This window comes from Armigeres subalbatus, chromosome 1 (assembly GCF_024139115.2).
Source record: "Armigeres subalbatus isolate Guangzhou_Male chromosome 1, GZ_Asu_2, whole genome shotgun sequence".
Classification (NCBI taxonomy): domain Eukaryota; kingdom Metazoa; phylum Arthropoda; class Insecta; order Diptera; family Culicidae; genus Armigeres; species Armigeres subalbatus.
The window spans coordinates 135,102,763-135,391,120 of record NC_085139.1 but is presented as its reverse complement, the minus strand read 5'-3'; the positions used below and the strand labels follow the sequence as shown (position 1 = coordinate 135,391,120).

At 39.7% G+C, this 288,358-nt stretch overlaps 6 protein-coding genes and 2 long non-coding RNA genes across 21 annotated transcripts; 4 read left to right on the top strand and 4 right to left on the bottom strand.

Annotated features, from left to right (window-relative positions):
* Positions 1–13,630: 13,630 nt before the first annotated feature.
* LOC134206606 (max-binding protein MNT-like) lies at positions 13,631–25,997 on the bottom strand. 3 transcript variants are annotated; one of them, XR_009978296.1, is made up of 3 exons: positions 19,311–21,041; positions 13,806–13,901; positions 13,631–13,749 (listed from the first exon to the last, which is right to left on the bottom strand). XR_009978296.1 is itself a non-coding variant. In XM_062682342.1 (3 exons), the coding sequence occupies exons 1-2, from the start codon at positions 25,903–25,905 to the stop codon at positions 13,839–13,841; spliced, it is 747 nt and encodes a 248-aa protein (XP_062538326.1). In that variant the 5' UTR covers positions 25,906–25,997; the 3' UTR covers positions 13,631–13,749; positions 13,806–13,838. The 3 variants fall into 3 exon arrangements, 1 of the variants encoding a protein (XP_062538326.1); XM_062682342.1 differs by lacking the exon at positions 19,311–21,041 and adding an exon at positions 25,222–25,997; XR_009978297.1 differs by lacking the exons at positions 13,631–13,749; positions 13,806–13,901 and having other exon boundaries at positions 19,336–19,373; positions 19,432–19,501; positions 19,560–21,041.
* Positions 25,998–28,106: 2,109 nt separating this feature from the next.
* LOC134206599 (uncharacterized) lies at positions 28,107–28,707 on the top strand. The gene is made up of 3 exons (XR_009978294.1): positions 28,107–28,275; positions 28,352–28,431; positions 28,495–28,707. It is a non-coding gene; the product is annotated as an uncharacterized LOC134206599 (long non-coding RNA).
* Positions 28,708–30,852: 2,145 nt separating this feature from the next.
* Positions 30,853–32,378, bottom strand: LOC134206595 (uncharacterized). The gene is made up of 2 exons (XM_062682321.1): positions 32,194–32,378; positions 30,853–32,140 (listed from the first exon to the last, which is right to left on the bottom strand). The coding sequence occupies exons 1-2, from the start codon at positions 32,257–32,259 to the stop codon at positions 30,890–30,892; spliced, it is 1,317 nt and encodes a 438-aa protein (XP_062538305.1). The 5' UTR covers positions 32,260–32,378; the 3' UTR covers positions 30,853–30,889.
* Positions 32,379–60,846: 28,468 nt separating this feature from the next.
* On the top strand, positions 60,847–84,649 carry LOC134205160 (troponin T, skeletal muscle). Of its 6 annotated transcripts, none has more exons than XM_062680145.1 (11): positions 60,861–60,960; positions 73,358–73,401; positions 74,174–74,215; positions 77,611–77,628; positions 82,296–82,662; positions 82,824–83,042; positions 83,112–83,204; positions 83,271–83,351; positions 83,493–83,571; positions 84,054–84,184; positions 84,251–84,649. In XM_062680145.1, the coding sequence occupies exons 2-11, from the start codon at positions 73,379–73,381 to the stop codon at positions 84,341–84,343; spliced, it is 1,146 nt and encodes a 381-aa protein (XP_062536129.1). In that variant the 5' UTR covers positions 60,861–60,960; positions 73,358–73,378; the 3' UTR covers positions 84,344–84,649. The 6 variants fall into 6 exon arrangements, with proteins under 6 accessions (XP_062536131.1, XP_062536132.1, XP_062536129.1 ...); XM_062680143.1 differs by lacking the exon at positions 83,493–83,571 and adding an exon at positions 83,824–83,902 and having other exon boundaries at positions 60,864–60,960; XM_062680146.1 differs by lacking the exons at positions 77,611–77,628; positions 83,493–83,571 and adding an exon at positions 83,824–83,902 and having other exon boundaries at positions 60,864–60,960.
* Positions 84,650–101,058: 16,409 nt separating this feature from the next.
* LOC134206588 (peroxisomal membrane protein 11C) lies at positions 101,059–105,622 on the top strand. The gene is made up of 5 exons (XM_062682313.1): positions 101,059–101,521; positions 101,725–101,907; positions 101,965–102,146; positions 105,161–105,229; positions 105,317–105,622. Exons 1-5 carry the CDS (start codon positions 101,462–101,464, stop codon positions 105,534–105,536), a joined length of 714 nt encoding a protein of 237 aa, XP_062538297.1. The 5' UTR covers positions 101,059–101,461; the 3' UTR covers positions 105,537–105,622.
* Positions 105,623–123,007: 17,385 nt separating this feature from the next.
* On the bottom strand, positions 123,008–126,202 carry LOC134206584 (uncharacterized). The gene is made up of 2 exons (XR_009978293.1): positions 124,952–126,202; positions 123,008–124,836 (listed from the first exon to the last, which is right to left on the bottom strand). It is a non-coding gene; the product is annotated as an uncharacterized LOC134206584 (long non-coding RNA).
* Positions 126,203–136,690: 10,488 nt separating this feature from the next.
* LOC134206576 (uncharacterized) lies at positions 136,691–139,177 on the top strand. The gene has a single exon (XM_062682303.1). The coding sequence runs from the start codon at positions 136,691–136,693 to the stop codon at positions 139,175–139,177; it is 2,487 nt and encodes an 828-aa protein (XP_062538287.1).
* A 6,103-nt stretch (positions 139,178–145,280) lies between these two features.
* Positions 145,281–284,991, bottom strand: LOC134205158 (ras guanine nucleotide exchange factor L). 7 transcript variants are annotated; one of them, XM_062680141.1, is made up of 9 exons: positions 284,882–284,991; positions 268,026–268,233; positions 240,175–240,313; positions 192,418–192,842; positions 190,817–191,521; positions 166,636–166,738; positions 166,385–166,538; positions 165,401–166,117; positions 145,281–147,064 (listed from the first exon to the last, which is right to left on the bottom strand). In XM_062680141.1, exons 2-9 carry the CDS (start codon positions 268,041–268,043, stop codon positions 146,692–146,694), a joined length of 2,634 nt encoding a protein of 877 aa, XP_062536125.1. In that variant the 5' UTR covers positions 268,044–268,233; positions 284,882–284,991; the 3' UTR covers positions 145,281–146,691. The 7 variants fall into 7 exon arrangements, with proteins under 7 accessions (XP_062536125.1, XP_062536120.1, XP_062536123.1 ...); XM_062680136.1 differs by having other exon boundaries at positions 284,578–284,965; XM_062680139.1 differs by having other exon boundaries at positions 284,519–284,964.
* Between the last annotated feature and the right edge of the window lie 3,367 nt (positions 284,992–288,358).

The following is a 288,358-nucleotide window of genomic DNA, read 5'->3' as shown; positions in this document are numbered from 1 at the left end:
GTTGTAAATCCGTGCCGTTTTTGTGAGGTCCCTGTTTCGCAGGCCTTTCAACAGCTGCGCTCTGACGAAACGTCCTTGATCTGGAATACTATATCCGCATAACTGAACTTTCTCCTGCAATCTAGCGTGGAAAGCTACGGCGGATTCCTTCGGTTCTTGCTTCATCGCTGCGAACGCTTCGTGTTCTGCAGCCGTGTCCGTCATCGATTGTAAGTAACCTTGGACGTTGTTCACGAAAACCGAATAGCAGTTAGGGTCTGTTAAATTCGGTAGCAGCCTTGCGGCTCGCACAATGCCCTGAAGTTCTTGACCCAAACAGAGGAACAGCAATTTTGAACGTTGAGCAGAATTCACCGCGTTGCCCAAGGATGCCGCGATCTCAAAATTTTGTAAAAACGGTTCCATTCTTCCCACATTTTGCAAGCGGGAACACCGCTTGGGAAGGGTGTAATATGATCCCATCTCACAATGTTCGTGTTGCCGGTTGACCGATCGTAATCCTGAGAAATACCCCAGCTTTTATCGACATCGGGAAGTGTGCTGGTACCTGGCCGCTCGTATGTACTCAACCTTTCAGTAAGCTCCGCCATAGTTTTCTGCAAGTTCTCGATCTTCTTCATAGCTTCATATTCCGACCATTTCGGTTTCTCTGAGGATGACTCGGCGGTAGCATTTGGATCTGCGCGTATATTGTCCTCATTTGGTGTAATTGGAGAATCAGGGGAGTCCGAATCGGACGAATCGGAGCTTTCTTCCTTGCTTCCACAGCTATATCCACTTCCTTCCGTGTCCTGGCTTCGATCATCTGAACTGACAGAGTTATTGATGCTCTCCGACTCTTCGTGTTCGCTATCTGAACTATCAGCGTTTCTCACGTATTTTCCTTCCATTGTAGATTTTTTCTTCCTGTAACCTGTAAGTCATGAACAAAAGTATCAGATACTGACAAAATCGAATAGGTTGCTTCGAATGCAGTTAAAAACACTATTTCAAAAACTTTCTGGCGACCTCCGCGGTTTACTGACAAGAGTTAAAAGCAGTCCAACTCTTGTTTGCTAATTTATTTTATTAGCTATATCCGCAGTATGCTAAAGTGTGAAAACGGTCCACTTATTCTTTCCCACAGATTGCCGTTTTCTGGAGTCCTCCCGACCAATCCAGTAATTTAACAGCCAACTTTGCAGATCATTGACTCAAGTAGAAGCAGTCCACTTAGTCATTCAACTGCTTCACTCTGGAGTCATCCCGACCAATCCAGTAATTTAATGGCAAACTTGGCAGATCATCGGCTCAAGTAGAAACGGTCCACTTAGCCATTCAACTGCTTCACTCTGGAGTCATCCCGACCAATCCAGTAATTTAATGGCAAACTTGGCAGATTATCGACTCAAGTAGAAACGGTCCACTTAGCCATTCAACTGCTTCACTCTGGAGTCATCCCGACCAATCCAGTAATTTAATGGCAAACTTGGCAGATCATCGGCTCAAGTAGAAACGGTCCACTTAGCCGTTCAACTGCTTTACTCTGGAGTCATCCCAACTAATCCAGGAATATTTTCAGTAATCTTTACACTTAAAAGACGTTTCACAATCACTTTTTATTCACTTAACTTGTGCCGAGTGATTCCTGTTTGTGGTCTATGGCTTCATGGAAAGTTACTATAATCCTGTTATCCAAAATTAAAATTCTGGCAGGATCGCCAAAATGTGAGCACTAAACTGTAAGCAGGAATCACTCAGCACGTAGGGATCTGGTCCTTGAGCACACAGCTTCTAAGTCATTAATATTACATCTCCAGGTGGAACATTGCCGACTCTTATTATAGTCTTTATAAAGCACTTTCCAATTATAAACTGCAAGCATCATTATTATAATGGAAAGATTTTAGCTTCAACCTATTTTAAAATCAACAGAGAACAAATGTTGAATATTATTATGCTGACCTTTTCGGTGATATTCCATAGAATTTTAACAAGAGAAGCTCATCGTATTCTGAATATTTAGCACTAGATAATTGGTCGAACATTAGGTTATATTAGGAACGAACACACGATGCTTAGTAGACCAGAGAAGATTTGTTTTCTTCAATGCCATTGAGAATGACAATTTAAGGCTTTTTAACTGTATGACCAGTTCACAAAGTTCTCAACTGAAGAAATTTAAAACTGTTCAGATTCAATCTAAAGAAAGTCAGTTTTGATTAGTTCAGATTTCCATTCTATTCTAGGCATAGCATAGCGGCTGCTCTTTGCGTAACATATTTAAGAAACGTACTGTGCGATGCGTTCAAAAGGCAATTCGATGGATGAGAAGTATTTGCATTTTTTTCCCAATCCATTTCTCACAATTCCGATTATTTTTGATTTTGTTCGGAACCTGTATTACTGTAAATCATGGATTTATTTATCGATATTCACATTGAATTTATTCAAAAACCTAAAGAAAAATATTTGTAATTTGAAAGCAGAAAAGCACAAACGTGAGTTTTGATCATACTTTTTTTTTTGAAAATTTGATTTTTCATTAAATAATAATATTTAACTAGAATTTCTTCCGAAAAGGTTATTCATGCAATTGTTTTTTGAAAATATCTAAAAAGGAGGACATTTAGGTGCAAAAGGAGGACATCTGAATTTTAATGAAAAAGGAGGACATGTCCTCCTTTAGGATACCATATGGTCACCCTAAGTGAGCGGATCTGATCCGTTCAGCTCATTGAAAAGAGTAAGCTCCTTGGATCAGCTCTTCAGTTCTTTAATGCTACATATATTAAAACATAATTGTTAATATTATTATTTTAATTATCGTTCAAAAATTTGAAAAATTTATGTCGTTCATTAAATTATTCATTCATTCATCATTCATCTATTTACCTCACTTTGAAATATTTAAAATGTTAAGCTATAGTGAGGTAATAATTTCTATTGAAAAACCGACAATTTTAAACTAATAACATTTATTACGCTTTTTCTGACCGTCTAGTTTTGATGTCTAGGAGTTCATTTAGAACCATCACATTTATTTATATACAAAAACTAACTCAACATTATTTTCTCTTCATAATTCTAAGTTACATTTTGTTGATAACGTTTCTCAAATCGTTAATTTGAATACATAATTTAGTCCCTAGTCTCTGATATGTATATGAACCATATCACGTGTCATAAGTTTTCTCTTCATACTGGGTGCAGTGAATCAATGCCTTGCTTGCGTGCGCTTCTAACCCTTCTAACCATGCGTAGTTGACATTTTCATACAAGCGAGCCCATTCATCCCGAATTCATTCCCGAAATGCGAGAGAAATAAAAACAAGAGAGTAAAAAAATACAGAGCACGGTGCTACAAACAAACCGAGTGCACATGTAGCAGTATGCTGGCGGGAAAACCCGTCGCAACTAAAAGATCCGCTCCGTGCAAGACACAGCTCCCAGTTCGGTTCGTTTGAACCACACGGTTCGCTCGCTAGAATCGGTCGCGACTGATCCGGATCAAGATCCGTGTCGCACGGATCTGAGCTGCTCTCGCTTCCAATTCACAGCAATTTCGAGCTGGACGACGACATGAGCGGAACTGAGAGTTGTTCGGATCTTCGGATCTTTTGCTTGGTACGGTTCGTTCGCTACCGCACTACTAGGTATCTTTTGTGTGTCCGTTCGTAGCGCCGAGTATGTGGGTATGGGTTAAGAAATAGACGGCAAGATAGATTAGTTTTGCTTGTGTATTTCTTAAGACCCCCGCACATAGGATACGTTCACGTTGCGTTTGACAGTTTTCCCATGGGAAATGTGTCAAACGCAACGCAAACGTATCCTATGTGTGGGGCTCTTTATTCCTCTCTGCAGCAGAAATGATTTCTATTGCTTGGCTAGATGGTTCTGTCGCTTGGCTTGATGGTGCTTGAGGGGCAAATAATAAACGATCAGCACGTGCGCGGTACTGGACCGGAATGCTCATACAAGCTCGCTTGTGTTGTGTACCGCGAGCGTGGTATTTTCGTTTGTGCTGTACAAAATACAACAGCGCGCGTACTCGAGTGCGTACGCTCGAGGGAGTTTCTCTAGGCGCGTGTTTGCACGCTTAAAATCAATAACACAGAGATGTGTTTGCATCACACAAAACGGACCTAATGCGGAACATCCCCTAGATGAGCGATAGTTACACAGCCACAAAAATAGCTCGTGTGGTTTTATTGAAGCTTGGATTTCAATATTTTCAACAGTATTTGGTTCCTCATGAAACAAGGAATCTGTACAAACGTTTACATGTTGAAAAGGACCGTTATCACGACCGTACGAGGCATTTTTGTGCCTGTGTAACTGTCGCTCATCTAGGGGATGTTCCACATTAGGTCCGTTTTGTGTGATGCAAACACATCTCTGTGTTATTGATTTTAAGCGTGTGACAATGATTTCATCAATTTAAAGTGAGCTGCTGAGCTGGGCTTCTTTAAAAAAGATCCATAGCGCATCAGCTCAATGTAAGGAAGCGAATCTTTGGAACAGCTCCTGAGCGGAGCGCCCATCTCTAATTCTGAGGCAAAACGTCGAGAGACTTCGAATTAAATATTCAAAGGATTCCCAAGCAAACCATCGAAGTATTTTAAAACTAACCGGCAAGAAATTCCAAAGCAAATCTGCGAATGATTCCGAAACAAATCTTCGAACGACTCCGAAGAAAATCAACAAAAGATTCTAATCAAGTCCTTCATGGATTATGGGTATCCTTCAACAGGGTATCCTTCAACAATGCCAAAAGGAATCCAGTGATACTTCAATGATTCTGAAAGGAATTCTTCAGAGATTCCAATGAGAATTTTTCTCGAATTATGATGGAAATCCCTCTCGAATTCTCATGAGAATCCTTTTCGAATACTGATGGGATTGTGGAGATTACCATGCTGCTAGGCAAGTAGAAGTCTGCTGATAAACTGTCACTCCAGTCAGTGGTGGTTGCATACATGTCTTTGACTGCTGGCGAAGTACCAAGTTTGCTTTGATTGATATTTTGGTGGCTCTCCACTAAGCCTCCCTTATTTACGCCAATACATATAGCAGTAAATAATATTTTTTTTCAGACTTCAATCCTCTTAGTCAGCCCTTTGTCGAGACTGCGGAAGGGAGCGTCACTGTTTGTTGGGAAGAATGGTCTAAGCAGTTCTCGAAGCATCAAAGAACACGAAGCAAAATTCCGAATACTTGCATTGTTCGGCGGAGCAAAAAATATCCGTCAATCATTAATCAAGTTAAGGACAATCCTCACGGAATCCAAACTGAAAGTACTCGTGTTTTCTTGGGCATCCCATTCAAAGCAGAAGCCACCGTCAACTGTCCATTTTATTATTCCACGCAGCAAAGCTGAAATACTAAAAATGACAATGTGCATTGTTCCCGTATTGAGTATTGTGCTCTTGAATACACGATTACATCTAGTTTTGGATTCCGTGAGTGAGTGAGTCTCGACTCCCTGCGAATAGTGTATCTATTGTAGGGGGAATGACGACTTCGGCAGGTTTTGTTCTTGGCAGGGGTTTTTTATGACTGACTATGCTCAAATTTGGCCTAAACATTCTTTGCATATAAAAAAAAATGTGGCCAAATTTCATAAAATTTGGTCGACAAAACCCCCCCTGACAATAATAGAACAAAACCTGCCAAAGCCGTCTTTCCCCCTACTTGCCAAAAGATATTTTAGTTACAAGATAAAGATTGTCGTTTCGGTTCTCTTTGCTCTGCTGTCCGAGACATGTTGGGAACCAAACTGTCAAATCGTATGTATTTTTCCTTCGTTGACATTTAGCACAATATCCTCATAGATATAATTATCAAGATGTTGGGGTCAGAGCAAATTAGTACTCATTTTATGGTTCCAGTGTACTAATCTCTCTGGTACCCAGCGGTACCCAGCAAAACTAAGCAATCTTTCTATTTGAATGTGTTCTAATTTACTACCGTCGTCATGGGTATTATTACATTTGTTTGTTTACTGTTTTCCGGTCGATGTCGGAGATACATTTGAAGAAAGATTGGAGATAAAATAATTATTCCATCGTCAATATTCAATTCTTTTTTCTTTATGATTGATATATTTTGAAACGTTTCAGAATTTGATTGGATGCAGGCGATTGGATGGTTTTTATGTGAATCAGTAAATGTATACCAAGCAAGACGGGTCTATCAAAATCACGCGGAATTATTCAAATAGGAACCCTCCTTATCCGACCACAAGCATCACCAAACAGCATGCAAATGATCTAATTTCTTAAATCCCGTTTGCGACGGAATTAACAAAATTATTCTTCTGTTCATATTCCTTCTGTTCATATGAAAATGACTAACCTCGCTCCGCTCGAGCATTGTTCAACGATGTCCAGTCTAGGCTGAGTACACCGCCAGTGCGACAAAAGCGAATGTTTTTGGTGATGAGATTTGCCTTCGGAGCTACGAAGGTTCTCTCGTATGTGCTGATCAAGCAATCGGTACGACGAAGATTGATGAGATTGTAGAGATGAGCTCGCCGCCGATGTGTCGGAGATTATGTAATGGGAGTCGTTTCAGGCCTTGAAAACATCGAATACTGGGTAGTGGTAGCATGTAGATCGAATAGCGTCAGACTTCCAGCAGTCTCGACCTCAAAGTGAGGAGGAATGCTTCCGACGGTTGAAGATCTGATTGTCGGGGTAAGTGCATCTCTACCAGACTCGTAGGTACGTTGATTTTTCAGCTGATCGGGGGTTGAGTCCTACATAAACTACAAATTTCCATATATTCAGATCCACCTGGAGGACTCGGAACGGCCGATTCCCTGTATAAGCTACCTTTTAGTCTAGAACCCGACAGGAACACCATCACATGAAGGATTTAGGTTGCTGAGCCCCGAGGAATAAATATCAGAAATCTTGGTTTCCTCTCACTTGGGCCTGACTACTTCTCAAATACTAGAAGACATTACAATACATTTATTTAAAAATAACCTGTTCGGACTAAATCTGACTCACTTTACTTCATCGGTAATTTTTATTTAAAATACGTGATATTCTGGGACCACACCGTTCTGCACCACTGTCCGTCTCGGAAAGACTTGAGTTGTTTTAAGCAAAGGAACATAGTTTAAATGTATTGATGTTCAACTTACATTGAACAAGCGTATCTATTCCAGTGACAGCGACAGTGTTTACCAACATTTACTTCAAGGATTTTAAAAATTACTTACAGAAATTTTGGTCCTCTATCGAACTATCGAAACTAGCGAAAAAACAAAAACAAAATAAACATGAATTCAGAAATTGCTAAAAATTTGTGCATCTCAAAAAAATATCATCGATCCTATGAACTTACTAAACATGTTCCTTTCTTTAAGAACTTCATCCTATTTAACAGAAGAAATCTTCAAGGCTCCTCCGATAATTTTTGCCTTTCTCGTATACTAAGTATACGGTAAAGGCTATATGATCGCTCCAAAAACAAACTTTTTATAGAAGGCCCGGAGACCCATAGTGTTATATACCAATCGACTCAGTTCGACGAATTGAGGTGATGTCTGTGTGTATGTGTTTTTTTTTTTTTTTACAAGGGTTAAAGGCCATCAAAAATCTGCGCGACAGACACCTCGAGCATCCACACTATGCTCGAAGGCGAACAGGGATGGGCTCCTCCCGACCTGCTAAAAATGTGCCTCCCGGATAAACCGGGTCCCTTATCTTCCTTGCCTTGATCCCCCCGGGACCACGGGATGCTGCGACTACTTCGGGGGGGGGCTGTGCTCATGCACTTCTTCTAAAATTCCGGCCCCTAGCTTAGGCTAGTTCGCCGACTGGCTGGCTAATCCACTGCTCCACTGCAACGTAGTCTCGATCCCTCGACGGTCATGCACCGAACTTCCTGACTCGAATCCTCCTGACTTTTCCCGGCGTTGAGGGTGGTCCACCAGTTCCGGTGAAGGAAACTTCCGCACTGATGGTGCCCCGACTACCGGCGGCTATCGCAGGGGACGCTTTCGCGCATTGCGCCGTCTTCGTCTTCGAGTTGCAGAGGTGGTCCGACAGTTCCGGTGGTGGATGACGTCCGCACTGGCGGTGCCCTACATACCCGAAGCACTTCCTTCTTCTTTCTTCAGCAGGTTGGCAATTCGAGTGCCGAGGTCGGTCCAACGATTCCGGTTGGCAGAAGACTTCCGGTTCGCTGGCGCCCCGACGACCCGAGGCCAAACACTGCTCACTGGACTCACACTGGATTTCCCCCCGAGACTAAGCTTATTCGCTGGTCACTTCTCCATCTACGCTGCAGTTCTGACAGTATTTGCGTCACGACTCTGCTGAACACATTCCACGTGCCTTCTTCGTGACACATTCGCTCTGCGATGTTGTCCGCCCTTAGGGCAGGCATTCCTCTACGTACTTCCGCAAACCTTGGGCAATCGAATACCACGTGTTCTGGAGTCTCTTCGACATTCTCGCACTCTGGACATAACGGTGAATTAGTATGTCCAAACCGATGTAAGTACTTTCGGAAGCATCCGTGACCCGACAGAAACTGCGTCAGGTGAAAGTTCACTTCACCATGCTTTCTGTTCATCCACACCGACAGGTTTGGGATAAGCCGGTGGGTCCACCTCCCTTTCTCCGTACTGTCCCACTCTTGTTGCCATCTCGCCATCGATCGGATTCTCACCTCCTTCCTTACGTTTCTGGTATCTCTTCGCCGATAACACTCGATGTCTTCCTCCAGGGTGATGCAGATGGGTTGCATCCCAGCAATAACGCATACAGCCTCTGACGATATCGTTCTATATGCGCTCGCGACTCGAATGGCCATCAGCCGGAACACACTTTTCAGCTTTTCCCGGTTCCGCTTGGTTTGCAGTGCATTACCCCAAGCAGGAACCCCATATCGCAGTATCGATGACGAGACACTAGCTAGCAGACGCCTCGTGCTGCTTCTTGGACCGTCTACGTTTGGCATGATCCTCGCTATTGCGTTCATTGCCTTCGCCGACTTTTCACAGGCGTAGTCAACGTGGCTGTTGAAATTTAGCCGATCGTCGATCATCACTCCCAAGTGCTTCAGTGATCGCTTCGAAGTAATCGCATGGCCTCCGACGACGATCTCCATCCGCTGGATCGCTTTGCAGTTGCTGACTAATAGCACCTCCGTTTTGTGGTGAGCTATCTGCAGCTTAACACCGCTCATCCAGCGCTCGATCATGGCTATCGTCTCCATCACCAACACCTCCACTTCTTCAAGAGTCTCGCCCATCACCGCTAGTGACACGTCGTCCGCAAAACCCACGATTTTCACTTTCCTGGGTAGCTGCAAAGTCAACACTCCGTCGTACATCCCGTTCCAAAGAGTTGGACCAAGTATGGAGCCCTGGGGAACACCCGCTGTAACGCGCATCGATTTATGTCCTTCGTTCGTATCGTACGTCAGAACTCTACCATGAAAATAACTTTTCAGGATATTGCACAGATAGTTGGGGACCCGCATTCTGTGCAGCGCCGTCGCGATGGCTTCAAAGCTGGCGTTGTTGAACGCGTTCTTCACGTCTATCGTGACCACTGCGCAGTACCGATCTCCTCGTCTCTTCTGCTTGGACGCCTTCTCAGCACTCTCGAGCACTGTTCGAATGGCATCCACCGTCGAAACTGCTCTACGGAATCCGAACTGCATATTCGACAACCCGCGTTCTCCCTCTGTACATTTCGTCAGCCTATTGAGGATGATTCTCTCAAGGAGCTTCCCGAGCGTGTCTAATAAGCATATAGGCCTGTACGCGGCCGGATTGCCGGGTGACTTTCCTGGCTTAGGCAGCAACACCAGCTTCTGGATCTTCCACATTTCTGGAAAATTGCCTTCGTCCAGGCACTTTTGCAGCGCCTTCCTGAACATGTCCGGATATGCCAGGATCGCAGCTTTTAACGCAACGTTCGGTATTCCATCCGGACCCGGGGCTTTCTTCGCTTTCAGGCGTTTAGTCGCTTCCGCAAGCTCACTATTGGACACTTGTCGATCTAAGGGGTTTGCTTCTCCTTCTTCGTCGTACGGTGTTGGCGGCCACATGGTCGGCTCATGTTTCGGGAAAAGACCCTCCACAATTGCCTTCAACTTGTCCGGGCACATTTCAGCTGGCGTCGATGGGCCTTTGATCTTTGCCATCACGACCCGATACGCGTCCCCCCAGGGGTTGGCGTCTGCTTCTCGGCACAGCTCCTTGTAGCAGTCTGACTTGCTGAGCTGGATAGCCCGTTTCAATGCGGTCCTAGCTACCCGGAACACCGCTTTGCGTTCCTCTCTCTCTGGTTCCGTCCTTGCTCTCTGTGCCCGCCTCCGAGCTTTGAGGCAAGCAGCGCGTAGCGTACTGAGCCTATCGTTCCACCAGTAAGCTGGACGCCGATTGCTTCTCGGTTCTAGCTTTCGTGGCATCGTAGCGTCACAAGCCCTTACCATCATTCTTGTTAGCTCAGCCGCATCAATGATCTCAGTACTGCTGTCCGGTCGAAGTGCTTCAACGAATAGGTCTTTGTTAAAGGCTTTCGTTTTCCACCTCCGATCACTGGATATCCTTCTTCGTGTTGCACCAGGATTTCGTTGGCCAATACGGTAGCGAATCGCCTGGTGGTCGCTGTGGGTGTACTCCTCGCTAACTCTCCAGTCCATACTTGCCATCAACGAAGGACTGCAGAATGTGATGTCGATGATAGACTCCTCCCATCTCTCCGAAACGTGCTCACCGAGCCTTCATTACACAATCGTACATCTAGCTTCGCTAGAGCTTCCTGCAGGATATATCCTCTTGTGTTGGTCACTCGACTGCCCCATTCCACGGCCCAGGCATTGAAGTCACCTCCTATGACTACCGGCCTTCGTCCGATCAGCTTATCGGTTAACAGATCCAATATCTGGCTAAACTGATCCACGGTCCATCTTGGAGGTGCATAGCAGCTGCATATGAAGACGCCGTTAATTCTGGCAATCACGAAGCCTTCGCACGAACTCTCCGCCACTTCTTGAATAGGGAATTTGCCCATGACTTGTATCGCAGCCAAACCCGTTCTGTCTGTCACCCAGTTACCGTTATCAGGGGGAACTCGATACGGCTCTGCAATTATCGCGACATCGCACATCGTTTCTGCTGTAGACTGCCATAACAGTTGTTGTGCGGTTTCACAATGCTTCAGATTAATCTGAATTATCTGCATTACTGCTGGCCTGCGATCGCCCTCTTGTAGGCTGGGCATTTGTAGCCACCCGTCTGATGGTCATTTCCGTCCTCTGAAGTGCAAAGCATACACTTCGGTCTTTGCGTGCAGTCTCTCGCAAGATGACCTGTTTCCCACATTTCCAGCACATGTTAGATCTGTCTGGACCTTTACAAGCTCCTGCTCGGTGTCCAAAGCCCAAACACTTGAAGCATCTCTCCATAGATTTGCTCACTTCTGGGGCGGCTTTCAATGGGCATTTCGACCATCCAACCGTCAGTTTGCCTACTTCCAGTGCCTTATGAGCAGCGGTTACTGGCAGACGAATCATCGCTGTCTGTGTGCCTCCGTACGCCTTCCTAATCCGGATCGACATTTGTACCTCGCCTATATTGCACTGCGCCTGTAGTGCTACCCGCAGCTCTTCTTCCGACGTGATCTCGTCTAGGTCTCTGCACAAAATCACCATCTCTGGAGTTAAGGCTTTGACCTCCGCCTCTGATTTCGCAATGCGCTCCTGCATAACCGAGCTGTGTGTGTGTGTGTGTATGTGTGTGTGTGTGCGCAAAACTACTCAAAAAATGTCACTCATTTTTCGGGCACTTATCCTTAACCGATTTGCTCGCAACAGGTTGCATTCGACGCAGAATCCTGTCCCATTGTTTCCTATTTGAAATTCGGACTATGGGATCGCCGTTATGGCCAAAATACAAATTCGTACGAAAAAATCGCGTAAAAAATGTCACTCATTTTTCGGACACTTATCCTCAACCGATTTGCTCACAACAAGTTGCATTCGACGCAGAATGTCTCATTGATTCTTATTGAAAATTGGCCAGATCGGACTTTGGGCTTAGAAGTTATGGTAAAATTACTATTTATTGTGAAAAAGAGCTCAAAAAAGTTTAGCACACTTTTTTAGCACTTAGACTTCATCTATTCCCCAAGCAACACAAGTTCAACAAATCTGGTTGCAGTAACCATATTGTGACTGAATCGGGTCATATATAAGTTACTGTGATTGATGTGCAATATGTGTGCTTTTCAGGTCTCTCGCATCAGATTGCATTCGACGCAGAATCTTGTCCCATTGTTTCCTATAGAAACTTGGCCGGATCGTACAAATGGGTCAAAAGTTATGGCGAAATGACTAATTTCAAAACTACAAAATAAAATGCCATTTTTTGCTCTTATGCTCATCCGATTTGTTTGCAACAAATTGCGTTTGGCGAGAATTTTTTTTATGCATATAAACAAAAATGAAAAATAAGACCAATCCACATATTGGTGTTATTTTAGATTTTTCCAAACCTTTTGAACGAACGAGAAAGGCACCATCACCGCTAGGTGGATTAATCTGGTTTTTTTTTTCAAACTTTTGGGCATCTTGCAAATTTTGTCCAGTTTACTGTCGCTCGTCGTTCAATTACTGCTATTTGATACATTTTTTACACACTAAACTGTACAAGCCTCCTCTACTATTATTTTAAAGCATATTTGTTGGACTTCCGAACAAAATTGTTTGAGGATTCTTAACGGAATTCTATTGGACTTCTGAACAGAATCCTATTTGATTTTCGAAAAGAACATTTTTGAATTTCCACATGGAGCTTTCTGGGCATCTAAGCGGAATCTTTTTCTGCTTCTGGGAAAGGGATTCCTAATAGAATCCTTTTGGGATTCCGAACAAAATCCTAGGATTTCCTACCGAATCCCTAGAAGGATTTTGTTTGGAAGCGCAAGAGGAATCTGTTCCAAAAACCCAGTTTCTTTCGAAACCAAAAAATGTTCCGTTCGGAAGACCAGAAGGTCTCCGTTCGTGATGTTCGTCACGTTCTTTGGGTTTCCGAAAGAAATCCTTTTATACTTCTGAAGGGAACGCTTTTGGGTTACAGAACCGATTTCTTTACGGCTTCACGATGGCGTTTTTGAACTTCCGAACAGAATCTTGGCTTCTGAACAAAATTATTTTAAACTTTCGACCGGAGTCCTTTTAGACTTTCGAAAGGAATACTTTTGGATTTCTGCGTGGAGTTATTTTGGCTTTTGAATGGGACCTTTTCCTACTTATGTACAAGGGGTACCGAACAGCACTCCGAACAGGATCCTTCTTTCCGTAGTTACGCCAGCAAACCAGGATGAGTCTAAGGGGGTTACAGGAATGTAATGCAAGATGCCTATATGTTATGTGCTACCATGCTTTAAATAGGGGCAATATGGGACCTATTGATTATTGTTGCGACGCCGCATTGAACAGGTCTAGCGGTGAACAGGCCTAACATAGCTGCAACATGACAGCTTGCGCTCAACAGTAGTGGTAGATAGAGGGAGAGTGAATGTAGGATGTAGAAGTAGTAGAGAGAAAAGACGCAAACAAGGGCAGAAAAGGTAAATAAAGATTTTGCGATCGAAAAGTAAAGTCGAGAGTGTTTAGTTCGGTGATAATAAAGTTTTATTCCGAAATTGAATTTGTGAGCTTGGTAGTGAAAAATACTACAAAATAATCCGGATCAATCGTCAGTTAGTGGTATCGAAAGAACCAAGTGAGTAGGACCTGTAAAAAGAAGAAAATGATTAGAAAGAATGAATATTGATATTGTAAATACTTACCTGTAGATTCGGTGATTATTGGATAGTGCGACATTAGGAAGTTTTGGAAAACCGCCGTAGAATCGCTGTAACGGTTGAGTAAATCGTAAGTAAGCCCTAAAACGAAATGCAATGAAAAACATAGCTTATTTATAAACCATTTGAACAGCAACTGTCCGACCAAATTCGCGAGATCCAAGTAGGGTAGGTGAACCTATAGTTGACACCTGGAAGTATAGTCGAACCTAGTGGGTAGAAGGAAACCACTACTTGTAAGTCATTGATTAGATTAAGCTGTAAATTTGTATTGAGTAAAATAAATAATTACAGTTTTGAGCATCGCCACAAAAAGTGTGCTGCTTCAGAAATTTTGGATTCCCTTCGGGAACATTCTCAAAAAAGTAGTGACAAAAACGTCGCTTGTGAGAAGTCCGTCCACAAAATGGGTTCCGATTCCGAATCCGTTGACAAAACCCTGTTGGACCTCACGGGAACTCCGTGCGGGATCTGTGGTCCATCAACATGCGATGAAAAGATGGTCGGTTGTGATGGATGTTCCGCGTGGTTCCACATACGCTGCGTGGGACTACCGGAAGAAAAACTACCGAGGATGTGGTATTGCCAAAATGAAGCCTGTAGGCAGAAGGCTCAGGAGTACCAGAAGCAGAAGGACGCCAAAAAGTCGGTCCGTCCCAGGAAGCAAGTGGACGAGTCCGACAAATACAGCTCGACTTCCCGCACCGGGACGTCTAGCATAGATGCGAAAATGCGAGCAACGTCAAAAGCGGCAAATGGGAGAGGCGGAAATGGAGCTGAGGAAGAATGAGAAAGAGATACAGCGCGCATTTGAAAGGAAGAACATGGAGATGGAGGAGAAGATGCGTGCTGAAGAAGAAGAGGAGCGGATGGCCTGGCAAGCTGAGATGCTGCGAAAGAAGAAGGAGCAGATCCAGCGGATGGAGGCGAGGCAGAAGTCATTCGAGATGGAAATGGCGGCCATGGATGAAAGGTTGGCGGAGCTTTCAGGTAGTCCGGCGTCGAATGAGTTGAAGTCAAAGATCGTAGTTAGCGGATTACGAGCGGGTCCTTCCGGCAATACTAATAGGAAAGTGTTGGAGCTGACAAAGGAAAACGTCAAATGGCTAGAGGAGGACGACGACGACGATAGCGACGAGGATGATGAAGACGTCGACGAAAGTGAAAGCAGCGAAGAAGAAAAGGGTAAATACGATGAGTCCGATGGAGGAAAGCGGCTGAATAAACGAGCCACCGTCGCGATAAAAGAAAGCGCAAAGGCGGGCGCCTTGCAATCGAGCAGGAGGATGGTCGACAACGTGAGCCAAGACGGGCTGGGGCAACAGCAGGTCAGACCGACAAAGGCCCAGTTAGCAGCGAGAAAGGGGTTGACCTACAAACTTCCCAAATTCTCGGGCAAACCGGCACAGTGGCCATTGTTTTATGCAGCGTACAATGCCTCCAACGATGCCTGTGGTTACATGAACCACGAAAACCTGATGAGGTTACAGGAAGCACTCGAAGGGGATGCACTCGAGCTAGTGTCGGGGCAGCTACTTCTGCCGGCATCGATTCCGAGGGTCATCGAGAAGCTACAACGGCACTACGGCCGCCCAGAGCAGCTTCTACAAAGTCTGTTGGACAAGGTGGATCGTTTGGAGCCTCCGAAACCGGACAACCTCCGGAGTTTTGTTCCTTTCGGAAACACGGTGGAACAACTTTGCGGGCACCTGGAGGCTGCGGGTCTACAGCAACACCTCGTCAATCCGCTGCTCATTAAGTCGCTGGTCGCCAAGCTTCCGGATCGTGAGAAGCGTGAATGGGTTCATTACCGGAGAGGCCACGGCGAAACCACGCTGCGAACGCTGACGGATTTCCTCATGGACATAGTGGTGGACGCCTGTGAAGCCAACGTAGACGTCGAGGTTCAGCCGTCGTATCAGTCGAGGAGAGTTTTCCCAACCGGGAAGAGCAAGCCGAAGGAGAAGGGTGCGCTGTACTGCCATGGCGAAGGCAGCAGTCCGGCGGCTAACTTGAACGAAGAAAGGAGGCTCAAACCGTGCCAACAATGCCGAGCCACCGATCATCGTCTGCGGCGCTGCACAGAGTTCAGGAAGCTGCGATATGCTGAGCGGCTGAAGTTGGTGAATCGGGAGAAGCTGTGCCACGTCTGTCTCAACGAGCACAAAGGGCAGTGCAAATTCAACATCCACTGCAACATTGGCGAATGTAGGGCATTCCACAATCCACTGATGCATCCGGTGGGAAATGTGGTCGGGATGAGTGCGCACATTAGGACAAACTGCACAGTCATGTTCCGGATTGTTCCAGTCCAGTTACACTGCGGAGGAAAGTCGGCAACGGTGTTGGCGTTCCTGGACGAAGGTGCTTCGGTCACGTTGGTGGAAAAAAGGCTCGCTGATCGCCTGGGCGCAATCGGAGTACGAGAGCGGCTGACCATCAAATGGACGGGAAATGTCTCGCGTGTGGAAGAGTCCCGGAGAATGAGTTTGTGGGCGTCGGGTACAAGTCCAGCGGCCGGCGACAAATTGTTGCTGCATACGGTCCATACAGTTGGAAAGCTGATGTTGCCGCATCAAAAGCTGGACCATGAGGAACTTGCTGCGCAGTACGGCCACATGAGAGGATTGCCGATCGAGTCCTACGATGGACAGCCGCAGCTGCTAATCGGGGCGAACAATATTCATTCGTTCGCGCCACTGGAGGCAAAAGTAGGGACACCAATGGAGCCTATTGCTGTTCGTACCAACCTCGGCTGGACAGTTTACGGACCCAGACAGTCCACTACGGTGGCGGCCGGCAACTACCTCGGGTACCATCAACAGATCACCAATGATGACCTGCATGAGCTTCTCAAAAGCCACTACGCGCTGGAGGAGTCGGTGGTGATGATACCGCAAGAAACGGAAGAGGAAAGACGTGCCCGGGAAATACTGGAACGCACTACTAAACGTATCGGCGATCGCTACGAGACCGGGTTGCTGTGGAAGACAGACGACCCACGGTTCCCGGACAGCTATCCAATGGCCTTGCGGAGAATGAAGCAGCTGGAGAAGCGGCTCGACAAGAATCCGAAGCTGCGAGATAACGTCAGTAAACAGATCGAGGAATACCAGCAGAAAGGGTACACACATCTTGCTACCGCTGAGGAATTAGCGGGCACTGCCGCCGACCAAGTGTGGTATCTCCCGATCAACGTCGTCCAAAACCCGAAGAAGCCCGAAAAGATCCGTCTCGTCTGGGATGCCGCAGCGACGGTGCAAGGAGTCTCTCTAAACTCCCAGCTGCTAACAGGACCGGACATGCTCGTACCGCTGATTAAGGTTCTCCTCGGTTTCCGTGAACGGCGGATTGCGTTCGGTGGAGATTTGAAGGAGATGTTCCACCAGTTGAAGATACGCGCAGAGGACAAGCAGAAGCAGCGGTTCATCTTCCGGAAAACGCCGGATGATCCACCAAGCATTTACGTCATGGACGTGGCGACATTCGGATCGACAAGCTCTCCCTGTTCGGCCCAATTTGTGAAGAATCGGAATGCCGAAGAATTCGCCGCACAATACCCCAAAGCGTCTGCGGCCATCATTCACAAACACTACGTGGATGACTACTTCGACAGTGTCGACACCGTAGAAGAGGCGGTTTCCCTAGCACAAGAGGTTAGATTAGTCCACCGAAAAGCAGGTTTTGAGATCCGGAATTGGGTGTCCAACTCGCCCGAAGTTCTACGAAGTCTTGGAGAGAAAAAACCGGCGGCGCCGGTGCATTTCGGCTGCGATAAGCAGACGTTGAAGGAAAGAGTTCTGGGAGTGATCTGGGACCCGAGGATGGACGAATTCTCGTTCTCAACAAAGAGCCGGGAAGACATGATGCCGTACCTGTATGAGGAAAAACGTCCTACGAAACGACTCATCGCAAGCTGCGTGATGGGATTCTTCGATCCTCTCGGACTGTTGTCGCCGTTCACCATTCACGGCAAAATAATCATCCAGCATCTCTGGCGCTCCAAATGTGACTGGGACGAAGAAATCGACACAGATTCCTGGGATCTGTGGAAGCGGTGGACAAAACTGTTGCCGCAAGTAGAGGAGATCCGGATCCCCCGATGCTATCTCGGCGGTGCGAGGTACGCCGAAGTTGATTCGCTGGAAGTGCATATTTTCACCGATGCCAGCGAACACGGATACGGCTGCATCGCATATCTGCGAGCGGTAATCCAAGGAGAAATCCATTGCAGTCTGGTAATGTCGCGGGCAAAAGTGGCACCGATAAAACGCCAGTCAATTCCCCGTCTGGAGCTCATGGGAGCTGTGCTAGGAGCCCGGATGAGCCAAACCGTTCTGGGCACTCACTCCTACGATATTAGCCGAACCGTTTTCTGGACCGATTCCAGCACCGTGTGCAGCTGGCTCAATTCCGACCAACACCGCTACAAGCAATTCGTTGCTTTCCGGGTCGGAGAAATCCAAGAACTGACGAAGGTGGCAGATTGGCGATGGATTCCAACGCATCTCAACATCGCAGACGTGGTGACAAAGTGGGGGAAAGGAGGTCCGCCGTTGCAAAGCGAAGGTGAATGGTTTAATGGACCGTCCTTCCTGTATCGGCCGAAAGAAGAGTGGCCAAAGCAAGAGCCGGAGACCAAAGAGACGGAGGTAGAAGCGAGAGGGGTTGTACTGTTCCACGAGGTGATCGATGCCGAACCGATTTCCCGCTGGACAAAACTGTTGCGGGTGACCGCTAGCGTATTACGGTTTATCGCTAACTGCCGACGAAAGGGGAGAGGAGAGCCGATAGTGACCATACGAGCTACGGTGAAGCAGCGGCAGCTGATTGAAGCGACTGCAGTGAACTACGTGTCAGTAAAGGTTCCACTCGGACCAAAAGAGCTCCAGCAAGCAGAAACGGTTCTCTGGCGACAGGCTCAATGGGATAGTTTCCCGGATGAGATGAGTGCGCTCACGAACAACCTGAAGCGCAAACCGGGAGAACGGATGGAAACGTTGAAAAAGGGCAGCCCGGTATACAAAAGCTCGCCGGTATTGGACGACGAAGGCGTTCTGCGAATGGATGGTCGGCTTGCGAACTCCGAGGAGAGTTCCTTCGATAAGAAGCACCCGATCATTTTGTCAAGGTTCCACGACGTCACACACAAATTAATCCAGCACTACCACGACCAGTTCGGACACGCCAATTCGGAGACCGTCTTTAACGAGATGAGGCAGCGGTTCCAGATTCCGAAAATGCGTCCGGCGATACAACAGGTAGTGAACAAATGCGTCTGGTGTAGAGTGAACAAGTGTCGGCCACGTTCACCGAGGATGGCTCCACTTCCCGTCGAACGAGTCACGCCTCATCAACGACTGTTGGCGTACGGCCAACGAAGAATAAGAATTCCAGGTTTTTAATACAACGTATATTAAAAACTTTCTGCAAAAGGATAACAATGGCTCATTCAGAAGTATGCAGTATAGTTTTGTCAAAGAAACTTACGTTTAGGGTTCTTACTCTTTCCTATGCTATTCCCCAACTCCTACTCTGGTTGAAATATTACTCCTGTAAGAACACTTCATATAATTAATGTTTCACCTTCGTGGTTTGTTCTAATATTCACCCTCGCTTCAGGCTACGAATATCAGCAGTGCTCACTGCTCACTAGCTTAAATCCTACAAAACGAATTCAGCTATCAACCGAATACATTAATTAATTTAGTTATTTAACGCATTATCAATTCGGCTCACCGTGAATCCTAATATCTAACTCTTATCCGATTTGAGCAGTATAGTGTAAGTATAGGTATAGTTTAGGTTAATTTCTACGAATGGAAAAATATTTAGGTAATTTAGGCACATATTCAATATTCGTAATACACTTCGCCCTACCCTAATATTAGAATAGCAAGGAGAATTATAATTTACTTATACACTATTTAAATAAAGAAAAGAAAAACTAGTTTTAAACTGGATTTTAAGTTTTACACATTCGTTTGCAGGCACATTTCATCGTTTTCAGCATACCAATTCCTCTGTTTATCATCCAAACTATTGTCAGCGAAAAGTGGTCCCGTCATCCCGTCCGAGAGCCCGGTGTTTGACGTTTCACGCTTGACGTTCCGTTGTCAATCCCAGATGAAGCGACGCGCCGACCGAGGGGTCGTGACACTCCCCCCCACGTACGCCTATGTCCTGGCTTACTGATCCATCGCGTCGAACATCAAGTACAGCTATCTTTGTGGCTGGTCGTTCATAGATTCCCGTTCGGGTCTGCACGGTTGCCGATCTTACCTGGCCATCTTTGCTGTCTTTCACCGAAATAACACGCCCCATAGGCCAACAGTTTCTGGGTAGGCCGGCGTCTACTATTACGACTACGTCGTTCACACCTATCGGTTTGACCTTACCGAACCACTTTGAGCGCTTAGTTAGTTCCGGAAGGTAGTAGCGTATCCATCTTCGCCAGAAAAGGTTTGCCTCCGCTTGAGAAGCACGCCATGCTCGTCTTAGTATACCGCAGCTATCGTCGAGAGGTGTTGCAGGTTTCAGTCCGTTTGACGATCCCATGAGAAAATGATTTGGAGTGAGAACAGGAGCATCGAAGTCCTCGGCAGGAACAAACGTCAGAGGACGCGAATTGACAGTATGTTCAATTTCGATTAGTATGTTGCGCAATGATTCATCTGTCGGGTTACGTTGAGGTTTCATCTTCTGTAGGTTGACTTTGACGGACCGCACTAATCGCTCCCAACTTCCTCCCATGTGTGGAGAGGCAGGGGGAATAAATTCCCAATCAGTGTTAGGGCTAACAATCTCCCGTATCACCTGGTCTTGGTCCATGTTTTTCAACGCTGCTTCGAGTTCTTTACTACCTGCTACGAAATTCGTGCCTCTATCGCTGAAAATACGTATTGGTACACCTCGCCTAGCCATAAAGTTCCTCAGAGCCATGATACACGAGTCGGCATTTAGAGAATGCGCAATTTCCACATGAATAGCTCGTATTGTTAGACATGTTATCAGTACCCCCCATCGCTTCTCGAGTCTTCGTCCAACTGCCACAGAAATCGGGCCAAAATAGTCGACCCCGACATACGAAAATGGTCTGGCGAAAGCCGCAAGTCTCGCTGCTGGAAGATTGCCCATCAACGGAGGGTTTGGTACTGCTCGTTGGTTTTTACACTGTTGACAGCTTGCTCTTACACTTTTGCACAGAACTCTTATTTTTGGAATGTGATAGAGTTGACGTATCTCGTTGACCACCGTTTCATTATTGCAATGATGATACTTGTGGTAGTCTAGTACAATGAGTCTTGTAACGTGGTGATCCTTCGGCAGAACGATAGGATTTTTTGTATCCATTGAAGCATATTCACAGTTGCCAATTCTCCCTTGCATTCGTAATACTCCTAGCTCGTCCAAGAATGGTGTGAAGTTGAATATAGGACTAGCTTTCGCTATTTCTCGTTTACCGCTTGCAAGAATCGCGATCTCCTCAGAATATGCCTCGATTTGCACCTGTTTGTAGAGATGAATTGATGCTCTTTGTAGTTCTGCCATGGATAGCGGATTGTTGTTTCGTGTCTGCTGTGCGACAGTTTCCCGAAGATTGCTTATGTAACGAAATACCATCGCTGTGACGCGAAGAAGTTTTCTCCACGTTCCGTAATAATTCAAATCAATTACTTGAGTTATTGTAGCTGCGTGATAGTTAAGATGGGCTCTCAATTCCTCTTTCGTGCTATTGTTGTGAAACGATTCTTTCGGCCAACTTTCAGGGTCTTTCCAAAGAAAATCTGGTCCTCTAATCCATCTGCTGTTGCTTTCGAGATCAGGCTTTCGGTTCCATTTGGTCGCATCGTCAGCAACATTGTCCTTCGTTCCTACCCACCGCCAGCTCGAAACCGTAGTTGTTTCCAATAGTTCGCTAACCCGAAATGCAACGAATTGTGAGTAACGTCTGTGATCCGATCGAATCCAACACAGAACATCTCGAGTCCGTCCAGTAGATTCGTTCTTCTATGTTGAGCGAAAGAGAGTGTACTATTGCTTCCGCCAGTCTGGCACCTATAACTGCAGCCTGCAATTCTAACCTGGGAATAGAGATGAACCTCAGCGGTGCTACTTTTTGCTTTTGCTGAGACGATTGAACATTCCACATAGCCATTCTCTTCGAAACGAAGGTAGACGGCAGCAGCGTAACCATACTCGCTGGCATCCACAAACGTGTGTAATTGAACTTTTGTGCTGTCTCCTAAGCTTGTTGTAGTGCGATAACATCGTGGGATTCTAATAGACTGTACCTGGGGAAGAATCAGTAACCAGTGCTCCCACTTATCGTTGAGTGTATCTGGAATTTCTTCATCCCAACTTATTCCTGAACGCCAGATCTCCTGCAGAAGAATTTTCAACAGAATGAGAAGGTTGGAAATCAGTCCTAATGGATCGAAAATTGCCATTAACGTGCGTAACATCTCCCGTTTTGTTGGTTTCCGCATTCCAGCTAGTAACATACGATCGTGTTTCGGAGAAAGCTTATAAGTAAACGTATCGGTTGTTGTACACCACCACATGCCCAGGATTTTTTCGGTTGCTACTTCGGAGGTAATATTGAGACTCATCTCGCCTGTGCTATCTACGCCCAATGCTTTGAGAACAATTGGAGAGTTAGAAAGCCAATTTCGCATCTCGTAGCCAGCTTGAGCGTGCACGTACCTCACATCTAATGCTAGTTTGATCGCTTCATCTTCCGTTTCAACGCTGGCAAGCATATCGTCCACATAATGCTTCTTCGTAATCGCTTCAGCTGCCGCAGCAAACTGTCCTTCGTGCTCCTTTGCGTTCAAATTTTTTACATACTGTGCACAACTTGGCGAACAAGATGCACCAAACGTCATAACCTGCATGACATATGTACTGGGCTCCGTATCGGTTGTTCTCTCTTTCCAAAGAAAGCGTTGACAGTCCTGATCTTCAGCAGCGATGAGTGTTTGGTGAAACATTTCACGGATGTCTCCGCAAATGGCCACCTTTCTTTCACGGAATGTTTGTAGCACAGAGTTTAGGGATGTTAACTGGTCTGGCCCTTTAAGGAGCATAGCGTTAAGGGATACACCTTGAGTTTTAGCAGCTGCATCCCACAATCCTTATCTTCCCGGGTTTATTTGGGTTACAAACAGGGAATATTGGGAGATACCACACTCGAGATTTCGGTTGTTTTATTTCGGCCGAACTAAGTTTACGAATATAACCATTCTTGACATAGTCCTTGATTTTGCCTGTAAAATCACTGCTAGCTCAGGTTCTCGTTTCATTCTAGCTTCCAAACACCGAAAACGTTGGAGAGCTAATGGCTTGCTGTTTGGAAGCCGGAATTCATCAAACTTCCACAAAAGACGAGTTACAAAACGACCGCTTGAAGATCGCGTCATTGTTCGCAAAATTGCATATGCTCGTTGATCCTCGGTTGACAAGACGAGATGACTTGGCTTAGAGATTCCTATATTTTCGAACGAGAAATATTCCAGCATAGCTCGCTGCAGTTCGTCGTCGTTATTTTTGCAACAAGTGTGCGCGTTCCAGTTGTGGTGTCCGCTGAATTCACCACCATCCGAGCCACCATGGATAATCCAACCAAGGCGGGTTTTTGTAGCGACCGGCTCGAACATTTTTCCTTCCCGACCTTTCTGTGCATAGCCGAGATTAGCGTTATTGCTTCCGATTAGTAGTCGAGGTTGAACGTTGTTATATGACTGCGCTGGAACTCCTCTGAGGTGACTATATTGACGAACTAGCTCTTCCATACAAAGGGTTTGGTGGAAAAGTCCAAGATTCGGAACAGTGTGTACTTCTCTCAAATGATACCTTTTTGAGGTTTCAACAGCTCCCGAAATTCCTAGCTGCACCCTTCTTGATTTGTTCTCATATCTTTGGTTATCTCCCGTCCATCTCAAACAAATGGGCTCGATTTCACCCTCCAAGTTGAGCTCTGTAGCCAATTTCTCATCCATTAGAGTAAATGCTGATCCATCGTCTAGAAAGGCATGGGTTTTAAGTACTTTATCACGACCGTACAACATGACTGGTACAACGCGGAATAACGTTCTAGAAACGGATTTATGATGAGCATTACATTCACGGTCGTTGGGTTTCCTACCAGTTGCTGGAGGGTTCAAGTGGTGTTCTTCTCTAAGATTCGGATCCTTGTTGACTGTCACGACACGCTGAGTATTGTGAAGCAGAGGGTGATGTTTGAATGTACAACCGTTTTGTCCGCATATTTTTGGAATTTACATGCTCCTTTGTGGCCCTTCAAACACTTCCTGCATATTCCATTTTCTTTAATAATGGTCCACCTGGAATTGTATGTGCAATCCAAGAATCGCTGACATTTAACGAGTTCAGTACAACGGCCTCCACATGCGAGGCACAGTTTCACGGTCGGACCTTCTTGAGTAGCAGTAGTTTCGAGAGTTGGAGAGTGTTGTATTCTGTTCCTCACTATGCACATTTAGAAACGCAGATCCATTTTTCCGGAGCGGGCGCTCTGCAGCGATGCAATAGGGCAAACAGTTTCTGCAAGATCGTATAGCCAATCAGCGAACACAGATAGGTGCACTACCTGAATAGAACGACGATGCTTGGCCCAATCAATCTTTATTGGAGGCGGAAGTTTATCTACCAGCTCTCTGAGAAGAACCATGTTATACGAATACTCTTCCAATTCGCAAGCATCGATTGTTGCGCAAAGATTTTGCACTGTCAATGCAAACTCGATGATCGTATCCAACCTATCCACCTTCGGAGCAGGAGCTGCACTAATCTTCGCTATCAGGTTGTGCACTATTACTTCAGGATTACCATATAGCATTTTCAACGTAGAAAGGATTCCAGGCACATTGGAAGGATGCATAAGCCTGCATTTCACTGCCTCAAATGCTTTCCCTCTGAGGCACTTTTGAAGGCGTAATAGATTTTCATCCTGCGTGAAACCGCAGAGTTCAGTTGTTGAGTTGAACGTGGAGTAAAATAGCGGCCACTCTTCAGGGGAACCGCTGAAGACTGGTAGTTCGCGAGAGACAGCTTGACGTGCGGCTACGTGGCTTTGTGAAAGATTGTATTCAGGCTCGGAATGAATCTGAGGCCGCCTTGGCGTGGATCGTCGAACTGGGTCAAAATCGTGTACAGTAGAATGAGCGAATCTGATACTTCTAGGTGCTCGACTATTCTCGTCAACGCTCTGTTGTCCTGTGAACGGTCTGCGAATATCACGGGACACGGTGAAATCGGCAGCATTTAATGGTACAGTTGGGGCTCGTCGTAAAATAGCAGAGTCCATTGGGCAAGATGTAGTAGATTTTGCTGGTACTTCTTGGATCATCGAATTTTCGCGTTGCAACCAATTACTGACCTTTTCGTTCGACGTTTCTTCTTCGACGTCGTGCTCGGTAGTCGACGATGTTTCGCTGGCAAACTCTTTCAATAACTCGAATCTTTTTTGCAGATATTCTCGTTTATTTGCTTCCTCCTTTTCCTGTAGTTTCCGTTCTTCATCCAACTGTTGTAGTTCTAACTGTATCCGTTTTTGCCTGGTTGAGGATCTGGAACTAGCCCCCTTTGAAAGCCGACTCCTGTTGTCCACTGAACCTTGAGACTTGGTGTTCAGAGGATTAGTCGAACGCGGCAACGATGGTGCTATATTTGCTTCCCCAGTAACAGCAGTTTGCGGAGTCGAATGTGGTTGATTTACAGACGGTAGCGGAGGAGGATCACAATGAGACGGTAGAGGTTGTGCTATCGATGACCCGGCAATGGATGCGACAGCAGCTGGTAAAACACCTTGCTGTACAAAGGTAGGTTGACTCAACGAGGGAAACGGAGGATGACGAATCGGTGGTAGAGCCTGAGCGAGATTGGACAACGTTGGGAATGCGCTCGAGACCGCCAGATGACTCGAATGAGCTGGCGTAACATATGGAACCGATGGTGCAATCGGAGGTCTAGGCATCATGGCATACGGATATGTAACTGTGCTTGTTGGTATATACATCGGCGTTGAAGCGGTTGTGACGGGAGAGATTTGTGACCATGACATGTTTACATACTCCAGAGGAACTGTACTTACAGGAACCACAGTAGCGGGGGCGTACGTCTTTTTGAGAGCCCCAGTTAGTGGCTGGCATGATGGACACACGAATCTAGCGTTTTCGTTGTCCGAGGGGATTCCAACGCAAGCGGGATGGTACCAATTTTTGCAAAAATTGCATTGCCATTGGTGGCCGTCGTCTGCACTACAGACTTTACATAGTTTCGTTGGTGTGGAACTTGCGATGCCTTGAGCTCCTGGATGATCCTCGCGTTCGTGAGAGTTGTTGGACATGTTCACCGGAATCTGGCGTCCGTATAAACAAAGTTTTTAAGATGTTGGCGTACGGCCAACGAAGAATAAGAATTCCAGGTTTTTAATACAACGTATATTAAAAACTTTCTGCAAAAGGATAACAATGGCTCATTCAGAAGTATGCAGTATAGTTTTGTCAAAGAAACTTACGTTTAGGGTTCTTACTCTTTCCTATGCTATTCCCCAACTCCTACTCTGGTTGAAATATTACTCCTGTAAGAACACTTCATATAATTAATGTTTCACCTTCGTGGTTTGTTCTAATATTCACCCTCGCTTCAGGCTACGAATATCAGCAGTGCTCACTGCTCACTAGCTTAAATCCTACAAAACGAATTCAGCTATCAACCGAATACATTAATTAATTTAGTTATTTAACGCATTATCAATTCGGCTCACCGTGAATCCTAATATCTAACTCTTATCCGATTTGAGCAGTATAGTGTAAGTATAGGTATAGTTTAGGTTAATTTCTACGAATGGAAAAATATTTAGGTAATTTAGGCACATATTCAATATTCGTAATACACTTCGCCCTACCCTAATATTAGAATAGCAAGGAGAATTATAATTTACTTATACACTATTTAAATAAAGAAAAGAAAAACTAGTTTTAAACTGGATTTTAAGTTTTACACATTCGTTTGCAGGCACATTTCATCGTTTTCAGCATACCAATTCCTCTGTTTATCATCCAAACTATTGTCAGCGAAAAGTGGTCCCGTCATCCCGTCCGAGAGCCCGGTGTTTGACGTTTCACGCTTGACGTTCCGTTGTCAATCCCAGATGAAGCGACGCGCCGACCGAGGGGTCGTGACAACGACCATTCAGCTCCGTCGGCGTCGACTATTTGGGTCCGGTGGAAGTTACAGTTGGACGGCGTAAAGAAAAACGTTGGGTGGCAGTTTTCACTTGTTTGGCTGTGCGTGCGGTGCACCTGGAAGTTGTGCACAGTCTCACGACCGAGTCGTGTCGAATGGCCATCACTCGTTTCCAAAGCAAGTTTGGCAGGCCAAGTCACATATTCTCGGACAATGCCACTTGCTTCCGCGGAGCGAACAATGAGATGATCAAGATGGAGAAGATCAACGAAGAGTGCGCCGAAGCCGTAAGCAGTTCGACTACCGCCTGGCATTTCATTCCGCCGGGAACCCCACACATGGGAGGTGTCTGGGAACGAATGGTGCGGTCGGTGAAAGAGGCAATGCGGGCACTCGACGATGGAAGAAAGCTGACGGACGAGATCCTGGTGACGACGCTGGCAGAAGCGGCCGATATAATCAACACGCGCCCGCTTACCTACTTGCCGCAGGACTCCGACGAAACGGAAGCACTGACGCCGAACCATTTTATTCGGGGAACGGTGTCTGGTGCAGATGTGAAGATGGACGGAAGGCCAACAGATCCCGCAAAAACTCTGCGGAACATGTTCAAGCGCTCACAGTTTCTCGCAGACCGAATGTGGGAACGATGGAGTAAAGAGTACCTCCCGACGATCAACCAACGGTCGAAATGGTTCGATGAGCAAAAGCCGCTCCAGGAGGGCGACTTGGTCTTCGTGGTCGATGGGAAGAACCGGAAGTCTTGGAAGAGAGGCGTCATCGAATCGGTGATTAAAGGTACGGACGGACGAGTACGACAAGCGGACGTAAGGATGGCTGACGGTAAGGTACAAAGACGAGGTGTAGTGAACTTAGCGGCGTTAGAGATTAAGTAAATCCGGAAATGCCGGATGTTACGGGCTGGGGTGTTGCGACGCCGCATTGAACAGGTCTAGCGGTGAACAGGCCTAACGCGCAACATAGCTGCAACATGACAGCTTGCGCGCAATAGTAGTGGTAGATAGAGGGAGAGTGAATGTAGGATGTAGAAGTAGTAGAGAGAAAAGACGCAAACAAGGGCAGAAAAGGTAAATAAAGATTTTGCGATCGAAAAGTAAAGTCGAGAGTGTTTAGTTCGGTGATAATAAAGTTTTATTCCAAAATTGAATTTGTGAGCTTGGTAGTGAAAAATACTACAAAATAATCCGGATAAATCGTCGGTTAGTGGTATCGAAAGAACCAAGTGAGTAGGACCTGTAAAAAAAAGAAGAAAATGATTAGAAAGAATGAATATTGATATTGTAAATACTTACCTGTAGATTCGGTGATTATTGGATAGTGCGACCTTAGGAAGTTTTTGGAAAACCGCCGTAGAATCGCTGTAACGGTTGAGTAAATCGTAAGTAAGCCCTAAAACGAAATGCAATGAAAAACATAGCTTATTTATAAACCATTTGAACAGCAACTGTCCGACCAAATTCGCGAGATCCAAGTAGGGTAGGTGAACCTATAGTTGACACCTGGAAGTATAGTCGAACCTAGTGGGTAGAAGGAAACCACTACTTGTAAGTCATTGATTAGATTAAGCTGTAAATTTGTATTGAGTAAAATAAATAATTACAGTTTTGAGCATCGCCACAAAAAGTGTGCTGCTTCAGAAATTTTGGATTCCCTTCGGGAACAATTATATTATAGGTATATAGCATTTTTTTAGGTTTTCTATTCATTCGAGAGTTTTGCTGATTTTAAAGCTTATCCAACTTTTCATATATATATATTTGCTTGCCGAAAGAAGTCGTTAAAATTTTCCTATCAATAAATATGTTGTCATCTCATTGATATTAAGTCATTTTTCGTGCTGTGGCTAAAATAGAACTAAAAGTTAATTTAAAAGGAAGTTTATAGAGCAAAATGAGAGATTATGCTTATGCTTTTTCAGGAGTCAGAAGATTTTACCAAACATTTTCCAAGTTTGTTTTTGTTTGGTGAAAAAATAAATCTTCGAAATGTTGCCATGACAGCAGTGCTAAATCTTTGTTCTAAGGTGCCACTAATAGATTACGTACTGGTTACTGAGATGACATTTCTGGGTACCGAGGATTGTTCATAATTTACGCAACTGGAACCACGAAATGATCGCTAGTTTCATATTGATTGTTGATATCCTCGTCAGCAAAAGATGTTCCAGAGAGCTACAACAGCGACATTCTTAATCTTGTAAATAAAATATCTTTTTATTTGCCACACAAGATACATACTCATGTAAGGGATCGTTCAAAAATTACGTCCATCGTTTTTCGGTATTTTCAACCCCCTCCCCCCCTCTTGTCACAATCTGTAACAAATCACTGACCCCCCCTCCCCCAGTACGTACAACTGTATGAAATATAATTATTCGTCTTCTTTGTACACAACTTTTACAAGAAATTTAGTGGGAATTAACTCGCTTAATAGCAAATTAAAATATTTTTTCAGCTAATCAAATTGTTTCTAAAATGTAATAAGGTATTTATTCTTGTTGGACGTAACACAAGACGAGACCCCCCCTCTCCCCCTGTCACAAACTGTCACAAATTCTAGAACCCCCTCCCCCCTCAAACCTTGGACGTAATTTTTGAAAGATCCCTAATGGCGGGCATACGAAAGCTTGCAATTAATAATACTGATGAAATGGATTCACGCCTTCTCATTTACCCCCTATATCAAAATGAGCATAACTGTGGGAGCAGTTGACATCCACAAACGTCAAATCAGAGACCAGCTCACAGGCAAGCTGGCGGTTATTATCGTTCGCGGAAAACAGGATCGTTTGTCATATCACTATAAGGCGCTTTTTAATTGGGTTTAAACCCGCTATTCGCTTGGTTTGAACCCGTGCTCCAATTAGCGAACGAAAAGTTTTTCTCGGATATATTTTGACGACCTTCCCAACGGAGTTCCGTAGAACTTCAAAATCTACGATAAACTTCGTAGAATTTCCAGAAAAGTTCCGAACAACTAGGGGAAATGACGTCTTTGGCATGTTTTGTTCTGTTATTGTCAGGGGGTTTTCTATAACTAATTATAATCAAATTTGGCACAAACATTCTTTGCATATCAAAGAATATTGTGGCCAAATTTCTTAAAAATTGGTCAACAAAAACCCCCCTGACAATAAGAGAACAAAACCTGCCAAAGCCGTCATTTCCCCTACCTGAGAAAATTCCGTAGAATTTTTTGAGGAAATTTCCTGAAATTGTCCATGGGGTTTAAAGAAAAGAATGTGAAATGAAATTCCGTAGAATTCTCAGTGAAAAATCTATAGAATTTTTAGATGAATTTTTCAGAGAGAGATCTAAAGAATTTTTTGAGTATATTTTGAAGAATTTCATAAGAAAATTTAGGAGAACTTTTCCTAGAAATTTTGGAGAGTTTTGCCATAAATTCCAATTTCCTTTTGAAGAAATGCCGGAGGAAGTCCGATGAATTTCCTGAGAAAATTTCTAAGATTTTGAAATTTAAATATTAAAGAAATTTCCGGAAAATTTTTAGAGAATTTCCTCGAAATATTCTGATTAGTATCACATATAGAATCAAATAAAAGTTAGCGTTTTATTTAAAATCATAACGGACGATAGACTTTGCTAAGTGATGGTGTTTAAAAAGCTACTTGTTCAGAGTTGTTATCGGTGCCAGTGCTTCCTCGTTGTTGGGACTAACAAACTTTAATACAACACTTGGAATGTTATGCATTGTGACGGAGCTTTTTGAAGGTCTGCATCTCGTAGAACCATAACGAGAGGTCATGGAGATTCGGATATTTGCAATTTAAAAGAATAAATGATGTCAAGACATTTTATTAGCGGTCGCCAGTAAAATTACCCTGCAATATCATCTGAAGTAACCATGATCGTCTCTTCTTCGCTGCTACTAGAAATGTCCACATCATTCATTCTCGCTTTGGCTTCCTTGGTCTTTTTCTTCTTATTTTTCTTCTTTTTGGCAGATTTTTTCTCATTGCCCGTTGTTTTTCCTTCGGCATCTTCCGGAATCCATTGTTCTTTAGCAGTAGCAGCTTTTGGTAATAACACAACTGAATTGTCTGCGATTGGTACAATTTCTTCAGTGTCCATTGCTTCGTCTTCATCAGATTTGAGTTCTGTTTTAACAGTTTCTTGTTCCTGGTTATCGCTTTCTACTTCAGACTGGTGATCTGCATTCTCTTCATCCTCTGTTTCCGGGTCCTCGTCTGGACTGTTCTTATCCAGCTTGAAACGCTTCAAGCGAATATGCAATCGATCTTGTGCCAACGCCGTAATATCATTTAACCGAATACACTCACTAAAACCAATGGGAATATTTTTCTTCCGTTTTTCGGTATCGCTCTGAATTACATCCTTGATTTTTTGAACAATAGTTCGGGCTCTTTTGGCAGCTTTAGTTGCTGTTCGGAGTAATAAATCCGAACTCGTCAAAGTAATTCCTCCCAAGTGTAAGCCACAAAGTTCCCCATATGAATTCATACCAAAAACGATCTTGGCTTCAGCCACCCGTTCCTCTAAATATGTCGGGTCAGCAACGGCCAACTTACCCTTGTTGAAAATCCCATAGCTTACGCATATGGGAAAATGATTGATTCCGATGGGAATTGGGTCTCGCTCGTGGATGTTATGTATAATAACCTCCTCTCCGTTGAGACTAACATCAGGCCGTTTAAAATGCGCCAAAGCAGTCAGAGCCGCAATCGAAGCGCAGTCAATTACATTACCTTCATGATTCAGTACATTGATGTCTACGCGAAGATTCCAAACCTTCTCATCAGCCACTAGGCAAAGTGATTCCAGATCAACGCAACCAGAATCTTTGATGGCCCGCTCCAGAATTCGATTCAGCTGAACACTAGCATCCGACTGGCGGCCAAACTCAAAGTGGGGAGCTGCCATGGGGCCCAGCTCAACGTTGATAAACAGTGTCCCTTCATTTGGGCGGGTTGCTCTTGGAGGGACTACCTCACATGAGACCTGTGCTAAGACCCGTGTTTCGCCAAGGGATACGTGAACGCTCCCAAATTCGGTTCCGAAGTTCACGCGTAGTTTGCGAAATTCATCCAGAGTTCGGCCATCTACTCGCTATAACAACACTATTTGAAAGAATACTTTTTTTATTATCTGATTTTACATACCGTGGATTCTAATACCGCTCTTTGAACGAAGCTCTTTTCATTATTCGACACTAAACGTTCCTTCATGTCTCTAATCAAATAATATTACTTTTAAATAACTTTTTGTACAATGAACTTTTTGAATTAACGTTGGAAATAAACAAAACGCTGTCATGTCTGTCATGTGCGCCGGACGTCGGAAAGAGCATGCATGGAACATTTGTGAAAATGGTATTAAATGATACATATCATTTGATGCCATTTTCAGAGGTGTTCCATCATACTGATGATGATGGTGAAATGATGGCTGCTTATTGCCATACACGCAAAAAAACTCCGTTGTTGATTTCTCTGAAACCTTTATAATATAATATACAGTGAACGTTCGATGATTGGGTTTTGCAATAGTAGTTTGTGCAACAAGTTGCAAAAAAATGATTTTTTCGGCACGAGTTGTACGTTTATCCAACGAGACTTGCCGAGTTGGATAAATACTACGAGTGCTGAAAAAATCGAGTTTTGCAACGAGTTGCACACGCTATTTTTTGCAATGACGAAAAATGGACTTTAATTTGATAAATTTGTTCCAAAATTGTAGTCTAATTTTCTTCACATGATCATTCTTGCCAATAAATTATGTTGCTGCGGAAAAGAATCAGATTCCATGTACTGCAAAGTTCAATGAACCGAGAAGCGATAGATGTACTTGCCTTTGGAAATTTTGGATATCATGACCGCTAAACTATTTAATTTATTTTGAAGCGCATAGAATACACTATTTGAGCACTTACCCAAGCTACTTTAGCAAAAATTAGTCACGTAACGACTGTTCTGGTGTTGGTTTTTCATTATAGCACCCAAATGAGTGTTATAATGAATATTATGCAATCCATTTGAGTTGCATAATGTTCATTAAAGCATCCATTTCGTTGGTATGGAAAAGTAGGCAGTTTTATCACTCAAAAACGAACTGTAAACCAGATATTATGATCAGGAATTGCAAAAAAGATATTTTAGTTACTAGATAAAGATTGTCTCTTCGGTTCCCCTTTGTTCTACTGTCCGGAACATGTTGGGTACCAAGCTGTCAAATCGCATGGATTTTCCTTCTTTGACATTTAGCTCCCCTATCCTCGCCAGCAAAAGATGTTTCGGACAGCGACGACAGCGACAATCTTTATCTAGTAACTTAAACATATTTTGGTTTTGCCTTTCTCGTATACTAAGTATACGGTAAAGGCTATATGATCGCTCCAAAAACAAACTTTTTATAGAAGGCCCGGAGACTCAGCTCGACGAATTGAGGTGATGTCTGTGTGTTTGTTTGTTTTTTTTTTCTTCCCAAACAATGGAGGGGGAATCTGCTTGACCTTTCTGCAATAGGGCATATTCGCCAGCACACAGAGGGACTTGCCGATGCATTGCCTACGCCTGCCTCAGCCTTGACGAGGACCCCTTTCCGTCCTCGGGCTCGGAACCCGCCCGGTTGACCGACGCCGCGAAAGCGACTATACCATGTTGTTCTTCGCGCGGCCACTTGTTCGATAAAAGGATCGAACTCGACCACAGAGCATGACCACCGGTATGACCCATGAAGCCGACTCCGATCCCTTGGACCACCTCTTATTTGCGCCTGAACTAGCCATCCTTGAGTCCCCGCGCCACCTTCTGTGTAGCTCCGAGACGATTTGGGCGATAGCCGATAAAACAGCGTTCCAGCCAACTTCGTCTTTACACATCCTCCGAACTAGGTTGTCCGGGGTAGTGTCCAGACCACATGTGGCAATCATGTGGTCACGCATTGCGCGAAAACGTGAGCACACGAACAACACGTGTTCCGCCGTTTCCTCTAAACCTGCGCACACCAAACACTCGGGCGAGGCCGAGCAAGCCAGCTGCGTTACCTGCACTGTGATTTTGCAGCACGCTTAAACGCCGGGCACATCGAACCCCCCATGGGGTGCTTGCTGTTCACAGCTTTGCTGGAACAAATCAAACAATTGCGAGGGTTCGTGCAGCATTGTGCCTTATGTCCCTCCAATATGCAGCGTCGGCAGAGATTGCTTCTGTCAGGGCCTTTGCAGTCCCATTGCTTGTGCCCCGGTTCCAGGCACTTGAAGCAAACTTTGGGTTGTTCGTATATGCCCACAGGGCATACCGACCATCCCACCTTGACGCTCCCTAACTTGATTACCTTGAAGGCGTCCGCTGCAGATAGCCGAACCAATGCTACCTGCGTCCCTGCCGGACCTTTCCGTAGCCGAACGGCTGCGGTGGGCGTCTCCACTTCACACTGTCGCCGCAGTGCCGTGACGAGCTCTTCGACTTCGGTGATCTCGTCCAGGTCTTTAACCCTTAGATTCACCTCCGTCGTGAGTGCCCTCACCTTGACCGTCTCGCCTAGGACTTCCTCCGCCATTTTTTTGTAGGCGGCGCCCTTTTGCGAGACGCCCCGCTTCAGCTCTAGGATCATCTCGCCCATCCGGGACGTCTTATTCGACGTACGTCGGCGCCGAGTTCACCGAGCTTGACGTCACTCCTAATCGCCTTCAAGACGTCAAGGCGACAGTTGTGAGTACATAGCCTCGTCCGTTTTGATGACTAGGGCATCGCCCCTGGAGCGATTGGTGCCTACCCTAGACTTCTTGCTACCCTCATTCGCCTGGGCCTTCCTTTCGGCTCTTGACGTCTTCGGTTTCCTCTTGTTCTTGACGATTTCAATGGAAATGTTAAGGGTGACGTCATATGCGCGTGTGCACTAGCCTGGGACATGAATTGTGCACGGTAAAAAAAATCGACTCAGCCATGCTTTCGCTCATCTATAGATTCTACTATCTATAGTTTTTTCTAGTTGGGGCGCTTTTTAGTTTGGGGTTCGCTAATTGGGGCGAAACCTAATTAAAAAGCAACTAAACGTCAGAATGTCATGTCAAAAAGGCGTTGACGTTTTGTTTCCATGTTTGGCGGGATTAAAGACACTATAAACAAAGACAGGAAATGTTCCAATTGGAATTCCAAATTTACTGTCAGTGTCATTCCAATCGAGCGAGAGACCTGTCATTCCAAAAAATCGCGCGTAACATTTGGGAAGGGCTATTTCAATTATCACAAATACACATGCGTCCAGGAGGCGTCATCCCCCTCTATTTCCCTGGTGTGGGCGGCTGAGAGTTCTCAGCCTGCCGTAACCTTTTACCATCGTCTTTCCTGGGTGGACGGACCTTTATAGATCCTTCCTCTCCCGGTTTGGGAGGTACCTGGCCGGGGTTCAGCTTCCCAGCCCCACTACCCTTGTTCGGGGTAGTAACCCTCCGCGTTTTGAAGCGGCCCCCAGGAAGCTCATCCCCTGGAGACTGTCTCCCCCGTTTATGTGTCTGCTCCGTTGGAGCAGTAACCCCCGACGTGCCCGCGAATGCTTGAGCCTCACTCTGGGTAGACTTTGGCACCGACGTCTTCGCTGGCACGCCCTCGGTCGATTCGACCTTGCCCGAGTCCGCAAATCCTTGGGCCTCAGTCTGGGTAGACCTCGACTCCACGGATTTCACGGGTTTACATTTGGCCGTCCCGACCGCCTTTTCAGCTTGGCGTCCAACATCGACTTTCGAAGTTTCAGCAAGCTTCTCTTGAGGTCCTTACTGATATTATGCTTCGATGACGCAAAGTCGATGATGGCGTCCAGCTGTTCCGTAGCCACCTCGAAGGCCGAAAGCCCATCGCGTTTGCGGTTCATCGCCCCCACAAGCCATGGGCCGTCCATAACCTCTACCGGCGTAGCCGGGGAGAAGGTTACGTGACCCACGCTGAACCTGCGCACCGAGCTGCCGACTATTGCCTCTGGCCTCTTAGGCGGAGACCTGAACAACCCACCTCTTGCGAAGGGGTTGTCGCCTACACTACTACCACTAATTGAAGAATTGACTTGGTTTTCCATTTTGGTCCCACGAGTTGCTCGGGAAAAAAGGTCCACCACGCCAGAGCCCAGCATGACGCGGTAAGGGACAATTACTGTGGAGGGTGCCCAGGTACCCCACAGGCTCCGTTAAAGGCCTAGCTCATTATTTTACCCCCCCCCCCTGGCCATGCATCCCCTCGGCACGAGTCGCTTAACGCCTTGGGATTAGGAGTTAGGGACGATGGACCCTTTGGTCGCACCCCCTCACTCTAGCTGATGTCAGAAGGACAACAGTGCCCAGGCTGCACTACCAGCTATGTACAAAACCCTTAGCTGGTGGTCGATTGTCATCGGAAGACCCGTGGAAGCGTGAGATTGGAACTTGTGAGGACCAGAGCTGTGTAGGTCGCTCCTTCCCAGACGTAAACTCACCATATCGCAGCCCGTGTGTGTGTTTGTATGTGTGTGTCTGTGCGCACCCACATTCCAAAATGTAGCAAAAGTGTCACTTATTTTTTGGGCACTTATCTTCAACCGATTTGCATTCAACAAGTTGCATTCGACGCAGACTTCTATCCCATTGTTTCCTATTGAAAATTGACCAGATCGGACTATGGAATCGGAAGTTATGGCCAACATACTTTTTTGCCCTTCTCGTATACAAAGTATACGTAAAGGCTATATGATCGCTCCAAAAACAAACTTTTTATAGAAATCCCGGAGACCCATAATTTTTCAGGTACTTATCCTTAACCGATTTACTCGCAACAAGTTGCATTCGATGCAAAATGCTCTTCCATTGTTTCCTATTGAAAATTGGCCTTTAAAAAAATCTTTAAATTTCATGGTACTACTGGTTCTAACACTTTCAGTATTGTAAGACTCTAATGTTGTGGCCCCGGAATCGCTCAGTTCCAGAAGAGAACTGGCCTAAACCCCTAGCTGCTGGTCTAGCCACGGCAGCCGTTTGGGGTGGGCTCAAAAGGCCTCTTTTGTTCCGGGTCTCAGGGTGTCAGGTGTGGGGAGGCTTTCGGGAGCGTGAAGACAACCGAATAATTTAATTTCAATTGAGAGGCGTCTATTCATGCAAATTGCAAACATACACTTACGGGTGATTAGTTGGCTTCCAAATTATCGGTGGCTGGCGGCTGGTCGCATGATGAGTCAGCCAAAGCGGTGGCTAGGTATCGAGGTGGCCAACGGTTTGCCGAGCGGAAGGGCAAATCGGCGGGAGGTCGATCGATGAAGCGATGCAGGGGGCGGTCGATGAAGATGCCGATGAAGCCAACGAGCGAGTGGCTAGCTATCGAGGTGGCCAACGGATTGCCGAGCGGAAGGGCAAATCGGCGGGAGGTCGATCGATGAAGCGGTGCAGGGTGCGGTCGATGGAGATGCCGATGTAGCCAACGAGCGAGTGGCTAGGTGGCCGACGGGCGGTCGGACGATGCGGCAACCGATGAGTGGCTTGGCGGTGATGCGGCTGGCGATCAAGATATCTTCAGGTGGCCGGACGACGATGTAGTCGACACTTTTCCGGATAGTGATGCCGCTAACGGACTGCGAGGCGATAACGTGGCTCGCGGTATGCTTGAAACAATGGGCCGACCGATGGTAAGACAATCGTGCGGCCGAAGAGGGGTCAGGCGATAACGCAGCGCACTAGTGGCCGTTAGGTGTGGGGCCGGACGATGATGCGGTCTACAAATCCCCCGTCGGGTGGCCAGGTGTCACGACAATGCCTCCGGGCTGCCGTTTAACCGCGTGATGGGTGGGATGCCGGGTGGTAGGGTTACCACCAGGTGGATCCACAATCGAATTGTTCGATGATCCAGACGGGTGATGTCGGTTGGATGGAGTAGTTTCCACGGGCGTCTACCCAAGATGGCACCTCTGTGTTGCTGAATATAAAAACCACACGATTCACACCGAACAAGCTCCTTACACCGAGCCACAAATCCAACTGCCTCTTTATCTCATCGGCTTCGTTCACCCACCGTCTGACTTGGTCACTCATCTCCCCAAGGAAAGCGCGCGTTCTATACTTCCTGCTTTCAATCAAACCTTCGCTGTGGTCGAGATCGCTCATTGTCGGGTATGCGTTTAATCCACCCACCGTGTAAATTTGAAATCGCCGTTAAAACTATAGCAATTTGTCTTCACGCTTGAATGGATTTAATATATATCTAATTAAATGTTACCCGCCGGTAACAGTATCAAAGTATCGGTTCTCTCGAAAAGGAGTCGGTACTATCAACCCTAGAAGAGCTTTAAATAAGTTTTCTCTACAAAGTTGATTAGAAACAATAAAAAGACTAAAACATCCCCACCCAATCAGTGAAGTCGAAGTTCCAAGGCGACATCAAAATGAATTTTGATGTATTAAAGCAATAATGATTGGCAATAATTGAAACATGTTTTGACGGGAGGTCAATCGATTTCTTTACTTATTTTTAAGCAACTTTCCCAAAAAAAAACATATTTTTATGATTTTGTAGATAAATTACTCTTTTCATAGATATTCTTCTAGGAGCTTTTTGCCTTTCTCGTATACTAAAAAAAAATTAATATCAATTTTTTTGTTCAAAGACTGCTGCAATACATTCAAATGAATGCAAATAAGTGTGAATTGATTAAAATAACTGAATATATCTCCCCAAAAAGCAATTTTGACCTCTTTTATGTGCTTTTTTCGTTACTTTTTATAATACACGAGAAAGGCACCATCACCACTAGGTGGATTATTCTGGGTTTTTAATTTACTTCCAATTATGAAACTTCTGTAATATCACAATATTATAAAGCATGTCGCATTGTCGCACTACAGCTTCAATTTTGCGAATGATCGCATATTACTAGATAGGTTTAAGGGTTTAATTTATTGAACACAGCGCTGACGTTAGTAGACGAACGATGGTGTGTATTGCATCTCTAACGTACGCATGGTGTGTGCCGCAGTCATGTGTTGGAGGAAGAGTTCATTCCAATATGGTGACTAAGAAAACGACCGATTCTAAAATTAGATTTAGTTTATGTACAACACAATACAGCTAGCACATCCTCACTAGACCTGCACAAAAAATAATATCGTGCAATATCAGTTTTTAGCTAGCAAATCAATGAGAAACCAATCATGGGACGTGGGTCAAATATGGCTATTATGGCTTCTGTGAAATTTATCATGAGTTGAATCATATGACAATCCTTTGAAATATCTCAATATTTTTTAATAATTTGAATCCCGAGATGAAAAAGCAGGTTGTCTGTATCAGAAAACAAATAACGGGTTGGGATATGGAATATGGAGCTCTTAGGAGCTGTTAGGATTGTTAGTAGTAATTATAAAAAAAATCCTTGAAAACCCAGACAATTCATTCAACTGTCCATAAGACGAGAGTTCAATAATTTCCATTTAATTCCACCACGTTTTGTAATCTGCACTAAATCAGTACTGAAGACGGCATCATGTGATGGAATTATATGGAAAGTACTAAACTCGTCTTATGACAGTTGAAGACATTCCACTGAAAGAGCTTAAATAATATTTCTCATTATTGAACATATTGGTATTTAACTGTCAAAAGCTACGGATGTTGCATAGACATTTAGTTTATCTAAGATTGGCCGGTTTTTTTTATTGAATATGAAAATTTTTATCCGTTTTAATCGCTGGATATTGTAACGTATCGTTCACCTTGATCTTTCGATCGATACAGTTTGCAACCGTTTACTGTCAACAAGATAGTGATCTGAGTCCGTGTTTGGACCTCTGAATGTCCGCACATTGATAACATCCGAATGCCGCACAGTGCTTTGTCCCTTGGACAAAAATGGAAAAATCGACTCTCGTATTTAGGCGAATCAAGTAGACCATGTTATAACCATATGTTTCAATTATGCTGTATGCGCATTAGTATCTTTGTGAGGTCACTGGAACGATCAAAACAGTTCGTGTTTGTAAACATTTCCATCGTTGAAAGTGGATGATTTATCACCTGTTAGTGAAAAGCATCTTTTGCATTGCCTAAGTTTTCAAACGGCACCTTTCACTGTGAAAATCGATATGGAAAGCGTAAAATCAAGTGAATAAGATCCAATTAAATGTGTTTCTGCTGGATATATGTCGATCATTGTGATGAGTAAAGCTTCCAAGTCATGGGCACAACTACAACTTCAAACAGCTTTTTAAAAAAAGTACATCAAAACACATCTCTGAAAATCGCACCAGAGCTCACTTATAGTATTCTTAAGATAATAGAAGTGATTCCAGCTGCTCTTATTTGCTCTATTAATAGCTGTTAACGTTTTTCTAGGTGATACTCTTGCGCTCAACAACATAGATATATTAATGTGACCAGATATATTTTGTGCCAGCGCGGGACATTTTTTTTAAATCCTTGTTTTTATTCAGAAATGTGCTTGAGTCAAAACTTTAAAACTTGATAAACCCCTCTGGGACTCGCTTGCCTCTGGATCAATCACACAACCCACCTCTGTTATGAATGAATCTGTTCAACTTTTTACAATGGTGCGAGTTCCTGATGGTTAAACTTATTTGTATTGGTTACATGATTCATTTAACTAACATTCAAAGTGATAGTATCATTCGTTTTATGCAATTAGCTCAAATTTGCTTAAAATGCCTACATCTTACCCAGTTTTTTATTACTCCCCGCAAACTGACAGACGATTTATAATAAATGAAACAAAAAAAGATCCGAGCTACTTAAGATTCGTCGAACTAGCTCAGATTTCACGTGAAGTTTTTACTGAAATAATATTACAACATACGAACACGATGTGAGTTGAAAATGTTGAGCTAGGGATCCTACATTCAGAGATCTTGAGCCAATCAAGCTTTGAGAACTGCCAGAATCTGAGCTAAAGGAGCATTGTTATTTTTTATTATTATTTCTAGTTGTTGACTTCTACTCAGCTTCTACTATAGTGTTGATTTTCGAGATTTTTCGGCTATGCAGTCTGATTTATTAGAACATATTTTTAAATTTTGTCCAGCTTTTCGTCATCGGGTTCGATGTCTTCTTCCAGGAGAAAAAAATTGATCGCTTTTTGTTAAGTATGATAGGCGTTCCGTTACAAAGAGCAAACATTTTTTTCCATGAAGAAGACATCGAACCCGATGCCGAAACGTTGGACAAAATTTAAAATTTTATTCTAATAAATCAGACTGTATAGATGAAAAATCTCGAAAATTTATTATTTCTGTGAATTTTGAAATGATTTCAGTTCTTCACTTTTAAAAGCATTGTTATTGTTGCAGATTGAGTAAAATATTCCTCAATAGCACGTTCAAACCTTCAATTTCCCTTATAATAGCTCTTTTAGTAGGTATCCAATTAAACATCGTCGTTCTTGTGTACATAAGAATTTGACTAGGATCCCTAGAATTCACCAAAACAGGCTTGACAAAATTCCTCAAACTCGCTAGAGTTTGGGACGATATAAAATTGGAAACCAACAAACACGTGTTCTAAGTGAGTGCTTGTGCTGCCGCTCGGCGTTATAATTTTGTGGGAGACGGAAAGATACAAATGACGTTAATGACACTATAAGAAACCCTTGCAGAAACCACTTTTCTGCGTCCAAATTATATTTCTTACATCTTAAAAAAAATTATCACCAGTAACAAAAAGAGTAAGGAAGAGCTAAACAAATTTACTCTTACTCTGTTTGTTACTGATGATAATTTTATTTAAGATGTAAGAAATATATTTAAATTGGACGCAGAAAAGAGGTTTAAACCACATGCGAGTGTGGCCGTGGCGTTGGGTGAAAGACCACTCATCAAGCCTCCGAAGCGATGCTTTGTATGTGACGAAAATCGAAAACCAATAATCAATATAATAAATTTTCAAAATACAGCGGGGGGCTGATCCGACAAAAGTATGGCCGGACTATCGGGGTTTCTCTCTTTAATCCGACTGTCAAATCCATACATTTGGGCAAAAACAAAATCACAGCACAAATTTGAAAACTGACAGCATAATGTGTTTAAATGGGTGTTGATACTTTTTAATCCGGAAAATTCCGAATTAGCGAGATCCGGACTAACGAGTCGTCGGATTAGTGAGGTCCGGATAAGCGGGGGGATACTGTATTTTAAGTTCTTGAAGAACGTTTACTAAATTACTGCTATTTCAAATATTTCTTTATTTCGCGGGACATTATCTTGAAATAAGTGAAACGCGGGACATTTCGCGGGACTCTTTTCAGCGCGGGACAAATGGCGAAAATGCGGGACTGTCCCGCGAATCGCGGGACGTCTGGTCACCTTAGATATATACAAACAATAGCTTTCCATTGATCCATTCCAACGAAAAGCTCATATGTTGAAGTTTCTGTCGGATTTATATAATTCAGATAATTTCTCAGATGAACTTGAAAAAGAACTAACGCAGATTTGCAAGTTCTTTTGTTTGATCAAAAATGGTCACAGAGCTTTCGATCTTCCGAGAAACTTGAGAAGCAAAACTCTCGCTGATTGTCTTCTTTGGTAAATCGCAATCCGAATACAAATATTGAAAACCGTTTCAGGAATGTTCAAATAAAACAAAGAAACAACGTGTTGAAGACCTCATCAATAATAATGAACCTGAGGAGCTTGCATTTGCGAACAATATTTCAAGTGGCTCAAGCGCAAATCAGGAAAAGGTAATGACAGCAGCACAAGCACTGGCGTTGTACATTGACTTTGATTTATCCGAGAGAAAGTACAATCGGCTTCGAAGTACTTTAAACGAGATTCATGCAAATCTGCTTCCTAGTCTTTGCGCGTTGAAACGTCCGCTGAGGTGATTTGCAAGACCTAATGAATTGCACCTCGCTAATCATTATGCAACAACTTTCGATAGAGAGCCCAAGGACGGTAAAACTTGTATGCTAATGGGCTTTTGATGGAAGTTCTGGACATAGAACCTACACACAAACATTGTCGAAGACTGAGAGCTCAGATGAGAGCCTGCTTTTCGTGGCTCTAGTTCCATTAAAAATTATCGACATTAAAAACAACACTATCCTCTGGTGAAATTCGCGGCCATGTCAGACATCCTTCATTTTCTGGCCATCCGGAAGATGCTCCCAATCGAACCATTCATCGAAAACGACGACACGCCGCATCGTCCCTGATGCCAAATGCCCGGATGAGCGGCTGAAATTCCTTGATTATGATGATTCCATGATTACCGAATCCTAATCCCCGCCCATCCTTAAACATTGTAAACTTAACCTCGAGTCACCACGAATACACTGGCTTCTACCCCTCTGTTACTAACTTTATAAGATGATATTGATTGTACGTATCAATAACCATGGCTCCGTAAAGTGTTATACACGCCTGAGCCTACAAAATAAACGAACTTGGAAAAAAATTAACGATTCCAATTTCTGATACCGTCGTTAAAAAAACAATTCCTCAAATCATTTCTAAGGATATCCTGATTCTATAGTATAAAACATTAGAGCTGGCGTTTACGTCACTTATGAGATGATCAATTGGAAATTGGTCAATTGTTGTAATAGAAACTGTTATCATACCTCATATTTTTCGTAATAAGATCCTGATTCTGTGAGGCATATCGTAAAATCTAGTGTTTACGGCATTTATGCAATTATCTATTCAACATAGGTGAATTTTGTCCCGTAGCTCCATACGTTCGAAGCACTGTGTGCCGCCCATCTACCATAACATGGTTTCTCTGATTACAAGTGGTGAATTGGGTGACTTCAGGTGTGCTTTCGGAAATGATTTGGTGCAAAGTAGATGCGACTGATGAGCATTAGACTGATTCAAATTTTGACTTTTTCGCTCCTCTGTGCTTAAACGATGACATTTGATGTTTTATTAACCCTTCTAAATTTTTAGCTAATTTGAATGTAACCAGACTGAACACGCGCAGTTTGAAGTTTGTATGGAAATTACTATAGGAATTGCCACATAAGTGAAAAACTGTTCCGTGTTGCGACCCATTAACAATTCAAATGTAATCGACACGATGCTTTCATAGAATACTTCTCAAGCAAGAGGCCAGTTGTTGTTGCGAAGCGATTTGACTTTTGTAAGCAAAGTTATTAATGAAACAAAAATGCTCATTATTGTTATTGATGTTATTCTTTTACGTGTTAAATTGATTTTACCACGATTCAGTATTTCTCTAATAACTTACCTTGCAAGCATAGAATCGTTTCGCAACAAAGACGATCAGTTTCATTGCAAGATTTTCTATATTGGCAACATATTTATATGTTTTGAGAGCCTAATGAGCAACGTTGCGGAACGGTTTTCCACAAAAGTGACTGTTTTCATAGTAATTTTCATACAAACTTGAAACTGCGCGTGCTCAGTCTAGTTACATCCAAATTAGCTAAAAATTTAGGAGGATTAATAAAACATCAAATGTCATCGTTTAAGCATAGGGGAGCGAAAAAGTCAAAATTTGAATCACTCTAATGAGCATCCCTCTGGCAACAGCGAAATTTACTAGCCGTAAGCCGTTCTCATTGATAGCGGAGCGGAAGTTCTCCCTGTCGATTATGGGACGGAGCGTCTCCGATATCAATTTTCACGATATACTCTGGGAAGTCTCCATAGGCTTCATTAAGATATTTGTAAAACGTGTCCTTCAAGTCGTCGGATTTATCGTTTGTTGGTGCGTAGATGTGGATTATGCTGTAACTGTAAATTTTGCTTTGTCTTTAGGTTCTGTTCAAATATTACATAACGATTGACAAATCTTGACAAATCTTGAAATGAGTACCGTACCGATTATTGTCTTTATCAAAGATAGTCTTGGAATAATTTTCTTGTCCTCTTGTACCATGGTACAAGTACTACAGGTGTGTCCTTAGTATAAGTGTGTGTCGAGCGTGTCCCCCAGGGGTGTTTAAAATGAGAGCAACGTACCACCGACCATTGCGGCGGGATGCAGGCGTATTCGGTGCCGTGCGAAATTAAATTCATGATTATCACGCAATCTCGCGAATTTTTATCCGATTGGTAAATACTTTCCGTACTCTGTTCAGTAGTGTAGCTAGAGAAGGAGGGGGTGAATAAGGAGGGCAAGGGGGGGAACTTTTTTTTAGTAGAAAAACACATCCGGGATATTGTTCCATGTTTAATCTCGCAATTTTCTGGCGTCGTTATATCTTCGAGCTAAAACGCTAAAAAAATTTACTCAAAATTGACATAAATTGAAGAACTCAAAATTTGGTTAAGTTTGGTTTATGCTATACAGGGTGTTCAATAAGTTCGAATACAAATGTTTGATCATTGTGTTTGTAAGCCCAATGTACATATTCTATATTAATATTGGTGTCAGCGTTAGCGGTATATATACGCTCTTGGATGTGTGTGGTGTTGACATTCTGTCACTTGTTGTTTGTTTATTACGCGCGTTGAAAATGGATTAGGGCATCATAAATAGCCGTTTTTGAAGGTCAAAATCAAAGCGGTGTACTACAAAACTGAGGTTTTGAGGACGATTGATGCCCCCAGTGGCCCGGTGATAAGACGGAGATAAGCTCTACGTGTTCCAATAGGACGATAACCCTTTATACGCGGAAATTGCGATTTTAGCATAATATGGGGATAATTTCATCGACTTTTTGGACAAAACATTGCGACTTCCCAGCTTCCCGGATTTGAACCCTCTTAACTTTTTTGTTTGGTCCTTTATTATGTTAAAGCTGAGCGAATACAAGGTCAGTAACTTGGACCAGTTCAAGACGTAATTCTCAAAATCTGGAACGAAATGCCCATGCAGACCGTGCGTGCCGCTTGCGATGGGTTTTAGAAACGTTTGAAGCTCGTGAAGAAGTACAAAATAGAAGTCATTCCTAAAGAAATGTTAAAAACGTTCCTTATAAACAATACTTCTAATGAAACCGGGAAAAGAAATAATTTAATCTCAATTTTTTGAGAGTGTATTCGAACTTATTGAACACCCTGTAGTTTAGATTTCAATTTTCGAAGCGTGAATGTAAATACACGAAATAAATTGAGTACTTCTTCCATTTATTTTGTTAGTCTCAAATAAAAATATACAGCCATCCAGTTCCAACAAAAAAAGGCGCTTGTACCCTAATCGAGAAGCAGTTTGGCAGAGATCTTTTATGGCTGGCGTGTAGGCATCATATTGCCGAAGTTTTGATGATAGCAGCTTGGGAAAAACTATTTCCTTCAAAACGCCCTTCTTCAAGTATTTTCATAAAATTTAAATCGGCATGACCTACTATGGATCAATACATTGATGAAAATCTAGGATAGGATGTGACAATTCAATCGAGACTGCCTTGTTGTTTTTTGGTTAGTTGCTCCTAGGATAGGATATGCCAAGTAGTCAGTAAAAATCGTACCGATTTGCTGTCACAATCGTACCGGTTGCTGATTGGTTGAAAATGACAATCGATTACTTCGATTGGTGGCGGCGCGTTTTTCGTAGGGCAGCATGTTGTTAGTTTGGCCGTGTTGCAGGTTTGTAAAGTTTATATCAAGCAAAATACGTAAATGTTTGAGTTTTAGTTTTTTGGTAAAAAATAAATTAATATTGAACTGCAAACGCCATATTAATTATTCTCAAGGGTTGTAAAGGTTTAAAACTATTGATTTTAAGCATTACGATTCACTTTTCTGTCATTTTCGATCTCAAAGTCATATTTACATTAGCTAAAACTTCTCTCTGTTAGTCTTTCGCTTCTCTTATGTAAATAATGGATGGAACGGAAAGAAAAACATCAAATTTTGATACATGATATTTGGAAGATTGTGCACCAAATGACTTTGGCTGCACTGGCGACCACCTCGTCAGAGCAACCGACTAAAAAACAACAAGGCAGTCTCAATTGAGTTGTCACATCCTATCCTAGAGTTGCTCTAAAGAGGTGGTCGGCAGTGCAACCAAATTAATTTGGTACAAAATCTTCCAAATAACATGTATCAAAACTTGACGTTTTTCCTTTCGTTCCATTCATTATTTATGTAAGAGAAGCGAAGGCCCAACAGAGAGAATTTTTCGCTAATGAAATTATGACTTTGAGTTCGAAAATGACAGAAGAGTGAATGATATTAATAAATAGAATAATTATAATAGAATAATTAATTTATATGGCGTTTGCAGCTCAATATAAATCAATTTTGTGCCATAAAACTCAAATATCAACATTCACGTATATTGCTTAACATCAAATTTACAAACCAGCAACACGGCCAAACTAACAACATGCTGCCCTACGAAAAACACGCCGCCGCCAATCGAAGTAATCGATTGTCATTTTCAACCAATCAGCAACCGGTACGATTGTGACAGAAAATCGGTACGATTTTTAATGACTACTTGTCACATTCTATCCTAGATGAAAATATGGTAGACGAAAACATTATTGAGATCCTTGGTGATGAAACACAACATTTGATTGAATTTTTGAAAAACCAACTCAATATTCAACAGCAACGACAAGACTTTAAAGAGTTGCTAAATTTATCTTTAGCATTTCTTGGTGTGGAAAGAATTAAATTTTCGCCACCAGGAGCACATAGCAATGCCAGATGGATGGCGAAAGCAATATATTGTCTTAAAATATGGCTGTTTAGAGGCCAATTTGACATGACCGATGATGATGGGCGAAAAATTCCAGTAATGTGTGCTTTTATTTTACGAGTTTACATTTGGTCTTCGTTTAAAGCTCCTTTACCCTTATCAGCAGCACGAAATGATCTAAACCTGGCAAAAAATTGATAACTTTACGAGATGCTTTCCCTGATTAATCAAGAAATGTGTATATGGCTGCGGCTTCAAGATTTGCAAATCATCTATGGTACTTGAGTGAAGAACTAGTCGCTCTGGCTTTTTTCGACCCAGAAATATCTACTGATGAAAGAAAAGAAATGGCACACAATTTAAAAATCAGGTATGGGTGATGAAGTAAGAAAAATAAAAATGAAAGTATCTACGATCGATAAGTTGACTTCTTGTACGCTTTCGGATTTTGTTTCTCAAAATACGATGAATTTTTTGAAATTTCTGGAATATCTGCAAATTTTCTCAAAGAAGATCCTAGTATATGGGATGAATTGGAAGAATTTGTTGAAAGTAGAAATAAAATTAATTCATTTTTGGTAGTGAATGACTGTGCTGAAAGAGGAGTTAAAATAGTTCAAGATTTTTGTGAAAAACTGACAAAAAATGAAGAACAGCTTCAATATCTTCTCAAAGTTGTTCAACAGCATAGGCAAAAATTTTCAGGTTGCACTCGCTCTGTTATAAAGGAAGGCCTAGCAGTTGAAATAAATAATTAATATAGGTATAAGTGATGTTTGTTGATAACTTTGTAGTTTTATACAGTTAATAAATTATGCTATAAACATTAAAACTGTTGTTTGAAAAATATATAACTTATATAATATCCCAGGTCTCTCTGTCCTTCTGTCCTTCTGTCTGTAACGATTATATCATATCGTTCTAAAATTGATGCAACGGGCATCACGATGTCCGAAAACAACTCGTTACAAATATTTCATGAATTTTGTCTTCCCTTAAAAACTTCAGCTCGTTGGCTTCAGTGGTAAGTCACCCCCTTCCTCTCTAGCTACACTACTGTACAGAGTACGGAAAGTATTTACCAATCGGATAAAAATTCGCGAGATTGCGTGATAATCATGCATTTAATTTCGCACGGCACCAAATACGCCTGCATTGCCGCCGCAATGGTCGGTGGTACGCTGCTCTCATTTTAAACACCCCTGGGGGACACGCTCGACACCCTCGACTTTGGATGCTGATAACTTGGCCAATTTCAAAGGGATTTACATCCGGTCTTCGCCAGTCGCTTCCTTATATAAAAAAGGTTCTACATTTTGTCCACAACAGGAATCCGTCGACTACATCGCCACCTAGAAGCAAAAAACTGAAACGGTTGCGTTTCCTCATACATTTGGATCACTTTTCCCATACAAACTTTGAGCCATTTGCGCACGCCAACCACTGGACCGAATGAGCTGAAATTTTCAGGGGAGCTTCTGGGACCCCCAAACTGTAATTTAAGGGTGCAAGGTTTGAAATTCCAGACTTTTCACTTTTTCCATATAAGCTTGGGCCACTCTACTCTACACGAGAAGGCCTCGTACTGTGCCTCGATGAGGCCGATGATTTCCTCAGGAACTCCCTTGCGTCTCAGGGCGCCCCACATATTCTCTTGATTGAGACGGTCGAAAGCTTTTTCGTAGTCAATGAATACCAAGTAAAGGGACTCTTGGAATTCATTGACCTGCTCCAGAATGATGCGGAGCGTGACAATATAGTCCACACAGGATCTTCCGGCACGGAATCCGGCTTGCTGTCGCCGGAGAGTCCCATCGATCTTCTCCTGAATCCAGGCTAGGATAATTTTGCACAGAACTTTGAGAACGGTACAGAGCAACATAATGCCTCGCCAGTTATCGCATACAGTCAGGTCACCCTTTTTGGGCACCTTCACTAAGATACCTTGCATCCAGTCGACCGGGAAAGTTGCGGTGTCCCGGATATTACGAAATAAACGATGCAGTAGTTGAGCGGATGTCATGGGGTCAGCTTTGAGCATCTCGGCTGATATGCGGTCGACCCCTGGGGCTTTATTCGATTTCATGCTTTGGATGGCTGTTTGAATCTCTAGCAGTGATGGAGCTTCGGTATTGACGCGTGTTATACGTCGGATCCTAGGCAGATCATGCCGAGGTGGTGATGGCCTGGCTGGCACTTGAAAAAGTTGTTCGAAGTGCTCGAACCAGCGTTTCCGCTGGTCAGTTGGGTCGGTCAATAACTGATCATTCGCGTCTTTCACAGGCATCGTTGCATTCATCTTCGCCCCGCTTAAGCGTCGTGAGATATCGTAGAGGAGGCGAATGCTCCCCCCACGCTATGCTTTTTTGCCGCCGCTGTAATAGACGTTATATTTGAATGCAGTGTTGGTCATGGGATCTACGGCTCTAAATTCACGTTCTCCAGATCTAGGCCACCGGGGTCCTTGAATAGCGGCTACGTTCACTCCAACCTTCTGCAGCTCACGAGCTAGAAAGGTCACTTGTTCAGGTTCATCTGGGGTTCAGACATTCCAGATACCGAAATTCCAATCATAGTCCTTATTTCGTTGCCTGGTCGGTTGCCAAAAATAACTTTTCTCTTCTTTCTTTATTTTTAGGGTATTCGAAAGGCGACCTACCGGTGATCTAGCTGTAAGCTACCTTACCGGGGGTCACGTTATGTACATCACGATGCTGGGGCTAGCACTTTGGGTATCCAGTTTTCCGGGTATTCAGTTTTGGGAACGAAACCTCCACAAACGTCAAATCAGAGACTAGCCCATAGGCTAGCAGGCGGCCATTACCGCTTGTGGATAACTGGATAGCTCAGAAGGAAAATAGTCAGTCAGTGCCCAGACTGCACTACCAGCTAAGTACGCATCCCTTAGGTGGTGGTATTTTGTCATTGGTCGTCCCATAGAAGCGTGTGATAGGAACTTGTGGGGACCAGAGCCGTATTGGACCCTCCTTCCTTGTTATCGACCCATCATTTTGCATTCTTTCAAAGTTATATTCATGCACATGTATGGACCAGTCTAATCTACGCTAAAAATGTTCGAAATTATTTTTCTCAGATGTACTCGTGAGTACTGTAAGCAGGGACTAACTGTTGTACTGTAACTGCTTGTACATTATAGGTTTTGCTTTTTCGAGCTCGGCGAAATCGGGCACCGACGTGGCACAGTTATATTCAAAACAAAATTTCGGCAAAGAAATACGTATGGCTGCCGTTGGCGCAGTAAAATATTGTCTACGCTTTAGCATGTGTATATTTGGAAATAGGCGATTACACCTCGAGAAAGGACAAAACATAGTATTCATTGCATGTACGCATGCAGAATAAAATAAAGTGTATTTCAGTAGGGACCAGTATGCGCCAGTTTCCTCTTGCTTAAGAGTTTTCGCTAAAAAATGCATGATGCATAACGCCAACTTTCTTAGAATGATACACAATTTTCTTCCTTACTTTTGAGGCCGATCGTAATCAAGTTCAACAGTGATCTACAAGGCTCTACCATCTGTCGAATGCAATTTGTTGTAAGAAAGTCCGTTGAAGATTACGATTTGAAAAGTTTGATAATATTTTTCTAATATTTTGTGCACATACACTTATACACTAACAGACATACATTTGCTCAATTCATCGAGCTGAGTCGATTGGTATAAAACACTATGGGTCTACTAACATTCTATCAAATGTTAGTTTTTTTAAGTAAAATAGTAGCCTGTTTTATGGTTTCTGTTTTTCTTCATTCTTCTTTTTGTCTTCTTCTTTTCCTTATATATTATAACAAATTGGTCTGTGTTTGTATCCCAATAACTTGAAAACGGCTGGAAGGATTTTCTACATTCTTTTAGTGAATTTGTTCGTTATAATCTCAGACGGTTAAAAGCCCGTCTTTATTGTCTCAACTGAAAATAGCGAAAACATTTGAAAAAAATCGAGGATTGCTAAAACTATTATTTGCTTGGAAATTTATTTTATTTTATTTGTTGAATCTTTGTAAACTATATTGCAATCAGTTGTACTAATCAGATCTGTTTGTAAACTAATTGAAAATTGATTATACAAGATTGTACATATCATGCATTTCGTACTTTGAAGCAGCCAGCCAACTTTCAGTTCACTTGAAATCTAGAAAGCTGCTTAATACTCCGAACAATTTTACATTCTTCAATGCTAAAAATATAGATAGAACCAGCAAAGGACGAACAATGTCTAGCTCAAGTGTATATCTGGCCAATTGTACATACCGCACTACTGGGATCAGTTCATTTCTCGTTTTTACGGTTTCACGATCATTTCTATGTAAAATATGTAGGTAGGAGTGTGGGGTGGAATCAATTTAATTTCTCACGGTTTTTGTTTTAAGCAGCGCCAGTGTTGGCGGATGAAATGTCTGGTGCACACGCATCGTTTCTGTTCTGCCCGTGTGGGTGTCTTTTTCGGAGGCGACGACATCTAAAAATATCCATAAGATAATAATTTTAACTTGTTGCTAGAAAATTTGGTTTACTGTTGTATCTTGAACGTTGCTGATATCATTCCAATTTCAGGCAATTGAAGAAAAGTATATGATTTTCTATCGTGTGCAACTGATCTGATCTGATGTTGATGATACTTTCCTTTATTAGTCATATCTGCAATCAGACATACTGATGCGTTAAAAATAATTTAAATAATTTACGATTTGAGATGCATAATTCTCAACGTGTGAAGAACGTGTAAAGTCCAGTTCTATAGGACACCGACTATTAAAACCAGCCATTCGTTCATCACGATCGTTTTTGTCCTTGAACCATTTATCTCAGATAGCCCCCAATCATCGGCGAAATCATTTTTTCCGGCGGGAAGTTCCCCGGCCTCCCCGAAACATATACTGTCCGTAAGCTCGTAGGTGGCGATATCCTTACAGATAATTTCCGTATACCTTTCGTGTATGTTGCTCTCTGAACCTTGCGATACTTCTTTTATCTCTATAATTGCATTTGGGTAGGAACTATCGCAGAAATACGCACAGCGATACCAATGATGTGGTTCGATTTGCGCTTGCAGCTCTTATACTCATAAAGGCACTGATTATTTCGTTTTCAGTCTGGAAATCCAGGTGAGCCCTATGCCTCAACATTATTTTATTTATTTGTATGTTGTATCCTTAAAACTATTTCATAATATCTTTCATGTCAAGCATTGATTCGAGAGCTTAGGCATACGTTCTTTTGTACTTGATCATTTGAAACAATGTTATTTTTAAGGAAATATTATTTTCTTAGCTTTTTTAGAGTGAGATTTATATGGTAGAAAATTTTGGAAATTGCACACATACGTACACATACATGCATATAAGTGGTCTATTAGTGTCTCAAAACATGCTCATATTTGCTATCTAGCTGCTACTGAAGATTTTTTTTAAATTCCTTTAAATTTTTACGTTTTTGATTTTCTGAGAAAATTATTTTTTACATGCTTCTATACGTTCCTCAATTAAAATCAATTGTTTCTTTGAAACAAATCAGAAATACACAGCAAATAATTTTGAAAATTCAACGACGTGTAAAATTGCAGCTTATCCCATCAAACGAATTAACACTCGATATTCAGTAAAATTTTATTGAATTTTACAAGCAAGCACCGGTTAAATTTATTTCAATTTAAAAGAATAGTGAGATCGATTGAATGTTACGTTTATTTGCATGCTCCAAATATGTGCATGAAAATACATTTAAAATCACAATATATTTTTATCTGTGTATAAGCATATTTCCATATCATATCATTTGTCATAATTATATTTTAAATATTAAAGGGAATTTGTTTCAAATATCAAACATTTTATCTCATTATTCAAGAGATTTATTGATAGATTGATGCGTAACACGCCTGCGTAACGCATACAAAGTGAAATTTTAGACACTTCCGAAGGAAGGTTCAAAAATATATAAATTTCCGAGCGACATTGAATTTTTATTCCAATAATATCAAGGACAAATAAGGAAGAACGTTTATCATAGTAGAATATTGAAATTTGTGTTGCTATGATGCACACTAAGGAAAAAAACGTTTTTGGGCAAACTTTTTTTTTTCAAATCGCGTATTTTTTCAAAGATTTTCCTTGAGAATCTGAAAGTACACATCCCAAATATGATCCCCAACTAAATATCTCCGCGGGGAAATGCGGGGAAAGGAGTGGCTGACTTTTGAAGTTGAAGTTGAAAATAGCTCTTTTTTCAGTGTTTTCTTCTAATTTGGATTGTTGTTTAAACTTTTGTACTTTATGAAATTACAATTTTTGTTAGTACGATATGAAAGCTCTTTTAAAAATCTTTACAATGGTTTAAAAAATTTGTTGTCTTCCTTTTACTTCCACTAATTCCACGAATTAGTGGAAGTAAAAGGAATACAACAAATTTTTTAAACCGTGTAACATTTTCCCTAAGACGCTCGCAAATAAATATTAATCTTTACAATGCTATACTGCCGTTTTACGCATAATTGTCCAATGTATATAGGAAATCCCAGCAAACATGGGACAAATATGCGTATGACGGCAGTATATATAAACCTTGGTATCGTTTCAGAAAAAACTTATCAAAAACTGGTGTGAAGCGAAGCATAATTTTGAAGAGAAAAACCGCGTTTTTTACTTTTTCTCAACTTTGATAACTAATATCTCAAAAATTATATCTCGTAGGGACCTGAAATTTTGGAGTTTTCTTATTTTGTGTATCTACTCTCGAAAAAAAATAGTGAAAAATGATTGATGATTGATTTGATTGATTGATTAATTGATTTTCCTATTAATGTCCTCCTAAATCCCCATAGTGTAACCGCGGTGGGAACGATCATCGCATGCGGACAGGGGAGGGGGCACCTCTCCGGAGGAGCAAATCTGATCGAGCGTCTGTTCTTCATGTTAGGAGCCGCTCACAACAGCGTCTGTTCTCTATGTTAGGGGCGTCTGAGCTTCCTCCGAGTGCCAGTGAGGGCCTCTACGCAAAACTGTGTACAATGTGCTGCATCGTGTCAGCGTCGATAAGGCAGGCCCTTCAACACGATGTAGGCAGCGCGACCATGGTGAGGTAACCTACCGAAGTTTTCCCCAGTTAACAAGAAAGTCAAAAGCAGAGCAAACGGATGGATTCAACGGCAACAAACCCGGCTACGAATCATGGTTAACGATTGGAAAGTCGGATCTTGAAGCGTGAGTACTTTGAATAAACCCGCATGAGTTCGGCTCCTGGCTCGTGAATTGCAGAGTACAGTGCGAACTTTGCTGCAATCCAACAAATACGGTGACTTCAAACCATAGACCGTCAATTCGTGGATTCGTGTTATTCGGGGGAGCTGCCTATCTGCTGGATGGCCTCATAAGCCTGATCTTTATGAAAAAACACCGACTAAAGTGTGCTGATTACTCTTACTTACTTCTGAACTCTGATTTTTGTAAGGCCCGATCAACGACGAATCAAATGTTTAGCCTTCGGACGGGTTTTCAAAAAATCCGTGAGTACAATTTGCAGACTTCATTGATTTCAAAGCAGCGTATGACTTAGTGAAAATAAATAAGCGGTGGCAGATAATGGCTGAATATGGTTTCCGGCGAAACTGATTAGGCTGATACGTGCAGCGCTTGATGGATCAAAATCAAGTATGCAGATGAAGCGTCAAACTCGATTGTGACCTCAGATGGATTGATGCAGGATGATGCACGAATTTATTGTTCAACATTGCATTCGAGGGAACTGGAGATACATCGCCTAAGGGTGTCAGGCCATTAGGCCGAAGATCGTTAGGCCAAAGGTCATTTGGCCGAACGGTCATTAGGCTGAATTAGCAAAAAGAAGCAAAAAGAAGTGAAGTGCTTCCTTCTTCCTTCTTCTTTCTTCCTTCTTTCTTCCTTCTTCCATCTTCTTTCTTCTTTCTTTCTTCTTCCTTATTTTTTCTTCCTTCTTTCTTCCTTCTTCCTTCTTCATTCTTACTTCTTACTTCTTCCTCCTTTCTTCTTCTTCCGTTATACTTCTTCCTCACTTCGCACTACTCACTTCTCACTCCCCAGTTCTCATTCGGCCTAATGGCAATTCGGCCTAATGACCATTCGGCCTAAATTATAATTTAACATCAGCTGAAAGTGACTACATCCATAATAGTGCAAAACAAAATTAATTCTAGAATATGAAAAGTTCAATTTATGAAACATACTACACGAACCATCTACCAACATTAAGAAAGACAATCTCCTTAGCAAAGACGTTAGACGTAGAACTACATTCATGATTTTTCCCCTAATGAAGGCAACAACAATTTGCCGAAACGTTAGGACAGATCTTAAACGGTTGTTCTAAAAACCCACAGACTGAAAAGCCAAAACCTCAAAAATATTCAAACATTAGCAGTCGAACTCTCAGTCTACTAAACTACAAATACTGTACTACGTTCAGGAAGTCGAGAATGTATCCCACCCAAAAACAACCAAGAATCGTTCTCGCCGTCTTCGGATTGGCAATCTTTCGCCTTTGCGTAGGCTAGGCTCCCTGGAGCCAAAACGACAATTAAGGGCCATCTACAAAGTACGTCACGCCCGTAGGGGGGGGGAGGTTCTGAGCAGCGTGACGATACATACAAATATTTTAAGGGTATGTTACAAAAAGTGTGACGAAGGGGGAAGGGGGATGAGAATCATATTTTTGCTTTATTATATTATTCAAGGGGCCCGATTGGTTGCTTCCTCGCTTTCCGCGTCGCGTTTAAAGTTTGTATGGGAATTAGTATGATAAAACATAATTTTTTGCGTTTTTACTCCGGGAGGATTCAGTGCATAGTAAATCAAGTGGCACATTGCGTTGAAGTATAACCCAAAGAATGCCCAAGAACTTTGCTAAAGAAGGTACGTTGCTGGAATGTCCGCAAAAATAGTTACAACGCTTCGAAGTTTGATTGTTCAAACCATATGCAAAAAGTCGTTTATTCTGCTAGCCTTGCCGAACTACAAGGACTCATAATTTAACTGTGTGTTTTCTTAAAATTATTCATTTTATATGGCTGGGGAGCTAGGGACACGGCAGGTATTTTCGTCTGTTCGTCATAGTCTCGAAAACCAATAAAAGAGACGCTTTTTTGTAAAACTCATACGTACCAAATCGTAAGCTAAGGAGAAACGTTCTGCTATAGTGGAGTTTTAGAAAATGTACGTTGCTTTCGTTGGTTTTAGCCCCTATGACGATGGACGGAAATACCTGCCGTGTCCCTATTTGGAGTTATTCGGAATTATTTATTAATCTAAAAATCCGGACAAGAAGGAAGAGGGATTTTGTTCTCTAGCAATCATAGGCTGCCCGGTAGTGCTGGCAGAAACATTGATTTCTTGCACACAGTTTAATCCATCTTCGAAGCGGTATAATTTTTTTTTTTTGTAAATGTGCCTGTACGTTACCTTCTTCAACAAAGCCTTTCGGCACCCTTCAGACACTATGCAAACGTATTTAGTGACGTAATTGGCTATAAATTGAAGCCGATAGGAATAAAAATGCAAAAAAATAGGTTTCCCTTACTAAACTTCATATAAATTCCAAATGCGATGCGGAAAGCGGAGGTGCAACCAATCGAGCCTGTCTCTGGCATAGTTGATTGGGGTCCAAAACGTGTCAGGAAAACCTTGATCTCTCTTGATTGTGTGAAGATTGCGTTTTTCCATACAACTGCACCCACTCTAATAAACTTAGTAATGTTACACTATTTCAAATATAATAAAAGTAATATAATAGAAAAGAAGGACCCAACTAAATTCACCGATTAGTGATACTGCCTTTCTTGCATTTAACCAAGACACTTACCTTATATGGTTCAATGAACCATTTTCTTCATAGCTTTTAAACGCAACAGTCGATCGTTATTGAATTCAATTGTTGCGAGAAAATCGATTAAGGATTACTATATGAAAAGTTGGCTAATGTTTTTATTAGCTTTTGTGCACACACATACAAACACACATACATACACACGGACGGACAGACATGTGTTCAGTTCGTCGAGCTGATTCGAAGGGTATATAACACTATCCGAGACTTATATACAAAGTTCGTTTTCAGTGTGAAATGATAGCCTTTTGGTACAACTTTATTGTACGAGAACGGCAAAAATATAAATAAATTTGAAAAAACGTATTGTTTTCTTGGCTTAGCAGTCTTATTATTGTATCACACGAACTATATCGTGGTTGTTCCGACGTTTCGGTCCGTATTTGGGACCTTCTTCAGGGATAAAGAATTGAAGAAGATCCCAAATACGGACCGAATCGTCGGAACAAGAACATTATACTAATTAATGATTTTGTAAGTGTTACTTCTACGTGAAGTTAAACGATTTACAATGATATGGAAATGCTAATATCATCTTCCAAAGTTAGACGTACATGTTTATGATAGAATTAGAGGCGGAAGTATAGAATTGATAGTTTCGTTAGGATACGGCAGGCATTATCGTTTTAGTTGGCGTAGTCGTCTATTACCCCACGGAGGTTTCGGAATTCCACAGCATCATCAACATCTGGGAAGGAATCCATAACCAATGGTTACTAACCATCCTGATGTATTGGAGTTATTCTGTAATGCCTTCATAGTTAGAAAATCTAGGCTATCAGGCTCCGAAACTTCATCGACATCGACTTTTTGAAGGAAGATTGGTGGAGCGAGGTCAATGCGTGAAAGCGGATCGAACACCTCACACAAAAAGTATCCTTCCACAGTCGTTTCATTGACTAGAGGAAAATCTAACAGGCGGTTGTTTCTATTCAGAATTGCATTGTCTTGCGTGAGACCGTGAAGATTGAAGCCGTCGAGAAGCGGTGCACATGCTGGTGATATGTGGGATTGTATTATATGCACTTTTGGTAGAGAGCCTAGGGGTATATTCCAGACTACCACCAATCAAAACAGCATGATCCATGGCGCGAAAATCGAGACAGCGCAGTTCCAATTGATTGTATATGCACACTTTGTATATCGGCTCTTCAATATGGTGGCAGATAAATAACTCCAATACTTATTGAGCAATCGATCAATTCTAGTTTAACCCATAGTTGCTCAAGTGAATCTGCTACATGCATCGATTCCACAGAGATATTAACTTGACGAGCAACAGCTGGGGAGTATTAATAGCTATTGCTCATCAAATTCTCCACGCAACTTTTGACTGTTATGAGAGTTGCGATCATTTCTGAATAGCACTTGCCTGTGTATACTTAACGACCCCGCCACCATCCTCGATCACAGGGCCAAAACGACTATGATGACAGAAACAGCCAGAGAGCGCAACTGAATCGGCAGGACTAGGGGCTTCCAAAAGGAAACAGGCAGTGCGTTCTGGGATGCTAACCGCAGGTGATTTCAATGTCATCAGATGTAAGTTTGAAGGCGCTTGTCGATCTGAAGCATAGTTCAACCAAAGTCCACTTGATAAGTTGAATGTCGATTTTTCTCGTGATGAACGGCTAGGAGCATCGTGTATTTCAGGTAGCGAATTATTCGAAGAAACATCGTACTTGCCCAATATGAGATTGTGGTAATGCCATAGAGCGAACATCTTTATTTGTAGCTACTAGCCGGACAACTTCAACGTCATCCGTTTTTTTTTACAAGCTCCGCGATTTGCTCTGTAGCTACACCACAAGAGATGCGAGAAAGGTAAATCCAGAACTTTTCAATGGGCTCAGGAATGGTAAAATTTCCCAAAGTCGAAGAAATTTAACTGAATCACCAGTAGCTAGTATAAGTGGAGGCATATTGTTGTTCTTCTTCCAAAATAATCGTAGACTTCCTGTGATACGAGGCATCTTACCAGACCATTTTGAAGAAACCGGCGTGAACAATGTCTGAAACCTTCGCAAAATCGAATTTCAATTTTTTAAATCATCGAGTATTTCCTGTTTTAGTTTACCCAGCAATTCAGTATGGGTGCTGAGATGTTTCGCTAGGCCAGCTTCATACGCAGCTTTAATATTTTTATTCTGGCACAAGCAGGCATTATACATTCAATTCAACGCATGACCAGTGAATTTTATCAAATCGTATGTATTTAGAAGATATTTTCATTGCAAAATAGATTCTTGCATTTTAAACAAAGTGCGTTTGCTTACTGCTGCTCGATAGATTTTCATTAATTTTAAAAATATTAATTTTCCTCGCTGTAGCAGCTTGGTATTTTAGTTCAAGGCCCTGTGCATAACCAACTGTTTGCTACGTTTCTGTCACCATGAATTATACAAAATAAAACCAGATTCTGCTTGTTCAATTTTATGATCGAACATCAGCTCATGAAAATCATTTGTGTAAATTTGTCTTTTTGTCTTGCTAATAGTTTGGAATATTGTTAGACGTTCCACTGAGTCTAACAGTTGCACAGTTATTGTGCATTTCTGCAGTATCAGAGAATAACAGATCAGTTTTAGATCCATGCATAATTGCATTCAACATAAAGAACTCCGCACATTCTCTGATTATTATGCACTCTCTAGCTAAAGCCCTAATTGAACTTATGTTCAATGCGTAACATAATGACAATATTTTTATGCTCAGTACAGTGTTTAATCCAAACCGTTTGGTTCCAATTTTACATAAAAGTCAAATCAATAGTACCAAACCATCCAAGTAATTTCAAAAGGTAGATATTATTGAGCACTCTTGAATTTTGCATAGGCTCAAATGTTCTCATTAATTTACAGTTTTTGGAACACTTTCGCATGCACAGAATCACACAACAGAAAATGGTTTTGGCACACAGTTCGTTTATTTTCCTTCATTCATCCAAAACTGCAGACATTGCCACTTGTTGAAAGATTTTGTGACGCTAAATGGTGCAGAGTGCTTTAAAATGAATTTCACCCATAACAATACGTTTTCTTTTTATGTATACATTTTTCAAATCATTACGTATGTTTATTGTGTACGGCAAGTCTTGGTGGCGTGATAAAGTGCAACCTACGGCAGGTTTCCCACAAATCTGCAAGCATTGATCTTATGTATTTTAGATCCTAACGTCGCCCGTCAACGGCATGGTCTATGTATTAAGCTCGGACTGTCATTTACTAGCGATAAAACTGCGCTCAGATCTCGATCCTCCATCGCTGTAATGCCACGCACACAAGAATACTGAAAATTTTCCGTTTTCTGCACAGCCATGTGTGTATGTGTGGGAATGGATGAAAAACGCTGGGAAAATTAAGACTTCAGAACTGGGCAGCTGGTTTTCCTCGATTCAGTCATCGCTTGCAGCAGCACTGAGTTCGACGACGGCCGCCGGATCAGTGCGTATTTCATTTTCTGTAGAGCAGCAGTAAGTGAACTTTGAATACTTTCTTGTTCAATCTTCTCTCGGCTTGTACTATTTTATGTGATATACCTAGTTAGTGTGGATTTTTTTCCGGGTGTTCTACAAATTGGATCCAGTTTTCAAAGGTGGTGTTTTCGAAAGTGTTTGCTGGAGCTGGTTAAAGAAAACCTGTCTATTCTGTGAATTAAGTGGTGGTTAATACTGAAAATAAGAAGCAATTCGACTGAAATCGTTGGGAAGATGTATTACACCATTACGTAACCCATAGAAAAAATAGTACCTGTTGATTTTAGTTTAACATTTGATTCGCTTATGGACTGATCACAATGATGTGCTTAAATCTGATTATGGGATTGTAGTGTGCGAATTGTGAATGTACAGAAAAAACCCCTTGAATCATGAAGAATAACCAAATTTTAGGAAAATTTTTGAAGCCTAAAAATAGTTCATTTCGAAAAAAATAAGGTCATGTGTTTGGATTATGCGTGGTATTGAAAAGTGGATTTTTTCATTAATTTCAATAACTTCTGTATTGCTTCTAATATTGTTTGTGATAAGAACGTTAAGAAAATATGAATACAAGCCTGCATTTGCGAACGAATGAAAGATTGATGATGGAAAATTTTTTCGAGCATTAAATTTTGAGAATGTGCTTAGTCTTATTATCGATTTCATATCAAATCGATAATTTGACATTCAATAAAAGCTTGATCATCTGTTTTCTTGACTTAAACTGAACCATGCTCATATGTTTTACATACACTCAAGCAACTTGAATTGTATTCCTTTATTGCATATTTGTCGAGTCGAGATAAGTACGAGGAATTGAAGAGGATCAACCATTGAGGTGCAATTAGTACTTACTCGCCTTATATATGGGGATATATTTTTAAAATATGTTAAAAAAATGTTTCATGATGCAAAGAACCACACACCTACATGGATGTGGATTGGGAAATTTTTAGTAAAAGGCAAATCCCTCGTTACCAAATTTGTAAAAGTCGTTCTCACAACTGAAAGTCTGCATAAAACTCACACTGACATTTGCTCAGCGTAATTGAACGCAGGAATCGCATAAATGCCTTCATTTGGCAAGCTGCCCACACGAAACGTGAAATTCTTCACCATCCAATCAATATTTATAGGCATCGCCTACACACAACGATGCGAGAACGAAAGTTAACTGAAAATCCGTTTTCCTCGATCTTCGATGCTTTGCGGTTGAAAATAATTGTACCAGATTCTTACGAAACTTGGAAACATTGCAAACTAAAACGGTAGACGAGATGAAAAATTTCGAATGTGATTTTTGTCCTCTAAAAATAGAACTCAACTGGTAGGTATGCGAATGCCACAGTCGAGCGACTTCTCAACTCGTTTTGCTTGCATATGGGCGCGGGATCAGGCACATGCGCAACACCTAAAACTGAACGTTTAGCAAAATAACAGAACACGGTGTTTCAGACGAACGCGCAAACCACTGACCGGCACCAGCGCGCGCGCCATGTGGGGTGCGAACATGAAAAATTAAAAATAGTGCTCCTTTACCGAGTGGTGCGCGATCTCGATGTTTTCATGTCCTCGTTTCATGAATGAAAATCGTCCGTAGCTGTGAAATGTCGAATTCGAGCGCCAGGCGTAGGTGTGGGACGATTTTTCATGGAAATTCATATGTGGGCGGGGAAATTTCATAATCAGTCCTACAATTTATTGACTGCAGGAAACTCGCACCGGTAAATATATTGGCGGTTGAATGAAAATTATAATTTTATTCACATCGCCTAAACTCTTCTGTAGTTTAGTTTGACTAAACTATAGTCAATTCAAATACAGTGTGCTGAACAGAACTTTTCGAATATTTCACTGACAAACTGAATAACGCGGTGAATTGTCATGACCACAGAGGGTCAAGGCCACTAAAAATTTAAAATATGGTTGTGTGTGTTGCTATAATGATTCAGAAGTTAGACCAATACTGCATCTACCCACGACATTGTAATACTTTTACAGCAGCCTGCAAATGCTACAAAAAACTTGAATTGTTTTTACAGAAAAATATATTTAGCTCTTTTAGTGGAATGTATTCAACCGTCTAAGACGAATTAAGTAGTCTCCATTTAATTCCACCAATTAATTGGTTAATTGGTGGAATTAAATGGAGAGTACTTAATTCGTCTTAGACGATTGTTTTTACAGTTTTCAGACATTCTTCAAAAGTTATCGCTAAACGATCTGTCTTTACTACAATCATTTAATTATTATTGTAATTTATTTAAAAAATCAAAGAGATTTTATTTCAATCGGATTTCCAAAAAATACTGGTTACACAAATAAACTGAAACAAACATAAAGCAACACACAATGGATTCAAATAATATCGCTAGTCAAGTTGAAAACCGAGTTTGACGTCTCGACTACGATCTGTAGGGTTATATAGAACGGTCACACTGATCGTAAATACTTTCATGCTCGTAATAACTCATTTTCATCCAGGATGTCGTCCAGTAATTAGGAAAAAATAGGAACAGCGTTGCACTACACAGTTTGGCACTTCCACACATTATGTTTTTCGATTTGATCTAAAAAGTTTAACAGAGTTGATTCTGTCATCCGGACCAGCCTCAGTCAAACCTGATCGACACTGAATTTCAAATTTTGTAGTCCGAATTTTCCGAACATTCTGATGATTAATCTAGATTCAATTCGCAAGCTGTCTATGATTTATGCATTCGCCTATTTCAAACACAGAAATGAAACGACTTCGATCGCTAATGGAAAGATCAGCAAGACTGAAAAATCGACAAAACTCGTGTCTAAGGACTCAAATGTAATAAGCGTTTCATTATTAATGGTCATAAAAGACTAAATGATTGCGAGCCGTTGGTAGGAATGCTGTCATAGTCTTCTCCATGTGTCCTGACCATCCATGGGCGACTGGTCGATTTGGCCTCACTCTATGTTGTGTTGTTTACTGTTGTTTACTCTTCTCCAATGATGGAGAACTTCTTGATTACATTTGGATAAGTGAGATATCCAACTCTTGTAGCCATTTGGCAGTCTAGGATACGATGGCTTTTTTATAGGATTACTTTCCCGTTGTGTCAAGTAGCCAGATTGATCAACCGAACATTTGGGTGAATAGCTGTGTTGGCCACTATGGTGGAGCATAGCAGCTACTATAGCTCAACCCGTTGGGTTGATAACACCTTCGACAGGTGTGTGTACAATAGACTGACCCAGGAAACATAAAGTTGTCGAATTCCACGGGGCACCCCCAGGATTGTGTCTTTTGGTGAGAAAATCAATTTCTGAAAATTTCAGCTCAATCGCTTGTTGCATAAGCTGGCGCATTTGATTTGAAGTTTGTATGGGGATTTCAACCAAAATATATAGGAAAATACACCTCCGACACTCATTCGATCTGGAAATTGGTTCTGATTGCTCGATTGAGCTCAGAATTGCAAAAACGGCTGTTGGTATGTTACAGAACAATTCCACAGAACATTGTACGATGATTAAATGAACTTTTATTTAGCTTTCGGCTGATTTGTTAGGGGCTGTTTTGTGTACTTTTGGATTTATTGATCGAATCGTGTCACTAAAAAAGTATGTAAAAGTATATTTAATCATCGTGCAATGTTCTGTGGAATTGTTCTGTAGCATACCAACAGGGCTTTCTGCAACTCTGAGCTCAATTGAGCAATCAGAACCAATTTTCAGATCGAATGAGTGTCAGAGGTGTATTTTCCTATATATTTTGGTTGAAATTCCCATACAAACTTCAAATCAAATGCGCCAGCTTATGCAACAAGCGGTTGAGCTGAAATTTTCAGAGATTGATTTTCTCACCAAAAAGACACCATCCTGGGGGGTGCACCGTAGAATTCGACAACATTTTTTTCTCCCCATACTAAGCTGGGCCAGTCTAGTGTACAACCTCTTGGATAAGGAAGCGGCTCGTTGTGTAGATCGCTGCAGTCTTGAACCCGTCCGCAACTCAGTTGCAGTTTTTTTTTTGCAGGGACACAGTACAGGTCTGGGAGGGCCTCCTTAGCCGTGCGGTAAGACGCGCGACTACAAAACAAGGGCAACCATGCTGACGGTGGCTGGGTTCGATTCCCGTTGCCGGTCTAGGCAATTTTCGGATTGGAAATTGTCTCGACGTATTAGCCTCATGATATACGAATGCAGAAATGGTAACCTGGCTTAGAAACCTCGCAGTTAATAAGTGTGGAAGTGCTTAATGAACACTAAGCTGCGAGGCGGCTCTGTCCCAATGTGGGGATGTAATGCCAATAAGAAGAAGAAGAAGAAGAAGAAGAAGAAGAAGAAGAAGAAGAAGAAGAAGAAGAAGAACAGTACGGGTCTACAAGAATAGCGACTTCGATATCAACTGGGCGGTGGCACGATTCTTGAGATTTAACTGTGCTATCTGTACTGCGTCTTCTTATTTCCACCACCGAAAGCACAAGTAGGTCCACCCATAACATGGTTAAGGGCTTTCATCGAATATAGTATATTACCAAAATAGCTCACTTCGTGAATCTCCATATATTAGGCAACAGACAGCACAACCACACCATCTTGCGCCACAGAGGGTAACTAACGTCAGAAAAGGATAGCCGAGGGGTTCAATAATTGCAAAAAATGCACTGATTTAACATTTTTGCGTTTTTTCTATTTGTATTGCATTTAAAAAACAAAAAAAAATATCTTAAAATTTAGATATCAAAACGGGGTCATAGGATGATTTCTACTTTATTATTTCGACAAATTATACATGATATTGTATCATACTTCCAAACACCCCTCGTAAGGTCTGTTCACTACATTGCTTACCTTTTGTGACACCGAGGCGCTACTGTGTTACCTCTCGATATCAGCCCAGAGTGAGCTGTATTGGTAATATATTATATTTGCTTTCATCCTATTAGTACAGATAAGACTTCTTAAACTCACATGATGACATGCTTACTGGGAAAATGACCAGCCAACCTTCAGTTTTCGACCACTAGGACCTTTTTGGCGTCCGCGACTGGTAACTTGAACCAAGCTAAAAGACCTACCTCTAAGCCGTGCGGAAGCCTGCTCAACTTCTGCACTGCATTACACCTATACCGCTGATATGAGATCCTTCTGCCCCCGTAAATTCACGCTTCGTCGGTTCTCCTGCCTTGGTTTGTCTGACGCTTCGCACTCCCGTACCTAGTGCCGTAAGACCTTCGCCACTTTGCATGGACTTCAAGACCTCGGCGTACCTGTTGCTGTCGGTCTTCACCAACTAGGCATCGCTTCTGTTCTTCAATTTCTTTACCAGGTGAGGAACATCCGCCCTAGGGATTTTGCGGTTCGCTGGGTAACTAGCACTACTCTGAAGGTTAGTAGTCTGGGTCGCACCGTTGCCCTTCCTTCGTTGCTTCGCTCGATTGGGTACCCTATCTCGACGATTGGGCTCCTTTTAAAGCTCGGCTGTATCGCTATGCGCTCGTGAACTCGATGATCTTATCGAGCTTATCGATGACTAACCGGATCTCGAATAGAGGCCCGCCGAATTTGTTGACCAGAGCATGTTCTTCTACCAAAATGTTCGAGGTGTTCGTAGTAAAATTGATTACCTGTTTCTGGCTGTTTCCGACAGCAACTACGACGTTATTATTCTGACCGAGACCTTTGCAAATTTTTGGACCATCTTACAATGTATTCCGTTGCGATCGCAGCAACATGAATAGCAACAAATCTGGTTTTGGCGGTGTGCTGGTTGCGGTTTATCAGCGTCATCCAAGTGTGCGCGCTAGCACGCATTGCGGTGAAAGTTGGGAACAGGTATTCGTTGATGCGACAATTGATAGTCATCATGAACTGATTGGAGCTGTTTACATCCCGCCTGACCGCAGTGACGATGCGGCTTATTAGACGAACATGTGGCTTCCGTTCGTGAACTGTGTGAAAACGATTCTTATGATGACCGGATCTTGATCTGCGGTGATTACAACCAACCCCGCCTTCAATGGACACATCGTACGGACGGTAATGTAGTGCTTGCTGGTAACATATCTATTCCCTCATTAAGTGCGGCTCTTATTGATGGAATCAACTTCTTAAATTTGACTCAAGTAAACTGGCATCGTAATCAGCATGATCGTATTTTGGTCTAGTCTTCAGCTCGAACAGTTTTAAATCCAACATCAACATGGCGGCTGTTCCACTGTTGCCTATCGACTTGCATCACCCTCCGTTAAAAACGATCTTCTTTATTCAACGTACTTTCCGCTCTGACGACATCCATCCTGTGGATTTCGAACCGGTTCTCGATTGCAATAAGATCGATTATGCCGCGTTATCTGATTATGTCTGTACCTTTGATTGGGGCTACCAGAATCTGTCCGCCAAGATGTTAATGATATGGCGGACATATCCTGTAGTATCGTTCAACAATGGCTGCAACTAAACGTGCCTCCAAAACGTTGTCCACTTTCGCCCGTCTGGAAAACACCTTTTAAATATGCCTGTCAACGGAAGCATCGTGCAAAACAGTCAGCTGAAATGTTCACCAAATGTTTTGCTTCAGTGTTCGAGCCAGTGCAAGCAACAGACGCCGAAGCAGAGTGTGCATCACTAAATGTACCCCTGAACCTTCTCAATTTGACATCATTCGTGGTTAATCCTGGAATGATTATCGCTGCTTCCAAAAAGTTGAAAAGCTTCTTCTCTTTTGATCCTGATGGCATCCCATCTGTTGTGTTCTGCCGTTGTGCAGCTGTTTTCGCTGAGCCACTTTCCTCCATTTTTATTCGATCACTGGACGACGGCATTATTCCGGACATTTGGAAGCAATCCTATATGTTTCCGGTCTACAAATATGGTGATAGAAAGGAAAGGAACTATCGTGAAATAACCAACTTGTCTGCAGCGTCAAAGTTATTCGAAATATTTGTCAGTGATTAGCCAATCGAAGAACTACATCTCTACTGATCAGCATGGTTTAATGCCGGGTAGATCAGTCACTACGGACCTGCTCAACTTTAGTCACACTCAGTGGCGCCGGGAGTGGGTAGGACAAGTAGGACATGTCCTACGCACGAATTTTTGTGGGTGGGACAGTCAAGGCATTGTCCTACCCATGATTATGCCGAGCAGAGCATAAAATATTCACCTTCACGTAGCAACTTCGGCCCGAATTTAAACAAAGTGTCCATCAGTTGAACGTCGGGGTCAGATCTATGTGTGTAATTGTTTAAATCATTATATAAGCGTTCAGTTTTACAGACATTAATTAGTTTTCGAATTGTGAATAAATTCTGATATTTTCAACCGAATATGAATATGTTACGAAGTAAAAGTGTCGAAGAGGCTTCATCAAAAACATTCGATTATTTTAAGCTCTTGTTGCAATACTGTCTGCACACCTAAAACCGCTAAATTCACTGAATTGCCAACAGCATAACTGTTTGGTAAATAATTTTACAGATTTTCCGTGGTTTTGACAGTAGAACAAAGGAAAATACCGCCATCGGGGGTGACAATGGGTCTGGGGGTGAGAATGGGTGAGCGCTCTCACCGGCAGTCTGGATGTCGTACAGCAAAATCGTTCAAAAAGGTCTCTCATATTTAAGTCTTCTTGCCCTCAGATACATTCAATCTATTCTACAAGCATTCTAAGTAGTTGAAACAATGACTCATTCTCACCCCCATTTGACCCATTGTCACCCCCAACGACGGTATCACAGAAAATCGGTGAAATAACTACCGAACAGTTATGTTGTTGTGATTTCGGTGAATTTCAACGAAATTCGCAGTGTCTTCTGCAGAAGGACTTCATTCAAAATGCTTGTCTTTCACTATTTTTATGGAATATGCACTGGAAAAACTAAACAAAAAATAAAACATACTTTGTATACTAGAAAGGCAAAAATGTTCTAGGTCCCCCGATAGAACATTTTATTTCACCCATGATATGAAAGAGGAGAGTTTATATTATACTTTCGCGTAATACGTATTTTATGAAATAATGTATTCCCACAGAGCACCATGAATTCACTGAAATCTGTGAACTGATTTAAGTGTGTGGTAGGTCTGATTTCTAGGTCTATATAATATCATCAAATATTGAGCAGTTTAACTTATTCTTAGTTTAAATGAATTATTAGAAACTTAAGGAGAGAAGCTTTGTAGAAAACTGGAAGGACTAAGAAATCACAAATATCCTTAAGTCCGCATAAAATCTGGTCTGCGACGGGTCCTGTACTCCCCGAAAGATTATTCGACGATTATACGATTTCCTGGATAAGCGACGATCCATAGAAATTACTAAAAATGTCAGAGGTAGAAGGGACAAAAGATTGAATGAACAAAACATAGAAATCTTCAATTTCATATACATGATGACTGAGACAATATTTACAACAGTAACTTATAATTTCCCAGAGTTTCTCTTCCTTATTTTAATGTATAAAGTGTTCAGCAGCCTTCGGGTGCAAAATGTGTGTTTTTTTTTTAGCTAGCTGCAGGACAGTGAAGTTGGATAAGTAGTGCTTAATGGATCGTGCCCTTGTAGAACGTAATTTCCGGTTTTGTTTCGTGTAAGAAAACTCGAAAGCGTAAAAAAACTCAATCTCAAAAACCGTGTGGAAAAGAACGGAAGTATTTAGTCCCATACATTACTATCCGTCTTGTAGCAATGATTGTCGAAATAATTTTCTTCTTCTTACCCTACATTGATCATCGATTTGATTAAAAGAGCAACTAGCAACTACTAGTACAATCATGTTTTTTGAAGAAGCTATATTTGTTCTGAAAATCGATAAAAATTTCATAAATTAAGTGAAGATTATGTCTGGAATATCAGGATGTCCAGATTTTTGTTTTGTTTTTTATATGTAGTATGTGCATTGATTTCTCAACACCAGAACTATTGCGCAAACTGACATTGTTTCTATTTGTCCTACCCACGACTTGGAACGTGGATGCGCCTCTGGTCACACTTGTATTACTGCTATGGAGAACAATGCTCAAGTCGATGTTATCTACATCGATTTGAAGGCGGCTTTCGACAAGATCGACCACAACATCTTGTTGTCCAAACTATCACGCCTCGGAGCCACGACCAAGCTCAAACTCGTGCGTTTCGTCCGCTTTCTGCAACTTATCTGGGGTGTCACAAAGAAGCAACTTGGGACCTCTACTCTTTACACTGTACTTCAAACGACTTATCTATGCAGACGACCTGAAAATATATCTAATAGGACGATCAGTTGATGATTGTCATCGTCTGCAAAGTTTGTTGAACGTGTTCATTAATGAGTAGTTCATCAGAATAAATTGATTGTCAGTGTCCCAAAGTGCTCTGTTATGACATTCCATCGTTCAAAACACCCATTATTGTTTGATTGCCGTATTGATGGAACCATACCTCAAAGAGTTACGGAGGTTACGGATCTTGGAGTTGTGTTGGATCCAAAACTGACGTCGATAATCGCCAGGGCAAACCACCAGCTGGGTTTCATATCGAAAATTGCGAAGGACTTCACTGATCCGCACTGCTTGAAGTTTTTTGTACTGTGCGCTGATTCGACCTATCGTGGAAACCGCTTCTATTGTCTGGACCCTGAATGACGTTGTATGGAACTTGAAAGTTGAACTTGTCCAACGGAGGTTTATTCGAATGGACCTGCGTCACTTACCGTGGCGTGATCCACCTAGTCTTCCTCCATACCCTGCTCGATGCAGATTGCTCAATATGGATACTCTCGAAAGAAGGCGAAAGCTGCAGCAAGCAACATTCGTGGCTAGACTACTGTGCGTAGAAATCGATTCTCTTCGGTTTCTCGGGCTGTTGGATATTCGTGCCATTCATCGACCTCTTCGACGACGATCACTCCAGCAGGATTGATCACAACGAACCAGTCTCTGCAATGATGAGGACATTTACAATGGTTGAGAAGCTTTTTGACTTTTGCGAAGCACTCGACCGTTTTAAAAATAGAGTGAAGATGCCACTACTAATGTAACCGTTAGTTTTAGTTTCATTCATTAAGACTAAGTTATTAAGTAGATGAATTATAATTAAATAAATAAATAAAATATGCATCTTCACGAAGCAACGTCGGCCCGTATTTTGACAAACGACTATTCAAAACATAGCTTAGCTTTGACTGACTACACATAGCTATGGTTGCTACTCCGTGATTGACCAGAATGAAATTGCACAGGGAATCAACTGAATGATTAACTGGGATTGTTCGAGCATTCTCAGTGTGCAAGTTTCAGTGACTAAAATGTTCGAATGAACTATAACGGCGTCGGCCACGTCCTTGTAGTCAGTTAGGAAGAGAGAAGGAATATTATTTACTTTTCGACCGTACAAAGTATAACGATACCAGAGTTTTCGACGTGTCTATGAACCGATCTTGGACTCATTATACATGCCTGCGCCATATGCGAAGAGTGGAGGATCCCGGTTTATACGACTGAACCGACGCGACAATAATAAGAAGCTGTCAAATCGAATGGACGCTTCGCTTCGCATCGCACTTCGCGTCTACTCTGGCCGCCCCCTTACTCGCGACGAATAGCACACGTACTGTACTTACTTTCCCGATGGGTACTGCAAACTATTAAAGATCGCGATTGTTTCGACCGGAGCAAAGCGCAACACATGCGCATGAGCCACCGAACACAAGATAGAAATTTTATTATTTTTCCGACGACTTAAACACGCACTGCACTTGCTTGCTCGATGGCTACTGCAGGATGGCGGCAGGATTGGAAAGCGTACCACAATGCCCGCTACGGTTTTATGGGACGGAAGACAGCCTGACCATTGGCCAGCTCACCGTTTCGAGTCGGTGTCACTCAGTGAGTAGAATGGCTCGGCTGGCAGCTTTCGCTTTACACAATATAACAATATTCAAAAACACATTACCTTTAACGCGCCTGAGTACCTTAGTACCTTAAATTGAGACCTTACTGGCATCAGCCGATCGGCTGCGGAGAGGGCGGAATGGCTGGAAAGTTTCGATCGTCTAGCGGAGGAAGAGAGATCTGGGGCCTCATTGCGGCATCCATTTTCGACAGCTATTTCGTTATGACAGTTTGCTTCGAGTCGAGATGCGCTTTGCCATCCCTGGTTTGAATTGTTATTGGTAGAGGCCTGCTTACGAATTTTACAGTACTTGGCCTCTTCGGGCAGGCTTTCGTGGTGGTCAGGTGTTTGACCCCATAGTTGGCGTACTTGGGGGTGCTTGGGGTACGCATCCTCCATTTGTTATTATTGTTCTACTACGTGATCTCCGCCGCGCCGGCTGCATTGAGCGTTCATGAAACAATTCCGAGTCTTGCGTCCGAACCGGAGACAGTTAATGCCCTAGGTAACGCCCCGATGCAATGTTTTGTACCTGGACCACTCTATGCAATTGCTGTTAATGACATTTATTATCTGGAGTTTTTGGACATTCCTTAGGGACAAGATGCGCAGCTGCAAAGCAAGACCATGCTGAGAATGGCTGGGTTCGATTCGCAGAACAGTCTAGGAAATTTTAGGGTTGAAATACGAATGCAGAAATGGCAACTTGGCTTAGAAACCTCGCAGTTAATAACTGTGGAAGTGCTTAATGAACACTGCGAGGTGGCAATGTCACAGCGGGGGATGTAATGCCAATGAAGAAGAAGAAGAAGAAGGAAAAGAAGAAGAAGAAGAAGGGTAGCGATTTTGTATGGAGTTCTCCAAGTCTGCCCTTTACACCACCCAGGGCACTGAAGCACTAACAAAAAAATCGGAAAGTCTATGTCGGATGGTTTGAGAGCTATTGGCATGTTTTGTGAAAAGCGTACCGTTGTTAATGTTCGAAGAGTTCATATTGCGAGAAGTTGTTCTGATAGTTGTCCTACTTATCAGAATTCGATCGGCATGTAACATATGGGTGCCTCTTCGTATATTTTATAATTTTTTCGTTAATTTCACGTCAACGACAATTTTGACCTAGGTACTTGTAAGAAAATTGAAGAAAATTACTTCTAAGCTAAATTTATCACGTTGAAACATTTGGAAGTCTTAGCTTAATTTAGACTGACAGTACTACGCGATTGACAAGAAATAGTAAAATTGTACAATACACAATGAGCATCATTGGATTAAGATTCTCACTGATTAAGTGATGTCTCACAAGTGGCATCGAAATTGTAGCAAATACAGGCACAACTCGAAATCGGAAAATTTTCAGAAACAACTTTGTAAAAATCTAAGAATTTATGTAGAACTTTCAAAAAATAGCCGAAAATAAAAATTTGAAGCATGAGATTTTAATACCTTGATAAATGCAAGTCGGTCATTTCCTCTACCTCACGTAGTAAATTGAACATTAAAACCCGATAATTATTGCAAACTATTTGTTTTTTTTTCTAGGTTTAGCCACACTCCACCACCATGTCTGATGATGAAGAGTATTCGTGAGTATACGTACTGCAATCTATATCACTCGCGCCATTACCGGTTACAGAACAGATCAACCAGAATACGAGCTTTCTTATTACGATTCACTACGACACAGTTTCAATGTTTTTTTAAAGCTCAGTTACTGTTTTGAACGTTCCGTTTTTTGAACTCATGTATTTTTGTTGGTAAAACAAATCCCGATTCGCTCATCATTATTATCTAGCCATTCGTTCCCTTTTTGTACAATAATTTCCCCGTTGTTTGTTTCTTGTTTCAACTTTTACCTCAAGATAACCGTTGAATATATTTGGGACATTACTGAAAGAGTATTGAACACTACAGTTACTGGACTTGTCCCTAAAAACTAGAGTGCAAACACAGTTACACGCTTTCTTTTATGTATAACATTTTGTTATTTTGTTTCGTTAGTTGAACGTTCCTTGCCTCAACACCCTTTAAAAGATGCTTTTTGTTGTAGCTCTTATTCATACAAGTAGAACGAACAAACCATTTTAATGACACAGCTCTAGAGATTTAGCAGAAGAGTTCTTTTGCAATAACGTAGCATTCCGTAGAACATGGTTTTGATTTTTCAATCAAGGCAAACCGAATGAGAACCGATAAATGTTGCTGGTGAGCAGCCGCTAGAGGAGTGAAAAACAACTTTAGAAGCGATCGATTAGAATGTTTCGACTTTTCCCTGAAACCCTAATTTGGCACCGATTGATGTTCAAAATTGCGAGCCCCGTTTTCACTCATTTCAATCTGTTTCTAAACCGTTTTTAGCTCTGAAGGTGAGGAGGAAGTCGTCGAGGAGCAGCACGAACAGTAAGTGTAGCCAGAGAGAAAGCATGCTGGCTTGTATAAAATAGATAAATTAGATTCAGATTAAATTAATCTATCCTCTATTCTGCTTCTTTTTGTTTCTGATTAGAGTTTAAGTATTCAAGGTCTGATAATTATTGCTTGAAATATAGTATAAAATAATTGTATATAAAAATAGCTAAAATGCATTATTCGTTTTATGCATTTTAATTACTACAATTGCATTTTGGATAGAATGTTTTATTAATAAAAAAAATTAATCATGTAGAATGATTAGTTGTACAGTACATTTTTCCAACGATATATTGAGTAATTTTTATTGTATTAAGTGATGTATAAAGTTTTCAAGTACACTATAGGCGGTTTCACATTTTTGAAAAAAAAACAGAGACGTACATAATATATCACTGCATATATCTAGCTCGCTTAATCTGAATCAGTTTTAGTAATATCTAAATTTCTTTTTAACAAATCAAATCTAAAAAATTAGGAACTACTAACCTACCAAAACTGGCTCAGATTATTTAAACCCCAAGCAAGTAACATACAGAATAATCTGCCATAAGCAGCAGGTTTGGGAAAGTTGTGAAATCGCAGTTATGAAAAACTAGCCTAACTTCTAACACAAGTTATTTCTTTTCTTGTTCCAATCACACGAACACAAGCGTAAATCTTTTTTTATGTACTGGAAGAAACATACTCTAAATGTAGAATTTTCTCTTTTTTTACAGGAAGTAAGTGCGATCTAGACAAATAGTCCTTGTACTCTTGTTTAATATGAGTTTTGCAAAAAGTCTAAAACCAATCATTCGAAAAGCTAACCAAACAAGCGAGAAATATTGCAAGTTTACCAAAGAAAACTATCCAATTAAGCTATTTTTGAAAAAAAAAACCCTCCGATTCCCATTTCCCAAAATAAAGAGTGCGGTAGTCATTTTGCGAGCGAAACGAAGAAAACTATTTTTGTCGGTAACATTTTATATTTTTTCTTAGTGTTAGTCTACATTTTTTTGAATAACGAAAAAGGAGTTGTCATTAGTTATTGGCTCAACGCGTAAAAGAACGGTAACCGACTGGAAGTGATTTTTTGTTGTGCACTACGGTTGATTACCTCGAAGATCAATGACAATTCCTACAGTTGTTAAAACATTTTTTTGCGATCTGCTTCCAAGCTTAATACCGTTGAAAACCGAATTAAACAACAATAAGAACTCGCTTTCGTATTTTGTTTTCACACCGAGTAATACGTTTATGAAGCTACAAAACGAAATCCCTAAATTAAACCTTTCATTACCGTTGACACTGATTCGTAAGAAAACGGCAGTTTTACACCAACGAATCAGTTAGGATAATTGGATCAACAATTCTTATTCGGGTATCGCTTGATTTGTCGCTTTTCCAAACATTTCGTTTATAATTTTCTTCGAATTGAATTTTTCTACGAGATGAGGTTTCAACAAAATATGGACAATGTTGAAGCTGTCTTTTCACACTAAGTTTATCTTTCCGATTCTGGATTATAAGATCTACCCCCTTTAAAAAATATTTCTAATCGGGTTGCTAATGCTTACTTTTAAATGCACAGATTATTTTTATATGAGAAAATGTATGCAGAAACATTCCAGTCTTATGGCGCTAGTTCCCGTTTCTTACAATTGAGGTCTGTGAAACCCATTCAACGCTTACAAAAACAAATGCTCAATCTTATGCTGAATGCCAACGAGGGGTTCGAGTTCATCTGGCAAAGTAATTAGCACTTTTGTGTAGTGTTGTTTGAGTAAATTTCATATCATTCTAATGTAAATGAAATAAAGTTTGTTCAAACAACACTTATCAAAAAATGCTGATATCATTGTCCAATCAACTAGAAACTTTTAGGTGCTATCAGCTTAACAATGGATATTAAATTCTGCATGATCTGGTTACCATTCATAGTTCTTTAGAGCAAATAACGCAAACTGGCATCAAAATATTAACTTTTCAAAATTTATCCAATATAGATAAAATGTATTCAGATCATGTGACCGTAAAAAAACTATGGAATAGAAGAACAGATCTTTCGTTAATAAAGATTAAAAAAAGGGCAGATCTTAAGAATAATTCTCGTAAGTCAAGATAATTGGGATAATTAAGTATTAAGTATTAATTAATTATCTTGTTCTATGTTTTATCCACATCAAGTTTTAAAATTCATTTTATTTTTAAATTGAAAACAAACATAGCAACCCGATTTCTTATTTCCCATTTTAACGTCTCTATGGTTCCTCGGCTGCACTTATTTCTAAACATTATATTTTTATTCAAAGTCTTCGTTTCTTGTCTTCTATCAGTTCGATTGGTTTTGTATATATTTGTAAATAGTGTACTAATATTATGTTTGTTAACTTAAATACGCATACTCACTTACTTGAATCTTTACCAAATGTTTGAAATACGACAGAAATTATTTTTAGCCAGAAAAAAAAAGTCAATAACCGCAAAAGAAAATCGTCAATGATGACAGTTTTTCATATCCTTATCCCAAAGTCTTGAGGCCGTTCCGTCGTTTTTCGATTAGAACGCCAATAAGAAAAATCCGATGTCTGAAGCACGATCTTTTGCGGATGGAAATAGTTTTGGCTTTATTCAAAGACATTTTATTGTATGAAACAAAATTTGTATCGATTGAAGCACAAAATATAATAATACCTAATCAAAATGTATGGCCAATCGAAAGGTAATCTAATGCTTAAAAGTTCTAACGTTTAAAAATCACTTCGTTGATATACCAATTTCAGTTGAATATAATTTTCTCAATATCAAAATAATTTTCTGTCATGTTTTAACATTTATAAGTAGTTTTAAGGTATTATCTAACATTTACCCACAATAATGTGACACCTACCATTTGATTGCCTTGAGAACTCATAAATTTATCTAGGTGACCCATTTTTGTTGCGTAACAATACAAGTCCATAATATTACATTTCAAAATCGTTTTTGTATCAGGATACATTTTAAAGATGTTTTTGATTTTTCCTTTTTTACTTTTTGTGTTCGTCGTCAACCTTCAAAACCAAATGGACCAATCCTGACATGTTTTCACCAAAATAAAAACGTGCGAAAATACAAAATATCATTTTGTTACCACCACCACAACCTCCAATCTCCACAACCCATGTGTGTGAATATACGCACGTGCTTGCCGCCCAACTATGACAAACTCGTTTAAAATGGCGACGGTGGCTTCGGACTCATCATTACATGTATAAAAATACATCCATTCAACCATATAAACTATCCCTCCGATAAAACCGAACCGATTGTATTTGATAAAACCACCGAATACTTCCAATCAATCCATCAATCAATCCAACAAACAAAATATTCAAACCATAAACTACTATCCGTAAACATAGGCCAGCAGCTAAGAGCGAGTAAGTGCAAATCAATCAGACAATTCCACAGAACAGCAGACCTTACACGTACTTACAAACACAGCTATAATAATAGCTATTCAGTATGTCCACGCTTCAAACAACTAATACGCAAAGACTTTAACGAAGATACCAACTACAAACAATCGGGACGTGTTCAAAATTTTCCGAAGTCAATTAACAACACAAATTTCAAGCTTCATTACAAATTTCTAATAATTGTTCTCTAAACTCAACTATCCAAAATCTTTCTTGCAACCAATTCTAATAAAGAGAGCTTATTTATGCAAAACAATTTGCGATGAAATGATCCAGAATGTAATATTTGTTATTATCTCAGCAGTTTGCGCTGTTTATACGTTACGTTATTTATACACTTGATACAGCTCGTGATCCATGCGTCTGCGCAACCAACCATTTTCTAGTTTCTCACCGAGTATTGTACGCAGCAGTTTTCGCTCAACAACTCTGAAAGCTTTCCGGTCCGCCCCTTTTAACGTCCACACTTCGTCCGTTAAGGGCCACTGGTAGAATCAGAGTTTATACAAAGCAAGTTTTGGTACCGTCTGTATATTGCAGGACGTACATAACCTATAGAACAGCGGTTCTCAACCTGGGGTACATGTACCCCTGGGGGTACCTTCGCTGGCCCTAGGGGGTACCTCGGACAAAAATGCGTAATGGAGGACGTATTACATTTCCAATCAAAACTCATTGATGAAGTTTTGATAATTGTGTATTTTTTATTTCAAAAATTTATGTTGTATATAATATGCAATGCAATGCAATAAATCGCAATTGAATCCTGCCTTCCACAATCAGCACAATGTATGAAGGGCTGCGAAACAAAAGATCAAACGAACAAAACGTCGAATGAACAAAATGATTTTTTTTTTCACTAAAGCTCGTTTGCTTCGTTGCAAGAGGATTAGAAGCATCCTTCTACACTTCTCGGAAGCCCTCTTCCAAGCAGATCGAAGGCCTCCTTTCAAGAGGCTAGCAAGCCTCCTGGGCACTTCAGAAGCCTCCTTCAAGTGGTTAGGTTGCCTCCTTTCAAGAAGCTCAAAAGCCTCCTTCCAAGAGGCCCCTAAGCCTCTTTCCGAGAGGCTCGGAAGGCTCCTTTGAAGAGGCTCGGAAGGCTCCTTTTAAAAGACTCAGAAGTCGCTTTCAAGAGGCACAGAACCCTCCTTTCAAGAGGCTCAGAAGCCTCCTTTCTAGAGGCTAAGAAGCCTCCTTTCCAAAGGCTCAGAAGCCTCCTTTCAAGAGGCTCAAAAGCCGCTTTTCATGAGGCTCTGAAGCCTTTTTCCAAGAGGCTCGGAAGGCTCCCTTCGAGAGGCTCGGAAGCCTCCTTTCAAGTGGTTTTTCGAGAGGCCCGGAAGCCTCTTTTCGAGAGCCTTCGGAAGCCTTCTTTCAAGATTCTCAGAAGCCTCCTTTCAAGAGGCTCAGAAGCCTTCTTTCAAGAGGCTTAGAAGCCGCATTTCAAGCAGCTCAGAAGCCTTTTTCCAAGAGGCTCGGAAGGCTCCTTTCGAGAGGCTCGGAAGCCTCCTTTCAAGTGGTTAGGTTACCTCCTTTCAAGAAGCTCGCAAGCCTCCTTTTAAGAGGCTCGGAAGCCTGCTTTCAAGAGGCTCGGAAGTCTACTTTCAAGTGGTTCGGAAGTCTCACTTCAAACAGCTCGGAATTCTTCTTTCAAGAGGCTTGGCAGCATACTATCAAGAGGCCCATAAGCGTCCTTTCAAGATGCAAAGGAAGCCTCCTTTTAAGTGACTCGAAAACCGCCTTCAAGAGCCTCGGAAGTCTATCTAAAGATGTTAAGAAGCCTTTAATCAAGAGGCGCGGAAACCTACTTTAAAGTGATTAAAAAGCTGAAAGGAGCTTCTCTTCAGATGCCTTGGATTTATTTTTTCAAGAGGATTGGTAGCCTTCTTGCGAGAGGGGGTACCTCAATTAATGCAAAAGTTCTAAGGGGTACCACTCAAGAAAAAGGTTGAGAACTGCTGCTATAGAACATCGTTGTCACAAGCGTTCCAAGACACACAAATTTATCAACCTCTACCGTCTACCTCTATCTCTACCTGCAACCATGTATTTTGTCTTAGTAGAGTTGATGGTGGAGCCCTCCTTAGCCGTGCGGTAAGACGCGCGGCTACAAAGCAAGACCATGCTGAGGGTGGCTGGGTTCGATTCCCGGTGCTGGTCTAGGCAATTTTCGGATTGGAAATTGTCACGACTTCCCTGGGCATAAAAGTATCATCGTGCTATCCTCATGATATACGAATGCAAAAATGGTAACCTGGCTAAGAAACCTCGCAGTTAAAAACTGTGGAAGTGCTTAAGGAACACTAAGCTGCGAGGCGGCTCTGTCCCAGTGTGGGGATGTAATGCCAAGAAGAAAAAGAATAGTTGGTGGTTAGGCCTATCCACGTCGTCTCCCTCTTCAGTAGGACGAGAGCCTCTACTACTGCCCTGCGATCGATTCCAATGAGGTCGATGTAATCCGCAAAACCCAGGAGCATATGCGACCGTGTGATGATAATACCGTTCGTATGCATGCCAGATCTCCTAAGTACGCCCTCGAGTGCAATGTTGAACGATAGATTCGAACGTGCATCACTCTGTTTCAATCATCTAACATCCCAAACAAGGATGACACTTTGTTTGCAATTCGAATATTTTTTTTCGAACCGTCAACCATTGCACGTATTAGCCTAATCAGTTTCGCCGGAAAAGCATGTTGACATTATGTGCCGTATGCTGCCTTCAACTCAATGAAGAGATGGCGAGTCTGCGAGTTGTACTCCCGGAATTTATCGTGGAACATACACAGGCTTAACATCTGATCCGTCGTTGATCGGCTCTCACGAAAATCTTCCTGATATTCGACGAAGAAGGACTGCTCAAACGGTCTAAGTTTGCTAAACAGAATTTTCCACGCAGAAGTTTGATTTACCTGTAATTGGCGTATTCTAGTTTGCGAGATCCGGCATATGAGGTCACCCAACCAGCCGGTAGGTAGTCCTTCATACATATTTGTTTAATAATGTGGCGGATCGATTGATGCAGCTGCTCACTTCCAAGTTTGAGAAGCTCCACTGGGATCACGTCTTTCGCAGCAGCTATATGTCCATCCTGCTTCTTTAACAAATCTTCGAAGTGCTCTTTCCACTTGGCTGCCACCATAGTCTTGTCTGTCAACAAATTTCCCTCTCGGTCATTGCACATGGTGGCCCCGCGTCAGTGACAGTCGCGTAAAACGCGTACATATCGTTTCTACCAATGTTATCCTGCCCTTGAGGTATCACACTCTCTTCGTGTTACCTTTTCTTTCTGCGACGGATTCGTTTCTCTTCTGCCCTTGCTGTGCTTTACTTTTATGGCTAGGCATGGACTAGTCGTCGAGTCAAGTACGAGACACTGAAGACGGCCCAAGAGACGGCCTTACTGTTGAGATCGAAATACGTATCTGCCAAGGTACAGCCAAGTGGTGGAATTAAATGGAATTGTACAATCTTCTATAATGACAAGCGCAGATAATTGTTTTCTTTTATGCTCAGCCTACTATGGTATGAATATCTCAGGAATGAGTTATCCTAAATAGCTTCTTGAAATGGAAAACAAGGAATTTAGCGCAAGTGAAACAAAAGCCTTAAGAGCTGAGCAGAATAGACAAGTTTCCCCAAACGTAACTATTCTGTTCAGCTCTTTATTTGTGCGAGATTTTTTACGCGTACAAACCGATACTCTGAACTACAAAAAAACATTGTCTATTGTCTATTGCTGTTTTGAAACATGCTATCTTCTTACATAGAAAACTATGTCTTCTAAAACTGCTGTAAAAGTGTAAAAGCCAATTCTGTACTTGAAATAGCAACTCTCTGGAATGCTTGAATGTATTGTGCATCCTAATGGTTTGCTTTAAAAGCTTATTACGTACTAGTTTAAGTTTCGAAACTCTGCGTCCTATCTGGCTTTACTTAGCGTTGTGAATTCGAGCTGATAAATGCGATCGTCATAGTAGGTAATTAACAAAATAAACAACTACACACAAATTTGGGACTAGATTCAACATACTTAATCAAAATTAAAGTTTATTTTGAAAGTTAATGTTTGACAGAATTTCGAAACTACTCTTACACTGCTATCTCAACACTGATAGACTCGTTCTCGAATATCCAAGTTGTTTCACTTTAAAACCCGATTCCATGACTCGGAGAGTAATCAGAACAAATACATCCTTTCACCACCATCATACCTATTTCCTGTTCCCAACAAACTCTGTCTCGTATACTGTCAATAATTTTTGCTCGTCGAACACAATACTGATTTTTGGGTGTATAAAATGTTTTCCATCATTTTCATAAGTTTTACTAATTTTTGTAAGTTTTTGGTTTTTGAATGTCGTAACATCACAGTAAGCATGACCAACGAATGGAGTTTGCATCTGCAATCGCGTGTCGATCAACCTATGGATTTGTAACAAGGCTATAAAAGATGATGTGTTTTTGTAAAGTAACGGATATTTTGTATACATACACACAGTTAATCGCTTTAATATCACACAATTGCAGCTTTGTACTGCATTGAATCGATGTTAATATGTTTTATTTTCTTTCCACCACACATTTTGCCTCCCCTCCCTATTCTATCCCTCGCCATTGCGAACCTTCCAGGGGTGATGATCCCGAGTTCATCAAGCGCCAGGACCAAAAGCGCTCGGACTTGGATGAGCAGCTGAAAGAGTACATCAACGAATGGCGTAAACAGCGGGCCAAGGAAGAAGATGAACTCAAGAGGCTCAAGGATAAGCAGGCCAAGCGCAAGGTCTCCAGAGCCGAAGAGGAGCAGCGTATGGCTCAGCGCAAGAAGGAAGAGGAGGAACGTCGCGTGCGCGAGATTGAGGAGAAGAAACAGCGCGAAATCGACGAGAAGAGACGTCGTCTCGAGGAGGCCGAGAAGAAGCGTCAGGCGATGCTGCAGGCCATGAAGGACAAGGACAAGAAGGGACCGAATTTCACCATTACCAAGAAGGACAGTAACGTGAGTAGAGGCCACCAAGTCAGTCAGTTCAGTCAGTTTTAAATAGATGTATAGTTTTTACTCGAAAGCATCATTTAACAACTGTTAAACTTACCTATCTGGTGTGATTCGGTTTTGGTAGAACTCAAACTAATCAATACATTTTCCATATATGTAAACAGTTCGGCATGTCCAACGCCCAAATGGAACGTAACAAGACTAAGGAACAGCTGGAAGAAGAGAAGAAGATTTCGCTTTCTTTCCGTATCAAGCCCCTGGAAATGGACGGACTCAGTGCCGATACTCTCCGTGCCAAGGCCACCGAACTGTGGGAAACCATCGTTAAGCTGGAGACCGAGAAGTACGATTTGGAGGAAAGGCAAAAACGTCAGGACTACGATGTGAGTTCAATTATCCACTGTTTATGTGAAGCATCTAACTAATTGTAACACATGTGTCATTGTCAACAGTTAAAAGAGTTGAAGGAAAGACAGAAGCAGCAGCTGAGACACAAAGCCCTCAAGAAGGGTTTGGACCCAGAAGCTCTCACCGGAAAGTACCCGGTAGGCTCCCGTTTATTTATATAGATCCATGTCTTGTAGTTAATTTCGTTTTCTCACGTTCAACAGCCAAAAATCCAAGTTGCCTCCAAATACGAACGCCGTGTGGATACCCGCTCTTACGATGACAAGAAGAAGCTTTTCGAAGGTGTAAGTATTAGATATCACATGACAATTATCATACCTTCATTCATTCGTCCATTATTCTGATTTATTTTTGTATGTAATTATTGCCATTTAATTTCTTCGCTGATTGAATTTAAATACCATTTTATTTTTCAAACCCCTTAGGGTTATAGCGCATACTATTTAGAAAAGTTGAATAAAAAATGGACGCAACGTCAAGAACTGTGGACGACACGAACCAAGTGTAAGGATCCTATGTTCAATGTTTGTCAAAAAAACGTGCTCACAGTTATATATTTGTCAGTCAAGTGCGTCACTTTGCATAAATTGTCACGAATTTGTATTTAATATATCTTTTATGTCTTCTATATTGCATCATATTTGTACTATGTACTTTACCATTGAAATCATGAGTAACTCTCACAAAATATTCACAAATCTCATATGTGATTTTTCGTTAAATGTCAATTTCCTCTAACACATGTTATCTGTACAGGGCTTTGACACTCTGAACAAAGAAAGCCTCGAGAAGCAGTGGTCCGAACGGAAGGAACAGTACGTCGGTCGCCAGAAATGTAAGTATCGATCATCACATTCACAATACAACACAACTCAGGGTTTGTGGCACGTGAACGCCGTCTATCTTTATGTCGTTTGTGATTGTGCTGCATAAGTATTGTCTCGATATTTTGAGATGATTTATGTAATTTACTTCTGCCCCAACAGCCAAACTTCCAAAATGGTTCGGAGAACGACCTGGCAAGAAGGCCGGAGACCCAGAAACACCAGAGGGTGAAGACGAAGTCAAGCCCGAGGATGAAGAGGTCGAGGAAGTCGAAGAGGTCGTGGAAGAAGTGGTAAGTTGCTGATATTGTCTCCATGAAAAATAAGTTTACTCTACATTATATTTTTCCTATCTACAGGTTGAGGAAGAGGAGGAGGAAGAAGAGGAAGAGGAGGAAGAGGAAGAGGAAGAAGAGGAGGAGGAGGAAGAGGAGGAAGAAGAGGAAGAATAAATGTACGATCGTCAACGGTTTCCTTTTAGAGCTATTGATTAAGTTCGGAAGCATTATTTTTCTACTACCATTTCCAAACTATTCCTCCAATCAGCGCAGCGAGCAAATACAAATCACAAATCATGATGGTGATGATAACAATAATATCGAAGAGCTAAAGCAACAGAATGAAGCAGTACCAGCAGCAACAGCATCTACTATTATGATTGGAATCATCTCACTTAACATCTTTCATGAACTCTATAATTTTAAAAATTATTTTATTATTTAAAATCTCATTAAAAATATTTATTACAAACTATACAAGCTGATATAAACCACAAATGAGTAGCTTGAAATCCGAAAATTCTTCTAATGAAATTTTATTAGAGCCTTCTGGCCCATCGAATGTTCCACATCTTGTGAAATGGCTCTGCACTCCTCTTTTATGACCAATGATGTAGTGCATAGTATAAACAAAACAGTTATGATTTCCAGTTGTAGTGTTGCGAGCAAAAGCGTAGGATTGCCAATCTAGAGTAAAAAATCCAACTTAATTCACCGAGTGATGATACTGCCTTTCTCGTATTTAGCCAAGACACCAACCTTATATGGCGCTTATATAGCTCGATTCCATTTTCTTAATAACTTTTAAGAGCAATGATCGATCGTTATCAAATTCAATAGTGATCAACAAGGCAAAGCCCCTGTCGAATGCAACTTGTTGCGAGAAAATCGGTTAAGAATTACTATATGAAAAAGTGGCTAATGTTTTTCGGTTTTCGTGTGCACACACACATACACACGGACAGACATACATTTGTTTCGTTCGACGAGCTGAGTCGATTGGTATATAACATCATGGGTCTCCGTGACTTCTATAAAAAGTTCGATTTTGGAGTGAAATGATAGCCTTTCGGTACAACTTTATGTACGAGAAAGGCAAAACATTATCGATTCCCTGGGCATAGTATATTGCATTGTATTTACCACACAATATGTAATGGCAACAGAGCCGTAGAATGAGCTCCCAGTGCTCTTGGCGAACCCTATATTGGGCGTCCCTTTTAGATAAAGGGGAAATAAAATGCGCTAATATCATATTTGAAGAACAATTTGAATCTCACCAAAAATGAGTATAATAAGAAAGTTCAGATGGGAGTTTAGAATCACAATTTTTTACGTAGTGCAGTAAATGAATATTTCCTATGTTTTTAAAACGATTTTATAATCTATTATTGAAAACGATTGAAGCGATAAGGATTGCTTGTTTTATTTGAAAAATACTGGAAATGTTGTCGGTACGCAAACAGATCTTTTTCAGAGCCCACGTTCTACTAGATCATGTTGAGTCAATAATATTTTTAGCTTTGGAGTGGATTCAGAAAAATCTACCTCTATAGTGGGTCTGACGATGATTTCGAACCACTACTGAACCTGGTAGGATAAAATCCCACTCTGCGCAGTGGCGAAAATCGTTTTTTAGCGCGTTTATTCAATAATACTTTTATTATACGATTTAGCCTAATAGTGTCTTCCAGATATTTCATTAGTAAGTTAATGCGCTTCTTATGAGATATACTACTTAACGATCGATCCCCCTAAAAGTGAGATGTAGAAGATATGTTTTTCACTTGACAACATACGAGATTTGTGTCTTCACCAGGGAATCAATATTCGAGCAACGCCTAACAATATACTCTTTGTCATCAACAGAGTTTGTTACTGACAAACGCACCTAGCGACAAACCTTTATCAGAACCCGAACACAATATAACAAGAATCATTTGCCTTGCATGCTCTGATATCTCCGAAAATACGCTGCTAATTTTGTAATCATTGTTCGATACTCGTATATTTCCATAAAAGCAGAAACTATGATAGCATAAAACCGAAATTTTCACTAGAAATAATGCAAAATAACTGGATGAAAAGTTAGCAACAAGATTGTCTTCTTTTTTGTTGCTGACAAAAATTTTCGGATCTTTGTCATTATTATCTCCGACAAAAACAAAGCTTTGTCGTTGGTTCCCTTTTGTCGCTTGTTTCGCAGGCGCATTCCAAAAAAATTGATTCCCTGGTCTTCACAAAAGTTGTAGCAAAACTTCTTCTGAAAAACTTTGTCGAAGACGCCAAGTCCAAGTTCATTACTTTTGGAGATATATTACTATTTATGCCTACAAGTTTTGAACATGTTCATCATATAAGCAAAAGCATACAGGCATATGGAGACGCATGGTGCATTATTTCATCAACTTCTTGGAACTAAACTTATTGTGGTTTAGAGGTTTATAATATTCTGCATACCAGTGAGAGCATATTTGCATGAAGTTATGATCAAAACAACCTGGCATGATGCTAAGGCCCACCTGAAGTTCCACAAGAGTAATGGCAAAATACCGAGGATTGATTTCTGCTTTGAACAGTAGGACATGGTTTTTGATTGAACATACCTTACATCCGCTTACAACTCGACAACTAACAACTCATAGTCAATTACTTGTCCTTTGAAATGTATATGAGATTGTCTGCCACAATTTGCCCCTTGTCAAGTTGCAGTTATATCAAATAAGCCGAAAAAATCCATAAAAACTGTTAAAACTTTTTTATTTTTCAAGTTTTTAAGTCCCAACAGTCATCAAATGGCGTATTTTAATATTATCTTGAACTTCATAGAATATGCAAAAAATGTAGAAATGATAATAATAAAGATTTAATAAAAAAACCATTTTTAAGGGGCTTTCGGCATAAAATGTAACATATCTTCAGAACAATGAAATTAAGAACTTGGCGTCTTTGACAAAGTTTTTCAGGGGAAGTTTAAAAAAAAACAAAAAAGACAAACCAACTTTTGTGAAGACACGAATCACGCATGTTGAAAAAAGGAAAACATATTTTTTTCATCCAACTAATAGGGGGATTATTCATTAAGCTTTAAAGAAGCGCATCAACTTACTGATAAAATATCTAGAAGACATTATTACGCTAAATCGGATAATAAGGGTACTATTAATTAAACGCGCTAAAACACGATTTTAGCCACTGTGCTATGGGGTGAGTAGGTTGATTGCCAGAATTGCTATTGGACCTAGTCTTAATCATAAAAATCCTGCTTTGAAGTGTGTTGGTTAAAACCCGGGATCGTCATACGACCTAATCGGATCAAGAATATTCAACTCTGGAGTAAGTCTTCGGAAGGTTTAAAGATCCCACTGGACGTAGTTTGTTTAATGAAATGCAAATCTTGAGTAAGATGAATGTTCGGAATCGCAATCGGATGTATTCTGATAAAAAGAAAGACGGGTGAGTTATTAGCCCATACTTCCTGACCACTTTTCGTGACGGTCTCAGATTTGAAACTGCAGAATGACCCCCTAGTCAGTGGGTCAGTGGAACGGAACAAACGGACTTTTTTGGGTCAATTAAACCAAATCTAGAATCGAAATGGCTATTAAACCTTGTTGGATCAAGTGGATTGGTTAGTTGGTGGATGAAATCACCATCGGATCTATTCGGATCACGGAAAATCCAACTTTGGGATTGGGTCTGTTGGTGGTTTGGAGGCACTTATGTACATCGTTGAGTCAACCAAATGCATCTCTGATGTGGTAGTAACAGTAGTAAAATTCTTCTTTATTTATTCATTTTCTGTTCTACAATTTTTTTTACATGTACAGTGCTCGCCCGGCTTGGACCTCCAACTTCAATTCGATTTTTTTTGTTTACATTGCTATTTAAGTTTTAAGATATGATATAACATGACGGCCTTTAGCTATTTGTGTTTTTAAAATTTGATAACTACTAACTACTACTACTACTACTAACTACTATGTACACTAATATTAGCAATACAAATTTGATAACCTAGAGTAATCTCTGATGTGGTTTAATCAATCGTCAAAAACCGCACTGATTTAGAGCAATTTTACCTAATTGGATTAGGGTGTACCTAAAAAAACAGTATTTTTGATCTACTTTTTTTGTTTTAGATTTCTCAAAAAAGTCGTCTTCTGGTGACTTTTAGAGCTAAAAAAATGCAACTTTTAATGGGTAAATATGCTTAATATCTTTTTCCGATCAAAAGTTATAATCGTTTTTCTTACATTTTTTCATAAGTTGATATCTCCGGTTAGGGCAGACCAAAACATATGTTTACATGGCATTGGAAAGAGCAACTAATATTCTTTATTATGTCAAAAAATTGGAGATATGTTATTTTTTTATCTCAAGTTTTACCAATTCTACTGAAGTCATGTTTTTTTTTTCAAGTAAATTGATATAACTTGACAACGAAAGAAGATACAGACGATGTTATTATAGCAAAACACGCGTTTTGAAAAGCCGTAAAAGTCTTTAGAAGGTGACATTCGTAAAAAATATAAAATGAAATGAGGAGATCATAAATATTGTTTTTTGAGGGACACCCTAATCATGGTAAGTAAAATGGCTCTAAACAAGTGAGCTTAAGAGCTACAAAAAAATTATATGGCAAAGTTGATTGGAAAAAGCTGCGCTACATTTTACCTCAATATTCCGCAAAATAAAAAAAATAAAAAATTTCACATTTTTATAAAATGGCCCACCATATTTTTTGATAATTCTAAATTCAAGAATAAGAAGAATATACACCCAGGTTTTTTTTACACGGTTGGATTTCATTAAATTCTCGGTTGACCTGATCTTTCGCAGTTTTTTAAATACCCCCTGAATTTTCTTTAATTTTTTGTTAATTTTTTCGTGGGGTTAACTCATTGCTTCATTGACGCTGAAGGTCTTAAACGACCAAAACCAAACCGTGTAAAAAAAAAAAACCTGGGTGTACACATTTGTTTATGAAATAGCAAAAGAAACTGGCTTGCACGCTGCACTGGGTAATTATCAGGATATGGAAGGATGAGGTTCTACCGTAGGAATTGATGAATGATGTCGTGTGTTTCATCTGCAAAAGGGTAACAAGCTGTATTGTAGCTAATACCGCGTAATCGCATTGCCGGACGCCACGTACAGCCAGATATCACAGAAATTCCGCGAATACAACGTACCCAGACATCATCTATTTAACGACTTCAATGCAGCATAAGATACAATCAATCGAGTCCAGCTATGGCAGCTAATCCACTCATTTCTTAATTATGAATCTTTTCAATTACCTGCTAGAAACAATCGGAATATCATTACGCAATTCCAACGCAATTTCATCGGAATATCAAAACTGGTTATTCTTCTTGCTCAGGGCCTGGCCCTCCCCAGACCCACTTGTGCCGCCCTCCAGAAAATTAGAAAATCGAATCCCTAAATAGTAAATTTTCACGTACCACAAAATTCCGCATTGCATCGTATGTCTTCTTTGATAAATTTTCCGGCAAAGTATCAAACTCGTCGTTGCAAAATGTCAAGTCCAAGTAATATAGATTTTTCAGATTTTTAGTGCCAATTACTTCCATTGTCATTAATTAAGTGCTTGCAAAGCGTTTATGATTATACCAAGTAAAAAAAACAAGATGTTTAAAAAATATACATTCTTGTTCTGACACTCAACTACGGATAGATTTAAACGAAGTTGTTACATTATTCGTCCAGAATTAAAAAAATGACTGTCTACGTATATTATTGCTCTCATACTTGCATGCTTGTATGCTCCTAAATCGAGCCAAGGAGAGTTTAAACATTAATTCTTTTGTAAACCTTTCCAAAATAGAAATTGGATATTATTCAAGTATGCCGAAAAAACAGTTGATCAAATTATTTTTAGTAGAATGTCCTTACAAGTCCAGATGATTAGTTTCCACTGTGTAACAAAATTCGGTCTCTTGTGAATTACAGATATGGCTTTTCTAGTCTTATTGTTGAGATCGGAGAAAATAGATTTAAACGGATAGATAGTTGTGAAATAAGAAACAATAGTTCTTTTATTGACTGGATGAATAGTAACAAACTTACACACCAATAAAAATCACTCTAATTAAAAAAAGTGTTGACTGATTCCAATATGTCTCGCGCTTAAAATCATAGGAGATAAACTGCATTAATCGATTTCTCTTCTTCGATGTTTTCTTTTTTTTATGTGGCGAATTGCGGTAGTTTTCCGAAGACTTTACTGTATGGTGTGATAAAGGTTGATTGCATATTGCACCACAATAAACAATCACGGCTGCAGCGATTAAAAGGGAAGTTACATAAATCATGGTTGTAGCTTTTGAAACAATTGAGTAATTAACATATAAAATAAAAATTAAATCTATTAAGAGAAAGTTACTCCCCTATGATTCTAAACGCGAGATTTGTTCATTTTAGGTTTAGGTCCTCTCGGGTCCTCTCGGAGCACAGGCAAGCGATCTATATGCCGGCTCCCTGTGCCTAGCCAAAAATAATTAACTTTGTGCAATCGATTAGACTGTGGGCGATCCCCTGTGTATGTTCTTCGTCTCGTGGCTGCGGCTACTAAGAGCATATGCAGATAGCGTGGTCATCGAAGGAATAGTTTCGGCCTCGCAAGAACCACCCGTTACACAAGTGGTCCACGAGATCTGCGAGAGATTCTGCATGGGGAAAGCTTGCCACAGCCAGTGTGTATCGCCCTGACTCACGCCCCGGGATAGGAAATTCAGATCTAATCGCACTTCGAATCACCTCCCCGCACACATCCACTGGCTCCATCATCAGTACGTCGGACCAAGAACTCGGTGCTGACGATCGCATCTATCGACGCACATGAGCGGCCAGTACAACCGACCGCCAACCGTCGTCCTCTCCATAACGTGCTAGACGTCGATCTCTCCCGCCATCCGCAAGCCGGTGACAACGCAATAACCGATCCCTAGACGGGTCGACTCGCTTTCGACGGAATAATCTCAGCGAAAACCCGATCGCCACATCGGCGCACCTGCTACCTAGCCAGTGGTCAGCACAGACAAGCTCAGCAGTTGTAAGTACCCGAAACAACACTCTATTGCACCTACACGATCAAGCACTCTCGCCTCTATCGTTAAAACTGATCATTGTAAATAGAAATTAAGAAGAAGAAAATAGCATGCATAAATAACTAACGACTCACAGAGCACAAATAGAACACAAATGTATAAGTGACGTCACATTAGGCAAAATTTTGAATTTTGAATGCAGTCAGACTGCCTTGAAGTATATGGTACCCAATTATCATCTTTGCCGGTAATAAACCATGTTTTTTAAGCCTGAAACTAGCATTAAAAACCTACCAACTCTATAAATTAAATTACTATTTTTATGAAAATTTTTCTTTTAATGGGTTCATTACACAAAAAAAATATTTTTTGAATAAATCTAATGTGTCTCAGAATTAAACGATAGGACTTTGGAATTTTTAATTATTGAATTTGGGAAAGATAATCTAGTTTGGGTGGGATTTTGGTTGTTGTTGGAACGTGTCGATTATCAGTAGGATCCGTAAGAGAAAAAAAATAGCTAGCTGGGAAATTTGACCAGAAACTCTGGCAGACGGCTTCCACCGTCTGGCGCATAAGCCAGGTTTTAGAAAAACCTCTTACGAGCCCTCTTACAAACCGATGTGAGCTCGGGCGACAGTCGCATGTCGCCCCCAGTATCAAGTTTATTCACAAAATCTCAAAATACGGTTTTGAAGTATTTTTCATTCAATACTTAAATAACATCTTCCGGATCTCAATGATTTTTCAAAAAATATTCAAAAAAATTCCATAATTGTAGATCAAACAAAAAATTTCCAAAAATGAACAACATTTAAAAAACTAGTGCAAATATTAGGACTTTTTAAACTTTTTTTTATTTGATAGGCACTCAGTTATGTATGACGCTTTGCGGAGCCGTAAGTCTTTAGTATGAAAATATTTGAATTAATAAACTTTCACTATAATAGAGATTGTATTAAAATTTTATCAAAGATCAACAAATCATCTTCTTAAGAAAATTATTTTGAACTTTTTAGTGGAATGTCTTCACTTGTCATAAGACGAGTTTGTACAATCCCATTTAATTCCACCACTTAATTGTATCTTGACAGATACGTATTTCCACCTCAACAGTAAGGTTGTCTTCAGTGTCTCGTACTTGACTCGATAGAGATTGTATTAAAATTTTATCAAAGATCAACAAATCATCTTCTTAGGAAAATTATTTTGAGCTTTTTAGTGGAATGTCTTCACTTGTCATAAGACGAGTTTGTACAATCCCATTTAATTCCACCACTCAATTGTATCTTGACAGATACGTATTTCGGCCTCAACAGTAAGGTCGTCTTCAGTGTCTCGTACTTGACTCGACTCGGCAAGTCGAGTCAAGTTCTAGACACTGAAGACGACTTTACTGTTGAGGTCGAAATACGTATCTGATACAATTAAGTGGTGGGAAATGGGAAATTAAATGGGATTGTACAAACTCGTTTTATGAAAAATCATCTTCGTTTCTACTTTTATTAAGTAAGGAATTTTCAAAGGCTTTGAAACTCACCGGCTCACAGTTTTTTTTTATTTATATGGAGCGTGAAAAAACCACCGACCTCCTCCTTTCCCCATTAGCCCTTACCTTCAAAGTGCTCTTAAACATCGGGATATCATACAATTATCATGAAGTTGGGAAGAAAGTACGGTCCCTTTATTTAAACGTTTTCGAAGCGCTCCGCATATCATACAATAAAGAGATCCAAAAACTGCAAAGCTGACTAACAAAACCTTGTGCATAATTAATGAAAATAAGATTAAAGGATATCGGGATTCAAAATTCTCACTCACATTTATCTATAATTAGTAAAATGAATATGAAAAATATATACGAATTGACTAAATCACACCATTGCACAATAGGACAGCCCATATAAAGATGTGGCCAAAACTACCAAAAGGCCAATTTTCGATTTGGGCGAGTAAAATGTGATGAATACTTATAACCTATATTTCTATAATCAGGACGGTTTTTATTTGTTAAATTTTTCAGGGAGAGGTGGGGGGCGTTCAAACTAGCCCCTCCTAGAAATGATATTTTTACGTTTTTTAGGAAAACGGACAGCTTTGCCATGTTTTTGTCTCAAAAGTAACATATTTATATATCGTTACAGAGCTCCTAAACAGATCTATGCAATAGGCTTGATAATGTAATAAAAGCTTCTTCCAGAAATTAGTTTTTAGTAGTTTTGTAAAATCATATTTTACTCAATATTTAACGAACAAAACAGTTTGGTACCCCGCAATACCCCGCAATAAATCATCATGCAGTACACTATTGAATTCTAAAGCTTTGAGGACCATGAATAAAATTCTGCCCAAATTCACCATTTTGTAAGATACATGAATTTTAAAAATTGCCCATTTTTGCCTTTCTCGTGTACTAAGTATACGTAGAACCCTAGGAACATTTTGGTTTTATACTGGGTTTATAACACTCTTGAAGAGTAAATTATGGTCTTCAAGAGTGTTATAAAACTTAAAATGGTACTTGGTACTAAAAGCATTTAAAAAAAAGCCTAAACACTCATAGTGTTGTATACCGATCGACTCAGTTCGAAGAATTGAGGGGATGTCTGTGTGTACGTGTATGTGAATGTCTGTATGTATGTGAGCAAAAATGGTCTTAACTCTTTTTAAGCACTTACTCTAAACCGATTTACTCGCAACAAGTTTCATTCGTCAGAGAACATTGTTTAATTGTTCCCTATTAAAAATAGGCTGAATCGAACTATGGGCTCAAAAGTTATGGCCAAAATACATTTTCTTATAATGTACGAGAAAGACAACATTACCGCTAGGGGGATTAATCAGGTGTTTTGGTAAACTTCTTATTTTTCAATTTTTATCTGAGTTACTCAATAATGCCACTTTAATTGAATTTGGTGACGAACGCAATTTACATAACATTTTAAGGGGGAGGGTTATGCCTTAACGTTGAGCATATTTCAAGAAAAAATCATCTATCATATAAAAAGCGTTACGCAGTGAGAAGGGAAGTTGTTGAAAATTTACAATTTTGACATTACTACATTATAGGAGCGAATTATAGATTAAACCATAACGTGTCATAACGTGTTGGATGAGTAGTGTGTTGAATAACTCCTTGGCACAATACCTTTTGCCTTTCTCGTACAACTAAGTTGTACCGAAAGGCTATCATTTCACTCCAAATTCGAACTTTTGATAGAAGTCCCGGAGACCCATAGTGTTATATACCATTCGACTCAGCTCGATGAGCTGAACAAATGTCTGTCTGTCCGTGTGTGCGTGTGTGTGTGTGTATGTGTGTGCGTGTGTGTGTGCACAAAATGCCATAAAAAACATTAGCCAAATTTTCACATAGAAACTCTTAACCGATTTTCTTGCAACAAGTTGCATCCGACTGAGACTAAAACGCTGTTGATCACTATTGAATTTCATAATAATTGCAAATTGCAAAAAAAATAGATATTAAAATAGTGATGAGACATAGTCACATAGAACAATAATGTGTTATGAAAAATGCCTTGCATCTATGAATATTTTATCCGTGGCTTCCCATTAAGAGTTTCATCGCACTATAAAGATGCTCGTGTTGCACGCATTTAGGCGTAAGTATGCTATTCGTTCAGTTTCATAGTATTATGAAATTGACCGAAAGTCAAAATTCGAATAGGAAATTCGAGAAACTTTTGGCAGCGCCATCTGTCGTCTAGTAGTGTAAATTTTCTATCATAACATTAGACGATGTAACTGTTTTGCCTTTCTTGTACATCATCGAGGTGTAAGCGTAAAGGCTACATTTATTACCTTTTCGCGAGAAAGGCGCCATCACCGTTAGGTGGATTAATCTGGGTTTTTATAATTATGAAAGAAATCTTAATGAAATATCAAATAAATGAAATTCCATTCCGTTGATGTCACAATATGATGTTAGTTGAATCTGTTTTACCCTCCCTTGTTGGTTTAATAAATTCTTTAATAAAACTCAGTGAATTTTCAACACCAGAAGCTGATAGCGTTTTTTTGATCATTTTAGGAAATCTGTGTTGCGTCCATTTGTCTGTGACACGAATATATAGTTTATATGAACATTAGTGTTTTATCTAGCATCAAACAGGCTTATTGCAAGCCAAAAAGTGACCAAATTCCGTTGGTTTTGTAGAATATAACAAAAATCGATACTATGCCGAAAATTGGTCCCATACCCCATTGAAGGCTCAGAAAAAATATTTTTCTTTTTTATCTATGTTTTTATGATGAATACCACTGTTTATTGCAGGATTCATAATTTTGGTCAAAAATACCTCCTTTTTTCCTATTGTGCATTGCTAGAAATCAATTTAATTTTTCGCATATCAAGTGATGTTACCAATAAGAAAAATGAGCGGCAAAGGCATTAAAAAAACCCTTGACAACCCGTACATGCAGTGCTCTATATCGCCTAAGAATATTATCTCTCACCAGCTGGGGCCATGCCCCCCCCCCCCCCCGAGGGGCCTCTAGTATCGATATATTACGTAAAAAGGATTCACCGGGGTAATTGTTACATCTGCTTTAGTTTTTATTGGTATGAAGTGCTTATTAAGTTTATACATAGTCAGTCATAGTCATACAATACATAGTCAGAAACAGTGGTGCAATTTATCAACAATGCCTGCTGAGTGTGATTCTTTTGTTTTGTATTTTTCTCTGCTCCTCTTTGCATATGATGGTGCATTTCAGTCAGAAAGGCAAAGCAGGAGTAGCTTAGCCAACTCGGTTTGCCAACAGCGGGCTGAAGCTGAGGATCATTCGGCACAAATTTCCTGTCTTTGTCTTTCAAGTGATAGTATTCACCCATGCATTTATATAGGGCCGTCACATTCACGCAGCAGCGAGTAAATGTAAGTAACTCCATCGAAATTGACGCAGTAACGAAGATCCTTATTTCCAAACGAAACACAGTTAAAAGGAGATTCCAACGGGCAGGTAATCTCAACGACAAAATTCTCACAGCAAAGCTGACAGATTTGATCCGTGATAGGATAACTAGGCTTAAAAACCACAAGTTCCGACAAGATTTATATAAGTTAGACTCTCGTTCCAATCCTTTCTGGAAACTTACAAAAATCTTAAAATCCAAACCTCAACAAATCCCTCCACTTAAAGTGAGTGATACCTTACTGGTTTCTCCATCTGAAAAATCTGATGCCATTGCACAACAGTTTTTAACATCACATAAATTAGGAAGTAACATAATCAGCCCCATGGAAACAGTGGTGCAGGAAACAATGATCACACTAAGAAATACACAGTGCTATGTCCCAAATAATAAGAAGATAACTCTAGACGAAGTCAGGTTAGTTCTCAAAAATACCAAAAATATGAAGGCCCCAGGGTTCGATACCATATTCAGCTTTGTATTGAAAAACCTCAGCACCCGTACCTTGACCCACCTGACCTGCATTCTAAATAAATGTATGGGCGTTCAGTACTTCCCGTCCATATGGAAATGCGCCAAGGTTATTCCTATACAAAAACCGAGGAAAGATCCCACATCGCCTTCCAGTTACAGACCGATCAGCCTCTTGTCGTCAATTGGTAAATTATTTGAAAAACTTATACTAAATCGGTTACTAGAACACATTAGTAATAATAGAATAATCCCAGATCAACAATTTGGCTTTAGAAAAAACCACTCCACCTCACATCAACTACAACGTGTTGCTCAATTTATCCAAAAAAAATAAGACGGTAGCCAAATCCACGGTCATGGTTCTACTCGACATAGAGAAGGCCTTCGACAACGTGTGGCACGAAGGCCTTCTCTATAAACTGTATAGGTACAACTTTCCAATATACCTGACTAAAATTATCCAGTTTTCCGCGAGCGGTAATGGCCGCCAGCTTGCCTGCGGGTTAGTCTCTGATTTGACATTTCTGGAGGTCAACTGCACCCACCGTTCGAGCATTTTGATCAATGTGGTATATAAAAAGGCTTGAATTCACTTAATCAGCACCTTCTTTTATGCCACATTGGTCAGAATTCTCAGAGAGGTGGGTGCAGTTGACCTCCAGAAATGTCAAATCAGAGACTAACCCGCAGGCAAGCTGGCGGCCATTACCGCTCGCGGAAAACTGGATACAAAATTACCTTGCCGATAGGAGCTTTAGGGTTGTAATAAATAATGTCCCCTCACAGACTCTCTCAATCCCAGCAGGAGTTCCGCAAGGGAGCTTACTAGGTCCTGTTTTGTACAATATCTATACCTCTGATGTTCCACAACCTCCAGATGAATGTCATATGTCTTTGTATGCAGACGACACTTCAATAATGGCCAATGGCCGTAACACCAAAAGCACTATCAAAAAATTACAAAATTATCTAAATTCATACACGGCATACATGCAGACATGGAAAATCAAAATTAACTATACAAAAACGCAGGCAATATTATTCCCTTATAAAAACACACCAAGATTAAATCCGCCCAATAATTGTCAAATAACAATAAACGGCAATCCAGTTAAATGGGAAAAGGAAGTAGTATACTTAGGACTTACTTTCGACGAAAAACACATCTTTCGCACACACATAGATAAAATTAGAACAAAATGTCAAATTTTACTGAAAAAATTGTATCCCTTGATTAACAGAAATTCCAAACTTTCTATTATAAACAAGGCAGCAGTTTATAACCAGATTGTATTACCAGTAATTATGTACGGTTCTCCCATATGGGACTGCTGTGCTAAAACACACAAAAGAAAACTTCAAATAATTCAGAACAAATTTTTGAGACTTATCTATAACCTATCAAGGTTTACCAGAATAACAACTATTCATGAAATAGCAGAAGTAAAAAATTTATAGAAAAATCGCGACTTTCAGAGTATGACACAATACGTGGATTGTTTCCACTGTAGTATTAGTTAGTTAAGATTAGGTTAAGGATTATAACAGTCTACCAGTGATAATATCATTGAAAATGTAAAACAGTAAAATGTAGAAACAATAACAAATCAACAGCAAATAGAACTAAAGATGTAAGCGTAGGCAATCAATTAAAATGTAAAATGAATAGAAATGTTAAAGAATGAAAATAAATATGAGATTGAACGAAAAAAAAAAACGCAGCAGCGAGTGAACTGCATGGACTGTCACTGCGGGCTGCGTATGCAATGAGAAAAGAGGTCTTCTGTTTACTTTATCTTTGATTGTTGCTGCTAACCATTTTCAGTTTACAAGGCTACGAAGTGAGTGTGAAGAGGCAATGGTATCAATATCCTACAAATTTCAGTCACTGAGATTGAGAATTCGCACCACTGGTCAGAAATGGTTTGCTGCATATTATTACATGTACGTAAAGCTTTCAACTTTCTATACATTTTATTTATTTATAGCAATATGACCACCAACAGGTGAGTCGTGGTTCATTTTTAAAAGATTTTGTTTTTAATTAGCGCTTGTTATTACCTTCAGTTTTCCAAATATTAAGGTTAGGAGCTGTCCATATACCACGAATAATTGTGAATGTCCACAGTTCAAACAAATTTTTGACAATTTGTATAAGCAATTGTCCACGCTGGAGGTATCTGAAAATGATCATAACCTGTCCACGTGGTATATGGACAGTCCCTTATATTCCTAAGAATGTTGTATATTCCTAAGACTTTTCAACATACTAACGTCGACGAATTTGAATAACGCATCATCTTTTGCAATTGCTATTTGGCTTGGAATACGGCATTCCGTTCTTAATAATATAGGGATCCCTTTATCCAGTTTTCTGAAAATTCGTACTTTTCTGGCTAATAAAATTTAGATACAACTCTAGCGTTAATCCTTTAGTGTAATTTTTCTTGAACAATACTATAGATAGATTTGAAAAATTCTTAGAAGGAATAAATGATATCTTAGGAATACTAAACGCATTTTTGTTACCAATATCCGGCTGATTTAGTTTCTTATTGGTCACAGCCCTTGTTATTATGAACGTACATGTTCTTCAACGATTCAGTGTCTAATTCTACTCTAGATAAGGCGTCTTCTACTGAATTTCTGTTTTCCTTTTATGTATTGAACAATGAAATCATACTCTTCGAGATCAAGCCTCATAGGAGCAAGTTTCGATGTTGTGTTTTTAAGGGAAAATAGAAATATTAATGGTCGCTGATCAGTTCTGTAAGTAGGCTGTAAGTTCTCGCTTTATTGTAGATTTATTAGCTTCATCTTTCGTGAATGCCTTGCTGGCAAATGCAATAGGTAGCTCAAAATCTCCAAGCGGCTGAACAATCACCGCACTACAAGCGACTTTCGATGCATCGATATGCGTCATCCTATATGCATTTTGAATCCTTTCTCAATTATTAAGTGGATTTGTAAATGCAACAAAATTCAGAATAAATCGACGGTAGTAATTGCAGAATGCTACAAACCGTCGAGTTTCATCTGGATTTTTGGGTATGGGAAAGTTCGTTATAGTTGAAAATTTGGACGGGTCTGGTAGTATGCCGTAGGCTGATATATGGATATCATCTATCCGTGGTAACGGAAATTTGTCAGCTATTACGCTTTTGTTTAGCTGTCTGAAGTCGACAACTAAACGCCATTTATTGCTTGCAATGGGTTTCCTTTTTTTTGGTACTAGTAAGACTGGCGAATTTAATGGGGATATTGAGTGTTGCATAATGTTACTATCTATCATCATCTGTATTTGGTTATTTATTTCAGCCTTTTGAGATTAAGGAATTCTACAATTTTAATGCATTTATGTTCATATGGGAATTCATACAAAGCGCGCTTGTTACGCCTTCCTAAAACAGTCGAACCGTTTTGAAATGATTAACGGTTTCATTTATAGTGTACATACAACATTGATGGACACATTGGTTTAATTATTCTCAACTTAGTATTGGCCAAACATCTCAAAATAATTAGTAATCCGCTTGTTCCGTTTATACAGATGCCAAAAACGGAAGTTTGATGCGTTGCGTATATTTAAGTTCAAGACAATTTGATAGTTGTGATAGGGCTCACCAGTCCCATATCTAAAAAAACTCCAAATTTTGACGAACTGCCATACAAGTTTGGTGCAACATCAGTGAACGAGCATGAGCAATGAGCATGCATCGCTTCATTTGATAATGGCCATAATCATATGTTACTCGAGATTTGTTTTAAATTATCTCGGTACTAACTATCGCTAACGGGACATGTTGTTTTTGAAAGACACCTGGGATACCCTAATATAATACCCTAAACTTGACTTAATTTTTTTTCTTCTTTTCAAGGGAAATAACTAGAAAAGTGTTTTTGTAAGGATGTGATGTCTTGAACAAGAAAATCATCCCGGAAAAGCTTGTTAGTTAGTCGTCGACTAACCGCGACCCCTTACGACCACAGGTCTGTTACTGTTTCACTCAAAAGCCGTTGTCTTGTTGCGTCTTTGGGCGATGAGGCAATTGCCGCAATCTTTCATACAAGCTTTCATTCTAGTGTCGGTTCATTCAAACGTCAATGTCGCTGTTTCATTGTACTCACACGATCAACTGTGCTTTGAATATAGCACAACATTCCACGTGGGGAACGATACTTGTAGTGAAACATCTATGAAAGTACGACTACCAATACTACGGTGCACTTCTGGACTTTGGGCTCTAGGGTAGGTGCTATGATATGAGCTTTTCACACAAAATTTACAATGTGTGCAATAGTTATGTATATTCGTAAAAAGCATTGAAGTTTTTAATGAATAATTATTGTTAGATGTATATATTCACTGGTTTATAAAATCAAAACAATATGTGCTGATGTGCATCTCATCCATCACTACTAAATTGAATGTGCAACAGAAGATACCACACCATAGCTCAGTGGCGCTTCAATGATGTTGCAGGGGAAGGCGATTATGGGATGGTAAAGGCAGGAGGGTAAACAATCCTCGCTTCATCGTGATCCTTTCACACAGGTAGTGTCATGCCAGTCATTATTTGTTGGTACTCTGAACTGGTCATCGTTCTTGTATTGTGACGGTATCTGGAGTAGTAAATTAATAATTAACAGTTTGCAAAAAAATATTTGTTGACACTGATGTATAAGAGCTGATAGCTGTACTGTTACTGTGCATAAACACATTTGATACAATCACATCAAATACCGTGAATTTTATTGTTTTTCACGATTGCTTGAGATTATAGAATTATCTGGATTCAATTAGCCAAAATGAGTAAAGTTTTGAACGAGGTTTGTGATATGTTGGACACATACACTGGGCGGGATAAGGTAAGTGGAGTTCCACGTAGCATAAGCAACCACTTTCACTTTTCAGTAGTGCTATAACTTGTCCTACTAGTCAAAACAATAAAGAGATCAAGTTCAAGCTGTTGCGTATGCTACGTCAATGCGAGAAGGCCGGTTTTTTTTATATCCGCATTATCGAATGCTAATGCTATTTTTGATCATTGACCCATCATTGACTTTTACAGATTGTCAGAACACTTTGTTATACCACGAAACTTGCATCTGGGCTGTATGCGGGCAAAGATGCTGATTTTGCCAAGAAATTGGCCATTTTCAGCTCCAAAATGTCACAAACGAGAGCTACACTACGACTTTTCGATGACTTGCCCATGCTTAGCTATTCACTCAGCTACGGAATCGGAAATAAGGTGACTAAAATAGCGTTCATCAATCGATTGTTAATTATTGCTCGATAATTCCCGCAGGAACCAGACAGAATAATGGGCCTTATTGGTTTCATTACCAATATCATCGATCACGTGTACTATCCAGTTGATAAAATATGCTGGATGATTGAATACAAATTACTCAATGTTGAAAACCCTACAAAATGGGATACTGCGAATTCCATCTTTTGGGTGGCATCGATATACCTGAACCTAATGAAGTAAGTTATTTTCATTTTTATCTATCTTTTTATTTTTAGCAAAACAGCTTAACTTGGGACATCGTTATCTTAATCCATACGATAAATTGGACGTTTTAAAACGATTTATTCTTATCTTTTGAAGAAAGGCTAAATTATTTCCGTTGGACGGCATGCCAAATTATCAATATTCGAATTTGCTAGTATGAAAGAAGAAGGTTCCTGTGTGTGCTTGTTACATGAAAGCAAACAAGCTTCGCACGGTACATTAGACTTGGGGAACATCCATGAATTACGTAACGCTTGGAGCGGGAGGGTTGTCCGAAGTGTGATGACCCATACAAAAAGTGTGACATAGAGGAGAGGGGGGGTTAAAAAATGGTAAATTTTTGCGTTACGTAATTAATAGTTCTTCCCTTGCTATGCATTGATTTGGCTACCCATTAAACACTTTGATCTGTGCGCAACGGATGTTGGGTTTAGAATAGGTGAATTAATTTATTGACAATAATCCATTGGTTATCATTTGTTATGTAGACGACTTTAAAGTAAATTGGGTGTAGGTGTAGTTAAAGAATTTGACTATCGTGGGCATTTTTATTACAGATGAAACGATAACGATAATGGGAGAAAAATAATTTTGTTTGATGCCCTTCCATTTTATTACAATTTCATTAAACTGTGCCCAAAACTATCCATCTTAAATAATGTTCAGTACCGACGGACGACCACATTGATACAAACTAGCGCGGCAGAAACAAGGGAATATTGCCACTACGAGCGCGCAATCATTAATGATGCAGCTGATGTGCGGACGTTGACGAAACGATTGGTTCTATGACGAATGCAGGCATTTTCCGGCACTTTTTATTGCCCCGGGGATAGAAAATCTCATATATCCCAGTGTCAGGCCTGGTAGCGGGTCACTTTTTAGTGACTTGGTCACTTTTTTCGGGCTAGTCACTAAAAAGTCTCTTTTTTCGACCTCAAGTCACTAAAGTCACTTTTTCTCGCAAAAAGTCACTATTTTCAACTATTTTGAAACTATTGACTAAGATTTTTTTTATAAAGCTTTATGTATCCATCGGAAGATGTTTTGTTTATGGCGGAAATGAAATTAGGGATCTTGGAAAAATGATCACTCAGAAACATCGCCAGCCATTTAATTTAATTCGTTGCTCCTATTGGCATTTCACCAGTAGCTAATTGAAGGTGTTTTATGTCACAGTTTATAAATTGGTATACAGTCATGCAAGCAGGAGACCTGTCGATTTAGTTTTTTTTAAACTAAAACTTTATGCAGTAGGGGAAGGTGGGAAGACTTTATTCCTTGTTCCTCCAGAAAATAATTTTAGTGGCCACGCAAAATTAGAACAACTTCTTCCAATAATGACCAAATGCTATCATTTTTTCACAGCACAAATCCATAAATATGCTAAATGATGTTCACTGATAAAAATGCCATCATTCCACCACAATTTCAGGATATTTGAATTTTGAGTTATTGCCTCAATTTGAGGAGACTTTATCCCTCATTAGGCATCCATATAAAACCTTGTCTAAAAAATTCAAGAAATTCAAAAATTTCAAGCGGCTTTTTTTGTAGATTTTGACAGATGTAATGAAGGGTTTGCTCTAAACAAATATTTATTGAGTAGATATCATAGAAAGGCGATCAAGTCTCCCCAATTTTGAAGATTGCATGCGCTGTCGAATTCCATAGCAAAAATCGTTTATGAATACGCACATCAAGTCGGAAAATCTGCGTATTTTGAAGTAAAAATATTTAAAAATTCAGAGAGCACGGTCCTCATTACAAGCAGGAGGTCGAACGTTCAATCCCAGGCTCGTTGTACATGAATCTTCATAATTTTTGTATCGTTTTTTACCAAAACGATCCTACTGTTCCTGTCGCACTAAAAATTCCAAAAACATCCGTGGCACCTGGCACCTATGACATATCGTTAGGCAGATTAGGCAGCTAATCCAATGATCGCAATTTTCACTTATTCTCACCAGAAGAGAATGCTCATTCACGCAGATATTCGCCGAGAAATAATTTTCAGGAAAGAAAAACAGGTGTTAAGAGTGATAACCATATTTCGATCACTTCCAGTGGCGTAAAAATTTGATTTGCTTGCAGACTACTCATAGTTTTGAGTTGTCCTGCTTTTTACTGATATTGAGTAAAATTTCCGTGGGGTTAGAAGAGAGGGCAATAATTTTACTTAGTCGCTGAGTAGATAAAAGTTACCGAGTACGATTTTAATTTTTCTTCTGAGCTCATTCTAAAAGAAAAGAGTGGTGAGTGATAGATGTTTTCCGGCACAAATTACTAAAAAAATATTCTCCTTCGACCCAAAAACGCTTGATTTCGTCTCATCGAACTTGCAATTGAAATTGGAAGTCACTATTTGGTCACTTTTTCTGCAACTTAAAGTCACTATTTGGTCCCTTTTTTCGTCAGCTTTGGTCACTAAAGTCACTATTTTGAGTGGCTTCGGTCGCTACCAGCCCTGCAGTGTTCAATAATTCACGGGATTCTGGAAAGCCAGAAATTCAATAAATTGCGGGACGTCCCGGGATGAACTCTCTAGTGCAGACACATTCTGTAGTAAAAGGACACAGAGTGAGCGATCGCAGGGGACCCGACGGAGTGTGGAATGCTGTAGACCTAAACGGAGGCAGTAGCCCGCCTCTTTCGGGAGAAAATTGATTTTGATTTTCATTTTTAACATTACAACATTACAAAAAACCCTGCTTATGAAAACACCAACGAATCTTAAGTGCTTGTTTCGAAGATTGTACGAGAAACGTGTTTCCAAATACCTATGGTCCAGAGAGTTGAAAATGTTTCCTTACCGAAAAATTCATATACCTAACCTAGAATCGAACTCACCATCTACGGATTGGCAATTCTTCGGCTTTTCTCGCAAACTTGACTACAGACTCATGCAACTTGTATTGTAGTGTTTATAATCTTTTCTACCTTGTTGATACATCATTTGTAATCTTGTTATTCTTTTTTTGGACAGGACAATCCGAAGTTACACCGTCATGGAGCAACATAAAACACACATCAACAAGCCGGAAAATGAATCAAGGTGCGATAAATTCCATAAAAAATGTTTGTTTTTTTTTCAATAAATTACACGAAACTCTCTCTAATATATGCTCTCGATCGTCAACAGCCAAGCAGTGAAACTGCTACTGATAAAACAACGAATGGAACTAATCTCCATCGTGAGGCTTACGCTTGACTTGGTGCACGCCGGAAGCACACTGCCGAAAGGAATGCTGTGGGGTGGAAAGTTCGAATCCTGGCACATAGGAATGATTGGAACGATCTCCTCGTTTATTGGACTATACCAGTACTTTGCAAAGAAACGAATCATAAGTAAAAGCTCTTAGTGTATGGGACTTTTTTTTAGAGAGTGGAAGAAGTTTGGATTGTAAAATGTTGTTTTCTAGGAATGATACTAAACTAACAAAAATGAGTGGATCTTTTTTATTATTATCGTACATATGTCGACGGCAATATTCTCACTTTCTGAATAGTGTTCCTAATGCGCCCTTTTTAAACCCACTGTAGATCAGAGGATTGGGCCGCATATTATCTAGGCGATTTTTTTTTCAGCGGTAAAAACAATCACAAAACTGGAATGTATAGAATTGGGCACAAATCGTGTGTTTGCAATTAGAAATGTGTTTTTATGATTGAATCAGACAGTCCATAGGCATTACAAACACGATATGATGGTAAAAATGCGTTATAGATTAATTGAATTTTGCATTATACCATTACGCTCTTGTTGTCACATTTCTATTCATGTGAGAATGTGTTAAAAACACATGATTATAAGAAATAGTGTTCAAACGTAATTCGCCGGTTCCGGATTTGTTAAATGATAAATTTGCTGATTAGATAAAGTGTCGAAATTGGGTCAACGAAAATATAACGTAACACTCAAAGCAAAATAGACCCGTTCAACAGTGAGACTAATTGATTACGGCTTTTTTGTACGGTAATAGTAAATGGGATCATGCGGTTTCTTAAACAAATTAGAATGAACATGATTCATGTATAAAGTTTACACAGTATTAAGTTTTCCTCAAAAAAAGTTTCGTTGCATCATGAAAAAAAGTTTGGTTACATAGGATAGCGGTCATGGTCTACTAGCTTTTTAAAAGCTGACTTTGTAATAAAATACTTACATTTCTAGTCAAAACATTTGAAGTAGTTATGCTTTCTAGATGACAACCAGTCCAGTTAACACAATGCGATGTTCAAGTGGAGGCGATAGTACAAGTTGTATGGCAAAGTACGTATATCACCTCGACTTTAGCATCTTATATGACATCATATACGATCTTGTGTTGACTGGGAGTGTAATATTATATTGATGGCAGAATCAAGAATCATTCGCGTTCGTTGCATAGTGTTTGGAAAACAGAATGATCACTATGAAAGGAAAACAGAATGATCACTATGATATCACAGAACCAGGCAGTTGTCGCTTTGAAGCACTAAAGGTAGATCCGATACGAAAAATATTCTACTTAGCGCAAGATTGGTACTAGCTGCATCCGTTGACTTCATTTCTACTACAGACAAGTATCTCGAATATGTGTCCACTAGTACTAGAAACTATCCTGATCCATAAGACGACAATGACAAAAAATTGACCTGGAGAATTTCCCACGGTCCTTCTGGAAGACGTCGACTAGTCAATGATATTGGAGGATTTTTTTTTTGATAATGTAAGGCATGTTTCGCAACTTTTGATAAAAGATTCAACGTCTTTGCTCATTCATGGCCACCAGAAATAATCACGCATCATTCGTTTCATAGCTGCTGTACCAATATGACCACGATGTGCTGTTTGAAGTGACTTCTTCCGTAATAACTTTGGCAATACGATTTTGCAGGGCTGGTAGCAAGTCACTTTTTAGTGACTTGGTCACTATTTTGAGCCTAGTCACTAAAAAGTCACTATTTGCATTCAAAGGTCACTAAAGTCACTATTTTTCGGAAAATGGTCACTAAAGTCACTATTTTCGCACCACCGTTTGTAAAAAAAATCAAAATAAAAATCATTTGTACCTACCATTATCATCAACAAAATCAAATGTAATTCTGTTAGCAAAATATATAAAGTTTAAAAAATTGCTCTAATGAAAGGCAGAATGGGTTCGAACCATGGACTTCGGGATCGAGAGACACACAGACAGACCACACAGTGAAGCTTAGGCATACGTTTAGGCAACGCCGTATATAAAGCGCAGGATTGTTACGACTACGAGGATTTTGCGATTTTCGCGGTTTTTGCGATTCTCGCGGATTTACATAACGGTTGAGGCTTCGCGCGGATTTAGTTTCGTGTGGAAATCTGATAAATAAGGAGCGTAGGGTTTTGTTTTTGATAGCAAAATGTCGTTGAGATGGGACTTCACATTCGAATTCTTTGCTTACCCAATTTTTCGGATATTTCCAAGCCATTATTGAATGCATTATACTCTTGAGCACTCGTTTAGCAAGCATTATAAGGCTTCTTGTCATTTTTCATCGTTTCTGAATATCCATTTTTTGTCACGTCAATTTCGACATAATTCCGAGATATTTCTTAGTTTCTGATTGATAGACCCCTCTACGACGAACCACATTAGAATTCGTACATCGGGACTTCCGAACCGAACTTTCTTCCGAAGTGTTATCTGTCAAACTAATTGATGCGTTGTTTAGCGCATCTTTAGGCGAATCCAGCGCACTGCTTCCTAAGTTGGGTAAGTTGCCTGTATCTAGAGAAAAATCCACTTTCGTTATAAAAAGCTTCCTAACTTTGTTTCTCTTAGAGGAACTTTCACTGTAATTTCTGTAACGATGACCGATGATCTTTATGTAAAATTCCGTAAAAATTCCGCCTTGAATTTGGGAAATAATTTTCGGAAAGTTTTTTTTTAGGAATTTACCAAACTATATCTACAGGAATTCTCAAAAAGATTTCTACCGGAATTCATGAAAAAATCTGCTTGTATTTGAAGGAGATATTTTTTTTCAGGGATTCGCGGAGAAGTTTTATAGTAATTGACGTGCAGTTTCCGCGGAAATTGCTGAAAGACAGCAGGAATATCTACAAAATATTCTGCCTTGAATTTGAAAGAATTTCCGGAAGTTTTTGTGCTGACATTCGCCATCGGATTTGTGTTGGAATTTCCGTTTGAACTCATGGAGAAAGATTTCACAAGGATTGAAGTATTTTCTGCACAATTTCTGAAAAAGAAATCCTGATGTTAAAAAGAAAATCACAAGGTTTTCCACATAACATCAACTTCCGCTGAAATTTCTGAAAAAAATTCAGAGTTTTCCATAGCAATTTCTGCTTCAAATTCAAGATTTAGGATCACATTTTACGAAACTTGAAACTTAGGAAACTTAGGTTTGGTAAAATTAATGTTATATACTGCCGCTAACCGCAAGTCGAGCACATCTGTATATGGAGCCCCATATACAGATGTGCTCGACTTGCGGTTAGCGGCAGTATATGAGTTAATGTTTTTAATGAAACCGAGATCAGGGTCTCGAAAAAACAAATGGCAAATAGACTCTATATGTATTTAAATTTGTTTCAATTAAAAATGTTATTTTAAATTATTAAAAATCGTATTTTAAAAATGTCATCATAATTTAGGATTCTTTGAGTTTTTTTAACAATGTTTCCTTATAAAGATTCAAAGCTTTGTGATTCAAAATAATTCTCTGTCTAGTAATTGATTAGATCATGTTATTTCTTTTTTGCCGAAAAACCGTGTTAATTTTTCAACGTGCCAAAACGAATGTTCACACGTCCAACTACATATAAATTAACAAAAGCCCAATCCAAAACACCGTTCTAGCACTTTTTCATACTGTATTGCAACTGAATCATCTATATATGGTGAAACTTTTGGGAATATATTTTGACGAGATAATATTTTTTGATCGATAGTAAAAGACAGCGCAAAATTTGTTACAATTATTATTATTGTTAAAATTTGTTATTTTATGTTTACAGACTGCAGTTTCACGAAAAACTTCGAGCTCATGTTAAACTTTATTACTACAATGCTGTAGAACTTGCTGCAAAATCGTTGTTGAAATTATAAGCATGGTTTAGTGTAACAACTTGTAACTCGTTACCTGCTCCCGTGTGTTACGGAAAAAGGTTTGTCATGGTCATATTGCTAGCCTCTGGATGTCCCAACGAATACCTTCCTCAATATCCAACTCTGTGGTATTTATGATGGTGTCGCCAAGTCGGTTGTCCCCTGCTAAGATCCATCCTCTCCCTAGTTAATATGAAGATTCACACGGCCAGCAATAGTAATCCTCATGATTTTGTAATTTTTGTCTTCTCTTGATTTCTGATAGCATTCTAATAAGGATTTGAATAAACATGATATCACTAGTTTCCGATCTACTACGAATTACACATTAACAATACGAATGCTACTCAGCTCACTACCTGGTTAGTACTTCATACAAAAGTTACTATTTGGTCACTTTTTCTGCTTCTGAAAGTCACTATTTGGTCACTTTTTTCGTAATCGTTGGTCACTAAGTCACTATTTTGAACGACATTTATCGCTAGCCCTGGATTTTGTCACCTCTGAAAATTTTTAAGCCCTATGTGCGTAGTTCTTTTACATGAGTTTCAAATTGCTTAATATTACCAGGCCAATAATTGCTATCCAGAGCGTCACGTATTGCAATAATTTCTTCATCGTCTTCCGAATGCTGTTCTATGTCTTTCCATGTAATCTCAAACGTCTTCCAAAGCATAGAGAATATGTTTGTCGTTGTCTTCGTCGAAAGGTTCATCGCGTTGTGTATGTTTGATTAAACGAGATAATGCATCCGCAACATTTGAGTGCCCAGGTACGTGTTTAACCTCAAAATCATAAGATTGAAGCGCCCATGCTTCCGCTCATGACACTGCACGTTTTCCAATTTTTATACCATTTCCGAATATAAACTGGTTTGCCTCTGAATCCGTCCTGATAGTAAAAAACTTACTCATCAGGTATAAAAAAAATCTTTCAACTGCCCACACCATTGCCAGCGACTCCTTCTGCGTATGAGGATATTTTTTTTTCTGACTCAGAAAGCGATTTTGATGCACATGAAATCACTCTCGGTATATTGTTAGCGTCATACTGCACTAAGACAGCTCCTAATCCAATAGGAGAAGCGTCTATAAAAAGATCAGTTCTATCTTCGCTTCGAAAATATCCCAGTTTTTGAATTGATTTCAACGCTTGAGTTTTCAAATATACGAATTCATTATTTTCAGCTTAGCCCCAGAAGAATTTATCTGATTTAGCAAGATTCCTCACATTTTGAGTTTTGTCTGCTTGCTTCAAAATCAATATTTCTAAAAAAATCATCAATCCCAAGAAACTTTTAACCTCCGACTGATTTTCTGGTGTACGGAAATCTTGAATTGCTTTCAATTTTTCATCATCGGCCCTACGACCATCTTTCGATACAGAAAATCCAAGAAATTTTACAGACTGTTTCCCGAAAGCACATTTTGCCTCATTTATGAGAACTTGATGTTGACGCAAACAATGAAGAACCTCCTTCAGATTTTCGTCATGTTCTTCTTTAGTTCTCCCAAATACGAAAATATCATCAAGATAATTACGGCAACCCTTACATCCCTTCAGTACAATAGTTTGAAGAATTTCTTGGAAAATATCTGGAGCGTTGCATAAACCAAACGGAAGTCTTCTAAACCGGTACGTAGCGTTTCCAGCGAAAAAAATGGTCAAATGCCTCGAGTTTCATGTAGTTCGACATGAAAGTACGCACCCGTAAGGTCAATCGTAAAAAAGTAAGTTGCTCCATTCAAATCTGTCAAAATGTTTTCTAATGTGGGCATTCTGAACGGTGTACGAATTATGCTTTTTTCGGTCCCCTGAGATCAACAACCAGTCGAATATCATTTTTTTCCTTTCGGTACGACCAGTAACGAAGAACAAAAAGATTTATCCATTGTTCCATTCACAGGTTCAATAATTTTTATGACAAGTAGTTCTTTGAGCCGCCTTTCTGTTTCTTCTTTGAATGCCGGAGGAATGTTCGTAAATATATTCCTTGGTGGAGGCCTGTTTTTATCATACGATAATTGCACAAAGGTTTATTGAATTTTGGAAATTCCCCTGAACATTTTATCGCTTGTATTTCTCTTGGAAGTATCCTGAGATATTGAATGTCTGGTGAGGAAACAATGGGAACATTTAGGCCAATTTGTAGAACACTGTAACGAATTGAAGTGTTTCTTCCTAATAAGGGCCTTCCGCTTGCAATGGCGTAAAATTTTTCCATCAAGCGCGGTCGTTCATAGAGAGTTCTGCTACAAATGTTGCAATTACTGGAATTTCTCCCTTGCTGTTATGTCTTCCTGTAGTAGAAAAATCTCTTAGAAAACCCTGATTGCGAAACGGAATCCTTGATGTATGAGAATGATTGTCCTAGACCTGTGCGCCGGTCATATAATCGGCGGCGGCGGCGGCGTAGTGGTCACTTTTGCCCCGGCAGCGGCGGCGGCGTCACAGCGGCGCGCCGTTGGCTTTTATCGGCGGCGGCGACGTGAACCGGCGTGAATGAAAAAATCATTGGCTAAAAAATCAATTTTATCGCGGATTTTTTAATTCACGAGGTTTTGATTCACACGGTACAAATCGCCCGTATAAAAGTCAACTTCAGTGGATTAAATTTGTAATATTCTATGTTTGTCGATCCTCAAACAGTACATTCCATAGTAAATTACCAGCGAAACTAATAAGTACCTTATCTCAAAATGTTAGGGGGAATGACTGCTTTGGCAGGTTTTGTTCTATTATCGTCAGGAAGGTTTTATGACTGACTATGATTAAATTTGGCGTAAACGTTCTTTGCATATCAAAGAATATTGTGGCCAAATTTCACCCCCCTAACAATAATAGAACAAAACCTGCCAAAGTCGTCTTTCCCCCTATTAAAATAAAAAATATTTTATTTTTCTCTGATTTTGATGAATCAAAATTTAAAAACGAATCCTGCTTCACTTTTCGTAACCCTTGAGCAGTATTGAGAATTAGACTTCGGTAATTTTTAAATATTTTTTTCCAAAAGTTTTCCTAATTCAGGATTTTGATAAACTCCAGTTGATTTGAGTTACATATACAAGCGGCTGCATATCTAGTATATTTAGTGAATTTGCAGTTCGTTCACCTGCTGTGACCATTGGATCGTGGAAGGACATCCACGATGGAATCCACTAATGATAACCACAATGGACAGTTTACTCCCCACCTTGCGTTCTTGTATGCATAAATCTCAATAGATGATCAACATAACTAAAATGAGCTCTGGCTGAGTAAGGCTGGGGCACGATGAACAACCAAATTGAATATTTTCCTCAACAGTTGGTAAAATATGACAAAAAAGTTCTTGGTGGAGTTCCTGAAGGGATTTCCGGAGGAAACTAGATTTTTTTTGTCGTTTCATTAGAGATTCCTTTGTAAAACCCTATGGAAACTGCGGAAACTCATATAGGATTTTTTTCAAAAACCATTAAGGTTCTCGTTGGGAAATTACTTAGTAAAACCACAGGTAAAACTATAGAATATTCTTTTAGGATTTCATTCGGAAATTTATTAAGGAATGAAATTGTTTTAGAAAGAAGTCCTAAAACAATTTCCGGAAAAAATGCTGAAAATATTTTTGAAGGGGTTCAGAAAGGACTCTCCGAGGGAATAGCGGAAAGAGTTTATGAAGACATTTCTGTCAAAATTTTTGAAGGATTTTTCGAAAGAACTTAGTGTAAAAATACTTCGTCCGAACTTGACCAACTTCACTATTGATCCCACGACTGACTTCCCACAAATCACACCAAGGAAATACAAAACCGAACTAGCTTGTTTGCTTGCATGCTGAATGTAGACTCGTTTATTCGTCATAAGGAATGAAGGTTTGGGCACGCAGGCCTTGCTTATTATGTGTATAGGTATTTTATAATTTTACATTAAGGAACCGAAGGAATTCCCGCAGAAAAATCAGAAAGAATCTTTTCAGTAAATTTCGAAAAAATGTTCTAGGGAATTCCTAGAAGAATTTCCGAATTTCCGAAGAAATTTCTTTGAATGAATTTCAGAAGAGTTCCCGACATCAAAAGAAATGGAGAATATTGTGACGGAATTACTAAGGGAAATATCCAAGAACTTCTTCCTAAAGTTACCAAAGAATTTTCAAAGGATTACCCGTATAAATTCCCAAGGAATTACTTAAGGTAGTTCTGAAAGAATTCCTATGGGAATTTAAGGAAAAGTTGTCAAAGAACTTGCTAAGGAACCCCTAGAGGAATTTCTAAAAAAAAATCCAAAGTTTTTTTTTCTTAAAAACCCGAAGGAATTCCTAAAATAATCCTCCATATTAATTTTCGAAGAAATTCCTAAGCAAACTATCAAAGACTAAACATATTTCCGAAGAAATCTGTAAATGAATTTCTGAAGGAATTTTTAGAGGAATTCTAGAATAATTTCCGTCGATATTTCAAAAGGAATTTGCGAATTATTTTCGTAAGGTTTATCCGGAAGAATTTCTAAGGGAATTATGCAAGAATTCCTAAAGGATTTTATGAAGCAATTCCTAAAGAAATTTCCTATGAAATTTCCAAAAAGAACGAACCTTAATGAATTTCCTAAGGTTTTTTAAATAAAGGAATACCTGGAGGAAATTCTGACGTAATTCCTGAGACAAATTTCAAGGAATATCCGAAAGAATTTTCGAAGAACTTTCTGGAATTCGTTTTTGTAGAACTTTTTGATGCAATTTCCTAGGGAATTCCTTAACGAATCTCCAAAGGAATCTCTGGAGGAAATTGCGAATTAATTACTGGGAAACATTCCAAAGGAATTCTTGAAGAAACCTAGGAATTACATCAGAAATACCATTGGGCATTTTCTCTGAAACTCTATTAGGAATTTCTTCGTAATTTTCTTCGAGAATTCCTTCGGGAATTCTATCATAAAATCCTTCGAAAATACCTTTATGGATTCCTCTGTAAATTCCTTTAGGAATTCTTTAGGGAAGTATTTTACCTTCAAAAACTCTTTTAGAAGTTCCTTTAGGAATTATTTTCGAAAATCCATTCAGGTTCTCTTTTGGGAATGCCTTCAAAAATTTATTTGGAAATTCCTGCACTAAACCCAACACAAATTTCTTCAAAATCGCCTCCAAAAATTTATTCGGGAACTTCTCCAGAATTTCATTACATAAATAATCAAATCATTCCATGTCGAGCTACCGTGCGAGACAGTCGTCAGTCTTGTACCTCCGGGTCCTTGTTCGGTTTTTTCCTCGTCGTTCTCTCGAGTTTTTACCGCTTGTGTCAAGTGAAGGATTTCTCTTAGCTGTGACAAGGAAGCGGAGCTTATTTGCGAAGCAATTAAGTATCCGTAAATTGAGTTTTCGCGCGTTTTCTGCAAAAATCGCGTGTTTGCAAAGCCAGCGTCATCGTGCGCATCAGCCAAGCCAATCTTCATCGCTTCATCGCTGCCCCCCGCACGCCGTCGTCTTTCGTGGTGTGCAGGTAGACAGCAGCAAACGTCGATCGGATCATCGCCACCAGTGCAGTCCAAGCCATCTGTTCGCAGTGGCGGTTGGTGAGAAGAAGACCAACACATACGCCTCGGGCGTCGTACCACGTGCTATCGTCTAGTGCGTACTGCAGCAATCGTAAGCAGCCGTCGACGCAGCAGTAGAAAGCTAAGTGTTTGAAATTTCCCCTCGTTGTCTCCCTATTCTTTACCATCTTTATCGATAAGTTATTATAGTCTGTAGTTAGTTTTTGTTTCTTCCATTCCCCTCCCTGTTAGATAAATAGTTATTTTTGCGTATTTTTTTTACTCTCCCTGTGATAAGTGTTCTTTAAATAAGTGTGTGTGTGCCTCGCTGCAGCGGGACGCTTGGTCTCCGCAATGCACGAAGGCGAAGGCGGTGAAGGTTCGTCGAATTCCCTATCCAATGACCCTTTGTTGCATTCTGGTGTTCCATCCCAGAGTAGAATGGAAATAAGCAACACTACTACCATAAGTCCAGTGAATAATGGTACTTCTCCCCTCACGACCCTCCGCCTCAAGGCCTACCCTCCCGACTCTAGTGGGCCATATGTTGTTTTTTTCCGACCCAAAGGCAAACGCTTGAATATTAGTCAGATCAGCAGAGATCTGGAAAAGCGTCATGACCATTGACATGGTCGGGTCCAGTAGTCTCCGTGTCACGGTCAGTGATCGCAAACAGGCCAACGAGATTGCCACCTGTGAGCTTTTCACTCTCGAATATAGAGTTTACTTACCGTCAGCAGCGTGCGAGATCGCGGGGGTGGTGACGGAGGGGAGTATGACATGCGACGATTTGAAACAAGGTTTCGGTCGTTTCAAGAACGCTTCTTTGCCTCCTGTTGCGATACTGGATTGCAAGCAAATGTATTCGGTGTCGCAGGAGGGAGAGAAGCGAGTTTATTCTCCGTCTGATTCTTTCTGCGTCACCTTCTCCGGGTCCGCGCTGCCTGACTACGTAGTGATTGGCAAACTTCGACTACCTGTTCGGTTGTATGTACCGAAGGTGATGAATTGTGTTAATTGCAAGCAGCTGGGCCACACCGCTCAGTACTGCTGCAATAAACCTCGCTGTGCATCATGCGGAGAGAAGCATGTGGGTGGCGCGTGCAAGACGGCACCGAAATGTGTCTATTGCAACGAAGGCCCTCCACATGCTCTTGAAGCTTGTCCGACGTACATACAGCGGCGAATTCACCAGAAACGGTCTCTTCAACAGCGGTCTCGTCGAAGTTACACCGAAATGCTGCAGAAGGCCGCTTCGCTGGTTGTTTCTGAAACCATCTACTCGTCTCTTCCTTTGGACGATCAAGGTAGCTCTGACTCTGAAATTGGAAATGGGGCCTTTGTTTTCAAAGGCTCAACGAGGAAACGAGTAAAACAAAGCCAGCGTCCCTCGAAAAAGCCTAGAAAACAGCCTCAAAGTGATCCCCATTCCAACATGGCGAAATCAAACGCAGGTGGAACTCAAAAACGTTCAACTTTTGTGGTTTCACATCAGAATGAACGAGAGTTCCCACCGCTCCCGGGGACATCTAAAATCCCAGATGCCCCAATTTTTGCGATTTCTCAGCCAGAAAGAGAGCATAGAGAGCGAGCACAACAACCTCCGAGCGCTCCAATGTTCACACTTTCTGGCATTGTGGAGCTCATCCTCAACTTCTTCGATGCTTCCGACCCCGTGAAGAACATGGTCAAAACTGTTCTTCCTATTCTGACTCCTCTCCTGAAGCAGCTGGCTTCAAAAATGCCCCTCCTCGAGTCATTCGTATCCTTCGATGACTAATTTCGTCGATAAGGCTCATATGATTTCGATTCTACAGTGGAACTGTCGAAGTATTCTTCCAAAATTAGATATTTTTAAATTTTTAGTTAACAAATTACAATGCGATGTTTTTGCTTTATGTGAAACATGGCTAACACCAGATGTAAACCTTCATTTTCCTGATTTTAACATCATTCGCCGCGATCGGGCAAATCCATATGGAGGGGTGCTTTTAGGGATCAAAAAACAGCACTCCTTCTATAGGGTCGATTTTGCTCCGATGTCAGGCACCGAAGCTGTCGCATGTCAGGTGACTATTCGAGGAAAAGACCTCAGTATCGCCTCGATATATCTTCCTCCAAACACCGCGATATCTCGTAGGGATCTCTCGCACATCTGCTCGGTTATGCCCGAGCCACGGTTGCTCTTGGGAGATTTTAACTCCCACGGAACAGGCTGGGGGGAACTGTATGACGACAACCGTTCATCAATGATATACGACCTCTGCGACGACTTTAATATGACAATTTTGAATACAGGAGAAGTTACACGAGTGGCTCCTCCAGCAAAAGATAGTCGTCTAGATCTTTCCATTTGTTCGAGCTCATTATCGTTGGACTGTACTTCGAAGGTGGTTCAAGATTCCCATGGTAGTGATCATTTGCCGATCGAAGTTTTAATTTCCAATGGACATAATCAATGCGCTTCTATCGACCTCTCATATGACCTCACAAAGCACATCGATTGGGGGAAATATGGGGAGGCCATCACTGATGGCATACAGTCGTTAGAAACACTTCCACCGCGGGAAGAGTACCAGTTTCTATCTCAGTTGGTTATTGACAGCGCTCTCCATGCACAACGCCGGCCGGTGCCAGGAGCTTCGGTTCGTAGGAAACCACATAGTCCGTGGTGGGACACTGCGTGCTCACAGCTCTATCGTGAGAAATCCAACGCGTTTAAGGAATTTCGGAAACACGGATCGATCGTTCTTCACAAACGGTACATCGCGCTCGAGACCCAGTTCAAAAAGCTGGTCAAAGTGAAGAAACGTGGATATTGGCGCACTTTTGTTGAAGGATTATCGCGCGAGACCTCAATGAAAACTCTGTGGACCGTCGGGAGAAGAATGCGCAACGCGTCGTCCGTAAACGAAGATCGTGAAAGCTCGTCGCGGTGGATACTCGATTTCGCGAAGAAAGTTTGTCCGGATTCGGTGCCGGTTAAGCAAGTGTCACGTGATGCTTTTGCTGACAGGGATGATAGGGGTCTCCTTTCATGTAACAATTCTGCTCCAGGGATGGATAGAATAAGGTTCAATTTGCTCAAAAACCTCCCAGACGTCGCGAAGAGGCGCCTATTGAGCTTGTTCAACCAGTTACTGGAGTGCAACATTGTCCCGGATGATTGGAGGCAAGTGAGGGTGATAGCCATCCAAAAGCCTGGAAAACCCGCGTCGGATTGCAATTCGTATCGCCCCATCGCGATGTTGTCCTGTCTTCGGAAGCTGCTGGAGAAGATGATTCTCTTCCGGCTAGACGAATGGATTAAATCGAATGGTTTGTTGTCAGATACACAATTTGGTTTCCGCAGAGGTAAGGGAACGAACGACTGTCTTGCGTTGCTTTCTTCAGAAATTCAGCTTACCTTCGCTAAAAAAGAGCAAATGGGCTCAGTGTTTTTGGACATTAAGGGGGCTTTTGATTCAGTTTGCGTCGATGTCTTATCCGACAAACTCCACGAGTGTGGACTTTCACCAATTTTGAACAACTATTTGTACAATTTGTTGTCAGAGAAGCGTATGAGTTTTTCTCATGGTGACTCGGCAACTTCACGAATTAGCTACATGGGTCTCCCCCAGGGCTCATGTTTAAGCCCCCTTCTTTACAATTTTTACGTCAGAGACATTGATGAATGTCTCATGCCAAATTGCTCGTTAAGACAGCTTGCAGATGATTGTGTTGTATCCGTTTCGGGGCCAACCGCAGTTGATCTGCAAGGACCATTGCAAGATACTCTGGACAATTTGTCTACTTGGGCTTTAAAGCTGGGTATCACATTCTCTCCGGAGAAAACTGAGATGGTTGTTTTTTCAAAAAACATAAGCCGGCAAAGTTCCCGCTCCAACTGATGGGTAAGACAATCACTCATAGCATGTCTTCTAAATACCTCGGGGTCTGGTTCGATTCGAAATGTACCTTCGGGAAGCACATTGTGTATCTGACACAAAAATGCCAGAAAAGAATCAACTTCATGCGAACGATAACGGGAACTTGGTGGGGAGCGCATCCCGAAGATCTTATCACGTTGTACCGAACAACCATTCTGTCGGTTCTCGAATACGGTAGTTTCTGCTTCCAGTCCGCGGCTAAAACACACATGCTGAAGCTTCAACGGATTCAGTACCGCTGTCTCCGTATCGCGTTGGGTTGTATGAACTCGACTCATACGATGAGTCTGGAAGTACTTGCGGGAGTACTGCCTCTGACAAATCGTTTCGCGGAATTATCGCTCCGGTTTCTCATCCGCTGTGAGGTTCTCAATCCATTGGTCATTGACAACTTCGAGAAGCTGCTCGAACAAAACCCTCAATTTCGATTCATGAGTATTTACCACTGGTATATGACGCTGGAGGTAAGCCCATCTTCGGTTGACACCAATCGTGCTAATTTCTTAGACTCTTACAGTTCCTCTGTTACTTTTGATCTGTCCATGAAGCAGGAGGTTCATGGAATACCAGACTTTCTTCGGGAGACGGGTCAAAAATGGATGACTCTACTGGTTTCGGTGTTTTTAACGTTTTTCATAGCGCCTACTTTAAGCTGAAAATGCCTTGTTCCGTGTATACCGCTGAGCTAGCTGCGGTACACTATTCACTTGAGCATATTGCATCCCTACCTCCTGACCACTTCTTTATCTTCACCGACAGTCTAAGTACCTTGGAGGCTGTTAGGACAATGAAACCTGTAAAGCACTCAGCGTATCTTCTAACCGGGATACGGAAAGCTTTGAGTGCTTTATCAAAAAGGTCATTCACAATCACCATGGCTTGGGTCCCTTCTCATTGCTCGATCCCGGGAAATGAGAAAGCGGACTCTTTGGCTAAGGTGGGCGCTATGGAAGGTGATATTTACGATCGGCTAATCACCTTCGATGAATTTTTCTCATTAGTTCGTCAGGAAACCTTGATCAGCTGGCAGCAGAAATGGACAAATGGGTTGCTGGGTAGATGGCTGTATTCAATTCGCCCACAGGTGTCGAAGCGTCCATGGTTCAAAAAATTGGATATAGGACGAGACTTCATTCGAACCATGTGTCGTCTAATGTCCAATCACTACACTTTAAATGCACATCTTTTCAGAGTGGGGCTCTCGGAAAGCAATCTCTGTGTTTGCGGCGAGGATTATCAGGACATTGATCATGTCGTGTGGGCGTGCGAGGAGAATCGCGGCCCCAGATCTGCATTAACTGAACATCTCCGGGTCCGAGGAAAACAACCAAAGCCTATTAGGGAAGTGTTGGCGGGCCTTGATCTCGAATACATGTCCCTCGTCCCTCGAGATGTGTCCAGATTTTTTTTTCGAAAGATCTTTCAGGAAATCCTTTGAAATTATTCGAAAATGAAGCTGTTTGCGATGTAGATACTTATTGAACTTTCGAAAAAAAAAATCCAAAAATAAACAACAAACACTAAAAGACTTTCGGAAAGATGAAGGCATTTTCAAAGAAATTCCTGCAGGAAGTTCCGGAAGAATTCCCGGAGAATGTTTTAAAGGAATTGCTGGAAGAAGTTCTGAAAAAATTCCTTAGGCAAATTTTGAATGAATTCCTTATGGATATGTAGAAGAATTCTTTCCAGCGATTCATGAAAAAATTGCCGGAAAAATTTCGAAAGGAATTTTTTAAGGAATTCCTTAAGAAATTTCCGCAGGAATTGCTAAAGAAACTTCCAAAGGAATTCCTCAAGGAGTCTCCGAAGGAGAATGTAAGAATTCGTGGAACAAAATCCGAAAGCATTCCTTAAGCAATTTCCGAAAAAAATCGTAAAGGATTTTCTGAAGAAATCCGTAATGAAAATTCTTAAGGAATTTTCGGAGAAATTTTGTAAGGAATCTCCGAAGGAATACCCAAATTCCTAATTCCTAAATAATCTTCTAAGGTTAAAAAAATAAACTTTCGGAGGAATATCTGGAGGAATTATCAAATAAATTTCTTGATTTATTTCCAAACTAATTTCTGGAGTATTTTTCGAAGGAATTCATAAATGAATGTTTAAACGATACTTCTTTGAATCTTCTCAGAAATTCCAGGAATTTTACAATAATGCTTTTACAATACAGTATTAAATAATGTTTGAAAATACCTGACGTTTTGACTATATACAGCGAGGCGATAACGCCCCAGTTCTGGGTTACAATGGCTGTGAATAAGAAAATAAGAAGCGTTTTTAACTGAGGCTCGTTATATTTGCTCAGCAATATTTGATTTGCTGATGCTCAGCAAGTGGTTTTGTCAGTTATATTCAGAAATTGATTTTAAAATATAAATTACTTACTCGGGAGTCGAAACAAAAAAAATCGGTAAAGCATTCAAAGTTGGGATTAATTATTAAGCTAAATCAGTTTTTCTTATGAGCCAACTGTCCTATAGTAGCACAAATCTAAAAACTGATCGAATGAATTGATTTAAATAAATAAAAAAAAAGTCAAAATAACTAATGTGCAACTCAACTTGATAGGACGATTTAGGCATGTATCCAGGCCCCACAAAAGCTTATGAACCACAACAAACCCATTTTGCGAGTCACCTACAAATTTAGGTACTCGACTGAATGAGGCCTTGGCTTAACTGTTTTCTTAATATTGATATTAGTTAGGTCAATTATACTCACATAAAGTATCGTATGAACGAAAGTAGCGTAGTTCTCCAGAACTTGCGTTTGGACAATGATGACGTAGGCACTTCGACGAAAATTCAAATGAACAATTGTTCACTTTGAGCGAGAATTGGAACCCCCTAACGGAGTATTGAATCTTTGAGACGTGACGTGATATATTTGAAACAAACAGAATGGCACTGTGACATAGTGGAGCATTGTTGATGTTTGATTTGATCGTTTTATTCAGCTCTTTCAGGTATGACATAAGTTCAGTTTAATAATTGTTTGCTTGGTATGTTTTACATTTTATTATCAGCATGAAAACTTTTTTTCCACCAGTCATATTGAGTATGTGACTTACTGTTTATAGATAAGCTCCTCATGCCAGAACATATGCTTCCCATTGGGTTCAAACCGATCTGAATATGATTGTATGAATATTTTATTCCTGATTGCATCGGAGTAAGTTTCGAAGTAAAACAAAGTCGAAGTTCCTTTCTTCATATTTGTATACAGGTAAAAGATGTCATGTTATTGATTTTATCATTCAGCTGCAAAAAATTATTGTCATACTCCGGGCCTTCTCTAGCTATTGTTTATATTTGTGTTTCGGTTAGATAGCATTTTAATGATAGTTGAATAGTGGTTCCGAGTTTGACTTTTCCATTAACGAGGTTTGATAGTTCAAGTATTTATTGTTGTCAATTCGTTTACGTATTTCCGGTTTATTACACCTAGCTTTTGAGTATTTTTGATCAGTGATTATAACTTGTCGGCTATATATGAATGAATATAAATAGGTTTTTGTATATGTATTTGCATTTGATTATCGAAGCAGAAACATGCAGTTTTCCACATGCTCAAATATTTTTCAAACTTTCACACATTCGCTTTGCTCATTCATGCACACACGCTGGTCAAATAAGATGTTCCGGTGAGTTGTCTCCACAATACATCTTGCTTGTCTATTGGTCCTACGAAGATTTGTCGCACCCTGTGCAGCCATTCCCGCTCTGTTCAGCAATAAGCAGATTGATTTTTTTTACAGTAAAATAAATGGGTCGATTAGTATATTGTAGTTTCCCAGCTGTTGCAATCATCCGTTATCTATTAATATAGTCATTAAAGTACGATTGCCACTTTACGTGGACATAATTTAATGTATCAAACCGGTTATATTGCTTCCAAGTATAAAATATAATCTGTTCTATTCTAACCGTATATAAGTTCTATGCTTGAGCAGATAAGTGTTGGAGTATATTGTAGTCGTCCAGCACTGTGTATTTGCTCTGGTTATTATCCTAGTTTTCGCATAAATTACCTAATTAAAATGAGTTGAAATGTTATAAAACTTCCCCTTTTTAAAACAATCTCATTAAGTTATTCATATTAGCACCACCAAACAAACACAGAAATGATAGAACTCTCTAAAACGAAATGTTTATTGCAAACATCTTAAAATAATAAGTTAAATATTGCACAGAAAACAGTATTAATAATTGTGCTTTATTCTCATGAAACTCGATGTAATTATTCGGTGAGTTTATATTAAAAACTAAAACTTATAAAAGTAGATCCATTATGAAATCTATGGTCTGTAATGCAAAAATATAAATATATTTATATTTAATGAATAATTAAAGATATCAGCATAAAAAAATCGACCATATTGAATTCTGAGGTTTTGTCTGCTAATGTCTGTACAACAATTATGATTCTAATAGAACATAAGCAGTCGAACTAACAAAAACACGATTGACAACTCAGCCACTTCATGAAAAATATTATTCGATTCCTCAGAATATTGCGATCGTTGGTAGGTGTGAATTGTAGTAAATTTTTTTTAGCCATTATCCGTATTTCATCAAATCTTTTTAATAAAATTTGTTGTTACATGAAAGCATGAAAAATATAAAAAAAGATGAAAGAAACATTTGTTGGGCGATCGCTTGCTGTTTTTCATGATATGGCTGAATAAATTTAAAAGAAATACATCCAATGATGTGCTGAATATTTTCCCCTGTTTTATGTTTACAAAAACTGATCTGCATTCGAAAACATCCACACTTATTATTTAAAAAAAAACCCTCCCAAACGAATTTAACAATTTCCTCTTTATTAGACTTTTTAATCTGTCGTACTTCTTCTCTCAATTATTGTTTGGTTCTAGTTGAGATTACTTGCATTTTTGTCTTTTTTTTTGCGTCATTCAAATTCAAGTCTTTTGACTTTTAGAATTTCAATTTGGTTTCTTCATGTATCGGTTACCTAGTAAACGATATAATAAATAGGTATTTTCTCTTCCGTGTTTCCAATTCGAACAGGCTAGGCACATTTTCCTCAATTTCAGTAATATGTGTTATATAAACATTTGCAACGTTATGATCCAACTGGGTTGTTTTAACATTTGTTTTTTTTTTCGACATTCTATTTTGTTTTAAGACTTTTGCCAGTAAATCAAGCTCGATAATTTCCACTTTATTTCAACGTTTTCCACGATTATCGTATTAGCGGTAAAAGCTTTGAAATCTTTTTTCTTATAGAGTTATTTCATATTAATTTAATTTTTGTATGATTACGGAATATTTTGTGGGCAAATCAGAATTATAAAATCCACATGAAGTGAGTTTTTTTTTTCATAAAATACAGAGGCAGATTTTACTTTGTTTTTGGACATAGTTCGATATAAGATGTATGTTTACCACGCCATAACAAAGTATGGCAAAACTTTACAATGGCGTCGAACTGAATGTAGGCAGATAGGTTTAAATCGAATGCTTCAAATTTAAAAGTATTAAAAATAATTGGCTAGACCATTTGATTGAGTTTATTGTCCTCCTTGTTTAATTTATGTCATTCAGTGCGTATTTTTGGCCATTATTATCCGTCTTATTGTTCTTTATGAATTTTCATTGATTAATGTTTCGTTTTTGTTTATATTATTATAATATACGAATGTATGAAGAATGAATATTTTTACCTGTACATGATTTTTTGTTTATATTTTAAAAAGTGGTAAAGTAAATATATTTAAAACTGGATAGCAGTTGCTTGGTAAGAAAGAAAATTCCAGCCCACTGTGTTGTTATAAGATCTCAAACAACACAACACAATAATAACATTTGCTGTTAAAGTAGCTCTTCACCCCATTGCTTGATGATTAGAATACTACATATGCTTTGTTCACGGAACAATGATTTACAATGTAGTTGGTCCTTCTAATTGTTGTGGCTTTACACAAAGAGGATAAGATGTTTTTTATTGCATAGGCTAAAAACTCCTCCGTTAACAATGAGCGAGTTGTGCAACGAAAGGCGCGTTTCGAACCTGTGCATTAATTGGCTTTACGCTCTTGTAGCTCACAGGTCCAGAATATGTTTTGCTTACCAATATTGTAATTTACTTTGTTATCCAGTGTAACTAATCTTAAATGTAATTTGAGACATTTTTTTTCACTTGCTGCTGTTAAGTTTTTGATATTTATTTTAAATAATAACATGAGCAAATTGATTACTTTAAAGATTACAAAACAAAACAAACCTAAGCCCAATTGAATGATATTTCCTTTTCAGATGCAGCCTTTTACCACCCACCCTTATATTAAGGGTTCAGTGCCTACTTTGTAGTTCTTTTGAATATTGTTACATTTTTTTTTACTAAAATTAGAGTGTAAAGAAAAAGCGGGAGAATTTTTGGAGTACTCTCCTTATGGTATTTGGGAGGAGTTTTCAAGCGAATTTCCCAGAAAAATCCTTTAAGGTTTCTGGGCGAATTCATGGAGAAATCATGGAGAAGTTTCCGTGGGAATTGCCTGGGAAATCCTTGAAAGTTGTGAAGGAGTTCTTGGAATTTTTTTGGTAGAATTTCTAAACAAATTTCCGGAGAATTAATTTTATTTGTGAACCACTCTCCGGGAGAATCCCTGGAGGAATTTTGGGGTAGAAATTTCTGGAAGAATTCCCAGATGAATGAGCGTAAGATTTTTTAGATCTAGATTTCGCAATCTAATTTCCATAGGATGTTCTTCAAGAGTTCCTGGAAGTTTTTTTTTAATTTCAGAAGAAATATTTGAAGTGCCCTCGTGGTAATTTATGTGGTGTTCGTGAAGTAATTTATGAAGTGTTCTTGGAGGAGTTTTTGAGGAACTCCAGAGAAAATTTTAGGAGAAATTCTATGAGTAATTATTTAAGAAGTTACAGAACTTCTCGGGGATTTCTTGAGCAAACATCCTAAAGCATTCATGAATTTTTTTTAAGAAATTACCGGAAGAATTCCTGGAGGCGCTTCCAGAGAAATTCCTTGATGAACTTCCGGACGAATTCATGGAGGAACTTCCGGAGAAATCTCTGAGGAACTTCGGATCGAATTCCAGGTGGAAATCCTAGAGAAACTTCCGGAGGAATTCCTGGAAGAACTACCGCAGAAATTCCTAGAAGAACTTCCGGAGGGACTCCTGAAGGAACTTCTGAAGAAATTTCTGGAGAAACCTCCAAAAGTACTCCTGGACGAACTTCTGGAGGAACTCTTGGACGAACCTCTGGAGGAACTTCCGGAGAAACTCCAGGATGAGCTCTGGAGGAACTTTCGGACGAATTCCCGGAAGAACTACCGGAGAAATTCCTGGAAAAACTTCCGGAGGGACTCCTGAAGGAACTTCTGAAGAAATTTCTTTCTGAAAGAAACCTCCAAAAAACTCCTGGACGAACTTCTGGAGGAACTCTTGGACGAACCTCTGGAGGAACTTCCGGAAAAACTCCTGGATGAACTCTTGGAAAAACTTCCAGAGGAGTTCCTGGAAAAACTTCCGGAGGAATTCCATGAGAAACCTTAGAAGGAATTCCTGGAGGATCTTCCGGAGGAACTTATGGAGGAATTCCTGAAGGAACTGCTGGAGGAATTCCAGGAGGCACTTTCGGAGCATTTCCTGGTGGAATCAACGGGGGAAAAATTTCTTTTAACCGGATGTTCTCAGTACTCCAAATCATTTTGTATTTCAGCCCAATTGGTCTTCCAGATCAACTATGTCCGGAACAAAATCGATAGCAAGCCATCATGTCCATACAAGCTTTTTGAGGCCATGTGTATGATTTTTGATTAAGAAATGACCAAATACTATGGTCAAGACCATTATGAAGTTCGAACCAAATGTTCTACTAGGTCAACTAGGTTCGGCTGGAAATTTATAGCAATGCATCATGTCTATACAGGTCCATTGGGGCCATGAATATGATTTTTGAGTTAGACATGATAAAATGCGATGATCTAAGCCCTTCACATCGTTCTGGACTTTGAACTAATTGTTCTACTAGGCCAATTAGACTCGGTAGAAAATTGACAGCAACTAATCATGAACATACAGACCCTCAGTGGTTGTGCGTACAGCATCCGTTTGGAAATATCTAAATCGTAAATCATACGCACACTTTCTAATGGCCTGATGTGTGATGTGTTTTTCATTTTCAGAAAAAAAACATTTTCCAGAAAAAAAATAAAATCTCATTTGCGCGGTTTTATTGTGCAATTTCTGTCCATATAATATAAAAGAGCCCAACTGTCGATTTATCCACTGTTAATTGCAGAGTGCAGGTGTGGCCGATCATTAATCTGAGGTCAGTTTCGAGAAATTGATGAACTGACGATTACTTTGGGTATACAAACAGGTAAATTTGGCTGAGAAATGCCTGAGATATTGCTATGTCAAATTCGAGTTAATCACCCTTATTCTTGTTTACGTACGAACGCGCTTTCGAACGAAAGCTGAAGCGCATTCTCGTTTACGCCAGCAAAATTAAATGGGGAAACGATTCGAACGAACTGCATTCGTTCGAAAGTTTTGTTCGTCCGTAAACAAGAATATGGGTGAATATGATTAGAACATCCTAAGAGTGAGTTCTTGGACACAGGCAGGGTAATCTTGATATAACAATTCAAATAAACATTTCAATTGAGGCAAAATACATATTTAAGAAAGCAAGCTTCCAAACAAACCGTCTAGAACTGTACTTCAGACAATATGTTTATGTTTATGTTTATTGTATAGATTCATCTGACATTTAGTGGTCTTAATGAATATAGTAAATTTTAAACAAGTGTACATTAAACGATTACAATCTTCTTAAAAAGGTGGTCAATGGTAAGTTAAAATCAAATAGCCTATAAATGCTGTCAAAAGCAGCCACAGCAGCACGGAAAGGTTTATTCATGCCATACATTCGATTACGTGGCGAAAGGTGCAGGAAATCTCGTTAACACATTGTTCGTTCCGGAGCATACATATTTAATCTCATCAGAAGTTCCGGAGAGTCAATTTCACCAGTCGCGATTTTGGCCACGAAGGCAACCTGCGATCTATTCCTTCTCAATTGAAGAGTGTCAATACCAAGTAGTCTACATCGATCCTCTTATGCGGGAAGATGAGCGGGATCCCTCCATGGTAGGTGCCGGAGTGCATAACGCACGAATCTACGCTGCACGGTTTCTAGCCTTGATAAGGGCTCCAAACTACTGCACAAAATTCAAGGATAGAACGAACTAGAGAGCAGTACAGAGATTTTAGGCAATGAGGGTCCCGGAAGTCTTCAGATAGTTTGAAAATGAATCCGAGTTGCCTATTAGCTTTTGCGATGATGTCGTTATAGTGCGGTTTGAATGTCATGTCTTGATCCAGTGTGACTCCTAAATCCTTAATCTTATTCACTCTCTCGAGGGTACCAGAGATACAATAATCAAAAACTATCGGCTTGTTTTTCCAGTAAAAGGAAATAGCATTACATTTTTGAATACTGAGCGCCAGGAGATTAGCAGAGCACCAGTTCGCCATTCTATCCACACGCGATTGCAGTTCTTCATAATCCTCGATGCTGTTGATAATCATAAACATTTTAACATCATCTGCATAAAACAAGCGACAACCAGGAGGTAGCAGTCGGGAGAGTTCGTTGATAAACAGCGTGAACAAGAGAGGTCCCAGATTACTTCCTTGTGGTACACCAGAAGTATTGGAGAAGTATTCAGACTGTGAAGAACCGATTTTCACAGAAAGCAAACAATCAGACAGATATGATTTGAACCAGCACACTAGATGACGACTAACTCCAAGTTGTTCTAACTTTGCAAGCAATATTCCATGCGGTCGAACGCTGCTTTTAAATCCGTATAAACTGCTAAAACTTGACCACCGGAGTCGAACGAACACAACGAACGAACACAAAGCGAAACAAACTCTATTAAATTCGTTTCTACAGAGCGCTTTGGATAGAAGCCGTGCTGTGCTGTAGAAATGTACGCTTTACTGGCACTGAATAAAGCGTCATTCATGATAGTTTCGAATACCTTGGAGCAAGAACATAAGGATGTGATGCCTCGGTAATTTTGTACATTCCTTTTGTCGCCTTTTTTGTAAACGGGAAACATGTGCAACATCTTCCATTCATCAGGAAACTTTCCCTCCTGGAGCGACAGTGTGAAAATCCTGGCTAAGTTGGCAGCCAGCGAGTTCAAACAATTCTTGAGCACAGAAGACGGAATACCATCCGGGCCGGCAGTGTACAAGCTTTTCAATTTTCTGATGGCTGACACAACGGTGTGCTCATCGATTATAAACGCATGTAAATCCAAAACATTCCTCGGTGTGAACTGATTTGCAACAGCTATTTGATCGGCGGTGGCCCTGGTGGCATTGAAGGTACTCAGGAAATGTCGAACGAACAAGTTACACTTTTCCAGCTCTGAACTGGCGGTTTCTTCTCCCAGATGCAAGCACGAAGGCAGACCTACTTCCTTTCGTTTGGAGTTAACAAACGACCAAAAACTTTTGGGATTTCTACGGAGTGATGTTTGCGTTCGAAGCAAGTAACGACGATAAAGGAATCGATTGTATAATGTACGGCCTAAATGGAATTAATACGCATATCAGGAGAGTGACCACAAACTTATGAAAGGTTCACCATATAGTGGGTAAACCTAAACTTTTGGCTGATGCATACCATGCACTTGAGTAAACATTTTGAAGTCCAGACCAGTTAGTCCATCAAGTCAATTGTGCTTGGTACAAAACCAATAGCAACCCATGGTGTAGATATGTCAAAATCGAATTTTCATAATACTTCAAACCACGCAGGGATCCATATGAATTAGTTTACAAAGTCAACTAGGTAGGGGAACTGTACCGGTTTTGGCCATGTTCCTAATTTGACCAATTTTGCGAATAACTCCAAAAATAAAGCAATTCGGGAGGGTTTTATCAGTTCCAACAAAAGATATATCCCTCATGATTCAACGCTGCTTTTAACTGATCGATTATTTTGGAAAAATATGTATTTTTCAGGGTTGGCCAAAATAGGCACTAAGTTGGCCAAAACCGGTGCACTTCCCCTACCATGTTTGTTAAAATACGATGTTTGGAACTCACAGAATATCGTATGAGAATATTTATAAATTTTTGATCATATGCATGACTTCAGGGACCTAAATGGACATGATAGCTTACTATCGGATTTGTATCTAGCGTTATTGTCATGGTAGACTAATTGGTTTTAACTGGAAAGATTTGGAGAACTTGGAAGGTCGTTTTGGTAATATCTAGTTCATAATCCATGCATACGATATCCAGGGGCCTGATTGATTACAAAGGGTTGTGATTTTGTACTGAACGTAGTAGACCTGGGAAACAAATTGGTTTGAATTGGAATGATTTTATGAATTTGTATCACCGTTTTTGTACATATCTCAATCGTAAACTGCATGACTTACAAGAGCCTGTATGAACACCATGGGTTACTTTTGGTTTTGTATCAAGCCCAACTGACTTATAGTAGACCAATTGGTTAGAACTGCAGAATGATTTGGAGGACTAAGAACAACCGATTTGGATATATCTAAAACGTAAATCATGCGCATAGCCTTTAAGGGCATGTATGGACATCATTGGTTGCTACTGGTTTTAAACCGAGCCCAGTTGACTTGAAAGATCATTTGATTTTAAGTTCAAAATGATTTGGAAAACGTAGAACATACATTTGGGAAATACCTAATTGGTAAATCATGTTCATAGCTCCTATGGCCTTCTATGAACACCACGGATGGCTATTGGTTTTGTATCGAGCCCACTTGTCTTTTTAGACCAATTGGTCTGAGCTCTGGAGTGATGTGGAGAACTTAGAACATCCGGTTTGGATATATCTAAATCGTTAATCCTAAAAACTATTCCAGAAGTCTCCAGTAGCCTTGCGAGCAAAGGCGTATGATTGCCAATCCGGAGTTGGCGCGTACGATTCTCGGCCCGGTCTAGGGTGATTTCGGGTTGGAAACTTTCTCGACACCTATAGTGTATCCATTGTACTTGCCACACAAAATATATACTGATGCAATAGCGGGCATAGAAAAGCTTTCAATTAATAACTGAGCAATTGCTAATAGAATACAAAGTTGAGAGGGAGGCCTAGGTCAGCAGATTGAGCCTAGTTCGCGTGGTAGACCAATTGGTCTGAACTCCATAATTATTTGGAGAACTTTAAACATTCGGATTGGACATATCTCAATCGTAGATCATGCGCATGGCCTCTAAGGGCACGTATGGTCATCATTGGTTGCTATTTGTTTTGTACAAAGTGTAGTTGACCTTGTAGACCAAAGTTCTGAACTCCAAAATGGTTTAAAGAACCGAGAACATCTCTACAAATATTGACTACATTCGTTATTCGTCATCTCTAAAACAGTAGTGGGTACATTTTGAGAAAAAAAAAACTGTGATAAGATCGCTCATGGGTGATATTATTGTGCAAATTGTCCAACTGACGATTCTTCCTCCGACGATTACAGGATGTACATATGTGACAGATAAACAATCTGCGATCAGTTTCGGAAAATTTAAGATCTGACGGTTATTAAACATGTGAATTTGGCTAAGAAATTGTCTGAGATGGTGCTAAGTTAAATCCGGGTCACGAACACCTTAAGTGTGAGTTTTTTTTAGTTTTTCAGAAACGTCATACAAAGTAAATCAACGTTCAGGAACATAGTTTTCCACAAAATAGGAAAAGTCAAGAAGTTTCAGAAGTTTACATTGTTGAGTTTAAAAGTTATAACAATTGCAAAGTGCGATTCGGGTCATACACTGAGCGAAATGAAAATAGCACCACCTTGTTTTTTACTCATATTTTGTTAAATTATGAACGGAATATGGTAATTTCAGCAATGTACATAAGTAAATTCTGATTCGTAGCTTTTCAGTACATTATATTGACATTTAAGCAGAAAAATTCATGAGAAAGGGTGCGAAATAAAAATAGCATTACTATAGTTTTTTCTATCAATATTCGGTAATATTTTAGCAAAAACCATATTAAGGACACTCCTCACGGTATCCAATTTTTAAAGTACTCGCGTTTTCAAGGGCACACCATTCGATACGGTAGCAACGCACAACTGTCATTTTCATTGTTTTAGCTTTGCTGCGTCGCAGCATGCGTGAAAAAATAAGAATGACAGTTGTGCGTTACTTCCGTGTCAAATGGTGTGCCCATGAAAATGCGAGTACTTTAAAATTTGGATTACGTCAGGAGTGTCCTTAAAATCCATGTTAAATGCGCAACGTCAACTAGCGATCTCACTACGCCCCTGGTCTAATCAATCGCAGATTTCAGCCACACCTAACGACTAACAAGAGGACTGCCTAACGCTTGGCTACACCCAATGACTGCGAAGAGGATTGCTCGGGCTGCTGAACTGTCACCATCGAGAGAATGAGTTGGGGAATTAGAAAGTTAGATCAGTTGAATCCATGTGTGAATCGTTTTTGCTATTGAGCAATTTATTTCTTGAATTCTAGATTTTTTTTGTCGTTTACTTGTAGTTCCCACTACTACTGGGACAGACGACTAAACTAGAGAGCATAGGGAAGATCCATTAATTACGTAACGCAAAAACTGGCCATTTTCAACCTCCCCTCCCCCCTATGTAACACTTTTTGTATGAATCATTGAAAATTTTTGTATGGATTGTCACGCTTCGGTCAACCCCCTCTCCCCCCTCTAAGCGTTACGTAATTTGTGGATGTTCCCATAGAGAAAAATAACCTGAATTTCTTTATCTTATATATACATAAAAATAAGAGAAAGGTGTCTACGGTTCCATTTCGAAATCGAAGGTTGTGATTGGAATTATATTGTTGTGTGATACGAAGAGCTACTACAGAAATTGTAAGTCTTACAATAAAGTCTTCACAACCTCTAGAAGCGTACTTCTATCGCCAACAAATTTACAATTTCTGTATAAGAGTGGAATGGCGAGTAAGCAGTCGAGCGGTGGTTCCCGTACGCAACGAACGGTAGCACCAGCTTACAGCACGACAGGTGGAGTGGTCACAAACAAAACAAACCATCCGGGGATAACAAATCCTTCGGAGACGACGAGGAAGATGGAGAATATCGCACAGTTCGTTCTTGAAGCTCAGGCAGATGCGGTAATACCGGAAAAGGTAGTCCAAACCCAAAACGGGACTCAGTCGACGGTTAAAGTTGTGTCCGCTCTCAACAACCAGGTAAACGTTACCGAAACGGTGAGTACTGTGAAAAGTGCTGTTCCGAAATCCACTTAAGCACAAATCTGTGCACCAAAGAGCAAAAACTCAGCGAAATTAGTACAAGTACGAATAAGAAACAATCTCCCTCTGCGTTCAAAGCCTCTCTCTGTCAGACGAAATCCCCCGCGCCGCGTTCGCGTAAACCGAGTCAGTTGTAGTTGCGGATTTTGCAACGAACCCGGTAATCTCGCTATGGTACAGTGCGCTGAATGTGATTCCTGGTACCATTTCACATGTGTCGAAGTGAGTCAATCAGTGGAAGACATTAGTTGGTCGTGCCCAGGTTGTGCAAGTGTGTGCTCCCGAGCGACTCCAGCTGAATGTGGTGCCCCAGTGATCCAAGAAACCAGCCATAGTAAACAGCATCAAAATCCACCCCCCAACGTCGCAGCATCAGAAAAATCTGGTGGAAAATCAAGTAGGCGTAGCGGAAACAGGAAAATTGAAATACAGCTGAAGAAACTCGAGGAAGAGAGAAAGTGTCAATTGCAGTATTTGGAGCAGAAGTATAGCTTACTACAGGAGCTCGAGAGTGAAACATCATCGCAAGTCAGCAATCCGGATTCGTTGTTGGAGAACGTGGAAAAGGTACAGCAATGGATGGAAGACACGGAAAAATGCGGTGACGACTCCGGTCTCGTAGATGCCGAATCGGAGAACCCCCCGGTCAAAATTCGTGAACAGCGCGGCTCGCTGAGAGCGCAAGGATCCAGAGTTCTGGCCTCGGAAGCGGATAATAGGTACACCAATGAAGATCCTGCTATCGAAACGCTAATCAACAAGCTACAAGATGTAAGTCGTTGGCCAGCTCACCCTGCAGCAAACAACCCTTCCACCTCGCATTCAAACATGAATATTCTCCATGATGATCGTACATCGATTGACCCCAGAAGAAACGCAGGACAACGAGTTAGGATTTCCGAAATATTGAGGCAGCGGTCAGGAATGACGGTATCTCCTACAGTGCAGTGTGATGATACCAATCGTTACGTTGCACCGTATGTGTTGCATGCAGAACATGAAGTTGATACACGACAACCACAACGTTCTAGTCCTCGTCTGGGCATTCCACGAAACCTCGGAGGGCAGGAACATTCATTGATGGCTTAGATTTTATTCCTGGACAAGGTTCTACCCCAACCTCTCGTTTGCAGCAACGCAGTATACCCCCGGCAAACTTAATCCTAAATGAAGATGAAAACTACGCATAGAATCGAAGCCAGCTAGCAGCTAGACAGGCTGTATTAAGAGATTTACCAGACTTTGTCGGAAGCCCAGAAGAGGGGCCACTCTGTTTCTCGATGTTTAACTCGTCAACTCAGCTTTGCGGTTTCTCTAACGAGGAAAATATGCTTAGGTTACGGAAGTGTCTCAAGGGAAAAGCGTTGGAAGCAGTGAAGTGCCGTATGCTTCATCCATCTAATGTACAGGGAGTTATAACCACTCTCAAGATGCTTTACGGACGTCCGGAAGTCATCATTCAGGCTATCGTCAAGAAGGTTCGATTATTACCGTCACCGTGCATCGAAAAGCTGGATACTGTGATCCAGTTTGCACTCAGTGTAGAAAACCTAGTTGCAACAGTAGAAGCCTGTGAGATTGGGGATTTCATGTATAACGCTTCATTGAGGTACGAGCTGGTGGAAAGGCTACCGCCGATGTTAAAACTGGATTGGGCGAAGAACACTCGTGACAATCCTTCGCCCAACCTTTTGGACTTTAGTTTATGGCTACGCTCCGTGGCCGAGGACGCCAGCGTCGTATAATTTTCCGCAGGAAATGAGGTTCGCCCTAGAGATTCAAAAATAGCTATCTGAACGTTCCTCCAGAAGAGAATAATCTTTCGTCAATGAGATCGTCGAAAGCCGCTACAATCAACAAAATGCCTTCAAAAAATATTGGCAAAGAATGCGTGGCATGCAAAGAACGCTGTTCGACTCTATCGCATTGCAAACGGTTCCAGGAGCTTGGCTACGATTCCAGGTGGGCGGTAGTGCGAGAGTTTAGAATATGTCGAAAGTGCCTACGGAGGCATAACGGCACGATGAGGGTAGACAATCGTCAACGAAGTCCTCCGGGCTAGCAATATCTCAACACGTTCAAGGGAATCAAGGTACTAACACTAACTGTAACGTACATCAGGGGCAGTCTGAAACTCTGTTCAGATTTGTACCAGTTCTCATTCATAGTCAGTCAAAGACGGTGCGCACCTTTGCCTTCATCGACGACGGCTCAGAATTAACTCTAATGGAGCAAAGCCTGGCGGATGAATTAGGAGTTCAAGGTCCTACAAGTTCGCTTTGTCTGCGATGGACTGGAGGCACGAACAGAACAGAAAACTATTCTCAAAAGGTCAGCTTCCAGATTTCTAGTGTCACAAATCCCAGCAAAAAGTTCAATCTCTGCGAGATACATACTGTGAAAAGCCTACAACTTCGTCCACAGACGTTGCAAATGGCCGAATTAGAGAAAAGGTTCCAACATCTGGAAGGATTGCCGGTTGAATCTTATCGGGAAGTCAGTCCACGTCTCCTAATTGGATTAGATTACGCAAGCTTGGGCAACGTGAAAAAATGCCGTGAAGGAAAGCTAAACGAGCCAATAGCGGTAAAACAACGACTAGGCTGGAGCGCGTATGGATGCTGTTCTACGACAATAAACGACGTCGGTCATACTAACCATCACTGCGTCCAAATATGTGAATGTGAAGTCAGATCAAATGAAGAGTTGCACGAGGCCATGAAGCAGTATTTCTCGCTTGAAAGCCTCGGCATTAGCAAGCCTTTTAAGCTGATGCTGTCCACCGATGACCAGAAAGCGAAAGAATTGCTGCAAACGTTAACTAAACGCGCGAACGGACGATACGAGTCCGGCCTTTTATGGCGATACGACAATGTAAGACTCCCGGAAAGCAGATCGATGGCTCTAAGACGCTGGGAATGTCTTGAACGACGAATGCAAAAGAACTCTGATTTTGCACAGGCGCTAGAAGCGAAAGTCAATGAATATGTGGCCAAAAAATACGTCAGAAAACTCACCGAGAAGGAGATGGCACTTACGCGCAATCGTGTGTGGCACCTTCCGATGTTCGCAGTAGTTAATCCTAACAAACCCAATAAAATCAGACTGGTGTGGGATGCGGCAGCCACCTCTCATGGAGTGTCTCTGAATTCAGTACTCCTAAAAAAGCCTGACATGCTGACCTCTCTTCTTTCGGTCCTAGTACGGTTCCATGAGTTTCGTGTAGCGGTCTCAGGAGACATCAGAGAAATGTACCATCAAGTACTAATGAGAGAAGCAGATCAGCACTTCCTACGTTTCCTCTGGAAGGAAAAAGCTTCTGACGTAGCTCCCAGCACATACGTCATGCAGGTGATGTCTTTCGGAGCCTGTTGCTCTCCAAGCACAGCTCAATATGTGAAGAACACCCACGCGAAGCAATATGAGCAAGAATATCCGGATGCGGTTGAAGCTATCGTCCATCAGCACTACGTGGACGACATGCTGATCAGTTCCGAAACGGAGGAGGAAGTTGTTCAGCTGGCCGCAGACGTAAAAATGATTTACCAAGCAGCAGGCTTCGAGATGCGAAACTGGGTATCCAACTCACCAGCGGTATCTGCCGCACTCGGAGGGAGAGAAACCGAGGTAAAAACTTGAGCATCGGAGAGACAGAGATTACTGAGAAGGTGCTCGGAATGTGGTGGGATACTACGGCGGACTGCTTCACATATAAACTGTCTTCACGCCACAATGCTGAACTGCTGTCTGGTTGCAAACGACCGACAAAGCGTGAAGTATTAAGAACCCTGATGATGGTCTTTGACCCAATTGGATTAATCAGTCATTTCCTAATGTTTCTTCGAAGTCTACTGCAGGAGATCTGGCGAGCCTCCGTGGATTGGGACGAGGAGATCCACGATTCCCATTATGAGAAATGGCTACTGTGGCTGAAGGTGCTTCCTCGGGTATCGGATATCAAGATTCCTCGCTGCTACCGGAACCTGACATCTATAGGAGGAGCTACTGTCGTACAAATGCATACTTTCGTGGATGCCAGCGAAAATGGTTTTGCAGCTGTGGTATATCTACGCTTTCAAGAGGGAGACAACGTGGACATTGCATTAGCCGGAGCAAAAACAAGAGTCGCGCCTCTAAAATTTTTGTCAATACCACGCTCTGAACTTCAAGCTGCTGTTATTGGAGTAAGACTGGCAGACACAATCTTGGGATCTCTTTCGATTATGATTCATAAGCGCGTTTTCTGGACAGACTCCAGGGATGTTATGTGCTGGCTACACTCAGATCATCGTCGCTACAGTCAGTATGTTGGAGTGCGGGTCAGCGAAATTTTAGAAACAACAGAACTACGGGAATGGCGATGGGTTCCGACAAAATTAAACTCGGCGGACGACGGGACCAAGTGGAAAAGCATGCCCGATCTAAGTTCGAGGAGTCGCTGGTTCCGTGGACCTGATTTTCTAAAACATCCTGAGGAGAAATGGCCAGCAAATACGCACTCTATTGCTGTAATCAACACAGAGCTTCGTTCACATCTACACCTCCACTTTCAGGTTCACGAACCGATTATCGTAGTTAACAAATTCAGCCAGTGGTTTCCTTTGCTGAGGACTACGGCATACGTCTTCAGAGCCATCAAGAATATGCGAGAAAAAATACGGAATACTCCTAAAGCATACGGACCACTTACTCGTAGTGAGCTAATCACAGCTGAATGTTATCTGTTCCAAGTAGCCCAAAGAAGTATCTACGGAGAAGAGATAGCCGTCCTGTCTGCAACTTCTTCTGATCTTCGAAGAAAACCAGAAAAGCAACTACCTAAAAGCAGTCCTCTATTTCGTCTCTGCCCCTTCGTCGACGAAAGAGGAATCTTGAGGATTCGTGGGAGAACCAATGCTTGCCAATACATCGACAGGAACACCGCCAACCCTATTATTCTTCCTCGTGAACACGGCATCACCAAACTCGTTGTGCTAGATGTCCACCGTAGATTCCTTCATCAGAACCATGAGATCGTTATAAATGAACTGAAGCAACGATACTACATCCCAAGAGTAAAAGCCGTTTACAAATCGATCCGGAATAACTGCCAAGTTTGCAAGAACGAAAGAGCTCGTCCGCAACCACCGCTAATGGCTGACTTGCCACCGTCACGCCTCGCAGCCTACAGTCGGCCGTTCAGCCACATGGGGGTGGATTATTTCGGGCCAATGATGGTATCCGTTGGCCGTCGAGTGGAGAAACGCTGGGGGGTCCTGGCGACATGTCTTACCGTACGTGCCATACACTTGGAAATAGCACACTCACTTACAACTGACTCGTGTATTATGGCCCTACGCAACGTGATAAATAGAAGAGGCATACCTTTCGCCATCTATAGCGATCGTGGTACAAACTTCGTGGGAGCCAATAAAGAACTGTTGAAGGCCATTGAAGAATTGAACCAAAACGCAATCGTCGCAGCATTCACTTCACCGCACACAACATGGAGCTGTAACCCACCCCTATCTCCACATATGGGCGGAGCTTGGGAGAGGCTGATTCGTACAGTCAAGCAAAAATTAGGAAGAATCCAAACAAGTCGTTTTCCATCAGATGAGGCTTTGCGGAGTGCTCTGATAGAGGTGGAGTATATTGTGAACTCGAGACCTTTGACAGAGATCCCTTTCGATGATGACTTGTCTCCCGTGCTGACTCCTAACCACTTCATCATGGGATCATCAAGTGGAGCTCTTCCGTGGACAAGCTTCGATGACAACCCTGATCAACTGAAGCAGTATTGGCGCATATCCCAGAGCATGGCGAATCAATTCTGGAGGCAATGGCTGCACGACTACCTTCCATCATTAACCCGTAGAGCGAAATGGTTCGCGAGAGTGAAGCCTGTTGAAGTCAACGACATCGTTGTTATAGCTGACTCAAAGTTTCCACGCAACTACTGGCCAAAGGGAAGAGTGATTGCCACCAAGGTAGCTGCGGACGGTCAGGTTCGATGGGCTACGGTGCAAACTTCCACTGGGATATACGAGCGACCATCAGTTAAGCTCGCAGTGCTTGACGTTGGCGTTGCAGAAAATACACTTCAGACGAATCTTCGGCGTATTGATGGGGGGAGTGTTAAATGCGCAACGTCAACTAGCGATCTCACTACGCCCCTGGTCTAATCAATCGCAGATTTCAGCCACACCTAACGACTAACAAGAGGACTGCCTAACGCTTGGCTACACCCAATGACTGCGAAGAGGATTGCTCGGGCTGCTGAACTGTCACCATCGAGAGAATGAGTTGGGGAATTAGAAAGTTAGATCAGTTGAATCCATGTGTGAATCGTTTTTGCTATTGAGCAATTTATTTCTTGAATTCTAGATTTTTTTTGTCGTTTATTATGGTTATGATTTTAGTGTTAACTAAAGTACTGTTGTTTCGTTGGTAAATATTAATGTAAATATGGTTAAAGTATGAGCATCTGAGACACATTTTGATCAAACATGTTGTAGATTGTGGAATATTCATGTCACAATTAAGTTGATCTTTATCTTCCTTCAGAAATTTCTTTTCGTCAGTGAAATTTGAAATTTGTTTCGATTTGTGTTGTATTGCAAATTCAAAATTGTGATCCTGAGAATAGATTTATTTTCAATACCTCGTCAATCACAAACTGCAACAAAACCAAATAAATATCTTGAGAAAATTGAACTTGGGTGTCACTGATGCTATCCATGCGCCTTTTCTCGTGATTTTGTTACGGACGGACGGCTTTCTTGCATCGCAAAGCAGTTAATTTGCACTTTGACCAAAATTCTACACACAACAACCTTTCCTTGTATAAAATGGTGGTCCTGAAAAGAACCAATTTATTGTTCCTGCAACAAAACCAGATGCAGAACCATGCAAGACAATTTCACTGCAGTGTCGCTGACGCCAACGAAAGCCACTCGCCGCTACATATGTAGAAACTAGAGATGGGCGTTCAGATCCGGAACCGTTCATATGATCCGGATCTTTGAAGTGAGTGAATAATTTGAAGATAAAGTCACTTTTTGAAAGATCCGGTTCACCAGACCAACAAATTATCTAAATTTATGTAAGGAAATGGCAAAATAAAAAGTTTATTGTAGATTCTCTAGACAAGTTATACATGCTTGTGAGCGAGAGAGGAGTAAAATTATTGCCTGTACGGGTTAAACTGTGATCCTGAATACCACCATTTCATCATTTTGCATTTTTCCTACGTTTTGATCCAAAGATCTGATCAGTATGAAAGATCCGGATCTTTAGACTGAATGATCCAGATCTGATCCGCTCAACAAAGTGATCCGTTTTGCCCATCTCTAGAAACCACCGCCTTCGATGCTAGGACCAACACCATCGTGGATCATCGTACAGAAATGACGCGCGAGGGCGAATCATGGGCCTTTTTATACCCGGAAGAAATGAAACGGTAGGTGATAAGGCCCGTAACTTACATCATTCTGATGTCCGTGTTGGGAATGCATGAATGGGATTGGCTGCTTCTGATATTTTTATCGGGCAGCTCAAGAGGCCCTCCTTAGCCGTGCGGTAAGACGCGCAGCTACAAAGCAAGACCATGCTGAGGGTGGCTGGGTTCGATTCCCGGTGCCGGTCTAGGCAATTTTCGGATTGGAAATTGTCTCGACTTCCCTGGGCATAAAAGTATCATCGTGCTAGCCTCATGATATACGAATGCAAAAATGGTAACCTGGCTTAGAAACCTCGCAGTTAATAACTGTGGAAGTGCTTAATGAACACTAAGCTGCGAGGCGCTCTGTCCCAGTGTGGGGATGTAATGCCAATAAGAAGAAGAAGAATTGAAATTTTCAATAGTTTAACGTAAATAATCAGAAGTTTTAATGAAATTGACAAATTGCTGGAGAGTTGCTGAATCGATTGATATAACTTACTCAATGTAATATGTACCACTTTCGCTGGCACCGGTTCATATAAATCTCGAAAATCCATCAAAAGATAAAGGCTCTATTAACGTTCAAAATCTTACATGATTTCGTGACGGTCCCCAATTTTAGATTCTGATTTGACACCCAGTACCTTCGGGTAAGACGTTGTCCAACGTCAAAAACCCTCATAATCATCATTACTTCATCACCAAGGTTTCGACTAATTTCTACACGGAGAAACACGTTTACTCATTAATGGGTACTTTTTCTTTGCTATCTCTGTCTCTCTGCTGAAAAATTTACCCATTTTGGGAGAATAAGTGGATCTACTCATTTAAATGAGTAAATCCACTTATTCTTCCAAAATGGGTGAATTTTTCAGCAGAGAGAAAGAGATAGCAGAGAAAAAGTACCCATTAATGAGTAAACGATTTTTACCGGGTAGGTGCAAATCGCCCATATAGTATTGTCAACCATCAAGATTGAACTGGTAATACAGGTAATGTACTTCTCAAAGTTGAAGCTATTATGTTTTTGTCACTTTAGAGCACCTCCACGGGAGTCGCCATCTGGGTCCCTATCGCTATTTCCGGGCCCTTTATAGGGACTCAGTTTTACACCGGAGGTATCTAAACGGGAATGTAAAATAAGAACGGAACTCAAAATTAGCCGTGAGTTTCCAAATTTAGCGCCCCATACTGGGTTGCTAAATTTCCATACAGAGTTGTTATTTTGTTGAAACGCCACTTTGGTATTGATAAAAAATACAGAAAATCTGTTTTTCTTTTTCACAACAATTTCGACGTAAATTAAATACATAGCAAGGGAATTATTTTTTTTTTTTGCATCTACACGGAGAACCTCGTAAACTCATTAAAGGGTAAATTTTCCCCCATTTTGAAGAATAAGTGGATCTACTCATATAATGAGTAAAACATCTTTTACTCATAAATGAGTAAACACAATATATGTCAAAAAATGTGGCTTATTTGCCCATTTTTAAAATTTGGTTTTTGTTCAAAATGGGTAAAAAACTCTCATTTTTGAGAACGGAGATAGATTGAAAAATAATAAAAATGGGATTTTTCGCGTATTCAAAGATAAGTGCAACAAATGAAATGCTCAAGCTCATTTATTTATTTTACCATACATATCGTTAAATTCTATTCAAGTATATGTTGATACAATGACATTTTTTTCAATCCCCAGGCAACCCTCGTCGTGGCGTTGTCGAGGATGCACTTCCGTCGGTTCCGATCCTAATTAATCAAAACAACGAACTATAGGTTATTGACATTCAATTTAAAATGATTTCAATTACTTACGTCCAAGTTTCTCCATGATCTCCGCGTACAAGTAAATAATAATAAACCTAGAACGCCAGAACACGCAGCAGGCAGCTTAATTTTAATAAAAATTTTCAAAGACTTTTTTCACCCATTTATGGGTTTAAAAACAAACGTTTTTGAAGTTGGTCACCATTCTCAAAATGGGTGTTTTTTCACCCATTTCAAGTTGTCAAATTTTCCCCATTTTCTGACAGCCCAATACAGGATCAAAAAATGGTTAAATTTTTACTCATTAATGTGTTTACGTATCTATCCGTGTAGTGCCCCAGTCCAACTCCGCAAAAAAAGTAATTACAGTAAAAGATCAGCTATAATGAGGAGTGATGCGCACCGGCGCCCGCTGGAACCCGAAATATTAATGGATTTTTCGTAAAAGAAAATTTTACTGTTTTTATTTTGAAAGTTATCCCAAGGAGGAGGTCTTCCAGGAATCCCTCAGAAGGTTCCTTTAGTAATTATTCAGTATGTTTTTCAAGTAGTTCCTCCAGAAAATCTTCCACAAGTTTGTCTTTTGTGTCGTTGATTTGAACATGATTTGTTTTGGAAATTCATCTAGTTAAAGAAGAAGATGTCTACTTTTGGCAACGCCCGGTGAGAACTCATTATGTTTACGAAGTCGCTGTACCTAAAACAGAAACCACCGGTGGGAAGATGGGGCGCTATCCTAAAATAGCACTCGGGAGGGAGCTCTATAATAAGAATAGCAATGAGGACTCCCATGGAGGTGCTCTTATAAAATAGAGCTTGCTGCATCTTTTGTGCCACTTCAAGTTTTCGTTGCTAGGCAGAATTAAGTTCACATATCTCGATAGCACGACTTACTATGATGTTATGATTTACTTTTTTAGTTCACTCATATTTTGCCGTAAGCTGGCTTCTTCTCCCTCGTTTTTCTTTGGGATAGCCATTATCTAAATTTTCCTAAAATTGATCAATTCCACTGAAAAAAAATCTTGCATCATTGCAGAATTTAATTTTTACAATCTACTTCAAAAGAATATGCAACATTCGACCCATTTCTGCAAAATTGTCGGAAACAAACAATATTTCATCAGTTTTTGCATTCTAGTTCACTTTCCATGTTAGTTGTTAGCAACTAACTGAAATTCGAAATAAATATCGGTCAAAACTATAATATTATATATTTTTATGGTGCTATTTTTATTTCGCATCTTTGTTCATGAACTTTTCGCCTTGAATGTGAATGGTCTGCACTAATATCAATGTAATGCACTGAGAAGTCGTGAAACAGAGTGTGTGTTCATAATTTAAGAAATACTAGAAAAACATGGTGGTGCCATATTTATGTCGATCAACGAGTGCCAGGTACATATATCGGAAATTTGCTGTTCAATGTGTGTTTACACTATCACGTTAACATTAGCATTGACATTGAGCAATTCGCACAAATTCGTAGGTGGTACAAGCCAAGACTAAAGTATAAGAGTAGCATGACTTTGATTTGGGACTAATCACTATCTCTTAGATGGAAGCAATGCACTTTCCAATAGTCGCGATCTGTCCTGGCCACGTGCTTACGAATGCTGAGGAAGGATGGTTAGTTGTACACCTACTTAAGAAAGATGCAGAGAACTCTACGACTTCTCATTGGTTCGCTACGGAAGGTTTTAGAATTGTTAGTGTGGGAGGTAATAACAGAAGGAATCATGTTCTGGTAGAACATGAAACAAAGAAAGAACTAAGATAGAAATACACAGTAGGAAAGGGACGAGCTTGGAATGGAACCCACGACCTCCTGCTTATAAGGCAGAAGTGGTAGCCACTAGACCACCGAGCTCGACATGTTTGTTCACAATACATATCATGTACGCACAAAAAGTTTCAACTAAACTGGGAACTCAACTCATCGTTCAATTTGATGATTCCATTTATCGAATTTTGTTCAGAAGGCTTGTTCAGGAGTGTAGACCAGCTCATGACTTTTTTAATAAATATTTGCGATTCAACTGGTCAGCCCAAAATCGCATATGAATAAGTTTTCATTCAATTTTTTTGCTTTATCGAACGACATTGCTCAAATAGAATGTTTATTTCGAAGTATTTCTAGGTTTAAAAATGTTCCGATTTATTTTTCTAGTACAGCTAGTAGATGAAATCATATACGGCAAGCTCCCCTTGTGTTATCCATTTTTAAGTTTCAATTTACTTTTTCTCGCATTCCTATTTGGCTATATGTTGTAAGTTTTACGTCAATTAATCAATTATGAAACCTGTTGCTCATTATTACAAACATCATCCAATCGGGTTTATCATTTTGTATCAAAAAATCGTATATGCTGATTTTATGACGTTTAAAATGAAATGTCTTTCGATACGCCTTAATATGAGCTGTTATTAGTTTAATCTACATTTTAAGTAACACAAATAAGCTAATTTATCTCTGATCCCAGCTGTAATGTACAGAACAATAGTATAAAATTGAAAGAAAAGAAACTGCACAACAATTTGACTGTGGTTTGTTGGCAGATCATGTTTTTAGTAGCTCTCCAACGCTGTTGGTACTTACAGCTCGTACTATTATATAGTATCTTAATTCATTGCGGTATTTTCATAGCTGCTCATCTGTTCTAATTTGTTTAGGATTCGGAAGAATCTTACGCTTGATCAGTGAATGTATGTTTTTTTTGAAAGATGGAAAACACCTATAATTAAATATTTATTGTTTTGACGGTCGCAAGCAGTCGATTTTAATGAAGTCTTGTCTCACAGAAATATGTTGTCTTTAGAGAAAAAATCTAAAATTCATCATTTCTTAACATCTGCAAACAAATAACCAGTAAAATTTTTTTACAATATTAAAAATCACTCAAAACACTACATATACTAAAATTTCTCTAGTTAAAATATACGATAAAATGGAAATAAAATTAGTCAAACAACCAAAGTACCCGTTTAAAAGCCCAAACATTTACTATTATAATTAAAAGTCCACAGGATAGTAGTAACTGGTGCTTCGATAAAACAGTAAAACAAACCAGACGTGCCATTGAACGTAGTTTTTTTTCGTAATAAATTAATATGCCAGAACATTTATTCTGAAGTATACGGTTTACAAAAAAAGCTTGAACAATAAATAAGAACGCAAACACATACTAAACAAATTCTGATTTCACAACGATCCGCGAATCATTCTGATGTTAATATAAATGCATTTAGGCTATCTACTAAATGCAACCAACCAAACTCGAAATCGATAGATACCTTGTACCGGTACATATGCTACCGATCATTTACAAAAAATACGAAAAGCTCATCAAGAGATTTTCTGTTTCCCTATCGTTAAGCAAGGCTTAAAGTAATGTAGAAAAATAAATAAATAATTAAATAACCGATATAAATAACAGATGCTAATATCTAAATTACAATTTCCGTTTCAAATTTTGTTTCAAAAACAACATTCTCTAGGCGATGCATCTTAAAATTTACAGCTGCATTCTGTTCTGCTAGTGACACTTAATTTGCTGTAGCGCAAGGCGGTACGGAACAGTTTTGTTTTCTCCTAACTAAAACACGATTCTTCCTCTCTTTCTCTGCGCGCAAGACTGGCATTCCATGTTTAAAATGTTATATAAAAACAGCTCTTCCTCACAGTTTACTTTTACTTCTTTAGTTGGTATGTTTCATTCTCATTAATGGATCCATTTTTTTTCGAATTAAACGGTGTCTCCTAAAACTGCCTTTTGCTTAAAAGTAATCAAAACTATTTAAGTGTGTTTTGGGTTTCTAAATCTATCGCTCGTTCACCTCAACTGGCATTTAAATCCACAAGTACTGGCTAAATTTTAAAAGTGATCATATTATTGCAATCAAGCATTGCTATCCAATTGTGCAATCTTCTTACGTGTTGTTGTTCGGGATACTATTCCAATCCTTGGACATTTTTTTTCCAAATTGTTGAAATTTTAATAATAGTGCCTTGTTCGCACTACTAAACTCAGCAATTGTCTAATAATAACGCAATGAAGATGCTACGAAATGATGCGGTTGAAATGGTTAAATATCCTTCCGATGCAATTCCTTTGTATCTAGGAAATTTCATGCTGGGAAATATCTCAAAGGAATGCTTCAACGGATGTATTTGAGTGCCATGCATTCGTATCCCTGCCACTATTTAAACATTCCGCAAGCGTGTGGATCAACGGTGCCATTCGATGTGTAGATTGAGCGGTGATAAATACGTTAAACGTATGGAATTACAAGGATATGGTGTAACAAACAAAATGTTGCGACATTCACAATTCAACAATGATACCTAATAGATAACAACGATTGGTGCCTAGTTCTGGGCACCAAAATTGATGGGATTTGGCCACATTTGGTGAAAAGCAGTCAGGAGCAGTGCTTTTCGGTAGCAAATCTACTGAAAAGAAGTTGATTGTGACTCACGCTTTTTTACAGACTGCCAAACTGTTGCTGCAGCTGTTGGTGTAAATTAGCAGGTCCGTGACATGAAACTGGCGACGAATCCGTCGAACTGTTACTGCTGCTGCTAGTGTTGCACGGTGGCGAAGGCGACTTGGGAGATCCATGCAGCGAACCATGGTAGCTATGGTGGTGATGATGCTGTGAATGACTGTTGTGCTGCTGGTGATAATTAAACTGCGACTGATTGTGCTGCGAATGTTGTTGCAGTGATGCGGGGGATGACTGCTGAGGACCCACTCCGACAATGGTGGTTGATTTCGAATTGCGGGTCAATGGTTTATGGTTCTGCAGTGAACTGTCTCGATTATGCTGGAACTGCCAACATGATCGACAGAAGTATCTGAAACAGGAGGTAAGTGGATATATGTTTGGTAAGTGAATAAATTCGGAATTTAAATGTATATTTATTGTATATGCACTCAAATGATTCTTATGGTGAAATGTATGTGAAACACACATAGAACTTAACAATTCAATCGATTATTGTGCCACTAAACACCCTGTGACGAATTTGAAACGCGGATTTTGAAATCTAAACGTTTTTTTCTGAAAAAAAAAAATACAGCGCTGCACTGGGTAATTACCAAGGTTTGGGAGGATGAGGATCTGCCACAGGAGTGGATGGAAGGTGTCGTGTGGCCCATCTACAAAAAGGGCGATAAGCTGGATTGTAGCAACCGCGCAATCACATTGCTGAACGCAACCTACAAGGTACTCTCCCAAATTTTATGCCGCCGACTAACATCAATTGCAAGACAGTTCGTGGGGCAGTGCCAGGCGGGATTTGTGGGTGAACCCCGATCAGGAATACATAACAAAATTATAACTCAATTCTATCAATGGTTGTTATTTAAAACAACGTGTGTTATAATTAGATAATTCGATAAAAATGTGTCTTCGGCCAGTTTTATTTCATATCAAAATTATAACAACATTAGTTATGTATATTTACACAAAATAATTGCCTACATTTTTTGATATTGGAAAAAAGCGGAGGTAATCACCTCCAGTATAACTTGAATCAATGTTCGATGTTAATAGCTAGTACAAATTTAATTGCCTACATTATGGATGGAAATCCGGCGTTGTAGAGTACCACATTTTTATACGTGATGTAGGCAATTACCATGAAAGTAGATTTTTGTACCTCATAATCATATCAACGGTTGTTATAATGTTGAAATGAAGGTAACAACCTTTGATATAATTATGTTACGGCTAGAGGGAATTTTGATATAATATTTGTCATTTTAACAACTAACCAGCCAATTTTATAACACATTTTGTTACATTATTTTTCTGAAATAAATAACTCCCCTTGTTATAATTTTGTTATGCATTCTTGATCGGGACGCTCTACCACAGATCAGGTGTTCGGCGTACGTCAGGTATTGCAGAAATGCCGCGAATACAACGTGCCCACACATCATCTATTTATCGACTTCTAAGCCGCATATGATACAATTGATCGAGACCAGCTATGGCAGTTAATGCACGAAAACGGATTTCCGTATAAACTGATACGGTTGATCAAGGCGACGATGGATCGGGTGATGTGCGTAGTTCGAGTTTCAGGGGCATTCTCGAGTCCTTTCGAAACGCGCAGAGGGTTACGGCAAGGTGATGGTCTTTCGTGTCTGTTATTCAACATCGCTTTGGAAGGGCTAATCCGAAGGGCAGGGATCGACACGAGTGGTGCGATTTTCACGAAGTCCGTCCAGTTATTTGGTTTCGCCGATGACATAGATATTACGGCACGTAACTTTGAGAGGATGGAGGAAGCCTACATCTAGAGGTGTGCGCCGGTCCGATATTCCTCGGCGGCGGCGTTTGCCAGAATTTTGGCCGGCGGCGGCGGCGTTTTCGGCGTCACGCCGAAAGCCATTTTACCCGGCGGCGGCGGCGGCGTGAATCGGCGTGGCTATTTTTTTCATTACGTTTTTCTATGATTTTTTTTTGAAATTTTTTCGGCATATTTTCAAGACATTGAAAGAAGATTTTTTAATTTTCGCATGATCTAATGAACTTTTCCAGAAAAATCTGGAGGAAAACCAAAATTTGTAAAATATTTTCGGATTGTTTGAAGTTTCGAGAAATCTTTGGAATTTCCAAGAGAAGCTCTTTTGAATTCCCAAATACAATTTTTTGGAATTTCAGCAGAAAATTTGTCGCAATTTACATGAGAAACTTCAGAATTTTTACAAAAAAAAATGTTTTTAACTTCTACAGGAAAAACTTCGGAAATTTATGGAAAAGTCTTGTTGAGTTTCTATTGACTATTATTCCAAATTTGTACAGAACTTTATTGATAATTGTAGTAAAGTGCGGCTGGTTGAATGGGTGTTTTACCGTTGGCTTTCTCAATCTAGAATAATAAAGACGGCTTGTTTGGCATGACCAACGATAAAACAGTCAATTCTTAAGAATTTTCGCGGGAGACTCTAAGGAGTTTTCGAGAATAATTCTCTGGAAGGTTCAGGAGAAATTCTCCATAAGTGTTATTAACGACTGGAAAAATTGTTGCATTAACGATCTGGTCCGTAGACTGAGAAAGCCAGATCCTTAATGCATTCTCCGTAAGTTTAAGGGAAACTTCTTTAAAATTTTCGCGGAGGATTGTTCAAAACGATTCAAAGAAAAATTGTTCGAAATTCTTGGAATTCTACGGGAAATTATTTGTACAGTAGACGTTTGACAACTGCAAGTCATTTAACTGCAATGCTTTTAACTGCATTTCGAAAGTTACATCAGTTTTGCAGTTATCGAACAGCTGAGCTTCAAAACTATGTCAAAGTCGATGATCACTGCATAGCGGTGAACAATCAGATGCACTTCTATTTTGACGACGTCTGACAATTGTTTGACGATTAGAATGCTATGTCTGAAACTTGATTATGCATATGTACAACATGTGATAGATTTAGTTCGGAAAAGGTATTGGAGGGTAACCGCCCCTTCGGTGGGGTTTGATCCCACGACCCCAATTCGCATGACAGGTGCTTTTCCTACTAAGCTACGAAGGACCTCCGTCGTCCACCGCAGCTTAGCGGGTACTGATGAAACCAAATTCCCAGCACCAGGTGCCAGCCGATCTCTCGCAATACATTTTCAGAACTAACTCTCTCAAATGTATTTTTGTACACATGTCAACCAAGTAGGATGAGTATTTAGTATTGTCCGGCTCCTACACACTTGATTTATCAGCAACGGCGCTCAATGAAGTAGGGTTGTGTGAGGATGTGCCAGTTTGGTCGTCAGATCCCAACCCGACCACACAAGCGAAGAGAGATCGCCACTCGAGTTCAGCACATTCAAAGTTAATTGCCTATATGCCGGGTATTAAGCCACCGGTGTGGAAATTAATTACTATGTCTGAAATTTGATTATGCATATGTACAACGGAGGTCCTTCGTGGCTTAGAGGTCCTTCGTAGCTTAGTAGGGAAAGCACCTGTCATGCGAACTGGGGTCGTGGGATCAAACCCCACCGAAGGGGCGGTTACCCTTCAATACCTTTTCCGAACTAAATCTATCACATGTTGTACATATGCATAATCAAGTTTCAGACATAGTAATTAATTTCCACACCGGTGCCTTAATAACCGGCATATAGGCAATTAACTTTGAATGGACTAGAAAGCGTCATGTTACAATTATCGAACGACTAGTGTATTGTCCGTAAGAAATTCTTTGGAAATTCCATTGGCCGAAAGCCGTATGTCCGAACTGGTAATTTGTCCGAAAAAGTCGTTATCCCTAACAGGTCGTTTTGCCGAACACGAACACAAAAAACACTTGCCACGGGCGCTACAGCGTCCATAAATAAACTAGTAAAGGATAAAAAACTAACCGGCTTGATTAATTTAGATTGGGGAAGTCAACGTTAAAGCATCTCTTTTACTAGTCAAAATTTTCTGTGTGAATTTTAAAGAATACTCAACATTTCCCTTGGTAATTACAAAGAGTTCTCGAAACGTGAAAGCAGTTCCCGTGGAAAATCTGAAAATAATTTCAAATGAATATTCTGGAAAAACTTGAAGAATTTCTGGGGAAGTTCATCAGTTTTTTGAGGCGAAATTCAAAAGATTCTCCCGTTATTGTCGTGAAAATATCCTAAATGACCAATTCAGCCGAACGACACTTTCGACCGAATGTCCATTTTGACCAAATTGCCCTTTCTATCAAAGGTTTAGGGTCATTTGGCCGAATGTCGTTTGGCCGAATGCCATTTGGCCGAATGCCGTTTGGCCGAATAGTTGAAATACGTTTCCTTACGAAGTGAGTAGTGAGAAAGAAGAGGGAAGAATGAAGAAGGAAGAAGGAAGAAGGAGGGAGGAAGAAGGATGAAGAAAGAAGGAAGAGGAAGAAGGAAGAAGGGAAAAGGAAGAAGGAAAAAGGAAGAATGAAGAAGCAAGAAGGAAAAAGGAAGAAGGAAGAAGAAAGAAGGATGAAAGAAGAAAGAAGGAAAAAGGAAGCATGAAGAAGGAAGAATGAAGAAACAAGAAGGAAGTAGGGTGAAGGAAGAAGCAAGAAGAAGTAAGAAGAAGGAAAAAGGAAGAAGCAAGAAGGAAAAAGGACGAAGGAAGAAGGAAGAAGAAAGAAGGAAGAAAAAAGGAAGAAGGAAGAAGGAAGAAGGAATCAGGAAGAAGGAAAAAGGAAGCATGAAGAAGGAAGAAGGAAGAAGGAAAAAGGAAGAAGGAAGAAGAAAGAAGGAAGAAAGAAGGAATAAGGAAGAAGGAAAAGGAAGAAGGAATAAGGAAGAAGGAAGAAGGAAAAAGGAAAAAGGAAGAAGGAAGAAGGAAGATGGAAGAAGGCAGAAGGAAGAAGAAGGGATAAGGAAGAAGGGATAAGGAAGAAGGAAGAAGGAAAAAGGAAGAAGAAAGAAGGAAGAAGAAAGAAGGAAAAAGGAAGAAGGGAGAAGGCATAAGGAAGAAAGAAGAAGGAAGAATGAAGAAGGAAGAAGGAAAAAGGAAGAAGAAAGAAGAAAGAAGGAAAAAGGAATAAGGAAGAAGGAACAAGGAAGAAGGAAGAAGGAACTTGGCAAAAGGAACTAGAAAAAAGGAAGCAGGAAGAAGGAAGAAGGAAGAAGGAAGAAGAAAGAAAGAAGAAGGAAGAAGGAAGAAAGAAGAAGAAAGAAGGAAGAAGGAAGAAGGAAGAAGGAGAAAGGAAGAAGGAAGAATGAAGAAAGAAATAAGAAGAAGGGTGAAGGAAGAATGCAGTAAGAAGAAGGAAGAAGGCAGTAAGAATAAGGAAGAAGGAAGTAGGAAGAAGGACCACTCGTAAATTGAGGTAAAATTTTTTCTAACTATTCGGCCAAACGGCATTCGGCCAAACGACCCGTTCGGCCAAACGGCATTCGGCCAAATGGCCTGACACCCTATCAAACGACTATTTCAGCCGAAGGACAAGTTCACGATTTTTTTAGCCAAAGGAACTGTTCGACCAAATACGATTCTCGGCCAAATATCTGTAGGCTACATATCCAGGGATTGAATCCTAAAGAGAATGAGCAAGTCTCTCACTTATTATCTCTGTGTACACATACGATATGTAGCATCCCGCGAGAGACTTTTTTCGCAAGTTGTCATGATAGAGAACTGATTCGGGCGGCTATACCCCATGATATTTTTTTTTAGAAAGCTCCAAATGTAGGGATCACTGGCTCTGATGATGCATTTCAACTTGTTCTACACAGCTGTGCAGTGACCAACACGAAAAGAGTGAGAACAAAGGGAAAATCACCATTTTTCTGTGGGGGCTGCCTATCCGATTCTGTTTTGTCGCACTTGTATACAAGTTTGATAAATTTGTTATCATGGCTTGTTATAATTCGGAATAGTTTTTGCCTCTCTTTTATCGTTGTTCGTTATCTATTGAAAGCGATTTCTGCAAACCCTGTACATATCCTATCAAAGTCTGAAAACATAATGAGAGCATATAGAATATTTTGATTTTGACAACAAAATGATTCACAATTTGTTTTCAAATATGTATAAATCATCATGATTGATTATATATTTTGATCTCATGTTGCTGTAGATTACTAAATTGAATGATATGACATCAAACTGTGTACTTATTTTGCTATCGGAAACCAATATCAAATTTAGTTTTCGATTTCCTCTCATCGACAGTAGAATAGTTTTGGATTTGATGTCACGGTAAGCTGATTCTGCTAAACGTTTTGATATTTTAACCGTCAAAACGACCAAAAAGATATCAAATTAGGTAAACATAATCGATGATTTCACAACATGAAAACAAGTTATCGATATGCTCTTAAGCTTTGCTCGGGTAGGCTTCTACCAATTAACCTTTTCGGTTAAACGATTCGGCCTAACAACTTTCAGTCTTTCTGCCGTACAACTCTTTTCTATGCAAAAATTCAATTTAAATTAGATTTTCATTTTTTTCATTTTTCGCAATTTTCAGACGCTTAGTTTTTACAGAGAGCTTTTCGAAGTTTTAACAAGGTATTGTATGGAATTTTCGTAGAAATAATTGGTATCTTCACGAAAAATTCTCTGATGTTTCAACGTAATGTTGTAGAGATCTATCAGCAAATTATACGTAAAATCCAATGAATCTTAGGAGTTTCCACTGAAAATTTCAATCGGCGTGGAAAATTATAGATCAGCGGCGTGGCAAATTTTAAATGGCGGCGCGCCGATGCAAAAATGTCGGCGGCGGCGGCGTGCCAAAAACTGCCGGCGGCGGCGGCGTGGCGCGGCGGCGCACACCTCTACCTACATCAGACTGAAAAGCGAAGCTTAACGGATTGGACTAGTCATCAACACGTCGAAGACGAAGTACATGATAGGAAGAGGTTCACGAGAGGACAATGTAAGCCACCCACTCAGAGTTTGTATTGGTGGTGACGAAATCGAGGTGGTTGAAGAATTCGTGTACTTGGGCTCACTGGTGATCGCCGATAACGGTATCAGTAGAGAAACTCGGAGACTCATTATGGCAGGAAATCGTACGTACTTTGGACTCCGCAAAACGCTCCGATCGAATAGAGTTCGCCGCCGTACCAAACAGACTATCTACAAAACGCTTATTAGACCGGTAGTCCTCTACGGACACGAGACCTGGACGATGCTCGTGGAGGTACAACGCGCTCTGGGAGTTTTCGAAAGAAAGATTCCCCATACCATCTATGATGGGGTGAAGATGGCGGACGGTACGTGGAGGAGGCGAATGAACCACGAGTTGCATCAGCTGTTGGGAGAAACACCGCGAAAATTGGAAGACTGCGGTGGGCCGGACGTTGCCAGAATGGCGGACAGTAATCCGGTGAAAATGGTTCTCGACAACGGTCCGACGGGAACAAGAAGGCGAGGTTCACAGCGGGCAAGGTGCATCGATCAGGTGGAGGACGATTTGCGGACCCTCCAAAGACTGCGTGGTTGGCGACGTGCAGCCATGGACCGAGCTGAATGGAGAAGACTTTTATGTATTGCACAGGCCACTCCGGCCTTAGTCTGGCAATGAATAAATTGCTAAGCGATTACAAAACTTTCCACAAAATAAATATTTTTTTCCATAAAAAAATTAAAATTTTCTACAAAATAATCAATAAAGAGCAATAAAAAAATAAGAAAATTTCCATAAAAAAAAACACAAAAAGCAATAAAATTGATAAAATTTTCCATGAACTTTTAACGCTTTTAAAGAAGGGGTCATCTATGCTCAATATGCTCAATTTTATTGCTTTTGTATATTTCTTTATGAAAACTTTTATATTTCAAGTTTTCATTTGTTGTGGAATTTTTTTTGTGGAAAATTTTTTAATTGCTAATAATCATTTATTTATTGAAATTTTGTATTTTTTTTTTCGTGGAACATTTTGATTTTTTTATGGAAAAATCTTCTTTTGTGATTGCAACTTTTGTTTCTTGAAGTGCTGATTTATTTTTGTTTTACGTAATGTTCCTAATTGTTTAAAAGGAAATTTTGCATTATTTGTGGAAATTATAAATTTATTTATCCTTCCGGGTCTCGCACCGTTGTAAAAAGTACAACACTTTCGAAAAAAGCTCGCTTGTCGTTCACAAGAGAGGCGGGGCTGCATGAGTGATCCAGGACTATGCGAGTCCCGGAAGGTTAATGCTCATACCTTTCTTTATTGGCAATTTCCCATTTTTTATGGAAAAATTTTAATTGTTTAGAGGGATTAGTTAATAACTGTGGAAGTGCTGAATGAACACAAAGCTTTTTTTTTTTTGTGTCTTTATTAAAGAGACTTTCAGCCCGAGGCTGGCTCGTCTCCGAAAGAACACAAAGCTGCAAGGCGGCATGTCCCAGGGAGAAATGCAATGCCAATAAGAAGAAGCATTAACGACTCGTCGGATTAATCTCGTCAGCTTCGATTAAAACTATTCCTTTGAAATGATGATATGACATGACTAAAACATTATGACTTTATTTGTGAGATACATTTTTCCGAACAACGTTTATCGTTTGTTCTATGTCCTGGGCTTTGGTTCGAAATTGTGAAAAATCAGAACTGAATTAAAGTGACCAATTCATTTTTGCTACCCTACAAAACTATCTGTCTGTCTAAACTATCCTTCATTAAGAAATTACTAAGAAGAAAACATTTTTTATTCTGATCCAAATGTGAAACATTGCGTGTGGTTAAAAAAGAAACTACCAGCTCATGATTACGCTTTGATTTTTTTTTCAAGTTATGCAGAAGCTGAATAACAAAGAATAATAATTTTTAAGTCGAACTTCAGCCTAGAAAACAAACAAAAATATGAAAAAGAATTTTAAAAAGTCGTAGGGACTAACATGAAATAAAACATAAACGAGGATTATTCAGAAATCGATACAGTTATAAAATTTCTCGCTTAACTTTTCTAAAGGAGCTAAGTAACATTTTTTTCATGATTTAAATTGAATAGCGCAATCAACACAAAAACATGAAAGCTTTTGATTGCAGTACTCAAATTAATTCATGAAAAAAATGTTACTTAGGATCTTTTGAAAAGTTAAGCGAGATTTCACTTCTAAAATTCTACTATTAAAACTTTATAGACCAGTGTGGCTTCATTGTCTAAAATTGTAATACATGGGCGATATGTAAACAACTTTTCGGTTTCCAAAGCGACAAATTTAAACATTGCCAAAATCGAATGTTTTTGTTGCTAAAATTGAATGTTTGTGGTCTTTGTTAATAACATGCTCCTGTATCGATAAACTTCGCAAAACGGACAATTTGGGTCTAACATTTATTTTTTATTGCTATCTTGCGTATTAACTGCTTAACTTATTGCTTCTTCAATTCTTACCATATTCATAACATATAACTATAACATCTTTATTTATGTGAACTTTGAAAATTTTCAAGTCTTCATTGACAACAGGAAATTGGAGAGCAAATTGAATTTCCTTTTTTCGGATACTTTCCACGAAATCTTCCACTGGCAAGAGAATTCACAAAGAAAAGCTGGAAAAGTTATGCCCGAACATGCTAAAATATTCCAAACAATATTTTTGGGGAGAGACTTTTGAAAACTCAAGTTTTCAAGGGGACTTCCCTCATTACGGAATCGATGCACAAATACTTTATTTTAAATAGAAATGTTGGAAAGCTGGAAAAGTTATGCCCGAACATGCTAAAATATTCCAAACAATATTTTTGGGGAGAGACTTTTGAAAACTCAAGTTTTCAAGGGGACTTCCCTCATTACGGAATCGATGCACAAATACTTTATTTTCAATAGAAATGTTGTTCAGGTAAATTTTAAATTTTTGTTTTGCTTCTACTCTGATAGGGGATCTGCTCCGTTTTGCATCTCACTGAACATATATTCATCTCATCGCGAAACAAAGAAATACGGTACCAATTTCGTTGTTTCTTTTTGTCAACATGCGTGCTGAGTGCTGGAGAAAATCAAATCGTGGGATGAATATCGGAGCTATGAGATGAAGTCCAGGAGCAGTAACACTACCACAAAAGTGTTTTTCGATTTTCGTCGATTTCAATAATTGACTTTGGAAGAATTATTCCACCACGAGAAGACAAATAGATGTCGAATAAATCGACGACCGAGCGTCTTTTTATTCTCTGTGAGCAGCCACACAATCCAGAAACAATAATAGAGTGTGATAGGTGCCTCAATCGGTACCATAATTCGTGTGCCGGTGCTGATGATGGCACATCGGTAACACCTAGTCCATATTATTGCGTGTACCCAGGAACCCTGCACCATCCGTCTCCATCTCCTCATCAGTTAGCGCGCGGGAGTCAAAGTTGCAGTTACAAATGCAAAACTCGCTGAGGAAAAACGACTCCTAGAACGGTTAATGGCTAAGCGGGAGAAAGCAGAAAAAGAGCTGTAGGATAAAGGCAGGATCGGATCAAAAAGGTATATGTGATGCGGAAATATGACTTGCTGCTTGCGCAAGTGTACGAAGCGGAAGGCATTGTGCAGGAGCAGTGTGCAGGAGCAGTAAGCAGAGTGCTAGTGAGGTGCAGGCCTGGATTTGTAACCAAGCAGTGCCCTGATTTCCAAATCTGAGGAAATTTCGGCAAAATCGATTTTGAGAGCGGAGTCAGCTACCAAGTGGGACGACGAATGCGATTTCGCAGTTCGACAATATCAATCACGGACGACGCTTCTTTCTTCTTAAAATCTACCCCTTCGTGTCGTCGTCAGTAACAATTCTATGTCATGGCCATAATGATTAAATCGATTCGGAAGATCACTAAAACCGTACCTATTCGGTGAAGATCGATCACTCCACCACCACAGGCAACACAGTGGAAGTCGAAAGTTTGTATGTAGGCACAGGTGTGGCTCTGGTAAGTACACCAACTAGACAAATTAGGATGGCAACCGATTCATATGCAGAAAGTAGGGCACATAGTGTATATGTTCATCCATCACGATATCGCCATCAAATCAAAATGAGCCGTTGTATGATATCAACTTTTACATGGCAATCCCATAGTTTACAAAACAGTAGGGGAAACTGGACACACATGATCCCCACTTTTTGTTTAGCATATTTCTCGATGTAAGATGCACAGATTTGCACGCTTCTTGATGGACTTGATAAAGAATTTAATAAGCTATTCAAAAACGTCATTGGAAGCAATTATTTGTTCATGAAAGTAACTAAAAAATCGATTTTGCCGAAAGATAGAAAATTTGGCATTTTCAAAACTTGCGGGAGACTTGATCCCCATATAGGGGGAAATTGATCCCTTTATGAGCTGAACATGTTTAGGTTCTGCCAAGTCTAATGAAAGGTTGAATTGGTCTAGCCTCAAATCCTAACAATCCTACATAGTCTGCCGTAATATCAGTCGTGCGAAAATTAAATATTGTTAGTATTAAGCAAGGCAAGTATTTTAATTCTCGAATAGAGTAAGTGACAGATAGAATATCTGCTATAGCAACAAAGTTTGCATGGTGATGATGATTTATCTGCAAACCATTCACTTCACTAAAGGACAGTAAGACTATAGTCATATCACGTCAACCACGATGTTCCCAAGAGGATCTCTCTTTACGATTGATATAGTTATGATACCAAAAATGGTTGATTGATACATTTTAGAATCTTACTATTATATTAAATCTCTGAAAATTGACCACACTGCAAATGCCATGGCCAATGGTAAATATCCCTGAGTACCTGTTTTGGGACCAATAAAAAAAGAGTGTGATACCGCCATCGGGGGTGACAATGGGTCTGTGGGTGAGAATGGGTCATCGTTCTCACCGGCAGTCTAGAGGTAGTAGAGCAAAATTGTTCAAAAGGGTCTCTTATATTTTGGTCTTCTTGTCCTCAGATGCATTCAATCTATTCTACAAGCATTCTAAGTAGCTAAAACAATGACCCATTTTAACCCCTACTTGATCCATTGCCTCTCCCGACGATGGTGCATCGAGATCGTCAGACTACTATCTATAGCACAACCGTGATCATACCAGGATGATGACTTCATACATCAATATGCTACTGTCATGCATCATCATTTTTGTAGTGCGTGTTATTATTACACAAATGCGATTTCTCTTAAACGACTGACCAAAAGATGTTGAATGAGCCTATTATTAAATTCTTTAAGAAGATTTACAAATAAATGGTGATTGTAAGCAAACTTCTTTTAGTTCAAACGGAAAAAAATTAATACCAGATCGAACAATACTGATTTTAAGCCCTGGGATTTGTTGAGTTTTTTCAAAGCTTAATTTACACTCTTTTTCATTGAAAATAATGTTAAAATGCATTTAATAAAACTAATCAAAACTAAGTGTGTTCATGTTCAACTACACTTTTTTCTGGTTAATGAAATAAGCCTATCGAGAAATTCAAATTGCACGTGTATTGTCTGATCTGAATCACACGTGTATTGTCTGACAAAATTAAAGATAAATTAAAATTATTTATACTTTTTAACTAGAAAAGAATTTTAACAGATTAATTAGTTATATACAATGCAATAATATGCGACGGTATACAACAAACGCCTTAATATATGCAATATCGGGATCAAGTGTGTCCAAACTGTAGGGGATCAAGTGTGTCCATGTTGAGTATTTATCTTGTTTTGTTTTTGTATTCAATGGAAAATAAGCAATAGTTAATTGAGTGAATTTATTCAATTCTACAATAATAAAACTTTGTCCAGTAAAAATTTGGTACGTTTTGGATGGACATATTCAAAGTTATTAAACTTTTTTCCTTTGAAGAAAAAAAGGATTGAGAATGCTTAAATAATAAAACCTCTCTAAAACTCATATACATAAAGTAACTAATATCAAATGTTACTCAGATTCAATATTCTATCTAACGGATTCGTTTGAACATATCACTGGTATAAAAATATGATTAGTTTTCGAGAAAACAGGGGGGGATCATGTGTCCCCGGGGATCATGTGTGTCCAGTTTCCCCTATATAACCAGCGTGTAGCAATTCAAGATAGTACAAAGTTCCCATCCGTCACAATAGCGAGTCAAATTCCCGTTGGACTACCATACTCTAACAATGCTCCAACGCGAAGCGGTTGTATACTATTTCGTCGAAAACATTTCGCGGATTTTTTATTTTTTTTTTCATTTCGCGGTATGCACCTTTTTTCCGAAAGACACTTCGCGGAATGTACCTTTTCACCGAAAGTCATTCCGCGGAAAGCCATTTGGCGGAATTCCGTTTCAATAATCCGTTGTATACTATTTCGCCGAAAAACATTACGCGGAATTTTTTTTCGCGGTACGACATTCCGCGGAATGTATCAACTCTCCGAAACACATTTCGCGGAATGCACCTTTTTTCCGAAAGACATTTCGCGGAATGTACCTTTTCACCGAAAATCATTCCGCGGAATGCCATTTGGCCGAATTCAGTTAGAATAATTATCATTCAAATATTTGCCGATTTCTGCTTTAATTGCATGCAATCCGGGCATTTTTTTAGATTTAATGCAAACCCGACCCGTTCCCGAAAATTTTTGCATTCATAAACCCGTACTCGACCCGAACCTGACATAATTTAATTATTTAAGCCCGCACAAAAGTTTTCCCCGGAAAATTCAAACAACGAACTAGCTTCACAATTAACAAAACTGAATAAAACAATTTTCAGTATTTTATTTCTTAAGCCCGTACCCGACCCGGACCCGATTTTTTTTATCTCACAAACCCGTACCCAACCCGAAACCGATATTGTACTAATTTTCAAACCCTTTATATGGACGTATCTGCCCGGTATAAGGCGAAGGGAGGGGTAACGCCTTCTTTAAATGGATGCATCTGCCTGATATAAGGCGAAAGGAGTTGATAATGCCTTCTTTAAAAGAACCCGTCTGCCCGGTATAAAGCGAAGGGAGAGGTAACGCATTCTTCAAATGGATGCATCTGCCCGGTATAAGGCGAAAGGAGTTGATAATGCCTTCTTTGAAGGAACGCGTCTACCCGGTATAAGACGAAGGGAGGGGTAACGCCTTCTCTAAATGGATGCATCCGCCTGATATAAGGCGAAAGGAGTTAATAATGCCTTCTTTAAAAGAACGGCGTCTGCCCGGTATAAAGCGAAGGGAGAGGTAACGCATTCTTTAAATGGATGCAGCTGTCCGGTATAAGGTGAAAGGAGTTGATAATGCCTTCTTTAACAGAACGCATCTGTCCGGTATAAGGCGAAGGGAGGGGTAATGCCTTTTTTAAATGAATGCATCTGCCCGGTATAAGGCGAAAGGAGTTGATAATGTCCTCTTTAAAAGAATGCGTCTGCCCGGTATAATGCGAAGGGTGGGGTAACGCCTTTTTTAAATGGATGCATCTGCCTGGTGTAAGGCGAAAGGAGTTGATAATGCCTTCTTTGAAAGAATGCGTCTGCCCGGTATAAGGCGAAGGCATGAGTAACGTCTTCTTTAAATGGACGCATCTGCCCGATATAAGTCGAATAGACTTGATAATGCCTTCTTTAAATGGATGTATCTGCCCGGTATAAGGGGCAATTGAAATTTTGAAAACTACTTCTACATATTCTGGGAGGCCTTCCTTAGCGGGAAGATGCAAGGCTGCCAAGCAAGACTATGCTGAAGAAGGCTGGGTTCAACTTCTGAGCCGGTCTAGGAAACTCATCAAAATAAAAATTTTCGACTTTTTAGGTACAAAAGTTTCAACGTGTTAATCTCGTGTTAAACGAATGTAAACAAAATGGTAACATGGCTTAGAAACCTCGCAGATAATAATTCTGGAAATGCTGAATGGACAAAGGCTATTATTATTAATATTCCGCGAAATGGTGCATTCCGCGAAATGGTACATTCCGCCAAAAGTCATTCGGCGAAAAGTTACAAACCGCCAAATGTTATTCCGCGAAATGTTCAACCGCGAAAAGGAATTCCGCGAAATAGTTTTCGGTGAAGTGTTATACAATCTCAATAATCATCATTGGAATATTTACTAAATTCTGCTAAGTTACATGAAATCCGGTCTAAATTCATTTGGATTGTGATTTAAAGCAATGAAAAAAGGTAATGCTTTCTTTGAATGACCGCATCTGGTCGGTATAAGGCAAAGTGAGAAAAGAATGCCTTTTTGATATGGACAGGTTTGCTCGGCATAAAGAAAAAAAGGAGGTAGTCCCTTCTATGAATTAACGCATCTCCCCGGTATAAGGCAAAGGGAGGGGTAACGCCTTCTTTAAATGGATGCGTCTGCCCGATATGAGGCGAAAGGAGTTGATAACGCCTTCTTTAAAAGAACGCGTCTGCCCGCGACAAGGTGAAAAGAGGGATAATGCTTTCTTTAAATGGATGCGTTTGCCTTGGAGAAGGCGAAGGGAGGGGTAATGCCTTCTTTGAATGGATGCGTCTGCCTGATATGAGGCGAAAGGAATTGATAACGCCTTCTTCAAAAGAACGCGTATGCCCGGTATAAGGTGAAGGGAGGGATAACGCTTTCATTAAATGGATGTGTCTACCCGGAACAAGGCGAAGGAAGGGGTAATGCTTTCTGTAAATGGATGCGTCTGCCCGGCAGAACGCGAAGGGAGTAATGTAGGGGTAATGCCTTCTTCAAATGGATGTGTCTGCCTGGAACAAGGCGAAGGGTGGGGTAATGCTTTTTATAATAGGGTGCGTCTCTAAGGCGAAGGGAAGGGGAACGGCTTCTTTGAATAGATGCGTCTGCCCGGTATGAGGCGAAAGGCGTTAATAATGCCTTCTTGAAAAGTACGCATCTGCCTGGCGAAGGGAGGGGGAACGCCTTTTTTAAATGGATGCGTCTGCCCGGGACATTGCAAAGGTAAGGGGCAGAGGTAAGAGGAGGGGTAATGCTTTCTATAAATAGATGCGTCTGTCCGGGAGAAGGCGAAATGAGGGGTAATGCCTTCTTTAAATGGATGCGTCTACCCGGTATGAAGTGGAAGGAGTTGATAATGCCTTCTTTCAAAGAACGCGTCTGCCCAGAACAAGGTGTAAAGAGGGGTAATGCCTTCATTCAATGAATGCGTCTGCCCGACACAAGGCGAAGGGAGGGGTAATGCTTTCTATAAATGGATGCGCCTTCCCGGTACAAAGCGAAGAGAGGATATAATGTCTTCTTTAAATGAATATGTTTTCTCGGTATAAGGCGAAAAGAAGAAATAAAGGATTATTCATAAATACGTCTATCCCTAATACGCCCCCTGCCAGATATAATAAAGGATTTGTAAGGTGCGATTGAAATTTCAAAAACTACTTCTACATATTAGTAGTCTTTCATGGCCGTGCGGGAAGATGCGTGGCTGCCAAGTAAGACGTGGCTGGGTTAAACTTCTGGCTCGGTCTAGGAAATTCATCGATTAGAAATTTTCTCGATTTTTTTGGGCATAAAAGTTCCAAGTTGTAATCTAGTGTTATACGAACGCAAAAAAAATGTAACTTGGCTGAGAAACCTCGCAGGTAACAATTGTATAATTGTTTAAGAACACTAAGCTACTGTTATTAATATTCTGCGAAATAGTACATTCCGCGAAATGGTACATTCCGCCAAAAGTCATTCGGCGAAAAGGTACAATCCTAATATCATCTTCCAAACTTAGACGTACATGTTCATGATAGAATTAGAGGCGAAAGTTGAAGAACGGCGTCAAACATACCATTATTTTAGAAAACGTTTCGAGAAAGTAAACCCCAAAAAATCTCTCAGTTAGATTGAGATCTGGGCTACATGTCGGTCATTCCGTAACAGGAATGTTACTGTTCACCAGAAACTATTTTGTGTTACGTGCAGCATAACAAAAGGCATTGCCATCTTCAAATATTATGTCATCGCTCATTACATTTTCAGCAAATTTCTTCCAGAAGCTGTACAGAATTTCAGAATTCAGAATTTTGGTTGAAATGAAAGACACTGGTGTTTTTCTGGAAGAAGTTTTTATTAAATTTGCTGAAAATGTTATGAGCGATGACATGATATTTCAACAGGACAACTCCTCTTGTTATGCTGCGCGTAACACAAAATCGTTTCTGGTAAACAGTAACATTTCTGTAACGGAATGGCCGGCATCTAGCCCACTTCTGAATCCAACTGAGAATGTTAAGGGCTTATTTTCTCGAAAAGATTTACAAAATGCGGGTATGTTTGACATCGTTCTTCAACTCCAAACTGCTATCGTCGAAGAATGGATCAATGCAACAATAATGAACTGAAATCTACATAAATTTTATGCCGAGACGACTGATGGAAATCATTAAAACAGCAGAGGAGTGTCTATTAATCAATATGAATGTCATTTAATATCGTTTTTGTTGAGTATTTTGTCTCATAACTGTAGCCTGTCCTTATAATATTACCTTCGAAAAAAAAAATTAATCTATTTTCAATTATTAATCTAGAATACAAAACTCGTAACATTCGTACCAATTTAGCAGCATTTCACGTATACTTTACACTCCAAATGAAAGACACTGTGTACGGGCATGATCGACGGATAACTGATTATTTGACTCTTGTCCTTATACTTTTTTCGCGCAATGTATAGCCACATTATCGTAACAGCTTCCGATAAACGGTTCTCACGGTATGCTACCTATCGAGAGTGTATACAGACATGACAGATTTTTTCATTCTCCTTTCGGCCAAAAGTTTAAGTTAACCTCTTGGATTAGAGAAATGAATTTGTTCATAACTCATACATTTTTTGCTCTAATTTAGGAACCTAATTATAGTTAATTTTTTTTATATTTTCGAGAAAAATTTCACTATATTGTGAAATATTTAATATAATTGGCTAAATTAACTACAATCGGGACAGTAAGTTAAACTCATTGGCTTTCTTATGCTTCCCGCTGAGATCAAATCGTACTAAGACGGCTGAGATATAGCGGAAATATTATTTTTGGGGAGTGAAACCACTGTCTGACACACAATTACTATGGATGAACTAAAACTTTTGGCCGAAGTAAATCATACTCGTTTTTCACTATTCCAGTGATTGAAAAAATCTTGATTTTGGCAAACATACACAATAGGGATTGTGAAAACTGTTAAGCAGCATATAAGCATATGGAGACGCGTGGTACATTTGTGCGATGATTCATCTTGTGACTAAATTTTTTAGGCAAATTTAATCTCGTCCTTTTTATTTAATAAATAAATAAGTGTGCAAACATTTGCATGAAACTTGTATTATGGGAAACTTGAACCTAATTGCATGTTGGGAAGTACATGTTCCTGGTTAACATGTCCAATACTGCGATCAAAAAAATCATTAGAACCATGATTTCAAACACCAGATTCCTGGGCGTCTTCTAAGCGGTTTTCACAATTCTTTCACGTTGTTCTTATCCACCTCATCTTTTCACCACAAATTTTCTTCAATGCCTATGAAGTCTATATTTATTTATTGCATCCATCCTGATTTCTTATTTTCGTATGTAAAATTTCTTATTCAGTACTGAAATTTTATTTTTCTGCTGATTTCTGAAGCCCAGAAAGCAGGGTTGATGATTCGGTAGTTTATAAAACCTCAAAGCTATTAAAATATATGAAAGTTCCTGAACAGAACATAACCAAAAAAATATTAGATTTTTGAATTCACTTGACTTTCTAAATCTATATAATATTCGCAAAAATATGACAATGACTTCAACAGATTCATTCCGATATGCATGAAAAATAGCTATGATGCGCAACTAGCTAGAATTGGGTTAATATTTTGCACTTACCTGAAGCAAACAATCTCCCTACAGAAATATGGTCCGTGTTGCACTCCACACATCGAACACAGCGAGTCCTCCAAATATGGATCCACCTGCAGTTTCTTGGTGAATTTGGCCGTTTTGATTTCGATAAACGCTGCAACAACCGCCTTCATGTACGAGCGTGAATTGTTAAAAGTCACTCTAGCCGATCCCAGTGGATACTTGTACTTATCCGTATCAATACCGACGTACACAACTCCGTCAAACAGATCGTTCATGATCTGTGCCAGCCCTTCGGCCGTTAGTTGTCCGTGAAGCGCACCTACGAAAACGGTTTTTGTCGGATCAAGCTTTTGCGAAGTGGACTTCACATAGTTGGAATCAGCGATGTTCCAAGGAATCACCTCGACGTCTTTCGCTTTGATGCGCTTTGATGATATTTTGAAGTTGATTTTTGCCCCGGGTGGAGCAAGATTCTTGTTGTAATGCATCAGCTGTAGTTGCTGGCCAGACTGCTGGTGTTGCATCAGTTGCATCTCTTGTTGATCGTCACTCCCAGATGAATAAGGTAGGATGGCCAAATTAGAGGAATTGGAACCACGGCTAGAATTGTTGTAGCCGCTTGTATACGTATAAGTGCACGCCTGTAGCAGAGCTTTGACCTGTTTGTCCGATTCAAAGATTATGTAGACGTAGCCTTTGGGCTGTGTCGCTTGCTGTTCCTTGCCGGGCCATTCAACCCTAGAATGGACGGAAAAAATATTGCTTGCTACATTCAAACATAAAATTTTGCTTGATTAAGTTTTCAATTGGAAAAAAAATCAAACTGTATTGGAAAATAAAAGGGAATTGCAGTAATCTTTCTCATCTTTTCTTATTTACACTATGAATCCATCCCAATTTCTATATAAAAAAGGAGTTTTTAACTTCAAAATCCAAAAAACTTCACTCAGTCAACAATAAAGCCTAATAATTAAAGTTTCAATTTATGCTTGCTATGACACATACTTGATAGATCCGAAAGGTTTGAAGATCTGCACCAATGACTGTTCGCTGATATCCCAAGGCATTCCACCGAGAAAAATTTTCGATGAGTACGTTACCAACCGATGGGATCGTGGAGGAAGTACGCCACTCCATGTACACGTTGCATCGTAATGGGCTGAAATAAGAGAAGCTGGTTAACTCATTTGCACTACACTTTGTATACATTCAAAGAAAACTGAGCACAAATATTATGATAGATGAAAATCAATTACCAGCAGATGAACGGTGAAATCGTGCAATTCGATCCAGATTTATATCATTGGCGCTGCTGTTCGAGGATGACGGTGGTGAATTTTGCAACGTCCAGTTTTTGAGCTAGAAAGATAAAAATATTATATACTAGCAGACCCGACGAACTTCGTTTCGCCTAAAACTGATTTATTCTATGATTAGCTCTCGAGTTATGTAGAAATTTATGGTTGATTTGTATGGGAGCCCCCCTTTCCAAAGAGGGGAGGGGTCTCAAAGCATCTTAAGAACCTTCCCCGGCCCCAAAAACCTCTACATTCAAATTTTTACGCCGATCGGTTCAGTAGTTTCCGAGTCTATAAGGGTCAGACAGACAGAAATTCATTTTTATGTATATAGATTAGGATGGAGATAGAGAAATAATAACGGACGTATAAGAAGTTACTGAAAACATCTTCTAGGTGGCATCCAGGAACTTGGTAGTCGTGCATCCGGAATGCATCGACATTAGACACTCTTCATGTTTTCAAAAAGTATCAATAATTCAACCGGTCAGCCCGGAATCACAAATCTTATGCTAAAATAAGCCTCCAATCAAATTTTCTGCTAATTGGAATAACATTTCGAGGCGGCTCAAGTGTGTTTTTGGGCTATCTGGGCAGTTTTGAAAAAAATCTAGCAAAAGATGGATACGCCTAAAACTATAGCAACAACCTCTATACGGAAGCTTTTGGTGTGCTCTATAAGTCTTGTGAATATTGCGATTTGTTCCGTTCACGTTTTGATCATGTTAAAAGGATTTTCAAGATTTAAGGTGCATAAAAATACCGTTTCTCCTAAAAGTCGTTGTTCTATAAAATTCTTGAATTAATGGCAAATCGTTTCAAATTTATTGTATTATTATTCCTCTTTTTTCCCTGGATTAATATAATTGCCAATATGCGATTTACCGTTAAATTCTTAACAATCTGAAGCTGAACATTTGTCATAAATTTACACTTTAGGATATCTTAAAACAATTTGTTCGAACAAAGAAGCTTTGATTTTTTTTGTTACAACGATACACTATGACACTCCTGCCTCAGCACTAGCAGATCACTCGCTCTCTGCTGAAGCAGCACACGCACTGCACTACCCTACCGAAGTAGGGACACTCCTCATGCCAATTGGCACACGGTCGCTTTGAAAGGGCATGCCTGCGGACACATGTAGCTTTTTGTAGAGGTTTAACAGAGCCCACTGCCAAGCCCCACCACGTCCTATGCGCCCCAACTCGCAGAGGCCGTGGGGAGGGGTTGTAAAGCCCTTGGACATAGTCCCTGCTGCCCCGTGTTAGCCTTATGATATAAGAATGCAAAAATGCTACCTTGGCTTAGAAACCTCGCAGTTAATAACTATGTAAGTGTTAAATGAACACTAAGCTGCGAGGCGGCAATGTTTCAGTGTGGGATGTAATGCCAATAAGAAAAGGAAGAAAAAGAAAACATAGAACAATGGATACTCTTGCGTGTAAACTTTTTTTTTAATTCTTTTGTAAGGTGTTTTTAACATAAGACACCAACATATAACATTGATTTTAAACACTTTTTGGAGCGAAATTATTTTTTGGGAAATGAGTTAAATGATCCGTTTCAGCATGAAAAACTCAGACGTGATGCATTCCTTTAAAATCGCAAACGAGTCAGTTCACGCGGGAGCGCTATTACCTATCAGTGAAGAATTTAACATTTGGCTGTTCAAATATCTTAGTAGAGTACAATGACATATAATGGAGAAGTTACGTACCATTGCGAGACATGTATGGTTTCAGTTGATTGTTGGCCAAATTCGCCATAGGATCGCGATAGGTCATCGATAATACGGCATTTGCTAATAACTTAATTTTAAAATCTACAGGATTTGACATTACCACGTGTAGCCAAATCTATTTTGAAAATGGCCGATTTTGACGCCTCCGGAGGCTTCCTTAAGGGCCTCTTCGAAGAACTTTGATGAAACCTGTTGTTGGCCATTTCTTGAACATGCCTCATTAAGATTTTTGATTCTGTTATAATCCATATATACAAATCTACAGAAATAGTCTTATTTTGTTCTACCATGTACTTTATGGGCGAAAACCTATTTTTGCTATCCGCGTATACTAAGTATACGTAAAGGCTATAGGATCACTCCAAAACCAAATTTTTGATAGACGGCTCGGAGGTTTGCTTGCAACAGGTTGCATTCGACGCGGAAACGCTATTTAAAATTAGCCCAATTCGCCATTGCGTTCCGGAGTTATTAAAAACCCAGAACTTGAGGGAGATATATTTAGTTAATTCCATCAATTCACATTTATTTGAGTTCATTTGAATGCATTGCAGCACTGCCGTTCTACGCATAATTGTCCCATGTTATCTTTGATGAAATATCTCAAACTCGAGTACATTTGTCCACACTGAAAAAATGAAGTTGTTGTTTGATGATATTAGAGACTGAAAACCGTTTCAATAAGTAGTGATTCGTGCTGCCCATGATCATAACATCCCAAAAATATTTGTCAAATTTTAAGATCCAATCGATTCTGGAATTAGTGGGACAAATTGACTTGAGTTTGAATTTTTTGAAGGTAATATGGGACAATTATGCGTAGAACGGCAGAGCAGTCCTCAGAAAAAAAAAATTTCAATTTCCAAGGACCCTTTTGAAAAATGGGGGAAAAATAATGTTTTTTTTCAATAACGCAATAGACGATTGGGCCAATTTTCAATAACGAAAAATTAGGAAGGATTCCGCGTCGACCTTCCGCAACCTGTTGCAACCAAATCAGATGAGGCTAAGTATGTGTGTGTGTCTCAGATTTTTTGTACACACACATACATACATACATACACACATTCGGGGCAGCAGGGACTTTGTCCAAGGGCTTGACGACCCCTCCTCATGGCCACTGCGAGTTAGACCGGGACCATCGTCCCTAACCCCTAATCCCAAGGCGTCAAGCAGTCCGTGCCGAGGGGATGCATGGCCAGGGGGGTGAAATAATAAGCCAGGCCTTGAACGGAGCCTGTGGGGTACCTGGGCACCCTCCACAGTAATTGTCCCTTACCGCGTCATGCTGGACTCTGGCGTGGTGGACCTCTTTTCCCGAGCAACTCGTGGGACCAAAATGGAAAAGCAAGTCAATTCTTCAATAAGTGGTAGTAGTGTAGGCGACAACCCCTTCGCAAGAGGTGGGTTGTTCAGGTCTCCGCCTAGGAGGCCAGGAGAGCTTGCAGAAACTTCGAAAGTCGATGCTGGACGCCAAGTTGGAGAGGGCGGTCGGGACGGCCAAGTATAAACCCGTGAAATCCGTGGAGTCGAGGTCTACCCAGACTGAGGCCCAAGGATTCACGGACTCGGGCAAGGTCGAATCGACCGAAAGCGTGCCAGCGAAGACGGTGGTACCAAAGTCTACCCAGACTGAGGCTCAAGTATTTGCAAGTACGTCGGGGGTGACTGTTCCAACGGAGCAGACACAAAAACGGAGGAGACAGTCTCCAGGGGATGAACTCCCTGGGGGCCGCTCCAAAACGCGGAGGGTTACTACCCCGAACAAGGGTAGTGGGGATGGGAAGCTGAACCCCGGCCAGGTACCGAGGGAGGAAGGACCTGGAAAGGTCCATCCAACCAGGAAAGACGGTGGTAAGGGGTTACGGCAGGCAGAGAGCTCTCAGCCGCACCAGACCAGGGAATTAGAGGGGGATGACGCCTCCTGGACCCTGGTCAAAAACAAGAGGAAACCGAAGACGTCAAAGGCCGAAAAGAAGCCCCAGGCGAATGAGGGTAGCAAGAAGTCTAGGGTAGGCGCCAATCGCTCCAGGGGCGATGCCCTAGACATCACGGCGGATGAGGCTAAGTACTCGGACGTTTTGAAGGCGATGAGGAGTGACGTCAAGCTCGGTGAACTCGGCGCCGACGTACGTCGAATACGACAGTGCAGGTAACGCAGCTGGCTTGCTCGTCCTCGCCCAAGTGTTTGGTGTGTGCAGGTTTAGAGGAAACGGTAGAACACGTGTTGTTCGTGTGCTCACGTTTTCGCGCAATGCGTGACCACGTGCTTGCCACATGTGGTCTGAACACTACCCCGGACAACCTAGTTCGGAGGATGTGTAAAGATTAAGTTGGCTGGAACGCCGTTTTATCGGCTATCGCCCAAATCGTCTCGGAGCTACACACAAGGTGGCGCGTGGACTCAAGGATGGCTAGTTCAGGCGCAAATAAGAGGTGGTCCAAGGGATCGTAGTCGGCTTCATGGGTCATACCGGTGGTCATGCTCTGTGGTCGAACTCGATCCTTTTATCGAACAAGTGGTCGCGCGAAGAACAACATGGTATCGTCGCTTTCGCGGCGTCGGTCAACCGGGCGGGTTCCGAGCCCGAGGACGGAAAGGGGTCCTCGCCAAGGCTGGGGCAGGCAAGTCCCTCTGTGTGCTGGCGAATAGGCCTTATCGCAGAAAGGTCAATTTGGGGTGCACGCGGCATCATCATTCTTGATACCAGTCGTGCAGAGGGAAGCAGGCGCGAAGTCGACCCTTCCCACCTTCCGAGGACATAGGGCGTGGTAAGGCCACCTGGAAAGCCGGCAATGCGCTGGCACCATGGTGTTCTTCTAAAAAAGCGAGTTACGATGTTTGGTGCTGCAAGGACACGCAGCTATACCTCGAGGGTGCGTTGTGCACTGGCCCCCCTTTGAAGCATTACTTTCTGGTTGTACCGAAGGGACTATGGGCTTGGCGGCAATGGAAACGGTTTAGCGGGTCGGGGATGTAGTCCTGCCTCCCTCGTTTGCTGTTGGAGGTGATCCCTAACCCCGCACTTCCTGGACAACCCAGGATGTCTTCCCCCTCCATTGCTTAGGAAGAAAAAAAAAACATTCAGACATCACCTCAATTCGTCAAGCTGAGTCACACTATGGATCTCCGAGCCTTCTATCAAAAGTTCAACTTTGGAGTGATCCCTATAGCCTTTACGTATACTTAGGATACGCGAAAGGTAAAAACATTTTTTTCTCCATTTTTCCCAAGAATCCTTGGAATTCTAAATCCAAAAATTATTTTTTTTTTCAAAAACTATTGCAATGCATTCAAATGTAACTTACAAAATAAATGTGAATTGATGGAAATAACCAGGGTTAGTAATGCTCACTTAATCTCAGGAGAACAGGATGCTCCCACACGAAAATTTTCGGGGAGAAATCGCTTTTTGGGAAAGAAAACAGCCTGGAGAGTGATAACAATTTTTCGCTCACTTCGATTGCCGCCCAACGTTGGTTTGCTCTTTTTCTTTCATATTCGAGTCTGTAACTACCAATGACGCCCATGCGTCTGTGGCATGGACGTCCTTACGTCCCGAGCCAGCTCACCTCTTATAACCTCTCAGGGTCGGCACAACGTGCTGGGGAAAGACTCACCTGTATAAATTTTTGCTCTCAACCTGAAAATAACTTTTCTTTCGGCGCATGCAATAACTTAATCGTTAAATTTGAGATTAACACCAAGCCCAAGAAAAAGCTATATTTATTCTCAATCTAGTGATTTTATTTAAGAAAAGAACTAATTCGACTCACTCACTGCCCGAAGATTTCACCTACTTGTATCGTTGTCGTCGTCACCAAGACTGTCACGGTTCCGGCCACCGTTCTTCCGCCGCGCTCTGGAACACTGCTTCTCTGGATCGCTTCACCCGTCGCAGGGCTGGTGTTCGATTATCGAACTTGGTGATGCCAGGTCGTTTGTTAACGTACGACCAGTTCAGCGCATCTGGGAAGGCTTCACAATTCACTTCACTTTTCTTCGGGAGGAATTAAACCTAGCATGCAGTGCGACACCTTGTCTAACCGGTCAAAACTCGCGGACAATTCCCACTCGTGTCGACTTAAACGTACAAACCGGAAGACGACCTCTTCGACTAACTGGCCTCAACGTTAGCTATTAGGAGGACCAGGAATGCCACTAGGTGGCCACTAAAAGCACAACTTGCACTACACTTTTAATGTCTGTGGCATGCTAGGTATTTTAGAAGTAGTCACACTACTAAAACGTCTTTTGTGAATCTACCGTGTGATATATTTCACTATCGGATAAAACTTTCCGAGCGAGTAAACGTGGGTCAATAATCACCGGTAAAGAAAACGGATTCACACTTGCTGAACACTGTATATTAAAATACTTGGCACCGTATATCTTGGCTTCCCAGGATCTAAGAGACCCATGTGGGGCCGCTTGTCCCTTATATAGCTTCTAGGTACCACTATCAGCTCATCAGTAACGATCATGCGATTTTCTGGGTTCTTTCCATCCATATCATTTTGGGTAGGGTGTGATAGTGAGGCGCGTGAGCTTGCCTCCACGAATACTCTCGTGGTCCAGTGGGGTGGCTGTGCTTGGATACATATCGAGCAGTGGAGCCTATCTACGAGAGCAATATTCAATCTTCTCTAACGATATCTCTCAATCTAGTACTTCAATTAAATTCTGGTTAGGGTCGTTGGTGAAATTGTGGCAATAAAGCAAAATTTTATTATATAATACAAGTGTAGTTATTGCATGTAATTTACATTTACTGTCACTAGTATATTTCTTTAGGCAAAACTTACACCAAAATGAAGTATTTTGGGTTGTAGCATTTTGAAAATGTTACAATGTTCCCCTCTTCAAATAAAAATTCACATATTGTTAGATATGGGAATTTTTCAATCGTGCGAACTGATTATTGATTCCAATATAAAGTTCTATCCTTTGGGTAGTAGGTCCGGATCATTTATTTAGGATTCTATTGTTAACGAGTTACTTTGATACTCTTCTTTTTTTAAACCATCGGGGTTAACGATTCAATTACCGATTTTATTCATTCTTTACTTTCAAGAAAACATCTCTCTCGTAATGTAACTTTTATTTATACTCCCTCAACTTGTGAGGGAAAACATAACTTTGGTGGGCTTCCGTAGGCCTTGTTTTTATTTAACTCATTCATACTATCATTCACCTAACTCTCAAGCGGGATCCCTCAATATTATTTCATTCACATTCATTCAGTCAATATTCACACACACCCTTCAACTTACTACTAGCTGTACAGTAAATTTAAGCTATTTACAAAACCTATACCTATCATCCTATTCTATTGCTATTAAATACCGTAGACGTAACTGTCTACCGGCCAAACCTAATCATTTGTCTAATTAAGTATGCTTTGTGCTTAGTTTAAGCCTGACTAGATAAGTGCCTTGGTGTTCGGGGTCATATACTTTCATTGTCCGAGGACTCAGTATCTATTTAGAAGGTTATACCTTTTACTGACCATCAGCGGCTATTAGCCTCCGGTCTCCAGCGAAATGCGAAGAACACTTTCTATTCTGCCTAAACCAGCCTGAATTTATTTAAAGAGAAATCTCTATCTGTGCTAAATTCGATCGTAGACACATGTTTGAGATGTGAGCCGATTTCAAATTTCGAAAACACTACTCGATTCGATGGCGAATGTCAAATACTATCAACAATAAGTTATCGCAGCATCGCAAAAATTTCATCAGGGAGGAAAATCGTGAAAATATCTATTGTTTGAAACTAGATTATCACGATTTTCGAACATATGTAATTATCTTTTTTCTATCGTTTTAGCTAATTTGGTGACGTACTAGAAGAGCTATACAGAACCAATGATTCAGACGTCAGCAAAGTTTACCAATGATAACGAAGTATCAGTGTTTACTTACGATCAACTGTCTGGAGATAATCTTATCGAATTGGGAAGAAAAAAACGTTAACTTTAGTCTACGTACGCGCTCTGGATTTAAGAATACAATGTTTATGCTGGTTTCATGTGACTTGCATGCCAAATCCCTAATGATTTACCAAAGGAATCCTCAACCTCATATGACGATGAACCCAGTTTAGACCTAACCCGTCCTGGTAGATACATTGCGCCATACTTTGCATTGTAATTATGCACCGCGCTAGACTGTTTCATGTTGCGATAATAGATTTGTTGCCCTATTTCGAAACTCTTAGCATGCTGACGATGTCTAAGATTGTAACGGTGTTTCCCTACTTCGTGAGCTTGTTTTAGATTTTTCTCCACAACTTCGTAGATTTTATCGAAAAGTTGTTTTTGTGTTTCAGAACGATCTTGAATAGTTTGGTCGTGTTCTGAAGGAAGATGCTTGTGATCTGATCCTTTCACGAATAGCTCATGACCGTGCGTTATAAAAAAAGGGGTCAATTTGGTAACGGAATGTACTGAACAATTCAATATCGTCTCTATTTCCGATAATTTGGAATCCCATAGTCTTTGGTCTTCTCTTACATAAGTCCTTATTGCAGCGTTCACGGTTCGATTGACCCGTTCTACTGGGTTTGCTTGGCAATGATACTTAGCATTTAGCCAGTGTCGTATCTGAAAACGCTCTAAAAAAGATTTGAATTCCTTTGAAAGGAAGCATGAAGCGTTATCAGTTATGATAACTTCTGGAGTTGAGTTTCTAAAGAACCATTGATCACGAACAATGGCACATAAGGATACGCTGTCGATCTTACGCACGGGGGTTAGCATAATCCATTTGCTATATAGATCAAGCACAACAAGTATATGCTGATGTCCTTTCTTGCTACGGGGTAAGGGACCAATAAAGTCCATTGCAATTATTTGCCATGGGTGTTTAGTAATCCTTTGATCACCCATTAAGGGGACAACAGGGACTGAAGATCCTTTGACTTCTTTACATGTTGTGCATTTCCTAATGAATTCGCGGACTTCAGCGGCTAATTTTGGCCAATAGTAGCGCTGCTTTATTCGGTCAATGGTCTTATCTGCTCCAAGATGCATTGACCCGTCGTGATTGTAGCGGATAATTTCCTCTCTATCTGTCACCGGTGGGACCAACTTCCATTCGTACCGATGATCGTATGGTAAATTTGGAGTGGAAACAAATTTATAAAGATTCCCATTTTCGACTCGGAAGTCTACATATTCGTCTGGGTTTTCCTTGACTTCCTGTATGGTTTTCTCGTACCAAGACGAGGATGAACGGGTTGTCACTATCGCAACGGCCCTGGATAGGGCATCGGGTACTATGCTATCCCGTCCCTTCCTATGTATTATGCTCATGCTGTACTGTTGCAGGGTTAAACACCATCTGCTACAACGTGATGCAGTTTTCCACTTTGTGGTCATTATGTGTGATAACGCGGACGAGTCGGTGATTAAGGTAAAGTGGGCTCCTTCCACATACCCGCGGAATGCCTCAATAGCCAACAATGCCGCTAGTGTTTCTTTTTCACACGCATGGTAATTGCGTTGTGGGGTCGTTAATTTGTGTGAAAAATAGGCGATGACCCTTTCAGAGCCATCTTGCTCCTGCGTAAGTATACCGGCCACAGCTACATCGCTGGCGTCGGTTTGTATGCAGAATTCCTTGGTAAAGTCAGGACACATGAGAATGGGAGCGGTGATAAGCTTTTCTTTAATATCACTAAAAGCTTCTTCGGCCCTCTCATTCCATCCTAGAACTTTACTCTTGGTTTTAAGCAGGTCTGTCAGTGGGGCTGTTACACCACTGAAGTCCTGTATAAACCTCCGGTAATAGTTACACATGCCCAGAAATCTGCGTAACTTTGTTACCGTCGTCGGGCGCTCATAATCTACCACGGCTCTGACCTTTTCATGGTTCGGTTTTAAACCTTGGATGGATAGTAAATAACCTAAAAATGGAAGTTCTTCGACTCCAAATTTGGACTTATCTAAATTGATTGCCAAGTTAGCAGCTCGTAACCGACGTGCTACCTCGTTAAGTAGTTTGACATGTTCTTCGAATGTTTCACTTACGATAACTATGTCATCTAAATATACAAAAACGCGAGGTTCCAGTTCACCGTGTCCCAAGACTTGATCCATCAGACGGGACAATGTCGCCGGACTGTTGACCAAGCCAAAGGGAAGCCGGGTGAACTGGAACATGCCTTTGCTTTGTACACTAAATGCTGTGTACCGGCGAGAGGATGCTTCGAGGGGAATTTGTAAGAAAGCTTCTGAGAGGTCTATTGTGCTTAAGTATTTGGCTTTCGGTAATTGACCTAAAATTCTACCGGGGTGCGGTAAAGGATATGCGTCCCTAACGGTGCGCTCATTAATTTTCCGCGCATCGAGGCATAACCGGACTTTGCCGGTGGGTTTTATCACCGGAACGACGTTAAGCGACCAATCAGAATGACATCTTTCAATTATTCCCACTCGAAGCATCCTTTCCAGCTCTTCCGTTACCTTTTCTTGGACTTTAGGAGAGATGGTGTAAGGATATTGACGAATGGCTGGTTTGCCCTTCCATTCTTCTTGGATATCTATGCGATGAGTAATAAGGGGAGTGGATGAAATTTCACCCGGAATAGCAATCTTAAAAAGTTTCTTGACGCTTTCCAATTGCTCCAATTCAGTTTTGGATAACGAAGATTTGGGTTCTTCAGGGTTCGGGTTCTTTTCTTCTTCTACTAAAGCACATCGCTTTATGGATGGAGAAATTTTGAATTTTTTCCAAAAATCCATGCCTAAGATACAATCTAGAATCAGATTCTCGATCACCATGGTGGAAATTATTCTAAGCTGATTATCGAATGTAATCGGAATGTACAGTTTACCAAGTACTTTCAACTTTGTGCCACTAGCTGATCTTATGTCCAATGGATCAATCAAAGGATGTAATTTGGGTTTATTCAATTCATGATAAATTCTATCACTGATTAAAGTTAAATTACTGCCTGAGTCAAGTAATCCCTTTACTATATTCCCATAGAGTTTAACTTTGGCGTATGGTCTGTTGTCGTTTGGTACGGAATTTAATATTACTTGTACATCTGGGTCCGTTTTAGAATACATTCCCTCTAAAGTAGGTTCCCAAAATTCAAACGGAGTAATAGAATTTTTAAGACTATTTACGCGGATGACGTCGACGACCTGCGACTTTAGGTCGTCTGAAATCCGTTTTTTAAGCAATAAGGACAGTTCTGGGTATCAAACCCTTTGAAGCCGCACATCCTGCAAAACAATCCTTTACTGGATCGACATTGGTCGACGGTGTGGTTCGTAAATCGGCAATAAATGCATTGATCCATTTGAGGAGGTTTGTGTGCTGCTACCAAACTATCCAAAGAACGAATATTATTATGATTTCCTTCCTGTGGGTTCTCCTTTCCTACTTGAGGTCTGGAAGGCGAATCAGTAGAAATTGGTTTCTTCTGATTTTGCAATGGTTTAGTTTGTTCCTTTATTGGTTTGTTCGGAACTTTTTCAAAGGTTTTTGATTTTTGATTATTGTTAGACCATTTTTTTTCATTTGGTCGTGGGTTCTGAGGTTTTATTTCATGTTTGTTCGAATGAATTTCGTTTACGATGTTGGCGGATTTTTCCGAGCCGAACATTTTATTGTAGAGAGAAAAATTTGATGCATCAATCAAACGACCAGCTTCGACTAATTGCTGTAAAGTCGTTGTTGGCTTCCATAGAAGGTATTTCTTGTAGTCGCCACGCATATTACGCTTCACTACATCCAACTTCTCGGTATCATTCATCTGCACCGTCATTGACCTAAACAGTTTTTCCATGTCGTAATAGTAATCTTGAAACGACTCGTTTCTTTGCTGACGACGTTGATAAACTTTGAGCGAACCAGAGAATCTAATTCTGGATGTACGAATGACTTCCTCAATTCCTCCACCATATGGTCCCAATCTCTTAATAAGCCTTTGGAACTCATTGACATGAACCAGTTCAAAGCAGGCCCCGTAAATAAATGGAATGCAGAGTCAAACAATTCTTGCTCTGAGATTCTCTCAGCGAGCGACAATTGTTGCACCAATACCAGGAACTCATTCAAGCTACTGCCTTGATCGGTACCGGCATATTTTTCCAGCTTCCACTTCGAGACAGGCAATGATTTATGGCTGTACGACGCATTCATAGGTACGTTCGACAGATGAGACTGAGTGGGAATAGACGCTACCTGTGGCACCAATGGGTTTGGAGCGACAGAGCTGAAAGTCGAAATAGGTGGTATGATCGAAACTACCGGCATGGGTACTGAGTTTGGGAGGTGCTGGGGCAAGTATGAAATAGCTGGAAGATTTTGATATCCCCCTAGGTTATTACCGTACACATTTGGATACCATCCAGTTGGAATCATGGAAGAAGCATTCATTCCTGAAAATGCGCCTGTATACGGCGTAGGATAACCATACGCTGACGATGAGTAAGGGACACCGCCATAGAGATGAGGTACTGAGTAATGATTAGAAGCATTAGGAATTGAGACATTAGTCTGATGAAATGAGCTGAGTGACGGTGGTGAAGGTACACTGACTGATGGTGTTACCTTGGGAGAAGAAAGAGAATTGACCACTGTCGTGTTTAAATTTGATATTCTAGTGCTATTCGATGTTACGTGAACCGAGTGTGTAACGGATGTAGGCACGTTACATCTTACATTTTCTCGCGCTTGCGATGTCTGTTTGTACTTTCGTAATAAGTACAACTCATGTTCGAATGTGAGCATGGCATCACGGATATCTCTTCTGATCACCCGAGCTTGAAGCTGGGTCTAAGCACCCTAATCTTTGCAAACACTGAATTAAATCGTTATCGACTGGATCCAATCCCGGAACGCTTTCGCTTTGGTTCGTTACAGAATTTTGAGGTACTTTTAGTAAATCACCAACCAAAAAATCACTATCAACGCTATCTGTCCTCTGATTTTCCCTTTTCTGATAGAAGAAACAATTAAGCCATTCGATAATTTGATCGAGAAACGTTTTCAGAAAATTCTGCTTTGTCTCATCTACATAATGCATCAATCTACCAATCCTAGTGCCTAAATGTAACATAGTAGATTGACATCGCGGTGGTGACGTTTTCGCACCATCCAAGCTATCCAGCAGAGCATTATATTTATCCACACAAGACGCATAATCTATTTCTGGATCAAGTTCGTATTTGATTTCTAATTTAACAACCGATTCTCGATCCCGCTTGAGAACTTCTCTTAGATTTCCGCGCTTGCGAACCATTTGGGCGCCTTCTTCGCAACTGATTCCCCTGATTCGCAACTCATAATCAAGTTCGTCTTCGTTCAGAAAATCGACTCGAAGGTCACCAAAGTGTGCCTCCAAGTCTTCTACATTCGCTATTGCCCTGCTACCTACTTGTGTCATCCTATGATGAATTGCTGCCCAAAAGAAACCCAATAAAAACTGCTAATAATGCTGCTAGAACCTAGAAACGCACCAAAGCAAACTCAAAACTGTTTCAAATCGCGACAAACAACTTCAACAATAGATGCATTCGGCTCAAAAGAATGATAAGATGAGCAATCGTTTCGAACCGCGTGGTTTACCCTTTTTTAGAGACTCGTTCAACCCGCAAACAATAGATGTTTGTGCGGCTTGCTATTCAGGTAGCTAATCTTTTGCCGCTTTGCACTAGATCAAACGGACTGTCCTACCACTTAGATAATCGCAAATACTGAAATCAAAATCAATTCAATCACGAAGAGCTATGAAAGAGGAATAGTGAGTCTCCCCCAAGCACAGTAAAATTGTTTGGTTGACCATACAATTTGATTATTTTCCGAGGATCGCCAATTGTAACTACCAATGACGCCCATGCGTCTGTGGCATGGACGTCCTTACGTCCCGAGCCAGCTCACCTCTTATAACCTCTCAGGGTCGGCACAACGTGCTGGGGAAAGACTCACCTGTATAAATTTTTGCTCTCAACCTGAAAATAACTTTTCTTTCGGCGCATGCAATAACTTAATCGTTAAATTTGAGATTAACACCAAGCCCAAGAAAAAGCTATATTTATTCTCAATCTAGTGATTTTATTTAAGAAAAGAACTAATTCGACTCACTCACTGCCCGAAGATTTCACCTACTTGTATCGTTGTCGTCGTCACCAAGACTGTCACGGTTCCGGCCACCGTTCTTCCGCCGCGCTCTGGAACACTGCTTCTCTGGATCGCTTCACCCGTCGCAGGGCTGGTGTTCGATTATCGAACTTGGTGGTGCCAGGTCGTTTGTTAACGTACGACCAGTTCAGCGCATCTGGGAAGGCTTCACAATTCACTTCACTTTTCTTCGGGAGGAATTAAACCTAGCATGCAGTGCGACACCTTGTCTAACCGGTCAAAACTCGCGGACAATTCCCACTCGTGTCGACTTAAACGTACAAACCGGAAGACGACCTCTTCGACTAACTGGCCTCAACGTTAGCTATTAGGAGGACCAGGAATGCCACTAGGTGGCCACTAAAAGCACAACTTGCACTACACTTTTAATGTCTGTGGCATGCTAGGTATTTTAGAAGTAGTCACACTACTAAAACGTCTTTTGTGAATCTACCGTGTGATATATTTCACTATCGGATAAAACTTTCCGAGCGAGTAAACGTAGGTCAATAATCACCGGTAAAGAAAACGGATTCACACTTGCTGAACACTGTATATTAAAATACTTGGCACCGTATATCTTGGCTTCCCAGGATCTAAGAGACCCATGTGGGGGACGCTTGTCCCTTATATAGCTTCTAGGTACCACTATCAGCTCATCAGTAACGATCATGCGATTTTCTGGGTTCTTTCCATCCATATCATTTTGGGTAGGGTGTGATAGTGAGGCGCGTGAGCTTGCCTCCACGAATACTCTCGTGGTCCAGTGGGGTGGCTGTGCTTGGATACATATCGAGCAGTGGAGCCTATCTACGAGAGCAATATTCAATCTTCTCTAACGATATCTCTCAATCTAGTACTTCAATTAAATTCTGGTTAGGGTCGTTGGTGAAATTGTGGCAATAAAGCAAAATTTTATTATATAATACAAGTGTAGTTATTGCATGTAATTTACATTTACTGTCACTAGTATATTTCTTTAGGCAAAACTTACACCAAAATGAAGTATTTTGGGTTGTAGCATTTTGAAAATGTTACAAGTCTTTTCGTGGCATCATAAATGCAAATGGTAGTAGGGGGAAAGACGGCTTTGGCAGGTTTTGTTCTATTATTGGCAGGGGGGTTTTTGTCAACCAAATTTTATGAAATTTGGCCACAATATTCTTTGATATGCAAGGAATGTTTAGTCCAAATTTGAGCCTAGTCAGTCATAAAAAACCTCCCTGCCAATAATAGAACAAAACCTGCCAAAGCCGTCATTCCCCCTACCTCATGTGGGCCAAATAACTTAATGCTTCCATACAGATAGCGTTGTGGTGTGGCTAAAGTAAGCGCATCCCTACGGCTATTATTGTTACTATTCTAGGTTTGAATCCCGGCGCGGCCATACAATTTTGTAGTTGTTCTGTGATAATTCTCGCGAAAAGTAAGTGAGAAGTAAAAGTGATGAAACAAAAAAGTATTTTCATCTCATAGGCAAGATTTTCGTTTATATTCCAAGGTTAATTGTAGAGAAAATATTGATGGGTGCAGTGTTGTCCTACTCTCAGTGCGAAAAATTCTGCTCTTTGATTTTACTCCATCTAAACGATTTTACATTCTTAACTAAGTAAGTGTAACTAATAGAAGGATATTTGAATTTTCAAAATGTCATGTCAAACTGTCAAAAAAATGCACGCCAGAGCAACAGAAGCGCGCGCGCTGAAAATACACTCCAGTGAAAACACTCCAGTGTGTATTTTCAGTGCGCGCGCTCCTGAGCTCTGGTGTGCATTTTTTTCAATAGTTGGACATGACATTTAGAAAATTCAAATATTCCTCTATTAGTTACACTTGCTTAACTAAGATTATAAAATCGTTTAGATGGAGTAAAATCAAAGAGCAGAATTTTTCGCACTGAGTGTAGGACAACACTGGGTGGGTGAAAGATGATCCTCCTAGAAAATTCAACTATTCCTCTATTAGTTACACTTGCTTAACTAAGAATATAAAATCGTTTAGATGGAGTAAAATCAAAGAGCAGAATTTTTCGCACAGAGTGTAGGACAACACTGGGTGGGTGAAAGATGATCCTCCATATAAACAACGAAAAAGATTCTCCCTTGGCCCGAGAAACGCTTGTTTTGATCCCATTGAAGCGAAAAGTCGAAACCCTGGAAATAACTAAATATATCTCCCTAAAGTGCAATTTTGACCTCTCTTATGTGCTTTTCTTGTTACATTTTATAATATACGATATAGGCACCATCACCGCTAGGTGGATTATTCTGAGTTTCATAAATAAGGTTCAGCTAACAGTGTGAAATAGTTTTCCTTGTGAACAATTTCTGCAAACTTGTTCGATATTGAGAAAAATTACCCGAAAATTGAATTCTTACTTTATTATCTATACCCTAGCAGCACAATTCGGGTTGATTTGGTTTCAGCAACTCATATGTGACTTAATTTGGTCTTAAATGTGTAACAGAAACTGGTCTACAACAAGTGTGCTACTCGGGTAAACAGCACAGGAAATAATTTGTGAACACAGGGCTTGCTTTTCGTGACACTGTTTGTATGAAAATTCATTGACTGGGTATCTGCGATCAGTGGAGAAGTTGACTATTTTCACTGAAGTTAAATTTTACACGCCAACATTGCACCAAAACATGATATTGTTAGAGGCGTCAAAGTGATCCTAGTGAAAAATGTGGAGAGAGTTGAATTCCAAAAATGCGTAAATAACACACTCCTACTGCGTATGATATGTTATATTTTATTAGCTTTATTAATAGTCGGGCTGCGAAATGGTGAGTTGACATCCGGGAAGGGGCGCCTAACATAGCTCTGGTCCTCACAAGTTCCAATACTCACGCTTCCACGGGTCTTCCGATGACAATTGACCGCCAGCTAAGGGTTGCGTACTTAGCTGGTAGTGCAGCCTGGGCACTGTTGTCCTTCTGACATCAGCTAGAGTGAGAGGGTGCGTCCTGTGGGGTCTGCCTAGGATGTGGTGGGGTTCGACAGTGGGCTCTGTTGAACTTCTATAAAAAGCTGCATGTGTCCCCAAGCAGGCCCTATCAAAGCGACCGTGTGCCGCTCAAAGCGCACTAGCCTAGTCCTGGTGTTGGGTGGGACTTTAAACAAATTTGACCCGACTGATCGAGCGTCTGTCCACCAAGGAGGTGCGGCTCCAACAGCGTCTGTTCTGGCATCCAGCGGCTGAGTATGAAATGCTATTCCCCGGAAGCTATACCTAAGATGGCAGCCCCATCCCGGTGGATAGGGAACCTTGGGCCAACAACCTACTGTTCCCGAAACATCAATTTGTTCGAGAATCCGATAATGAAAGAATACGGACTGATTTTACGGCGACGACTCTTAGCGCGAAACAACGGACACGAATAGGAACATGGAACGTTTTAACCCTAGCCCAGCAGGGTAAATTGGCACAACTTGCCAATGAGGCACGCCGCATGAAGCTTGAGATCCTGGGACTGAGTGAAGTCCGTTGGCCAAACTTTGGAGAACACAGAACGCCGTCGGGACAAGTTCTGCTATACTCTGGTTTACGAGGTGAACACGCTCCCCGGCATCGCGGAGTTGGCTTCCTACTAAGCGCTCAGGCACACTCTGCGCTTATGAAGTGGGAACCTATAAGTGAAAGGATAATCGTTGCCAGATTTAGAACACGGGTCCGAAACCTTACTATAATCCAATGTTATGCGCCAACCGATGCTGCCGATCTGCAAGACAAAGAGAACTTCTACAGTCAACTCAATGCCGTCGTAGATAGAATTCCGAAGGGTGATATCAAGATCTGTTTGGGCGACTTCAATGCGAAGATCGGATCCGACAACTCGAACCATGAGCGCATTATGGGACGCCATGGTCTCGGAGAAATGAGTGAAAACGGAGAGCTGTTCGCAGAATTTTGTGGTAATAACGACATGGTGATCGGGGGTCGCTCTTCCCTCATCGACCGGTTCACAAGGTCACGTGGGTCTCCCGTGACGGCTTTACAGAAAATCAAATCGACCACATCTGCATCAGCCGAAAATGGAAACGGAGCCTTCTTGATGTACGGAATAAACGTAGTGCCGATATCGCGTCTGATCATCACCTCCTCATCGGCGAAATACGCCTGCGCATTGCGCGGATTCGTCGGCAGGAGGAAAGAGTTGGACGACGATTCAACACACGCCGACTGGAAGATGCCACGGTGAAACGGTCCTTCGTTGAAGAACTGGAGACGCGTGCTGCAGATATTCCGGAAGGTGGCAGCGTGGAAGACCAATGGACCGCCATCAAGAATGCCTTCATCGCCACCAGCGAGAACAATCTGGGTGAACTACGCACCCAGAGAAAACAATGGATCACCGATGAGACCTGGAGGAAGATAGAGGAGCGAAGAGAAGCCAAAGCCGCGATAGAGCGATCGAAAACGAGAGGAGCCAAAGTCTTAGCCCGTCAACGATACACGGCTCTTGAGAAGGAAGTAAAACGCTCATGTCGACGGGACAAGCGAGCGTGGGCAGACTCTCTGGCCGACGAAGGAGAGAGCCGCCGCAACCGGGGACATTCGCCTCCTCTACGATATCTCACGACGCTTAAGCGGGGCGAAGATGAATGCAACGATGCCTGTGAAAGACGCGAATGATCAGTTATTGACCGACCCAACTGACCAGCTGAAACGCTGGTTCGAGCACTTCGAACAACTTTTCAAGTGCCAACCAGGCCATCACCACCTCGGCATGATCTGCCTAGGATCCGACGTATAACACGTGTCAATACCGAAGCTCCATCACTGCTAGAGATTCAAACAGCCATCCAAAGCATGAAATCGAATAAAGCCCCAGGGGTCGACCGCATATCAGCCGAGATGCTCAAAGCTGACCCCATGACATCCGCACAACTACTGCATCGTTTATTTCGTAATATCTGGGACACCGCACCTTTCCCGGTCGACTGGATGCAAGGTATCTTAGTGAAGGTGCCCAAAAAGGGTGACCTGACTGTATGCGATAACTGGCGAGGCATTATGTTGCTGTGTACCGTTCTCAAAGTTCTGTGCAAAATTATCCTAGCCCGGATTCAGGAGAAGATCGATGCGACTCTCCGGCGGCAGCAAGCCGGATTCCGTGCCGGAAGATCCTGTGTGGACCATATTGTCACGCTCCGCATCATTTTGGAGCAAGTCAACGAATTCCAAGAGTCCCTTTACTTGGTATTCATTGACTACAAAAAGCTTTCGACCGTCTCAATCACGAGAATATGTGGGACGCCCTGAGACGCAAGGGGGTTCCTGAGAAAATCATCGGCCTCATCGAGGCACAGTACGAGGCCTTTTCGTGTAGAGTGCTGCACAATGGGGTCCTGTCCGACCCTATCCGGGTCGTAGCTGGTGTGAGGCAAGGATGTATTCTATCACCGTTACTGTTCCTCATCGTAATCGATGAGATTCTGGTAGATGCGATTGACCGTGAACCAAACCGCGGGCTGTTATGGCAGCCTATAACCATGGAGCACCTAAACGACTTCGAATTGGCGGATGACGTTGCACTACTCGCGCAACGGCGCTCTGATATGCAGAGTAAGCTCAACGACCTTGCCGATCGCTCCTCCTCGGCAGGTTTAGTCATCAACGTCAACAAAACCAAATCGTTGGATGTAAACACGGTGACTCCTTCCAGTTTCACAGTAGCCGGGCAACCAGTGGAGAATGTTGAAAGCTTCCAATATCTTGGTAGCCAAATGGCGTCAGACGGCGGTACCAAGATCGACATAGGCGCACGGATCAAGAAAGCAAGGGCTGCTTTTGCGAGTTTAAGAAATATCTGGAAAAACAGGCAGATAAGTGAACGCACCAAAATACGAATTTTCAACTCTAACGTGAAATCTGTGCTGTTATACGCCAGCGAAACATGGTGTGTATCAGTGGAGAACACTCAACGGCTGCAGGTGTTCATTAACAGATGCCTGCGGTATATAATTCGGGCCTGGTGGCCTCACAACTGGATCTCAAACAACGAGCTCCATCGTCGTTGTCACCAGAGGCCGATAGCAACAGAAATTCGGGATCGGAAGTGGGGCTGGGTCGGCCACACTCTACGTAGGGGCGGAAACGAAATCTGTAAGCAAGCATTAGACTGGAACCCAGCGGGACATCGCAGCAGAGGCAGACCCAGAGGCTCATGGCGGCGAAGCCTCAATAAAGAAATAAAAGAAGTCGACCGAAATCTAACCTGGCAACAGGTTAAAGCGATAGCCGGGCATCGCTCAGGATGGAGATCTTTCAAGTCGGCCCTTTGCACCACCGGAGGTGTACAGGATCCATAAGTAAGTAAGTAAGTTATTAATAGTCATACTAAAACCTTCCCATAGCACATTTTACATTCATAAAAAATGCTTTTGTTGTTTTTGGACACTTGATTGAAAATTTCTGAAAATTTGACGATTTTGACAATAGAAAAAGTCTTTCGTCGCCGCATGTCGTCGCTACTTCACATATACTAAAGACTGTATCGAAAATAAGTTATCCACTTTCATACCTAGTGTTGCTACTCAAAAGCTCAGGAAGTTATTGATTTGTTTTCCCCTGCGTTCGACGTATTCATATGTTAAGTTTTAAATCAAAATTTGTTTTTTTGTTGACAATTTGTTGTTTCCGATGTATCCCAAATTGAAAGTGATATGGAAATTTGAGTTTTGGACGCATGGCTCCGTAAGAAGAGGATCGAGATGGATAATTTGACCAAGCGTTTCGCTATCCACCCCAAAGGTAAAAATTCATGGTCAACATGCTTGGGGAACTACACATTCGCTAACATGTCGGAAAAAAGAAGAAAATCAAAATCTAGTGACCAGAATTTGGACAAGAAAGTAATCATGTTTTAAAACGAGGCAATTTTATGGCGATTTATGACCAGGAAGAAAAATGCTTGAATAAATGTTGTAATAGTGCAATATTTGTTCATTATTATATTTTTTCATAAAACTTAACAAACAGAATAAACATATATTGCGAGGCAATTTTAAATGAATTTAAAAAATTCATCCGATTTTATTCGAATAAAATAATGTGGATAACTTATTTTCGATACAGTCTTTACGTTTCAAAGTACCAGCAGACCTTTTAGGGAGCGTCGAGAAAGTTTGCACATATTTGCACATTTCCAAGTTAGAGTTATTTGAAAAAATGTCTAATTCGAGGAAATTTCTTATAAGAAAAGTCAAAAAGAGCACTGGTAGGTGGATATGTCCTATCATTCATGTTTATTTGTATTCAATGCTAAAATCCCCGTCGTATAAAACTTATTGCGAGTAAATCGGATGAGTACGAGTGCCAAAATGTGTTTTTTATACACTTTATGAAATTATAGTATTTTGGACATAGTTTTTGAACGCGTTTGCCCATTAGGCTAATTTTTAAAGGAAACACTGGAAGAAGATCCTCCACGGAATACATCTTCTTTTGTGAGCGAATCGAGTGAGGCAATTTTTATGCTCTTTGTACACGCCCATGCGAACAAAACTACGCACATCAATACACAGTGTATACATGACATACATATATACAGACATAAATTATCTTAATTTACCGATTGATATTCAGCACTCGGCTTTCCAGGCCTTCCAAAAATTCAGTTTTAAAGTGAACCCCTCGATGTCTCTCCAAAATACTCCAATTTGAATCGAAATGTGTCCCACATTTCCTCATTAGATCAATTTAATAAAATCTTCGTAAAACTGAACAAACAAAAATATCCCAAAAAATACGAAATATTGTTTTTTGTATATCTAAAAGACATTTTCTTCAAATGTACAAACAATTATAAAATAACAGAGAACAAAAAAAAATCCTTGAATTTGTTTTTTTGGTAGGCAGAGCCCCAATATCCCCTAAAATAGGCTAAATGTTACTTTAAAACATTTTATTCCCTCTATATGGGGTCCAGATAAGATAATCTAGCAAAAAAAAAAAAGTTAAATTAGTTTTCGCCAAATTTTGTCATGAAAAGAAACTGTTATCCCGCCAATTTTGATAAATCCTGGAGTCGGATTTTTATTAGAAATTCCTTTGAGAATTAAACCTTCGTAATAAAATTGCACGACGCAACACCTATTCGGTTTCTTCGATGCATAACATGAAAATAGTAGCGCAGCCAAAAGTTTTGACGATTTCCGTCGTCACTTCTTGGCATAATTGATTGCTGGAAACGGACTGGTTCAATATATAAAGCCAAATACACAAATAGTAGGAACTTTGATAACTTAAATGTATCGATAACATTTATAACGGCTTTATACGTTACTTCAAATTCATTAGTACAAAGGATTAATAAAAACCTTTTTTTTATTCCTTTATTATCATGTTTTTTTACATTCTAGATTAACACCGAATAAAAAACAGAAAAGAGAAAAAAATATGTCGTCATAACGATTTGGTTGCACGACGAAAGCTAAGAATTCTCGAAGGACTTTCCAATTTATTTCCCAAGGGAATTCATAACAAAAATCGGAAGAATTCTCAAAGGAGTTTCCTATGGCATTTCCGTAAAATAAATTATAGGAATTTCCTAGGAAATTTTTAAAGTAGTTTCTATAGTAATTTTCTGTGGAAATTCTGATAAAAATCTGGAGGAATTCCTAATGGAATTTCTGGAGGAATGTACTAACTAAACAATACCTTAATGGATCTCCTGGAGTCTAGAGAGATTACCGACGAAACTTTTAAATGGATTCCTAAAAAATCCAACGAAATTTTTAAACCAATTTCATAAGAAATTCCTATGCGAATTTTCAAAACCTAAAGGAATTTCCGAAAGAATTTCCAAAATATTTTCCGTAGGTATTTCTAAAGGAAATTCGGAAGGTATTTCCGAAGAAATTTCTAGAGGGATTCATAAATGTGTTTCTAAATGAATGATTTGAATAATTTTCCAGGAGGAAGGTATAAATTCCGAAGGAGGTGAATTCTGAAGTATTTTTTTTTAAATTATTTCTTTCAATTGTCGAATTTTCCGGCACCACCAACTTTGAATAATCAATAACCCAAGAACAAAGAATCAGAAATAACAAAAATAAAGTTTTTGATGAAAACCCAAGTAAATTGAACTGGCAAAGGTCACATTTTACACCGTTTTAAATCAAAATGTTTATGGGAAGAGATTTTTTTTATCCAAGGATGTTATCGATCATTTAGTAATCTGCCTTCGATCATTTAGCAGTTTGTCAATAACTCATTTCAGAGCCTAAATTTCAAAATATGTTGTATAGCGGACTTCTAGTGCAAAGGTTTATCTACAGCTCTGCCTAACAGTTCGTTGTTTGAATTTCACTAATAACGGAACTAAAGCGCTAGTAGCAGTAACTTAGACTAAATGATTGCATATTTTGTTATCATTTAGTATAAGTATAGCAACTAGCACCGTAACTCCTTTAATAGTGGAATTCGAACATCGACCTGTTTAGGAGATTTGTAGAAAAACCTTCGCACTAAAAGTCCACCATACAATACATTTTGAAATTAGGTCTCTGGAATGAGTTATTGGCCAACTACTAAATGATCGAACGCAGATTACTGAATGATCGATAACATCCTTGTTTTTATCCCTAAAGTCTTTCAAATTTTTAAGATGTACACTTTTTCCTTTTTGAATAGAGGCCAATTTGTGCCAAGTTTCAGTAACTTAGACTAAATGATAACAAAAATTTCAATCATTTAGTTTAAGTTACTGCAACTAGCGCTCTAACTCCGTTATTAGTTGAATTCTAATGACGAACCATTAGGCAAAGTTGTAGAAAAACCTTCGCACTAGAAGTCCACCATACAACATAATTTGAAATTCAGCTTCTGGAATGTGTTATTGACAAACTGCTAAATGATCAAACGCAAATTACTGAATGATCGTTAACATCCTTTGTGGAAAATTTCGTGAAAAACTTTTGTCAGTTTATAAAAAACTTAAAAATTTACATTGGACAAAACTTTTAGAACATGGGTTACCCAGATAAAAAAAGGGTCACGACACCCTGCTTCGAAAAAATTCATGAAAATCTGAGCCCCTTCAGCCCAATTAGTATGACAATGAAAAAATCTTGCTTTTGACAAGCTTAAAAAAATGCTTGTCATAAAATGTCATAAGCTGAATCATAACGTGATGAAAATACGTCATAAGGACAAAAACCAATATTTCAATTACAGTTATAGATATCCAAATTCGTACGGCAAACAGAACATTATTCAAATCAGGCTATCAAAAATACGAAACTCACCTGTGCACTGTTGTAGTTTGGCAGAAGCTGATTGAATTGGTATTGCTGCAATTGCAATTGCGACAATTGCTGCGATTGCTGCAAAAGACGCAAGGTGTTGAGTGTCTGCAGATTTTGCAGCCGTTCGTAGTCGCTTGTCAAATTGTTGGCACCGCATCCGTTACTACCTGACTGGCTGTTGCAATTCCCATTTCCGAAATTAGATCCCGCTTGCGTTTGATGCTGATAGAACTGGCTCAGGTTCGACAACTGATTGTACTGTGACGACTGGGAGCTACTGTTGGTGTTATTGTTGTTGTTGCTACTATTGCTGCCAGAGCTACTACTGTAATGCTGCTGGTTATGTCCGTTTTGTTGCTGCTGCTGCTGGTTGATGGTGAGATAATTGATCATGTCCAAAATGTTGGCACTGTCGAAATTGGACAGCAGACTGGACTGGTCATTGTCGGGCGGGGAATTGGAACGTGACAGCGACTGATTGCCACCGAAGAAGGAGGATGTGCTGTTTGTGTCGAAGTTGTGATTCAGGTCGCTGCTTTGCTGCGAACCGCGGAAATATCTTGCACACATGCCAGTGGAAGATGAGTTTGGCGATGTCGGTAGAGAGCAGTCGTATGCACTCATATTGCGTTGCAGCAACTTCAACGTCTCCGAGGTTAAGCTGTTCGACCCGTTCGATCCGGGCAAACTGATGTCATTTTCGAACTGGAAATAAAAATGTGTTCAGTATAGAAATTATTCTAGTTTTTTTTGAATATTACATTAGATATTATTTGAGATTTTTAGGATGTTAGTTTTCGGATTAAGTGGGTACAATTTTTGGCTTCCACTAATTTCGAATTTTTAATCACCATATTTTTATCAATCTCGAGAAAAGCTAACATTTGCTTATTATAAGACAGTTTTCAGCATTTTACAAAAGTTTGATTCATAATCAAGCCTTGCTATAGCCTCCATAATTTCATTACTGTACAGAAAATGATGAAGATTTCATTTTCAAAATTGGGTAAATTTAAGTAATAATAATGTATTTTCCATGGCAATGGAATTGAACTAAGTTTTCTTACAAGTAAAGATATTTCACTAAACATTTGACTGATTATTGGATGTTTTCTGTTTAGTTTTGTAAGACTTTTTACTTAAACGTAACCACATGAGCAACGGCATTTTAGTAGCAAAGCTTTATTTAAAGAAAGTTTCAGATAACTGAAACACTAAACTCATATCATCATTCGAAAACATAAGTAAAAATACTAGTAACAGAAGTCAGTATGAATGATAACTTAACGTTCTTTCAATTGGCTCGTCACAAATTGGATTATTCGGAGCAGCTATAAATAATATAGAAGCGCAACAGTTTCCAAATAAAAGTTAGAACGATGTTCGCGGTTATTCTACCGCTATTGGCCAATTGCCATCATGCCGTTCCATGTTGAAAGAAAGTGAAGGCCACGTATCCGAAAAAAACTTCCAAATCACTTGCCAAAAACTTAGTTTCACACTTTTAATCACCTTTCTGTTTCAATTGACTCTTCTCTTAATTGACTTGTACGAACATAAGGAAGAGGTAAACGTATAGCGATTTCTCCAATTTCACTTACCCGAAAATCGTCGTAGTTCTTCGATGATTGCACGCTACCACTGCCATAGTAGGTTGGCGATTGTCCGCCGCTACCACCGCCTCCACCACCGTTGCCACTGTTGCTACCAATCTCCGGTGAGCTCAGACTGGAGCTGGACATTGACAATCCGGAGAAGTTGAATGGATTGGCGTTGGTGTTGATAACAGGGGACGAGGCAGTGTTTGGTCCACTCATACTCAGGATGCTGCTGGCACTGTCCGGACATCCGAGGGAAGAAAAGGATGCCAGCGAAGATTGCTGTTGTTGAGTGCCACCACTTTTGGCTGATGATAGAATGCAGCTGTTGCTGTTACTGCTGCTGATGCTGGCACCGAGTGACGAAGAGGTGGAGGTAGATTGCGATGATTGTGATGAGCCCAAAATATCCGAAAACGACACATTTTCTGTGGGGAACGAAATGATTGGCGGAAGAAAAAGCATTAGTTCATGTCCGGTGCAGTAAAAGATAGGGTCACAAAGGACAGATAGATTTATTAGATATAGTGCAGGTTTGTGTAGTACTGGTATGTCTATTTTAAAGATCAATGAGGTATCAGCCCCACTAATCGTAACACACGTTCATATGGTAACAGATCATCATTTTTCCGTTTATTATTTGCCGCCGTTGGTAGGTGACTTAAATGCAGTGCAATAAAAACTCAGACCCGTTTATAAATGTTTGCATTTATCGTGCACTAATGATCATTAGCATGAACGAGGATTTTTTTGTGGGATGAACCACTGCGTCCATTACATTGAACTTTTGTAGTATACCCGTACCCTTTAGCACATAACTTTCTACTTCATTGCTGTTAAAAAGAAAAGAAGCAATTTTTTTATTCAGATAGTTTTTAAACTTGTTGTGACGCCACTTTAGATAAAGGTACCGCATTTTATACCCTTCGTAAAATGGCGTACGCCGATTCCCAATCAGTTTCGTCTTAAAAAAAACCCTGATTAATCCACCTAGCGGTGATGATGCCTTTCTCGCTCGTTCAAAATAGTTGATAAACATATATGAAAAGTCTAAAATAACAATTAGTGAATAAGACTAGATATATGGCAACATTTATTTATACCAGATGAACCGGCCTAGGGTCGAAGATCTCGTAAATAAAGATAGATTGAATTGAAAATTCACATTTGTTATAATTGCTGCCGGATGCAATTTGTTGCAAGCAAATCGGTGCCCGGAAAATGTGATGAGGTTGTGCAATTGCACAAATCGAGTTTCAGGCATAGTTTAAAAAATTGTATTTTGGCCATAACTTTTGAGCCCATAGTGAGTTCGGGCTGATTTTTAATGTGAAACAATGGGACAGGATTCGCCGTTTAAATAATCGGTTCAGGATAAAATTTCGAAAAATGAGTTAGATTTTTTTGCACACATGCACATACACATACTTCTTCTGAAAAAGTTCGTATCGTCTGCTTTGAAAAGCAAAAAAAACGGTGGAGAGAAAAAACAAATGTTTCCATTTGTCAAACTTTCGAGTGCTTTCCTATTAAACTATTAAATCCAAGGGCCTCATACGCCTGTCACTGGCGAACAAAGCTCGTGTACTCTGCATCGAAGCTTAGAACCGGTGTTAGGGCGCAATCGTTAATGTGAACATTTTTATATTCGATTAGTTACTGTAAATAAATTCTTTTTCGAGTCCCTATAATCAAGCAGGTATCTCAAGCATCCCACATCGTTATATTGCTGCATGATAAAATATCGAAAACAAAAGTGTGCATAAAAATTGCCTCGCCATAACAAAAAGGTGGTAGAGAATTAACACTGTTGTTTACATTTTAGAACCAAATCCAGATGTCGCACATGTCGGGGTAGGGCTTCAGTGCTCCGCCTTCTCCCCCTGATTAAATCAAAAGATGTTTTAGTTACAAGATAAAGCTTGTCGCTGTCGTCGCTGTCCGGAACATCTTTTGCCGGCAATGATAGGAGAGCTAAATGTCAAAGAAGGAAAATCCATACGATTTGACAGCTTGATACCCAACATATTCCGGACAGCAGAACAAAGGGAACCGAAGCGACAATCTTTATCTAGTAACTAAAATATCTTTTATTAAATCTAAAACAAAAACCGAAAACGTGTATATGTGTGAACCGGTCTGCAAAAATTCACTTCATGTTTGTTCAAAATCGGGTCAATCTTAAAAAACAGCACTCATATTATGCAATACTTTATATCGTGATGATAACATATATCGAAAAATCGAAAATCGTTGCTTACCTTCGTGTAATTTGTTATGGATTATAGCAAGGCTATTTTCGATCATTTAGTAATATAGTTTTGATAATTTAGTAGTTTGTCAATAACTTATTCCAGAGGTTAAATTTCAAAAGTGATATGTGGAGGGCTTCTAGAGCGAAGGTTTTTACAACTCTGCCTAATTGTTGGTTCTATTGCACTAATAACAGAGTTATAGTGCTAGTTGCAGTAACTTATTATACAGACTGGTCGAAATTTTGTTATCATTTAGTATTAGTAACTAGTGCTTTAACTCTGTTATTAGTTGAATTAAAACAACAAACTATTAGGCAGAGCTGTAGAAAAATAATCGCACTAGAACTCTGCTGTAACACGTTTTGACATTTAACCTCTAGAATGAGTCATTGTAGTTTGTGAATGATCGTACTAAGAGAATTAAATTATCTAAAACATACTTGGATTATAGAAAAGTTTGAATACTTTTTCTACTGACTTCCAAAAATAGAAAATTTTCTCCGAAGCCTACCAAAACTCATTTTCTCCTGCATAATCCGAGTGCTTTTTATTTGAATTCTTCTAACAGACATGCTGTCACTATGAACGGGGTTCCAATTATTTGGTCTAGCGAAGTCCAAGATTTAGGACTTATGTATAGCATGAATGAATTAACTATCAAAAACCACACAGAAGGTATGCAAGCAAAAAGGTACAAAAATAGTAAGTAAATATTCATAGAAAATCATGTTTTACATATACTGTGCCCATATGGGTTATTTGCTGCAACGCCAAGAAGAATGCATTTACAGAGGATTCAAAATAAAATGTTGAAATTGATTATGAAGTTGCTTCCCTGCGCACCAAAACAATTAGAATATTACATGTGACTTATTTGAATGAAATGACACAAAAGCACCTGACGTAAACTCAATCGTACCGTTTTGACTCAAATCCCGAACATGACTTATATTCCGATATAACTAAACTTTTTAACGGTTCAGTTCAGATTATATGCCACCGAACCAAAGCACAGCCCCCGGTGCGTTACCGCACGTATGCACAAGCAGCCTATGGCTTGATGTAGTAAAATAGTTATTTATTGCAAATCGCGTAGCCTCTTGTTCTTCGAACACTAATATTCCAAGAAACAAAGATAGCTCAATGGTAACGTGATAGGCTCTCATTCAGAGGATTTATGTTCGATCCTCGTGTAAGCCTTTTTTTTTCAAAACTTTCTAGGTGTGTGGTATAATACGCATTGCAAGAAAAATTTTGAATACTAGAAAATTCAAGCGCCTTTAAAAAAAATTGTATTTAATATTTTCCATGCTAATAATCAATGGAACATAATGCTGTGTATTGTTTATATTTATATTCATGACATTTCAATAATTGAATCCATCTGATTATTTGGAATATTTCAAAGAATTCAGGTCTGAACTTTAGATGATGGAGGTAGGAAATGAAACATAAATACATAAGTTGAGAATCGATATGTACTCAACAGTTTTCTTTAATGATTGTTAGCAGAAACAAAATAGCTTTTGATTTATCTTGGTATTAATCAAACTTGCCCACCGAGTTTCAGTAGACAGTAAACATAAGTAGGAAATTATATTCTATTGCTTCAATGCTCAAAAGAAAATATGCTTCACTGAATAGAAAAGCCATAATTATTCAATAAAGTTAGAAGCTTGCGAGTTTATGGTGCAGCAGACGCTATATCCAAGGAATTGAGACCGGGGATTTCCCTTTGCGCGTTATTTCCGCGGAGCTATCCAAAATTTTCTTTTTTTTCCGTAATACATACTCATGAACCAGTTTCCCCAAATCTCATTTTCTCGGATCAACATTCAACCCATCTGAGCTAAAAATAGAACATTGCCGCCCACAATGCGATGTGTGTTGGTGATGCTTCCTTCGGCAATATTCATCCGACGGCAAGAGACTGAAGCGAATGCGCATGCGTCCCGCGTCTTCCCGCACACCAGTTGCGCTCCCCTATGCTGATTGAACGCCACAAAGAATGATGCATATGCGTAAAAATAGAACAGAAGCACGGCTTGCCGCTGATGCTACGATGGTTAAGCCGACCGATCCACAGTGGCGGAAACCCAGACAAAACCCAAAACAAATCGTTGTTTCGTGAAGCTGATATTATTTTAATTTTGCACATTTAGTCAATGATAATTCCTCAATTTGTTAATTGTAGTTGGTAAATTTAATTTTTGGTGACTTGGTTCAAGTGTATATTGGTGGCTTAAAATTTCAAAATATAAAAAAAGTCCTTGAGTGAAGTATTCTTTATGTCAATTTTCCAACCTCTATCTCATTAACCATTGAACGTACTCAAAGACAGAATGTCACGTCTTATGTTGATAAAAGTGGTTCAGTATTGCTGCAAAAAAGTATGCTTTTTTTCTTATAATTTAGTGACGAAAAAAATTCTCATCAATTTATTTTTAATGATGTTTGTCAAAATGTTGTACCTGTCTGTTTGCACGTTTTTGTAAACACCATGCATGCCACTAATGCTGCCGTGCAGAAGTGAGGTCCAAAAAATCGTTCTGATCAGCTGATAACTGCAGGAAGTAAATTGTTTAAAAATCGCACGTTTGTGTGATTAACTTGAAGAGCATAAGTACCCTCGCTTAGATCCCCCGTTAGAAGCGGCCAGAATCCAACAGGATAATGTCACTGCATCCAATTATCTTTGATACCTCGATGATACCTGACTGACGCATGAACCTCGATTGGATGAAATGATCCCTGCTGTTTTGCTCATTCAGCTTGAATGGCATGATTTGTTTATGCCCAAATCCCAGTGTATTCTCCAAAATGAATCCACCACCCCAGAACTGAGAGATGCATGAATCTGACTAATCCCGGAGGAACGATGTCATCCTCACTGGTTGTTCTGCAATGAAACTACAACCAGAAATACCTGAGGAGCCTGAATCCAACCCGGAGGACCAGGAGATCCCGAGACCCCACTCTGAATCCCGAGAACCCATGAATCCCGGAACCTGAGACCCTGAATCCCTGGAACCCGAGAATCCTGAGACTCTGAATCCCGGAGGATCCCAGAATCCCGGAGATCCTGGAACCTGAACCCAGAATCCCAGAACCTTGTCCCGGAGACTCTCAAGAATCCCGGAGGATCCTGAACCCGGAGGACTCTTGAGAACCTGAGTGATCTCAGAACCCCAGATCCCAGAACTCCCCAGAACCCTGAGTCCCAGGAACCTGAATCCTGAGAATCCCGGAGGACCAGAACCCGGAGGATCCTGAACCCGGAGGACCCTGATCCTTAGATCCCGGAGGATTCTCAGGAACCGAGGATCCCAGAATCCCGGAGGAATCCCAGACTCTTTGAACCGAGGAATCCCAGATCCCGGATTCTTGGTTCCCGGAGGACCTTGAATCCTGAACGGAGGACTCTCAGATCCCGGAGACCCTGATCCTGAGATCCCAGAATCCCGGAGACCTTTGATCCCGAGGACTGAATCCCGAGACTTGCCCGAATCCCGGAGGACTCAGAATCCCGGAGGACTCCAGGAACCTGATCCTTAGAATCCCAGAATCAGACCTGAGGACTCAGAATCCCGGAGACCCCAGATCTAGGATCCTGGAGACCTTAGAATCCTGAGGACTTTAGGGATCCCGAGACTCTCAGGAGTCCAGACTCAGGAACCCCTGAGGAACTCTTGAATCCCGGAGACCTGATCCCGGAGGACCTTGTCAGAACCCGGAGATCTTTGTGAATCCCGGAGGATCTCAGAATCCCGGAGGACTCAGATCCCGGAGAATCCCGGATCTCAGAACCTGAGGCTCCCGAGACCCCAGGAATCCCGAGGACCTTTGAACCCGAGATTCTCAGAACCCGGAGGATCCTTAGGAATCCCGGAGTGATCCTAGGAACCTGAGGATCTCAGGAATCCTGATTCTCAGAACCCGAGGATTCTTTGAACCCGGAGATTCATCCCGAGGATCCTGATCCCCAGAATCCCGGAGGACTCTCAGGATCCCGGAGGACTTGTGAATCCCGAGGATCCAGAATCCCGGAGGACTCCCAGGAATCCCGGAGACCCTGGAACCCGGAGACCTTTCTCCAGATTGTCCCGGGATTCCTAAGAATCCTCCGGGATTCCTAAGAACTCCGGGATTCCTAAGAATCCTCCCGATTCCTAAGAACTCCTGGATTCCTAAGAATCCTCCGGGATTCCTAAGAATCCTCCGGGATTCCTAAGAATCCTCCGGGATTCCTAAGAACTCCCGGGATTCCTAAGAACTCCGATTCCTAAGAATCCTCCGGGATTCCTAAGAATCCTCCGGGATTCCTAAGAATCCTCCGGATTCCTAAGAATCCTCCGATTCCTAAGAATCCTTCCGGGATTCCTAAGAATCCTCCGGGATTCCTAAGAATCCCTCGGGATTCCTAAGAATCCTTCGGGATTCCTAAGAATCCTTCGGGATTCCTAAGAATCCTTCGGGATTCCTAAGAATCCTTCGGGATTCCTAAGAATCCTTCGGGATTCCTAAGAATCCTTCGAGTTTTCTAAGGATCCTTCGGGATTCCTAAGAATCCTTCGGGATTCCTAAGAATCCTTCGGGATTCCTAAGAATCCTTCGGGATTCCTAAGAATCCTTCGGGATTCCTAAGAATCCTTCGGGATTCCTAAGAATCCTTCGGGATTCCTAAGAATCCTTCGGGATTCCTAAGAATCCTTCGGGATTCCTAAGAATCCTTCTGGATTCCCGCAATCCTTCGATTCCTAAGAATCCTTCGGGATTCCTAAGAATCCTTCGATTCCTAAGAATCCTTCGGGATTCCTAAGAACTTCTGGGATTCCTAAGAATCCTTCGGGATTCCTAAGAATCCTTCGGGATTCCTAAGAATCCTTCGGGATTCCTAAGAATCCTTCGATTCCTAAGAATCCTTCGGGATTCCTAAGAATCCTTCGATTCCTAAGAACTCTTCGGGATTCCTAAGAATCCTGGATTCCTAAGAATCCTTCGATTCCTAAGAATCCTTCCGGATTCCTAAGAATCCTTCTGGATTCCCAAGCATCCTACCGGATTCCAAAGCATCCTTCCGGATTCCCAAGAATCCTCTTCCGGATTCCCAAGAATCCTTCGATTCCTAAGAATCCTTCGGGATTCCTAAGAATCCTTCGGGATTCCCAAGAATCCTTCCGGATTCCTAAGAATCCTTCTGGATTCCCAAGCATCCTTCCGGATTCCCAAGCATCCTTCCGGATTCCCAAGAATTCTTCCGGATTCCCAAGAATTCTTCCGGATTCCCAAGAATCCTTCCGGATTCCGAAGAATCCTTCCGGATTCGTAAGAATCCTTCTGGATTCCTAAGAATCCTTCGGGATTCCTAAGAATCCTTCGGGATTCCTAAGAATCCTTCGATTCCTAAGAATCCTTCGGGATTCCTAAGAATCCTTCGGGATTCCTAAGAATCCTTCCGGGATTCCTAAGAATCCTCCGATTCCTAAGAACTCCGGGATTCCTAAGAATCCTCCGGGATTCCTAAGAATCCTCCGGGATTCCTAAGAATCCTCCGGATTCCTAAGAATCCTCCGGGATTCCTAAGAATCCTCCGGGATTCCTAAGAATCCTCCGGGATTCCTAAGAATCCTCCGGGATTCCTAAGAATCCTCCGGATTCCTAAGAACTCCGGGATTCCTAAGAATCCTCCGGGATTCCTAAGAATCCTCCGGGATTCCTAAGAATCCTCCGGGATTCCTAAGAATCCTCCGATTCCTAAGAATCCTCCGGGATTCCTAAGAATCCTCCGGGATTCCTAAGAATCCTCCGGGATTCCTAAGAATCCTCCGGGATTCCTAAGAATCCTCCGGGATTCCTAAGAATCCTCCGGGATTCCTAAGAACTTCCGATTCCTAAGAATCCTCCGGGATTCCTAAGAATCCTCCGGGATTCCTAAGAATCCTCCGATTCCTAAGAATCCTCCGGGATTCCTAAGAATCCTCCGGATTCCTAAGAATCCTCCGGGATTCCTAAGAATCCTCCGGGATTCCTAAGAATCCTCCGATTCCTAAGAATCCTCCGGGATTCCTAAGAACTCTCCGGATTCCTAAGAATCCCCCGGGATTCCTAAGAATCCCCCGGGATTCCTAAGAATCCCCCGGGATTCCTAAGAATCCCCCGGGATTCCTAAGAATCCCCCGGGATTCCTAAGAACCCCCCGGGATTCCTAAGAATCCCCCGGGATTCCTAAAAACCCCCCGGAATACCTAGGTATCCCCCCGGATTCCTAAGAATCCCCCGGGATTCCTAAGAATCCCCCGGGATTCCTAAGAATCCCCCGGGATTCCTAAGAATCCCCCGGGATTCCTAAGAATCCCCCGGGATTCCTAAGAATCCTCCGGGATTCCTAAGAATCCTCCGGGATTCCTAAGAATCCTCCGGGATTCCTAAGAATCCTCCGGGATTCCTAAGAATCCTCCGGGATTCCTAAGAATCCTCCGGGATTCCTAAGAATCCTCCGGGATTCCTAAGAATCCTCCGGGATTCCTAAGAATCCTCCGGGATTCCTAAGAATCCTCCGGGATTCCTAAGAATCCTCCGGGATTCCTAAGAATCCTCCGGGATTCCTAAGAATCCTCCGGGATTCCTAAGAATCCTCCGGGATTCCTAAGAATCCTCCGGGATTCCTAAGAATCCTCCGGGATTCCTAAGAATCCTCCGGGATTCCTAAGAATCCTCCGGGATTCCTAAGAATCCTCCGGCTTCCTAAGAATCCTCCGGGATTCCTAAGAATCCTCCGGGATTCCTAAGAATCCTCCGGGATTCCTAAGAATCCTCCGGGATTCCTAAGAATCCTCCGGGATTCCTAAGAATCCTCCGGGATTCCTAAGAATCCTCCGGGATTCCTAAGAATCCTCCGGGATTCCTAAGAATCCTCCGGGATTCCTAAGAATCCTCCGGGATTCCTAAGAATCCTCCAGGATTCCTAAGAATCCTCCGGGATTCCTAAGAATCCTCCGGGATTCCTAAGAATCCTCCGGGATTCCTAAGAATCCTCCGGGATTCCTAAGAATCCTCCGGGATTCCTAAGAATCCTCCGGGATTCCTAAGAATCCTCCGGAATTCCTAAGAATCCTCCGGGATTCCTAAGAATCCTCCGGGATTCCTAAGAATCCTCCGGGATTCCTAAGAATCCTCCGGGATTCCTAAGAATCCTCCGGGATTCCTAAGAATCCTCCGGGATTCCTAAGAATCCTCCGGGATTCCTAAGAATCCTCCGGGATTCCTAAGAATCCTCCGGGATTCCTAAGAATACTCCGGGATTCCTAAGAATCCTCCGGGATTCCTAAGAATCCTCCGGGATTCCTAAGAATCCTCCGGGATTCCTAAGAATCCTCCGGGATTCCTAAGAATCCTCCGGGATTCCAAAGAATCCTCCGGGATTCCAAAGAATCCTCCGGGATTCCAAAGAATCCTCCGGGATTCCAAAGAATCCTCCGGGATTCCAAAGAATCCTCCGGGATTCCAAAGAATCCTCCGGGATTCCAAAGAATCCTCCGGGATTCCTAAGAATCCTCCGGGATTCCTAAGAATCCTCCGGGATTCCTAAGAATCCTCCGGGATTCCTAAGAATCCTCCGGGATTCCTAAGAATCCTCCGGGATTCCTAAGAATCCTCCGGGATTCCTAAGAATCCTCCGGGATTCCTAAGAATCCTCCGGGATTCCTAAGAATCCTCCGATTCCTAAGAATCCTCCGGGATTCCTAAGAATCCTCCGGGATTCCTAAGAATCCTCCGGGATTCCTAAGAATCCTCCGGGATTCCTAAGAATCCTCCGGGATTCCTAAGAATCCTCCGGGATTCCTAAGAATCCTCCGGGATTCCTAAGAATCCTCCGGGATTCCTAAGAATCCTCCGGGATTCCTAAGAATCCTCCGGGATTCCTAAGAATCCTCCGGGATTCCTAAGAATCCTCCGGGATTCCTAAGAATCCTCCGGGATTCCTAAGAATCCTCCGGGATTCCTAACAATCCTCGGAGTATTTCTAAAACGTGGATTGTAGTTTCATTAGAACAACCGAATTCACAGAAATTTACCAGAGCCCAAAAAACCCCACAAATTCATAGAAATTTTAAAAATAAATTGATTAGTCGAATTCTCATGCATCACTCCTCCCGAAAGTACCCACGGACGACTCTTAATCGGATTCCCATAAATACCATTTTGTTTAGTTTAAGAATACACTAAAATGTCCATGACCCGGAATCACTGAAATTAAATTAATTCCAAAAAAGTAAAGTACCCGCATAAACAAATCATGCCATATCGTCACCGCAGGACGACTACAACTGAATGAAAATTTTCCACCCCCCTACCAGAAGCAACCAAGTCAAATACGAAGTCATTCGTCAATCGTTTGCCTACATGCGTCGGATTTTATTATCAAGGTATCATCCGATTTGGGCGAAAACAAAATAAAAATGATAGTTAATTACTGATGAAAAAGCATTATCTGTAAATAAATTATGGCCGCTTCTAACAGATAAGCCTTACATCAGACAGCGTGGATAGTTTGCCAATTTAACACTTATGCTCTTCAAAGTTAATCACACAAACGTGCGATTTTTTAAACAATTTACGCCCTGGTTAAAAATAACCAATTTTTCTATCAGCTGATCCATTGTTTTTGAACCTCACTTCTGCACGGCATTAGTGGCATGCATGGTGTTTACAAACGATCGCACCACGTGCAAGCAACGAACGCCTGAACAGGTAGGGTTGCCAACCAACATTTTGAAGCAAACATCGCGATGAAAATTGCTGTTCGATGATTTTTCTTAATTATTTTAAATTGAAAATTACGGGTAAACTACAAACCATACAATGTTCCACCAGAGGACATTTTGGAAGCAAAGAAGCATAAGAATGTTTTGTAGAAGAATTTTTTCATAATATCGAATGTATTGATGAAAAATCACTAAATTATAAGAAAAAGCACGTTATTTTTGACACTTTTTGAAAGTTTGCATAATTACTGTACTTAAAACCACTTTTGTCAACATAAGGTCAACGAAGCTAAAAAGCTTAGACTTTAAGCTTTCGTTCTGTGTGCTGACTGAGATTATACGATCAATGGTTAATGAGATAGAGGTTGGTAAAGTTGACCAAAAATTAAAACATAGAATTTTGAATAACTCACTTAGCAGTGATTTCCGACCCTATGTTCCATGGGCACTTTTTCATGTTTTGGGGTCCCCAAGCTGCCCCCAAAATATGCACACTCAGGAAACAAACACCCTGTATGTATGGGAAAATTAAATTTGACTAAATTTTGTATCGGGAAAGATTCGGAAAGAACTGATATGATGCATTGAAATATATATTTTGTCACTTAACAGTGGTTAGTTTGGCGAATTGCGCCTTGCTGCACCAAAGCGGGAAATTTACTGTTTCAAGGTTAGAATTAAGACGCTGCTGTGATCCTAAGTCTTCGGCTTCCGGAAGTCTTTGGATAGCATAGCATATGTCGGATAACTATATAAATTTCCAAATGAATTCAGCGTTACAAAATTACTGTTGCTAAATTTTAAGCGCAATCGTAGGTTTATCAAGCATTTGTATGGGGGACCACCACTGCGCGACGGCACATTGCCATGCCATTCCTTCTTTTAGGCGCATTCGAACGGGAAAGCGTTGAACGTGTTAAACAAAGCACGATGCTTTTTGAAATTGCTATATGACGACTGAGGAGTATTTCCAGGCTGTTATATAGGTTCCCAAACTGTGGGTCGCGACCCCCAGGGGGGTCGTGGGCTGTTCAGTGGTGGGTCGCGAAAGACAAATCTTAATTCACAATTTTGTTACTATTTTGTCCCACAAATCTATTCCATATTTTGAATTAGGATCTAAGTAATGATTTGATGATTAAAGAACAACAAACCTGACGAGGTCAACGGCCTTTTTTTGTTATACGATATTTGGGCAAGTAGAAAGAAGTCCTATACAATCTAAATCTAAACCCCGAACCCAATCCAAAACCAATCCTAATCCAATTCGAATCAAATATAAATCAAATCCAAATCTTTTTAAAATCCAATCCAAATCTTATTCAAATACAATCCAAATCTAATTCAAATCCAATCTAAATCCAATCCAAATCCAATCCAAATCCAATCCTAATCAAATCGAAATCCAATTCAAATCCAATCTGAATAAATTTCAAATCCAATCCAAACCAACCCAAATTCAAATCAAATCCCATCCAAATCCAATCCACATCCAATCCAAAAAATTGATGAAATTTGTGACAAATACAATGATGGAATAAAAATCAATTTATTATGATTTGTCCAATCTAACGCGAACTTATTTTTATCTAATTTTACAAAATCATTGAATTTGGTTAATTTGGATTCTGCTAGGTGGGTCGCATATTCAAATGTTTGGGAACCTCTGATGCTTATAGAGGTAATGAATATATGCCCAATTCGATGATTTATATTTGTATGTATCTTGTCACATGCTATGTGTATTGGTGGTGCTGCGGTGTAGTAGCCGCTTCCCGATCAAGAGATCACAAGTTCGAGTCCAGATTGGAGCATTTTGCTTTTTTTTTTTGCACGTAAAAACAGTTTTTTGGCCATAACTCCGAAACGCAAAGTTCAATTGATCTAATTTTAAATAGGAACCAATGGGACTGCATTCCGCGTCGAATGCAACTTGTTGCGAGCAAATCGGATAATGATAAATGCCCAAAAACGTGTCTCACATTTTTGTACACATACACACACACACACATACATACATACACACATACAGACATCACCTCAATTCGTCGAGCTGAGTCGATTGGTATATAACACTATGGGTCTCTGAGCTTTCTATAAAAGTTCGGTTTTGGAGCAGTTCTATAGCCTTTCCGTATACTTAGTATACGAGAAAGGCAAAAAGGTGAGATACTGATACTGATTTTGACGGTATTGAAGTTTAAACATATTTTTGCTTTTTCTTATGACGTCCAAGTAAGTTTTTAAACAGTTAGTTTTTGAAGATCTGATTTCATTGGGTTTGGCATTTCGGAATCTAACACCTTTAAACAGAAATCAAATAAGTCAGAGTTTTCAGTAGATCCACCAAGTTCGATCCGCTTCATTTCTAATTGATTACTGCTCTAGAGCCGTCATGTCAACAGTTTCGACACCAGCCAAAGGTTGATTGAGTTGCTTTTTTCAAATAATTTTCTGAATACACCACCTAAGGCGTTTACTCGGCGTTACGGAAACAACGATGATAAAATCTAGTTCGATGTGAAAATTCAAGTTCTAAATTTGGTAATTAGTTCGGTAAAATCAGATGTCTATTTTCAACCTGTGATGTGGCGTCAAACTGTGCGTTTGAAAACGAAAAAAATTGTTACGAACTTCGATAATATTTGTTTTGATTTATATTCTTTTTTTAATTTGGAAAAATACTTGAAAAAAAAATCCTTTGAAAATTCGGAGAATTTTATTGAACATTTTAGAGAATTCTTCCAAAAATCCAGAAAAATTACACCAGAAAAATATATTATGTAGAAATTTCTTCAAGAATCCGTACAACAATTTCTTCCAGAATTCTTCATTTTTTTTTCTTCGAGAATTTATTCGACAATATGCTATTAGATTCAACCTATAAATCCATCAAAGAATTTATTGATCTAATTTTAAATAGGAACCAATGGGACTGCATTCCGCGTCGAATGCAACTTGTTGCGAGCAAATCGGATAATGATAAATGCCCAAAAACGTGTCTCACATTTTTGTACACATACACACACACACACACATACATACACACATACAGACATCACCTCAATTCGTCGAGCTGAGTCGATTGGTATATAACACTATGGGTCTCCGAGCTTTCTATAAAAAGTTCGGTTTTGGAGCAGTTCTATAGCCTTTCCGTATACTTAGTATACGAGAAAGGCAAAAAGGTGAGATAATACTGGTTTTGACGGTATTGAAGTTTAAACATATTTTTGCTTTTTCTTATTACGTCCAAGTAAGTTTTTAAACAGTTAGTTTTTGAAGATCTGATTTCATTGGGTTTGGCATTTCGGAATCTAACACCTTTACACAGAAATCAAAGTCAGTATTTTCAGCAGATCCACCAAGCTCGATCCGCTTCATTTCTAATTGATGACTGCTCTAGAGCTTGGAAATTCATGTCAACAGTTTCGACACCAGCCAAAGGTTGATTGAGTTGCTTTTTTCAAATAATTTTCTGAATACACCACCTAAGGCGTTTACTCGGCGTTACGGAAACAACGATGATAAAATCTAGTTCGATGTGAAAATTCAAGTTCTAAATTTGGTAATTAGTTCGGTAAAATCAGATGTCTATTTTCAATCTGCGATGTGGCGTCAAACTGTGCGTTTGAAAACGAGAAAATTTGTAACGAACTTCGATAATATTTGTTTTGATTTATAGTCTTTTTTTAATTTGGAAAAATACTTGTAAAAAAAAATCCTTTGAAAATTCGGAGAATTTTGCTGAACATTTTAGAGAATTCTTCCAAAAATCCAGAAAAATTCCACCAAAAAATATATTATGTAAAATTTTATTCAAGAATCCCTACAAGAACTTCTTCCAGAATTTTTCATTAATTTCTTTGAGAATTTATTCGACAATACCCTATCAAGTTTAACCTATAAATCCATCAAAGAATTTATTCAGAAATTTCTTCCCGATTTCCACCTGGGATTTCTCGTGGAGTTCTTTATTCATTTGCTTATCCATTTCTCAAATTTTTCAGATTTCTGATATAAAAAATTCGCCAGAATTCTTGAAGAACGAATTTAAAAAAGATGAAATTCCCTCGAGTTTGGAAAATAATGTAGATGGAATTCCGCAAAAGAAACTATCCAGAATATAGAGAAAAAAAATATCTAGAGCTCGTGGAGGAAGATTTCCCCTAATTTGAGGGTAGAAATTCTCAGAGTTTGCGACCAGAATCTTCCCTATCTGTGTCCCTGTCATCTTCCGGAAAGCATCAGATCAATGATCTTTTGAGCGTAAAAGGTGAACTTTTTGACTTGATGTTGACTTTTGTTTTCACGTTGCAAGATCTGTGTCAATATCTAGTGTTGACTAATCTGCGGTTTGCCAGAGAGGAGTTTACCCAAATGAACATTGTCGATTACAAACCACCGTTATCAAACAATGTGCTCATCAACTGACATTGCCCGTTGCTTCTTTTTTAATAGATTTATGAGCGACTGTGTTTTCTCGAATGCTTCGAGGCTTGCTTGAGTCGTTCCCGTTTACAAATCCGGCAGCATGCATAGCGTAGAGAATTACAGCTCGATATTAATCTTGAACTGCTTCGCTAATGGTTTTGAGAGCCTTCTGTAGTGCGAATTTTACCCAGAAGTAAAGTCCATCATCTCCGAACATCAAAATACCTATCAGCAAAAAGAGAACCTTTGATTTGAAAAGCAGGACATGCGAAAAAGTTGTCAAATACAAAGATTCCATGATTTTGACGAATTCCCATTGATCAATGTTATGATTTTTATTTGATTTCAATAAGGTACACTGGGGGAAGTGGAAAAGGAAAAATCGATAGTGCATGTTCGAATTAGTGCAAAACAAATTTAAATGATCTAAATGCATTCACTCAAAATGGGCTATCAAAAACAATACATTATGCACCAACTGTGCGGTAATTTATACCATTTTGGTTGCTTGAAATTGATGGAAAAAAAAATAAAAATTAGGAGTTGTTTTTCCACTTAACTCAGTGGGATGGGGTAAGCGGAAAACCCATGTTACCTTGACCTTCAATTGTGATGAGTAGTTACATATAACTAAAATCAAAACGGTAATTGCTCTGAGTATTTTTTGTTGAATAATTTAATTGGCTTAACAGAATAGGTTCCCAAGGAATTCTCGTAATAGCTAGTGGAGGGCTGGTTTTGCCTTCTCGAACATTAAGTGTACGTAAAATCTATAGGATCGCCCCAAAGATGAACTTTTTATAGGGCTTACAGGGTTATAAACTAATCAATTTAGTTTAACGATTTGAGGTGATGTCTGTGTGTGCGTGTTTGTATGTATGTGTGTGCGCAAAACACATACAAAATTATCTCCTATTTTTATGCACTTGTCCTTAACCAATTTGTTCGCACAAAAAATTGCATTCAACGGAAAACTTGCTATAAATATAAATATATGTGAATTATGGAATAAATTCACCTACCGATGCTATTTTGTTCCTCCAGGAATTCCTCCGGAAGTTCCTCCAGGAATTCCTCCGGAAGTTCCTCCAGCAATTCCTCCGGAAATGCCTCCAGCAATTCCTCCGGAAATTCCTCCAGGAATTCCTCCGGAAGTTCCTCCAGGAATTCCTCTGGGAGTTCCTCCAGGAATTCCTCCGGAAGTTCATCCAGGAATTCCTCCGGAAGTTCCGCCAGGAATTCCTTCGGAAGGTCCTCCAGGAATTCCTCCGGAAGTTCCTTCGGAATTTCCTCCGGAAGTTCCTCCAGGATTTCCTCCGGAAGTTCATCCAGGAGTTCCTCCGGAAGTTCCTCCGGAAGTTCCTCCAGGAAATCTTCCGGAAGCTCCTCCAGGAAATCCTCCGGAAGTTCCTCCAGGAATTACTTCGGAAGTTCCTCCAGGAATTCCTTCGGAAGCTCCTCCGGAAGTTCCTCCAGGAATTCCTCCGGAAGTTTCTCCAAAAGTTCCTCCAGGATTCCCTCCGGAAGTTCTTCCAAGAATTCCTCCGGAAGATCCTCCAGGAGTTCCTTCGGAAGTTCCTCCAGGAATTGCTTTGGAATTTCCTCCAAGAATTCTTTCAGAAATTCCTCCAGGAATTCCTTCGGAAGTTCCTCCACGAATTCCTCCAGGAATCCACTGCGTTTACCGAGCTTGTATGCGTTCACCGACGTTTCAGCTTAGTACCGAAATTCTCCTGCTTTCCCTTCCTCGAGTTCCTACAGGAGTTTCCGTTGAAATTACTTAAAAAATACTATAGTTCTATAAATCCCTTTATTTCTCGGAAAATTGCTTCAGATATTTATTTCGTAATTCCCCCAGGAAATTCTTAAAATTCGCTAGGAGTTGCTCTAGAATATTTCTTCAGATGGAATTCCCGATGGAATGCTTGAGAGATTATTCAAAGGATTTCCCAAAATGAGACGCAGCTTTAAATAAAATATTTTTTTATGTTTACTGAGCATACTTTATACTATCAGCTAAATGATAGTTACTAAGGGTATGCTATAACACATTTTTTCCTGACGAAACGAAACGAAACGAAATTAGAAATGCTACTGTTGGATCGGAACGAAACGAAACGAAATTCAAATTTTCCTCCGAAACTTCGAAACGAAACGAAATCCGGGTCCATTTGATTCGAAATTTTATGAAACGAAACGAAATTTAATTTTTTTCCGCGGAATTTTTATTAAAAGTTTTTTAGCATTGTATTTAGATAATGCAAAAAAAGGAATAAAAAAAATCCGCGTAGGAAATAATTTTGGTTAACAGTTTTAGAGTCAAATAAGGTCGATACAAATAAATAAAAAAAAATTGCGCCACCTAGAATTTTTTTTCCTCTAATATTGAGGCGACAACAAAAAAAAATCGGATTAGGATAAGGATTTTCAAAACATTCTTTAACAAATCCGAGGAGATTTTGATTTTTTTTTTCATTTTAATATTCATCTTTTATAACTCTCTCCCCCTTGACTTTTCCGGCATCAGTAGAACATAACTTTTATTGAATGTAACGGCTTGGGAACAAAATCAGCAATCCTCATTTTGGGATCTGAAACATTTATTTGCCCAGCAGCTGTTCTAGATTCATTTTTTATACCAGTCAACTGTCAAAAACTGAAAACTGCCATAACGCTTAGTTCTATTTTCTGCAGATTTGAACCACGAATGAATCACGAGTTTCAAATATTTTGGTGTATGAATGCGTCATTTTATCTACGGATAAATCCACTTTGCAATTACGGCAGCAACATAATGATTTCATTTAGTTGAAAATTTTAAAAACATGTGTTGGGGAAACCAGCGAGTTCCTTTCAAACTAGAATAGTGATCGAAAATTTGAAATGAAACTGAATCACTGTTCATTTTATACTACATAATAGTGACCCAAATGCCATAGAGAGAATCTAGCTTAATTTTACAAAAGGACATATGTAAGTAACAGGTTATTTTGAATCTATTCACCATTTTCAAAAGTATGCCCCTCACCATAAACAACGTGAAAATATTTATCTAGGACTAAGACAGAACCGCCTCACAGCTTAGTGTCATTAAGCACTTCCACAGTTTTTAACTGCGAGGTTTCTAAACCAAGTTAACCATTTTTGCATTCGTGTATCTTGAGGCTAACACGATGATACTTTTATGCTCAGGGAAGTCGAGACAATTTCCAATCCGAAAACTGTCTAGACCGGCACCGGGAATAGAACCCAGCCACCCTCAGCATGGTCTTGTTTGATCCGGTCACTATTTTGAAAAGTATTACAGATTAAAAGTGCCACCCATTTCCATTAACATCTGAAGTCTCCAGGTAAATTTTCGACCAAATTCATGAAGATTCATTGAAACTTTCCAAAATCGTCTTTTCAACGGATCTAAGCATACATAGTTGATTGCAATACAAAACTCGACATTTATTACGTTGTGAGTTTTTTATGGTGAGAGGCCTTTTTCATCCATCACTTTTTTTATGAAGTTAGCCTTGAAAGATAAACGAAAATCGTGACTGCTAGATGAAAACCTTTTTCGTTTCATCACTTTTTCACAAATTCTTTGGTCCCCTGCGGTGTGAGTTGAACCTTAACAATAATATCCCTGGGATGCGCTGACTGTAACAACATTTTCACGCGATCTGCATGTAGGCATTAGTTTACAGTGGCCAACCGTCCCGGATTATGTGGAACAGCCTACTTGCCTCGCATTTCCTGGTGCCCCGGAAAACCTTCCGAATTCCATGATGAATCTGTAAAGAATCTGTTATTTCTGCAGCTCAGCAAAATGAAGATCAAATTTTAGTAAAAACATACGGTTATTTGCTGATTTTAGCAATAAAATGAGAGCTTGGACATGATATAACAATTCAATCGAGACTGCCTTGTTACTATTCAGTCGGTAGCTCTAAAGAGGTGATCGCCATGTCAGTGTAACTTAATTAATTTCGAATCTTCCAAATACAGGTCGCACTCGATTATCTCGAGTATCGATTTTATTTTCACCCCGGATAATCAAATCCTCCGGATAATCGAATCACCATAAAAAAATTAAATCTGCAATTAAAAAATCTATGTTACTTGCAGTGGTGTAGTCAACTATTTAGAAAAAAAACCCTGAATAATCCACCTGCGGCATCGACTTTATGGAAAAACAGTATTTTTGCCATAACTTTTGAGTCCATAGTCCGATCCACCCAATTTTCAACATGAAATGATAAGACAGGATTTCCATTTGAATGCAAGAATGGTTGAGAATACGTGCAAAAAAATGGCGAGATTATTTACGCGTTTTTTTGTACAAAAAATAGTATTTTGGCCGTTAGTGCAAGATGCCCCAAATTATGTAGGTTAGGCGGAAAAAGTGCCAAAATAACAGATAGGAAGGGTGGAAAAACCGATATTTTCCACTTTTCGATAAAACATCTAACATTTCGGCGAGGCAAAACGCCCTAGGGCAACTAACCTACAATGTACTACGCGTCTCCACGCACTGTCGATACCAGAATGCTGATTCGCAGACGCGTGGTGCGTGGTTCCCTAATAGCTGCCAGTTAGAAGGCGATTTTCTACCATTTTTAAATTGCATCAGTTAGCTATATTTTTAACTGTTGCATGGGGTAAAAATACCCATGAAAATCGTCACAGCCAAGACATTAAAGCAGTCTTTGCTTAGCTAGGGCATATTGGCACTCCTTCCCCTTTTCATTCTATGCCAACAACTCGAACGCAGACATTTGCGATTATTGCTAAATATTAACTGTTAAAAGCAGCAGCACGTCCAACCTAAAAACAAACTGCCCTACGGAAAACGCACTGCACATTGTGACAAAAAATTGGTACGATTTCGAAGCATTTGAATGATCTGGATCTGAAGAATCTAGAAAATGTGAGAAAATAATAGATTTCCATGATATACGGAATCAAAATATCAAAAAGGTAGAAGTTTAGGTAATGACAATGATCTCAATCGGAAAGATATGAATCAGTTCCAGAATCCGAAATAAATGAGATATCAGAGAATGCCTCAAATCTGGAGCATTCTTAAATCTGCAAAGATCTAACAATCTACCAAATCAGGAAAACTTCTGAAACGTCACCATCTCCATTTCATTGCTTTCAAACAATGGTTGTTCAAACTGAATACTTTCAAAAGACAACGGAAGACGGACAATACTCAGGTTCTGTCTCATTTGGATAATTAAACTTAAAAGTGACAGTTCGCAAATTATAAAATCACCCGGTCATAAGAATGGCTTGTGCTACCCAGCAATTCCAATAAGACATCGATGAAAAATGATTCGATATATGTCAAAAGTAATCTTGCTCTGCGAGCATCCGAAAATTATTGGAATGTCACTTTTAAGTTTAATTTCAGTTTAATTATCCAAATGAGACAGACCCTCAGCAGTCTAGTGAGGATAATTTCGCTTATCGAAGATTTTTTTTTAACTATATTAATGTCGCTTATCGAAAAGTTTCCACAACTAGAAGAGCACAAATCGAACAAACACCTCATAATACATTACATGTTACATACCCCCAGCAACAAACATATTGCACATCGATCGCAGTAACTTATATATGACCGGATTCTGTCACCGGATTCTGTTACTGCAACAAAATTGGTTCAATGTGTTGCTTGGGACACAAACACAACTCAGTTAACTTAAATAAAAATATAGCATACCAAAACAATGAGATCTAAAAATTATTTTCACTTCACTGAACAATATTATTTAAATTTACAAATATGCATTAGGTTTTATACTTGAACACTTTTAAGAAATGTTCATGTCGCAAGCTAAATGCGTTTCCGTTGAAGATACATAATTTTATTACGTAGTGAGATTTAATGAAAGAATTTATATGTATAAAATATTGAGTAGAGTTTGAATGGCTTTATTAAGCAGCGCAGCCGAATTTTTTTTTATCCTATGGAAATTGGAATTATTAAAAATTAATTTCGAAATTCCGCAAAATTCCTTTCAATTTCGTTAAAAGAACCAATAAAGTATTGGTTTAATAGTCCTTCAAGAGCCATCATCTGCGTGATAAAAAATATTCGGCGGCTTGGGAAGTTTGATAAGGGGTCGTACCCACATTACGTAAGCCACTCACTCTCCGTGTAAGATTTTTTTACATACATTTTTATATGGTGCGTAAGAAAACGATAGACCCACCCTCCGCCATAATCTGAAAAAGTGACATATACGCCATATTCCAAAAATGGTGTTAATGAGTAGTACTCATCGAGCTCTTTAACAGAAAAATGGAAAAGATGTATATTGTAATTTGGCGCTTACGTCACTTTCTCAGACTACAGCAACCCTTCCCCTAAAGAGCTTACGTAATATGAGGACAGTCCCTAAGCCCGTTAAACATGAAGTGGAACTCGGATGGCGACCTAAGCATTTTAGCAGTGTTTATTTGTTAAGTTTTGCAGTGCTGTTTGATAACGTAGGTAACTCGTATATCGAACAGGTAATCGATAATCCTTTCAACTTACTGTAAAACTAGCGGATAAGTCCGACTTTTCTAAACACCTACTACAAATCATTTTGATCATATTTGCCACATATAAATCACCTGATGTTAAACTTGCTGTAAAATACGACGCGTTCATTTGTTTGAAAATAATTTCATCCATAGAGTTGAGTAAGAATGTCAAGAAAGCTTTCCGACAATATGTTGCCACCAGACTCACGGTGATAGCCTTTCGGTACAACTTTGTTGTACGAGAAAAGCAAAAACATTAGCCAGCTTTTCGTGTAGCAATTCTTATCCGATTTGCATTTAACGACATACTCTAGGTGATCACTATTGAAAATAATTACGATCGGACATTGCGTTTAAAAGTTATGAAAAAAATGGAGTGCTGAACCATTTTGGTTGGTTGGCTGATTCGCTGTACAGCGTTTGCAAGAGCCGTAAGGGATCGTTCAACAATGATGTCACATGTTTAAGAGAGGGATGGGGTCTAAGATTTTGTGAAACTACATATACTAGGTATACAAAAAAGCGTGACAGAGGAGAGAGGGGGGTCTAGAAATCTATGAAAGTAGTGGACGTCATATTTGAATCGTTCTTAAGGTCAGCAGTTATTTATTATATGCGTCACACTAAGGCAAACTCTAACGATTGAATCGAGAAAAGCATCGACACCGCTAGGTGGATCAATCTGTTTTTTTTTTCATTTGTATTTTTTGTGAAATTTAAATGCATTTTAAACATGTGGACATTATTTTCCTATTTTCCAGACGCCTTGTATCACCGCACTTGCTAGCTTTTTCCCGTGTGGCTCACTAGGCCAATGCACTAAAGGGGTGTGCCGGAGAGAGAGAGAAAGAGATGTACATAATCTGGGTCCGACATGTATGCGATGCACCCTTTAGCTGGAGCACGTGTTCAATACATTATTGCATTGGTCAAACCATTTCCCCTTCATCAAAACGAGCCCAGTCAGTCAGTGTGCAGACGCGTTATTAGTCGGAAGACACGATTGTCCAGCCAAGCGAGGCGAAGCAACAATTCTAAATCTGATGCATGCAAGAAATCTTCTGCACGATGCTGGACTTTGCTGCAGTCGGTCGTATATCGCATAGCTGTTTGGTCATTTACGGTTTGTTAGGCGCCGATTATGATGGTATTGAACATTTTTCAGTGTTTTTATTTTTTTTCGCTCTTTGCTTTTCATCAACATTGCATGGACACTGAGTGGTCTGGGCCGAGTAGTTACAGTGGAAGCGGAAAAGTTTCGAGTAGATACAGTTCTCTCTTATCAGTAGAAGCGGAGGTAAAAGCGTTGTACTTCCATAATGCACTGCCTGGTGCATTGGGGGAAAACATTCATGCCACCAGAGCTGCTTTACTGTGGAATCATGTTTTAGCGAGATGGGGTCTGTTTCATTTCGTTTGAATTTCTTTTAGAAATGTTGAAAGTGTATACGTATAGCTTAAAGTCAACTCACTTTAATCTTTTGTTCAGGTTAAAACGCTAAAGTATTTTGAAATCTACTTACTTATGATCTCTATATAAAATAAGTATAGCCATATGAACATTTCACAATCCAAAGATAAGTCCTAAAGATACGGTTGTACCGATTCCTTATTCTACTTGTTACTTGTTGGGGCCCTCCTTAGCCGTGCGGTAAGACGCGCGGCTACAAAGCAAGACAATGCTGAGGGTGGCTGGGTTCGATTCCCGGTGCCGGTCTAGGCAATTTTCGGATTGGAAATTGTCTCGACTTCCCTGGGCATAAAAGTATCATCGTGTTAGCCTCATGATATGCGAATGCAAAAATGGTAACTTGGCTTAGAAACCTCGCAGTTAATAACTGCGAGGCGGCTCTGTCCCAGTGTGGGGATGTAATGCCAATAAGAAGAAGAAGACTTGTTTATTAGTACCGCAGGATACGACTTTAGAGTTTAGGTTGTTGATTTGCATTCATAGATTTGCGATTCTTTTGATTCACTCTTAAGAGATTGTTGTTCGCTAAGATGAACAAACAACCACGCGTTCACCGTTTATTTCGCATGCATTCTAAGCCATACTTAGGATCTTCTTCTTATTGGAATTATAGACTTAGGATCTGTCTATATATAAAACAAATTTCGCATTTGTACGACCGCACATCACTCAAGATTATATACAGCCCAATTTTTGCTAATTTGTATTCGCTTCAGACAATGTTTTATAAACTAGTATTTAGTAATCCGTATGCAGTTCTTTGACATTAACAATATGCTTCAAGTAATTGGAAGTTGAATATGCCATCTTCTATGTGTATGTGAATGATATTCACAAAGATCAGCAGACAATAAGGGAGTGTTGAGTCCATGAGGTACGTTGTAAATGATCTATATTCATATCTGTAATATTATAATAGAGTAGCGGAATTAGATTGCATAGTACTAACTCTTCTTATGGCGCGTGACTAAACCTACTTCCAAAAACAGTGGTGGAAGTGTCATTGAGTGGGGTTCATTGGCGACATCTGGAGTTAGAAACATGTTTTTCATTGATGGCATCATGGCAACGTGAATTCCGAGCCGTGGACCCCACGACCAACACTGCATTCAAGTACAACATCTATCATATCGGCGGCGGAAAAGCAGAGCATGGATTTGGTTTCGTAGCGATGGGCAAGCAGATGAAGCGAATGATGCAGTGGAAACCCATTAGGGAACGAATCTGCGTGATGAGGATACGGGGCAAATTATTTAATTACAGCCTAATCAACGTTTACGCACCGACAAACGATAAATCCGACGACATGAAGGGCACATTTGACGAATGTTTTTTTTTGTATCTTTATTAAGGAGACTTTTAGCCCTAGGCTGGCTCGTCTCCGGAAGGTTTTATGAATGTCTTGATAAAGCCTATGGAGAGTGCCCAAAGCATGACGTGAAAATTGTTAACGGAGACGCTAACGCTCAGGTCGGTAGAGAGGACTTTTTGCGTCCCATAATCGGTAGGGAGAGCCTTCACTCCACTACCAATTGCAACGGCCTATGGCGAGTAAATTTCGCTGCTGCCAGAGGGATGGCCATTAGTAGCTCCTACTATTTTGTACGAAAGAATATCCGAAAGCACACCTGGAGATACCCAAATGGTGAAACTTGCAATCAGATAGACCATGTTCTGGTGGTTGTAGGACAATAAGTCGAAGGTCAAAAGGTCGAAGGACAAAAGGTCGAAGGTCAAAAGGACGAAAGGCCAAAAGGTCGAAGGGACAAAAGGTCGAAACAAAAAATCTTAGTCAAAAGGTCGAAGGGTCAAAAAGTCGAAAGGACAAAAGGTCGAAGGGTCAAAATGTCGAAGGGACAAATGGTCGAATCAATAAATTTGAGTCAAAAATTTGAATGTCAAAAGGTCGAAAGGACAAAAGGTCGAAAAGTCAATAGGTCGAAACAAAAAATCTGAGTCAAAAGGTCGAAAGTAAAAACGTCGAAGAACAAAAGGTCGAAACCAAAAAGGTCAAAGAACAAAAGTTCGAAAGTAAAAAGGTCGAAAGACAAAAGGTCAAAAGAACAAAAGATAGAAATTGCGGTTGTTGGACAAAAGGTCGAAGGTCAAAAAGTCGAAGATCAAAAACTCGAAGGTCAAAAGGTCGAAGGTCGAAAAAATTAGGCAAAACGTCGAGTGTTAATCAACCATTCTTTTGCACATTTATGTTTATTTATGTTTTACCTGATAATATTTCATTGTTGAATTTTTCCTTCTTTTAGTCATAGGCCGTTCTTTCGAGATTCGCATATTTATATTTATTTGTGTTTCACCTGATTATATTTTATTGTTGAATTTATCCTTATTTTAATCAAAGGCTTGTCTTTCGAGTTTCGCACATTTATATTTATTTGTGTTTAACCTTATTTTCATTGTTGATTTTTTTCTTTCTTTTATTCATAACCTTTTCTTTCGAGTTTCGCATTTTTATACCGCATATGAAATACCAATAACACCTGATAACATTTTATTCTAGAATTTTCCTTTAGTTTAAACATAGGGTTATTCTTCAAAGGTATATTGTCAAATCAATATTTTTATCAAAGTATTGCTTGGCTTTATTAACTTTAATTGTTATTCCTGAAAATAATTCTTCACTCAATTTCATAAAAATGATCATTCAAAATATATCATTTCAGCTTAACATTATTATTTATTCAGACTAAGGCCGGAGTGGCCTGTGCGGTACATAAGAGTATTCTCGATTCGGCTCGGTCCATGGCTACACGTCGCCAATCACGCAGTCTGCGGAGGGTCCGCAAGTCATCTTCCACCTGATCGATCCACCTTGGCCGCTGTGCACCTCGCCTTCTTGTGCCCGTCGGATCGTTGTCGAGAACCATTTTCACCGGGTTACTATCCGACATTCTGGCTACGTGCCCGGCCTATCGCAGTCGTCCGATTTTCGCGGTGTGAACGATGGATGGTTTACCCAACAGCTGATGCAACTCGTGGTTAATTCGCCTCCTCCACGTACCGTCCGCCATCTGCGCCCCACCATAGATGGTACGCAACACTTTCCTTTCGAAAACTCCCAGTACGCGTTGGTGCTCCACGAGCATCGTGCAGGTCTCGTGTCCGTAGAGAACTACCGGTCTTATAAGCGTTTTGTAGATAGTCAGTTTGGTACGGCGGCGAACTCTATTCGATCGCAGCGTCTTGCGGAGTCCAAAGTACGTACGATTTCCAGCCACTATTTCTCTCCTGGTAACATTTTCGGCAGTCACCAGTGATCCCAAGTACACAAATTCTTCAACCACCTCGATTTCGTCACCACCGATGCAAACTCGCGGTGGGTGGCTCACATTATCTTCTCTTGAACCTCTTCCTATCATGTACTTTGTCTTCGACGTGTTAATGACTAGTCCGATCCGCTTGGCTTCCCTCTTTAGTCTGATGAAGGCTTCCTCCATCTTCTCAAAGTTACATGCCATAATATCTATGTCGTCGGCGAAGCCAAATAGCTGGACGGACTTATTGTAAATTGTACCACTCGTGTTAATCCCTGCTCTTCGTATTACCCCTTCCAAAGCGATGTTGAACAGCAGACACGAAAGACCATCACCTTGCCGTAACCCTCTGCGCGTTTCGAAGGGAGAGAGTGCCCCTGAAACTCGAACTACGCACATCACCCGATCCATCGTCGCTTTGATCAACCGTGTCAGTTTATCCGGAAATCCGTGTTCATGCATTAGCTGCCATAGCTGGTCTCGATCGATTATATCATATGCGGCTTTGAAGTCGATGAATAGATGATGTGTGGGCACGTTGTATTCGCGACATTTCTGCAGTACTTGGCGAATGGCGAACACCTTAGCTTAACATACCATCTTCTAATGACAGTAATTTTATTTTCATGTGCTCAAAAGATGATACATTTTGTTCACAAAATTTGTTTTTAAGTAATATAAACGAATATAATACATTTATTTTCATTAATAGAAACCGTTACGTTACGCTGTAAAGTAGGGAGGGGTATGGAATTTCCAAATTTTGCGTTAGGGAAGATCCATTAATTACGTAACGCAAAAATTGGGCATTTTCAACCCCCGCCCCCTCCCTCCCCCACATCTCACACTTTTTGTAAGGGAAATCTAAAAATTTTGTATGAATCTTCACATTTCGCTGAACCCCTCCTTTCTCCTCTAAGGGTTACGTAAGTTATGGACGCTTCCTTACGTGATTTGTGAACGTTTGTGTTTCATTTTGAAGTCAACTAGTATCCCTATAATGCCTTAGACCGCCTTTAGACGAGATGCTTTAACATTTTTTTTTGTAATTTTTAATTGTTCAGATTTCAAAATTGATTTTTTCAACCTGTTTTTCATTCAACCTTCTGTTATTTTTTTGGCCTTCTTTTCCTTCGACCTTTTGTCATTTCGACTTTTGGTCCTTTCAATTTTTTGACTTTCGACCTCTTGTCCTTTCAAATATTTGACTTTCGACCTTTTGTCCTTCCGACATTTTATCCTTTCGTCCTTTTGTCCTTTCGACCTTTTGTCCTTTCGACCTTTTGTCCTTTCGACCTTTTGTCCTTTCGACCTTTTGTCCTTTCGACCTTTTGTCCTTTCGACCTTTTGTCATTTCGGGTACCCGATCGAATGGAGATCGGTACAAGGAAGCAAGAGCAGCCGAAAAACGCACCCACCGCAGGAAGAAGAAAGAATATGACGAATAAGTGATTGGTGAGGCACAGGAAAAAATAGAGCAGAATGATATGCGGAGGTTTTATGAGTCTGTCAATGGCGTGCGGAGAAAGACAGCTCAAACATGGCAGTAAGCAGCTTTATGAAGTTCTGCGCCATATTATGTCAAAAATATGGGAAGAAGAGGAATTGCCTGCTAGCTGGCTTGATGGCCTCATTTGTCCTCTCTTCAAGAAAGGGCACAGACTGGAGTGCGCCAATTACCGAGGAATGTGTATTAACTTGTTAACCGCAACTACTACCGTCACTGTTTTCCCATTTGAGAACAAGTCATGTCCCGTATTCTGTTCAACAGATTGAGACCGCTTGAAGAGGCCTTCGTCGACGAATACTAAACAGGTTTTCGTGAGGGCCGATCAACGACGGATGAAATGTTTACCCTGAGACAAATTCTTGGTAAATTCCGGGAGTACAACTTGCAGACACATCATCTGTTTATTGATTTCAAGGCGGCGTACGATTCAGTGAAACGGAATGAATTATGGCAAATTATGCTTGAACATGGTTTTCCGGCGAAACTGATACGGCTGATTCGTATAACGTTGGACGAATCGAAATCAAGTGTAAGGGTTACGGATGAAATATCGACGTCATTTGTTACCTTAGATGGATTAAACCAGGGTGATGCAATCTCGAATCTACTGTTCAATATGGCGCTCGAGGGAGCAATTAGGAGAGCTGGTGTGCAAAGAAGCGGTACCATTATCACAAGATCGCATACGCTTCTGGGATTTGCAGACGATATCGATATTATCGGGATTGATCGCCGTGCCGTGGAAGAGGCTTTTGTGCCTTTTAAGAGGGAGATAGCGAGGATTGGACGATTAATACCAGCAAAACGAAGTACATGGTCTCTGGCAATCAACGTGGGTTCATTAGTGGTGATGGTAGCGAAATGGTTCTGAATGGTGAAAAATTTGAAGTGGTAGAAGAATTTGTGTATCTTGGAACATTAGTGACATGCGATAATGATGTTACCCGCGAGGTGAGAATGCGTATTGCAGTTGCAAATAGAGCTTATGACGGATTTCGTAACCAGATTAAGTCCCGTAGTCTGCCATCGAAAACAAAATTCGCGCTGTATACTACTCTGATTCTTCCGGTGGCTTTATACGGCCATGAAACATGGACGTTAAAGGAGGCTAGTCAGAGATCTTTTGGAGTATTTGAGCGTAAGGTGCTGCGAACAATACTTGGCGGTAAACAGGAGAACGGTATCTGGCGGCATCGCATGAATCACGAGTTGTATCAGGTGTATAAAGGGCTGGATATTGTTAAGCTTATACAACAAGGCAGACTACTTCTCGGATTTGTTAAAGAATGTTTTGAAAATCCTCAAAATAATCCGAATTTTATTTTGTTGCCCCCTCAAACTATTATTTTTTGGCAAAAAAATCCGAGGGGGGGAGACAAAATAGATTTCAAATATTTGTATCGGCCTAATACGAATATATGAATATAACTGAGGAAGAAAAATTTATAGTTTAGTGAAAAGAATTTGAGATTTCGTGTGTTTTGTTAACCGCAACTACTACCGTCACTGTTTTCCCATATGAGAACAAGTCATGCAATCAACTGTATATTCGATTTATGTTATACTTGAAATTACAATCATTTGTGAATACCTTCACAAATGATTGTAATTGTAAGTAACCGGGTAGACAGTTGATTATATAATTTGCTCTCAAATGGTAATGTGTGCACATGAAGAAAACATAAATGCACACCTGTTTCTCCACTGCATCAGAGAAAATTTGTTAGGCCAAGAAAGCTAGAGGTTAGTGATAAACAATCGGCCATAGATTGTGTCATTCGCGAGGTATACGCATGAATGATGAAAGGTATTTATTTCTTAAAATTTGTGGGATGGTTGAAAACGGAACACATCCGAGCCTCACTGTTATCAGTAGCGAAAATTCATGAATGAAAATAACTGCACGAATGGCATAAAGTTCTATCGATCTTTCAGTCAACACAGTCGACACAAAACAAAGTCTGGACGAAGCTACTCCCTTGTTATGTTCGAGCGATGTAGTCATCACACATGGAAATTTGGTGGAAGCATAGTGGACAAAGGTGTATGATTGCAAACTTGCAAACCATTCTCGATCTAGCCGATGATTTATTTTTGAGGAAGTTATTCGACTTAATTTGCCACGTGATAAAAATTATTTGCCATGTTTCGTAGCATATAAAAACAAATAAGTATAAGTTGAAAGCCTGCCCATGTATCATTGGGTACGTATAGTGCAATGATGAACACGATAGAAGAATGACATGGTAGTCGGTGACATGACTCAGTTTTCAATCTATTTGTCGAAACGGAAGAAAAAGTTTTCTCATCATCCATTTGGAAACATCATACTCAAAAAGAAACTGCTTTTGAGAGCTGGCCTTCAGTTTGCTTATTGAACAATGACAACGGAACAAAGACTTTAAAGAAAAAGTTGTAAGGAATCTAATAATATTGGATCAAACTTGATTCAAAATCGAAAAAATGGAAATGTTGTAAATACACAAACATCGACAAAAAACCGAGAATATTTTTCTAATATGCAGGGTGATATTGTCGAGCACTCCTTAGTTGGAAGAATTTCCAACAATGCCAATAAGTAATAGCCAGTTAGTATCCGGCAGGCACTGGAAAGCATTTCAATAAATAAAACAAAGTGGCGTTATATGGAACATTAAAAACTAAACAAGAGCTGCAGTCTTGGCATTGGCACAAGAAATCATTTCGCATTTTGGTTGAATAAGTGCACTCATTCCCCGCCAACAACGATGTGATTGGCCTTCGCAGCAACGATTGTATCAATTCTTTTATTTGTGCTCACGAAGGATGAATAACCAGAAGCAACAAATCATTTAAATTGAGACAAGAACCATCTTTGCTCTAATTGCGATAAAATACAAAAGCCAAAATCAGAAAATGGGCTTGTGCAGGCAATCATAATTTCCATGAACTGTTAGTTGTCATTTGCGGTTTACACTGTGGTGCAAAATTGATCGAAAAAAACCGATTTCCATACAAAATATCTTGATAAGCTGTACTTGAGTTCTTTGTGATGTATCCATGCGAAGTACTTAGTTTATTGGAACACTGGACGAGGGGTGACAATGTAAATAAAATCGTGTCCAAGTGATTGGGCAGTGGCACTGTTTGATTCGCATGGTGGCGCTGACCGACAACATTTATCAAAGTTGGATATTTTGAATGAAATTCAGCGGCATCATAGTGTATTTAGTTGTGTTTCTATGTACATATGTATGTTTGAGATTTAGCAGTGTTATTAAGCAGTTTGTTGTAGGAATGAAAAGGTTTGTTTCAGTCAATTTGATAAATATGTAGACTGGAGTTGAAAAAAAACAAATGTTACTTATAATGGAGGAAATACGAACCGTGCCAAATAAAGATCGGTTTAGGAAATTCTTTTAATATTATTATTCATATTCAAATAGTCGAATAAACTATTTAACTTTTAACCGCTTCAACTCTTTAGCTCTTTAGCTTCTTAGCTTTTTTAACTTTTTAACTCTGGAACTTTTTAACTTTTGAATCTTCGATCTTTTCTGCTCTTTATTTCCTCTTTAACTCTTGAACTCTTCACCTCTTCAATTCTTTAACTCGTTAACTCCTACTCTTCAATTTAACATTGAAGCACTTTTGCTAAATATGTAATGACTGTAGCATTATAAAAAACTAACTCAGCATTATAAAAAAAGCTCAGAGACACGTCAATCGCCTTAGCTCAACATGAACGTATTCAGCACGTAGCGTATGATGATGGCCAGAGGACATGATTGTTATGAATGCAAGAATGCTTACGAAAGTCTCGGCAACCCAATAGAGTGATAAGCAATAAAATGGGGATATTAACTTAAGTTTAGGATAACGGCTTTCATTATTCATCGGATTAACAATCATTTTTATCAATAAACATAAAATGCCGTTTAATTAAAAACTTGGTGATGTATCAGATTCGAAACAAGCAATAACATCGAAAGTTTGATTATTCAGGGTGATTTCACCTAACACATATAAAACACATTATCCTCAAATGGGTGGCTGTGCGTTAATATTCAATTTATTTGTCATTTTCAAAGCAAACTCAGTTCAACTTCTTTAGCTTATTCCATGTCAAAACAAAAAGTCAAATGTCTTTTTCACGCATGTCTTCTTGCGTTTCAAATCGTCCGACTTGCTTTTATTTCATCTCCAACATTTAATTGCCGCACACTCACGCTTTGTGGCTTATTATTGACCGTGTAATTAATTAATTAATCCGTACAATATATGATTTTTTTTCTGTTTCACAATCTTTGCTCACCTCTCTTGCCACGGGGTTTTAGTTGAGCACCTACTTTTCCGGACTGCCCGTGACCATTGGACAGCCAGGTGTGTTGCCCGGCGGCGGCGCAAACGAAAGGCGTCTGCTATATCGCCCTAATAATTTGCTCCCACTGTGCATGTGCGCTTCAATCGTGGATGGTTAACTAGCTCTGCTGTAGGGAGGCATATCCACAAATCAACAAGCCTCGACAGACTGCGGTAAGAAGCAGTGGAAGCATCTTCGAGCGCGCGGAACCCGAACATCATCGCTCATATACACCTGCGGAATGGACGGGCCGTTCCGCTCAATGATTACTCATATCAACACTAGTTTCTGAATTTCGTTTAATTTCTTTCTTCACTTGTTTGTTTAGAAGCAGCTCAGTGTTTTTTCGAAAGCTTGTAGCCATCGACATTTTATATTTTGATAAATGAAGTTTTCATCTTGTTGTCCAAACGAAATTTATAAACTATTCTATGTTCTGTTCATGTAATTCTTTGCAAAAAAGTTACAGCTCTGAAGAAGACTACGGCTGATTTCAATTCAATATATTTTTTACGCTTTTGTATTTTGATTCCCATTTAAATTTAAGTTTTAAATGTCTAAAAAAATTAGGAACATAGTAAGGTAGGTAGGTAGCATACGATGTTCTTGTGATTCTCAAGTTTGAGTAGTTCGAGAGTTTCTGTAACTTTTATAATATTTATTAATAGAGCTTCTGAAAAAATAGAGATGTACAGATGTGCATGGTTCTTTTCGTTAAACTTATTAGATTTGAATACTAAATCAGAATTCGAAAGTCGGGACTTCCGAACCGAATATTCTTACGAAGTTTTATCTGTCAAACTATATGTTGTTGAGCGCATCTTTAGGCGAACCCAGCGCACTACTTCCGAAGTTGGGTAAGTTGCCTGTAAATGGAGAAAAATCCTACTTGGGTATAAAAAGCGTTCTAACTTTGTTCCGGATAGATAACAATTCACTCCAATGATTCGAATTCTTTATCCGGAAACAGAAGAAAAACACGTAAGGAAAATCCGAGATGGTAAACGGCTGTCAATCAGGCTTCAGAACCGCGCATAACAATATCAATTTGAACCAATATTTGAAAGGGGCAGTAACAGTCAAAACGTAATCGGTACCGGTTCTGGAATAGCAACACTTGTCGAAAACGACTCTTATGTTGTTTCATCGACCATGTCCCAACAAGGGAGCGTTATTCACATAATGATGTTCTTTGAAATATTAATTTGGATCTATTGTTTATTAGAAATATAGAAACAGATACTGGCCTTTGAGACCGGTGTTGGAATGGCCACGTGTCCACAACGTAGCATTGGCAATTGATGTAATCTATGAATGAAATGTTTGCAGAACTGGTCCGTCGGGAATGGATTTCAGGTGCCCTAAGACAATGCTAACTTGGCCATGTTTGGTCATAATAATCAGCAGTTATCATTTCTTAATTCCTGATCGCAAAATAAAAGTTGTTGTTGGAAAACCTCAGCTATAGAGTTGTGAGATATCGGATACGCTTTGTGATCAATTGGATCTGTTATTTGAAAACTTGTGCAAGAAAATGTATACTTGTTTATTGGCGCTTGGTGCGATTTGGCAGGACTCCGACAATATTATAAGTCGCAAGCCACATTTGCTTTTTTTTTGCAAAAGTGGTCCACTGGGACTTGATCTAGGATCATATGACAATGAGAACAAGTATATATTTTTTTTGCAATTCGGCCATCACGGGACAGGCTCGCCCATAGCCGGTTCCGGAAGGATGTGGAATTATAAGACTGGTTAGAAGAAGTTCCAATATAACCAGAACACGTTCGTTATAACCAAGAATGCCGGGCAGCATCCCTGCAAACATGGTGTTCGGTGTCCGATTCGGCAGGTGCGAGACGGCGTGGAGCGCAGCGAGCGATGGACTGACCAGGTACCGAATGACTTGGCGAGCGTGGGGTGCATTCGAGGATGGAGAGATGCGGCCTCGAATCGTGAATTGTGGCGTCAAATTGTTGATTTAGTGTTATCTATTTAGATGTAAGCTAAATAAATGAAGTGAACGTCCGATTGATTTGATTTGTTAAGAAAATTATTTTGAGCTTTTTAGTGGAATGTCTTCACTTGTCATAAGACGAGTTTGTATAATCCCATTTAATTCCACCGCTTAATTGTACGTTGACAGATACGTATTTCGACCTCAACAGGAAGGTCGTCTTCAGTGTCTCGTACGTCGAGTCAAATACAAAGTGGCCAAACTAATATTTAACTCATCAGTCATAATCTAGAAATCTATCAAGTTTTTTGACTAAAAATATAATCGGTTCTGAAACGACAATGCGTTTTTCCCGTCAAGTTCATTAAAACCCCTTCTGTCCTGAATGTACCCGCATACCAGTACCATTAAGAATTTACATAAGTGGATTGCTCAAAATGCAATTATTTTTCCATTGATTTGAATTGTTTTGCATTAACTCTTTGAATGAGGAATGACTCTGCAAAATTTCAACCAGATCGCAGAATGTTTGAATTTATTAGATTTTTCAAAAGTTTAGCAAGGAAACTGCGTTTTGAGACTTCATCGGCTATTATCTCAGTATGCGGAAAACCAATATGGGACTGATATGAAAGTACCGGCAGTGCAATCAAAAATTTCTATAGTTTCATGGGCATTGGTCATTGTTTTGAAAATGTACATTGTTCCGGATATATTGATGGGAGTACTGAGATAACTTCCCGGTACGAAAAAATGGCCATTGCCGTTTATTGACATGTCAAACTTCATGATTTTGCACAAGTTTTTTTTTGTCTTTATTGGACTTTCAGCCCGAGGCTGGCTCGTCTCGGGTGCACAACAAGTTCATAGGAATTTGTTCTGAGGGTATTTGGTCCAACTGGCCAAATTCTGGCCAAACCAAAACCAGCCGACATCGATTAAGTTTTCACTACCGCGCACCTACCAAGCGATCAGACTACTGACTGACTGATATGTGCCCCCAGTTCATGTTCATGTAAATTTTCGGTAGAACATTTCTTTGAAAGATACATGGAAAGAATCGTAAATTTAAGGCTTATATAAGATTAGGTTATAGATAGTTAAGTGCATCAATGATTCGGTAACATGTAAAATCCATGAATTTTTAGTGTGCTGGTTGTTTTGCAAAACCATGAAGTTTGACAAGTCGCGAGCCATGTTTCAGAATTAATAAAAAAAAAAACAAAATAATCCACCTAGCGGTGATGGCGCCTTTCTCGTGTACATTTTTTCCCAATAGCGAAAAATAACGCAGGGTTCCGCGTCGAATGCAACCTGTGGCAAGCAAATCGGATAAGGCTAAGTACAAAAAAGTATGTCTCACATTTTGTGTACACACATACTTTATTTATTTATTTATTACTTCATCTCGATTGTAAAAAAAAACAATTACACAGACTGATTCTTATGCCAAATTTCTAATCCTATTCTTCTTGGACATATTGAAATCGAAAACAGCACTGACATCATTAAACATTCTTACACAACTATCAAACGGATTATTGTACCCATAGGAGGTTCTGTGGCGTCTAACGGAAATAGTGGGCCTGTCGCGAAGCTGGCGTGTAGGTGCATACAAATTTATCTTTTGGAGAAGTGAAGGGTGTCGCGACCAGACCAACCAAAGCTCCTCATCGGAGCTAATGCTGCTACCTCCGAACGACAATTTACCCGTGTACCCACCCGTGTACCCACTCTGACTTAATCGTCATCGGGAACTGCTACCTCCAGCGACATTTCGACCAGCAGGGGCGGTGCCACCCGCTTACCCGTGTAACCGATGGTTCCAAAATGATAATTTGCTGGCTCCACCACAAATCCTATATCCAACGCATTTACCCTATACTACACTTAACATACCAGTGAGTGACTGCTCTGGGAAACTCACTTAAGGTTTGACAGATGCAGCACTCACGCAGTTCAATTCCATTCAGTCCTTCTTATCGGTATTTATTGGTAGCGAGGTGGACGTGTTGCCAAAACAAACACTTGTAACAAAAAAATATATGACAGCTAGGGGTCGCTATTATATCAAGACAAGATGATATGCAAAGGTGGAGGAGTATATGAATGTCAAACCTCGTATTTTTGTCACGAATTTTGCGCTCCAAAATTACACTTCTTAAATGTTATAAAAGCTCAGCCGCAACTGAGAAAATTTCTTTTCTGTCGAAATAATCAGACGAATTAGTAGTGCGCGCCGTGTGTAAAATTATAGTTTAAAGGTTTTGTTAAAATTATTTGTAAAATTGTGCTTATTAATCTAAAGATGTGTTTTGCCTTTCTCGTATACAAAGTATACGTAAAGGCTATATGTTCGCTCCAAAAACGAACTTTTTATAGGAGGCCCAGAGACCCATAGTGTTATATACCGATCGACTCAGCTCGACGAATTGGAGTGATGTCTGTGTGTGTGTATGTGTGTGTGTGCGCAAAAAGTCTAGCTCACTTTTTTGGCACTTATCCTCAACCGATTTGCTCGCAATAAGTTGCATTCGACGCAGAATACTGTCCCATTGTTTCCTATTGAAAACTGACCCGATCGGACTATGGGCTTAGAAGTTATGGCCAAAATACTTTTTTTCATAAAAAAGCACATTAAAAAGTCTAGCTCACTTTTTGGGAACTTATTCTCAACCGATTTGCTCGCAACAAGTTGCATTCGACGCAGAATACTGTCCCATTGTTTCCTATTGAAAACTGACCTGATCGGACTATGGGCTTAGAAGTTATGGCCAAAATACTTTTTTTCATAAAAAAGCACATTAAAAAGTCTAGCTCACTTTTTGGGCACTTATTTTCCACCGATTTGCTTGCAACAAGTTGCAATCGACGCAAAAACCTGTCTCATTATTTCCTATCGAAAACTGACCTGATCGGACTATGGGCTTAGATGTTATGGCCAAAATACTTTTTTCATAAAAAAGCACATTAAAAAGTCTAGCTCACTTTTTGGGCACTTATTCTCAACCGATTGAAAATTGACCCGATCGGACTATGGGCTTAGAAGTTATGGCCAAAATACTTTTCTTCATAAAAATGCACATTAAAAAGTCTAGCTCACTTTTTGGGAACTTATTCTCAACCGATTTGCTCGCAACAAGTTGCATTCGACGCAGAATACTGTCCCATTGTTTCCTATTGAAAACTGACCCGATCGGACTATGGGCTTAGAAGTTATGACCAAAATACATTTTTTCATAAAAAAGCACATCAAAAAGTCTAGTTCACTTTTTGGGCACTTATTTTCAACCGATTTGCTCGCAACAAGTTGCAATCGACGCAAAATCCTGTCCCATTATTTCCAATTGAAAACTGACCTGATCGGACTATGGGCTTAGAAGTTATGGTCAAAATACTTTTTTCATAAAAAAGCACATTAAAAAGTCTAGCTCACTTTTTGGGCACTTATTCTCAACCGTTTTGCTCGGAACAAGTTGCAATCGACGCAAAATCCTGTCAAATTATTTCCAATTGAAAACTGACCTGATCGGACTATGGGCTTAGAAGTTATGGCCAAAATACTTTTTTTTTCATAAAAAAGCACATTAAAAAGTCTAGCTCACTTTTTGGGCACTTATTCTCAACCAATGTGTTCGCAACAAGTTGCATTCGATGCAGAATCCTGTCCCATTGTTTCCTATTGAAAACTGACTCGATCGGACTATGGGCTAAGAAGTTATGGCCAAAATACTTTTTTTCATAAAAAATCACATTGAAAAGTCTAGCTCACTTTTTGGGCACTTATTCTCAACCGCTTTGCTCGCAACAAGTTGCAATCGACGTAGAAACCTGTCCCATTGTTTCCAATTGAAAACTGACCTGATCGGGCTTAGAAGTTATGGCCAAAATACTTTTTTTTCATATAAAAGCACATTAAAAAGTCTAGCTCACTTTTTGGGCACTTATTCTCAACCGATTTGCTCGCAACAAATTGAATTCGACGCAGAATCCTGTCCCATTGTTTCCAATTGAAAACTGACCCGATCGGACTATGGGCTTAGAAGTTAAGGCCAAAATACTTTTTTTCATTAAAAAAAGCACATTAAAAAGTCTAACTCACTTTTTGGGCACTTATTCTCAACCGATTTGCTCGCAACAAGTTGCATTCGATGCAGAATCCTGTCCCATTGTTTCCTATTGAAAATTGACCCGATCGGACTATGGGCTTAGAAGTTATGGCCAAAAAAAATCGTGTAAAAGCACATTAAAAAGTCTAGCTCACTTTCTGGGCACTTATTCTCAATTTGCTCGCAACAAGTTGCATTAGACGCAGAATCCTTTCCCATTGTTTCTTATTGAAAATTGACCCGATCGGACTATGGGCTTAGAAGTTATGACCAAAATTCTTTTTGCCTTTCTTGTATACAAAGTATACTTAAAGGCTATATGTTTTCTCCAAAAACGAACTTTCTATAGGAGGCCCTTTGACTCTTAGTGTTATATACCGATCGACTTAGCTCGACGCATTAAAGTGATGTCTGTGTGTGTATGTGTGTGCGCAAAATAATCTCACTGATTTTTCAGGCACTTATCCTTAACCATTTCATTTCTTAGGCATTTATCCTCAACCGATTTGCTCGCAACAAGATGCATTTGACGCGGAATCTTGTCCCATTGTTTCGTATCGAAAACCGGCTCAGTCGGACTATGGGCTTCGGAGTTATGGCCAGTTTTTACAAGAAAAAATCTTTTCCTCTATTTAGGCACTTACTCTCGGCTGATTTACTCGCAACATTCGACGCAGAATCATGTCCCATTGTTTCCTATTAAAAATTGGCCGGATCGGACTATGGGCTCAGAAGTTGTGGCCAAAATACTTTTTGCCTTTCTCGTATACAAAGTATACGTAAAGGCTATATGTTCGCTCCAAAAACGAACTTTTTATAGGAGGCCCGGAGACCCATAGTGTTATATACCGATCGACTCAGCTCGACGAATTGGAGTGATGTCTGTGTGTGTATGTGTGTGTGTATGTGTGTGTGTGTATGTGTGTGTGTATGTGTGTGTGTATGTGTGTGTGTATGTGTGTGTGTATGTGTGTGTGTGCGCAAAAAGTCTAGCTCACTTTTTTGGCACTTATCCTCAACCGATTTGCTCGCAACAAGTTGCATTCGATGCAGAATCCTGTCCCATTGTTTCCTATTGAAAATTGACCCGATCGGACTATGGGCTTAGAAGTTATGGCCAAAAAAAAATCGTGTAAAAGCACATTAAAAAAACTTTTTATAGGAGGCCCGGAGACCCATAGTGTTATATACCGATCGACTCAGCTCGACGAATTGGAGTGATGTCTGTGTGTGTGTATGTGTGTGTGTGTATGTGTGTGTGTATGTGTGTGTATGTGTGTGTGTATGTGTGTGTGTATGTGTGTGTGTATGTGTGTGTGTGCGCAAAAAGTCTAGCTCACTTTTTTGGCACTTATCCTCAACCGATTTGCTCGCAATAAGTTGCATTCGACGCAGAATCCTGTCACATTGTTTCCTATTGAAAATTGACCCGATTGGACTATGGGCTTAAAAGTTATGGCCAAAATACTCTTTTTTCATAAAAATGCACATTAAAAAGTCTAGCTCACTTTTTGGGAACTTATTCTCAACCGATTTGCTCGCAACAAGTTGCATTCGACGCAGAATACTGTCCCATTGTTTCCTATTGAAAACTGACCCGATCAGACTATGGGCTTAGAAGTTATGGCCAAAATACTTTTTTTCATAAAAAAGCACATTAAAAAGTCTAGCTCACTTTTTGGGCACTTATTTTCCACCGATTTGCTTGCAACAAGTTGCAATCGACGCAAAAACCTGTCTCATTATTTCCTATTGAAAACTGACCTGATCGGACTATGGGCTTAGAAGTTATGGCCAAAATACTTTTCTTCATAAAAATGCACATTAAAAAGTCTAGCTCACTTTTTGGGCACTTATTCTCAACCGATTGAAAATTGACCCGATCGGACTATGGGCTTAGAAGTTATGGCCAAAATACTTTTCTTCATAAAAATGCACATTAAAAAGTCTAGCTCACTTTTTGGGAACTTATTCTCAACCGATTTGCTCGCAACAAGTTGCATTCGACGCAGAATACTGTCCCATTGTTTCCTATTGAAAACTGACCCGATCGGACTATGGGCTTAGAAGTTATGACCAAAATACATTTTTTCATAAAAAAGCACATCAAAAAGTCTAGCTCATTTTTTGGGCACTTATTCTCAACCGTTTTGCTCGGAACAAGTTGCAATCGACGCAAAATCCTGTCAAATTATTTCCAATTGAAAACTGACCTGATCGGACTATGGGCTTAGAAGTTATGGCCAAAATACTTTTTTCATAAAAAAGCACATTAAAAAGTCTAGCTCACTTTTTGGGCACTTATTCTCAACCGTTTTGCTCGGAACAAGTTGCAATCGACGCAAAATCCTGTCAAATTATTTCCAATTGAAAACTGACCTGATCGGACTATGGGCTTAGAAGTTATGGCCAAAATACTTTTTTTTCATAAAAAAGCACATTAAAAAGTCTAGCTCACTTTTTGGGCACTTATTCTCAACCGATTTGCTCGTAACAAGTTGCAATCGACGCAAAATCCTGTCCCATTATTTCCTATTGAAAACTGACCCGATCGGGCTATGGGCTTAGAAGTTATGGCCAAAATACTTTTTTTTTCATAAAAAAGCACATTAAAAAGTCTAGCTCACTTTTTGGGCACTTATTCTCAACCAATGTGTTCGCAACAAGTTGCATTCGATGCAGAATCCTGTCCCATTGTTTCCTATTGAAAACTGACCCGATCGGACTATGGGCTTAGAAGTTATGGCCAAAATACTTTTTTTCATAAAAAATCACATTGAAAAGTCTAGCTCACTTTTTGGGCACTTATTCTCAACCGCTTTGCTCGCAACAAGTTGCAATCGACGTAGAAACCTGTCTCATTGTTTCCAATTGAAAACTGACCTGATCGGGCTTAGAAGTTATGGCCAAAATACTTTTTTTTTTTCATATAAAAGCACATTAAAAAGTCTAGCTCACTTTTTGGGCACTTATTCTCAACCGATTTGCTCGCAACAAGTTGCATTCGATGCAGAATCCTGTCCCATTGTTTCCTGTTGAAAATTGACCCGATCGGACTATGGGCTTAGAAGTTATGGCCAAAAAAAAATCGTGTAAAAGCACATTAAAAAGTCTAGCTCACTTTCTGGGCACTTATTCTCAATTTGCTCGCAACAAGTTGCATTAGACGCAGAATCCTTTCCCATTGTTTCTTATTGAAAATTGACCCGATCGGACTATGGGCTTAGAAGTTATGACCAAAATTCTTTTTTCCTTTCTTGTATACAAAGTATACTTAAAGGCTATATGTTTTCTCCAAAAACGAACTTTCTATAGGAGGCCCTTTGACTCTTAGTGTTATATACCGATCGACTTAGCTCGACGCATTAAAGTGATGTCTGTGTGTGTATGTGTGTGCGCAAAATAATCTCACTGATTTTTCAGGCACTTATCCTTAACCATTTCATTTCTTAGGCATTTATCCTCAACCGATTTGCTCGCAACAAGATGCATTTGACGCGGAATCTTGTCCCATTGTTTCGTATCGAAAACCGGCTCAGTCGGACTATGGGCTTCGGAGTTATGGCCAGTTTTTACAAGAAAAAATCTTTTCCTCTATTTAGGCACTTACTCTCGGCTGATTTACTCGCAACATTCGACGCAGAATCATGTCCCATTGTTTCCTATTAAAAATTGGCCGGATCGGACTATGGGCTCAGAAGTTGTGGCCAAAATACTTTTTTTTCATACCAAAAGTGCGAAGAAATTACTCTCTCACAAGAAACGAGAAAGGCACTATCACTGCTAGGTGGATTAATCTGGTTTTTTTTTGTCAATTTTGCAGTGTAAAATCCTACTTAGTCTAATAGTACGGATAAATTAAAAAAAAGTGCTAAAGCCAAAAATAGTACGGTTAGTAAAACCACATGCGAAAAGTAACCTAAAAATAAATTGAAAATTGTATTTTAGTTAGTACGAATATTTTTTCAAAAGCAAATACTGTGAAATAAGTGCCTAAACGAAAATACATCCAAGAAAAAGGTAATTGTTAGATATACAAGTAAAAAGTTATTATAAAAAGGAAAATAGTCACACGATAGGGTACTAATGCCTCCTGGCAGGTCCGATCAGAGGACCTTTTTCTTTTGATTCTTTCGCACAGGCTGAGGCGTGCCACTCGGAGTTGCACGAGTCGCTAAAGTGTCCCGATCTGTGCACGAAACACCAGTGATTCGTCATCTGTAAAGATTCGACAGAAAAGGGAACTTTCACGTGCAAACACCGGGGCATCCAAGCAAACCACCATTTTACATCCGCCATTGGAAGGTGGTATTTCGGAGTGCCATATCACCAGTTCCAGTCCAGTACCGTCGGCCATTTTGTAAGACCGAAGTCAACGACCAGCTTCTTGCACGCTAAAAATGAACTACTCAAAATTGAGTCGAATCCGACTCATTTTCATTAAAAACGGGACAACTCAAAATTTGAGTAAAAGATACTACTTCAATAAAATGATGATTGCACTTAAACTAGGAGTCTGTTTGTCGTAAAATGCACTTAGATAGATAGATAAACTTGATTCGCATCTGTCGTATTGAAAATTGATGGAAGGCCAAGCTTAACTTTCGCGAAATCATCATTTTATTGAAGTAGTATCTTTTACTCAAATTTTGAGTTGTCCCGTTTTTAATGAAAATGAGTCGGATTCGACTCAATTTTGAGTAGTTCATTTTTAGCGTGTGGCTATCCGTTTTGCCGGTGGCGAGCCGTCATCAGACACTCGGACATCTGCCACGCCGGTGGCGAACCGTCATCAGACACTCGGACATCTGCCACGCCGGTGGCAAACCGTCATCAGAATCTCAGCTATCTGCCACGCCGGTGGCGAATTGTCATCAGCCTCACGGCCACCTACCACGCCGGTAGCGAACCGACAGCAACCTCTCGAGCCACTGCTTCAACGGTGGCGAACCCCCTTCATCTGCTACAACCTACATCGACAACCTGCAATCAACGAGTCGCTTCGAGTTTCACCTGCGGCGAACCGTCCGTCGCGCTCCTTCATCGTAGTCGACCGCCAGCCACCAAGATCAACGAATCCAAGGGCTAGAGGCCCAGCATGCAAGTACACTATCTAAGAGTGTGACTAATTAGGGCCCAATGAGGGCAAATAAATCATAAACTTCTTCTTCTTCTTCTTATTGGCATTACATCCCCACACTGGGACAGAGCCGCCTCGCAGCTTAGTGTTCATTAAGCACTTCCACAGTTATTAACTGCGAGGTTTCTAAGCCAGGTTACCATTTTTGCATTCGTATATCATGAGGCTAGCACGATGATACTTTTATGCCCAGGGAAGTCGAGACAATTTCCAATCCGAAAATTGCGTAGACCGGCACCGGGAATCGAAACCCAGCCACCCTCAGCATGGTCTTGCTTTGTAGCCGCGCGTCTTACCGCACGGCTAAGGAGGGCCCCTGGATTTCATAAACTATGAAATCCAATTGAGCAGGTTGTAGCGATTCATTTACAAACGCACATCCCTGGAGCAATAAGGCATTTTTGCAATTTTGTATTGTTTTCGTAAGCTTCGGACTCACAGAGGAGTCTTTAAGCCTCGTCTTCTGATTATTATTCAGAAATTGATTTTCTTTTGGCTTTTGAGAATTTTTCACGGTGTAAAACCTTTGCATTTCACACAGTCAAGAAAACTGGCACCCCTATTCTACACGTGTTCCGCTTCAACAGTGTTCCTCTCTCTGGTAGGTACAAGTCATAAGGACTGACCAGTTCATGAAAGAAACGGTAAGTTGGTGAATTAACGACCCTGAATGAAATTATCCCCACCCAGTGAGCTAGCAAGTTTCACCCGCTGCCTACCAATGCCACCGGGAACACGGACCTACTCCTGTAGGTCCTCCGCCGCTTGGACCTACTCCTGTAGGTACTGGTCCAGGAATGGGCACTACGCTGTGGTAGTCTCCGCCCAGGTGTACGTCCCACCCCATCTTCGATGCGTTCCAATACATCGGCCAAAAATTCCCACGGAAAACAAAGAAATGAAAAGGTATTTGCAAGGATGTTATCGATCATTTAGTAATCTGCGTTCGATCATTTAGTAGTTTGTCAATAACTCATTCCAGAGGTCTAATTTCAAAATGTGTTGTATGGTGGACTTTTAGTGCGAAGGTTTTTCTTCAACTCTCCTTAACAGGTCGATGTTCGAATTCCACTATTAAAGGAGTTATGGTGCTAGTTGCTATACTTATACTAAATGATAACAAAATACGCAATCATTTAGTCTAAGTTACTGCTACTAGCGCTATAGCTCCGTTATTAGTGGAATTCAAACAACGAACTGTTAGGAAGAGTTGTAGATAAACCTTTGCACTACAAGTCCACCATACAACACATTTTGAAATTTAGCCTCTGGAATGAGTTATTGACAAACTACTAAATGATCGAAGGCAGATTACTGAATGATTGATAACATCCTTGGGTATTTGATTTGTGTCGCGACCAGACTAACCAAAGCTCCTCATCGGAGCTAATGCTGCTACCTCCGAACGATAATTTAAGTAGAGAGCAGTTCTACCCACTCTCTGACTTAATCGTCATCGGGAACTGCTACCTCCGGCAACATTTCGACCAGCAGGGGCGGTGCCACCCGCTTACCCGCTGTCTACCAATGCCACCGGGAACACGGACCTACTCCTGTAGGTCCTCCGCCGCTTAGACCTACTCCTGTAGGTCCTGGTCCAGGAATAGGCACTACGCTATGGTAGTCTGCACCCAGGTGTACGTCCCACCTTCGATGCGTTCCAACACATCGGCCAAAAATTCGAAACATTCTTACCTTTTTTACTCATATCTATGGACATATGAGACATGGTCCGTTAGTGACGAGTTAACACTCCATTTGTGCCATTCATACCTTGTTGCCATATCTTACCATTTATGCCTTCAAGTTCATTAGTGGCAATATAATTGCCTTCATTTTGGCGAATTGTCAGCAATACGCACTGAGCCTCCATAACTTGGTTACATCGCATGTTCAAGAATTTGTTATATGCAAAGATGTATAACATTAAAATAATATTGAATTTTGCTCAACTTTAATTTCTTAATATTTTTTAAATAACCTCATTGCTACCACTACAAAGGGCTATCTATGTAACGTGGGGCATCGAAATCCGTACACTTAAGCACCTTAGTATATGAAAAAGTCATTAGAAAATAGGAATCTAATGTAAATAAAACGCTTGTCATTGACACAGGAGCATGAAGGCTTCTACTTTTGAATTGTTTCACATTTACTCATTGAAACTACGAAAAACATGATAGAATAATGAATAAATTCAACTAATCCCGACTCGAAATCCGTTCACCGTGGACGGATTTAGAATCAAAGTATCAAAATCCGTACAGCTATTTTTTAACTAAATATTTAAATTGAAGCAGTCTGATTGACAAAACTACCACTGTAAATAGTTCGATACGCACCTTGAGAAGCGATCCCTTCGATTTGTATTCCGCTCATCTTATGTAATGATTCGCAATTAGCAATTAAAACACAGTAACTTCTGGTGCAATTATGCTGTACCCGAAAACAAAATGGCGGCAAAAACTCCGCGTTTGGTGGGTGGAGATTTGTTTTTGATTTTTTTTGTTTTAATTTCAAAGCCTTTTTTCCATCTCTATGCCCTAAAAGCTTACTGCCAAGTATCTGAACAGAATAAGATAAATTATTTCTACATTAATTACCTTTAACCCCCTTTAATTTGTTGATATCTCATGAGGTGGACGGATTTCGGTGCTGTACGGATATCGATCCCGCACGGTAATTATTTATAAGATCAAATATGAACATTCTTTGCAGTTTAATGCGTCTACGCGCTAATGTTTCAAGGTCTATGAGCCTGCATCGACTGGCGTAGTCAGGAAGGTTCAGAGAGAAAAGAGCGTTGAACTCCATGGTAACCCATGTAACCAGTAAGCATTATATAAAGCATTTAAGTGGCATTATATGCGCTTTTACTGCAAAACATTAAATGCCAATAAGCCCTATAGTCGCCTTTAATGCTATTTTAATGCAGGTTTTGGCCCAATATATGGCTGCTTAAATGCTCAATCCTACTTATCGATAGAGTAGAAATAGTAGAAATTTTGCTGAGTAGCATTTATTCAGCATCCGAAATGCTGAATAAATGCTAAATTTTATTAACAAGAAAAAAGGTTTTTATAGGCATTTTTTTCTAATTCTTTTTTTACTTATTTTTTTCATATTCTTCTTCTTCTTCTTCTTATTGACATTACATCCTCACACTGGGACAGAGCCGCCTCGCAGCTTAGTGTTCATTAAGCACTTCCACAGTTATTAACTGCGAGGTTTTTAAGCCAAGTTACCATTTTTGCATTCGTATATCATGAGGCTAACACGATGATACTTGTATGCCCAGAGAAGTCGAGACAATTTCCAATCCGAAAATTGCCTAGACCGGCACCGGGAATCGAACCCAGCCACCCTCAGCATGGTCTTGCTTTGTAGCCGCGCGTCTTACCGCACGGCTAAGGAGGGCCTTTTTTCATATTATATCGTTATTAATTTTCATATTTGAATTGGAACATAATTTTTTACTTTCTTCGAGCGGGATTCAAACTCGCGCTTTTGCCACCCGACGCTGTAGTAGTCATCGTCCTTACCAGCTGGGCCATAAAAGATTATCAATGCCGGGTACATATAGCTAATAAAAAAAACACTTATGATGCTAAAAACAAATTATAATATTTTCACCCTCTGACACCCTCTGATGGCACATTGCATCAAGATCGTTGTCATCAGTAATACAATCCGATTTTTAAAGGGATGTCTCCAAAAATTAAAAAAAAAATACAGGGTGCTTCACGCGATTCAAAAAAAATGTCGCTTTACAATGTATAAAAAAATCACTTTTGAAGATTGCGACTATTTTTAGTGGTTTTGTTTTTCAAACAATTTGTTCAAATGTTTTATTAATAAAAATTTAATACCAATTCAATGATGCCACTATTTATTAATTGAATCAATATTTATGTGATATAAAATCAAGTAGACCATATTGGAAATCTTTGAACCTAATACTCAAGTAAAAAAATACTCACCTTCGATGGGCGATGGCATCCCTCTGCTGATAATTTCATTGTGTTCCAATAATAGCGAGTTTATGGAATGCTTCTGTAGTATATCTGGTCCTGTGAGCGATCGTGCAATATCGGGACTAGGCCAATCCTTAAAACTAGTCTGTGAATAGAAACAAATAAAAAATGGGTTACCATCAAAGTTTAAAAAATAACGGGACATATTGCATGTGCATGAATATGTGAAAAGCGTTTCGTTACTGAAAATGACAGTCACAAGCTGAGATCCCGCCAGCGCAGGATGCTGTGTGGATTTCACACAAATCAGGAAAACGGAAGGCGCATTGAAAGCTCGCAAAAACAATGCACCCGACCGGGTCCAGGGGAAATTATCTCCCAAGCGTAGGTAAAACGCTAAGTGGAGCCATTTTCTCGGCATCCACATGTTTTGTTGGCTGCGGGCGATCAAGTCCATCTCATTCACAGCCTGCCACCGATGGAGAATGGTTGTTATGTGAGAAGGAAACTTTATTAAACTCATAAAACAATTGAAAATGAAACGCTTAAGCACGAGCGAAATGCATACACAGGCTGGCACCAGTCAGTGAGCCCCCGGCGCACAGTAGCATTATGATTTTTCACAGTTCATTAAATTTTCACTTCCTTCTGTGATGGCTTGCAGAATCTTCATCGGTGATACACCGGGATGGAATTATGGAGCTCGTTCTATAGCTTGCAATTACGTTGAGAAGGCTTAGTGTAAAGTGATCTCCCATTTTCAAATAGAATTAATGAGCAAAACAACATTGGATTCACTGGCTCTGGCGTTAGGTACCGACTACCTATAAAATTGAATTGTATTTGCACAGATCGTAATGATGGAACTGTTATCAAGTATTAAAAAAAACACGAACACGCGACACGATATAGGCGAACTGTTCCGTTATCCATCTCAAAAAACATATATTCATCTAATCGCAAAAGAAAGGAAAACAGCACTGATTTCGTCGCTTCTTCTTGCTAAACACTGCTGGAAACAATCACAAAAATGATAAATAAGTTGAAAATAGGAGCTTTGAGACAAGTCTAGGAGCAGTAACCGTATCATTTTTATTTCTAAATGAGTTATTCCAGTTTAGGAAGACAATTGTAGTGCTTTGTAGATGACCTATGATCTTTTGTTCAATATAACTTCGTCAAATTGAGGAATGTTTACTTAACAGCTATGAAATAAGGGGATAAAAACATGAACGGAAAAAATTAGAGAGCTCGAACATTTGAGCACGCGTAGTCCAGTTAGCGTTTAAGTCTTCCGTTAGCATTTCGAGAACAAAGCCTTAGGGTTGCTAATCCGGAGATGGTGAAATTCGATTCTTTTTACGGGTTTTTCATGTTGGGTAACTCTCACAAATATGCATAAAAATCTTTGAAAATCGTTTTTATTTCGTATATACACAATTGCTAGATATCTAGACAAATATTTTATTATACTCTTTGGTATTATTCTCCGTGGTTTTAGGTTCTTTTTCTTCTTATTATTGACATTACATCCCCCACTGTGACATTGCCGCCTAGCAGCTTGATGTTCATTCAGAGGCTTTGTAGCCGCGCATCTTACCGCACGGCTTAGGAAGGCCCCTGGTTGTAGGTAATATCTGTAAAATACACTCATTTTTTGTATTAGAATCTTGAAATGTTGAAAAATCTGGGTCACGAATTCGACTAGATGAGTGAATTTTCGTTCTTCAAAAAATTCGATGCACAGGTCAATAGATCAAACATAGTGAAATATATAACAGGATCTCTGTAGAGCCATGACTATACCGTGAACAATACTGCAACTTTTATCCAACTGTTTATAAAAAAGAATAAAATGCTCTGAATGGTGACTGTTGCTGAACGATGGCATACCAGTAAGTCATAAAAACACAAGAACGTCTTTATTGAGAACAATGGCGAGTGAAAGGGAAAACTGACATTATGCCTATTTTCCCCATGAACTGCAAGATGCAGCGGAAGAATGGATTTTGCTATCATCACAAATCGCCACAATCGGGGGGACACAATAATGAAAGAAAAAAGCTCATTTGACATTCTTTATTATATGACATTGCAGTGCCTACGCGTTTACTTTTGTTAGTATTGTGTATTACAGTTACCTACCAGTATTGGGAACGAAATTCAGAATCTAGCAATACGTTTAATCTACCATCATTATCACGTCGGTGTCAGAAAAGTGTGAACCGGGGCTATAAGACCACTACCAACACTCGAATATTTCTAAAGCGATATAACATTGGACCATTCCAACATTGTTTCAGGAGGTACTTCTCTAATATTTGACTAAAAGTTGTTTTTTTAGTTAACACTTGACACATAAATATCTCCCTTCTGCTTTCTTCAGCAAGCTAAATTTAGTCGTAGGCCAACGGCTTCCGTTTCCTCTTACTCATACTGCCATCTAATAGCTTCAAGTGTGCGAGAAAATAAGTTTCCATCTACCGATAATGAAGTTGTATCCCTATTCTTTGATCGAAAAAAAACTTAGGTACTTGGTGAAACGACTATGCGTGCGTTCGTAGTGCAGAGCAATAAAAATGCTTTATTACCGGTAAACACATAGGTGTGAGCTATTTCGCCGTTTTAGGCAAAATAAAATGCGTATAACACTGGATCGCCTTAATGGTTCAAGACCACAGAAATTGGTTGAGGTTTCTTGTCTGTCGTTTGTCAATGTGGGAAAAATTCGGGATTTGTTCATTCAACTCTTGGACCTCTTGAATAATCGCTTGTGAGTTTTTCTTGAATTTGTTGAAGTCATATGCATGTTATATAAGCATATAGGGCAGGTATTTCCGGCAAGCTATTGCGCTTTGAGTTCGATTTCAACTAGCTGCATAGTAAAGTCTTGAGTGAGCATACACGATCACGGATGAGTTTCGGTAAAATTATGTTTCTATCTTTGGGTTTTGAACATGTCCCTTCCGGGACCCTATAATAGTATTCTACTCGAGTTATTGTGATAACTTGACAAGTAGGTATGTTTCACCCAGGCAGCGTTAACAAATTGTTCATTATTCATTATTCAGATGGAGACGCGTGGTGCATCAACTTTTTATCACTGAAACGCCATCAAATATTTTCGTCACGAAATGATTCTTTTGCAAATTCCTTCGTATCTTCTTCCTCTCCAATGGCTCTACATTCCAACTGGAATTTGATCTGTTTTTTAACTAGTGGCAATCAGTTAATAATTGAAAGTATCTCTATGCCTGCCATTTGCATGAGTTGAGAATGTTTCACATCCGAAAAAAATCTATACCAGACGAGAATCGAATCCGGAGATGGATTGTTAATCTTATGCTTTTGCTCGCATGGCTAACAAGGGAACTGAGCGGGAACAACGTGAAATAAAACGAAACAGCTTCAATATAGTTGCTTCTTTTTACTAACATAAGTGATCACTGCTGAAAAAACACAAATCAAATTCTTCTCATTGTTTTGTTATTGATGGTATAAACAAAGGAGCTATGAATTGTAGTTCAGGAGCAGTAACCTCAGTTATTGTGTTATTGTGTTAAAAATCTCACGTGAATATTCCACGAAAAAAATCCAATTATAATTTTGCAGTGTCTCCCGAAGAAATTCTAAAGAATTCGCAGTGGAAATTTCAAAACATTTGTCGACGAAATGTTGAAGAATTTCCCGAGGAAATTCCGAATAATTTAAAGACGGAATTTGATAAACTTCGAGCAAAAATTCCGAAGATACGGAAGGAAGGAAGTTACGAAGAATTCCCGGAATAAACTATGAAAAGTTTAAAAAGGACATACTAATTTCGAAGAATTTGCCGAGAAAAGTTTCAAGAAATTGCCAAGTACATGTTGACGAATTTCCTAAGAAAATCCCGAAGTTTTTGTTGAAGAAATTCTGAAGAAATTGCAAGACTGTTTTGTTAAAATAATTTTACGGGGAAGTTTCGAGGAATTCGTCGAAGAAATTTTTAAGAGTTTGCTGAAAAAAATCCGAAAAAAATTACATAGATAATTTCAAAGAATTTGCCGGGGAAATTCCGAAGAGTCTTCCAAGGATATTCTGAAGAATTTCCCGAAGGAACTCCGAAGAATTTTCCCAGAGGGTTCCCGGAAAAATTTACGAAAAAGTCCAAAATTTTTCACATTTTAACAAATTTCAGAGAATAAAATCCTGTGAAAAAAATTAGAAAAATCGGCATCTTACATCCGACTGTAATAATATATAAGTTCGATAAAAGGATCGAGTTCGACCACAGAGCATGACCACCAGTATGACCCATGAAACCGACTCCGATCCCCTGGACCACCTCTTATTTGCGCCTGAACTAGCCATCCTTGAGTCCACGCGCCACCTTTTGTGTAGCTCCGAGACGATCTGGGCGATAGCCGATAAAACGGCGTTCCAGCCAACTTCATCTTTACACATCCTCCGAACTAGGTTGTCCGGGGTAGTGTCCAGACCACATGTGGCAAGCATGTGGTCACGCATTGCGCGAAAACGTGAGCACACGAACAACACGTGTTCCGCCGTTTCCTCTAAACCTGCGCACACCAAACACTCGGGCGAGGCCGAGCAAGCCAGCTGCGTTACCTGCATTGTGATTTTGCACCACGCTTAAACGCCGGGCACATCGAGCCCCCCCATGGGGTGCTTACTGTTCACAGCTTTGCTGGAACAAATCAAACAATTGGGAGGGTTCGTGCAGCATTGTGCCTTATGCCCCTCCAATCCGCAGCGTCGGCAGAGATTGCTTCTGTCAGGGCCTTTGCAGTCCCATTGCTTGTGTCCCGGTTCCAGGCACTTGAAGCAAACTTCGGTTCTTCGTATATGCCCACAGGGCACACCGACCATCCCACATTGATGCTCCCTAATTTGACTACCTTGGAGGCGTCCGCTGCAGATAGCCGAACCAATGCTACCTGCGTCCCTGCCGGACCTTTCCGTAGCCGAACGGCTGCGGTGGGCGTCTCCACTTCACACTGTCGCCGCAGTGCCGTGACGAGCTCTTCGACTTCGGTGATCTCGTCCAGGTCTTTAACCCTTAGATTCACCTCTGTCGTGAGTGCCCTCACCTTAACCGTCTCGCCGAAGACTTCCTCCGCCAACTTCTTGTAGGCGGCGCCCTTTTGCGAGACGCCCCGCTTCAGCTCGAGGATCATCTCGCCCATCCGGGTACGTCTTATTCGACGTACGTCGGCGCCGAGTTCACCGAGCTTGACGTCACTCCTCATCGCTTTCAAGACGTCCGATTACTTAGCTTCGTCCGCCGTGATGACTAGGGCATCACCCCTGGAGCGATTGGCGCCTACCCTAGACTTCTTGCTACTCTCATTCGCCTGGGCCTTCTTTTCGGCCCTTGACGTCTTCGGTTTCCTCTTGTTCTTGACCAGGGTCCAGGAGGCGTCATCCCCCTCTATTTCCCTGGTCTGGTGCGGCTGAGAGCTCTCAGCCTGCCGTAACCCCTTACCACCTGGGTCTTTCCAGGGTGGACGGACCTTTCCAGGTCCTTCCTCCCCCGGTTTTGGAGGTACCTGGCCGGGGTTCAGCTTCCCAGCCCCACTACCCTTGTTCGGGATAGTAACCCTCCGCGTTTTGGAGCGGCCCCAGGGAGCTCATCCCCTGGAGTTTGTCTCCCCCGTTTTTGTGTCCTTGGGCCTCAGTCTGGGTAGACCTCGACTCCACGGATTTCACGGGTTTACACTTGGCCGTCCCGACCGCCCTCTCCAGCTTGGCGTCCAGCATCGACTTTCGAAGTTTCTGCAAGCTCCTCTTGAGGTCCTTACTGATATTATGCTTCGATGACGCAAAGTCGATGATGGCGTCCAGCTGTTCCGTCGCCACCTCGAAGGCCGAAAGCCCATCGCGTTTGCGGTTCGTCGCCTCCACAAGTCATGGGCCGTCAATAACCTATACCGGCGTTTTTTAGCCGAGATGAAGGTTAAGTGACCCACGCTAGCGCTGCGCACTGAGCTGCCGACTATTGCCTCTGGCCTCCTGGCCACTACTACCACTAATTGAAGAATTTACTTGGTTTTCCATTTTGGTCCCACGAGTTGCTCGGGAAAAGAGGTCCACCACGTCAGAGCCCAGCATGACGCGGTAAGGGACAATTACTGTAGAGGGTGCCCAGGTACCCCACAGGCTCCGTTAAAGGCCTAGCTTATTATTATTTCAACATAGCTCTGGAAAGTGAAATTGGAAGATCTGGCGGGCAAAAAAACGGACAACAAGTTTTACATGCTTCTTGGTTTTGCGGATGATATCGACATCATTGGTGTGGTGGATAGCAGAGCAGTGAAAGAGGCTTTCGTGCCTTTCAAACGGGGGACTGAAAGAATAGGGCGGATAATAAACTCTGTCAAAACTAAATAGGAAATGTGGGTAAGTTCGTCACCTGCAGACTGCATGACCACATTTTATCTTAGATTTTATCTGCTTTGTCATTAAAGAACACATAATACTTACTATGAACTGTCAAATGCCCAAAAAATTAAACAAGCGTAAACACCACTGACGTATCACCGGATGTAGTTTTTCACTGTTAGGTTTTAAGCTTTTAAGTAAACGCCAGTTCATTTCTACATACATTCTATATTTGCTGCCATCGAGGTTGACTGAAAGGTGGATTTGATAGAAAGTTATTTGTGGTGCTTTAGGGAAAAAACATGGAGCTTGAGGGTAGTAAGTTCGTCACTTATGGAGTGCGGTAAGCCGAGCAGCCACTTTGCATAACCAGAACATGAAAGCTCTTCTACTGATCAATTGCCTACCAAACTTACCAAATGGTGTATGTATTGGTATAAAACTCTCTGATTTATCCACCTAGCGGTATTGATACCTTTCTCGATATAGGTAAAAAAGCACGTAATGTGAAGCCTAAAATATCGAAGATTTGCTCAAATATTTCACATTCCTGTATATGCATTACAAGATTCCTCGACGAATAGGGTAAGACGGTATAATATGATGTCCCCCTAAGGCAACTCCTTGTTAACTTTTTTCTTTTCAACGCAATTTATGCAAACTTTGTGTTATTTGCTAGTCCAGTAAGTTGCAAATGCATTGCCCGTGAGAAGTCTTATAAAAATATTACAGATAACACGTAATAAAGCTTTTTTGAAAATTCGTGAAATAATGGATTTCAAAAAGTGCCTGGGCAATACGCCCCACCTTAACCAAAGACGTTTCATAGCCCTTCATTCGTATTTTATCAATCCCATAATAAAAAGGTTACAAATCCTTATGTGCTTAACATTGAAAAACCAACATAAGTCCATTTAAGCAGGTTTGAATTACATTTCAATAGTTTTCATATAATTTGGAAGCAACTGCTGCAAGCTCGCCGCGCTTGTGTCCAGTTGGTAAGGGCATATTGTCCTGCTATGCTAACACTGGGGCATTTTGACCAATGAAACATATTTTTGAAAAACGTTACATTTTTGAAGATGGAAGCAATTTTATATCATATTAACCACTGAGAAAAGTTATTTTGTTGCCAAACTGAGTGTTCCAGTGCAAGTTTTGCGGACAATATGCTGGAGTCGCTCCAGAATGTTGAGCAGACAAATATTGAAAGTTACATCAAAACTGTAACTTTTTGTATTTTGCTAATATTTTCATTATGTAATACAAAAATACTTCCAGATTCACATAGTATGATGGTTTTACAAATATTTATAGGTACCAACTGATGTTGACCCTTAGTTAGTTATAGTTTTCTAGAAATCAAAGGGGGGCGTTTTGGCCAGGTGGGGCGCATTCTACCGTCTTACCCTACAAACTTATTGTGCGCAAATCGAATTTATTTATTTATTTATTTATTTAATTGAAAATTGGTATTTTGACTACATCTCTTGAGCCCATAGTCATTTGAAAATGATGGTTGATGAGAAAAATAGGGGAGGAGGTTCGATTGTGGGCACCCATTTGTCTTTGGTCTATAACTTTGGCCCTAGTTGATCTTATGCCGACATTTATATACCAATGGAAAGCTGGACAAATAACCCTACCATTAGTGAAAAAAATTATATTGATTTCGACAATTTCGCAAATCAGACATTTTTGGACATTTCATTTTGAGGTTCGGTTGTGAGCACCCTTGAAAAATCGGCAGAAAATAAAGAAGAAAGAGTCAAAACCACCTAGATTTGAAGAAAAGAAATCATTTGTTTATTCTAACAGCCAGGAGGCACTAAAAAATCAGATCAATCCACTGAGCAGTGATCATGCCTTTCTCGTGCATTAGGGAGGATATTGAAAACAATAACATAAGAGAAGATTTAAGAAAAAGATTCCCATTGATTTACGTATATTGCATTAAAAAAAAACCCTGATTTATCACCATAGCGGTAATGGTGCCTTTCTAGTTCATCATAAAAAATAATATTTTGGCCATAAATTTTGATCCCATAGTCCGAATTGAACAATATTCAACAATATTGAATAGGACAGGATTCTCCGATGAATCCAACTTGTTGCACGCAAATCGGTCAACGTTTAGTTCCAAAAAAGTATGTGTACAAAAACTAGACATTCCCAATAAATAAAAATATTAATTTAACTCATTATTTCTATCAACTATGTCTAAATAATTATAAAAAATGCTTGAAAACGCCATTAAAAATAAGTTTAAGGTAAACTAATTACTTAAGCATTTTTTCTGGGTTTTTCAACCCCCCTCTCCCCATTTTTTATTTATATGGAACGTAAGAAAATGGCAGAAACCCCCCTCCGCCCCTAAGTGCTTGCGTAATTAGTGTATGGCCACTTAGGAGACAATTTTAGCAGCATTGATTGAGTTGTCATCAAAATGAGGGTGCCCACAACCGAACCAATAAGGGTGCCCTCAACCGAATTTCGCAGCCTTTTTGGAATGTGAAGAAACAAAATTTTCGCTGTCAAATTTTGATGGCAATCGTTATTGATCTTCAAAATAGATTAAATTTACTGTATTTACGCATTGGAACTCATTTTTCCATTAAATCACTTTAATTTTTGACACGTTGAAAAAGGTAAAAAAAAAACACTTTCATATTGTTTTTCTTGTATTTGATTTGTTCGTAGTTCAAAGTAGAGATGTCTATTTGGTTTGATATTGAGCACAAAATATCTTGTTACTATAGCAAAAAAATTACGACTGTCAGAATGACAGCATCTGTTATCAGTCAAAAGATACGTAGGGGTGCCCATAACCGAACGGTGCCCACAACCGAAGCTTTTCATTCCATGCTCAGACTCAGACTCAATTTCACACTTATTTTATTTGTGACGGGCTTTTTTAAAGACATGAATTTTCAACACGCTTTTATTTTCATCTCTATGGCAAAATGATCAAATTTTAATGTTTACAACGCGTGGATATAAAAGATAATGACCTGAAAAAAGTTCCTGTATGTGGATGACATGAATTTGAGCATCTGAGTAGAGAGTATTGAAGAAAAAAATATTTCACGCGTCAAAATTTATCGACCGACAAACCGAAAATGAAGCGTCAACACGATTTTGACATCACAATTTGACGTTTGGATGCTGTTTAATTTGGGTTTGTTCTATTAGCGAACCCCCAACAAAAAATCGACTTAACTAATAAAACCCAATTAACGAACGTTTACTGTATAAAAATTAAAATAATACAGTTTTTGCTGTTTTCTTTAAAAATATTTCAAAGAATGGGGATATGCAAATAATTCAAACGCAGGGCAAAATACGGCATTGATAGTAGACTTATAAAATAGTAGACTTTGCTCTAGAAATTTGAAAATAAAATCCCACTTGTGCTGTCTTATCTTAATACATACTCACATAAAAGTCACATTCCAGATTTAGATAGGTACTCTTTCACACAAAAAATAAACTTAAATATGACCCATTTAATTGTCCCATAGCAATATATACAGATAAAGAATATTTAGTCAAATTTTTGGAAAGATTGCAATTTTTTTGATTTTTTGTAGCGTTCTCCATGTAAAACAAGTTTCAAAAATTCAACGGCAAACTCCTCGAGTCGGAGAAAACTGACAGGGGCTCCAACGCGAGTAAGGTGAGTATACAGCAAAGTAACAAGCGCAATTTTCAGGGACCAAATTCTAGAGAACACACTACGCTTAAAATTTATCAAAATGATTACCTCCTATTTACTGGTAACCACTTGTATTACTTTCCAGGATGGTTCATTATTTGGTTCACTTGAATTGTGTGCTTGACTAATTCTGTTGTTACTTCTTCATAAATTCACAATACCTAATTATCCAGCGTATCTTTTATAAACCCCTCGATTGGAGAAAGAGGGGGCTGGGGAATTTAAAGGTGAAGTTAACGAAATGTTTACATGCGCTATTTTTTTTCGGGAGCCAGTGCTCACTTCGACGAAAAGTAGATTAAGAATCTCAAAACAAAACCATGCAGTTTAAACAAGACTCCTTTTCATTATATTGTTGTAGATTGGAGAATGGGCGGAAAAAAATATTTTCAGAAGTTTGAACCTTTTTATATTTTTTATATTTTCCGAATGTGTTTACGGACCATGTCGAAAGCTGAAAACAAAATTTTCTTTTAATTGCGAGGGTGACGTTTTGAATCGTTGTTTCAACTTGTACCGTGGTGTCATTTCTATTAGCAACGATGGGTTGAAAATGCGGGGTAATTTTAAACGACCAAAATACAAAAATTAAAACGAGTCTTTCATCATTTTTTTACAATCATTATGCTTATTCAACATTGAATGAATACATATCGTGAAAAATTGATGAAAAAACTCTTCCAAACATCATTTTGAGACCTGTTTGTTTCATTGGGACGTCAAAAAGTTGGTCTGGATTTGGCAAAGGACGAAAAATGAACAATGGGATTGGGATTGCTTTTAGTAGCTACAATCTTCCGGTAATGGCAATCAGAAGGTGTGTTAAGGGGAGTAGTTTATTGTAAAAAATAATCTGGTCATTCGATTATTTTCGATCCAAATTACAGCTTCCGTTTCAACTTGACCCGTTGTTCCTTAATCCAAATATACGCCACGTATACACATTATTAAGAATCAAGAACACAGTTTACAGTATTGGCTTTTATTGGAATATGTTATAGCATTGAAGTGTATTTGTTATTATTGCATTGCTAAAATAAAAACGGAAAATAGCACATGAATTGCTATTACCGATTTAAATATTCTGTTTTTCTTTTTTTATTGTTTGAAACGACAAATTTCAAATGTAATCCACTTTTAACACATGATTATCACTGAAAAAAATTTAATTATATTCAATATCTGTTGTATATTTGAGTAAATGAAATCTTAGAAGAAGCATAACAGATGCTAAAAAAATCCATATATATTTGAAAATGTTCCTCGAAACAAAAACATATTGGCACTTTTAAAAGTAAAAATTGCAGTTGATGGAGTTCAAAGGGGTGTAAGTGACATTTTGATCAATATTAAGCTGGCAACTGCAAAAAATGGTTTGGTTATCCAGCTTTGTGGAAATTGGTCGATATAGTTTGTACGTTGTTTATAAAAAATGTGAAAATTCACAGAAAATAATAATTTTTTGGACTTTCATACAATTTGTATGAAGCGAAAAAAAAATCGATAAACTTTGCTCCCATTTTTCTCAAAACCAACTTTTCGCCACTTACACCCTTTGCGTTTGACCCCCTCAATTATTAAAAAAGAATTTTTCCGGAAGAAACCGAAATTTGCCATTGAAAAAAATACATAGTTTCCATAAATAAATCAATATTAGCAATCAACAATTACCAAATTTTCAACAAAATAAATATTTTTTCTACAAAAAATTAGATATTTTCCACAAAATTATTGGTTTAGAGAAATATTGGGAGATGACAATCGAACATGCTCGCAAACAGCCTTTTTGCAGTGAAGATATAGCCTTTCAGTACACATTGATGCACAAAAAGATAATAAAAGGGAATGAAAATATTCCGTTCAGATTCCTCGAATGTCCACATTCTAATAATGAAGAACTTTTTTTAAAGCTCCCCCAATGAATCAACCGGCCAATACAACCTGTTGAATATGATCACCGTTGGCAAACACATGAAAAGCGGATAATCCTGGTCGAAGCGAAGAGAAAGAGAGCACCCAGAGGCTTCGTGCGGTGCTTCTGCCAAAATGAAGTGGAAGGGACAAAACAAAAGCAGAACTGCTTCTGTTTTCCTCATTTCACTTTTCTTCACGCTTTTCCAGTCGTGCAAAGTTCCTGTACCTATATCAGCATCAGGAACGGGAGCCAGCGATCTCAATGCTGTGTACGAAAAACCCATACACACTTATGTTTGAGTGCACACACGGGCTTCGAAATGGTAGAAACATAGAGGAGAATGGTGTTTGCTCTTTTTGCTTCAGCTTTTATCATCTGTGTCCTCCCAGGAGCTCTACTACAGCAATTTCCACTTTTCACTCTTCCGACATACATGACCAGTATGACCATGAATGTTTACCATCAAAGGCATAAGAGTGAAGGAAGTTTCTTTTATATACATAGAAGGCGAATTATTTGAATGAACGAGGAATTGCACGTGCAGGGATTCTCCATTTAGTTTATCTAGTTAAGTTCCAGGGAATAAGAAGGTGCACCTGATTCAATAGGCGGTCATACACTATTAAAGTCAGGGATTTTGCTTGATGTTTCAAAACTTGTGTATAAAGCTGAAGATAATGTCACAGTGACCATTAAAATAGATCACTTCTTACCTCATACAAGGCATGGTCTCCAATGCATCCCTTGTATGAAATTTAAACTATGCGAAAATGTCCAACTTTCGGATCTATATTCTACGACTCAAAATATGGACAAAATATTGCAACCAATTTCGAACCAAAACCAGTCGAAAAGAGCACATGGTCTGTTTACGTAAGTGACGGTGATCCGCGGTGAACTATGTCGAACACTCCCGTGCACACATTTGTACAGGGCCATAAAAACAAAAATCATCAACATTCCAAATTAGCCCGACTACTCCGAGTTATTGCTCTCGAATCATGAACCGTGAAAATTAATACAAAATCTACCAAAAGCGCAACCAAAAAAGTAGCAGGTTTTCTTTGCTGTTTTCGGAGATATGACATCCGAACTCGACTTATTAATTGTGAGCGACCGCGGTCAGCAGTGTGTCGTAAATATTTTGCCACCCAGCCGACTTTCACAAGCATTTCATTTCGGTACCAGAGGGAAATGCTATGCTGCCGGATATAAAATTTTCTTTCTTAAAGCTACATCACTCATATTGACTACCTGTGTGTGAGTGTGGGGGGGGATAGCCGGGAAAGGTGAAAGATTGTACAAGATACAAGCAAAGAACCGATTCCGTTTTATCTGCCGCACGTGGCATCAGGGAGGACGGCTTATTTCTTAATCCTAAACACTTGACATCATCATCATCATGATCCGTAGTGGCGATGGGTCTTAGGGCTGATAATAGATTGAGAGTGGGCGATAATGGATTGAGAGCTCGAAGGAACAAAAACAAAAATAAGGATGTAATACATTTCCTTAGTTTATAATTAGTATCCTACTAATAGATATGTCCTATTACTCACAATTTTTTATATGCATTCCCCACAAACGAATATTGAATCAGATCAAATTAATTGATTGAGGAAAGTGCCAAAAAGTCATATTTTCATTCTTAAAAGAGTTTTGCGTTTTTAAGCTACGGGCTGGAGACTGGACATGGAGTAGGTACTAGAATTTAATATGTTTCGAGAGATTAAACGTCGAATACAACTTGTTGCGAACTAGTCTACATTCACAGCACATGCATAAACAGACATCACATCACAGTTATCGACCTATAGCCTCGAACGCAATGGAACGCCTTATATGATCAAAGCCCTTATATGACCAAAAATAGTCTTCCTCAGCTGAAAAGTTAACTTATTCAGCTAAATTAGTTTGTTTGGTTGGCTGTCTAAACCACGAGACTTATAAAGATGGAAATTCTCATTGTATTCAATTGAAATTTAATAAAATAAGTTGACTGCGGAAAAGACCACAGCAACATATCATTGTGACAGAACAGATCCTTCAATAAACCATTGAGCGTGATACCAACATCGTTTAATCTGGTTGGATTAAAGAAAGGCGGCTTAAATATGCTGGCCCTTTCTCCATTTTTGTCCAATTCAACTGCAAGAAGGTGATGGGCAACAAGTTTGGAATATTTCCTAAAACTGCGCGAAGTGTTTTGATAAAGCAGACAGATGACTTGCTCAAACGAGTGAACTCTCGAAAGTAACGAGATCGACAAAACTGTTGATGAGGTCCCGCCAAACTATGATTATACACATTCAGATAAGCACTATAATCTGACCATGTGAAATATGAAAAAGATTTCAGCAACTCTATTGGGGTAACGGTACCAATAGTGGAGGTATTAGTAGATTCACAAAAGATTTTTTTTTTAAATCGATGATCTTAGGGTTGGGGTTCCTCCTTAGCCGTGCGGTAAGACGCGCGGCTACAAAGCAAGACCATGCTGAGGGTGGCTGGGTTCGATTCCCGGTGCCGGTCTAGGCAATTTTCGGATTGGAAATTGTCTCGACTTCCCTGGGCATAAAAGTATCATCGTGCTAGCCTCATGATATACGAATGCAAAAATGGTAACCTGGCTTAGAAACCTCGCAGTTAATAACTGTGGAAGTGCTTAATGAACACTAAGCTGCGAGGCGGCTTTGTCCCAGTGTGGGGATGTAATGCCAATAAGAAGAAGAAGAAGAAGAAGAAGATCTTAGGGTTGACGATAGAAGTTTTGCTATTAAGATTGATTTCTTTCGGCGATAGCAATCTTAATAAGTAGCAAATACTGTATTGCTCCTACATCCGACGTTTCGGTTAATTTATTAAACATTCTTCAAAGGGTTAGGAGTTTTTATTTTTATTTTTGCACACACCACGTGTGTGTATGCGTGTGTGTGTCTGTGCGCAAAAAAGTCTAGCTCACTTTTTGTGCACTTTCCCCTTATCGATTGGCTCACAACAATCTGCATTTTACTGGGAATCCTGTCCCATTGTTTTCTATTGTAAATTGGCCAGATCGGACTATGGGCTTGGAAGATATGGCCAAAATACGTTTTTTCAAACCAAAAACGCGTAAAAAAGTATGGCTCACTTTTTGGGCACTTATCCTTAACCAATTTGCATTCAGTTAAGAATCCTGCCCTATTATTTCCTATTGAAAATTGGCCAGATCGGATTGTGGATTTGGAAGTTATGGCCAAAATACAATCTTTTTAAACCAAAACGCGTCCTTATCCGATTTGCTCACAACAAGTTGCATCCGGCGGGGGCAGCAGGGACTATGTCCAAGGGCTTGACGATCCCTCCCCAGGCCATCTGCGAGTTGTGGCGCCTGCCTAGGATGTGGTGGGGTTTGACAGTTAAACCTCTGTTAAGGTGATTATAGAATGAAGTCCGTGGTGAATTTCAAATTCACCACACGTTTATCTACATACATTTCCAAAACCCCAAATCTGGCGTAATAGTTTTCGTACAGTGCCGAAACTAAAATTATGATTGTTCAGCATAACTAAGCAAACGATCTATCATTATTTCAGCCCCATACGCGTTATGGTTCTTTCATCTAGTGCTCTTGAAAAAAATATTGGAAAAGCACGTGGTTTACAAAATGGCCGATTTCTGGCTTCCTTCTATAATCACCTTAAACCTCTATAAAAAGCTGCATGTATCCGCAAGTAGGCTCCGCCAAAGCGACCGTGTGCCGCTCAAAGCGCACAAGCCCAAGTCCTGGTATTAGGTGGGACGCTAAACAGCCCTGACACGACGGCCCTCCGACGAGACAGTAGGTTTGCGCAGGCCCAATAAGCCGCCTTTAAAACCAACTATTACGAACGACATAGAAGATAATACGACTCGATACAATCGGCAACGACCTAGGCGACGAATAAAGGATCACGATTGGAAGCTTGGAACATGGAACTGCAAGTCGCTAGGCTTCGCAGGTTGCTATAGGATAATCTACGATGAATTACATCCCCGCAACTTCGATGTCGTAGCGCTGCAGGAAATCTGCTGGACAGGACAGAAAGTGTGGAAAAGCGGGCATCGAGCGGCTACCTTCTACCAAAGCTGTGGCACCTCCAACGAGCTGGGAACCGGCTTCATAGTGCTGGGAAAGATGCGCCAACGCGTGATTGGGTGGCAGCCAATCAACGCAAGGATGTGCAAGCTGAGGGTAAAAGGCCGTTTCTTCAACTATAGCATCATCAACGTGCACTGCCCACACGAAGGGAGATCCGACGACGAGAAAGAAGCGTTCTATGCGCAGCTGGAGCAGACATACGATGGATGCCCACTGCGGGACGTCAAAATCGTCATCGGTGACATGAACGCTCAGGTAGGAAGGGAGGAAATGTATAGACCGGTCATCGGACCGGATAGTCTGCATACCGTATCGACAACGGCCAACGATGCATAAACTTTGCAGCCTCCCGCTGAATGGTAGTCCGAAGCACTTTCTTCCCCCGCAAGAATATCCACAAGGCCACATGGAAATCACCTAATCAAGTAACGGAAAACCAAATCGACCACGTTCTAATCGACGGTAAATTCTTCTCCGACATCACGAACGTACGCACTTACCGCAGTGCGAATATTGAATCCGACCACTACCTCGTCGCAGTATGTCTGCGTTCAAAACTCTCGACGGTGATCAACACGCGTCGGAGTCGTCCGCCGCGGCTTAACATTGGGCGGCTACAAGACGGTAGACTAGCCCAAGACTACGCGCAGCAGCTGGAAGTGGCACTCCCAACGGAAGAGCAGCTAGGCGCAGCATCTCTTGAAGATGGCTGGAGAGATATTCGATCTGCCATTGGAAGCACCGCAACCGCTGCACTAGGCACGGTGGCTCCGGATCAGAGAAACGACTGGTATGACGGCGAATGTGAGCAGTTAGTTGAGGAGAAGAATGCAGCATGGGCGAGATTGCTGCAACACCTCACGAGGGCGAACGAGGCACGATACAAACGGGCGCGGAACAGACAAAACTCGATTTTCCGGAGGAAAAAGCGCCAGCAGGAAGATCGAGACCGTGAAGAGACGGAGGAACTGTACCGCGCTAATAACGCACGAAAGTTCTATGAGAAGTTGAACCGTTCGCGTAAGGGCCACGGGCCACAGCCCGATATGTGTAAGGACATAAACGGGAACCTTCTTACGAACGAGCGTGAGGTGATCCAAAGGTGGCGGCAGCACTACGAAGAGCACCTGAATGGCGATATGGCAGACAACGGTGGCGGTATGGTAATGAACCTAGGAGCACGCGCGCAGGACATGCGACTTCCGGCTCCGAATCTCCAGGAAATCCAGGAGGAGATCGGCCGGCTGAAAAACAACAAAGCCCCTGGAGTTGACCAACTACCAGGAGAGCTGTTTAAACACGGTGGTGAAGCACTGGCTAGAGCGCTGCACTGGGAGGATGAGGTTCTGCCGCAGGAGTGGATGGAAGTGTCCGTGTCCAATCTACAAAAAGAGCGATAAGCTGGATTGTAGCAACTACCGCGCAATCACATTGCTGAACGCCGCCTACAAGGTACTCTCCCAACTTTTATGCCGTCGACTAACACCAATTGCAAGAGAGTTCGTGGGGCAGTACCAGGCGGGTTTTATGGGTGAACGCTCTACCACAGACCAGGTGTTCGCCATACGTCAGGTATTGCAGAAATGCCGCGAATACAACGTGCCCACACATCATCTATTTATCGACTTCAAAGCCGCATATGATACAATCGATCGGGACCAGCTATGGCAGCTAATGCACGAAAACGGATTTCCGGATAAACTGATACGGCTGGTCAAGGCGACGATGGATCGGGTGATGTGCGTAGTTCGAGTTTCAGGGGCATTCTCGAGTCCCTTCGAAACCTGTAGAGGGTAACGACAAGGTGATGGTCTTTCGTGTCTGCTATTCAACATCGCTTTGGAGGGAGTAATACGAAGGGCAGGGATTGACACGAGTGGTACGATTTTCACGAAGTCCGTCCAGTTATTTGGTTTCGCCGACGACATTGATATCATGGCACGTAACTTTGAGAGGATGGAGGAAGCCTACATCAGACTGAAAAGCGAAGCTAAACGGATTGGACTAGTCATCAACACGTCGAAGACGAAGTACATGATAGGAAGAGGCTCAAGAGAGGTCAATGTGAGCCACCCACCACGAGTTTCTATCGGTGGTGACGAAATCGAGGTGGTTGAAGAATTCGTGTACTTGGGCTCACTGGTGACCGCCGATAACGATACCAGCAGAGAAATTCGGAGACGCATAGTGGCTGGAAATCGTACGTACTTTGGACTCCGCAAGACGCTCCGATCGAATAGAGTTCGCCGCCGTACCAAACTGACTATCTACAAAACGCTTATAAGACCGGTAGTTCTCTACGGACACGAGACCTGGACGATGCTCGTGGAGGACCAACGCGCACTGGGAGTTTTCGAAAGGAAAGTGTTGCGTACCATCTATGGTGGGTTGCAGATGGCGGACGGTACGTGGAGGAGGCGAATGAACCACGAGTTGCATCAGCTGTTGGGAGAACCATCCATCGTTCACACCGCGAAAATCGGAAGACTGCGGTGGGCCGGGCACGTAGCCAGAATGTCGGACAGTAATCCGGTGAAAATGGTTCTCGACAACGATCCGACGGGCACAAGAAGGCGAGGTGCATAGCGGGCAAGGTGGATCGATCAGGTGGAGGACGACTTGCGGACCCTCCGCAGACTGCGTGGTTGGCGAAGTGCAGCCATGAACCGAGCTGAATGGAGAAGTCTTTCATGTGCAGCACAGGCCACTCCGGCCTTAGTCTGATGATAAATAAGTTGCATCCGGCTTTGAGTCCTATCACATTATTTCCTATTGAATGAAGGCTGGAACGGACTATGGGATAGAAAGTTATGGCCAAAATACAATCTTTTAAACCAAAAATGCGTAATAAAAAGTTTAGTTCACTTTTTGGGCGATTATCTTCAACCGATTTGCTCACAGCAAGATGCATTCGACACATTGTTTCCTGTTGGAAATTGACCTGATCACATTATGGGCTATGGAAGTTATGGCCAAAATACAATTTGTGTAAGCCAAAAACGCGTTTAAAAGTTTGGCTCTCTTTTTGGGCCCTTATCCTCAACCGATTTGCGCACAACAAGTTTCATTCGACTGGGGATCCTGTCCTATAATTGTTTTTGGCCAGATCGGTCCATGGACTTGGAAGTTATGACCAAAATACTTTTTTTTTAAACTAAAAACGCGTAAAAAAGTTTAGCTCACCTTTTTGGCACATATCCTTAACTGATTTGTTCAGAACAAGATGCATTTGCCTGGGATGCGAATGGGATTGGGATCGATTGAAATGTTTATATACAAAATGCGTTTCAAAAACTCTTTCATTTTACAAGCATTTATCCATAACCGATGCAATGTAACAAGTTGCATTTTAAGATGCTCTCCCATTGTTTTGTATTGAAAATGACCTTACTAGTTATAGTCAGAATATTAGGTATTATAAACTAGCTCGTTTTTCGAGCACGATTAAATAGAGATCTGAGTAGGCAAAGCCGCGTTGTCGATAGCAGTTCTATTCTGCTGTCACATGTTTTCCCATGAATATTAGAAAATGTGAATTCGTATCTAGTGAATTCTCAATAGAGTACCCTGATGAAGGCAATAAAAACTTGCCGACACGTTGAGACAGGTCTTAAACGGTTGTTCTAAAAATATCCAGACTGAAAAGCCGAAACCTCGCAAATAAGTTTGAATTATCGAACCCGTAAATGCCCAGGACAAACTTTTAATTTTAAAAACCATATATCTCTGAAGTTTTTGGAGGTTTTTACTCGGAATTTTCACTTGAATCAAGGGGAATATTTGTACTTTTAGGCACATGCAAACCCTCTCCTCCGCACCCTCCTCTATTTTTATGGTTAAGAAAACTAGGTGGCCCAAAAGCGTAATTTTAGGCAGTAATATATGAAACTGGTCATATTTGGCGTTTTAATAGTCTGTTTGACAGCCCGTATGAACAGAGCTATTCAATATAATTCATTTGTATGAGATTTGTGCAAATAATGTAATAAAAACTTTTTTAAGGCCTTCAATACATCTAGCAGATTGTGGTGAAGATGCTCTGAATAAATTAAAATTTTATGTGCCTGAAGCATGAACCTATACTGCCGTTATACGCATAACTGTCCCATGTATATAGGAAATCCCAGCAAACATGGGACAAATATGCGTAAAACGGCAGTATAGTGATCCAACAAGTGCATATAAGTCCCTAGAGCCCATGCGAATGCTTCACCATTCAAATAAGTCCAACTCAGGATCTGTTCTAGGATCTCCAAATTTCCCGGGAGTTGAGCTCAATTAGTTTATCATCAACTACGCCTGATATCAAACCGACAGCAATCCAGCGTGTCCATATAAGTCCTTAGAGGTCATGCGAATGCTTCACCAGTCATATAAGTCCAACGCAGATGTTCTAGGTTCTCCAAATTATCTGGGAGCTGAAGTCTGATATCAAACCGACAACAACCCAGCGCATCCACATAAATCCTAAAACCCCATGCGAATGCTTCACCATTCGAATAAGCACAACGCAGATGTTCTAGGTTCTCGACATTGTCCGGAAGTTGAGCTCAATTGGTCTACCAGGTCAACTTCGACTGGTATCAAACCGATAGCAACCCAGCGTGTCCATATAAGTCCTTAGAGGTCATGCGAATGTTTCCCCCATCAAATAAGTACAACGCAGATGTTCTAGGTTCTCCAAATTGTGGAGGAGTTGAGTTCAAATGGTCTACCATGTCGACTAAGCCTGATAACAAACCGACAGCAACCCAGCGTGTGTATATAAGTCCTACGAGCCCATGCGAATGCTTCCCCATTCAAATAAGAGCAACGCAGATGTTCTAGGTTCTCCAAATTGTCCGGAATTTGAGCTCAATTGGTCTACCAAGCCAACTTCGACTGGTATCAAACCGATAGCAACCCAGCGTGTCCATATAAGTCCTTAGAGGTCATGCGAATGCTTCACCAGTCAAATAAGTCCAACGCAAATGTTCTTGGCTCTCCAAATTATTCAGGAGTTGACTTCAATTGGTCTACCGGTTCAACTACGCCTGGTATCAAACGTATAGCAACTCAGCCTGTTCATTTAAGTCCTTAGTGCTCATGCGAATGGTTCACCATTTAAATAAGTCCAACACAGATGTTCTAGGTTCTTGAAATTGTCCAGGAGTTGAGTTCAATTGGTCTACCAGATCAACTACGCCTGGTATCAAGCAGTCCTGAGAGCCCTTGCAAATGCTTCACCTTTCAAATAAATACAAAAATGTCTGTTCCGTTAATTTGAACAATGGATTTTTTTAATTTTTCTTTCAACATGTGACATGCTTCGATAATTTCATTATTTGAATTATTTGTTAACGTAAGTCTTATCCAATCCATCTCGAACTGGAAATAGATTACACTTTCTAAATTATGGAGAAAATCTGACAAACCGCTTTATATATTTCTCACATTTGATTGTAGTGTTTATCTTTGAAATCCACTTTCCATGATTCAGAAACAATACAGAAAGTATCATAAAATAAGCAACGAGGCTTTTCTTTCAGTAAACGATTTGTGTACAATTAGTAATTCATCATTTAAATTTGTTTGTAAAATATTCCTAATTTAAATGCAAAAGACCTATTGACAACTTCCACATCACAAAACTCTTTTAAACGATAGCATTTTCCGAATGCAAGCCATTTGCTGTTACAAAAGAAACCATGCAGGATGTTTACCAACCGGAAAAGCTTTCACAACAACCTACATATTATATGACATTTGTGTCTTCACTCTTTTCTATTGCAGCAGCACCTAACAAACTTCTTACCATCTATCGGTGAAGTTGGCACAGACAGCTACTAGTAGTTAATTCTGAGCAACTGTTGGAACTATTGGTACAAAATGCACAACTGTACTTTGAATTTGGATTTACCGTAGCTCATGACGAGCCAGCTTTGGGCTGTAAGTCTCGCTAATAAAGACAAAAAATAGATTTACCGTAGAAAAATTGGCTTCTGAGAGTGAATGTTAAGCGCAATTTCATGAAAACATTGCGTCTAGTTGAGTGGAGTGCATTTATTAGGTCGAATAGTGGAGTTTATATTTTTTATAATTCCATCGGTTTTTGGCATAGAACTGACTCAACAAAATAGTATTATTTGTTTGTCATTGAACTAAACCTTTCCCCATGTACATATGACTATTAACATTATACGTTCCACCCAACTGTTGCAGTTTGATTTCATTCCCCGTACAATGTATGTAACTTCTGTATTATAGCAAAGAGCTACAGGATACAAAACAGTAAAACACCTATCCTCAAGCCCGAGTGACACCCATTTATGCACATGTATGAGCCGGTGTCATGTCTGCTTCTCCCACTAAACCATTGAACGTAGTGATGCTGTGTATTCAGCAACTATACGATTCCTGCTTTCTATTCATCACAGATGTATAACCAAACTGTCAGTTAACTAAATCAGGTAAAACGCATAACTAAATGCTCTACATGCAGCAGACTAGGCATGAAATCTTCTGGGCATGCAGTGATAGTTCATGTGTACGGTATGACTATTCCCGATACACAGCCCATGTGTCAGGAATTTTACGATAATAACTTTATGCGCTTTTGAGTTCTCTCTTCAGGCGACGAAACGGAAGGTGTCGGTTCTCATGAATCGAAAGCGATGATTTCTGCCAAACAGGTGTGTGAGTGCATATGGAACTGCATTCTACCTTGCCTCCCATTGTAAGATTGGTCACCATCCGGTAACGAATCGGCCTGTTGATGTGAATGGGTGTCCGGAAAATACGGTTGATAAACAGTTGTCATTGCCATACGGTTGCGCTGGCATAATGCGGGCAGAGAAGAAAATGTCCAAATTGAAAATTATAACGTGTTGATATGTAGGAACAATTTTATTATTTATTGAGTAATATAGTATCAAACACATTTATTCCTCTTTACTAATATAAAAGTGGTGATTTATTATTGGTTTTTGTTAGAAGTAAAATTCAAAAATAATCAGTGTTGTATGGTAAATGACGTCTTTTGGAAAATTTAAATTGAGGTGTGCGCTGGTCCGAAAATCATCGGTGGCAGCGTTTATCATAGATTTAGTCGGGGGCGTGAAGCAACGTGGTTTTTTTTGCGTTCATTCCTTTAAGATTTTGTTCTTTTTTTTCGATATATTTTCATGACATTAATAGGAGAATCTTGTGAACCTCGCTTCCCAGAAAGATCTTCTAACTTTTCTCAAAATATTCATTTCGATTTTTTCGGATTTTCTACGGGAAATACTTTGAAGTTTCCACTGTAAATGTTTTGTAACCTGCATTGGTTTTTTTGGGGTTTTCAAAGGAAGCTCTTTGGTGATGCTAAGCAAAATTGTTTGGAAAGCTAACTTCCGAGTATTATTGGGAATATGCGCGTGAAATTGAAATTGTCAAAAGGCACATACGGCCAACTGGTAATTTGGCCGAAATGGTCATTTAGCAAAAAATGTCGTTAGGCAGGAATAGTCTTTTGGCAGAAGGGACAATTTGACAAGTCAAGACAATTTGTCAAGTCAGGACAAGTTCGGCTTTTTCGGTTCGGCCAAACGACACTTTCGACTGTATGTACATTTCGGCCAAGTAACCCTTTCTTCCAAACTACAGTTTTGTCAAACCAGCATTTTCAGCCAAATGATCTATTCAGCCAAACAACTCTTCGGCCCAATGACCTATTCGGCAGAATGATAATTTCTGCCGTTTCTCCTTTCCAGTGAGTGGAAATCAAGAAGCTAAATGAAATTTATTTTTAAAAAAATCGCTTTTTAAATTTTATGTATTAAAAAATAACTTTAAATTTTTTTAATATTTATTTTCAAACTTGGAATTTTTGAAATCTTTTTTTTAATTTTTAAATTTTTTAATTTTTAAACCTTTAAATTTTTTAATTGAATTTTAAGAAATTTAAAGCTTTCAAACTATAAAATTTTTAAATTTTAAAGTTTTTAAATTTATAAAATTCTAAACCTTTAAATCTTTAAATTTTCAAATTTTCAAATTTTTTAGCCGTCACATTTTTATTTTTTTAAATTTTTAAATTTTTCAGTTTTTAAATTTTAAAATTTTTAAATTTTTAAATTTTTAAATTTTTAAATTTTTAAATTTTTAAATTTTAAAATTTTAAAATTTTTAAATTTTTAAATTTTAAAATTTTTAAATTTTTAAATTTTTAAATTTTTAAATTTTTAAATTTTTAAATTTTTAAATTTTTAAATTTTTGAATTTTGGATTTATAATTTTTTAGGCATTTTAAATTTTTAAATTTTAAAATTTTAAATTTTAAATTTTAAATTTTTAAATTTTAAATTTTAAATTTTTAATTTTAAATTTTTAAAATTTTATTTAAATTTTTAAATTTTTAAATTTTTAAAGTTTTAAATTTTTAAATTTTTAAATTTTTAAATTTTAAATTTTTAAATTTTTAAATTTTTAAATTTTTAAATTTTTAAATTATTTAATTTTTAAATTTTTAAATTTTTGAATTTTTAAATTTTTAAATTTTTAAATTTTTAAATTTTTAATTTTTTAAATTTTTAAATTTTTAAATTTTTTAATAATTATTTTCAAACTTGGAATTTTTAAACTTTTTTTTTTAATTTTTAAATTTTTTAATTTTTAAACCTTTAGTTCGGCTTTTTCGGTTCGGCCAAACGACACTTTCGACTGTATGTACATTTCGGCCAAATAACCCTTTCTTCCAAACTACAGTTTTGTCAAACCAGCATTTTCAGCCAAATGATCTATTCAGCCAAATGATCTATTCAGCCAAACAACTCTTCGGCCCAATGACCTATTCGGCAGAATGATAATTTCTGCCGTTTCTCCTTTCCAGTGAATGGAAATCAAGAAGCTAAATGAAATTTATTTAAAAAAAAATCGCTTTTTAAATTTTATGTATTAAAAAATAACTTTAAAATTTTTTAATATTTATTTTCAAACTTGGAATTTTTAAACTTTTTTTTTTAATTTTTAATTTTTTTAATTTTTAAACCTTTAAATTTTTTATTTGAATTTTAAGAAAATTAAAACTTTCAAACTATAAAATTTTTAAATTTTTAAGTTTTTAAATTTATAAAATTCTAAACCTTTAAATCTTTAAATTTTCAAATTTTCAAATTTTTAAGCCGTCACATTTTTAATTTTTTAAATTTTTAAATTTTTCAGTTTTCAAAAATTTGAAATTTTTAAATTTTTAAATTTTTAAATTTTCAAATTTTTAAATTTTTAAATTTTTAAATTTTTAAATTTTTAAATTTTTAAATTTTTAAATTTTTAAATTTTTAAATTTTTAAATTTTTAAATTTTAAATTTTAAATTTTTAAATTTTTAAATTTTCAAATTTTTAAATTTTTAAATTTTAAATTTTTAAATTTTTAAATTTTTAAATTTTTAAATTTTTAAATTTTTAAATTTTTAAATTTTTAAATTTTTAAATTTTTAAATTTTTAAATTTTTAAATTTTTAAATTTTTAAATTTTTAAACTTTTAAATTTTTAAATTTTTAAATTTTTAAATTTTAAAGTTTTCAAATTTTTAAATTTTAAAGTTTTCAAATTTTTAAATTTTTAAATTTTTAAATTTTTATATCTTTAAATTTTTAAATTTTTAAATTTTTAAATTTTTAAATTTTTAAATTTTCAAATTTTTAAATTTTTAAATTTTTAAATTTTAAATTTCAAATTTTAAATTTTTATGTTTTAAAATTTTTAGTTTTTTTAAGTATTTTAAATTTTCAAATTTTTAAATTTCAAATTTTTAAAATTTTTAAATTTTTAAATTTTAAATTTTAAAATTTTTAAATTTTTGAATTTTAAAATTTTAAAATTTTTAAATCTTTAAATATTTTAATTTTTTAATTTTTAAATTTTTAAATTTTTAAATTTTTAAATTTTTAAATTTTTAAATTTTTAAATTTTTAAATTTTTAATTTTTTAAATTTTTAAATTTTTAAATTTTTAAATTTTTTAATATTTATTTTTAAACTTGGAATTTTTAAACTTTTTTTTTTAATTTTTAAATTTTTTAATTTTTAAACCTTTAAATTTTTGAATTGAATTTAAAGAAATTTAAAGCTTTCAAATTTTTAAATTTTTAAATTTTTAAGTTTTTAAATTTATAAAATTCTAAACCTTAAAACTTTAAATTTTCAAATTTTTAAGCCGTCACATTTTTAATTTTTTAAATTTTTTAATTTTCAAATTTTTCAGTTTTTAAATTTTAAAATTTATAAATTTTTAAATTTTTAAATTTTTAAATTTTTAAATTTTTAAATTTTTAAATTTTTAAATTTTTAAATTCAAAGCTGGAACCATAAAAATGACAGTAGTTATGCATTGTTACCGTATTGAGGTGATGTGCCCTTGAAAACGCGAGTGAATTTAGTTTTTGAGTCTGGGAGGCTTATCATTAAAATAGGATTAAAAGGACAAAAAGCCAATTGAATCATCCCGCCAAAAAATATAATTTTTATTGTCTCAGTCAATTACTTGACTTATGTAGGGCCAGTTTTCCTCTACAACCCATATTTTTATTGGCAATCCTCACAATATTCAAATTTTAAAGTACTCGCGTTTTCAAGGGCACACCACTCAATACAGAAGCAACATACAACTGTCATTTTTACTATTTCACGCCTGCTGCGACGCCCCAAAACTGGAATAACAAAAATGATAGATGTGCCTTGCTATTCGTATTATTGAATGTGCCGTTGAAAACGCGAGTACTTTAAAATTTGGATTCCGTAAAGATTGACCTTAAGCCTCAAACTATTTCTTAAATCAAAAACAGAAACTGAAAAAGTGCGGCACGTTTAAACCGGCCTTAAGAGTTTGCCAACATCATGGTTCGAATATCGAGAGAATGTTAGACCAATCAACACACTTCGATTTTTTTTGGTTTAAATTTTACAAATAATAAATAAATGAAAAATTCGATTGAGCGAAAAGTGAAAGGAAAAGTCAATTGTCGCTTTACATGCGATTTTTTACGCGAGTCGTTTTTGACGCGAATTTTTTGATACACGCGGTTTTTTTTCCGCGGATTTTGGAATTTATGCGGTTTTTGGGATTAACTCGATGTTTTACGCAGATTTTTTTAAATAGTTGTTTTTAATTGGTTTTTAAAAAGTTACTCGAGAAAACCGCAAAATACAGAATTTTGACGAAGTCGTGTTTCATGCGGTTTTAAGGATTTACGAAGTTTATTTTTACGCGTTACGTATGGCGTAATAGCCGTAATATTCGGATTTAGACATTTAGTTTCCATTATAATCCTATCAAAGGAATTTCAATTTGTTTCTGATTTTTATCATTTTTCGACAATTAGCAGCACGTATGTTAGCAAAAAGAAACCAATAAAATTATTGTTTTATTCTTTAGAAATCAGATGTTTAGTTTATAGTTTGATGGAAAATGAATAAGTTTGCCTAAAAAACACAGAATTTCATTCTACAGAATCTGGAAAATATTTTTTTAAAACATACTAGTACGAGCATTTGACATCTTCAAATATTTTTGAAACTTCCTGTATACAAATTTGACTACAAAACTGATTATTGTATATAAGGTATACAAGTTGAAGATAACTTCTACCCGACGACAATCATATGACTATTCACATTCATGTTTGTGCGAATTTACCAATGATCACTCCAACGTTAGCAATGCAATACTGTACAGACTGTAGTGAAGTGAAATTAGACAACTCACCTGTTGCAGCGAAGGCATCTCTTCGATGCGATACAGCGTCAGCTTTGCAGCTTTTATGTAGGATTTTGCTTCCTGAGACCAATCTCCTCCACCGTCTTTTCGTTCACAGATACACACACACACTGGCTCACTTATTCTCACACCGGCACTACTATGTTGATGCTGTTCACGGGTTCCTATCAGTACAATATCTTTAATGTTCTCTAAGCTGGAGGAAATACAAAACATTTTTATTTTAAACATTTGAAAAAAAAACACCTCTGAAAAACCTGTGTCGAGATTATTTTTTGTTTTTACACCTTTCCATCAAGAATGAATTTCAACATTTTCTATACATGCGTGTATCAAATATACTATTCAATAAACCCTGCCCCACGGACTACCCGGATGTCTATTACAAAACTTCTAGACTGGACTGATTACAAAAAAATGCTCGCTATATTATAAAACATCACTTCTTGTTGCTTGAAATATTTTCCGGAATGTTTACATCTTAGAATATAATAAAAAATGTGAACAATATTAATAGGTTTTTAGAATAACTTGAAGAAGAGTATTCACATTAGGTGTCCAATATTTTTTATGGTGTGAATAGTCTTCTGTCAAATGATAATCAAATTGAGTAAAAAGTAAAAATTTTGAATTTTTCTTTCGCATACAATATTATGGGCTAGTCTATATACACCATAACGGCACCACCAAGCAACTAAAGGACACGCAATCGAACAGCGAAACGCAGTATGAGAACTTTGGAAATAGATGACAAAGTATACGCAACCGACCATTTAACAACCCCGCTTCAAAGTTGCTTCCCAAGAATGTGTCTCATTTTCGCCTTCCCATTCAGTCACCACAGAAAACTCGTAGTATTTCCCATCGCATAGTTGAGGCTGGTTTAGGGATTTCAAAGACTTCCATTTGACGGTGCTCGTGAAGCTTTCAACGAAGGGATGGCTTCGTAATGCTGATGTTGGAAATGGAAAAGGAAATGTTGGGGAAAATACGTCTAATGGTACACTAATATCTTGAAAATAAAGAAAAATGGTTGAAATATCACGATAGGTCAAAAATATTTTAAATAATTTCCACTACAAAATGTATTCTGGATCTACTGTTAAGATTCTTTTTGAAATTAAACCGCGGATTTCATAAACTTTGAATTTTTCTAGGAAGCCCTCATAACTGCTCCCAGCAATTACGATACACAATTTTATCAAAGAACTCCTTTATTTTTATACAAAAATTATCGAGCAATAAAAAATTGACAAAACGTAAGCGATGAAGAAGTGAATCTAAATTACAAATTCCACGAAATATGAACTTTTTCAGTTTTTGAAAAATTCTCTCAAGAGTTTGTTCAATAATTTCTTGATTTTCTTCGAAAACTGTTGCCAGAATTCCTACGGTGGGAAAAATGCTCCAGATGTTTCTTCAGGATTTATTTGGTATGTTTCTCTGGGAAGTTTGTTCATACTACATTTTTTATCAGAATTATGTGAAAATTCTTCGAGAGTGTCTCCCAAAAATTCTTCCATGAGTTTTTCTCTCCATTAGCTTTTTTTTTTAAATTTCATTAGAATTTCGTCAAGCCTCAAGACTTCTAAAAAATGCTGAAAGTTTGCCAAATCCCCTTTGAATGAATTCATAATGGAATATTTTGGGTTGTTCACATGCAAAAAAAGTCGTTCTCGAATTCGTGATCACTAGACTAGATCACCGCGAGGAATCGAAATCCGTCCACTTCAAGAGATATCAACCAATTATAGGGGATTTAAAGTAATTATTTAACAAATATTTTATCTTATCCTGTTTATATACTTGACAGTGAGCTTCTAGGAAATTAAGATGGAAAGTAGGCTTTGAGATAAACAACATAAACATAAATCAAAAACAAATCGCCACCCGCCAAACGCATAGTTTCGGGAATCATTTTTATGCGTCTAGAACACAATAGCATCAAAATTAAGTGCGGTTTAATTTCAAATTGCGATTAATAAAGTTAGATGAGTGGAATACAAATCAAAGGCATCGTTTCTCAAGGTTCGTCAACTAGTCTGCTGCAATTTATATATTTAGTTAAAAAATAGCTGTACGGATTTTGATACTTTGATTTGAAATCTGTCCACGGTGGACGAATTTCGGTTCAAGAGGTGTGGCTTAAAGTCATTATTTTACCATATTTTTTGAAATTTCTAATGTATAAATGCGCCACACATTGAAAAAAGAGGCCTTTGTACTCCTGTATCAACGATAAACTTCATTTGCATTCGTTTTCAATTTTCCAGACCCTTTTTGCCTAAGTGTACGGATGTCCCATGGTATTGAGTCTCGGTTTTGGGTACAACAGTTGCGTTACCTGGAACGTTCTAGAAATCGTGAGTGCTGTTCATGAGTCCGTTCGAGGCGGCAATGTCCCAGTGGGGGATGTACTGACAATTAAGAAGAAGAAGTTTAGCACAGATATGCATTCTGAGCACGAGAATGAAAGAAAAAAGTACATTACAGATTGGTACCCATTTTCGGCAAATCAAACCACAGAAAATAAAACTTCATTTCAACTTCGTTCAAATAATTCAAAAGAAACTCTGAGGTTTGAAGAACAAGCCCGAATACGGAAGTACGATTCATTAGAACAACAATAATTAGCATTGGAAAAATACTGGTAGTCAAAGTGATGCGATTGATCTACATAGTAATAATGCGTCAACTTGATACAGCTACATTAAATGGGGCATATATCACAATAGATCTAACAAATGGTCGCAGTGATTTAAATACCCAACAGGGAAAAAACATTTAACTCGTGCAGTACTATCGCTACAGATGTGCGTTAAGATCGTTTTACAATTAATGTGCAATTTTTGGAATACAGATAAAATAAATGCAATTTAGTAGTCTCTTATCTGGAATAACATTCCATCATGAATTGAACATACAAATTTGTTAATATTTAAATTTAAATTTTCAAAAATTTTCTGATGTTCGTTTGAGTAGCTTTATTTCTTGTTCGGCCACATTGAGAGTTGACGTAAAGTCAATGTCAACTTCTCTCCACGAACAGCCTAGATAGCCGTGTGGTGTCGGCAGCTGGTTATCTGGCTAAGAATAACATTACGGATTGCCTGTTCCAGTGTTAAAAGTCCACCATACAGGTGACCCCTAATTCTCGGTGTGATGCGGCTTTATGCTTACCGTGCCTACGAATGAATGGTTAGGGGGGTCTAATAAGAACCTATCCGCAAACGGAGCCTGTGAAGCACCAGGGCCCCCTTCACAGTATTTTAGCCCTCGCTGCGCTAACCGGAGCTATGGCGTAGTTGACTTTTTACTTCTCCGAGATAATCGGCTACTCTTATTCAACCTCATCGTGAGGTTAAATAAGAGTGGGGTTATGAATATGTGTTTTAATTAGTTTTCAACAAATTGTCACCTATATGGATTCGCATTATGCGGTTTTCACAGTGTACTCTGTGTCTCGTCTTTGACGTTCGGCTTTGGCTACTCTTGTTCAATCTCAACGTGAGTGTGGGATTATGAATATGTGTTTTACTTAGTTTTTCAACAAACTTCCACCTATATGGATTCGCATTATGCATTTTTTTTAAAATGTACTTTGTGTTTGTCACCTATATGGATTCGCATTATGCGCTTTTCACAGTGTACTCTGTGTTTCGTCTTTGACGTTCGGCTTCAGCTACTCTTGTTTAATCTCAACTTGAGGTTGAATAAGGGTGGGGTTATGAATATGTTTTTAACTTAGTTTTTCAACAAATTTTCACCTATATGGATTCGCATTATGCGTTTTTTTTTACAATGTACTTTGTGTATGTTACCTTTATGGATTCGCATGATGCGTTTTTCACAGTGTACTCTGTGTTTCGTTCTTGACGTTCGGGTTCGGCTACTCTTGTTCAATCTCAACGTGAGGTTAAATAAGAGTGGGGTTATGGATATGTGTTTTACTTAGTTTTCAACAAATTGTCACCTATATGGATTCGCATTATGCGTTTTTTACAATGTACTTTATGTATGTTACCTATATGGATTCGCATTATGCGTTTTTCACAGTGTACTCTGTGTTTCGTTCTTTACCTTCGTCCATTGTTACGTCCTCTGTGTTTTTGTGACACCTCTCTTTAGTCCCTAGCTGAATGCGTGTGAGTCTACATAATTGACTTTCCTATAAATGGTTCCATTCTCCTTCCCAACTTCACTTCCTCTTCCTTTCCCCTTTTCACTTCCTTTTCCGTCAGGTAAATGATGAGAAAGGCCAGTGAAGGCGATGGCACAAATCTCCCAAATTGAAGGGAACGTGCCTCCTGAGCCGACGTTCTGATACCTGATACATGATACTATCGCTACAGATGTGCGTTAAGAGCGTCTTACAATTAATTTGGAATTTTTGGAATACAGATAAAATAAATGCAATTTAGTAGTCTCTTATCTGGAATAACATTCCATCATGAATTGAACATACAAATTTGTTAATATTTAAATTTAAATTTTCAAAAATTTTCTGAAATTCGTTTGAGTAGCTTTATTTCTTGAGAAGTTTCTAACTGAATTTATGTTTGAATATAAACATATTTGAATGTCTGGCATCTCTGCAACTAAGAGCTTATTTTATTTGGTTATATAAAGGCTTTGCGATCAGTTCAAAAATCACTTGATTTGAGGTCCATGAGTTCATAGTGATAAATAGCCTAAGAGGGGGTATCGATTATTTGCTACATATTAAAATTCATCCTTCTTTGATTAAATAGTTTCGAAAAAAAAAACTTTTCTATATTTCACAAGGCAAATAGTATATCTTTGAAAAAAAATCTCAAGCTATCGTTATTCCCAGAAAGGAGTATAATAACTTGCTTCATATGACCTATATAAGGAGCGGTAGACTAATTGTTTTCAAATATTTTTCCTCCTGTAAGTTTATTTCCTAACATATTAGTCTTTTGAAACTATCTCAAAAGGACTTATGTTCTTTTGTAAGTGAAGATTCAAACGGTTATTTGTTAAATCTTGCTAATCCACGCAAATCATAGCTTCCACAACTTTCGAATGATGCTCTAAAAAGATCGTTAGAAAAATTGCGAAAATGTCCTATCCTGAGTATTGAACCAGTGGTCTGCTCTGAGGTGTCTCGTTTCCTGCTAAGCTACAAAAGACAGATTTTTAGAAATTTATTTAAAAAAGAATATGATACAGAAATCTAAAAGTCAATTTCTATTCAATTCCAGAAATTACTGTCCGAAATCCAAGGCGAACTGCAAAAGGTTTTTATGAAGAATATTTACAAAATTATGCGAAAAACTTTGTTGCACGAGAACAGAAAAGCCACTACTTGTCGGTAGGTATTCCCGGCGGGCTATTACGCTTTGGCCTCTCTAAAGCCGCAACTGCATCTTTAGGTTCAATTACAGCTGCATCGTGAATTCTCGAGTAATTCACGATTACAGAAGAAATCGGAAATAATAGTCCTCCATCCATGACTACGTATGAAAAGAACTCAGAGCTTTTGGTACGCTAATCGGGCGGTATATCATAGCGGAATGTGATGGTCAAGGCCAAAGGCATTTGTGCATATATTTTACAAATCTGTTCTTATTGAAACCAACAGCAAATTATGTTTCGAGCTGGCCTGAGTCGCAATAAAGCAATACGCTTTTATGAACGAGAAAGAATAAAACAAAATGCAAACCCCTGATGCGACCTATGGAACAGCTAGTAGAGAAATGCTTTGACGACTACGATGACGACACTGTGACGACGATGACAACAAGAAAAGTGCCAACATCCCATGTGTGGAGAAAAGAACGGAATATAATTTACATATGGTTCTTTTCAACTTGTGTTATATGTTGGTGGACACGGATGCGATATTAAACGTTCCGACGATGTGAATCCAGTGATAGTCAGGACGACAAATTTTAATAGTAAATTGATACAAGACTCCGAGAGCCTTTTATTTCGCAACTTGTTTAAAGTTTCCTTTTTTCTCTCAGCACAGTTTCGTGATCTTTTTTCAGGGACGACTGAAAGCGTTGGGACCGTGACAACTGTATGCGAGCTGACTATTAAATGCAGAGATTTAGATAATCAGATATCGAAACAAAACTTTTGTTCAACTTGAAGGTATTTTCTTTTCGAATATCCGCAGTAACGTAATTTAACTGCCTTCTTGTGCTAACAGTAGATGAATATCATGTTCAAATAAAATAGAATTTTCCTGTTTGAATTTTGATATGAAAAAAATGATGTTTGCATCAAATTAGTTATGGTTGGTGTTTTGGCTAATTGCTAGAAAAACAGTATCAGTACTTCGAGCAGTATCACTACTCGGTGAATTAAGTTGACTTTTTGAAGTAAAATAATTGTCGAAAAAGAAAGAAGGCGTTGTAAAACATCAGATCATAATCTTCGTTCGGACGCATCGCACAGGGTCACTAACATCGTTACTAAAGATTTTTTTTCCTTATTCTTCGTTATTCTTGTTTTCTAGCTTGTTCAGTTTGAAATTCTTTACATCTCAAGATATACAAGCGGGCTCTTATACTGAATATAGATACTAGCCAAAAGGTTGAGATAGGCAATATTGTGTCGAAATTCAAAGCAGCATAACTTAGAATAAACCCATTTTTGATAAAACCAGGACTATCAGAAATGGACACTCTTCAAGTATTTCCTTCCAAAATCGCAGATCGGTCCTCGGGCACCGGAGATGTTTTGGGTTTTCCAAGGATATGTTAAAAAAACATTTTTTTCTACTGCTTGTCACTTTATAACGTTTACTTTAATCATTTTTTACGCTTTTTCCAAAAATTAGAACTAATATGCCGGCCAATGCTGGCTGTAGCTCAAAAATCATTTGGACATTTTTTGAAATCTCTATTTAAAGTTTTATTTAAATTGTTTTTAATTTCTATACGAAAGACATCGGAAAATCTTTCTTGGAAATTTTCACTTGACTTTTATTAAATTTCTGTTGGACACCACCGGAGATAAATCTTAAAGTCAGAATTTTGAATAGAAGACAGCCGTCGACATTCCCGCGGGAAAATTGTTTGGAACTTCAGATGAATTTCATTCCGAATAATTACTCTTGAAAATCCAGAAAAAATAATTTTGGAAATCTATAAGTTTTTCTTGATAATTTTTAAGAATTTCCTTTGCAAAATAAAATAATTTCCCTAGAAATTAGGAAAATTTCATTTTGGATATTCATAAGAAAAATCGATGTATATTAATAAATATTAATTGACTTCAAAAGCGAAAAGAATTTGCAAAGATAGCTTTTGTAAATGATGTTATAACCAATAAAGTGTCTTGTACGGAAATTATAGAAAACTTTAATTTCATCACACCAGCTCGACCTAGCTTAGAAATAGACATTTATTTTACATACACTATCATAGAACAGGCTATGCCAAAAATGAGCCTTTTAAAAAAAAATGATGTTTTGCTATAACACCTATGAGCAAATGTGTCCTTAAAAAGCCAGAATAATCCACCTAGCAGTGATGGTGCCTTTCTCGTGTATTATAAAACAAGAAAACACATAAAAGTAATAAGAAAAGCACATAAGAGAGGGGCCCTCCTTAGCCGTGCGGTAAGACGCCGCGGCTACAAAGCAAGACCATGCTGAGGGTGGCTGGGTTCGATTCCCGATCCCGGTCTAGGCAATTTTCGAATTGGAAATTGTCTCGACTTCCCTGGGCATAAAAGTATCATCGTGCTAGCCTCATGATATACGAATGCAAAAATGGTAACCTGGCTTAGAAACCTCGCAGTTAATAACTGTGGAAGTGCTTAATGAACACTAAGCTGCGAGGCGGCTCTGTCCCAGTGTGGGGATGTAATGCCAAGAAGAAGAAGAAGACATAAGAGAGGTAACCTCAGGGAGATATATTCAGCTATTTCCATCAATTCACAGTTTAAAAAAAATTCGATTTTAAAAATAAAAATTCCAAGGACCCTTGAGAAAAAACAACGTTTTTCAATAACAACCTGTTGCAAGAAAATCGGATAAGGATAGGTACAAAAAAGTGTGTCTCACATTTTTTTGTACACATCACATAACCTCAATTCGTCGAGCTGAGTCGATTGGTATATGACACTATGGGTCTCCGAGTCTTCTATCAACAGTTCAGTTTTGGAATGACTCTATGGCCTTTACGTATACTTAGTATTCGCGAAAGGCAAAACGTTTCTTTTCACTTTATGTATAAAAAGTTTTCTTTAAATAAAAATATATATCAAGTACTATTTTAAATCAGTTATGACGGTCTACAAAATTGTTATAACATTGTTTGACGACAATACATACAAATACAATAAATACAAATGCTAAATACAAAAGGATTTCCCTTCTGAAATACAATGTATTAAAAAAAATGCTTTTATTCCCAAAATTTGATTATTTTTAGCCTAATTGTGTGTCTATGTATAATATATATTGTCGCATAATTTTTCTGTATCCCAGAGATTAATATAGTTTTTTCTTACCAAAAAACAACTTGAAAAACGTCTTAATTATTGTAAAATATTCATTAATGTACAGAAAAATTGATTTTATGTATCCACTCTCTAACTTATCACTGCGATTTCATCTCAGATAGAATCTTTTGGCTGTATACATGGCTGTAGAATGTAATGTACAATAAAATTTTTATTCCCATGTTATATTTTTAAAAGTATCATCGTGTTAGCCTCATGATAAACGAATGCAGAAATGGTAACTTGGCTTAGAAACCTTGCAGTTAATAACTGTCGAAGTGCTGAAAGAACACTAAGCTGCGAGGTGGCTCTGTCCCAGTGGGGATGCAATGCCAATAATAATAAGAAGAAACAGCATAGTATTTAATTAACGTAGGCTCACGAACTATTTAAACAAAACAAAATAAAAACATAATCAGAGAACGTAATCTTTTTTAGTAATTATGAGATTTTTTACAGTTTTCGGTAACGCTTCATAATATAATACTGCAAAATAAACCAAATGAAGCTTATGGTAAAACTGTTTAGAATCCAAATAAATAATACCTCACGTTTTCAGAGGCACCAATCTCAAAAGACTAGCAAAGAATAACTGTCATCTTTTTATCGTGGCTTTGCTGCTTCGCAGCAAACGTAGAATAAGACATTTGACAACTGCTCGTTGCTTCAGTATTGATAGTGGTGCCCTTGAAAACACGAGGTCGAACAAAATTGTATCTAGAAAAGTTTGTCCTTAAATGCGGCCCAAAAGGTTTATATACGCCGTAATCTGAAAAAGAGACGTATACGCCATTTTCCAAAAATTAAATGATGAACTTTATTTATAATTTAAAAATCACTTTAATAAAGAAATAAAAAATAAATCCAAAAATTGTGTTAACGAGTAGTATTGATCGAGCCTTTTAACAGAAAAATGGAAAACATGCATGTTGTGATTTGGCCCATACAGCACTTTTTCAGATTACGGCAGTACTGTTATTCATTATAAAAGAAAATTCTTGAGCTACTTTCATTATCCCTCTCTCACCCATGGTGTCTATAGAGCACCATTTTGCACTTGCAAACCTTCATCGAATTGTTTGAAAAGGTAATATTTGGCAATATTATGGTTCCATAAGACTGAAAATATAATAAATTTTGAGAACAAATAGCTAAATTATTGAAAACAATCAATTGACTATTGATTAACAATCAAAAACTTTTTTTTTTCAATTGACATATGCACAGCACATGTTTCGAAATGGACAAATTGATATGAAATTTGCGAAAACGAATCCACGTGTCTTGGATGGACTCGAACCCTCAACCTCCTACTCTCTAGAGGTCACGTTTGCGGAAAGCCATCAGAATCCGAGTACCAACCTCCACCGCGGTTAGCTCTTTTTGCATAACTTTTGTTCTAGCATTTTTCTCAAAGATGACTTCTTCCTATTGAAATATTGAAAAAAAAGTGGGCTATGTTTCGTCAATCATATGCAGAATTCAATAAACATTAAGGCACTGTCGCGTCCATTTCATTATTCACAACAAAAATATTCTATCCTATATAAAATCTCAGTGGGAAGTGGGAAAATAAAACGATTTTCCTATATATTTATGAATTTATTACAATAATTAAGGCGTTTTTCAAATTATTTCTTGATCAAATCGGCTCAGACACTGCTATATATTACTCTCCGGGATACAGAACAATTATGCGAAAATAAATATCGTACAAAAATAAGCTAAAATAAATCAAATTTCGAATTTGAAAATATATTTTTGGCATAGAATGCATTGTGTACTCATAATACTGTATTCATGAACTTTGCTGAACACACAATCATGCTATCATGCTCATATAACAAGTTAGTTGAAGCGCTTCCCTAGCAGCAGAGTTATGAACTTTTTTAATCACCATATAAAGGCCTACAGGGGGCAGCAGGGACTATGTCCAAGGTCTTGACGATCCCTCCCCAGGCCATCTGCGAGTTGTGGGGCTTGCTTAGGATGTGGTGGGGTTTGACAGTGGGCCCTGTTGAATTCCTATAAAACGCTGCATGTATCCGCAAGTAGGCCCCACCAAAGCGACCGTGTGCCGCTCAAAGCGCACAAGCCCAAGTCCTGGTGTTAGGTGGGACGCTAAACAGCCCTGACACGACGGCCCTCCGACGAGACAGGAGGTTTGCGCAGGCCCAATAAGCCGCCTGGAAACCAATAATTACGAACAATATAAAAGTTAATACGACTCGATATAATCGGCAAAGACCTAGGCGACGAATAAAGGATCACGATTGGAAGCTTTGAACATGGAACTGCAAATCGCTAGGTTTCGCAGGTTGGGACAGGATGATCTACGATGAATTATATCCCCGCAACTTCGACGTCGTGGCGCTGCAGAAGATTTGCTGGAAAGGACAGAAAGTGTGAAAAAGCGGGCATCGAGCGGCTGTGGCACCACCTACGAGCTGGGAACCGGCTTCATAGTGCTGGGTAAGATGCGCCAACGTGTGATTGGGTGGCAGCCCATCAACGCAAGGATGTGCAAACTGAGGATAAAAGGCCGTTTCTTCAACTATAGCATCATCAACGTGCACTGCTCACACAAAGGGAGATCCGACGATGAGAAAGAAGCGTCAAAATCGTCATCGGCGACATGAAGGCACAGGTAGGAAGGAAGGAAATGTATAGACCGGTCATCGGACCGGATAGTCTGCACACCGTATCGAATGACAACGGCCAACGATGCATAAACTTCGCAGCCTCCCGCGGAATGGTAGTCCGAAGCAAAAATATCCACAAGGCCACATGGAGATCACCTAACCAAGAAACAGAAAACCAAATCGACCACGTTCTAATCGACGGTAAATTCTTCTCCGACATCACGAATGTCCGCACTTACCGCACATCTATTTATCGACTTCAAAGCCGCATATGATAGCTATGGCAGCTAATGCATGAGCACGGATTTCCGGATAAACTGACACGGTTGATCAAAGCGACGATGGATCGGGTGATGTGCGTAGTCCGAGTTTCAGGGGCATTCTCGAGTCCGTTCGAAACGCGCATAGGGTTACGGCAAGGTGATGGTCTTTCGTGTCTGATATTCAACATCGCTTTGGAAGAGGTAATACTAAGAGCAGGGATTAACACAAGTGGTACAATTTTCAATAAGTCCGTCCAGCTATTTGACTTCACCGACAACATAGATATTATGACACGTAACTTTGAGAAGATGGAGGAAACTTACATCAGACTGAAGAGGGAAGCTAAGCGGATCGCACTAGTCATCAACACGTCGAAGACGAAGTACATGATAGGAAGGGGTTCAAGAGAAGAAAATGTGAGCCACCCACCTCAAGTTTTCATCGGTGGTGACGAAATCGAGGTGGTAGAAGAATTTGTGTACTTGGGCTCATTGGTGACTGCCGAAAATGATACCAGCAGAGAAATTCGGAAATCGTAAGTACTTTGGACTCCGCAAGACGCTCCGACCGAATAGGGGAGAAGAAGACCACCAGCTGTCATCGAGAGAAAAAGTAGAATCATTGAAATTTCATACGGTATGGTATAGGAAATGAAGTATATTTTTTTTATAAAACAAAAATTGAGGACATTTCTCAAAAAATCTTGGTTTACGGGGTTAGAATTCTAAAAGCACACAAAATAGACATGCATGAGCTGCATGAGCTGCTGGGAGAACCATCCATCGTTCACACCGCGAAAATCGGACGACTGCGGTGGGCCGGGCACGTAGCCAGAATGTCGGACAATAACCCGGTGAAAATGGTTCTCGACAACGATCTGACGGGCACAAGAAGGCGAGGGGCGCAGCGGGCAAGGTGGATCGATCAGGTGGAAGATGACTTGCGGACCCTCCGTAGACTTCGTGGTTGGCGACGTGTAGCCATGGACCGAGCCGAATGGAGAAGACTCTTATATACCGCACAGGCAACTTCGGCCTCAGTCTGAAAAAATAATAATAATAATAATGAAGGCCTACTTATCATGTAACAACTTTGCAGAAGACACCAAACTTTTATGAGACAACCATATGCAGTTAAGAATTGATGCCATGATCTGATGATATCCGGCCATAGCGCACCGCCGAAAAAAAAATTTCGGATCGAAGCACGTCTCTAGTTATGCGTCGATTCTTAAGTAATTAACATGAATTGCTTCTAAAATATTCTGCGACTCCAAATATATTCTTGAGATCAATCCGAAAAACTTCATAAATATATAAAAGATTACAAAAACAATATTAAAAAATTAACGATATTAAAAAAAATCTAGAAGCAATGTGATGTTTAGTATATAAATCTGATAAATTTCATGAGAAATCAGCGTGAAACCAAGGAAAAAGGTTTTGAAACTCAGTAATAATTATTTTAAAAAAATAAAATAAAACATGAATTGTACTCCGAAGAATATCTTAGATATATTAAGCACAATTCTAGTACAGCATATGAAAAAGGTTATGACGTGAAGATTTTTTATAGATTGAGCACATAGAAGGCTTAGGACTTGGGATCGTGAATACAAAAATATGCTGCAATATCTCAGAGGAACACCAAGCTTTTCAAAACAATATGGGTAAATAATGCAATAACATCACATCATTTTATCATAAAGATCGCAATTGTGCGATTTCAAAGTGAGAAATCCATAATATTTGAACTTTTGGAAAGTATAGTATATGGGGCCCTCTTTAGCCGTGCGGTAAGACGCGCGGCTACAAAGTGAGACCATGCTGAGGGTGGCTGGGTTCGATTCCCGGTGCCGGGTTCGATTCCCGGTGCAGGTGATAACTTGGCTTAGAAACCTCACAAGTTGATAACTGTGGATGTGTTTAATGAACACTAAGCTGCGAGGCGGCTCTGTCCCAGTGTGGGGATGGAATGCCAACAAGAAGAAGAAGAAGAAGTTTTAAACAACCAAGATTTAAAACGAAAACTAGCATTTGAAGAAATAAGGGATAATTCTAAAAAAGTGATGTCAAGGATTGGTTTGATAAAGAATGATTTGAAATTCAGAATAAAACTTGTATGATCTTAGACAATCTTGTGAATATTAAAAGATTAACTGGGTTGATGATTATGAAAACAATACTGGAATTTCTGAGCCCTCCACGAGCAAGACCATGTTGAGGGCGACTGGGTTCGATTCCCGGTGCCGGTCTAGGCAAATTTCGGTTTGGGCATAAAAGTATCATCGTGTTAGCCTCATGATATACGAATGTAGAAATGATAACTTGGCTTAGAAACCTCACAGTTAATAACTGTGCTTAATGAACACTAAGCAGCGAGGCGGTAATGTCCCAGTGGTGGATGTAATGCCAATGAAGAAGAAGACTGGAATTACTATAAGAATATCGAAAATAGAAACAACAGTAAGAGTGATCCCAAAAATAATTATGCACTATGAACAAACTTTTTTCTCTAAGCTTAGAAAAACTTATCATACCGTTAAAATTTCCTGGACCTTTAGTGCTAAGGAAGGTTTCACAAAACTCGCAGAAGTGTTCTGATATTCCGGAGAATTTCGACACCAAAAATATATAATTCTTATGGCTATTTCATCCTTTTCTGGTTATTTTGATTTTAATTCAGCTCAACTTCTCGTTTCGGTCCAGAATATGCGAAGCACAGAACTACATTATGACTCTCAAGAATGTTTTGCTGATTGGTTAGTTTTGTCAGTAATATTAGGTTTTTAGCTTTTTTGCGAGAGTGAAAACAACACGTGGTCATATGGGGAGGAGTAAATCAAATGATCACGAGGTTGTTGCGTGGCATTACTGTCTTTCAAGAAAATAACGAACACCGGAATCTAGAAAGTAGAAGTATTTTTTTTTCTTATTCACTTCTGTCAAGAGTTACAATTTATTTAGTTGAGTTTATCTTGCGATAATTTGAATGTATACAATGAGGTTTTGAGCATCGAAAACAGCGATCTGCCACACTATGCTATATGATAGTGTTGAACCCAGGCTACGAACCATCAAAATATCATTCCCACAATTGCTTCGTATAATCATGAAGTTTGAGTCAAAAACACGATTTTTTTCCTTGTTTTGTAAAATCATGAAGCTTAGGATGTCGCACGGCCTGTTTAAACTCAATTTAGGAAATGTCGAAATTTGACCAAATTGGGGCAAAGTGGCCCAGAATCCTTCAAATAGGTATCATTCCCATCATTACATTGTAAAATCATAAGCTTTGACACATTACCTGTACACTTAAAAAACGCAGATTTCTTTAAAATTTCACCGAAATCTCAACAGCAGAACTGTTCTGTAAAGAATTTTACAGATTTTTGGTGGTTTTGACTGTTCAACAAATGAAAATATCAATGAAATAATTACAGAACAATTCTGCTGTTGAAATTTCGGTAAATTTCAATAAACTTTACCGAAATCTGTAAAATGATTAAGTTACACTTGACAGAGGCACAGGTCTAGATTAACAATACCTACATAAAAAGTTTTGCTTTTTTAAAAGTTTTTTTGGAAAGTGTGTATAAATCCTCGAATTTAAATATATTTTTCTATGGTTTTTGTTGAAACATAAAAAAATAATCCAACATCAGTTAAAAATATCCATGGAATTCAAAATAATCAAAAAAAATATTGAAGTTTCTTTTTTGCGTGAAAATTTGGAAATGTTATTTTTTTAAATTCATGGATTTCGAATGAAACAAAAAAATCCTTGTTGAATGCATAACATAGCTTCGACATGAAAAACTTCATGCTTAGAATTGATGCAATTACACTTAAATATGAGACATCACCTAAATTCGTCTAACCTTGGTAAAATGACTGCTGAGCGTGTTTTCAGTAAATCCGTAATGTGAAATGTTCTCCTGCAAAATATCAAAATCATATAAATTGGTGAATAAACAGGTACCTGTTTCTCAAGATTGTTACTCACATTTGCTACTAAATGCTAAATGCGACAGATGTTTTGAATTGTTCAAATTTATAACGCACCTCAATGTGGAAATCACTAAGGCTGCGTCTCATTTCTCGAATTAAAATCAAATTAAACTTGAAAGTGACAGTTCGAAAATCAAAAAAATACTCGTCTAAGAATCGCAGGTGATTTCCAATAAGATCAATAAGGCATCTGTCAAAAATAAATCGATGTCTGTCAAAATTAATCTTGCTTGTAATGCAATTTTTAGACAGACGGAGTTTTATAATCTTATATGCATTTGTGTTTTCTTTGGCAGACACCGGTATAGAATATTCATTACAATCATCCCGCAGAGAACTCATCCGAAAGATGTTGGTATTAACTCTCTTACTGGACATTCATTTATTATTCCGATACTAACTGTAAATACTTGTACAATAGACAAGTCACAATAACCTTCCATTGTTTTAAATTTCAAGGTCCTATTGTTTATTAAATCATCCACGCGAAAGCTCTCACTCTACTCATCGTAATCTGTGTTGATGGTAAAGATGCATTTTTGAGCTCTGGATTTCCACACCGTCGACTGACTACCGGAACCGCACTTTAATAATCTAAAGAGAAGGATGCAGAGATATACGACGAAAGCATCATCATTCGAAAGTCTCGGTCTAGGGTATGGTAGAATGATTGCAAAAAAAAGGAAATCACCAGAGCGCCGCCACCAAGGATTCTCCATGTCTATGTCGCCTCTCTCTCTGTCTCTCTCCAGCATCTCTCGGCATGTACATATATTTAGCAGCAATATGCCACTGGAACAGAATTTTAATCAACCAGACCTACCGGCATTCGAACACTCCCTTGAATATTTGAGGTTAATTCCACTTTCGTCCTGATTGTCCTTGTATATTAGGAAAACCAGCAGTGAAGAGTTACGTTAAATGCTACTCGCTTGTGCAATCTTCAACATATTGATTGCTTCACTACTGATTAGCAATTATAGAACTTACTTTATAGTAACTCTGCATCTCGTTGGAAAGGATGTAATGAAAATATCTCGAAAGAGGTCTCCAGAGATGTTTATATATAAATCGATTCACACACAAACGCCTATTTTCACAGCTTCCAAAATATTTTATCGCAGTTTTTCATTTCTAACGTACACACTTCGCTTTAATAGATCCACAGCATTTACAATGCGGTGTACGGTTCAGGACTAAACCGTCGCAGTCTCTAACACACCGACCAAGCCCAACACTTCATCACTCACTATTAGGAGAACGAAATATGGCTCCTATTCTTGTCTTGTTAAGCACTCACACCGCGTGCGTAGATTTTTTTATGTTAGTCTTTCTGAATTGATTAAACTTTAATATAACTGCGATTGTACACTTTCTCTATAGCAGTTTTCTAACAGCTCAAATGTTCGTTCCGCACTCTTAAGAAAGGGGTAAAGTTTGATGTTACTCGAAGAAGCGACACAGATGAACTGACCGAGCCCAACACCCGGTACGGATAGATCACCCACTAAGAAGACCCAACTATACTGCTGATGGGCGCTGAGCGGAACCGATTACCGTCGTCAGTGGACCTGGACGATGGCAGCACCGCAGAGGACGGATTCATTCGAGAGCGATGAGTGGTCAACTACCACGCGCTCATGAGAATTACTTATCACACATGTGCGCTTTTTTGTGGCGCCAGCCATGAATGACGAAACGGCTTTTGCTGGAGCACTTTTGACCCATTCAGTCCCATCCCAAGAAAAAAATGTTATATGTACTTGTTCGTATGAAAACAAGATATGATGGATTTTTTTCTGGTTTGACCTTTTACGAACGCCAAAAGTATTATTACTCCAAAACCGAACTTTTCATAGAAGGCTCGGAAACCTACATATAGGATTATTTAGTTAGACCATTTTTTTGGTACTTGACATTATCCGATGTGTGTTTTTTTAGAAGTTACTACACTGTGAGTGCAAATTAATATGATAAAAATAATGAGATTTTTATATTTCTCAAAGAAAACATAATCAACTTTGATTACATCCACACCAATAAGATTGCGCAATTGTTTTGCCATTTGTTGGTATAGACGAAATACGACGGTACACATAAGACGGACCTCATATAAAAGTAGAGGGATAATATGGATATTAAAGTGAACCAAACTTATATGAAAGATTATGTACAACGCCATCTAGAGCTAAAACAGTGCAAGTAACACAGTTTTCCATACACTTCAAGCTTATTGGACATCCACTGAGAGTTCACGGATCTTTTTACAGCAGGTCCTGGGATTCAAAACCTTCGATTTAGGGATATAAAAAAAATGATTGCTAGGGATATAAAAAAAATGAGAAAATTATTGAGAGTATTTTAGTGGAATGTCTTCAGGTCAGGTTCTTCTTCTCCTTCTCCAATGACTCCATATTTCAACTGAAACTTCGCCTGCTTTTCAACTTAGTATTCTATATAACATTTCCTCAGTTATTATTTGGAAGCTTTTCTATGCCCGCCATTACATGAGTACACCCACACTGGAAGGTGCGGCATGGTAAAATCTACCGAATCAAGGGTTCAATTAAAAACATTTTACCACTTGATTTGTGCAGCCTACAGTTCACACTTGAATCAACTATGACTGTAGTTGATTTTACTAAGCCGTATTTTTTGACATTTAATGCCGAATTCAACTACTTTTATTGTTAAAAATACTATGCGCAGCTGTAAATATTTCAGTAGATGTTACAATGCACAATGTAGAACGAAAGAACAATGTATTCATATTGAAAATTTCAAATCAGAGTAAAGGCTCCCCCAGACCTAAGCGATTTCATCGCCGCGACGGCGACAACTAGTCGCCGCGATTCTATCGTTGGGTCGCTGCAGGCAATTTTCTATCTACGCTTCCATACCAATGGCGACAGAATCGCTGTCGCCAAGCGATAGAATCGCGTCGCGACTGTCGCGTCGCGTGTGTTTGGGGGAACCTTAATTATTTTATTGCTCATTTTTATAATGCTGCTTCCGTATAAAATTCATATGATGTATTCGATAACGCACTAACGGATGTTACGATAAAACGAATCCGAATTAAATCACCATTTTCGCCGACGGCAGGCCTGCCCAACCATTTCAAGCCAGAATTCACACTTCTGTATATAACTTTTTAAATATTTTCAAAATAATCATTGTTTTTTCATTTTCTGGAAAAACTAAACACGATTTATCTGCAATCAAACTTTTTTTTTGTTTATTTTGTGAGAGAGATCCATTTGAAACATTGAATTAAATCATTCACACCGTTTACCGGGTGTTAGCAATGGAAATTGTGTCACTTTTCTAGCATATTGAACAGATGTGTATGAACTGTTTTCAACAGGATGACCCACAGAGCCAAAGTGCTTTATGTTCAAGTCATGGAGATGTTTGGCGATATATGCTAGGAAAACCAAGTCACTCGACTATTCAGGACCACTCAGCTCAAGCAGTGGTTTTCCTTTATCTTGTAGAAACAGTGCCATTTTCTTCTCGAAAAGAATAAAATCTCTCAAGCATGGTACCAAAGCTTAGTCAATGAAATTCGCAATAATACAGCAAGTCTTCGTATTCGGCTTTCATTTCCATACACATAATTTATTAATAATTGGGGTTGGGGTTGAGGTCCCTAACGTTGATAAAGTTGATTGTCCTAATAACGAGCATCAATACTTAAGGAATATTGATTGTTTTCTTATATCGATTCTTTTGGTGAATTTGCAATGGCAGAGAAATATCGCCATACCTATGTGATTGTTTTTCCTTGCTTGGAATTGTCAAAACGCCATTGTTCTTTCCTGTCATTGCTGGTGCTCCGTCAATCGTAAACAGGAGAAAAAAAGTTCCTTCCTAGCAGGCGGTTTTTTCACGTAGTAGCTTTTAAATCCTCTGCGAGAACTTTTCATCATGTTCCGCGCAAAATAGTCCTCCGTCCTGAAAAGTTTTCATCCGTTTTGCCAAAATCTTATAAACAGCAAAACTGACCCGTACTGCATTTTCGGTCTTTGTATTAGTATTAGTGAGAAGAGTTTGTTTCTTCTATAATCAATTTTACCAATAGTTTGAATCCATAAATTTGAATTTAAACCTTTGAAGTTCTATTTACTTTTGTTTCCTTCCTGGGCCCTTTCAAATATCATATTTCAGATTTTATTCCTTGAAAATAGCAAAACTTTCCGAACGAATTAAGCAAATTGGCCTTCTTTTTTTCAACGTGAACATTAACTACCCTGATCAATCTTTATTGAAAACGCGATGTTCCACATCAACCAAAAATCTTCTCGAGCCAGATAGAAAAGCTGGCGGGCCGATTATGAGCTTTTTTTTTTTTTTTTTTTTTTTTTTTTTTTTTTTTTAACTAATTTTATTTGCTAATTATCTAATACATGCATTTATCTCTTAGACTAGGTGTTCCGTGTTTTCTTAACACTATCATCCTTATTTGCTATGTTACGCTTTTAGATATTATTAATACATTTCAATTGCCTCTGGCAGTTACGATATTTCCTCTGGTTGAATTAAACCATGTAGGAATTACAATGTTTTCTACTTAAACTAAACTTAACCTAATTTATACTAAGGGTACAGGAGCTAATCGTTGCAATAGAAGATTGCAACGATTTTTGTCTAAAATTGAAATTATTTTGTTGGACATTTGTTGCAATGTCTCAATATTAGAAATTCTATGAAGTTCATTGGTACTATACCACGGAGGTAACTTCAGAATCATTTTCAAAATTTTATTTTGAATCCTCTGAAGTGCCTTCTTTCTGGTATTGCAGCAACTAGTCCATATTGGCACAGCATACAACATGGCTGGTCTAAAATTTGTTTGTAAATCAAAAGTTTGTTCTTAAGACAAAGTTTTGATTTTCTGTTTATAAGTGGATATAGACACTTA

Bases quoted from the DNA above. Each gene is read 5' to 3' on its own strand.
- LOC134206606 (XM_062682342.1), bottom strand. From the start codon at position 25,905: ATGTCATGGTCACAAATCTCTCCCGTCACAACCGCTTCAACGCCGATG. The intron at 13,902-25,221 runs GTCAGTAATTGG...ATTTCGTTTTAG, and splicing joins AAGAAACGTCGAACGAAAAG to GGCTTACTTACGATTTACTC.
- LOC134206595 (XM_062682321.1), bottom strand. From the start codon at position 32,259: ATGAAGGAACGTTTAGTGTCGAATAATGAAAAGAGCTTCGTTCAAAGA. The intron at 32,141-32,193 runs GTATGTAAAATC...GTGTTGTTATAG, and splicing joins GAGCGGTATTAGAATCCACG to CGAGTAGATGGCCGAACTCT.
- LOC134205160 (XM_062680145.1), top strand. From the start codon at position 73,379: ATGTCTGATGATGAAGAGTATTC. The intron at 83,043-83,111 runs GTGAGTTCAATT...CATTGTCAACAG, and splicing joins AAAAACGTCAGGACTACGAT to TTAAAAGAGTTGAAGGAAAG. The intron at 83,205-83,270 runs GTAGGCTCCCGT...CACGTTCAACAG, and splicing joins CTCTCACCGGAAAGTACCCG to CCAAAAATCCAAGTTGCCTC.
- LOC134206588 (XM_062682313.1), top strand. From the start codon at position 101,462: ATGAGTAAAGTTTTGAACGAGGTTTGTGATATGTTGGACACATACACT. The intron at 101,522-101,724 runs GTAAGTGGAGTT...TGACTTTTACAG, and splicing joins CATACACTGGGCGGGATAAG to ATTGTCAGAACACTTTGTTA. The intron at 102,147-105,160 runs GTAAGTTATTTT...TTTTTTGGACAG, and splicing joins ATATACCTGAACCTAATGAA to GACAATCCGAAGTTACACCG.
- LOC134206576 (XM_062682303.1), top strand. From the start codon at position 136,691: ATGTGGTGGGATACTACGGCGGACTGCTTCACATATAAACTGTCTTCA.
- LOC134205158 (XM_062680141.1), bottom strand. The intron at 166,739-190,816 runs GTGAGTTTCGTA...TTATCTTTCTAG, and splicing joins CAAACTACAACAGTGCACAG to CTCAAAAACTGGACGTTGCA. The intron at 166,118-166,384 runs GTATGTGTCATA...CGTCCATTCTAG, and splicing joins AAACCTTTCGGATCTATCAA to GGTTGAATGGCCCGGCAAGG.